Here is a 288,358-nt window from a genome sequence, read left to right on the forward strand (position 1 = left end):
TGCCTTTGCCTGCATTTTTAGCGCATTAAAGACCAGACCTCCACACTCTTGTGCTGGGGTCATTTTGGGTGTCATCATTCTGCTCTTCCTCTACAGAGGTTGCTATTTGGTCTCGGCCAGCTTGTTTCTGTGTGGGCATATTTGTGGCCAGATAACCCTGTGTTGGGTTTCTAAATGTTATTTAGGAACTGCACAGCTATAGCCATTTCTTCAGATGGCACTGCTACATAGCAGCACCTTCAGCAGCAGTCAGTGATTTTCAGTGCTAGCCTTTTCAGCAGCTGTCGCTTCCATGTTTCGCTTAGCATGCATCAGCATGAATTTTGCGGGGACAAACGTGACTTGCAGTCTGACCTGCGCAAGGTGTACATTGACCTTAAGGTAGGTGAGGGGGTCCCACGGTGAGTATAGTAGCCAACCTTGGAACCTCTAGTTTTCCTCCTCACCGTTGCATCTGGGCAGCAAGGTTGGGGTTGAGGCTCCTTGTGGAACGTGATGGACGCTTCTCAGTATATCCACTGACACTGGAAACGCTTACCCTTTCCCTTAGATCCCGGGGACATGGCCCAGCTTGCTACTTAGTCTCCTGGCATGGACAAAGGTATAACATTCTCCTGATGAATTCATACTATTCTGTCTATTACTGCAAGGGGTCCAGGTATTTCTCCAGCTTGGCCAGATAGAGAGCATACTCCTCGGCTGGGATTATGTCCGATTTTTTGCACTGACGGCAATTTTCGGTTTTTCCCCTTTGTCTTGAGCCTGAACTAGCAGACCTCTTCCAGGGGCAACGGTGGTTCAACCCGGTGCCTCCTCCACGGGCCTGATTTAGTCGAACTGCATTAACCTTAGTTCTGAGTTTAGTCCTTATCTCTGTATAGCCTTTGAGAACCTCAGACTTTCTGTGTTGCATTTATCGTTGGTAAATTATGTCTAACAGAATAATGTCATGAACTAGGGGGCTGGGGAACTTGTTTCCTGCAGTTTCCTGGGCAATATCAGCTCCTACAGCTTCCATGCAGCCTTGTCAGGCTCATTTCGATGTTCAGCAGGAGGACCTCTGCATCTTCCATAAGGACTTAGTGATATTATGTCTAGACCTGTCTTCTTGCCCCAGGGCTTATTCAGATTTCCACTGCAACCGGGATATTGTTCTTCCCTCGGTCTGTCCAAATCCTGTCCATCCACTGGAGAAGGCCTGGAACTCGTTAGATATCCGGAGGGCCCTCTTGACCTACCTGTCATGAACTCGGGACATACGATCAACGGATTCACTGTTTGTATCCTTTCACCCTCGTACTCTGGGGACATGGCTGGCCAGTTCTACGTTATCTTGTTGATGGCGTGCCTGCATTGCATTGGCCTATGAGTCACTTCAGCTGCCAGTGACCCGAAATATAACGGCGCACTCAACTAGGTCAGCAGCCACTTAGGCTGCCTTCGCTACCATTGCACCTCTTGCAGAGATTGCAGAGTGGCTGTATGGTCTACTCCAAATTCCTTCATAGGACATTACAAGATAGACCGTTATGCTTCTGCCGATGTCTCCTTTGGAGCTGTGTGCTACAACAGGTTCTGTATGACAAGTAATCAAGGGGCGGCCCCTCCCTATTTGGGGCTGCTTTGGTACATCCCACATGATGTCAGGCTACCTGAGGAAAATGTACCATTGGTATCACCTGAAGGGTGATTTTCTCAGACTGACATCATGGCCCTCCCTGTTGGAGTTTTTCTGGGTACTTTGTATATTTCAAATTCTCACTCTTCAGAGTATACTATTTAAACTAGTTAGTCAAGTCAAGACCCTTTTCGAACTGTTGATGTGTCTTTAGTGTCTAGGCTATTATTTGGGACGTTTTCCTTGCTGGTAGGCCCGTTGGCTGTTTTTATCTTCACAGATATATCTCACTTCGGTCTCATCATGAATGAAAGTGAACTGGGAGGGGCTTGATGCCCCAGGTCTTGACTTCAATCCATTCTTGCCTTCGGACACTAGGTGGAGCTATAACCCACATGATGTCAGTCTACCTGAGAAAATCACCCTTCAGGTGATACCAATGGTACATTCTTGACTGCTAGTTCACCACATGGCTTACCAAAGCTTGTTTCTGCCAGTTACAGAATTCCCCCCCCCCAATGTCTTGCCCCAGAAAATCACCCTTGCTCCATCCAAACACCTTACCAGCTGGAGATAGCTTAATTGTTCCCTTAATAGCCAACTCCCTGTAATAGCCATCTCTGTGCATCAGCCTTAAGCTAATTTTTAACATTTCATATTATTGTGCAAGCAAAAGTGAATCAGATATTCATCTTGAAGATGAAGCTACAACTCAATAGGTTGGGTGAAGAATCTGCCATAGTTCAGCAATGTATCTTGCATGGTAAATACAAAAGTTTCTATTTTATTTTGATATATACAAGGCCACTTAATAACATTGTTCACTAGGTGGCTCAAAAACAAAATGATAAAATGCATGAATACTTTGTATTTTAGGTGAATGTTCTAATCAGGAAGACTTGTATTTGCCAAACCCTAAAAGCAGCTGTGCAACTGCAACTATACCTGTTAAAACACTTTTCCTGCCTCTTGGAGGATGTATTTGTTTGGTCAAGGACTGCCAGTCTTTTTTAGGAGTAGAACTACTGTACCTTACTAAATTGGTAGAAGAGAGGACAGTTAACTTGCATCATGATAACAAAGCTGCGCCTGCCCAAATTCCCATGTGTGCACAAGAAAGGTAAAGTAGTCCATTGTGAGGAAGCATGGGGGGTTGAGGTGAGGGAAGAGAAGCCGCCTATCTCTCTCATCTCATGAAAGGGGGGGCTTCTCTGTTATGCTGTAGCTGCAGAATGTGCTCATCAGTGAGGCTCACCTGGCACTCACTATGGTTCTGGGGCAGAGTTAAGACCTTTCATATTTGCTTAGGCCTCTTAATATTATCTTTTAGGTCTTTTTAATGCTGGCATTACACCTTTTTCACATTAGAAGTTGCTGCTGCTTTTAAATTATTAAAGATGTTTACATTTAGAATTTTGTAAGCCATTTGTACTGTCTTTGGATTGAAGAGTAGGCTATAAATATTGAATCAAACAACAAAATGAGCTCTGTTTTAGTCTGGAACACTTTTTATTATATAGCAGAGCTCAGCTCTAAAGCTACAGTTCAACATATCTCCCCCCCCTCGCTAGATGAATTGACTACATGTGGATTGCTGCTTTTGCCATTGCTGCATCTTCCAGTTTGAAAAAACTTAAAACTGTTCCAGTTATTTTTATCCCAAAAGGCTCTGGACTGCTGTGTTTTTTCAAGTAATGTGTGTATGTTTGGTTTATACTTTATTATATTTTTATTCCACCCTTTAAGGAGCTCAGCTCTCTAACCTTCCATTTCATCACAGCTGTGGGGATTTGGATCTGGATATCGGGGCTAATCTAACACTCTTACTACTACACTACATGTCAACATTTAAAAGTTTATACTTTTAAAATGAATTGTTGATTTTGTAGTACAAACAGATTTTTAAAAATAATACAAAACTTGAAGAAATAACAGTAAGAGGCTCTTCCAGCTCCATGAGTCTGAGAAAAGAGAGGTGATCAAGTACAAAAAATGCATAGGGCAAAGGATCTAAAGAGCAATACAGAATTGGGTCTATATGTCTAAATCTAAAAAGTATTAATGCCAAAGTTGATAGGAAAAAAGTCCAACTTCAATCTCAAGCAATCAATAAGCATATAACAACACAAGGAAATGTCTAAAAACTCTGTTATTGACATATTTGGAATATAGCCAAATATTAACTAACCAGCAATGTTGTGACAAACCAAATATTACATAACAAATACTAATAGACCAAACATGTTTAAACCCTAAATGGGTCTTCTTCAGTGGTCAATATAGATATGATTCAATTTTGTCACTACATGTTTTAATCCAGCAGCAAACTGTTTTTGTACTGACCTGTAGAGAGAAAAAGATGAATAAATGAGCCCACCAAAACTGAAGAACTAAATCTGATTTAAACTTGTTTATATACTAATGTATCTTCTATAGATACTATATGTTTATATTCTCTTATGGATCTTTAATTTTTGTGTGGGGTTGTCCAGTCTGAAAAAACAGGTATTACCTAGTTCAGAATTGTCCTCTAACCATTCCTTTTCTGCAGTCAACTGAATAATATGAATTATTATATGAGATGCCATAATGATCTCACTATACAAATTAAAAAAGAGATAGTAAGAGATAGTGGGTGAAAGATTATTGGAAGGGTATATTGAAAAACCAACATGATTTTTTTGTTGGAATCACAGCAAAGAATATCACAATGCTATCTTCCAAAAATTCATAACAATGTTTTTCCTCTGCCAGGGAGACCCATCATTTCTGGATGTGGATCCATTTTAGAACCATTATCTACATATGTTCATTTCTCAAACCACTAATGGATTCTATAGAGTCCTATATGAAAGACACTACACATTTTTTGAATTTATTGTATTATTTGAACATGCCTGCAGAAAAATCCTGGTTGATCACCATGGATGTAAATTCACTGAATGCTACAATTCTGCAACAGGAATCCATGGAGATGATTGAACAAACTTTGGATAACAGATCAGGAGACAGTGGTCTGCCAACCTCTTTTCTACATCCCTTCGCTAAGATGGCTCTTAAGAACTTTTTTCCAATTTCAGGATTTTTTTGGCAGACTGCAGGAACAGCAGTGGGATGCAGTTTGCCCCTGAACTTCTTACCAATCAGTTTATGGAGCAATTTGAACAAACATACTAACGCAAGACAATAGATTTAGATATCTCTTGTACATAATATCTTTATCTGAATGATATACTTTTGGTATGGAAGGGTCCAGAGGATACCATGAAACAGATCTGGACAACAATACCAGACATTACACCATTAAATTTGATATATTATCATAAATTCATTTTATTCATTTTTTTCTCTACAGTTCAGTACTTAATGTTTTGATACAAAAGCAAATGGAATGAAGTCATATTTGGTGTGTAAAGAGTTCTGAGAGGTCTGGCATTGATGTAAGTTCTGAATGCCCACCAGACAGCAGCATAGTCCTCTGGTTCCACATTGCTACCATGTACCTTCAAAGTCTGGGTAAACTTTTCCAAGATAGCTATATGTAATGCTTTCCTAAACCAATTGGCCAGAATGATATTTGAAGCTATCTTACCATACCTGGGCCACCACAAGTTGGGTATCCACAAGCAAATTTATAAGCAGAGATTTTGTAAAAAAAAAATGCGTAATTGTTTCCTTTAAACGAGGATAAAAGACATAAGATGGGATGTGGGTATATGGTTTGCCCAGTAATTGTACCTGTTTCTGACGTAACAGCTGCACAAAAAGTGTTGACCCAAAGACACGCACTTTGAATGCCGATAAATCTCTGTAGTACAACAGTTTTGCCAACAGAGCACATTACCAGTTCTCTGAATATGTGCCATCCTTACAGGAGTATAAAACCATCTATGAATGATTTTAAGTTCTTGTGTTAGCAGAAACTGAAGGAAATGGCCCGGCAGACCACATCTTATTCCATAGTGCTGTGTCAGTCTCCTCCAAGTCCTATTCCCACAGGGATTTTAGACTGGCAAGGTGTGGGACTTGTGTATTCAAAAGCACTGTGTACATTTGGGAGACCATACCCCTGAGCCAGGAAGTCGGTACTATACACCTTTTTTAAAAGGAGTTTTAATTCTTCAAGCATTTTTTTAAAATATAATTTGGAGTTCTACCTTATGCTTGATTTTTATTGTCAGCTACATGTGAGCCATGGCACATATTAAACTTAATAAAATTATTACAGTACCTATGTTGCAGGGGTGAAAAAGAGTATGTGCTGTGTTGCTAATCAGCACCACCTCTTCCTCTGCTTCTAGGGTTAACCTGGTCTTACCTAACCTTGTACCCTCCAGATGTTCTGGACTTTAGTTTCCATCAGCCCCGGCCACCACAGCCAATAGTCAGGGATGATAGGATTTGTACTTTTAACAATATGTGGAGACCACTAAGTTGGGGAAGAGTGGGTTAAAAGTTAAAGGGTCTTCCAGAGTGTCCCATTCATGGTAAATGAGCACTGGCAGTGACCAGACCTTGAGCCCAGAAGAAGGTATTGCCTCACTTCGGCTTGGTGTGTTCAGCGGGCCACTCTTCCAAATCACTCCTCTCTTGGATCTGATGTCAGTGGCAGCCCATGAGCGCTGGTGGCAACTGCAGCACTCCCTGACCTTGCTCAGCTGTAGTATAGCACTAACTCTGCAATGGTGACCAGGCTTCTGCTCTGCATCTTCCATCGAGCTGTGCCCCATACTCCCAGGCGTGCTGTGGCACCCACCTCCATCCGAGCCATGAGTGGTGGAGGTGCTTACAGGCCAAAGAGGGATGCAAGTGCAGTTTGAGTTGGCTTGCAGGGAGGCTACTGCCCACCAACCTTTGTGACGAGAGAGTGGGGGGGGGAGAGGCTGCTTTTGTCGTGCATGTGGTGACTGCATTGTTACACCATCTCAAGCAACAGTACAAGCTGCTCCAAATGGCGGCACCTCAGGGTTAAGGTCATGTTGGTGCTCAAGGGCATTCCCCCCCAAGCGTCCCTGTACCCTCTCCTTCCATCACTTATAGAGGGCCCCTTCCCCTTCTTTGACAACTCTGATCATGTGTAGTCCATGCGGTGTTCAAAGGGGTCCTTTAGTTGTGAGACCCCCTGTTTTGGTAGGAGGGATCTCGAAATCAAACTAGAGACCGGCTCGTCAATGCCTGGGACATTCAAGCGATTCATGAAGTCCGGGGCCAAAGCATAGTCTTTTAGCCACAACAGAAAAGCAGCATGCCTGCAGCAGGTGATCCAACTCTTCCTTGGCTAGTTTGCCAACAGGGTCTGGCACAGGAAGGTAGTGATCTGCTGATTTGGGAGATTTGAGGACTTTGGCCCCTTTCATTGGAGGGGTGGTAGATTCAGGCAGTGGAGTCTGAAGACCTAACGTGCCCAGAACTCTACGAGCGAGGGGAAGAAAGTCAGCCGTATCAAATAGGCGATAGGACGTGTCGTCCTCGAGTTCTGCATCATCGCTCCACTCATCTCCCTCGGCCTGAAGAGAATACTCTGGATCCTCCAAACCAGGAATCTCATCTCCAATCCTGCCTCTAACAACGCTGAATGGGTTGGGTGAGGGAGGAGGTACCGCATCAGTACAGCCACACGGAGCCGGAGCACAGGAAAGTCATTGCTTGCTGTGCTGGAGTAATGGAGCTGTTTGGGCTCTCGACTGCTCATGTGATAAAAAGTTCAGCATACCCTTTAACTGCAAAAGGAACTCAGGAGATAACTGCAGTCCTAGTAAAGAGGCAGGTGGTTGCCCTTGTTGAGGCACAGCAGGCGGTTGCCCTTGTTGAGGTACAGCTGCAGGGGGCTCACTGGACTGGTGTGGCAAAATAGATTGAGAGGGACAGACCATGGGTTGGTCAGGAAAGCCCTCAAAGTCATCCTCAGATGATCCAGCTGGAGAATGAAAGAGGGCTGTCAATCTTTCTTGGCCAGCAGCCTCAGAATGCAGAACAGAAATGTAATGTGCTCACTTGTTGGCACTGTGGCTAGACAGGTGTTTGGTTTTAGCCACGGCCTTGGAGTGAAGTCTGGGGTGTTTTTGCGTAGCAGACTTGTGATGCGAGGCCTTACAGGGTTGCTTTGCCCTAGACAAATGTGCTTCTGGGTGTTGATCCGCCATTATACATGCCCAGAGTTGCAGTATTGATATCACCAACACACGCACAGAGGTGAGGGGTGCGGTGTGGCAAGGTATTTCAGTACACATCCACAGGTGGGGGAAGATGTACAGTGCAGCAGTGATGTGGCCACTTCGACTTCTGTTCACACCCGCAGATGGGGGAGAATGTATGTCCCAAATATGCAGCTGCTGTGCAGATAAGTCTCAACGCAGGTAAGTCGTGTGGGGAAAGAGCTCAGACTGTTGTAGAGATGAGCCTTGCAGGATTTCTCTATAAATTATGTTTAAAATCAAAAAACTTGGGAGAACCTGACTCAATAAATGTCCAGTCAATGCAATCAAGGAGGAACAGAAAAGGCAGGAAAAGTGGGCAAAACAAACTGGCACCCGGGAAAAGGGCAGGAAACTTGAAAACAAAATGGTGGCCGGGAAGGAGAAGGAGCAATGGCGGGCTCCACATGCTTCAAACGGTCAGGACAGACCTGTAACAGCCACAGTGGATGCCAGGCAAACGGTTAGGAGGAGGCGCAAGGCGAGCTCCAAGCGCTGCCAGTAAAAATAAAGCGCCGTCGCCTAAGAAGCTAAGGTGGCAGTAGGAGCTAGAAGCAAGAAGAGGAGCCGCAGCTGCAGGCTCCTGGACAGGCGGCTAAGCCTGCAAGCACCACCCAAGCCTGGAGAAAAACAAAGCCAGTGGCAAAATACCAAGGGGGAGCCGCAGCCGTGTGCTCACAGCCAAGGCACGTCTCGGGCAAAACGCCTGAACTGAAAAAGGGAAAACCAAACGGCAGCCGCCAGAGCCCCAGACCAGGCTGAGGCGAGGGGAAAAAGCTTAATGTGGAGTCACAGCCGCGGCTCCCAACAAAACAGCTAAAGGAAAAAGGGAGCAAATAAAAACCACCCGTGCCTGGGGAGAGGTAGTAGTAGGAGATATAAGTTGAAAAAGGGAACCACCACCGCAGTTCCCAGCCAGGGGTCGTCTCACGGGAGATAAAACACCCCCAACAGGAGAACGGCAGCCGCCAGAACTCCAAACAAAGGTACTAAGGGGGGGGGAGAACAACCAAGGAAAAAATCCCTCAACAAACGACCCAGTCAAAATTAAAATAACAGTGAAAGAGGGAAGGGAATGAGAAGACAAAGACGCAATCAGTCCCACACACTCTATCACTCACACAAAAATTCTTAGCTACAAAACGCTATACTAGAGATCCAAACGCCTCGAATGAAGGCAAGAATGAACTGGAGTGGGAGGGTCTTGATGCCCCAGGTCTTGACTTCGATCCATTCTTGCCTTTGGACGCTAGATGGCGCTATATCCCACATGACAGCAGGCTACCTGAGGAAAATATGATTTTGTTTGGCTTTTAAACTCTTTAACAACCACTGTGAGACCAGGTGAGGGGAACCTTTAGCCCTCCAGATGTTGCTGAACCACAACTCCCATCATACCTGGTCATTGACCATGCTTGCTGGGGCTGATGCGAGTTGTAGTACAGCAACATCTGGAGGGCCAAAGGTTCCCCAGCAATCAGGTCAGTGGGAGAAGTGGGTCCAAGTATTCCATCCACATATTACAAAATGCCTACAGTAATACTTTTTATTTATTGAATTTATATCCCACCCTTCCTCTGAAAGGAGCCCAGGGTGCTATTACATTTGTGTAATAGTGCTGGTTTTTTATTGGTTTCTAGTTAAGGTGGCTGTAATCAATGAGTGCTTTAAGACATTTTTAAAATAGAGAACCTGGCTTAAGAGGAAATTTCATTTTAATATAAAGCAAATCTACATTCATGTCTTAAACCAGAATCCATGGCATACAATGACCCTGATCCAAATGTAATTGAATGCAAAATATGCAAAGCCTGAGACTTTGGTATAAGATGCATACTATTTTAAGAAAAATGTGGGTTGCTTTGAAATATCAACACAAAGAGGCAAGAACCTATCCACTCTTCCCCGGATTGTTTTCAATGGGCTTATTTTCTTGTATGAAAGCAACAATGAGCGGGGTGACAGTTAAGCCTTTCCTGCCAGTTCTCTCCCACATTTGGGAGTCTGTTTCCCAGGGTTGCTGTATAGTTATGTTCCACAATGACAACTACACAAAAGATGCAGCAATATGCAAAACTTCTCATCACTGCCTTGGTAGGTAAGATGCCTCAAACAACTCCAAAAAGAACAATTTCAAAGGCAGAAGGTGTTAAGTGTTCTGTTATCCTAGAAAATGAAAATTATTTTCAAATATAGCTGGCCCTTCTATGCAGTCCTTGAAGGTTTCTAAAATGTGAGTTCTAAAACCAACAGAAATGAGGGTTTTTTTTCCTTCTGCAGGTGAGGAAGACAACTCTATTACTTGGTTCTGGGTACACAAAGGAGACAGCCACCATTGTTCTCAGTGTGGGGCTTACTACAAGCTAACTTGTCATAAACTCCCACCACTGAAAGAATTGAAATTGAGAGAAGTTCCTTTTGGTTTTCTTTCTGTAGACTTAATAAAACTGTCTGGCTGTAATTACATCAAACTTAGTTAGATTATTTCATCTGAAACAAATAGCACACGAGAGGTGTAAACAGTATGCCATTTTTTGTTTAGATCAAAGCTGCCACAGGAGGCCTGCTTTGGATTATGGCTGCGGGTGTGTTGTTTTCCTAATTTTAAATCATGCTCACACTCCTGAAGTTGCTATTTGCCACATCAGGAGGAAAATACAAGTACCTGTATATTGGTGGATGATGTACAATCAGGGCAACAGCGATGCTTGTGCCCTTATAATGTTCATAACTCCCATCCACCTCCAAATGTGATAAAGAGCCCGTGTGTGTGCATATATACACATATACCTGTGTTCAGTCTTAAAACTGTTGACACACTTAACATTCCAAAGAAATCTCATGGTTTTCACTGGAACTACTTCAACTTAAGTCATTTGTGGCTTATAAAAGTAATAATCTTACAAAAATAGGTTAGTTTAGCCTAGAAATTAGTGTGTATATATGAATCTAGGCTCATCTGACGGATTCTACAGTACTATTGTTTGCAGTTTGGCAGAGCTTGGAAAAGTTACTTTTCCAAGCTCTGCAGTTTGGGTAATCATTCCTACTTCAGCATTATTACAATGTAATTTTGGTTATGGACAGGGATGTAGTTGTCCAGGATCTTGGGGAGGGGTCTTACACCCTTCTGTTTTTTTGGGGGATCCAGGTCCCACCAGGGTCCGTACGTCTCCAGCATCCTACAAGCCAATCAGCATGAAAGGTGTGTTAGCTGCTGAGAAAAGTCTTCTAACATACTGTTTTTCAACCTTGGGACCCCAGATGTTGTCAGACTAAAATTCCCATTAATCCCAGCCTAGCCCACAGCCAAAGATGATAGTCCAAGAACATCTGGGGACGCAAAGTTGTAGAACAGTGTAAACATGCTTCCTTGCCCTTTTTTTGCTAACTGGAGCCAATCTGAGTGAAAGAGGCGAGTCAACCACTGAAAAGATTCTTCTCAGTAGCTATCACACTCCCCTTTCATGCTGATTGTCTCCAACGGACATCTGGTGTTGTGGGAGAAGGTGATAAAAAGGATCTCATTCTCAACCCAGCAGCAAAAAATATGTTCGAGGGAGGGGGAGAAAGAATGTGTGTGTATATGATAGTGTTTCAGCTTATAATGGTATGTGTGTATGTGTGTTTCATGCATGGTATGGTGAAATACAAATGAATATGCCTAAGAATGTGTGTGGTGCAGCCAACATCAGAGGTTAAGATCAAGTTGTATAATCTTAGCAGGGTGTGTGACTGTGATTGTCATGAAGGGACCCTGCGCTTCTGAATTTGTTCCTTAACCAGTAGTGTAGTGGCAAACTGCAAGGGAGGGAGGGAGAGAGAGAGAGAGTGTTGGGACTTTGGCTATCAAAAGCCAATAGATAGCTACAACTTGGAAAAAGGGCAGCTTATTTAACAAGGAATTAGCAAAGGAGAACCCATTCAGATGTATGAACAACTTGGGTTGCTTCTTTTTTCACTTCTGTTGTAACATATGAAGTACTGCACATATGCATAAACACAGTGCCTATCTGATGCCTTGCTAAACCATGCCTCCATTTCAGCATATTCTCAGAAGAATTGCATCTAGGATTAAGATACGAATTATGAAACTTCTCTCACGCAAGGTGGCATATCTACAAATCAGCCACCCACAAGAAGATGCACAGGCAACATCCATGGTTCAATCTTGACACTATCAGATGGACTTCAGCCATGTGACTATACAGCCTACATTAGTCTTGTTAATTATGCAGACACAGTATAGCATGAACTGGTGGTTAAGGCTGCAGGGATCAGATACACTTTATGAACACATCTGAGCCTCAAATAATAATCCTCACAGACGTTTGTGCTAAATGATAGATCCCTATGGTAATTGCTACACAGAATCAAATTTGTTGAAAGAATGGAACACCTACATGCACATCCAACATTTTCATTCAAGAATTTTTATTTGATGCTTGAATTGTTTCATTGCAGTTTATAAATCTAAAAAAAATAAATATTTATTTCACAGCTGAAAGTCACATACTATCAATTAACATGTAAACATTCAGGAACTTAAGTCAGCCCCCACCCCAACAATCCACATGTTCAACAACATCATCCCAGGAGATGTCCTACTGAAACTCCCCCAAAAAAGTCTTTTAAAAAGAGGGCTTTTAAAAATTATCTGAAAAAGTGAAAATTGAACTAGAACTTTAAAACTGTTCTTCCAACATCTGAAAATCTCAACTCCACTGAAGTTAAAGGGAAAAAGTAGAGCTGTGGCCAAGAATGTTGGACAGAGATACAGTACCAGGCATTCCTAGATTATTCTAATTATCAACAGTTGCCAAGTACTGAATTCCAAGATTAAATTATGGGTTCCCTTCATAGTTTTAACTATTGATAGTTCCTCTACACTGCCATGGGATTATCAGACAAATTACTTTTAACATTGTCTCAATCATTTTTGTATTAATAGAAGCCCTATTTGTTGCAGCACGAAAGGGTTACCATACAAACTATTTCTAGGGTTGAGGTTCCTCATTAGATTTTCGCAAAAGGTGCATATCAACAATTTATCAGTGGAACTGGTATGCCATGAGGGGGGGGGTACCTGTTTTTATAAGATAAGCCCCAAATCACTTACCAGCAATACTCCACTGCTATTGGAGCATGGGTCTTTTATGACAAAAAAACCTTTATTTACAAAATGAAAAATGTGACAGTTGCAGTAATTGGGGGGGGGAAGCACATCTTTTACATACATAGCAAGTCATTTTGCAATATGCGAAATAGTAAAATTTAATGAAACGTTCATTTTTATTTCAAAGTTGAATTTTTATTGTTTAAATGGCAAAATCTGACTCCAGCATTCATATCAAGATAGTTCATTAATGTAAGGGTTTTTGGCTGCCATAAAAGGATCCGATCACAGTTTACAAGCAGTTCTTATAACTGCCTCCACTGTCGGGCTTTTCGTTTAATGTGACACTGCAAGGTAGATGCAAAAATTAGTTCAATGTTCCCACAATATAGTTTTGGGGTGTTCTAGCTTCTGCAAATTATACTAAATTGAAGCCTTCATAGTGATCAATCGCCTGGATCAGCTTAGATTTAAGTGTTTCCTTATTTGTATATTTTGGAAGATCAAGAAGATTAAAACACGTATGAGATACTGGAAGATACTCATCTCCACCTCCAGTTGGCTGGATAACAAGACTAAGACTCTTCATCCCAAGGATAGGAATGCGATCACTACCTGTCAAAAATACTACCATGAAAAAATAAGTAAGTCAGGTATAAAAGCCAAAAGATTATTGCAGAGTAATGCTATGCAATATATGATACTATAATTGTATAGATATGGTTTACTTTTTAGATTGATATAGTTAAGTCTATTGTTTTATTTTTAACAACGTTATACCATTTTTACAGTTATCTCAGCAGATAATTTGTTTATTGTAATTGCTTCACCAAGAAGTTCTTTGGGCAAAAATATAACTTAAAACAGAAAATGGACCATTGGTCTCACCTGAAGGGTGATTTTCATAGGAGGACTGCCATCAAGCGGGTTATAGCTCCACCTATCGTCCGAAGGCAAGAATGTTTTTGAAGTCAAGACTAGGGGCATCAGGCCCCTCCCACTCTCCAGTTCATTCGCAGCGAGTCCAAAGAGAGATATCTAAAAATGCAGGAGAAAAGGCCAACGGGCCTACCAGCAAAGACATAACACAATAGCAATAATCATAATAATATGACTCTAACGTAGCGATATACCATTAATAGCAGTCTTGACTTCACTAGTAAATCTAATATAATAGCGTAACAGGAGTATATGAAAAAAAACCCAAAAATATCTAGGTATCCAGGTATCCTCCAACTGGGAGGGTCGTGATAGCAGTCCTCCTATGAAAATCACCCTTCAGGTGAGACCAATGGTTCATTTTCCATAGGAGGACTGCCATCAAGCGGGATGTACCAAAGCAGCCCATAACAGGGAGGGACCACCCACATCCTAATCATCATTAAGAACCTGTTGCAACACTCGTCTGCCAAAAGAGGCATCGGCAGAGGCATAACGATCTATTTTGTAATGCCTTATAAACTAGTGTGGGGTAGACCAAACAGCTGCTCTGCAAATATCAGCAACAGGAACGTTGGTAGCAAAAGCAGCCGTAGTGGCCACTGACCTAGTGGAATGAGCTGTTATACTAGCTGGAACTGGAAACTTAAAGGACTCATAGGCTAAGGTAATACATGCAGGCAACCAACGGGATAAGGTGGAATTAGCTACTTTATGCCCCACAGAACGTGGATTAAAGGATACAAACAAAGACTGAGTTCGTCATATATCCTGGGTCCTAGACAGGTAGGTCTTGAGAGCCCTCCGAACATCCAATGAATGCCAAGCCTTCTCTAGAGGATGGGTAGGATTCAGACAAAATGAAGGAAGAACAATGTCCTGGTTGCAATGGAAAACTGAATTGACCTTGGAACGGAAGGAAGGATCAGTTTTCAGCACAACAGAGTCCTTGTGAAAGACGCAGAGATGGTGGGCAGAAGACAATGCGCCCAGTTCCGAAACTCGTCTCGCAGAGGTGATCACGATCAGGAACAGGACCTTGAATGACAACAGACGTAAAGGCACAGACCTAAGGGGCTCGAACAGAGGGCGTTGTAAAGCCTGTAGGACCTTCGACAAAACCATGAGGGAAAACGGTGGAATACAGCCAGTGAGCATAACGCGGTTCCCCTCAGAAAACGTTTGATGAACGGGTACGAGGCAATAGGAGCACCAGTGGAGGACACTGAGAGAATGGACAACAGAGTGGACGCGTGTCTACGTAAGGTGTTGGGTCTAAGTCCCATCAGAAGGCCCCTATGAAGGAATTGCAGCACCTGTTGTATTGTGGCCTGGGAAGGATCGAGGTGCTGGGACTGACACCACCTGGAGAATGCCACCCAAGTATGTTGATATATACGGGTGGTGGATGGTCATCTCGAGGCCAAGGTAATGTCAATAACAGCGTCAGACAGGCCAGCAGACCTTAAATGTCCCCGTTCAAAAGCCACGCTGTTAGCTTGAGCCAATTGGGATCCTGATGCAATATTGGGCCCTGGGATAAGAGGTCTGGCCTGACCAGGAGCGTCCAAGGGTCCGTCACTGACATGGCAAGGAGATCCGAGAACCACGGTCGACGGGGCCAATATGGAGCTATCAGAACCAGTTTGGCCCTCTCGCGTCGCGCCTTTCTCAAGGTTCTGGCTAACAGTGGTATTGGAGGGAAGGCGTACAATAGGCCATCAGGCCACGGTAGCGATAGGGCATCCACCACTTCCGCTGTCGTGTCCAGGTATCGAGCGAAGTACCTGGGTAACTGGCAATTGCGACTGGAGGCAAATAGATCGACTGAGAAGATGGAAAATGGTCGGATGAAGTTTCCATTCTCCCGGAAAGACCTGTTGTCTGCTGTCACATTCCAAATTCCTCTGAGATGTTCTGCTTTTAAGGATTGCAGATGTTGCTCTGCCCAGTTGAATATGAGGGAAGCTAGGTTCTGCAGAGGATGGGACCTGGTCCCCCCTTGTCTGTTTAAATGAGATTTGGCACACGTGTTGTCCGTTTGAATTAGAACATGGTCCAAGTGGAACAGAGACTGAAAATGGAGCAGAGCTAAGTGGACAGCCTTCAGTTCTAGCCGATTGATGCTCTGAGTCTGCTCTGAGTCTGCTCTGCTGTGGTCCAAACCCCCTGAACGAACTGGGAGTTGCAGTGGGCTCACCAGCCGAGGAGACTGGCATCTGTGGTGATAACAGTCCTGCGGGATTCTCTGAACGGACTGCCCTGGGTGAGATGTTGGACCCTCGTCCACCAGGGGAATTGCTCAATGATTTGACCTGGCAATATTCTGCTGAAATGGCAACAAAGCCCACTGGAGTTGGCGAGTATGAGCTCGAGCCCATGGCACAATATGGATGGTGGACACCAACATTCCGAGAGCCCTGGCTAGAAGCATTACGTCTGTGGTTGCGTGGTGCATCAGAGACCGTGCGATGTCTGTGATAGCAGTTATGCAGTCTGGAAACAGGAACACCGTCGCCTGTAGGGTGTCCAACATCGCCCCTAGATGTTGTAGGCATTGGGTTGGTTGGAGATGGCTTTTGTCGAAATTGACTAGCCAGCAGTAGGCCCGCAAGACATGGAGCGTGAGCGTTAGATGGCGATGAGCCAGCTCCCTGGAACTCGCCCATATTAAAAGATCGTCCAAGTAGGGGTAGATATGGACCCCTTGAAGCCGGAGGTAAGTCACTAGTATGAGTAGCACCTTGGTAAATACTCTCGGGGCAGATGAGAGGCCGAACAGCATCGCTCGATATTGAAAATGCTGGGGGCCGAAAGCAAACCGAAGGAATTTTCTGTGGGCTATGCAAATAGGCACATGGAGATATGCTTCCTTTAGGTCGATAGAAGCCAGGAAGTCTCCTTCTTGAAGGCTTTCTGTAATGGAGTGGAGGGATTCTATTTTGAACCTGAGAGCCTTCTGGCTTAGGGCGGTATATAAATTAAATAATTAAATAAATAAATAAACCTGCGATATTTTACGAAACGGTTGATGAACTTGAGGTCCAACACCGCCCTCCATGACAGATCTTGTTTGGGCACAGCAAACAGGAGGGAGTACACCCCTTCCGACCTCTCTGTTGTACGGACTGGCTCTATCGCCGCTGTGTCCAAGAGGTGATGTATGGCTGTCTGCATGATGCAGTGCCCGGCTGGTGCCCTGGGACAAGGGGAGGGATGAAATCTGTCCAGAGGGATTGCCGAAAACTCTAGTGCATAGCCATAACAAAAAGATCTCTGATCCAGGCGACCTGAGTCAGACGCAGCCAATGGTCTCCAAACAAAAGCAGTTTGCCCCCAACCAGTATCGCGTCAGTACTGTCTGTGCTGGCAAGACCCTCCCCTATATGAGGACGTTGAGGTACCTCTGCACCCCTGGTACTGACCTTTGCCTGGGAAACGTCTGTTCCAGACTCCCCTGGAGGGACGGAAATCATAGGTTCGGAAATCGTGGCCTCGTCCCCCGGGCCGCATTCCTCGAAAGGGCTGGGTCGTGCGGTATGAGGTGAAATGTCTGAAAGGCCTGCGATCAACGTTCCTGACAGTGGCCAAGACAGGCTTTTGAGCATCCTTGGGGTCAACAAGCACTGCCTTTAGGGCTTCCTCGCCGAAGAGCAATGAGCCGGAATAAGGTGCCCTTGATAAATTAACTCTGGCTGTAGAGTCCGCTTGCCAGTGACGAAGCCAGAGGGTCCATCGAGCGACTACCTGAGCTGCCATAGCTCATGCTCCCAGCTGATTTGCGTCCAAGGTGGCATCAGCCACAAAAGCCGCTGTCTTGTGCAATTTCATCAGTGACCTCCTCAGAGAGACAGGATCGGGATTAGGATCATCTAGGAGGTCATCCAACCACATCATCGCTGCCCTGGAAAAGATGGAAGCTGATGCAGAGGCTCGCATGGAGAAAGCGGTGCCCTCATGATTCTTGCATAAGGCAAAGTCCAGCCTCCGCTCAGTGGCGTCCTTTAAATGTGAATCTCCTTCCCATGGCAAAAGGGATCTAGAGACTAGACTGGAGATCGGCTCGTCTATGCCAAGGACGGCCAGTCTGCTTGTAAAGTCCGGGGCCAAAGAGTAAAGTCTGTCCGCAAGGGCGTTAAAACGGCGTGTTTGTAATGGATGAGACCATTCGTCCTTGGCCAGTTTAGCAATAGGATCTGGCACAGGAAGGTAGTGCTCTGCTGGTGTGGGGGATTTCAAGACCCTGACCCCTTTAATAGCGGGAGTGGCAGCTGCAGGTTGTGTAGATTGGAGACCAAGGGTGTTCAATACTCTGCGAGCAAGGGGCTGATAATCTAAGGCATCAAACAGGCGATAAGATGTATCCTCATGTTCCGAATGATCACTCCATTCGTCTCCTTCGGCTTGCACAGCAAATGGTGACTCCTCCCCACAAGAAACATCATCAACAAACCTGCCCCTGGCAATGTCAAAAGGATTTGGAGAGCATGATGGATCTGCCTCATTACGTACATAGTGGTCCACACTGCGCTGAGGAATGGCAGGGACTTGTGATGGTGACTGTGTTTGAGTGAAGAACGACAGCATGTCTTGTAGTTGTGATATGAACTCATGAGACAGCTGCAGTCCCGGTGAGGTAGATGGTTGCGCTTGTAGAGGCGACGTTATGGACGGCTCAGCAGGCTGTGAAGATGAATAAGCCCTAGGTGGTAATATGGGAGGAGGGTGGCTGGCTGCTGTTTGGTCAGGAAACCCAGCAAAGTCCTCCTCCTCGGAGGATGCAGTTGGAGAGTGAAATAGATTCGTTAACTGTTCCTGGCCCGCCCCCTCGGAAACAAGAACAGAGACGTAGCATGGCCGCTTGGTTGTGCTGCGGCTGGATAGATGTTTAGTTTTGGCAACCGCTTTGGTGTGCTTATGCTTGGCTGCCTTAGATTGTTTCGGCTTGGTTGCCTGAGTTGTCGCTGGCTGTTCTGCCATCATATATTTTCTAGGGGGTTCAGTACACACGGCCACGGATGGGGCAGAATGTACAGACCCGAACAGGCTCAGTACACGGCCACGGATGGGGCAGAATGCACCAGCTCAGATAGCTAAGTACACGGCCACGTATGGGGCAGAATGTACAATTTCAACAGCGTTGGTACACGGCCACGGATGGGGCAGAATGTACAGTATCAACAGCGTTGGTACACGGCCACGGATGGGGCAGAATGTACAGTTCCAGACAGCCTGAGTATACGCAGAATGTACAATTTCAAACAGCCTTGGTACACAGCCACGGATGGGGCAGAATGTACAGTATCAACAGCGTTGGTACACGGCCACGGATGGGGCAGAATGTACAGTTCCAGACAGCCTGAGTATACGCAGAATGTACAATTTCAAACAGCCTTGGTACACAGCCACGGATGGGGCAGAATGCACAGTTCCAAACAGGCTTTGCACACGGCCACGGATGGGGCAGAATGCACAGTTCCAACTAGGCTAGATACATGAAACAGCTTCAACAGTCAGCTTCAGGCAGCAGTTTGTGTTGAAGAACTTATAGCAGGATTATAGAGGTTCTGCTCTGCAGCATACACACAGAAACTGACAGAAAAGGCAGAAACTGACAGAAAATGCCTAGAACAGAATCGTTTACTATGGAAAGGACCAAACAGAAAGGGTGGGAAAAAAGGGGGAGGAACAAAATGGCGCCCGCCAAAAGAGCGGGAAAATTGGCCAATCAGAAAGGCTTGGGGCGATGAAGAAGCAATGGCGGTCACAGGGGAGCACCAGCGAGCTCAAAAAACGGCCTCAAAAAACGCTCTGGAGCCGCGGGGCTGAGAAGCATGATCACGGCTTAGAGAGCGAGCCAGATCTCTACAGCCGCGGGACAGACTCAGCAAGCGAGGGGAATAAGGAGCTGCAGCTGCAGGCTCTGAAGGCAGTCGCGGCGAGATTTAAAATGCCGCACAACGAGCCGGGGGAGGCAGGGCAGCCCAACCAGAAAGGGACACTGAAAGTAGAAAGAGCCGCAGCAGCAGGCTCTGGAGAAAAAACTAAGGGAGCTGCCGCAATAATAGGCGGCGAGTTGAAAAAAGAGTGGCAGCGCAAGGCAGAGAGCTGCAGCCGCAAGCTCCTAGATTAAGTCTGCGTCCGCCGGCTGAGGAAGGGAGAACCGCAAGAAGGCAAAAATGAACTGGAGAGTGGGAGGGGCCTGACGCCCCTAGTCTTGATTTCAAAAACATTCTTGCCTTCGGACGATAGGTGGAGCTATAACCCGCTTGATGGCAGTCCTCCTATGGAAACTTCATGTAATACCAAGTACAGCCCTAAAAAACAATCAAGTGTGGTATGAGGTAATTTAATTTAAGTTCCCAGATTCTCTTGGCTAAATAAATAATTCATTATTTGGAAGCATAGCGCATTGATCAGAAAGTAGGTACTTAAGTTGTTTAAACCTAACGCAAAAGCCGTGTTGTTAACCTTTAATGAGCCATATCTATCAAGCATAGCAGTTGCATAAGGTGCTTCCACTGTTGTATGTGTCACCAGAAACAGCTGCGATTAATCTCTTCATATATGTGCCTATATGAATGTTAGGGTGCATCATACACTCAAAACTCATAGGATTGGATGCAGACTTAGGGTTGTATCCAAAGTAGCACTAAGGAATGAATCCCTTCACTGCAAGAATTTCTGCTTCTGTAATGGGACTTCCCCCCTTCTCCTCCCCCCTGTGCCCCCCTAAATCTGTTCTAGGTGTTCCCTGAACCCTCCAGAGCAGATTTGGGGAGGGTGCACGAAGGGTGAGTGGGGAGGGGGGAAATCCCACTGCACAAGCAGAAATCCTTACACTGACGCAGTAGTTGGATATTGCCCATAGTAGGTCTGGAAGACATGCCAAGCCAAACTATAGTTTGACTTAGCGTGGCACAGCAGCAAAATGACCAAGGAGGGGTGAAGCAGGTGCAATCTCCTTTCCCAGAACCTGCACATTCATACTAAGCCATGGTTTGGCTTGGCATGACATATGAATCAGGCCTAAATCATAGTTTAGCATTGCAGGCACAAACAGCAGTGAGTCTCAGGCTTACACTTTCCTGTCCCACCAGTGCAGTCATGAGAGGATCAAAAGAATCTGCTTCTGCTCTTAAACTAGAATTCTTACTTCCAAACCTGGGGAAACTCTGGTTAGATTAAACTATGACTTGATAACAAGTCAGGCTCATAATCCATAGACTGATTCTAGCTTGTTTGAACACACCATAACTTAAATTAACCACAGTTCCAAGTTTGGATGCAATTAATTTGAAACTGGAAGTAGATGCTTCTGACATCTGGCTATGCTGCAGGAAACTCTGCAAGCCCAAGGCCCACTGATGGAGCAGAAAGTGCTAAACTATGGCTTAGGGTTACATGCAAAACCAGCCACTGATAACTACAGCTGGAGAGTCCCCCTAAGGTTTCTTATTTTTATAAAGAGTTTTGTACTTACACAAAAACTGTTTCTTCTTTTCCAGTGGTAACTCATGGAAAACTTCCCAGAATATTTTAATTGTTGGATGCTCTGCCCAATATTCTCCTTTGTATTGAGTATTCTAAGATGAACAATCAAAATCACTCTATATGCCCCTCGAATTTACTAATAAAATGCTGTATTATGAACAAACAAAAATACTAATGTACAAACATATGCCTTTAAATATTTCTATAGGGAAATTCTATTCTTAACATCAAACTAAGAAAGGGACAAGAACTATTGCTTTGGGTCCTGAACAGGGGATCTGGCTCTGGGGTGCATATGAGAAAATGAACTAAGCAAAGAATTTAAGGGCAAACTAAGACAGCAAATTAAATGCCAGTGAATACATCACATCAACCTCCAAAAGAAACTATTTAGAAAATCCTACAATGACTTACTTGGGAGTTTTTATTTTCTAATGAAATTAATACACAGTCAAAACTGTTACTACAGTGAAATAAGAAGTGAAGGACCCAGTGCAATAGTGAGCTTATAGGCATTAATTAACAAGATCCACTATTTACTTTCCAGTAACTCATTTTTTGTAATAAGCATTCCCTCTCAGTAGAAGAAAGAATGGGTATTATTAAATGCTAGTCCTACTCAGAACAGACCCATTGAAGTTAATAGGCATGACTAACTTAGGTTCATGAATTTATATGGCTCTACTCTTGAGTAGGATGTAGTTGAATATAACCCAATTTTTACAGCTATGTCCTTTCGACAAAGAACGTGAAGAGAGGACAAGTAGTGTTAGACAATAACTTTATTAAACAACAGGATTAATTGTATGGTCATTGCTAATTTCTAGTAACATACCTTCTCTAGTTCTTTCCAATCATAGTTTGTATTCCCAATCACCATTGCTTGCAGTTCATTGGGCTGGAAGAGCTGTAGAACTTTACCTCCACACACCTTATGAAAGCCTTCATGAAATGCATCATAGAGACAACCCACAGATTTGTTGAAGATGTAGTCCACGTAGGCATCCACAAACTCTTGCCTAAATATCAAATGAAAAGAGAAACCATGATATTTTCAAAAGATGAGAATCTTTATCCACAACAGCAACCATTTTAGCACTGTCAACCATCATTTTCAGATAGATCTTGGTTAAGAACCAGAATAGACACACATAGATGGCACTCTGGGCACCAGGGCTGTGGAGTCGGAGTCGGTAGAAATGTACCGACTCCAACTCCTTCATAAATGGCAAATGTATATTAACTAGTAATAACAAATTTACTGTAGTAAAATGGTAGCACAAGGCATTTCATCACCATCATGTGAATCCAGAGCTTGGAAAAGTTACTTTTTTAAACTACAACTCCCATCAGCCCCAGGTCTGGTGTACCGACTCCACAGCCCTGCTGGGCACAAGCACAGCAAAGATTTTTCCTTGTCATAAAACTGTAGAGTTGGAATGGGCCTAAGGCTATCGAGTCCAATTCCTGCTCAATGCAGAAATCCAAGTTAAAGCATGCCCGACAGGTGTGGGGAACCTATGGCCCTTCAGATGTTTCTGGAAAAAAATAAAACCACATCAGCCTCAGCAAGCATGGCCAATGGCTAAGGATGATGGGAGCTGTAATTCAGCAACATCTGAAGTACCAAAGATTCCCTACACCTGCTTTTAACAGACTACTCTACAAAGCAATGGCAAGACACTGTATGATCTTTCCTAAGCTCATAAACCATGGTTTATGAAGCCAGAAATGAGTGTCAGGCTTCCACACACCTCTTCACATGACAACTTCAGCATTTAATTCCTGACTTGCAATAACCCAGACTTCCCCATTAAGTCCAAACCAGAAAACTCTGGTTTAATGTCTGTTAACTAATCAAGATCATAGCTTATTTTTCTAGTTAGTTATATTAAACCAGTTTCCAGTTCCAACAACAACAGAACCCCAGCTTAGCACCGATACACACAAACTGGGAAACTCTGGAATGTAAGCCAGAAATGTAGCACAGAAGCCAGCATGCAAGGAAAGAGAGGAGGGGTAAGAGAGGAGCATGCAAGCCTGACACTAATTTCTGAGTTCTTAAGCTATGGTTTGTGAAGCCAAAAAAGATAATCTAAATGCAGCCAGTGTCTTGGTAGCTGCAGCGAGGAACAACTGAGTGGAGCAGGTGAAGGAGGGACAAATTCATTTCTTAAAATATTTTGCCTGTTTATCCCCATAACAAAAGATATAACATTTTTGAAAGCTCTAAACAACACAACTTTTGAATAAGTGTATCTGAAGCTACGTACATCTCCTCTCATCCTTTACCTCAATCCTGGACTAAAAAGTTATCTGAATAAAAGTCTTTCTCCCTGATAAAATTAATTTTAAAAAAACTGTCTACATGCACTCCTAGAACTTACCTATTCTGTTTGACAACAGGAATATCAGTACCATTAGGAATTAGCTCCTTAACCTCCGTGGTACCAAAATTTTCAACGGTGATCTGTTTACAACATGAAAATATATTTTACTTTTTGTTTCAGAACAGAATCTGTCATTCAATACAGGTTAGTAAAGCATATCACACATGTCTGAGGATTTTAACTGGAAAAGAGAGACCCAGTTACATTTTATTACTCATCCCATTTGCATAAAAAGATGCCAACAGATGATCTCAAGCTTACTGTAAAGTTGAGGCAGAAAGTATCCTCTATATCATCTTCTGGATAGTCCAGCAGCTGCTGCATACTCCTGAAAATACAATGTTATCTTTCATCTCAAGTTATGAAGTTAACAGCACAATTCATTCAGAAGCTTATAGAACTGAAATAGTTTTTTATTCTTCCACATAAATTTATAGCTTAGATTAGCAATAATTTGTTTCAACAGCTACTGAAGTCATCATCTATTCAAGCTTTTTTGCCCTGAAAGTAGAAATACTTAAAATATATAGATTTATACTTTTAAACAGATCTGCATTTGTGCTGGAATATTGCATCATATTCACCACAATGAGCAGGTGCTCCCAACTAAGCCAATCCTTGCACTTGACAGCAGTGAATACAATATTAAAGATAACTTAGAGCCAAAGTATAAAGTGCACTGCAGCTGCATGCAATGTTAACCCAACAGCGTCTTCTGTGTTGCAAACACCACTCAGGAAAGGCTGCTTTACAGCAGGGAAGAAAATGTTTGATGCTTCTCATGCCAGTTGCTAAACCCCCAGCTGAGGTTCCAGACCTATTTTTGCAAGATTAATATGGATCCAGAACACTGGCAAGGGAGGAGAGAGAGGAAAAGTTCACCGGAAAAGAGGAAGAGTCAAACAGTTCCTTCTCACTACTTCCCAGCTACAAAGTGTTTCCTTAACAAGGGTGCTTTACAACAGAGAAGGGATCACTGGGCTGACATTACATGCTAGTGCGCAGTCTGTCCATCAGTGCTGCAAACAGCCATAGTAATTTTTAGGTTTGCACACTGGCTCCAGCTGAATCCCAGATTCCAAACTGAACTGGGCTAATTCAGGCTGACCAGAATTTGATCGGAGGGGATTGAAGCAGCCCCATATTGTACTGCGTCCACTCAGAGTGATCTGGGGCTGTCAAAAGGAGGGGGCAGTCGGGCGGCAAAGGAGAGGCACATAGGCAGCCTGCATACATCATCTTCCCCAGCTCCCAAGTGCATGTTTAATTTGGGTTTAAAACCAAAATTAAGGACTGTGCCAGCCCACCTCCTCTGGTGATTTAGTTCAGGGCCCGGATCATCTCAGTTGGATTGGGGCAGCTCTGAAGAGCTAGTTCAGACCACAAATCGGATTTGGGGGGGGGGGGCTTGCACAGTCTTAGTAATTTCCTCCTTCCCCATTCAAAACAGATGCAACATTCCTGTTCAAAAACTGCAACTATTTCATGCCCACCATGTAAATGCGTTACTGTTTGATGGCATTCTTAGGATAATAAATCACTGTTCTGGCTGCTGAAAATCTCATAATTGTCAATTAAGCTTTAAAATATACTAATAAATTTAGATCCTATGACAAGCCCTTAACGTTTCAGAATTGACAAAGTATTTTTCAGAGCTTAACTTGGAAAGCAAAGCATGCAGAGTTTTTGTAGACTATGTTTAGGTTTTGGAGATAACTCATACCATCCTGGTAAGCTGCTAATGCAGTCAAGCTTTTCCCTGATGAGACAGACTTCATGAAGGAAAAGTCAGAAAAAATCAACAAAACATTCCAGTCAAGGCAGGAGACAAAGAAAAGGAGTAGTTAAGTCATCTAGTACCAAAGATATAGTGCTAATTTACCCAATTAACATGGAAATAGTGGTATGCAGGTACAGAAGAGTTTATGTATGGAGAGGAGAACTCAATGCAGAGAAATCTTAAGTTTTGTGAATCAATGCAACTTTTTTTCCATTATAAAGCCATAGCAACTGTCGTTCATTAGGATGCAATTTCAAGCAGCCTCCATGAGGCAGCCACTTATGGGAAGCAGGCCTTAGTCTAAAGGCCTGTTCTTTCTAAGGTAGTATGTTGGTCTCTCAGCTGCAAGACTGTGGAATGTATGTGCTGGTTCTCTATCTGCAGGGTTTTTTTGCAAGGAACTGGAAGAACATTCAAATTTTATTTATTTATTTATTATTTGATTTATATCCCGCCCTTCCTCCCAGCCCTTTCTATCATGAATCCCCTTCTATAAGTCTGAATGAAGTGCTACTGCCCAAACAAGATTCACTACCTTAGTATGAGTTAGGCCATAGTTTTCCATTTACAAAGAGTAAAACACTTTGAGGGTGTTTTAATGGCTTTACTTAAACTAACTGTTAAACCCACTGACTTCAAAAGACTACACCAGTGCAAGTCAACACAGAACAACTCTTTCAAATACTGAACATCTGCAAAAGTCTGGCAAAAGCTGAACCCTAGACTCTCATGAATATCTCAACAGGGACCAAAGTTATCATAAGCCAGCATCAACTATCTCCCCACCCCCAAAGACTGCCAATGGCTAAGATGGTCACATGAAATTATCATGAGTCAAAAAGAGGAAGTTTCATAAACTCAAAATGGTGACTTAGTTTTAAATACAGCTTTGGAAAATTAGGCAACCGAGGTTTTTACTATTTAATTGTGTTTGTTCCTTCCAATGACAACTTAGATTGTTCTCACGAGTTTTATTATTATTGTTGAGATTTTTAATGTTTTAATGTATTTGTATGTTTTTATTTTGTACGTCGCCCAGAATGGCTGGACAGCCAGCCAGATGGGCGACTAATAAATTTAATAAATAAATAAATAAAAATAAAAAATACAGCATTGACTTCTTGGGTTGGAATCCACATGGTACTTCAACCCAAGACCTATATTTGTTTAAGTATGTTAAACAGAAATAGATTACCCCTCAATCTTATGTTACCTTCTTAACATAATCTTCAATTATTTCTTTGTACCAATGAAAGAAGCTATGGTGTACAGAAATGTTAATCTACTTCTTGTACTTTCAGTTGAAATATACTCACTTGCCAACATCAGGCACTAGCTCTTTGAGGTCCTCCAGGGAAGGTTTCTTATTCAAAAGCTTCTTATATAAAGCCAAGGGGAAGTGAAGCTCTACAATAGTAAAATTATATATTGCTAGCCCACAGACAACACCAATCAGATGAAACAAGTCACTGTCTTCAAAAGTCTGTGAATATGAAAAAAATTAAATTAAACTAAAATAATTTTAAACTGCATACTATTATGAAGACATGTGTATTACTTAAGTTTTAGAAGCCATGTTTACATTCAAATACTGTCAGACCTAAAGTGGAATCCCAGCTTTTTGGCAAGCCAATACACTCATACATGTACATGCTTGACTGGAATCTATGGAATTAAACACTAATCAAGCTAATTTTTCAATACTTGCTTCATATCTGGTTTTGCAATCTCCTCTAATGTAGTGAGGTAATAAGTAAAGGGGCAGGCAACCAGCGTGCTTGGGGATGGCAACACAAAGGCACATTGTCCAATGCTACATGAGTTCTAGCTTTGGAAAGGAGAGAGGAGGAATTGTTGATGCTTTGCTCTCCAAACCGTTAATTTACTACAAAAGGTGGATGGGGTTGCCTTCCCCCTGAAGGATCAAGCTCACAGCGTGGGGGTAGTGTTACATCCAGCCTTATCCTTGGAAGTCTAAATGGCTCTCATGGCCCAAAGTAACTTTTGCCAGCTACAGCTGATGTACCTTCTAGATAGAAATAGCGTGACCATGATTATCCATTATCTGGTAACATCCTGTTTGTATTACTATAATGTATTGCACCTGGGGCTCCCTTCAAAGGCAACTTTATTTGCAGATATTATTTATGGACGAAGTTTGATGCAGAGGAGTATTCTTAATACCGGCTGCTAGTGTTGATGTTTGGGTGTATTTTAACTTGTTAGTTAGTTTGTTTGTGTGTGTGAATGAGATTGTGTGGATGTGTTTGTGTGCGTTTATGTGTATTTTATGTGTTGTTGTGTGAATGTGCCTGTTGTGTTTTAGTATTTTTAAATATGTGCCTGGGAGAGCATATTTTGCATTTAACGGGGAGGCTTTCGGGGGCCCCAATTAGCGTAGTGATGGGTTATGGGAGGTATGGCGCTAGGAGGAGAACGTGCCAGGTAAGGGGAACTCGCCCCAGACAAGTTGTGTCTGTGCCTTGTTCCGGTTCTCCTCAAGGCCACAGAACTGCTGGTTGTTCTATCAGCCAGCCCTTAGATCTCCAGGTGCTGCTTTTGAATGCCAGGTCGGTATATAATAAAACCTCCCTTGTCCACGACTTAATTGTGGATGAGGGTGCCGACCTGGCATGTCTAACCGAGACCTGGGTGGGTGAGCAGGGAGGAGTTGCTCTCTCTCAGCTTTGTCCACCTGGGTATACGGTGCAGCACTATGGCAGACCTGAGGGTCGGGGAGGCGGGGTCGCTGTGGTCTATAGGAGTACTTTCTCTCTCACCAGGCATCCTGTCCAGATGGCGACTGGTCTAGAGTGCCTCCACCTTGTGCTGGGTCAAAGAGACAGACTGGAATCCTGTTGGTGTACCGCCCACCTTGCTGCCCAACAGCTTCCCTAGCTGAGCTGACAGAGATAGTCTCAGAGGTATTGCTGAGGTCCCCCAAACTTGTGGTGTTGGGGGACATCAACATTCATGCCGAGACTGTTTTATCTGGGGCGGCTCAGCACTTCATGGCCTCCATGACAACCATGGGGCTGTCTCAATTTGTTACTGGCCCAACGCATGTATCGGGTCACACTCTTGATTTGATCTTCGCCACTGGTCATGGAAATGGTGATCTGGAGGTGGGGTGTTTTTCATCTACTCCATTGTCATGGACAGATCACCGCCTGCTGAGTTTTAGACTTACGACGACTCTTTCCCTCTGCAAGGGTGGGGGACCTATTAAGTTGGTCCGCTCTCGGAGGCTTATGGATCCTATTGGTTTTCAGACGGCTCTGGGAGTTTTTCCAGCTGATAGTACTGGCGCTCCTGTCGAGGCCTTGGTCGAACTGTGGAATACGGAGATGGCCCGGGCTATTGACACGATTGCTCCCGCGCGCCCTCTTCGATGCAGAGCTCATACAGCTCCGTGGTATACCCCGGAGCTGAGAGTGATGAAGCAAGAGAGAAGGAGGCTGGAGTGCAGATGGAGACGAACTCCAGACGGATGCAGTTATGCTTTGGTAAATGCCTCTACTAAGTCGTATATAAAAGCGGTAAGGGCGGCAAAGAAGTTTCACTTCGCTGCCTCTATCAGGACATCTCTCTGCCGCCCTGCAGAGCTTTTTAGGGTTGTACGAGGACTCTTACATTCTGGTCCTCGAGATACTATTGAAACATCTGAAGCTCACTGTAACAACATCGCAGGACACTTCCAAAATGAAATCGCATGCATCCGTAGGGACCTAGACTCCGATGTTATGACAGACGAATCCATTGAAGTGTCCAGAACACAGTCTTGTCTTTCATTATTGGATGAGTTTCAGTTGGTGCAGCTTGAAGAAGCGGACAAGGTACTTGGATTGGTGCGGGCGACCATGTCTGCTCTAGATCCTTGTCCATCTTGGCTAGTGAAGGCTAGCAGGACTACTACCACCGGCTGGGCCAAGGAAGTGATAAATGCCTCCTTGAGTGAGGGAGTAATCCCTAGTAGCCTCAAGGAGGCAGTAGTAAGACCTCTCTTAAAGAAACCTTCCTTAGACCCAGATGACCTGAACAACTATAGACCGGTGGCGAATGTCCCCTTTTTGGGCAAGGTTCTGGAGCGGGTGGTTGCCGGTCAGCTCCAGGTGCTCTTGGATGAGACCGATTATCTGGATCCGTTTCAATCCGGTTTTAGGCCTGGTTTTGGCACTGAAACAGCCTTGGTCGCCCTGTATGATGACCTTTGTCGGGAGAGGGACAGAGGGAGTGTGACTCTGTTGATTCTCCTTGATCTCTCAGCGGCGTTTGATACCATCGACCATGGTATCCTTCTGGGGAGACTCGCGGAGTTGGAGGCACTGCTTGGCAGTGGTTCCGCTCCTACTTGGCGGATTGTCACCAGAAGGTAGTACTTGGGGAACTCTGCTCAACTCCTTGGACTCTCCATTGTGGAGTCCCTCAGGGGTCGGTTTTGTCCCCCATGCTTTTTAACATCTACATGCAGCCTCTGGGTGCCGTCATCAGGAGTTTTGGAGTGCGTTGCCACCAGTACGCTGATGACACGCAGCTCTATTTCTCCTTTTCATCTTCTACAGGTGAGTCTGTGGATGTGCTGAATCACTGCCTGACCGCGATAATGGACTGGATGAGAGCTAATAAACTGAGACTCAATCCAGACAAGACTGAGACACTGTTGGTGAATGCCTTCCCTGCCCAGATGGTGGATGCTTACCCTGTTCTAGATGGGGTTACACTCCCCTTGAAGGAACAGGTTCGTAGTCTTGGGGTTCTTTTCGATCCTTCCTTGTCTCTGGAGGCGCAAGTGGCCACGGTGGCAAGGAATGCATTCTACCACCTTCGGTTGGTAGCCCAGCTACGCCCCTATCTGGACAGGGATGACCTCGCCTCAGTTGTTCATGCTCTGGTAACTTCTAGGTTGGATTACTGTAATGCGCTCTACGTAGGGCTGCCCTTGAAGACAGTTCGGAAGCTTCAGCTAGTGCAAAACGCAGCAGCCAGACTGCTGACGAGGACCAGCCGGTCAGCGCATATAACACCTGTTCTGGCCCGTTTGCACTGGCTACCTATTTGCTTCCGAGCCAGATTCAAGGTGCTGGTTTTGACCTATAAAGCCTTACACAGCGTGGGACCGCAGTATCTTGTGGAACGCCTCTCCCGCTATGAACCGACCCGGTCACTTCGCTCAGCGTCTAAGGCCCTCCTCCGGGTACCAACCCATCAGGAAGCCCGGAGGACAGTTACTCGATCTAGGGCCTTTTCTGTAGTGGCCCCCGAATTGTGGAATAGCCTCCCCGAAGAAATACGCCTGGCGCCGACGCTTCTATCTTTTCGGCGCCAGGTTAAGACCTGGCTATGCTCCCAGGCATTTTAAAGCGTTTAATGTTACAATTTTAAATCTCTTTGTTTCAGTTTATTTATTGTGATATTTTGTATTTCTGTACTTTTAATCTTTTGTACACCGCCCAGAGAGCTATTCGCTATGGGCAGTTTAAAAATGAAATAAAACAAATAATAAATAAATAAACTGGGAAACTTCACTTAATACAAAATATAACACTTAGGGTTACTAACCTCACCCAACTGAATGGATTGTATCTCAACAGTTAGAAAACTGCACTGGCTACGTGTCCAGAAATGGACACAATTTAAAGATGTTGGTTCCTCCCTTTAAAACCCTAAGCAACTTAGGAGGATTGTCTTCTGCATGAACCTGCAGTTCAAGTTTTAAGATCATCCTTGAAGTCCTTTATCTGAGATGCCTCATCTCAATAAGACAGACTGTGACAAGGAAATGGCACCTCTGTTGCAGAATATTTCTCCAGGAAGGCTTTTTATCACACTGCACTGTACTTTTTTGCATTTCATTTCCCTCTGACCTCACTGTTTACAATCCTACCCCCAACCAACTCAGGAAAACACTTAATGCATCTGAGGAAGTGGTCTGTCCTCCACAAAGATTAGGCCATAAATATGGTTAGACTTTAAGGTGCCACAAGAATCTTTGTTATTTTGGCCCCAAGGGACTCTACAAAACACAGTTGAGTAAACAAGGTACAAGTGTCACAATATCAGCCATAAAACATACTGACATAATCAGGTGCTGTTGTGTTCACACACTTCTATGACCACCAGGAAAAGAGGGCAGAGGAAAACATATTCAGGATGATGCACAAAGGGCTTATACAACAAATGGCATCATAAATTACAGGATGATATCTAGTGAGCACTCATGCAATAATCTTCTCAAAGAACCCATAGGATGGAAGGCAAACAAGACATTAACTCCCATTACAAAGACACAAAATCCAACAAATTACATACCTTATCCGAGAACCAGATGAGCCTCGACCGCTCATCATACCTAAACATTCCATACTTGGGATCTAACAGCTCTCTCATGATAAGTAAGAAAAATTCTTTGCGAACTCCTCCTGCATCAACAGCTTCTTCCCCTACAAAAATAACCTAACATTGGCAATGCAGTTAGCACAATACATTTTTTAAAAACAGGCACATACAGATTTCTTACTTAGATAACAAAATTGACAAAACTGAGTTTAAATAATTCACATATTACAATTTTAAGTTATATTTATTTTACTCACACATATAAAAAGTGATGTATGAACATGACAAATGTATTTGCAAATACCTATATGATATAGATACATTTTTCCTGAACCTAGAATGGTCTCAACTCTCAGAATGAATGCTGAGGCAGAAGCTACAAGTTATATGCAAGTGTGTATAATGAAGCTCCAACATTTAAAAATGAAAGAAAAAGCAGCCTCAGGAGGTTGTGATTTTGAGTGATGGGAGGAAAGAGAGTGTTGAACCCTTTCTTTGCCAGTTGTTTTCTGCTCAGAATTCCCACCTCATCTCCCACCCCCACAATGCCAGGATGAATATTTACAAGAGGGAGCCACAGGCTGGATAACTGAAGGGCAGATGTGCATCACAAAAAAGGTAAACATGCATATAGGCTATACCTTGAGAGGCTTCTTGTAATCTACATTTTTTGTTTTCCTTAGGAATTCCATGGCATCTCCCACAATATTTTCTCTGCGCACAATTAAGATCAGACACGGATTGACAGATTCATATACTGGGAGAAAAATAGATGAGAAATTCTGTCTGTGAGCTTGGTCAACAGCCATCTGGGAAAAACCAAGTAAAAACCTTAGTGGTGGCAGCAACAGTAATGAACAATAAATGCATGGCAGGCTTAATGCTCAAGAAAATCTACAATTGCTAGTAATATTCACAATTTGTGATTATTACTCCAGTATTGCCCCATCCTTCCACATCCGAGACAAAGGTTTTTCTTTATCACCTCCTATGACACTTAGCAGGCACCCTTCTTTCAACTGAGGGGCAATCCAGTTAATATTGCTTCTTGGCCTATAATCCTCCCTTTTGCCCAAGTAGTCAGGACTAAGAAATAGAACTATGCAATGCTCTGCACCTTTCAGCACGAATTGCATCATGGTATCTCATGGAATTTTTACTCACTCCCTCGGGTTGATGTTACTGCACATATACTGGAGAAGGAGTGGAATCAATGCTGCATGGATCTCCCCACTCCAAAGGGTGAATACACCTAGTATGGTGGCTTCATTTTTCCATGGTTTGGTAATCACTGCGCTAATGCTACAACCCCTTGCAATCTATGCAACTACTTCAAGGAATAGCAAACTTCAATAATTCTGACCTTAATATATTCCTTGAACTAAGAGCTTTCACATAACCTACCAGCCCATGCACGCATATGTTAGGTACCATCTTCTAAAACAAGAAAATGATCATACTATAAGTTCTTCTCCCTGGTCTCTTTGAGGCAATTCTTATTTGCCACAGGCAACCAGACAAGTATATCTCAGCCTTCGCAGTTCTGTTAAATCATCATCAAGTGCCACATATGAAATGTTTTTTGAATTTTATGGGCATAGGACAAAACACCCACTTTAAAAGGATGAACACACACATTTAAGGATGCTTCCATATGGCAGTTCACTGTGGACTCAGTGATGCTAATGTTTAGAAGTTTTCTGCAGCGGCAACACAGCATCAGCATCAAAATGCCAGGCCATATTTTTACTTCACTTATCTGGATTTCCCCTTACTGTGGAAAATCCTTTAGGTAAAAATAATTTGTTACACATCCACAGTCACTGTTGGTGTGGAAGCTCCTTGGTACCTTTTTTCCTGGGTGATGGTTTGTCATTTATGTGGTGGCATTTCATGGGGTGTTTTTTCATCACACCCCTACTTCAGTGTGCTCCTCACATGAGCACAATCTAGCCATTTTGTTTCTGGCAGACCAAATGATGCAAGTATCCCTATTACTCCATACTGAAGGCACGTTGGCAGCACATATATGTGAATCAAAACTTGGTAACCTTTGCTTAGCTACACCAGGAAGGAGATGGAAAAGGCTGGGAGATTGTAAAGGGACAGTGGATACTCTGCTGGCCAGCCCAAAGAAAAGCTGTGGCAAACTCACTGAGTTGCCAAGAATGAAGGGGAGACAGGGAGGATTTAAAAAGTCAGAGAGAGAGAAGAAGCGGGAGAAACCCAGTGGAGACACAGGGAACAGATTGGGCAAACTGGGAGAATGCGGCCCTTGCTTCCAATAGAGGCTTTCTTCAGGGTGTTCCCCTAAGCCCACTGGGTGTGGCCAGAGAGGGAATACTCTGTACTTATCTAGCTCCCCTGCTCTCTTGGGAAGCACAGGATTTAAGCGTGCCAAGGGTACTGAGGCAGAATACCCCTCTTCCCTTTGAGGGACAGCCTCCCCTGGAACCCTGAGGCAGCACTGGGAACTGACTGTCCTTGCAGTTTGGTGCTTACTCCAGGGAAGACTGGACTGCACAAGGGAGAACTGGACACTCTAAAGGAAGAGCTACACTGAGCAGTAGAAGAGGTCTGCTGAAAGACTTGGGGCTGTAAGGGATCTGGGGCAGAGGTGAAAGCAGATAATGTAAGGCAACATTTCTGGAATAAAGCCTGATATACAGCTGACCAGACAGGTGCCTTTTTTATCCCTTTGCCAGGTGTGGCCCATGGAAGGCACGGAACGTGCCTCCTTTGATGTATCCCTTCCCCACAGGGATAACACAGCACGTAAGTACAGAAATACCTGTATGTTCATGTCTAGATATTAAAAAAGTAGTGGAGGCAAAATGCCTGGGATAATTCCCATCAAGCTCCACCCACCAGTGTAGACAGCAAGCGGTCGAATAGTAATAAATATTGTGAGTGAAAAAAGGGTGTGGACATCTGTGTCCTAATCAGGCACACAAAAAAATCAGTTCTGAATGATGTTGTGAGCTAACAACTCCTTGTGGACAGCGTCTACGTTCTATCAATCCAGGAATAACTATAATGTTTAAAAGACATTAAAAGAAAATCACTATTTTACCTGCATCTGTAAGACTGCATCTGTCTGCAAGAGTGTTGTCTTTGCCTGTGCGTCAAACACAAAGGGATAGGTGCAAATTGTAACTGGCACATCTGCTAGCTAGAAAGAAAGGAGAAAAATCTGTTGGTGTGTGCAGTATCAGCAAATAGTGTCTGTCTATAAAATTCTGCTTTACTGATGTAGGGAGCTTATTTTAAACTTGTCTTATGTTACAATATATGTAACTGCAATATCTACTTGACAGATATAATATAGAATATCCAGTCCATGAAGGCATTTACACTTTTAAAGGTATTAGATGTGTCTAATCCATTAATTCATTTCAGATTATATATTATTAGATTTCAAGGCCTATGGACAAACCTGATGTCAACATTTTTGTGTCTGGTTTCCAAAAATTTACCGTGGAAATCAGATAACCTCTTACCTCATTTAATCCATGGCTGATATCCTAACACAGCAGTACACAAGAGGCAGCAGTAATTAAGAGGAAAAAGCACTGTTAGTTTCTGCATGTATATTCCTCTCCATTCTCTTACACACAGAGAGCATTTTCCTGCATTTAAAAAAGATGGACACAAACTACTCCTTATGGGTGCTTTCACACTGCAGTTTATTCCTGTTAATTTCCACATTATATTTGACCTTTCACACAACGCACAAGCTAGCTCTGGAATTCTGGTGGAATGTAGCAGAAGTTTAGCACTAATTTCAGTGACAAATGATACCACAAATAATCCGTTAGCAAGGCTAGGAATATGGAACGTCGCGGGAGTTTTCTGCTAGTTACAGCTGCTCATGTGACAGGCATCCCAGCATGCAGTGTGGAACAGAGGGGAAAAATGAGCAGGAGCCGCCTTAAAACAGAGGGGGAAATTAGCAGGAGCCACCTTAAACAGAGGGAGAAAATGAGCAGGAGCAGGAGCTGCAGCTGCGAGCTGTGTTAACAGCCACCAAAGAATTGGGGCCAAAGAAGGATGAAGGGAGGTGCATTATCAGGCACTTCCCCACCCCACAGTTGACCGGAGCCACAGCTGGGAGCTCTGGTATAGTCCAGCCGAGACGGGGAGAGCAAGGGTAAAAAGAGCCACCTCCGCAAACTCCCAACGGCCGCTGAAGCTGGCACCACCGCCCGCAGCCCTCAAAATAAAAATTAAGAATAAAGTGACCCACCCCGTGAGCTCCCAGTGGCCGCAATAGCAGGCACCCCCGCACCCCCCAACCCCCAGGGCTGCATCCACGAGCCTCAAAAATGAAGTTGCGGGGGGGGGGAATACACCAAACCCCCTAAAACTAAGGGAGGGAGAAAATGGACCATTGGTCTCACCTGAAGGGTGATTTTCACAGGTAGACTGCCATCAAGAGGGTATCGTAACTCCACCTAGCATCTGAAGGCAAGAATGGTCTGAAGTCAAGACTAGGGGCCTCAGGCCCCTCCCACTCTCCAGTTCATTCGTGACAAGTGCAGAGAGAGATATTCAAACATGTAGGAAAAAAGGTCAATGGACAAGGAAATAACAAAATTGCGATTCCATAATAATACAATACTAACATTTCAATATAACAGATTCAGGTCTTGACTTCATTACACCGAACCTAAACCTTATGAAGTAAACAGAGACATATAGAAACAGATGGAAAATCCCCAGATACCCTCCAACAGGGAGGGTCGTGATGGCAGCCTACCTGTGAAAATCACCCTTCAGGTGAGACCAATGGTCCATTTTCCACAGGTAGCCTGCCATCAAGCGGGATGTACCAAAGCAGCCCATACAATGGACCACCCACATCCTAAATATCATTGAGAACCTGTTGCAACACCTGCCTACCAAAGGAGGCATCAACAGAGGCATAACGGTCAATTTCGTAATGCCTTATAAATGAATCTAGGGTAGACCAAACAGCCGATCTGCAAATGTCTGCAAAAATGTTGCAAAAGCAGCCGTAGTGGCTGCTGACCTAGTAGAGTGCGCTGTTATACTAGAAGGAATAGGAAGCTTAAGAGACTCATAAGCTAAGGTAATACATGCGCGCAACCAGTGAGACAAGGTAGAATTAGCTACTTTCTTTCCCATAGATCGCGGATGAAAGGATACAAACAAGGGCTCAGTTAGTCTTATATCCTGGGTTCGAGACAAGTAGGTCTTGAGGGCCCTCCGGACATCTAACAAATGGCAAGCCTTCTCCAGGGGATTTGGGCAAAAGGAAGGAAGAACGATGTCCTGGTTGCAATGAAAGGCCGAGTTGACCTTGGGACGGAAGGAGGGATCTGTCTGCAGTACAACAGAGACCTTATGAAAAACACAAAGATGGTGGGCGGAAGACAAGGCGCCCAATTCCGAGACTCTTCTCGCAGAGGTGATTGCTATCAGGATCAAGACTTTGAATGACAACAGACGTAATGGCACAGTCCTAAGGGGTTCTAATGGAGGGCGTTGTAGAGCCTGCAGAACCTTTGACAAACTCCATGAAGGAAAACGATGGGATACAGCCGGCGAACGTAGAGCGGCTCCGCTCAGAAAACGTTTGATAAGAGGGTGCGAGGCAATAGGAGTACCAGTGGATGAAACTGAGAGAATGGACGATAAAGTGGACGCATGTCGACATAAGGTGTTGGGCTTAAGCCCCATCACTAGGCCTTTATGAAGGAATTGCAACACTTGTTGTATTGTGGCTTGGGAAGTTAGTTCAGGCTTAGGACAAAGGCGGAAAAAATCGATATTGCGGTTAATGCACAAAATCAAACATACTCCCGGGCGAGGAGTCTGCCAACTCTCCAGCCAAGTTGGAGAAAAAGCTGGACCCCTCTTGTCGTCACTAGACAGAATAGCATGAATTCGAGAGGAGAATGCTACACTGCTGACTGCTCCAGGAGACTGAGCAGCAAGCTAGGCTCCCTCCATGGGAATCTGAGGGAAAGGCTAAGCATTTCCAGAGTCACTGGATAGACCGAGAAGGCGTCCAACACGTTCCACAAGGAGCCTCAACACCGACACCCTGCTGCCCAGATGCAATGCTGAGGAGGAATGCTAGAAGTTTCAAGATTGGCTACAATACTCACCGTGAGACACCCTCACCTACCTTAGGGTTAATGTACACCTTGGGCGGGTTAAACTGCATGCAACGTTCGTCCCTGCAAAATTCCCTCTGACGCAGGCTGTGCAAAATGTGGAACCAACAGCTGCTGAAAAGGCTACTGCTGAATATCCCTGACTGTTGCTGAAGGTGCTGCTGCCTAGCACTGCCGGCTGAAGAAACGGCTATAGCTGTGCTGTTCCTAAAGAACAACATTTAGAAACCCAACACAGGGTATCCGGCCACAAATATGCCCACAAAGTAGAAGGAAGCCGGCCCAGCCCAAAAGCAACCTCCTTAGGGGAAGAGAAGTGGAAAGAAGAGGCCCAAAATGACCCAGCACAAGAATGTGGAGATCTGGTCTTGAATGAGCTACAGATGCAGGCAAATGCTGGAGCCGCAAGGCCAGAAGCGCCCAACGAAGCAACTCTGAATGCAGCCTAGCCAAAGAGAGCTGCCCAAGGGAGAGGGGAGTAAAATAGCGAGATCAAGCTGCTTAACAGAGGCAGAGGAAGCAACCTGCCTCTGTAAGGCCAGCACACAAGTACGTCAGTAGAGGGAGCATTGCCTCATAAAATCAGCCTAACCATACACCACTGAAGGGAATGTGGCCACCTCTGAGAACCCAAAAATTCGCAGTCAGTGAGGAGGGGCATTGAGAATGTCCCTCCGCACTGGTGTAGTTCCTGGCCTGACCAGAACCGTAGAAACATAACATGATTAGATAAGGGAGAGGAGCGACTTCTGAGAGTTAGAAATATCGTACGCAGTGGGGAGAGGCAAAGAGAGTGTCCCTCCGCACTGGTATGTCTATGGCCTGGCATTTTTGACCTGGCCTAACAGGACCGTAGATAACTTAACCTGGTTCTGCAGCAGCAGCAGTCCACTTGTCTGGATATGTCGGCAGATTGGAAATTCACCAAGATGCTCCATGTAGTGGATGAGATCGGTTAACCTTTGAATATAGCGCAGAGAAGGGTCTCACGGCGAGAACTTGCAAACACCATCAACTTACAGTCCAAGCCAGTTACTTGTAGCTAAGAAGTGCCTCTAATAACCAAAACAACTGCACACAGTGGGAAGGGGCAGTGAGGGCATCCTTCCACAGTGGACTTGGATCTGGGACACAGTGGGGAGGAGCAGTAAGAGTGTCCCTCCGCACAGAGTTGCCTGTGATCTGATAGGAACAGCGAAGAGCTCCTTATTACTCTGCAGCAGCAGCAGCCTGCTCGTCTGGATATGGCTATCATGCCTGAGTAGAAACCTCTGACAAGGACTCACTGGAAGTGAAGGCAGATAAGAGGACCACCAGTCAATCTGCCCCACCAAAATAGTAGAAGAGACCTCTGCCAGGTCTGGCGAGAGGTTATAGACCTGATATAGATTCACCTGTTGCCTGGGCTGGTCCACACTCACCTGTCATCTGGTCTTAACTAGAGAATATGCACTGGAAGAGAGGTGCAGAGATAACAGGGAACACAGGAATACGCCCACGGATGAGGGAAGCGGTATGGCCCCAAGCGTACTTTAGCTGGGTGGTAACTCGAGTAGGCGTCTGGGCGCTGATCCTCCGTCATATACATGCACATGGCAGGAGTTGCGGTATATGCCACCAACAAACACACAAGGTAGGAGGAGCGGTGTGGAGCGAGGCCAGTACATGCACACAAAGCGGAAAGTTGTAGTACTGCTCCTGTTTTTAAATGCTTGGTTTTGTCGACAGTCTTGGAGTGAAGCCTGGAGTGCTTGTGCTTTGTGGCTTTGTGTTGCTCCGGGGCATAGTACTGTTGGTTTGCCCCTGAGGAAGGTGGATGCAGTATGGAGGCCAGGTTCCGAGAAAAATAATCTAGAATTAATATGGCACCAGGACAGCTAAATACACACACATAGTGGTGCAGAAGTGGTATCGCCACAGCGAACTAAATAGGCAGATAGTTATTAGCCGGCCGTTGCTTAGTGTAACCGGATCTGGATTAGAGTTGTCTAAGAGATCATCCATCCATATAATAGAAACTCTAAAGAGGATGAAAACTGCAGCAGAGGCCCGAAAACTAAGGCGGTAGCCCCGTGATTATGGCGAGGGCAGCAAAATGACGTGCCTGCAGCAGGCAAGCCTATTCTTCTTTGGCCAGTTTGTCAATGGGATCTGGCACAGGAAGGAGTGATCTGTCGATCTTGGAAATTTCAAACCTTGGCCCTCTAACACAGGGGGAATAGCAGATTCAGTCTGGAAAGTTTAGAGACCTAAGGTGTCCAAAACTCTACGAGTGAGGGGAAGATAGTCGGCCATGTGAAACAGGCAATAGGACGCATTCTCCTCCTGTTCTAAATCCTCGCGCCACTCACCTCCCTTGGCTTGAAAAGAATACAAGGGATCCTCTGAACCAGTAGTCCCAATGCCAATCCTGCCTCTAAAGGATTTGGTGAGGGTAGTGGATTTGCCTCGCTGCAGCCACAATGTCTTATAGCGCCAGAATGTCCTGCGCATTCTGCCGAGGAAATGGATTGGCCTGTGACCCTGAATGCACTTGTGAGAAAAGCTCAGAAAGTCCTGTAAATGTGGGAGAAACCATAATGCAATCCCAGAAGAGGGCAAGAGCAGCCATCTGAGGATCCAAGGTCAGTGAGTTCACTTGGCAGAGCAGAGGCTAGTGCCCTAGCTGAGGCCAATTAGCAGTGGATTCATGAGACCGGTGAGATATATGAGCCCCAGTTGACGACATGGGTTGAGAAAGACAGATCCCAGCTGGTTGGCTAGGGAGCCCTTCAAATACGTCCTCAGACAAGCCGGCAGGTGAATGAAAGAGGGCTGTTAATCTGTCCTGGCCAGCAGACTCTGAAGTTGGGATAGACACGTATCGTGCTTTCTTGGCAGCGGTGTGGCTAGATAAGTGTTTGGTTTCAGTGACAGCCTTGGAATGAAGTCTGGGTTGCTTGTGCTTAGTAGATGTGAGACGCCCTGGGGTCTTACACGGTTGCTGTGCCCCTGTAGCACGGGCTGTCTCTGGCTGCTGATTCACCATTATATACATACACAAGGTGGGGGGTGCGGTATATAACACCAACACACTCTTTGTACACGCCACACGGATGGGGGAGAATGTACGGTATATATCACCAACATACGCTGCTGTATACGCCCACGGGTGGGGGAGAATATACAGTATAAATATATTGCTAACACTTCTGTACATGCCCACAGGTGGGGGAGAATGTACAGACCTAAGGCTATAGCGCACGCCCAGACAGCCTTAGTGCACGCCCACGGATGGGGGAGAATGCACAGTTCAAACAGCCTTAGTGCACGCCCACGGATGGGGGAGAATGCACAGTTCAAACAGCCTTAGTGCACGCCCACGGATGGGGGAGAATGCACAGTTCCAAACAACCTTAGTACACGCCCACGGATGGGAGAGAATGTACAGTTCCAAATAGCTTCAGTAACCAGCCTCAGTACACATCCAAGCCACTATAGTGGAGGGCCTTGTGCAGGATTCTCTTTACCCTGCAGCACACACACAGCAACTATACTGAAGGGCCTTGCAGGATCGGGTTACTTAAAACAAAAAACAGGGAGACTCAGGTCTAAATCTCTCTAAGGGAGATTCCAAACAGAAAGAGCGGGAACGAAAGAGCAAACATAGAGGTGTTTGTTAAAAAGGGCGGGAAATTAGCAAAAAACAAAATGGCGGTTGGAATGAAGAAGCAGCAATGGCGGTCGGAGAAGAACACCAGAAAACCCAAAACGGGCCTGCCAGGAAAACCGCTGCCGTGAGGAAGCAGAACAGCCTCCATGCACTCCTAGTGCCTCAGGAGAGTTGAGGAGCACAGTTGCGGCTTCTCAAAACGGCCACAGAGCGAGCCGGGGCGAGGGGGGATGCGGAGCAGCCCGACAAAAAACTAAACGCCGCCGCTAAAAAGGAGCCGCAGCTCCAAGCACCTGGCTGGGAAACTAAGGCGGGCCGCCGCCGAAAACAGGAGGCAAATACAAACAGACCGTTGGCGCTGAGCAAGTAAACTGCAGCCGCAGGCTCCTGACAGAAATGCTGCTGCCTGAGGAAGGGAGAGCCACAGTCTCCCAGCTAAGGGAAGGATAGCGGCTAGTGCTGTCTCCCACAAAGGGATTCAGGGGGAAAGGACAAACCATAAAAAAAACCCAGTCAAACAATCCCGGTTAAAAATAACAATGAAGGGAGGGAACAAAATGAAAGAACAATGACTCCCACACACTTCAAGTTAAAGACAGAGGGAAGGGAACAAGAGGAAACGACTACACTCAGATCCACACACTCTGTCAAACAAAATACACACACAGAAAACTTAGCTATAACGCTATTCTAGATATCCAACTGCCTCAGATGAAGGCAAGAATGAACTGGAGAATGAGAGGGGCCTGAGGCCCCTAGTCTTGACTTCAGAACATTCTTGTCTTCAGATGCTAGGTGGAGCTATGATACCCGCTTGATGGCAGGCTACCTGTGGAAAAACTCTGCTCTGTTCATTGTAGCTCTTTGTGTCTGTGAAAGACCATTGCGCGAAATGCCGGTATAACAGGTACTGTAGTGTGAAAGGGGTTTTAGAAATCAGGACAGCTCTTCCTTTTTAATCAGTTAAACTAACGTAATCAGCCCCATGTGTGAAAGCAGCCAATGTCCTAAGCATACAGATCAGAATGTGGAAACTACTATATGCACAAGTGGATCCCAGGGAGGGTATGTGGTGTCACTATATCCAGATCCTGATCCATGGCTAATGCATGCATGGAGCCTCTTCCAGAGTCACACCTGGCATACAGTAATCCTTGACAGGACCCCTACACATCCCAAGTGGGTGGAATTCACTTCTACAAGATGCAATGGTCATCATCTTAGAGAAAAGGGATAAAGAAAAGTTCATGGATCACAGAACTATTATTATTATTTATTTATATAGCCACCCATCCACAAACATTGCCTACGTAGCTTATAACAAAATACTAAAAACACAATATTGTTGTGCGTCTCCCCAATCTCTGAGCGGTGAGATTTCAGGGGTCCCTGCACTCGTCCTGGGCTTGGTTTCATTGGGAAGAAGGTTAGTGGAGACTGTGGTGTCTTTATGAAATATGGTTTATTTATTTACACACATTCCAACCTGCGCTTAGGATGGAGGGGTTCAAGGCATCAGCAGTCCAATATCCAGCTTTCCCATCAGTGTTACAGGAGGCATCCTTAAGCCGTGGTGCAGAGAGACAGCCTCTCTGCCTGCCTCCAGTTCCCAGCCTTTCTCTAGATACAACTAAAAACACAAGCCTCTCCCAGGCCCCAGGACGGGAGGGGAGGCTCTCCTGAAGAGTTTCAATGACAAAAGGGTCTTCCTGGCCCATTCACCAGTTAATGGGCACCTGAAAGACCCATTAGCAAACTGGCCACTCTATTAGCTTAACAAAAGAAACTCAACTGGCCAGCAGAGCCAGCCCCTCACCCCAAGGCACAGGATTCCAAATCAGAGGCTGGAAGGGGACTCAGAGGAATCATCCATTCCAACCCCCAAACTCACAACAGTATGTAATAACAAAGAAGCAACAAGAATGAAACACCACAAAACCTTTCCCTGCACAGAAGCAGTGTTAAGTTAGTTTATATCTCTCAATGACCACTAATCATGATGGCTACATGTTACCTCCTGGATTGTCTCTGAACACCACTTGCTGGGAAAGAACAGCAGGAGAAGGTTATTGCCTTTATGTCTTGCTTATGGGTTTCCTACAGGCAACTTGTGAACTACTGTGGGCAACAGGATACTGAACTAGATAGGCCTCCAAGTCTGATCCAGCAAAAATCTTCTAAGGTTCTCGTGTTAAGTGAGCCCTCACAAGCATTTTTTTCCTCCTTGGAGCATGTCTAGCTATGGATGTGAGCTGAGCAGTCATTTCCCCGCTGAAGGTGTTCTTCAACTTTCTTCAAGACTCTTGTACTTAACAGCTGTTTCTTAGACCACCATTAACTGCGAGGACAAAATTAATGTTCCTGCTCTACATTGAGCTAGTCCTTGAGTAGATGGATGAAGCAGCAGCTAAGGTACTTGCAACATTATGTCATTTAAAGAACCAGTTTGGTGCTAAAGTACACATTTTTCCAGCTTTAAGGTATCGGCCACCTACAGTTTTAGAAGACTGATTCAAACATCTATCCCAGCTCACCTCAGAAGCTTTACTGTGGGTAACAGAAAGTTAGTTATAAAAAATACAATAAGTTATTAATGTGTCTAATAACCAACCTTCATAGGCACAAAAAGGCAGTCTAAATAGTTTCACAGTTCTTCTCACACTTTATCAACATGTTCATAATGGACAACAAAGTACCTATGTTCACAACTGTTCTATTCAACTAACTTATTTATGAGTAATCTTTTTCATTTTCAGTTTCTTAAACAGCAGATTGTATTTCCCATAATCGGTATCCCAAACCACAGATCCCATTCAATAACACGCAAAAAACCTTGTGGCACCTATAGCCCACAGATATTTCTATCCAACTTTAAAAAGCAGAGAAACTGGGCAGCTATAGTGAATGCACCAGGGGAGAAGGAGAACTGACCTCTCTGAGATGTTGTACTGCCCTACAAAGTTGTCAAAATGCAAACACAATTTGGGTCAGTCTTCCACAGTCCAATCCACTTGCTGTGGAGCTTGGAAGAATTTGGTAACATGCCTCTGAGCATATGGTGAGTGGTGGCAACACCTACCATCTCCATAGATGGAGAATGACATTTTTGTATGTTTGTTGGTGTTCTTACTTTGCTTCTTTTCTGTGTTACTAATGTTTCTACAGAGAATCTAAACTAGAAAAGTTTATTTCCCTCATGATTCATCTTAGAAATCTGTGTCAAATTTATTTTATTAATTTCAAAGCCTTTTTATTGGTCAATGTCATATGATGGTGAAGACAGCCTTTTGTGTTTCAAATTGGAGGTTATGTTCTATTTCTATTTTAGGTGCATTAAGAGTTGAATCTGAAACTGCAGTTTGATGTAAAATCAGACTGATTACAATATGTTGCTACTTCAGCAATGACTCTAGCTGTTGGAAAAAAGAGGATGCATGTTTTCAGCTTGCTATGTTTAAACCACTTCATTTAAGGCAAGGTGGGCACAGTCAATAAAAAACATAGAGCACACTTAAAATTTTGCTAGAATATATTTTACCTCCCACTGTTTTATCTTGTACAAACTGAGACATTCCTGATGTCCAGTGGAGAATATTCTGCAGAATAGTCAGTACCATTATTCCACAATTATTTTTGGAGTTTTTTTAGTATAAATTTTGCGAAGTGTTGCTGTACTTCACATATTCACAAAAAAAGAAAAAAAGAAAATGATTTCCTAGAGAAAACTTCACTAAAATTGCAAAGTAAATCAGACATATTCAAAGTGACCATCTGAACTATATCAACCGTCTTAATAATGTTGCTTCCTCCCTGCTAAAACAAGATCAGCATAGCACATGTCTTCTTTCTATTATTTGGGCTGATTGCAGGTGTTGCCACCACTCACCATATGCTCAGAGGCACGTTACCAAATTCTTCCAAGCTACACAGGAAGTGGACTGGACTGTGAAAGACCAACCCAAATTGTGTTTGCATTTTGACAACTTTGTAGGGCAGTACAATATCTCAGAGAGGAGGTTAGGGCTTCTGCTCCCCTGGTGCATTCACTATAGCTGCCCAATTTCCCTGCTTTTTAAAATTGATAGAAATATCTGTGGGCTATAGGTTCGTTCTTAAACCACAAGTTTTTTGCCTATTAGTGAATTTCCCTGCTTTTTAATCCAGGAGATAAGAAATGGGATCCTGTCCAAGTTTGCTGAGAATGGATTGATCATTTGCATGCTTATTGAGTTCAGTGGGATTTACTCCCCTGCAATCATGCTTAGGATAGGTGAAACTGACCACAGGGGATGGGGAGGGGAGGAAGGGCAGAGGAGAGGAGGGGGAGGGGAGGAAGGGCAGAGGAGAGGAGGGGGAGGGGAGTAGGCAGGAGGGGGAGGAGAGAAGGACATGTTTGATCCTTTGCATGTTTATTGAGTTCAGTGAAATTTACTCCCATGCAATCATGCTTAGGATAAGTAAAACTGACCAGGGGGAAGGGAGGGTTGAAGTGGGCAGGGGAGGAAGAAGAAGGAAGAGGAGAGGAGGAAGGGAGGGGAGAGGGGAAGGAGGAGAAAGGCAGGTCTGATCATTTGCATGTTTATTGAGTTAGATGGAATTTACTCCTATGCAATCATTTTTGTTGTTGTTGTTATGTGCCTTCAAGTCGATTACAACTTATGGCGACCCTATGAATCAGTGACCTCCAAGAGGTTACTCTCAATCAAAATCAAAATGAACTCAATCATTTTTAGGATAGGTAAAGCTGACCATGGGGGAGGAGTAGGGGGAGGGTGAAGGGGAAAGAGCGGATTGGAGGGGAGCAAAGGAAGGGGGAGGGCAGGTTTGATCATTTGCATGCTTATAGAGTTCAAATGTATTTCCTCTGATGCAATCATGCTTAAGATGGGTAAAACTGACCATGGGGAGGAGGAAGGGGATGGGGAGGGTGGGTTTGATCATTTGCATACTTTTTGAGTTCAGTGGGATTTATTTCTGTGCAACCATGTTTAGGATGGGTGAAACTGACCTGGGGGAGAGGCAGGGAGGAAAGGAGAAGGGGGAAGCCCCTTTCCTTTCCAAAAGGAAAACACTGTGAACAGTATCATTGCTTTTCAGTGTTTCCCCCACCTTTTTATTCTACAGCAGGCACATGTAGCCTCTTACCCCAATTTCCACACTAGACCTTTATTTCACTTTAGACAGTCATGGCTTCCTCCAAAGAATCCTGAGAAGTATAGTTAGTGAAGGGTTCTGAGAGTTGCTAGCACAGCCTTTCCCAACTATTGGGCCACCAGATGTTGTTGGACCACAACTCCCATCAGCCCCAGCCAGCATTGTCAATCGTCAGGAAAGATGGGAATTGTGGTCCAACAACATCTGGTGGCCCACTAGTTGGGAAAGGCTGTGTTAGGAGATGCCCTGTTTCCCTCACAGAGCTACAATCAGAGTGGCTGACTGTTAAACCACTCTGGCCACTGCAGCTGTGTCAGCGGAATAGGAGTCTCCTCTCAGCACCCTTCACAAACTACATTTCCCAGGATTCTTTGGGGGAAGCCATGACTGTCTCAAGAGAAATACAGGTCCGGTGTGGGTGTGGCCCCCTGATTAGCCAAGCCAAGCAGCTGTGAGTCTGGCTTTTAGAACACTGACAGTTCGTTCTTACTGAGCACGCCCAACGTTATCTTTTAGTTCAATGTAAAATTTCTTAAACTAATTAAAAATCAGCCAGGCATTTTTTTAACTTTTAAACTGCAGAAGATGAAGGTCAGAGTATGGGGCAAGGTCAGTAATAGGATTACAGGTACTCTGTGAACATGGCTGATTTTTAATAAATTTCAATAAATTAAGAGAACTCTGACAGAAAAAAGTCCAACAGGAGTCTGGATTGTTTTTCTCTTGTTTTACACTTTGAACTCTTGATTCTGTTTTGTGTATCGTCATGAAAATTTAGAGGGTTGTTAAGCAAGCGTTTCTGAGTTCAATACTATAAGTTTTGTAAGGTTTTGTTCTGAAATGAGCTTATGGGAAGCATCAGAATGGCATGGGGGTATTTTCAATTTAACACTGTGGAATGTGAAAAATCCACGCTGGCTATAGTATATAGCCACTCTCGTGGCTGTATAATTTAACCTCGACTGCTCCCAGGCTTCACTCCAAGCCAGTACAGAAATACTTCAAACTCCTGACTTGAGATATACGAGCAGGGAAAGGGACACTTCTGAGCTAAAAATAAAACTGATACTTCAGAGAGTAGTTTTAAATAATGGGGGGGGGGGTCTTTGAGAGCACCACTGTAATTAAATAAAGATGTAGGGGGACAATACATGCTAAGTGTAATTGCAATGACGTGAAGTCAAACATGGGTGCATCTCATAAAGTAATATATCTGAGTAACTCATGAGTAGAGATGCGTGATGGAAGACGGCATTTTTAAAGAGGTGTTAGTGTTTTGATCACCATCATTTGATGAACCAGGAATTTTGGTTCCTGCAACCTTCCTTGAATAGTTTCCAAACATTCTTATTTGTTTTGAAGCCCAATCTTATTGCTACCTACAGTATAAACTAAGAATCCATGTTCTGACCTTGAGCAATATCTCAATTAGTATTTGGCAGCAAGAAGCGAGCAAAACAGAAACTGAGATAACTACTTCCTAGCAACAGATGCCTACATACCCAGTAAGTCGTTCACGTATCGAGGAAACACATTTATATATGTGGCTATGACAAATTACCTCTGCTTGCACCTTATGCCCCCATTCACATGCAACATTAAACCAGGGGTGGTTAGTCTGGGGCCCTATATATATGTTACAGAACTACAACTCCCATCTGCCCCAGACAGCATGGCCAATAGCCTGTAATTATAGGAGTTTTGATTCAGCATCATCTGGAGGGATGTAGGTTAGCCACCCCTGCCATTAAACCATGGCTCCCTGGAAAAAGAGTTGGGCTGCATGCCTTCCTCTCCCATTCCTGTAAGGCAAGGAGAAGTTTAGTTTTGCGTTCTAACTACACTTAGCATTAACATATAAACTAGGGATCTTGGTGGTCAGTTTCTAAACACACCAGCTTCATGATGAACTCATATGCCAAGATTAGAAGTTTTTGATTGTAGTACACCACAGTTTGCTGATTTGTCTAAACCCAACAGTGCATTATTTGATTGTGCATACTCTGTACTACTTTTTTTAAAAAAAAAAACTAGCCTTCTCTCCAATGCTAATCAAAGATTGATTTTTTTTACTGCATATGGACATAATGTTTCAGAAAAACCTCAAACGGGTTTTGTTCAGGAAATTTAAAAAAACAAACCTAAACCTGTTATAAAGAACCACTCTAAACATATAACTTGTCACAATTTAAGGCTGCTCTTGGACTCTACCACTTCAGATTGGGAGGGGGAGGCAAATTCCATAACTCAATGCTCCCTATTGTCTACTGCTTAATTGCACTATTTTAATTTGTTTTATTTATTTTAAGTGGATGTTAAATGTTTTAATCTTGCTAATGGTTTAATCTTATTTTAATGTAGAATTTTGAATGTTTTAATCATATCTATGTTTGTTGTAAGCCGCCCTGAGTTCCACTTGGAAAAAGGGCGGGGTAGAAATAAAGATAATAAAAAAATAAAAAAATAAATTCTACACAGAATCTAGCATGTTAGGGAGAAAACCCTTCTCTCAAACACCTTGCTGAGTACACTCAGTAACTTATTTCATATACTGAGAGCTCTGAATCATACAATTCATCCAATTGTCTGAAGTGATAAAGTCCCTGAACAGTTTTGTCATGTGATTCCAAGTCCATGAACGACATTTTAAAAAGTATAGTAAAAACAAAAAATACCATTCCATATGCCTGCTGCTGTATCCAGTGGAAGTAGTCATTTCTTATGTCTATCAAATCCTGGATTTCATGTATGTAGAATTTATCATATTGTATGATTTGCCCACTTCTTTCATTTACCTACATTTTAAAGAGAATGCAATTTGTTACTGAGAATATTTTATACTTCACTTCATTCTATTAAAACCAAAACATTTCTTCAGACTCTAAGATGAAATGATATTTGCAATATTTTGGTTGGCCTAATAAAGATGATCCCCTAATATGGATTTTGGAAGTTGTCATCTATATTAGCCAACCTTCTTCACGAACAGGAATAATCTGAACTATAGAGAAGGCACATTTTGATTTATAAACATATTTTTTTCTGCAGAGTAACAAATCTGAACATACTTCAGAGTCACACAATGATTTAATTATAAACTATAGAATCTAGAACGTGCACCTAATTTTCCAGTGGCCATATATATCAATTTAACTACAAGACCGCAACATTTTTTCCAAAACTACACAGACAATGGATTCTGTGTAATTTTTCATATTTGATCACTATTCTGATCTTAACATTGTCAGATAATTTCTCTACTCATTACTGTCTGCATCTTTATCTTTTGAATTATATTAGAAGCATAATAATGAAAACAATTCCATTAATAATGCACAACTTCTGACAAAATGTAAATGTACGTGGTGACAGAATTGCAGAGACTTACCCTATGCAAAATTTCCAGAACCTTCAGGGAAGTATGTAGACAGCTAGAGAAGATTCGTTGCTCTGAAGCAGGGATACCCATCTTGTACAATTTAAGAAGGTGGACCACAACATCCTTGTACAGTTCCACTATTTTAAGGAACAATGGAGTCTCCAATGCAGACCACCAGTTTTCTATCAATAAAAGAGGAAAGCAGTTCTAATAGACAAATGTTGCACAGCTTAACAGGCCCTAGATATAACTAATATTGTCTACATCTCAAGGCTATCAGTTGTTCAGCACTAAATAAGGTAGAACTTCCATTTTCCATTCCATATTCACATTGTTTTGATATGTAAGCATAGGAGATATTTTGGCTGTCAGAAAGGGAAGTGCAAAGTTTATTTCTCCTTAGAGGAATGTCTCAAACACCAGCAAGAAATCCTGCTGTTGAAAATACATTTTATTAACAATCATAGATACAAAATAAAAAAAGACTTTAGAAATTTAAATATTAGCTTTACTATTCATTTGGGCAATTCAAGATTTATAAAACAACTTAGCCCCAAAATTATGAATGTATGTCACAGTAAACCATAGTTAATAGTTTACTGTGAACATGCCTTTCTGGGGGGTTTGTCTTTTATCTACAAGCACACAGAAGAAATAAACTATGATCCCTGGTTTAAGATTACATACTAACCAAGGATAACAGATTTTTCACTCTAACAAAGCATGATAAGTAAGCCAAGAACAAACCTTGGCTAAGCCAAGGATCATGGTTTCTTTCCACCCAGTATGAGTGGGGAGAAGCACGCAACCAAGATAGCATGCTCACGGTAAATTATTAGCCATGGTTTATAGCAACGTGCAAACAAGGCCTCCCTCTCTCACACACAGAACTATACAAGGATACACATGCAACAGCACTTCCCTTTAGTAACACAGTGAATGGAAGATGAAAAATGATTGCAGAAACAGTTTGAAAGATCAAATATGCACACAGTTAGCTTTGAAAGATGCTGCAAATGAACACATACAAGTTCATTTTTGAAGCTAAACAAAACAAACCTTACCAAGTACTTTCAGTGGAGCTTTTTCTAGATTCACAATAGCGGTTGCAAATGGAATAGCTAGTGTCATGTAATTGTTTGCATCACTCATTAGTGGGCATTCTGGCAGGGTTAGAAACAGTCGTAGGGCTTCAACATCAGGCAAGGAACTAGTCAGTTTAGGAATAAGATTTTTTTCCAAACTAGCTGCAACCTAGGAATATTGTGCAAGACAGATTCTTGTTTTACATTAAAAGCACTTTGTATGAGAATAAACCATCTAGTACAGTGGTTCCCAACCTTTATGAGCACGGGACCCCCTTTATAAGCTGGAAAAAAATTGTGACCCCCTCCCCCCAGGGAGGCAGGCTGGCTGCCAAGAAGGAAGGGGGAAAGCAGCCTTTCTTTGCAGGCTTGCTTCTTTTTGCTTCACAAAAAGCCCTCTCCTCTCATTCTAAGTAAGGGCACTGTCAATAGTGGCAGTGCAAGGAGACGGGAATCAGTGATAGTAATCCCCTCTTCTTCCTGGTAGCTCCACCCTCAGCCTCCTTTGGCATCTGCCATGTATTTTATAGGCAGATGCCTGCCCTTAGTGCGCCTGAAAGACGCTCTGGCACTTCAGGAAAAGGCCTCCCCTCTCATTTGGAGCAAGGGGGAGGTATCATCTGCAGCGGCAGTGGAAAGCAGTGTAGAGGGAGTGAAGACTTTTTTAAAAAATTAATAAATAATTCATTTCTTTACTGTTCACGGCCCCCTCTGGATTACTTCGCGGCCCCCAGGTTGGGAACCACTGATCTAGTATAACAAAAGCATTTATTACAGCTTATAATAAAAATGACTTTGAACACAGACCTTAGCTATAGAAAAGCTCCTCAATAATCATAATCACATTTAAAAAAAAAGATACTTTACAAGAATGTTGAAAGTTAGCATCATTAAGGCCAGTCATGTGTGTTAGCAATAACGTGGGGCCTTAGGATAGAAAAGGGGATGGTGAAATGTTACTCCAACAGAGTCTAACAGAAAGTGGGAGGGTAGCAGTGGTGGAGGCAGCTGGGGGAGGCTTTTAGATCAAACTGTGGAACTGTATATGTGGAATTGTTGGAAAAGCTCCCTAACAATAAACTTGAGCTTTTTAAAAAATAAACTTTATTAAAAGGTGAAGGTGTCCCTGCACTTATAGTGCGAGTCGTTTCCGACTCTTAGGGTGACGTCTTGCAACGTTTACTAGGCAGACCGTATATATGAGGTGGGATTGCCAGTTCCTTCCCCGGCCTTTCTTTACCCCCCAGCATATGCCGGGTACTCCTTTTACCCACCACGGATGGATGGAAGGCTGAGTGGACCTCGACCCCTTTTACCGGAGATTCGACTTCCTCCTTCCGTTGGAATCGAACTCCGGCCGTGAGCAGAGTTTCGACTGCATTACCGCCGCTTACCACTCTGCGCCACGGAGGATCTTTTTTATTACAGAAAAAAATCTCTGTGGTTTACTATTTTTTCTCCCCATTAGGCTGTTGCAGAGTTGGGCAGCTGTGTTGGAGGAGGGGAATTCATCATCAATGAGGTTGGCAGAGAAAGGAGCCTATTTCTGGTCAGAGTGAGGAGGTATGGAGAGATCTGTTAAAAGTACTAATGAGAACCTCTTAGCTGTATGAACAGTTTCATTTTCAGCTGCTTTTCCCTCACATCTTTGCAGCCAGGCAAGGTGAGCAGAATTATGTGACATATGTGGATTAAGCCAGGAATCTACATTCAGATGTAACTGTAAAGCAGAGATTCACAAGACAACTTCAAACCATGAAGTTTGAATAATGATTTGTTGGACACAAACAAACCATAGCTAGTTTGTCAGGGCACATGCAGATGCATAAATAAGCTAAATGAGTTCAGCTGAACAATCCAGGGTTCAGCGTTATGTCCAAATCCAGCCACTGAAACACTATATAATAATCAAAGTACATTTTTCAAAACTTTCAGAAATGCTGACAACTCTGATTGCACTACAAACCTAAATTTACCAATTCACTGTAAAAAGAAGTGCCGATTGTTTAACATAATGTAGCATCTATGGATTTAAGATTAGGTTCAAGAAGGTTTTCAGGACAAACCTGTTGAGATATATGAGGATACTCTGGCTGTATAAGTTTGTGAAACAGAAGTCGAGCTGTATTCATATCAATCCCTGAGAATCTGGCACTAGTTCTGTAGTGATCATCATTGCTATGGAAACAAAGAAAAATTCTGTTTTCCACTACTTGTTCTCTATATTTTTAACAGAATATGTAATTCTTAATTATTTCCAAACTTTCTATTATTGAGCTGGGGCATTTAAAATATAATGGATTACTCACTCACCTGATAGCTAAAAAGCTTCCATTTAGACAGCCAGCTGAAGAAAATGTTCCATCTATTTCACTATTAAAAGCAAACACATGAAAAAATATACAAAGTTAAATTTAATACAATGGTTTAAGAGTTTGCAGTAATCACTGGTGACATTCTATTAAATGGCTAGGAACAGCTGTGCTAATAATGGGGCACATAAGTCAACATCTACAGAAAAGCATCAATTCACAGTTTATTATTAGACAGACACCTATCAGGTTCATCACAGAACTATGATAAGCTTGAGAGACACTGGAACCAAGACCACCAGAAGATGCTAAGTGAGTTAACATTTAGGGGAGGCAACTTTTCCCTTCTTATAATCTTTTCCAATTTCATTTCAGTCCTACAAAGGGCAAGTCAATTCATAAAAGTAGCACAATTGAGAACATACTGACAATAGGATAGTTCCTTTGAGTATTGCTAAGTCACAAGAAAATACAGCTTAAAATATACAACTTACTACACTTGAAAAGACAGACAAAAGAGTTTTCTACAAAGTCCAATCATATATCTTAGTAAATTTAACTGATTCTGTAATGTGCATTCTAGGAACAGTGATTAGGTATATGTAGTGTACAGCAAGAAGCATCTTATACAAACAAGACATTCTATACAATTTCCACAAAGACAACACAAAACACAACCAGGTTGGATAGGATGGGACTCACTTGGGGCTGTATGGCCTCCCTCAAAACAGAACTATTTCTCATTTAACAGGCCTTTTTAAGAAAGATACACTGAGACAACACCTGAAATTAGCCAAATGAGGAATGCAACAAATATTATAAATCCTAGAACCTACAGTCAGATATTAGTAGCTAATCACTGTTTCTAGTTATCTACAAAATGAGGCTCTTTCACTTCCTGCTCTATGGAAGCAAAAACCATGCATCCCTCTAACAGCTGCTGCCTGATGAGTTTTTACAAGGGAAGAGCAATGGACGATGCATTTGTAGTAATCTTTTTCTCCTGCAGCCCGGCACAAGAACCAGTCCGGTTACACTCTGAAAGAGGCAATTCACTTCCCTGTGTTGGCACCAGCACTTTTTTAAAAATGTGTTACTCCTGTGGAGGAGGCCACCCCTGCTGTCTATAAAATTACATTTCTAGTTGCCACTGGCAATCTAGTGATTACATTTGTGGATTTTGATCACCGTGCAAATAAAGAGTAAATTGTCTTTTACCTTCCCACTCCCATCAAATACTTTCTTTTAACCGGAGCCAGTAGAATTAAAAGAAATTGGATCAATACCATTAGCTCCTACAAGCACTACACAAATTTCCAGCCAGGCAACTGGTATGGTGACCACAAAACAGTCTATATTCAGAAAGATACTGCCTCATACAAACTATGTGACCCTTGTTTAGCCAGGAAGTCTTATATTACAAACCATCTCATGAAAGAGCTGGTACATGTATTCAACTAAATGATTTTCTTTTAAAAAAAAAACCTGTACCATCCATTTCAGCACCTTTCATAAAAGGATTGGCTACATATTTTGAAAAGTACACTGTATTATATTGAAAGAATTATGCTGAAGCTCTCCAAATTTACAAATGTTTCATGTTTACTTTCTTTTAACTTTCTACTGAACCCCATCCTCCTGTCAATACTGAATAGTCACACAGTCATGCCCTTCTTGTTACTACAACATTCTCGCACCAAGGTTCCTTGCCAGAACTTTATATGTTTAACCCCTATGACTGCTACATCAAACTGGCGGCATAAAGAGCATGAAAGATATGACCTGGTCTAAAAACATGCCGCATCACTAGTGCAAGTATCAGAATATCATGCATCATTCCAGCCATAGTTGGTTGCCTGAATCAGTTTTGGAAACCTGCCTTATAAGACCTGCACACAAGACAGTAGCCATATACCCGAAACTTAGCCTAGGCCTCAAAATTGTAATGCTGTACAAGAAGGGAAAGAAACATGTTCTGTGCACAAAACACATGTTCTGCATAAAGACCACAGATATCCACAGTCTATAGTAGTAGTTACCACAAGTATATAAAAATATATTTATCTCACACAAGGAGGATTTAATTGAGTTAGCCTGTGCTCTCCAAATATTTCGGATTACAACTCCCATCTTCCCTGACCATGCCATGCTAGCTGGGGTTGGTGGGTAACATAGTCCAAAACATCTGGAGGGCACCAGCTTGGGAAAGGCTGACCTAGACCATGGGTCTGATATGCATCTCAATCTGTAAATGAGCATAAACACTGTAAGTTCCTCAGTGGTCTATTGACTGAGTACTCTTGGATACTTTGACAGTTTTTCAGCACTGAGAATTGGGTCTGCACAGCTCCTAGCTTTAGAATGTGTGAGCAGGTTCTCTGACTCCAGGGCTTCTCTTAGGCATCTGTTTAGCCACTGAAGGAACAGAACGGAAAGTTGGACTTACAGTAAAGTCTCCTTCTGGTCAGCGGAGAGTGGAGCAGACAGGAATGGGTTAACTCCTCCTGGAGGCAAAGTCAACACTACAAAAAAAGGTTAGTCGGTGGCCTCCTGGAAGAGGGAGGGAATCATCTCCCGGTCTCCAGTTTGTGACACAGCTGTAAAAAGCCAAGTACTGAGCAGCCGGCTATTCCACCTACATGAACTTGAACACTGAAACTTGAAAAGTGGATAGAATAAAAGTGGAGCAGACAGGAATGGGATGTACCTGAGCAATGACCCCCCCTCATCCTCAGGTGGGAGCAAACCTAGGCCACCACCCTCTGAAGAAACCTGCGGAAGGGGGCTTCAGCAAAAGGGAACTTGTCCACCTTGTAGTGCTTGATGAAGGTGGATACGTGAGCCCAGGTGGCGGCTTTGCAGGTTTCCTTCAGCAGGGCATCCTTGTGGAGTGCCGCCATGGTGGCAGCCCCCCTAACTGAGTGTGCAGTGATCCCTGGTGGGGGGTACTCTCCCTTTGACCTGATAGGCCTTGACCACGCAATCATTCATCCAGTGGCTGATGGTGGACCTGGACAACTTTAGATGGCACGAATAGGGCATTGAATCTCTTGCATGGCTCTGTACAGTCCTGGTAGATCTGAAGTGCCCACCTGACATCTAGTTTGTGTCACTTCTTCTCCCTGTGATGGACTGGGTTGGGATAGAAGTTAGGTAGAGAGATGTCCTGTCCCCTACGGAAAGGGGAATTAGCCTTGGGAGGAAAACTGGGGTCAGGGTGAAGAACCACCTTGTTGGGTGGAAAATGCACAGCTCTTCCCGGATGGAAAGGGCCCCAGTCCCCCACCCTCCTAGCTGAGGTGATTGCCACAAGAAAACTGTCTTGAGGGTGAGGTCCTTGGTAGGTATGGAATGTTCTGGTTCAAAAGGATGTTGAGAGCGAGCTAAGGACTAACAAGAGATCCCAGGACGGAAACCTGTGTTGCACTGGAGGTGACAGCTGGTTAGCCTCTCGGAGAAGGTACGGTTGGACTTACCGTGAACGGTGTTTCTTCATGGATGCCATGAGGTCTCCACGTGGGTTACAGTCCCCAATCAGCTCGAGACAGGAACCTGTCATAATTTTTTCCTGGCTCCTCCCCTTCTTATTGAGGTGATGCCAGTTCTCTTTCTTGGCTAGCTCGGAACTTCACCTCAGTGTAACATAGAAAGAAAGAAATGCGAAGGCAGAGACAAACAGAATAAGATCGGATAGCGCATAGTGCAGATGGAATTCCCAGCCCCTCATAGGGAGGGTCGTGGAGACCTCATGGCATCCATGAAGAAACACCGTTCACGGTAAGTCCAACCGTACCTTCTTTCATGGATACCAGTGAGGTCTCCACGTGGGACGTACTAAAGCTCGGCCATAGGGTGGGTCTATTGATTAAGGACCTGCTGTAGAACTTTACGACCAAATGCAGCCTCCGCAGATGCGTACAAGTCCATTTTGTAGTGCCGGGTAAACGACGAAGGCGAGGCCCAAGTTGCTGCCCTGCAGATCTCCTCCAATGGGGCATTAGCCGAAAAAGCCACTGTTGTGGCTGCCGCCCTAGTAGAATGCGCCGTTGAGTTTGACACCTTGTGGCCCAGAGTCGGAGGGTGGAAAGATATCAGCAGAGATTCCGATCTACGGAACTGTGCTGTCCTATTGATGTATACCTTCAACGCCCTCCTCACATCAAGGGAGTGCCATGCCCTTTCCGTGGAGTGTTTAGGGTTTGGGCAAAACATGGGCATGATCTCCTGTCGTAGGTGAAACTGAGATCTGACCTTTGGAATGAAGCCAGGAGCGATCCGGAGTACAACTCTATTCTTATGGAAGGTGCAGAGGTGTTTTAGCACTGATGAGCCTGAATCTCTGATACCCTACGTGCTGACGTGATTGCTATGAGGAACGTGACTTTGAAGGTGAGTATTCGCAAAGGAACCGTCTGCAGAGGTTCGAATGGAGGTTTTTGTAGTGCGGTCAGTACTGTATGCAGGTGACATGAAGGAAATCTGTGCACTACCGGAGGGCTCTTAGAAATCTCTTGAGCAACGGATGTGACGCTAGAGAAACCCCTTCGGCTAAAGATAGAATGGATGCAAGTGCCAACAGTTGATGCTTGAGGGTGTTAGGACGTAGACCCTGGTTAAGGCCCTCCTGGAGGTACTGCAGAATATGTGGTGCAGATGCCGTCATAGGATCGGTGTCGTGAGCTGTACACCAACGTAGGAAAGCTGCCCAAGTGGATTGGTATATCCTGAGCGTAGACGGTCTACGTGATGCCAGGATAGTTGCTGTTGCGTCAGGTGAGATCTGTAATGCTAACAGCCTGCTCCGTTCAACCTCCAGGCGACTAGTTGAAGCCAGGCTGGGTCTGGGTGGAGGACCGGTCCCTGATGTAACAGGTCGTGGCGATCTGGAAGTGTGAGCGGGGCTTTGACAGACATCTGGACGAGGTCTGCAAACCACCATCTTCTCGGCCAGTATGGGGCTATTAGGACCACCTGTGCCTCTTCCCTCCTGATCTTGTTGAGGACTCTGGCTATGAGAGGAGTCGGTGGAAACGCATACAATAGAAGCTGTGGCCAGCTCGCTGTCAGTGCGTCTGTCTGTTCTGCCGCACGCATCTGGAATCTTGTAAAGAATCGAGGGATTTGATAGTTTGCGTCCGAGGCAAAAAGGTCCACTTCTAGTTTTCCAAATTGCTGTTGAACCATCAGGAAGACACTTCTGTTGAGTGCCCATTCCCCTGGGAATATCTGACGTCTGCTGAGCCAATCCGCCCGGTCGTTCATTGCCCCCTGCAGGTATTCCGCTGTCACAGATGTAAGGCGATGCTCTGCCCAGGAGAGCATGGACGTTGCTTCTCTGCTGAGGAGTTTGGATCGGGTCCCTCCTTGCCTCATTATGTATGATCTGGTCGATGTGTTGTCTGTTTTGATCAATACATTGGGGCAGTGAAGACTGGGAAAGAAATGCTTCAGCGCCAGATGAGCCGCCCTCAGTTCCAGCCAATTGATGGACTTGGCTGCCTCTGGTGGACTCCAACGTCCCTGTACGAAAAGATCCATATAATGGGCACCCCAGCCCCCGAGGCTTGCATCTGAAGTGATTATTGCCCGGGGCGGCTCCTGTATCGGGATCCCCCTGGACAAATTTGAGTCCTGATGCCACCAGGTGAGTGACTCATGCACGTCGTGTGGCAAGGCAACCTTGCGGTGTCGTCTGGAGGCAATGTCTCTCTGGAATTTGATCAGAAGATGTTGCAGAGGACATGAGTGAAGCCTGGCCCATGGTGTAACTGCTATAAATGATGCCATCATTCCGAGCAGTTTTGCCAGGCGCATCAAGTCTGATTTCGGTTGTCTGCATATGGAGCGTGCTAGATCGGTGATGGCCCGGATCCTCTGTGGTGCCAGCGTTATAGTTTGTGCCGTGGTGTCTATCACCGTGCCTAGGTGTATTAGTGATTGTGTGGGGTAGAGGTGGCTCTTTAGAACATTCACTAAAAACCCGTGGCTCTGTAGGAAACTGAATGTAAGCTTTAAGTCTTTGTTTGCCTGGGTAAACGACCGGGACCTGAGTAGTAGGTCGTCCAAATAAGGGGAAATATGCACCCCTGCCAGGCGTAGACCTGAAAGTGCTGCTGCCAGCACTTTGGTGAAAATTCTGGGTGCCGTGGCCAGCCCGAATGGGAGAGCTTTGTACTGAAAGCGTTCGTTGTTGTATGTAAACCGGAGCAACCTTCTGTGTCTGGGGTGAATTGGAATGTGCAGGTAGGCCTCCTTGAGGTCTATGGATACCAAATAGTCGTGGGGTTGGAATGCCTCCCTGATTGAAGCGATTGTTTCCATCCGGAAAGTCTTGCGCTTCAGGAACTGGTTGACAAACCTGAGGTCGAGCACCCCCCTGAACGAATTGTCCTTTTTTGCCACCAAAAAGAAGAGGGAGTATACTCCAGAAAACCGTTCCTTTATTGGGACGGGTTCTATGGCTGAGATTTGTAGAAGGTGCTCTATTTCTTCTAGGAATGTCCCGTGTTTTTGTGGTGATGTCGGTCTGTGAGAGAAGACGAAACGTGGGGGTGGATACTGGTGTAACTCTAGTCTGTATCCATCTTTGATAATGCTCAGGACCCATTTGTCTTTTGTTGTTGTCTGCCATTGGTTCAGGAAGTAATTGAGTCGACCGCCTACAGGTATAGAGTCAGAAGCGTTGTTGTGGTTGACGCTGCTGCCTAGTCTGGTAGGATTGTTGTCTATTCTGGTGGAATCTCTGGGGAGGCTTCTGGTTTTGCCAAGGAAAACGGGAGCCTCTGAAATCCCTCTGTTACTAAAGAAGGGCCTTGAGCCACAAAAGGAGCGCATCTGAAAAGTGGGGGTATAGCGTCGAAATGGCCTTTTTTTGTCTTTACCCTGTGAGGGCATCACTTTCTTTTTATCTTTATTGTCCACCAAAACTTCTGCCAGATTGTCTTCCCCAAACAATTTTCCACCTGTAAATTTAGCCGTGGCTAGATTAAATCTGGATGCATTGTCCGCATCCCAGTGCGAAAGCCATACTAGGTGTCTGGCTACCACTGCCATGGCCATAGCCCTGGCTGCAAATTGTGAGGAGTCCATGGTAGCGTCTGCTACGAAAGCGATGCAGCGTGAGAGTTTTAAAATGGACTTTCGTAACTTGGAAACCTCTAGGTCTTGATTTTGGGCTAAGTCCTCAATCCACAGCGGTGATGCCCTAGAGAATACTGAGGCTGCCACCGAGGCTCTTATGGACATCTCCGTCGCCTCATGCACTCGCTTAAGTGCCAGATCTGACTTACGCTGTATCGGATCTTTGAGATGAGCATCCCCATCCCGTGGCAAGATGGCATGTGATAGGAGAGCAGTAATAGGCCCATCTATGTCTGGGGCTCGCAACTGCTCCATGACACTGGGTTCTAAGGTATACAGTCTATTAGCCCAGTTAGTCCCCCTTTTGGGGTACAGCGGTAGTTCCCACTCCTGTTGAATATTAGTCAACAGCATAGGTGGGCACGGAATGCCCTTAGGCCCAATCTTTACGGTAGGCAGCACCATAGCCTGTCTGGAGGATGTAGGTTGTTCCTCAGAAGGAGCAGTCAGCTCCAGGGAAGCGATCACCTTTTTTAACAATGGTTCAAAATGAACTTCCAAAAATAGTCTGACCGAAGTTTGAGCCTCTGTATCTGAGGCATCGGTCCATTCTCCGTCATCCCTGGACCCCATAGAATCGGTTTCTGATAAGGGATCCTGGTGATCCTGCTCACAATACCCCCTACCCACGGCCACCAAAGTCGGGTTAGGGGAAGGCTGTCTGACAACGTGGCGTGGCCTCTTACATGGGGGGGGCTGCTACTGGCGGAGACTGTGGGCGTTGTGGGGCATTGTGGGGCATCATTTTAAGTGGTGGGACCTCCTCTAATAGCGCCTGCTTAAGTTGTCGGATTACATCAGGCGAAAATAATTGTGCCAGCATCATCGAAGAGGTTATTAAGGAAGCTGGCATAGGCTGAGGAGAGAGCTGGGGTGGAGAAGTGGGGGGGGCATACTGTGCATGGGCTTCCATCACTTCGTCGTCCTCCGACCTGCTGTCCTCCAGCTGCTCCAGTAGATGGCGCTGGACTGCGGGCTCTATCGAGCATGCCTCTTGTGTGCCACTCAAAATGGCTGCCGCCGCATTTTCAGCGGGAAACCTTATTGGGGAGCTGGAGGAGGCAGTAGGCACTGCCGAAAACCTCACCTCTCGCAGCAGGCCTCCGCCTCGAGTGTTCGAATCGGAAGGGCGATGAGAGCTATGCCGCGATGTAGTAGCGAAATTCACGCTCTGACGCGAGGCTTCTTGCCTATGCTCCGCCATATCCAATGTCTGCAGGGAACTGACCGCAGCAGGAGCTGGGTGCGGCCCTGATTTTTTGTGTCCCTTCTTTTTCTCGGATGGTGGGACAGACGGCGGCTGGGAACTGACTGCAGCAGGAGCTGAGTGCTGCCCTGACCCCTTATGGCCTTGCGGGGAACCGACCACAGTAGCCACTGTGTGCTGCCCTGTTCCTCTAAGGGTTTTTGTCCTGGCGGTCTGAGAAGATGGTGCTGTTTCCATATCTCAGACGGGAGAGAAAATAGGGATAAGAAAGGAAGAATAGAGATAGTAATTCCCCCCCCTTTTTTTAAACTAATTAATACAGAGTGTATGAAATCAAGTATAGAAAGAACGAAGGAAAAAGAGGAGCCGAAGGCTGATAGTCATAGGAGTTAGAGAAAACAGCCAAAGGTTGTTGCCCGAGCTGAGACAGGAACAGAACTGGCATCACCTCAGTAAGAAGGCGAGGAGCCAGGAAAAAATTATGACAGGTTCCTGTCTCGAGCTGATTGGGGACTGTAACCCGAGCTGATTGGGGACTGTAACCCACATGGAGACCTCACTGGCATCCATGAAAGAAAATGCTTGATTCTAGGGTGAGAAGAAACTGAATGGCCTCTCACCATTGAGAACACACTGCTGCCGCCGCTTATCTCTTGAGCGTGTTGGGGGCCAGCTCCTGGTCAAGATCGTCCTGCAGGAAGTTGAGAATGGTGTGGACGTGACATTCTGCGACAGGTAACTGCTTGCGTCTACACAACCTGTTGAATGCCTTCCAGGTGAGATCATAAATTCTCTGAGTGGATGGCTTGCAAGATGCCAGAATGGTGGAGACAACCTTCTCAGACCGCCCCTCTTCGCTTAGCCACTGCCGTTCAGCTTCCAGGCATGAAGCTGGAGCCATTCTGGGTCTGGGGGAAGAATGAGGTCTTGCGAGAGGAGATCCGATCTGGTGGGAAGGTGCCATGGGGGCCTGGAGCTGAGGTCCACTAGATTGGAGAACCATGTCCTCCGTGGCTAGCCTGGAGCCACCACTATTATCTGGGCCTGGAGAACACGGATTCTGCGGAGCAGTCTGGTCAGTAGAGGTAGAAGCGGGAAGGTGCAGAGAAGTACCCAAGGCCAGGGGGCTGAAAGGGCGTCTATGTCCTTGGAGCATGGATCCTAGCCTTGTGCCATGAACTGGTTCAGTTGTGCATTCACCAGTGAGGCAAAAAGGTCCATGCATGGAAGCCCCCACTTCTGAGTGATCTCTAGGAACCCATCCCAGTGAAGGCCCCACTCTCCCTGGTGGACTTGTTCCCAGCTCAGCCAATCAGCTTGTTGCATCTTACTACCACTCCATATCCAAGTGTACATGTTGAGTATTGCAGGCTGTCCAAGGAAAAGTCTGCTATGAATTCACCCTCCCTGATGTGCCTAGCATCTGGAGGCACTTCTATCAGTAGCGCTTTAGCCCACCTGACCAGTGCCAGAAAAGTTGGCTGCCGAAGCTCTTATGGCCAATACGGATGCTTCGTGTGCGCATTTTAAGATAGACTCACTATGCCTGTCACTTTGGTCTGATAGAGTATCTGCTCCTTCCTTGGGGATAGCTGTCTTGGCCCCAAGGGCAGATACAGGCTCATAGATAGCTGGGACGGGAGAAATTGCCATGGTTGTGGCAGAAAGGCCAGAGAGCTTTTTGGACAGGGCATGAGGAGCTTTGGATTTAGCTGGATAATCCCATTCTTCCTTAACAATGTCCTTGAAGAACTTTGGGAAGGGAATGACCACCTTCTGATCCCCTGATCTGGGGAAGACATCTAAGGATGCCTGTTCTCCTTCCTCTACTTCCCCCTCTTGGCAAGTTTCCTTAGGAGGTTCTAGCTGAAGGCAGGCCATAGCCTTAGAAATCAGAATACGAGTCAGGAGAATACAGTCTCCGATGCACCAGGGAATGCACGGGGGATCCTCCCCTGAGAGTTCCCCCTCTTCCTTCTCTGAGTCTAATGCAGTGGATGATTGGGGGGCACCCTCCCCCCAAGGAGTTTGGGCTAAGGGAAAGGCAGTCAGGCTGGAGCCTGGAAATGGAATGCCTTTCACATTTATTCTTGTTGGGTTTATGCTTCTGGAATGAGTCCCTTCTTTTGCTCTTCCCCCTTCTATCTGGACTGGCATCCGAGTAGAGGCGGAGGAGCAGGAGGGAGAGGAGGAAAATGAGGAGAAGTAATTATGGCAGCAGCCCTGGAGTGCTTGGAGCCTTTTTGTCTGTGCATGTGAGCCCAACGCTTGGCTAAGGAAGCCCCTGCCTCCCTCATCATGGCCTTGTTAAGCCAGGCCAACATAGTTGACAAGGTAGAGGGCTTTTCTAAATGGTGAGATTTGAAGGAGACACGTGAGTTTCCTCCCTTCCACCCAGATGAATGGAAGGGAGCTGAGAAAACAAAACTATTTTAGGCGGGAATCTTGCATGGCTCCCACCACTGAAGCAAGGGTGGCTAGGGGATTACTTAACTGAGGAGTAGATTGCCTCCTACTCAGGGACCCGTCTTCCTCAGCTGAGGCGAAAGATAGCTGTCTCTTCCCCTGGGCATGGCTTAAAACTCCAGATGAAAAGGGGGAGAAACTGGAGCTGCAGCTGGCAATACCCCCCCCCAATAAGAAAAGTTTTACCTGAAAAAGGGTAGCAAGGCAGCAAACCCTGCATCTCGGAGGCCCATTGCTGAGGGGGATCTTTAGCTCAATAAAAGCCCAGGATAGTGAGGGAGCAATCCCTGCTCCTCCCAGGTTCTGCAGCGGCAATGCTCCCAAAGGGTTTCCCTCTCCTTAGGACTGCGGAAGAAAATACCGTCGAAAAGACAGCAGGGGGAAGCATGAGACAAATCTGGGCCTCCGCCACATCCCAAAACGATCCCTCTCTTCCTCAAATCTGCCTAATTCACTGAGGGCGAGGAGTGAAAGGAGAGGGAGGCAGAAGTCTGTGTGCTGTAACAGCAGCTAATAAAGAAAAACTTTCTGAGAAGAGCAGAACAAAAACATCTAAACTGCTCCCAAATCCCTTCTGAGGACCCAGGAGGAATCGGTTGACTCTGCTATTCGCTGAAGGTACAGTCAAGAACTGGAGACCGGGAGAAGGTTCCCTTCCCCTTCGGCTGGCCACCAACTAAGCTTTTTTTCTAGTGTTGACTCTGCCTCCAGAAGGAGTTAACCCATTCCTGTCTGCTCCACTCCTCCACTGACCCAGAATGCTAGACTAATTGGGTCTTTGGTCTGACCTAGTAGACCTATTCCTATGTTAACTAAGGTGAGTGTCCATGAGATAAAGAGTAACTCATTCTGTAGATAATTCAACAGAGTAAAGTTAAACACACTACTACATTGTCTACAAGATTTGCCCAAAAGTAAAAACAGGAACAATTCTTACTTTGCTATCTCCACAGGGAGCCTCCCTGCTCCTGAAGACGAGCAGTTCAGCAATCTCTGAATGAAGCCTTCATTCATAGTCCAGATTTGTTTTGAAGCACTAGGGTATCGGAAGTCATCTGGTGGTTCCAAATCCTACATTTTGAATGGCAAATTAGAAATATTTTTTCCATTAACTAAGGCTAGTTTCCACAAATTCCTATATTCAGAATTGTTATACCACACAATTTTGTTCAGTTTTTATTCTTGACCTATCTACACCTTTTGCTTATGAACTTGTTAAATATAAGCACTATCAATACAACTTGGTCAGTTTCTATATTATTTGATAATATTTAGATAAAATATATTTTGAAAAACTCTTTTAAAATATGTAATCACCTCTTTTTTTAGGAGCAAGCTTAACTGGAGCTCAGAATACATAATGACCCCAAATCCAGGTGTAGTCATGCTTTCTGTCATGCAACTAGCAGCTGCAGATTCATCTATTAAGTTCAGTTGGACCTAGATGCACATTCACACCAGTGGTGCAAGGATTTCTCTTGCAGAATTATGGCATTTCACAACAAAATATATTATATTCTGGAATGAAATGCTGAATGAACTGTTTTTATTAATATAGGAAAACAGAGAAGGGAAACCTGTGGCCCTTCAGATGTTGCTGAACTCCAGGTCCCATCAACACTAGCCAGAAAGGCCAATTGTCATGGAAATCAAAGAGTCCAACAACATATGAAGGACCACAGGTTTTCCATCTCTATAGTATAACAATAGGTCATAATCCTGTGGGGAGCCAGGAAATATGTAACAAGTTGGCAACATCATCATGGACATTTAGATATGTGTGGTCTATTTATTTGTCTGAAAAAAAATCTATTCTGCACTTCATTGTTGCCAATCCCTGGGTGAGTTACAAAACATAAAATACAGGCATACCCCGCTTAAAGTCGTTTCACTTAAAGTCGCCTCGCTATAAAGTACATGCTCCATACTCCACCATACCCCACTTTAACATACGCGCTTCGCAATAACGGACACTTAATGGCATGACGCCGCTGCCATCTAGTGGCGATTGCAGTGCAGTACATGCATAGATAATTGCTTCACTTTAAGTACATTTTCACTTTACATACATGCTCCGGTCCCATTGTGTATGTTAAAGCGGGGTATGCCTGTAATGCACTAAAATAGGAGCAGATAAAAATACATTAATTAAGGTAAGTTATAAAATGCATACTAAAATTATATTTAACTATGCAGATAGTTTCAATAAAACATTTTATTTGTATGGATCCATACTTCCCATTTATAGCTTTTCCCAACCTAAAGTAAGGATTGCCTCAGATCATAAAACTATAAATATTATGTATGCACACCAATCCTCAAAGAGGAAGACTAATTTGTTTATAACTAGCCCTAGCTTCTGGAAGTCCTGGACACTTCAGGTAAAGGTGTTATGTTTTACTTTCTAGCATAACAGAAATGTGCAGTTCAAACTGAAAACATTAAATGTTCCATATGCCAACTGTTGGTTTTGCTTTATCAACTAACAACAAAATTAAGATTTATAGTCCTTAAATAATTTGTTAATAACAAACTGAAAATGTTTTAACAAATTCTAAAGCATATTGACAATTTAAGATGTGGAAAAATAATAGCAGTTATCTTAAGGTAAAGTAATATGCAACTGATGCTACACCAGTTGTGCTGTATTATAAAAGAAGCAATTTTTAAAAACAGCAGTGAAGCAAACAGAAAGCAACACGATCACAATGTTCTAGCTATAAAATTTAGCTCCAAGCACCATATTGAGTGAACACAGAAACCAGCTTAAGAGTTTTAAAAATGAGCTGAAGTACCCGTGGAGTAATGTAATGTGAAAAGCTTTGGTCTCCACCGGAGAAAATCCTCTTTACACAATAATAGTCTTCACCATCTATAATTAAAATAATATGATGTTAACATCAAGAGAGTAACGAATGGAGTATTACATTGAAATCGTATTTAGGTATGAATGAAATTAATTTGAGAAATGTCACTTTTGCACGAACAACATCAGGTAACTCTGCCAAGAACATGTCTGTTACTGTTTCACACTACAAGCAGCAGCCTTCATTTTGGAATTACATTCACAATTATTGCTTTGCACTCTCACTGATCACCAAACGCCTTCAGCAAAAAGCTAGACTCCCCTTGTAGAGAAAATGTCTTAAAGATGTTGCAGCATTTACTGCTGCTATGGTAATCACAAAAATCTGAGGAGGTTATGCTCTGCCTCCATAGTTGAAGGCAGCATGCTTCTGAATATCAGCTGCAGGAAACTTCAGGAGGGAAAAGTGCTCTTGCATTCAGGTCCTGTTTGTGGGCTTCCACAGGCATCTGGTTGCCCACTGTGTGAACAGGGTGCTAGACTAGAGGGGCCACTGGCCTGATCCGGCAGGTTCTTCTTGTATTCTTATGTACTAATGAACCCAGTTCCTTACCTATTATCACAACATGCCTAATTCTTTAAGAGCATCCCCATAACACTCCAAACAAATACACAACTGAAGAAAACATTGTTACCTGAAGTTAGTGGTATCTCTCCACTATAAGGAAGCCAGTTTCCTTTCACCGGGAAGGGGCTTTTCCTGTTACTGGTTGATCCCATCCCCAACTGTCCATTGCCTCCAAGACCAAAAGAATAAATTCTGCCAGTTGCAGGAACAAATGCAGATGTGTGCTGCCTAGTGCAGAGAGACAGCAGAAATACAAAAAGTTAAGTTAGCAAGAAAATATAGTATACTACACAGAGCTATTCATAATAAGAATATTTATGGTACAGTTCATTTGTCACTAATGTATGTGGGTCAAGAGTTTCCATTACTGAAAAACAAAGTAGCAGGGAAAAGTGCTTCTACCAGCTAGTCAGCTGGAGGTGTACAATGTTAATCAATCTGTAGAAGGAGGAGACTTATGACAAGATTGTGTCATTGCTTTCCTCTTTTTCCTAGGTTCAGAGCATGGAAAGAAACAACTTAAGAGAAAGACTCAAGACAGTTGCAATGTTCCATTACAACAAAATATTAACATGGAATTATATGGCCTCTGAAAAGCATGGAACTTGTAATCCATTGGAACAGAAGGGTACTGTGGCTATAGAACTGCCTTAGTGCCAATCCATTTATATAATTCCTTGGGCACTATGAACTAGTTTAGCTAAATTAAAGCAGTCTTTTCTTTATAATGGCACAAAACTGCCCCCCCCAAACAAGATTTTGAGAATGAGGGTCTGCTGCTGCTATTAGAATATGTCTGCCAGAGGAATGCTTCTTGAGGCAAATTTTGGCCTTTTAGAGGCCACATACCAAATAGCAACTCAACCTCATGAAGAAAAAATCCTTCAGGCTTTAACTTGGATAAGCCATCATACTGCCATTCTCAGGCCTTTTCTTGTAGCCTGTATATCAAGCATGTATCTTTATTTGTAACTTTATGGTGCTCATTATATGACATCCATTAATTCAACATCCAAATATAAAGAAATAAAGCAAAATGATATACTACAGAGAAGTCTGCTCTATGCAAAGCATTCTTGTTTGATATAGCAGTAGACCCTTTAGCCAAATTCATTTTGTTGTCTTTTTTAACAATGAAAAACTGTTGCAATAGCCAAATGACTGTAATTGTAACTACAGTCACAGTAAAATCATTTGGAAAACAATGAAAAACTAATTAAAACAGACATTTGAAAATAAACATTGAGACAACATTGAAAATGACTATATCAAATATCATCATCATCATCATCATCCTCCACCACCAGCAGGTCCCAGGGTGGGTTACAACAGTTTAACATTTAATGTTAAAAACAATTAAAACAAGTAACAATCACAAGAATAGGGCGAGTCCTGAAAACATACACTTCAAGTGTCAAAGGGCAGGCTAAAGAGGTGTACCTTCAGCATTCACTGAAAACAGTACAGTGAAGATGCCAGACAAAACTCTGTGAGGAGGGAATTCCACAACTTTGGGGCTGCCACAGAGAATGCCCTCACACCATCACACCCCGAGCATCAGAACCCGAGCTTGTGAGGGTGGCGGAACTACCAAAAGGCCCCATCTGCTGATCTTAATACTCAAGACGGTCTGTAGGGAAGGTGGTGGTCTTTCAGATATTTGAGACCTAAATCATTTAGGGGTTTAAACACTAATGTGAGCACCTTAAATTGGGCCCAGAAACAAACTGGCAACTAATGTAGCTGTTTTTAAAAAGGGGTTATATGAGTTCTAAAGGGAACCTCAGCCACAAATCCAGTCGCTGCATTTTGGACCATTTTGGAAACCTTGAAGTTTCTGACTCAACTTCAAGGGCAGCCCCACATACAGCATATTGCAATAATCCAATATGGAAGTTATAAGAGCATGGAGTACTGTGGCCAAGTCATTTCTGTCCAAAACGGTCCGAAGCAAGTGAACCAGCCAGAACTGGAAAAAGGCACTCTTGGCCACCAAGGCCACCGGAACCTCTAGTGTCAATGCTGGATTCAGGAGTACCCCCAAGCTGCGGACCTGCTCCTTCCAGGGAAGAGCAACCCCATGCAGAACAGGCTGTCTCTCCACCTCCCAAACATAAGAACTCTGGAAACATATCATCTCTGGCTTTTCAGGATTCCATTTCAGTTTTGTGGCCCACATCCAGCCCATCACTGCCTCCAAACATCTGTCTAACATCTCAACCATCTCTCCTGATTTAGATGGAACAGAGAGATAGAGCTGTGTGTCATCCGCATACTGGTAACACTTCACTGCAAAACTCCTGATGACAGCTCTCAGCAGCTTCATACAGATGTTAAACAGCATGGGGGATAAGATGGAACCCTGCAGGACCCCACAGAAAAGCTCCCATGGTGTCAAACCACAGCCTCCTGTGTCATCACATGCAGGTCATTAGAATATCAAGGCAACCTACATGCTCCACAGTGCTGGTAAGGGCACTCTGGAGTGATCATGTTGTTAGCTCTGCACATCTCGCTATTCCATAGTATGACAAGAGCCTCGACAGGAGCATCAGCTATGTCAGCCGGAAAATCCCCCAGAGCATTCAGGAATCCATCAGATTCCATAAATCTTCTAGGGCGGACCATCTCAATAATCTCCCAGACCTGCAGTGTGAAGAATCCACATTCCACCCAAATTTTATCAAGGAATGATCCATCCATGACAACAGGCTCAAAACAAGCCCCCCCCCCAATCCACTCCGTGGCAAAGACCAGGTCAAGAGTACGTTCAGTGATTTATTAAGGCCACAACGTATAACTTAGTTGTTTTTGTTTTGCCTCTGTCCTAGAACAAGATTTCATAACCCAACTCTTATCTCGTTAGTGCTTTTCAAATACAATACATTATTCATGCTTTAAAAAGGCCCAGAGACAGTAAGTCCCTGAAGTTGGGACAATGCTATTTCACTTTAGAGAAGTCTGACAACTTTTCAAGCCATAATATTTTATTTATTGTCCACCTTTCTACCTGTCACTTTTGAAAGCACCCATCATCTGCTTGTAGAGGAGGCTTAAATCCTGGCATTCCACTTTATACATTCCAAATACACAGAAACCAGTATCCCATTTTTAGCCCTAAGGTCAGCATCCAGCTTCAGAAACAAACCACATAAAATTCTTTTGCATATCAAATTTCCCAGTCTAGCAGGAGAACTGCACAAAGTAGTCAACTTTCATGTACAGTAAGACTACAGTGGATTGAGCAACAAGTTATGTTCTCCAGAAAAACTATTCCATGACAGTTAGAGGTAAATATAGATCTTACAGTCTTCAATTTGCTGAACACTCAATAACATTATTTCAGTCTGCAGTTCAATTCTAACATTAATCTTACCTTCCACAGGCAATCTGCGTGACAATGTTCCCCATAAGTTCAAAAACTTTTCTTGGATTTATCTCATGGCCAGTAGAGTTATGACCTAATTGCCCATAGCCTCCAGCTCCAAAAGTGAACACTCCACCTTCCTAAAAAATATTTGAAGTTAGAATGCAAATTGTAGATGACTCTAATACTTTACATGTAGACAAAATGTTAGTTACAACTGTGAGAAGCACTAGATACCTGACCTACATGCATAAAAAACAAAACAAAAATAAGGATGCTTATCTTCATAGATACTGTATATAGTTTAGACTCTGCGTACCATCCTCATTGTGTAATATACAGAATAGAATATGTCTACAGTTCTGTAAACCAAAAATAAATAACTCATATAGTCATTAAATTAGTGAATTCCTACTTAAAATCATATAGTTAATTAGGGGGAAATGCCATTAAGTTGCTGGCAATATCAGACTGAAAAATATACTGTAAAGTGTTATTAGGGGACATTGCGCCTTGGCCTATACAGTAAGACTACTGTTTTCACTTTCATTTTTGTTTGAAGAACGACTTCACAAATTGCAGAGGAACAGTTGCTCAAAAGGGTACAAAGTACATTTCTGCACTTTATTATCTAAAATAAGAGTCCAGCTTTGATCTTAAAATCCCACAGGTTTTAAAATAAAAGCTTTATTGTACGTACTGAGAAAGTGAATGGTATTTGTTAACAAAAAATACTCATATGTTTACAAATAAATTCAACATTAAAATGTGACAATTACAGCTGCTTAAATGTCATGCAATGCACTGTGATTTAACACACATGAGAATATAACCTCATCTTTAGCATTAGCAAGAGGGACAGCATCCGTCACTGTAGCAGTTATCCATGTGGTTATCAGAACAATTCTGAATGCAATGTAATATTTCCAACATAAGTTTATAAAGCTCTGAAGCAACACAAGCACAAGTTGCCCTTTTCTCTGTCCTCTCCTACAAGATGAAATAGAAGGAAGATGGAAACAATACACTGAAGAACTCTATAAAAGAGATGCAAGGATGACAGATTCATTCATGGAGGAACCATATGGTGAAGAACCAGACATTTTAGAATGTGAGGTGAAAGCTGCTCTTAAAATATTTGCAAAAAAAAAATCACCAGGAACAGATGGCATACCAATAGAGTTGCTACAAGTTACTGAGACTGAATCTGTCTAAATGTTGACAAAAATTTGTCAACAAATATGGAAAAGAAAACAACGGCCCACAGACTGGAAGGGTTCAATATACATCCCAATTCTAAAGAAAGGACATCCCAGGGAATGCAGTAATTATCAAATTATTGCCTTATCCCATGCAAGTAAATTAATGCTCAAGATTCTACAACAAAGGCTCTTACCATATACGGAGTGAGAAGTGCCAGATGTCCAAGCTGGATTTAGAAAAGGAAGAGGTACCAGAGATCATATCACAAACATACGTTGGATAATGGAACGGACCGAGTAATTTCAGAAGGAAATCACCCTGTGCTTTATAGATTGCAGCAAAGCCTTTGACTGTCTAGATCATGAAAAACTATGGAATGCTTTAAAATAAATGCGGGTGCCACAGCATCTGATTGTCCTGATGCGCAACCTGTTTTCTGGACAAGAGGCTACCGTAAAGACAGAATATGGAGAAACTGAGAGGTTCCCCATCGGTAAGGGTATGAGACAGGGGTGTATTTTATCACTCTATTTGTTTAATCTATATGCAGAACATGCCATACGGAAAGCTGGATTGGACCAAGATGAAGGAGGTGTGAAAACTGAAGGGAGAAATATCAATAATTTAAGATGATACCATACTATTAGCAGAAGCCAGTAATGATTTGAAACTAATGCAGATGAAAGCACAAAAGCAGGACTACAGCTGAACGTCAAGAAGACTAAAGTAATGACAACAGAAGATTTATGTAACTTTAAAGCTGACAATGAGGACATTGAATTTGTCAAGGATTATCAATACCTTGGAACAGTCATTAACCAAAATGGAGACAATAAAGAAATCAGAAGAAGGCTAGGACTGGGAAGGGCAGCTATGGGAGAACTAGAAAAGGTCCTCAAATGCAAAAATGTATCACTGAACACTAAAGCCAGGATCATTCAGACCATGGTATTCCCCATCTCTATGTATGGATGTGAAAGTTGGGACACTGAAAAAAGCGGGTAAGAGAAAAATGTACCACTGGTATCACCTGAAGGGTGATTTCCTTAGGTAGTCCGACATCACGTGGGATATAGCGCCATCTAGCGTCCGAAGGCAAGAATGGATTGAAGTCAAGACCTGGGGCATCGAGCCCCTCCCACTCCAGTTCATTCGTGACGAGACCGAAGTGAGAGACATATCTGAAAAGACATAAAAGGCCAACGGGCCTAACAGCAAGGAAACAGTGTCTCAAAACATGACCCAAAGATCGCAAGCATATTAAACAGGTCCAAATTGGTCTTGACTTGGTAAAAAAGTTTAAATATTGTAACACTGAAGAGTAATAAGTGGTAAGGTAGCAAAAAACCCCAAATCCTCCAAAAAGGGAGGGCCGTGATGTTGGACTACCTAAGAAAATCACCCTTCAGGTGATACCAATGGTACATTTTCCTTAGGTAGTCCGACATCATGTGGGATGTACCAAAGCAGCCCCTAATAGGGAGGGACTGCCTCTTGGCTACTTAGCAGAAATAACCTGTTATAAAACACGCCTCCCGAATGAGGCATCAGCAGAAGCGTAACGGTCTATCTTATAATGTCTTATGAAAGAATTTGGGGTAGACCATACAGCCGCTCTGCAAATCTCTGCTAGAGGAGCATTGGTTGCGAAGGCAGCCGTAGTGGCAGCTGACCTAGTGGAATGTGCCGTTATGTTACGAGGCACTGGCAGCTGAAGGGACTCATATGCCAATGCAATACAGGCACGCAACCAACAAGGTAATGTAGAGCTAGACACCTTTTGCCCCAGAGTACGCAGGTGAAAGGATACAAATAAGGAATCCATTGACCGTATGTCCTGGGTGCGAGACAGGTATGACTTGAGGGCCCTCCGGACATCTAGCGAGTGCCAGGCCTTCTCGAGCGGATGAACAGGATCCGGACAGAATGAAGGCAAAACAATGTCTTCGTTACAGTGGAATGCCGAAATGACCTTGGGACGGAAGGAAGGATCTAGACGTAGTACCACTGAGTCTTTATGGAAAATACAGAGATGGCGGGCCAAGGACAGTGCCCCCAACTCTGAGATTCTTCTCGCCGAGGTGATCGCCATGAGAAACAAGACTTTGAAGGCCAAAAGACGTAAAGGCACAGATCGAAGGGGCTCAAAAGGAGGGCGCTGCAGGGCTTGCAGGACCTTCGATAAACTCCACGAAGGAAAGCGATGACAAACTGCTGGCGACAGCAGGACGGCCCCCTTCAAAAAATGTTTGACCAGTGGGTATGAACCCATAGGAATAGTAGGAGACGTGACGGAGAGAATAGATGAAATTGTGGCGGCGTAAAGTGTTAGGTTTCAGTCCCATCTTCAGGCCTCTCTGTAAAAATTGCAGTAGATGTTGAACCTTGGCCTGAGATGGTAGAACGTTTTGAGTCACACCAACTAGCGAAGGTAGACCAGGTGCTCTGGTAGACCCGAGAGGTCGACTGCTTTCGAGACGCAAGAATTGTGTCCACAACTTCCTTAGACAGTCCCGAATGAATCAAATGTCCGCGTTCAAATGCCACGCTGTCAGATTGAGCCATTCGGGATCCGGATGCCAAATCGGGCCCTGAGATAGAAGATCTGGTCTGAGAGGCAACCTCCAAGACTCCGTCACTGAAAGGGAGAGCAGGTCGGAGAACCACGGCCAACAACGCCAGTACGGTGCTCTCAGGATCAGATGGGCCCTTTCGCGTCGCAGCTTCCTGATGGTCCTGCCCAATAGTGGTATCAGGGGAAAAGCATATAGGAGGCCTGCTGGCCACTGAGTCAACAGTGCATCCGTCAATTCCACATCGTTGTCCAGATACCTGGAGAAGTAGAGAGGGAGCTGGTAATTGTGACTGGATGCAAACAGATCCACCGAGAGGATGCCGAACCGTTGTTGGAGAAGGCTGAACACCATGGGGTGTAGCTTCCATTCTCCCGGGATCACTTGTTGTCTGCTGAGCCAGTCGGCCACAACGTTTAAAACACCTCGGAGATGTTCTGCTCTCAGTGAAAGTAGATGTATTTCAGCCCATTGGAAGAGTTGAGACGCTTCCGCCTGGAGGCACCGTGACCTGGTGCCCCCTTGTCTGTTCAGATGTGATTTCACACAAGTATTGTCCGTGCGAATCAATACGTGGTCCAGAAGGAACAAGGGTTGAAAATGCCGAAGAGCCAGATGGACCGCTCTTAGTTCCAGCCAGTTGATATTGTGACTTGCTTCCATGTTGGACCACACTACCTGAACATACTGGGAATTGCAATGGGCCCCCCATCCGGATAGACTGGCATCTGTGGTGAGTATGTTCCTGTCTGGTTCTCGGAACGGGGTTCCCAGTCTGAGATTTTTGGACGTAGCCCACCAATTGAAAGAGGTCCGCAGAGATGGGTGCAGGTGGACCGTACGGTGGTTGGACGTGGCAATGTCCTGTTGGAAAGGGAGTAAGGCCCACTGTAAGGGTCGAGTGTGATGCCGAGCCTATGGCACGATGTGAATGGTCGAGACAAACATTCCCAGAGCCCTTGCCAGAAGCATTAAGTCCACCCTCGAATGACATGCGAGGTGTAGAGCCATCTGTGTGATGGCCGTAATTCGATCTGGTGACAAAAAGACCATGGCCTGCGTGGTGTCTAGAATTACACCCAAATGTTGTAATCTCTGAGTTGGTAGTAGTTGACTTTTGTCATAGTTGACCAGCCAACCATGGGTGCGTAGAGCCGTAAGAGCAGAGTGGACATGAAAGAGGGCCAAATCTCTGGAACTCACTCAAATTAATAGATCGTCCAAGTAAGGATAAATGTGGACTCCCTGGAGGCGGAGATAAGTGTGACGCCCTTCCCTGGCTCTCCCTGTCTGGAAGCTGAACAAGAACTTTATTGACTTTCTCCAACAAGAACAGTACAGTCAGATACAAAGAAGTCCACTGCCACTATGGGGGCCATCCACAGAAGCCTCTAAGATTTGCTTATTGGGTAGCTGTGGTGCCCTTCCCTGGCTCTCCCTGTCAGGTTCCTACCTGCTCGTGGCTACTGTCTTTCACTGGGCACCACCAGGGACTCCACCAGTCCGGACTGTCCTTTTTTTATGGTTTCTCTCTCCGCTCTAGCACAGACCTCACCAGATCCGCCTGCTAGGCAGCACCACCAGTCACGTTCTACAACCAATGTTCCCAGAGACCTTGCCTGAGTCTCTCTATCCGGTTACATTCGTGACTGCGTGCCTATGCTGTTCCCAACCCCCTTGTATCAATGCTGATAACTCATAACTTGGGGTTGCTCTGGATACTAATGTTATCTTCTCCTCTTCACCGCTGCCACCATTTGTTACTGTTTCCCTTCAGCCTTGGTCATTACCTTACCCTCCCTTCTGGTCTGTGAAACCCCAGCCAAGGATCAGGCCTTCGGTAAACCAAAATAGTATTTATTAAATAAAATTAATAACAAGATAACTTTGATAATGATCTACAAGCTTATGGCTTCATCTATGACTGTGATATTTGACTTATTACTAATCCAAACTCCACCTCCCTCTTTCTCCACACTCTCCTGACATACACCAACTCACACCCACCTCCAAACTCCACCAAAACAACCCACTCATGTCCACCCAGATTCAACTGTCATCCTTCCATTTATACTCTCAGCCATCCAAACACTCAGCCAATCATCCAGCATTCTACTGCTCATTTACCCCCCCTCCTCTTTCATTCCACTTACCACATATCTTCTATACAAACAGCACTTACCATATATACATTAATACAGGAACATCACAATAAGCCACCAGGGTTAGCAGCACTTTGGTGAATACTCGCAGGGCAGACGAGAGACCGAAAGGCATTGCTCGATATTGGAAGTGATGGGGGCCGAAGGCAAATCGCAGGAAATGTCTGTGGGTTGGACAGATGGGCACATGAACGTAAGCTTCTTTGAGATCTATGGAAGCCAGAAAATCCCCTTCGTGTAGTGCCTCTACAATTGACGCCAGGGACTCCATCTTGAACCGTCGGTATTTCACGGAACAGTTGACAAATTTGAGATCTAGTACCGCCCTCCATGACTGATCTCGCTTGGGAACTGCAAATAGGAGGGAGTAAACCCCTTGTGCTCTCTCCTCCGCTGGTACAGGTTCTATTGCAGCTATGTCGAGAAGATGGGTTATGGCTTCCCGCATGATCCGGCACCTGTCTCGAACTCTGGGTAGAGTGGATGGAATGAACCTGTCTGGAGGAGTCAGCCAAAATTCCAGTTCGTAACCATGGAGGAATAGATCTCTGACCCAAGCGACCCGTGTCAGACATAACCAGTGACTTGCAAACATTAGCAATCTGCCCCCCACAGGAAAAGCGTCAGTATTGTCTTCGCTGACGAGCTCCCCTGCCATAAGTTGAAGTTGAGGCCCCTTGACTTCCCCTGTTCTGTGCTCTGGCTTGGAAACGTTGCCTGTTCCAGGATCCCCTGAAGGAGCGGAAACCAGAAGATCGAAAGTCACGGCCTCGCCCTGCAGGCCGCGCTCCTCGAAAGGGCTGAAAGGAGCGATATGGGGTGAAATGTCTGAAAGCCCTACAATCCTCTCTCTTAGAAGTGGCCAATACTGGCCTTCGGCTGTCTTTAGGGTCTACCAAGACCGCCTTGAGGGCTTCGTCTCTGAAGAGTAAAGACCCAGAAAAGGGTGCTCTAGACAAGTTGCCCTTGGCCATAGAATCAGCGTCCCAGTGCCTGAGCCAAAGGGTACGCCGAGCTACCACCTGTGAGGCTAGAGCTCACGCGCCCAGCTGGGTGGCATCCAGTGTGGCGTCGGCTACGAAGGCTGCTGTCTTGTGTAATTTTACCAGGCCCTTGCAGAGCTTGACAGGGTCTGGTTCGGGATCATCCAAGAGTTCGTCTAGCCACATCATAGCCGCTCTTGAAAATATGGAAGCTGAAGCAGATGCCTGAATAGTAAAGGCAGTAGCCTCGTGGTTTTTACGTAACGCGTAGTCCATGCGGCGTTCAAAGGGGTCCTTTAGTTGTGATTCCCCTTGCTTTGGAAGGAGCGAGCGTGAAACTAAACTGGAGACTGGCTCGTCGATGCCTGGAACAAGCAAGCGATTCATAAAGTCTGGGTCCAGTGCATAGAGCCTTTTGGCCATAATGGAAAAGTGGCGTGCCTGCAGAGGATGATCCAGCTCTTCCTTGGCCAGCTTGCCAATGGGGTCCAGCACAGGAAGGTAATGATCCAAAGATTTTGGAGACTTAAGGACTTTAGCCCCTTTCATGGGGAGAGTGGTAGATTCGGGCTGTGTAGTTTGAAGGCCCAATGTGCCCAAAGCTCTGCGAGATAGTGGAAGAAAGTCGGCCTCATCAAATAGGCGATATGAGGTGTCCTCCTCGAAGTCTGCCTCTTCACTCCACTCATCCCCTTCGACTTGAAGAGAATAATCTGGGTCCTCCAACCCAGGGATGTCATCTCCAATCCTGCCTCTAGCAACGTCAAATGGGTTGGGCGAGGGGAGCGGTACCACATCAGAACAGCCACATGGGGCTGGGGCACAGGAAGGGTGCTGTTCGCTGTGCTGAGTCAATGGAGCTGTCTGGACTCTCGACTGATCTGAGAAGAGGCTTAGTATATCTTTCAACTGCATCAGGAATTCAGGAGACAACTGCAGTCCTGGTACAGAGGCAGGTAGTTGCCCTGATAGCGGACCAGCAGGCGGTTGTGCTTGTGGAGAAACAGCAACAGCAGGCTCACTGGGCTGGAGTGGCAGGCTAGATTGTGAGTGGCAGACCCCAGGCTGGTCAGGAAAACCCTCGAAGTCATCCTCAGATGACCCAGCTGGAGAGTGAAAGAGTGCTGTCAAGTGCTCTTGGTTAGCAGCTTGAGAATGTGGCACAGAAATGTAATGTGTGTTTTTGGTGGCACTGTGGCGAGACAGGTGTTTAGTTTTAGCCACGGCCTTGGAGTGCAGCCTGGGCAGTTTTTGATTTGCAGACTTATGATGTGAGGACTTGCAGGGTCTCTTAGACGCTGCTGAATGTGTATCTGAGTGTTGATCCGCCATTCTGAGCGCCCAGCAATGCTATACCAACACACACACAGAGGTGGGGGGTGCGGTGTGGCAAGGGACTTTCACTAACACGCGGTATATATAACACCAACACACGCACAGAGATGGTGGGTGCGGTGTGGCGGAGTACTATCACCAACACACACACAGAGGTGGGGGGTGCGGTGTGGCGTACAGTTCCAATATGCAGCTGCGGCGCAGATAATTTCAAGGTGCAGTCCGAATATGCAGTTGCTGTGCAGAGGCACTTGTTGTAAAAATAAGTCCTACAGGCACTTGGATAGCTTGACTAAATAACTGTACAAACAAGTGAAGGAGAACAGAAAGGGCAGCAAAAATGGGCAGATCAAAATGGCGCCCGTGAAAAAGGGCGGGAATTTCAATCAAAATGGCAGCCAGGAAGAAGGCACAATGGCGGGCAGGCAAAGGTTCCTGGTGCTTTAGAAGGCCTGTAACGGCCGCGGCAGTAGTCAGGCAGACAGATAGGGGAGGAGGAGCAAGGGTGAGCTCCAAGCGCAGTGTATAAACGATGACGCTCTTTAAATGTGAAAAAAGCTGGGGGGGGATTCCTCCCACGGCCACCTGAAGAGCCTCAAGGCAGAAAGAGGCTAGCAGAGGAGCCGCAAAGGCGAGCTCCAACCGCCCCTTGCCAAGGGAGGACGCCACCTATCACTTCAGCCCAATAGCAGCCCCCGCCAAAAAAGCAGAAGTTAAAGGAACCGCAGCTGCGGCTCCCAACGAAACAAGTGAAAGCTCTAGGCAAAAATCAGGCAAAAAAGGCAGCAGCCTTTCGCCGCAGCCCCAAGCAGCCGCCGCCGAAAAAGCAGTTATGAAAGGAGCCGCAGCCGCGGCTCCTGGCGAGGTAAAAAGCGAGAAAAAACGGCCGCCGCCTGGAGGAGGTGGCAGCAAGGCAGGGCAAGGGCTGACGAGAGAGCCGCAGCCGCAGCTCTCAGGGCTCGTCCCAAAAGAGAGGGGAACCCAATAAAATCAGACGTCACCTACGGTGGGGAGACGTCGAAAAGGAAAAAATACTAAAACACTGGCTGAAAAGAGAGCTGCAGGCGCGGCTCTCAAGGCAGGCTCGTCTCTGGGAGACGGGAGCCAAAAGCGAAAACAGCAGCCACCGGATTCCTCAGCAAATGGACCAAAAGGGGGAAACAAAGTGAGGTAAAAATAAAAATCCCCCCCAAAAAATAAGGTCCCAGACAATATAAAAAGAGGGTGAGGGAGAGAAGAAACAAGAAGAATTTTGACAGTCCCACACGCTCAAACTTAGCTACAGTAGAAGATCCAAACACCTCGAACGAAGGAAGGCAAGAATGAACTGGAGTGGGAGGGGCTCGATGCCCCAGGTCTTGACTTCAATCCATTCTTGCCTTCGGACGCTAGATGGCGCTATATCCCACGTGATGTCGGACTACCTAAGGAAAATCAACTCATTTGAAATGTGGTGTTGGAGGAGAGCTTTGCGCATACCATGGACTGCGAAAAAGACAAATAACTGGGTGTTGGAAAAATTAAACCAGAACTGTCACTAGAAGCTAATATGATGAAAGTGAGGTTATCATACTTTGGACACTTAATGAGAAGACATGATTCACTAGAAAAGGGAATAATGCTGGGGAAAACAGAAGGGAGTAGAAAAAGAGGAAGACCAAGCAAGGGATCGGTTGATTCCATAAAGGAAGCCACAGACCTGAACTTACAAGATCTGAACAGGGTGGTTCATGACAGATGCTCTTGGAGGTCACTGATTCATAGGGCCACCGTAAGTCGTAATTGACTTGAAGGCACATAAAAGCAACAACCTCTACAAGACAGTACTAATTTACACATGTCATTCTTCCTCACCTCTAGTTCATATAAATGTTAATGTGAGAAGTCCAAAGCAACATGTCAGCCACCAACTTGGGAAGTTTATGAATGTTGTCCAAACTGATAGTTCACCACAACCGTAATATGTTAATCTGCCCTCAGATGAAGGTGAGGGGAGAGAAGGAGCTCAAAACCCAATGCTTGGCAACCACTCTCTCTTCACTGAGTGAAGGTTTACAAAAGGCAGACCAAATGAAAAACACTGGTGACATGGACGTGTTTTCTCACCCCGGAAGAACTAGCCAGACCAACAAATAGGTAGTTTTGCAGCATTATGGCACAAGAGGCAGCTTGGTTTATTTTAATTTATTTTGGCAGCAGTTCTAATATTACAGACTGCTGGATCATGCACTACTCAAGCAGTCAGGCTACATATGAAAACCTATCAAGAGTCACCATGTCCCTTACCACCCATCCCAATCCAAAGCCTAAAACAAAAGACAGGAAGAACACAGCCTATTTGTACACGAAATCTACTAAATTAATTAAGAGTGTGAAATGCAGTATTTCTAGTATAGTACCTTTGTAAGAGCCGCTGTGTGATCTTCTCCACAGGAGATATAAACAATTTTCTGGGATCTTAAAGACTTTAGAAGATTGGGAACATATCTATCTGAAAATTGTAATGAATCAGCAAATGTAATATACATCTTGTAACAAATTATGTGACAAGTTTTTTTAAAGAAATATAAACTACCAATTTAGTTTTTAAAATGTTACTATTTTATATAAAAACTTTGTTGCATTTTGAAGCTTATAATTCCACAGTACATAATGCACAGAACAGCACTGAAGTGCAACAAATAGTGATGTGCTAAGAATATAATATATAATACATCTCATTCACTATTTTGAAAGCATCATTATTTCTTACACTTAAAACACAAAGCATTTCAAAGTCCTCAAAGTACTGCAATGTAATGAGATCCAGAGTTTTGTCAGCAACTATCTGATTTCTCACCCACCCAAATGCTCTGAGCACCAACTGAGCAAAAAGCATACTTTTACAAAAATAAGCACAAATTATCATAGAAACTAAAATGAAAAAGAAAATAGTCAATAGTTGAAATTAGTGTACTTACCATTTTCATCATTAAGACCAAGCTGACCAAATTTGTTACGCCCCCACCCAAAGACTGCTCCAGAAAGAGTAAGAACAAAGCTATGTGCACCGCCTGCTTCAATTTGTGCAAAAGGTATCCCTATTAAAGATTTTATCAGTTGTGGGGAAGTTTGCTTTTTAAACTCATAACCTAGTCCGAGTTGACCATGCTTGTTCTGTCCCCAGGAAAAAATTTCACTACCTATTGAAGAAAAACAAATACGCACATTTAAAATGAAGAATCATTGTAAGAATTTATGTCATTCTAAGAATCAAATTACTTCAGTATTGCACATCACAGTATTCCAACAGTGGCAATAAGGATTCGGGAGAGGGAGGGAGAGGGGAAGAGACAGAGAGAGACATTCAAAATTAAACACCAAATAAGTGCTTTTGCGATAAACAGGGTAGTTCATTAATTACCACACACACATTTCCACATAAAGCCTATTCCACAATATACCACATTAATAGTTCAAAGAGTTTCATAGAATCTTTTCTTGTATTTTAAATTTGGAGATCAATGGCAAAGGGGCTAAAGCAAAATAAGAGGTGCTATAACAAACAGAAAAGGTACAAAGAGAACACAATCAAAACACAAGGGTAAAAAAAGTTTGAATACAGTTAAATGGACACATAATGCAACAAAGGGGAGAAAGAAAAAACAATGATGTTCATAACAACATTTTTCATTTCCTTAGCACAAGCTAAGCTGAAAACTTGTTTACTCTTTCTGCACTCTCAAAGCTATCACAGACGTGATATTTTGCTACATGGAACATTTTAGTATGTTTTTTATTGACAGTGAAATATATTTTAAATTTATACAAAAAATATGGAGACAGTCCAGAAATTGGTTACCTTTAGAAAGTGCAAGTGAATGGTAGTAGCCACAAGCAACCTGCACTATTTGGATGTCTGACAAGCTTTTTATGTTTCTGAAGGAACAACAAGAAAAAATATCATAAAATCACAAAACATTCTTTCCTTAAGGAAAAATACAGAAATGCATCTTAAGCACTTAAGAGATAATGGCCCTGTTCAGGCATTGTGGCTACATTCACACATCACCCTAAACTATGGTTCAGTGCTATATAAATGAGCTGCAGCAAGCCTTCAACTCACATACTACTGCTCCTCCTACTTTACAGCTAAGGAATGGTTCAGAAGCTTTCACTCTCAATTTTAGTTTTGTTTGTTGTTATATGCCTTCAAGTCGATTTCGACTTATGGCAACCCTATGAATCAGTGACCTCCAAGAGCATCTATCATTAACCACCCTGTACAGATCTTGAAAGATCAGGTCTGTGGCTTCCTTTATGGAATCAACCCATCCCTTGTTTGGCCTTCCTCTTTCAGAAAACAGGTTGCGCTTCAGGACAATCAGATGCTGTGGCACCCGCATTTATTTTAAAGCATTCCATAGTTTTTCATGATCTTCACAGTCAAAGGCTTTGCTGCAATCTATAAAGCACAGGGTGATTTCCTTCTGAAATTACTTGGTCCATTCCATTATCCAACGTATGTTTGTGATATGATCTCTGGTACCTCTTCCCTTTCTAAATCCAGCTTGGACATCTGGCATTTCTCACTCCATATATGATAAGAGCCTTTGTTGTAGAATCTTGAGCATTACTTTACTTGCATGGGATAAGGCAATAGTACGATAATTACTGCATTCCCTGGGATCCCCTTTATTTGGAATTGGGATGTATATTGAACCCTTCCAGTCTGTGAGCCATTGTTTTCTTTTCCAAATTTGTTGACAAATTTTTGTCAAAATTTAGACAGATTCAGTCTCAGTAACTTGTAGCAACTCTATTGGTATGCCATCTGTTCCTGGTGATTTGTTTCTTCCAAATATTTTAAGAGCAGCTTTCACTGCATCTCTTTTATAGAATTCTTCTGTGTATTGTTTCCATCTTCATATTATTTCATCTAGGTCAGTCAGTGTGTTCCCCTGTTGATTATTCAATATCCCTACCCTTGGTTTAAATTTTCCCCTTAATTTCTCTAATATTTTGGAATAGAGGTCTTATACCGTTTTGTTGTCCTCTTCTATTTCTATACAATAACTATTGTAATAGTTTTCTTTGTCCCTACGTACTAGTCGCTGTATTGTTGCATTTAGGGTTCTAACCGTGTTTCTGTCTCCTTTTGCTTTTGCTTTCCTTCTCTCTTTAACCATTTTAAGTGTTTCTTCAGTCATCCACTGAGGTCTTTCTCTCTTTTTAACTAGAGGTATTGTCTTTTTGCATTCTTCCCTGATAATGTCTCTGACTTCACTCCATAGTTCTTCTGGTTCTCTGTCAACTAAGTTTAAAGCCTCAAATCTATTCCTAATTTGATCTTTATATTCTTCTGGGATGTTATTTAAATTGTATTTTGGCATTATGATTGCTGTGTTGTTCTTCTCTAGCTTTATTCTGATTTTCCATATTACCGGTTCATGATCTGTACTGCAACCTGCTCCTGGTCTTGTTTTTGTAGAAAGTATGGAACTTCTCCATCTTCTGTTCCCAATTATATAATCAATTTGATTCCTATATTGACCACGTGGTGATGTCCATGTGTACAGTCATCATTTTGGTTGCTCAAAGAATGTGTTTGCAAGAAACAAATTATTGGCTCCACAGAATTCAATAAGTGTCTCTCCTGCTTCATTTCTATCTCCTAAGCCCATTTTCCCACAATCCTAGTTCTTCTCCGTTCCCTACTTTTGCATTCTAGTCCCCCATGATCATCAGCACATCTTGTTTTGGTGTGTGATCAATTTCTTCCTGTACTTCTGCGTAAAATCTTTTCAATTCCTCCTCTTCTGCATTTGCGTTGGAGCATAGATTTGGATGATGGTTAACAGGTTTCCCGTTAAATCTTATTGCTTTCACTTGCTCAGACCTTGCGTTATAACTCCTAATTCCTTTTGCTACATCACTTCTCACTATTAGAGCAACTCCGTTTCTTCTTAATTTCTCATATCCTGCATAAAATATTTTGTGGTTGCCTGATTGAAAATGTACCATTGGTCTCACCTGAAAGGTGATTTTCATAGGAGGCATGCCATCAAGCGGGTATTAGCTCCACCTATCGTCCGAAGGCAAGAATGTTTCTGAAGTCAAGACTAGGGGCGTCAGGCCCCTCCCACTCTCCAGTTCATTCGCAGCGAGTCCAAGAGAAATATCTAAAAATGCAGGAAAAAAGACCAACGGGCCTACCAGCAAGAACATAACATACTAGCAACATTCATAATAATATGACTCTAAAATAGCGAGATAACAGCAATAGCAGTCTTGACTTCACTGATAAATGTAATAAAATAGCGTAACAAGCATATATAACATTCCCAACAAAATATCTAGGTATCCTCCAACTGGGAGGGTCGTGATGGCATACCTCCTATGAAAATCACCTTTCAGGTGAGACCAATGGTACATTTTCCATAGGAGGTATGCCATCAAGCGGGATGTACCAAAGCAGCCCATAACAGGGAGGGACCACCCACATCCTAATCATCATTAAGAACCTGTTGCAACACTCGTCTGCCAAAAGAGGCATCGGCAGAGGCATAACGGTCTATTTTATAATGCCTTATAAACGAGTGTGGGGTAGACCAAACGGCTGCTCTGCAAATATCAGCAACAGGAGCATTAGCAGCAAAAGCAGCCGTAGTGGCAGCTGACCTAGTAGAATGAGCTGTTATACTAGGTGGAACAGGAAGCTTAAGGGACTCATAAGCTAAGGTAATACATGCTCTCAACCAACGGGATAAGGTAGAATTAGCAACTTTATGCCCCATAGAACGTGGATTAAAGGATACAAACAAAGACTCAGTCTGTCGTATATCCTGGGTCCTGGAGAGGTAGGTCTTGAGAGCCCTCTGAACATCCAACGAATGCCAAGCCTTCTCTAGAGGATGGGTAGGATTCGGACAAAATGAAGGAAGAACAATGTCCTGGTTGCAATGGAAAACTGAATTGACCTTGGGGCGGAAGGAAGGATCAGTTTTCAGCACAACAGAATCCTTGTGAAAGACACAGAGATGGCGAGCAGAAGACAATGCACCCAGTTCCGACACTCGTCTCGCAGAAATGATCGCAATCAGGAACAGGACCTTGGAGGACAGCAGACGTAAAGGCACAGTCCTGAGGGGCTCAAAAGGAGGGCGTTGTAAGGCCTGCAGAACCTTTGACAGACTCCATGAGGGAAAACGGTGGACTACAGCCGGTGAGCGTAGAGCAGTGCCTCTGAGGAAGCGTTTGATGAACGGATGTGAGGCAATAGGGGCACCAGTGGAGGACATTGAAAGAATGGACGACAGAGTGGACGCATGTCGACGCAATGTGTTGGGTCTAAGTCCCATCATGAGGCCCCTATGAAGATATTGCAGCACTTGTTGTACTGTAGCCTGTGAAGGATCGAGGTGCTGAGTCTGACACCACCTGGACAAAGCCACCCAAGTATGTTGATATATACGGGTGGTGGATGGTCGTCTCGAGGCTAGAATAATGTCAATGACAGCGTCCGACAGTCCAGCCGACCTCAAATGTCGCCATTCAAAAGACATGCTGTTAGGTTGAGCCACTTGGGGTCCTGATGACATACTGGGCCCTGGGATAGGAGGTCTGGTCTGACTGGTAGTGGCCAAGGATCCGTCACCGACATTGCAAGTAGATCCGAGAACCACGGTCGACGGGGCCAATATGGTGCTATCAGCACTAGCCATGCCCTCTCGCGCCGTGCCTTCCTCAAGGTTCTGGCTAACAGTGCTATTGGAGGGAAGGCGTACAATAGGCCATCCGGCCACGGTATTGACAGAGCATCCACCGCTTCCGCTGTCGTGTCCAGGTATCGTGTGAAGTACCTGGGAAGCTGGCAATTGCGACTGGAAGCAAACAGGTCGACTGAGAAAGGGCCGAATCGATGCTGGAGAAGATGGAAAACGGTCGGATGAAGTTTCCATTCTCCTGGAAAGACTTGTTGTCTGCTGAGCCAGTCCGCTGTCACATTCCAAATACCTCTGAGATGCTCTGCTTTCAAGGACTGTAGATTTTGTTCTGCCCAGTCGAAGATGAGGTAAGCTAGATCCTGTAAAGAACGCGACCTCGTTCCCCCTTGTCTGTTTAAATGTGATTTTGCACACGTGTTGTCGGTTCAAATAAGAACATGGTCCAAGGGGAACAGAGATTGAAAATGGAGCAGAGCAAAGTGGACAGCCTTTAGCTCCAGCCAATTGATGCTCTGAGCCAGTTCTGCTGCGGTCCAAATCCCTTGAACAAACTGAGAGTTGCAGTGGGCTCCCCAGCCGAGGAGACTGGCATCTGTGGTGATGACAGTCCTGTGGGGTTCTCTGAACGGAGTGCCCTGGGTGAGATGTTTTACCCTTGTCCACCAGCGGAATGACAAACGCAGTGTGTGGCTCAAGGGAATTACTCGATGGTTTGAGCTGGCAATGTCGTGTTGGAACGGCAGCAAGGCCCACTGTAGCTGACGAGTATGAGCTCGAGCCCATGGAACAATGTGAATGGTGGACACCAACATTCCTAGAGCCCTGGCTAGAAGCATGACGTCTGCGGATGTTTTGTGCATCAGGGATCTTGCGATGTCTGTGATAGCAGTTATGCGATCCGGGGACAGGAACACTGTTGCTTGCAGGGTGTACAACATCGCCCCTAGATGTTGTAGACATTGGGTTGGTTGTAGATGGCTTTTGTCGAAATTGACTAGCCAGCCATGGGCCTGTAAGACATGGAGCGTGAGTGTTAGATGTCGATGAGCCAACTCCCTAGAACTCGCCCGTATTAGAAGATCGTCCAGATAGGGGTAGATATGGACCCCTTGAAGTCTGAGGTGAGCCACTAGAATAAGTAGCACCTTAATAAATACTCTCGGGGCAGACGAGAGTCCGAATGGCATGGCTCGATATTGGAAGTGCTGGGAGCCAAAGGCAAAACGAAGAAATTTTCTGTGGGCAATGCAAATAGGTACATGGAGGTACGCTTCCTTTAGGTCAATAGAAGCCAGGAAGTCTCCTTCGTGCAGGCTGTCTGTAATGGAGTGGAGGGATTCCATTTTGAACCTGCGATACTTTACGAAACGGTTAATGAACTTGAGGTCCAATACCGCCCTCCATGACAGATCTCGTATGGGCACAGCAAATAGGAGGGAGTACACCCCTTTCGACCTCTCAGCCATAGGGACTGGCTCTATCGCCGCTATGTCCAAGAGGTGACGTATCGCAGTCTGCATGATGTAGTGTCTAGCTGTTGCCCTAGGACAAGGGGAGGGATGAAACCTGTCTGGAGGTATAACCCAAAACTCAATAGCATATCCATAACAAAAAAGATCTCTGATCCAGGAGACCTGAGTCAGGTGTACCCAATGTTCGCCAAACAGAAGCAGTCTGCCCCCAACTGGCATTGCATTAGTATTGTCTGCGTTGGCGAGACCCTCCCCTGTAAGAGGACGTTGAGAAGCCTCTGCGGCCCTGGTACTGACCTCTGCCCAGGAAACATCTATTCCAGCCTCTTCTGGATGAACGGGAATCGTATGTTGGGAACTTGCAGCCTCGTCCCCCGGGCCGCATTCCTCGAAAGGGCTGAGACGTACGGTACGAAGCGAAACGTCTAAAAGGTCTGCGCTCGATGTTTCTGACGGTGGCCAAGACAGGCTTTCGAGTGTCCTTAGGGTCAACAAGCACTGCCTTTACTGCCTCCTCGCTAACAGTAAAGATCCAGCATAAGGTGCCCGTGATAGATTAACTCTGGCAGTAGAGTCAGCCTGCCAGTGACGAAGCCAGAGGGTCTGTCGGGCCACAACCTGAGCCGCCATGGCGCGTGCCCCTAGCTGATTCGCATCCAAGGTGGCGTCAGCCACGAAAGCAGCTGTTTTGCGTAATTTTATTAGCGATCTTCGCAGAGAAACAGGATCTGGATTGGGATCCTCGATGAGGTCGTCCAACCACATCATCGCTGCCCTGGCAAAAATAGAAGCTAATGTAGATGCACGCATAGAAAAGGCGGTGGCCTCATGAGACTTGCGTAAGGCGAAGTCCAGTCTCCGCTCAGTGGCATCCTTTAAATGGGATTCTCCTTCCCTTGGCAAGAGGGATCTGGAAACTAAACTGGAAATTGGCTCGTCTATGCCAGGGACGGCCAGCTTGGTAGTAAAGTCTGGGGCCAAAGGATAAAGTCTGTCTGCAATGTTATTAAATCGGCGTGCTTGTAGAGGGTGAGACCATTCATCCTTGGCCAGTTTAGCGATGGGGTCTGGCACAGGAAGATAGTGTTCTGCTGGAGCGGGGGATTTCAAGACCCTGGCCCCTTTTAAAGCGGGAGTAGCAGCTGCAGTTGGGGTGGATTGAAGGCCGAGGGTGTTCAACACTCTGCGCGCCAGAGGCTGGTAGTCTGAGGCATCGAAGAGGCGATAGGATGTATCCTGCTCATGTTCCGAATGGTCACTCCAGTCGTCTCCTTCGTCTTGCAGCGCAAATGCGGATTCCTCCGCACAAGAGACGTCATCAACAAACCTGCCCCTGGCAATGTCAAACGGATTTGGAGAACATGAAGGGTTCGTCTCACTGTGAGCAAATTGGTCCCCACTGTGTGGAGGTATAGCGGGAACTTGTGATGGTGACTGTCTGAGCGAAAAACGACAGCATGCCCTGAAGTTGTGTAATAAACTTATGGGACAGCTGCAGTCCCGGAGATGTAGCCAGTTGCTCTTGGATAGGCGGAAGTGCGGACGGCCCTACAGGTAATGAAGAAGGGTAAGCCCCGGGTTGGGTGACCGTTGGCTGCTCAGAAAAACCAGGGAAGTCCTCCTCATCAGAGGACGCAGCAGGAGAATGAAAGAGGGTATTTAAGTGGGCATGGGTTGACCCCTCTGGAACTGGAACAGAGACATAGCGGGACCGCTTGGTTGTGCTGTGGCTGGAAAGATGTTTGGTTTTGGCAGCCGCTTTAGCATGCTTATGTTTGACCGCCTTAGGTGGATTAGGCTTGGTCGTCTGGTTTGTCCCTGGCTGTTGTTTCGGCTTGGTTGCCTGGGTTGTCTCTGGCTGTTCTGCCATCATATATTTTAAGGGTAGCAGTACACGGCCACGGATGGGGCAGAAAGCACAGACCCAAACAGGCTCAGTACATGGCACACGACTGGGGCAGAATGCACTGGCTGATGGCTAAGTACACTGCCACGATGGGGCAGAATGTACACTAGGAACAGACTTAGTACATGGCCACAGATGGGGCAGAATGCACGTCCAGATAGCGTGGCACAGTATCAACAGGTGTGGTACAATATAGAGCAGAAGTAATATTTGCACAGCTTAAAACAGTATCAACAGCTGTAGTACTCGTCCACGGATGGGGAGAATGTACAGTCCAAACAGCTTTGTATGGTATCAACAGCCTTTGTACACGGCCACGGGTGGGGCAGAATGTACAGTCCAGACAGGGATTATATGGTATCAGCACCTTGCGCACTAGGTATCAGTTAGTCTGGTGCACAACAGTGCAGTATTAATAGTTTTGATGAAACAGGCACAGATGCACAGGCGTTGTAGCAATAACAGTCTTTGTACTGGTTCAGATAGCAGCAGTAATCAAATAGTTGTAGGGCCAGTAGCAGAAGCAGAGTTAATAAAGGAACCTATATAAAGTGATAGAATCCTATCTGTAACACACAAACAGGCGCAGGTCACACAGGGGAAGCTGACAGGAATGCTGGACTCTGCTATCCACAGCCCGTGAAAGGGAGACCCCCCCTTGCAATACTAGTGGGCTAGCAGAAAGAGCGGGAGAAAACGGGCAATCAAAATGGCGCCCGCGAAAAGAAGCGGGAAAATAGGCCAATCAAAAAAGGCTAGAACTGGAGAAGGAGCAATGGCGGTTAGGGAAGCACCGACGAGCTCAAAAAACGCCTTCAAGGAGCCGATCTAGTGGCGCGGGGCTTATAAGCACGATCGCAGCTAGAGAGCACGGTAGCTCTCTATTGCCACGGGACAGTCTCAGCTGGCAAGGAGAAAGACGGAGCCGCAGCTGCAGGCTCCGAAGGCGGTCGCGGCGAGCTTTAAAATGCCGTAGACCGAGCTGGGGGGAGGCAGGAAGTTCAACTAGAGTGGACACTGAATAGGGAAAACTGCAGGCGCAGGCTTTGAAACTGGCGCAAAAGGTAGTGAGGGTTAAAGAGGAGGAGGACGGCGGCGCGAGAGCTGTAACGGCAGGCTGCCGGATTAAGTTAGCGGCCGTCTGCTGAGGAGGGGAAAACCGCAGCCGCGGTCTCCCGAAATGGCCATTCAGAAAGGCAAGGAGCTGCAGCCGCAAGCTCCTGTAAAAGTCAGTGTCCACCGCCTATAAGAAGAGAGGACCGCAGCCGCAGTCTCTCTGAAGCGCCGTTAGGCACTCACTGGGGAAGAATCAAGGGGAAAATAAAAACCCTGCAAGAAAATCCCCAGGGGAAACAATCGAAGTTTAAACAAAGTGGGAACAAACAAATAAAAAACGAAGACAAGACAGGGAAGGACAAAACGTACAGAAGTATACAGAAATCTCCCACCCTGTCACAAAAACACGAAAGACTTATCTATAAGCTAAGCAATAATCTCAAACTTGTTCGGTACGAAGGCAAGAATGAACTGGAGAGTGGGAGGGGCCTGACGCCCCTAGTCTTGACTTCAGAAACATTCTTGCCTTCGGACGATAGGTGGAGCTAATACCCACTTGATGACATACCTCCTATGGAAAATGTCCCATTTCTGTCCATTTTAATTCACTCATGTGAAGTATTCTAATGTTGATACATTCCATTTCTTGCTTGACAATTTCTAACTTTCCCTGGTTCGTGCTTCTCACATTCAATGTTCCTATTGTGTATGTCATACAACTCCGGACTCTCCTTTCACATCTGTGAGCATCAGCTTCTAGTCTTCCTTTCGGCTTTGACCCAGCTGCGTCATTAGCCACAGCGCTACTAGTACTTGTCCTTTGCTCTTCCCCAGTAGCTCGGTGAGTGCCTTCTGACCTGGAGGTCTCATCTTCCAGCACTATCTCACGTTGCATTTTGGATACTCTGTTCATAGGGGTTTTGTGGTAATTGTTATTCAGAGGTGGTTTACCATTGCCTTCCTCTGAATCTGGATGCATCTTAGTCTGGTGTCTCAGCTTTGACCATTCCGCCTTGGGTGCCCCTGCTAGAAGTCTAGCCTCTTGGTCTAGACTCCTGATGGCATTGCTCTCAGCTTCAACACTCTCAAACCCCCTCACCACATTCAGGTGTGCATCCTAGAGGGGGCACTTTTAGTTAACCACAGCTTATCATGTGATCTAAACACAGAACATTAACAATAGTTAGTTTAAACAAGCCAGATTCATAAACCACAATTTGTTTATTGTTGGCTTATTTAAACTAGCCATAGTTAATGTTAACCAGTTTGTTGATTCTGACAACATAGCAAGCTGTGGTTAAGGAAAAGCTTCCAAACACGTGTTCTCAGCTATGTGGAAGACGGAGAGGGCATGCACATGCCAAAGGCTTGCTGTGACTTGTTCCCATTACACTAAACCATGGCTTACTATGATATTCAAATAGAGTCAATGGAGAATCATATTTTTCTGCTATGTAAACGAGCTGTGATGAGCTTTGAACTCATGTGCTCCCCTCTCTTTCATTTTCTTGTGCCAGGAAGGGGAGTTCAGAAGCTCCTACTTCCCATTTTAAACTAACAAGAATTCCCTATAATCTCCAAATATGGAGAACTGTGGTTTGTTTACATTCCAGCTAGTGAACAATCCAGAATCTGAAGCCATAGTTTGATCCTAGTTTGTTTTTACAACCAACCAACCATAATTCAGCACATTCAGACATCATAAGGACGCCGTTCGTTCTGTACAATATAGGAAACGGACCTTTAGTGTGGCGGCACCTACCCTGCGGAATTCCCTCCCCTTAAATATTAGGCAGGCGCCATCTCTGCTATCTTTTCAGCGCCTTTTGAAGACTTTCCTCTTCCAACAAGCCTTTTAAGTTGAGACCTATCCCAGTCTGCATCTGTGTTAGAATTGCTTTTAATGTCTTTTAATATCTTTAACCCTTTTTTAAAAAAGATGTTTTAAAAGTTTTTTTTTAATGTTTTTAATGTTGTTTTGTTTTAATGTATTTTAAGGTCTTTTTATGATGTTTTAAAGTGTTTTTAGTGTTTCTGTTTGCCACCCTGGGCTCCTGCTGCAAGGAAGGGCGGGGTATAAATAAAATAATAAATAAAATATGGAACTGTGATTTATTTAAATTGGACATGAAAGTTTCCAATTTCTCTTGGCACAAGAAAAAGGACAAGAGTTGAACTCACCAGTCCAAGGCTCACCATGGCTTGTTTATATAGCAGGAAAGCATGGTTTGCCATTGTCTGCATCAAACATTGCACTAAATTATGGTTTAGACATTGACAACCCATACTAAGCACATGAAGCTAGCTAGAAGGAATGTGTGTACTGACGAGTGGAGAGAGTTCCTTTTTTGCTGTGACAGCTGTGGGAAACTGACCAGTTCCATAGTCACGCCAGGCTCTGCCTCCCACTCTCCCCTCAAAACTTTCAGAGTCCTCTGGTGGCGGGAATATTATCAGTGGTAGTTTCCTGACCATTCACACTTTCAGCAGGCATACTGGGGGTCACTGCAGAAGCAGCAAGATAATCCTAACTTCTCCAGCAGCATTGATCAGAGGGTTAAGACTGCACTCCAACCCATGCTTAGAATAGACACAATGAAATCAACAGGATTTAAGGCAATTACGACTGAGCATGACTATGTCTGGATCCAACCCTATGTTCTAAATCAATGCTTCAAGGACTATAGTGTTATAATTAAAATGTTGAATTTAATTCAACAAAAACTGCATGTTGCTGACACGACTAAAAGGTGCTGTATTTCTTCACAGCTACAGAATAGATTAAATTGCAAACATAGCCCCTTTCTCTCTTGAAACAGTTAAAGTTGACATGAATTCAAGAGGCTGCCTCACAAAGTATTTTTTAAAAATGTAGCCAGTTATCAGGAGAAAAGCAAGTTCTTACAAAAATATGACTGTAGTAATACTTAGCACTTACATAAAACTGTTAAAGTGCCCAAGGCACTTAACATACATTAACTAATACTCTTAACAATATCCCTACAGGTATTACCCCATATTACAGATTAGGGGCTGAAACCGAGATATAGGGGCTCATCTAAAGCCACCCAAGTGAATGCATGGTTAGAGTGAGACTTGAATGAGGGACTCCTCGGCTCAACCCTTAGCCACTACATTACAACAGCTTTCAAAAATGCATAGGTGTTGATTATTTTGTACAAAATTAAACTTGGAAAAATTCCAAACATAGAGCAATAAAATCTTAACACAAAAACAAAAGAAATCATTTTTATAAGAGGGGAACGTTTTTAAAAGCTCATGGTATTATTTAGTTTTACCTGGGCACTCTGATATATTCTTCGGTTCCAGGCAAGCCAAGTTGTCCATCTACAGCAAAACCCCAAGCATAGACTTGACCATTGTCATTTAATGCTAACGTGTGGGCTTCTCCACATGAAACAGCTACAATATTTTGAGCATCCAGGGCACCCACCTGCTCTGAAATCATTAAAGGGAAAATCATAATGTTATACAGCTCTTACCCAATGATTTCCATTTCTCTGTAAATGAACTAGCAAAAAAGGGCTCTTAAAAAACATATCAGATCTCCTTTTATCTAAGTTCAAAAATGCAAGCCACAATCCAGAAAACCACATCACCATCTATCTGTGCCTAACAGGGTTGTTGCTTTTCTTCCTCAGTAAGAACCAAACTTATGATACCTATATATTTTCATCTTAGGGTGAAACAGCACCTTTGGTGAGAAAAATAATTTTAATCAGAAAAGTGGCATGGCTTAACAGTGAATAAATACGACATGGCTTAAACTCTCCCCTCAGTGCCACAACCCAGTCTGATTCAGGAAGCTCTGCAGCTGCTATTCATTAAAAAGCAAATATTGGTGATAGTAACCACAGATCTCCTGAATCACATCTCGTTGCACCTTTAAGTGAATTACTGTTATGCATAGAGTTGAGGACTAAAGTGCTATCAATCAGCAGCAGCACATGAGGGGGACAGAGCCACAGGAGGGTTGGACTGTTATACATATAGTTCTAAAGCACTAAGAATAAGACAATTTCTGAAGACCCAACTTTGTATTATCTACATTTCTTTCATGTTCACTCCAATACAATTGGTTGGCATCAACAAAAAATGGATGTCAATGAACCATTAAAATTAAGCTACTATTGCTTGAGTAAGAATTTAAAACATAGAGTACGTAATGAACATCTTAAGTTAGAACATAACCTCTCAGATTATGAAAAGGTTTATCTTCTTGATGATCCACTAATTCTAGAAACATCTTGTAATTTAAGCAACTGCTACTGCATATTTATTAAAGCATTCATATACCTGGCACCCATGTGCAGAACCTAAAGCAATACAATTGTCTATCAGGCACAGTTTTAACTTACCTGGTCTTTTCCTGGATTTTTCATGGCCTAATTGTCCTAAATCATTACATCCACATGTGTACACAGTCCCATCATCCAAGACAAACACAGTGTGTCTTAGTCCACAGCCTACATCTTGAATCTTTTTGTTTAGGAAAAAGTTGCATCTTCTGGGTTCTAGAACAACTTCTTCATCAATGCCCCCCAATCCAAGCTGTCCAAAAGAGGCATTTCCCCAACATAACATGTTGCAAGTCTTCTCAATGGTCTGCCAGCTTCAGTGTTCAGTATCACTGTTATGGAAGGAAGATGAAGTCAGTACTAGAATACAGATGACTTGGTATTTATAATGGGATGCACAACTTTCATCCCACAAATATTGTGACTAGCCCAAATAGAAACACTGCAAGAATTTCAGGTCTCGTTATAAGAACTCTATGGAAGGAAAAATTAAATGTGACTGTTGTAAATAACTAACTCTTTTGCTAGAACTGGTATTTTTTGGATCTCCTAATATTAGAACTACCAATGTTTCTTGGTAACTAAATGTGTTGCATGTTACTCCTAGAAGCAAGTACTATGCAAATGGATATTATCTGAACTATTTATGAAACCAATCATGATGGTATGTTAGAAAGCTTTAGAATTCCAAATCTGGGGGGTAGAGGGTGGAATTCTGTGCAAGACAAATACATACTACCTTATCATACAGCTGTTCTAAAACAGAATCACATTAGAGCCATCTTATATAATTTGTAAATATGCCTTTGGTTGGCAAAACTACAATAACTGATGTTCTATCCAGCCAGCACATATTCTTACATAGGTCTCTCCCCATTTCCAGTGTTTTGATCAAATCAGCTTGGCTGGCAACTGACTGGCTCAAAGCATTAACCAGAACTCAACATGGTTTGATTGTAGAATGTTGCTTCCACATAGGAAAAGGCATAAATCCCACATGGACCTTATCATAGGCAATGAACACACACAAATATATCCCTATTCTATTGCATGTATACATGGCAGGAAGCTGCCACACGTAGTAAAATATATCCATACACACTCATCATATAATGAATTCATGAAATTCCCTACACAAAGTGACTTCCTTATGACAGGCTAGTTCAATGTGAAGCAGCTCTTATTTGAAGGCAAATTTCATTAATAGGCCATCCTTCTATATAAATGCGATTAAAATATTTTCTGTTGGAGATATCAGGCAGGAATCTTCCTTCTCTGAAGGCCCCCCTTTCTTTCAATTGAATTTCTTTCAAACTAGGAGCAATTGTTTTATAAACTAGTATTGAATTCTAATTACGTTTTAAAGAATGGAAGACACAAATGAAACACTATTGTTTAAATACTGAACAATAGGACTAAATTGCCATAAATCAGATTTTCCCAACCTGGTGTCCTCTAGATGTTTTGCACTCCAACTTCCATCAGCCCAAGCCAGCATAGTCAGTGGTTAGGGATGAGGGGAGTTGTAGTCCAAAATGTTTGGAAAGAACCAAGTTAAGAAAGGCTGGTTTAAATCTACTCTGAAAATGCTTTGTAGAGTCAGATTCTATGACTTCTAATTGCACAATCGGAAATTCTACTAAACCCAAATAGACTCTAATGACATAAAACATGCTCACATAGCATATTAGAGAGCTTTCACAGGTTAAAAGGCAGACACAGTGTCTAAAGGATATTTCAAAGATTTTCAAGTTACTTGAAAAAAGTACTCATCCAAGTTCTGAAAATCTTATTTCCCTCCTCTGTATCATTTAAGCTGACATACAACATATACAAGGTTATGTTGTATGTGTCGCTAAAGATTTCTCATCATTGCTTCTCATACAGAGGAATTCCCGCTTACTTTCTATCAAAATAACACAAGCAGATTAAGTTAGACAGTATGTATGCCCATTTTCTTAAAGCAAGTCAGCAAATACACTTCAACAAGTTCCACTTCTTGAATTACATTACACTTGCACATACATTATATTTCCACAGGGTTGATACACAGGACATACTTTACTAACTGCCATATACAGAACATTGAGCTGCAGCCACCAAATGCATCAAGTGGGGGGGAAGGGAGAGAGAATTAGCAGAAAGGTATTGAAACTGCCATAGCAAATCACATAATAAAACCAGGTTTGGAGACATTGTTCTAAGCAGTACTGCTAATTCCATTGCCCTGTAACAGGAAGTACTGCCAATACAGAGACTGAATTTTCCAAACATTTTTGGAGACTTGGAAAACATTAATTCTCTCTTTGCCCCTCCTCCACCCACACAATTTTTTACAGGTTTTCTTCCAAATGTTTACATTTGAGCCAACCCCAAAGATTATTTTCAGCCCACTCTGAAGTATGCTGAGTTCAACCAGATTTAGCTAAATATGCACAGGATTGCAGGTTTAGACCAAAAAATACAATATAGTTAACAAAATCCTACCACATTTATGAGACACTCAAGATGCTGCTGCCACAAACTGGAACATACTTGTCGTGTAGCCCTCATAATCTACGCCAATCATTGAAAGTTCAGTTTCAACCTATGTTACCAGAACATAATTAGGTAAAAGTTAGAGGAATCCACATTTCTCCAAACCCAATCTATAAATTAACTTTTCTATTAGAACAGCATCCAAAACAGAATTTTTAAAAAACCCTAGCTGAAAAAGCACAGCATATATTCAATTTTTAAAAAGGCACCTTCCCCAATATGAACCATTTCGGCCCCTACAATCAGCATAGGAGGCCCTGTCGGTGGTGGTATCTCCAGACCTTCTCAGTGGTAAGTGAGGGTATGTAACTGTTTTTAAAATTATTTTTAAATAATGTTCTTACTGTTTGTACATGTTTTTAAATGTTTTAAAACTTGTTTTTGTTTTATTTGTTTTACTGCTTGGTTGTTTGTCACCTTGAGCTTCTCCGGGAGGAAGAGCAGGACAGAAAATTAGTAAAGAATAATAAAAATAATAATTACTTAGAAACATGCTACAAAAGATGTATTGCTGCTCTTCAAAACAAGACACCTTAATTAAAGTTACTAAGGGCTCATCTAAGTTGCATTGCAATGGAACAGGAACAGCCTCTCCCTTTCCACAATATCACTATGCTACACAAGGTTACTTCAGACAGATCCAGAGAAGATAATCATTAGGCAAAGCTGACCCGTTCTATATAGCTCTTAGCAGCTCACACATATTTCCAAGTTTCCACACAATGAAGGACAGGGGGGAATACGACCCTGTTATTCTTACTTGATCTCTCAGCGGCTTTTGATAACATTGACCGTGGTACCCTTCTCAGCAGACTTGGTGAGATGGGCAATGGAGGCAGGGTTTTGTAGTTGTTCCAATCCTATCTCCAGGGTCATTTTCCAAGACCAGCATTGGGTAATTGTCTTTTGGCCCCCAGGCAGTTGTTTTGTTTTCATGTTTTAAAAGTACATCTTTAAAAATCTTTCAAAAACAACTTTAAAAACATCTTAAAAAGCAATTCCAGCACAGAGTACCATCTCATCTCCAATGCTTTAACATCTATATGAAGCCCTTGGGAGCGATCATCAGGAGATTGGGAGTGAGGTGTCAGCAGTACTCTGATGATACCCAGCTCTATTTCTTGTAACATCTGAATTGGGAGAATCAGTGAAAGCCCTGGACCAGTGCCTGGACTTGGTGGTGGTCTGGATGAGGGCCAACAAACTGAGTCTGAATCCTAGCAAGACAGAGGCACTGTGGGTTGGTGGTTCCTGAGTTCAGGTAACTGGGTCAACTGCCTGCTTTGGATGGGGTCGTACTCCCTCTGAAAGAGCAGGGTCATAGTCTGTGGATGTTCCTGGATGCATCTTTGTCACTAGAGGCCCAGGTGACCTTAGTGGCTAGGAGTGCCTTTTACTAGCTTCTGGACTGGGATAGCCTGACCACTGTTGTCCATGCACTGATAACCTCCAGAGTAGACTACTGTAATGTGCTCTATGGGGGCTGCCCTTGAAGTTGGTCCAGAAGCTGCAGCTAATGCAAAATGCAGTGGCATGAATAATCACTGGGGCAGTGTTTCGCAACATGTTACACCACAGTTCAAAAAATCGCGCTGGCTGTCCATTAGCTACTGGGCCAAGTTCAAGATTCTGGTTTTGGTGAACAAAGCCCAATGCAGCTTGGAACCAAGATACCTGAAATATCATCTTACCCTTTCTATACCAGTTGATCACTGCACTCTGCAGGTGAGGGCCTCCTGCAGATACCATCTTATCAGGAGGTTCATTCCACACTACATAGGAAGCAGACCTTCAGTGCTGTGGGTCTGACACTTTGGAACTCCCTCCCCTTAAATATTAGACAGGCACCATCTCTGTTATCTTTTTGGCGCTTACTGAAGACCTTCCTCTTTCAACAACCTTTTAAATAGAGACCTTATCCCAGTCTGCGCCTGTGATGGAATTGCTTTTTAAGATGTTTTTAAACTTGTTATTAAAAGATGTTTTTAAGATGTTTTGTTTTAATGTTTTTAAAGATGGTTTGCTCTGATATGTTTTAAAGTCTTCTGTTTTTAAGATGTTTTAAAGTATTTTTAGTACTAAATGAATTGTACAGGTTTCACTGTATGCTGAAGACACACCCCTTTATATTGGCTTTTGACAGTTCAGGTATTCTGTTTGTAGGGCTGAATTTATACTGTTCAGTTTCATTTGGAACAGTGTTAAATGTCGTATAATTATGATGGTTTTATTTGTTTTTATAACAGTAAATGCTATTGCTGTAACCTGCCATTTTTGGTAAATAAGGATGTGGCATAAAACAATAATGATGAAACTTAACTATATCAGGATTTTTAACCACAGACAGATATGAGAACAATGGTCTTTATCAGCTTTATATCAACAATATGATAATATTGACCCAGTTTCCTCTCTCACTTGTCCATGTTGTCTTTGTACTGCTGTCCTGCCATTTAAAACATTTATCTGGCTTTGTTAAAACTTTTAATATTTAGTTCCTAAGTTAAACGCGGGGGGGGGAGTCTGACAACAGCTCTATTTCTATTCAGGTGAATAATGGCATTCTTTTAGTCACACACCCAAGAACTCTGAAAAGATCTACTGTACAAACCTAGAGCTTTCCAGAAGCACATACAGCATGAATCATTGTTGCTACATCACTTATACGTAGCACAGTAATGTGCTTTACTCAGGACGAACACTAACAACTTCTGAATCTCTAAAAACTAAGACCCAAAGATGCGTCTATTCCACGATTTTCAAACAGGTATTAAACGTTATTTACTATTTACTGCACACACCCACACACTTTCTTTAATACAAAAAAAAATTATAATTATCATTATGAGTAAAACTGATCTCAAGAGTAACCATACACATAAGAGCAAATCAATGTCTGTCAACTCTGGACAAAAGTAGTAGAGAGTCCACAATAGCTTTTTTAAAAGGGGACCATGACTTGTAATTTACAAGTATTCTTCCAGAACGTACCTCCTTTATGCCCATCTCCATTAAGCCCACAACTTCAGTTAAACATTTCCAAACCACTATAGCTTCACATGTTCTGCAAGCTTAACTATAAACCCTTTCTTACCAGATTCTCATTACTACGCAAATGTGTCACTCTACCTTTTTCTTATATGTGTAAATAAACAGCCACATCACATAATCATTGTGTTTACACACAAAAAGAATTCATTTTGGAATACATGCACACAGCTGCCATGTGCATAGATCTGAGAACTAACGTGTATATGAACTCTGTGTAGTCAGTGCACCACCATACACTTGTTTAAAAATTCACATTATTTCTAACATGAAAATAATTTGGTATGGTTAAAGGCATACATAAGCACACAATTTATGTTGTATGCCAGGGATGGGGATCCTTTTGCTGTCCAGATATTCCTGGACTACACCTCCCATCATCCTCGCCCATTGGCCATGCTGGGGAAATATAGTCCAACAACATCTAGAGGACCACAGCCCCCCCCTTGCTGTAAGACCTATAAGCAAGAACCATGCCACTTCTACATTAGTTACAGCAATCACACCTTTTTGGAATTAAACTGATGTTAACTACAAGGACAGCTAGTATTCCCCCTAGAACACTGGATCTCCCTTATGAGAACACTACAGAGCTCAATACAAACATACACACTTTTGAAGGATTAGTTTGGAGTAACTGGCAGCTGCAGTTATGAAACCAATCTGACTCCTACAAGGTAAACTGCAAAACATGCACCCGAAGTTAATATACCTTAAACACCTCTCACGGGGCAGAAGAGGAGTGAAAGGAGAAATGCTTTGATCCACTATCTCTGGGTTTTGGATTAATGCGAACTGTTATGCTAAGAGAGGCATTGGATTAGGAAGCATTGAGGCTATATTCTTATGCTCACTTACTTGGAAGTAATCCACAGTGAATATGATGAGACCTACTGAATAACCAGTTCAACTATATGGTTTATATAAGATAGCCTTGGCTGAAAGCCATGTACCGGGAGAGGCAGTATTAAAGAGTGAGCACCTTTTGAAACAGAGCAGGAAAGGCCCACCTCCACACACACATTTTTTATGAGGCTGGTGGAGTGCACAATTAATAAACATCCAAATGGAGGAGCAGCATGGAGTCATTCACACAGTTGTTTGGAAGTAACCCTCCTTAAGCCCAACTGGGTCTACTTTTGAGTAAGAAGTTGGCATGCATGACTTCTAGAAGGTCAGTCCATTAGGCCTTGACTGAATAGGGCCCCAAACAGAAGTGGAGCTGCCCACATCAGCTCCTTCCCACAATTTTCAGTTTTAATTTTTAAAAGAAAGCAAGTCTACAGCAGTTTTGCCACTGGATTAAGCAGCATTCCCAGCACACATCTAGTGTTATTCATGATGGGTACAATCAATTTGCAATTTTATATTATTTTGATTTATTGTATATTTCCTTTGCGTTAACACGCAGGTTCATGCCTTGGGGCCAAAAGTGGTGCATATATAAACCACAGAATAACTTTTACTTGTGGACGTGTAAGAAAAAACATATTGGCAGCACTCTACCCTATCGCTAACTAAGAAGTAAACCTGTTCCAGCCCTCACCTGTCCTGGCCAAAGAGCGCAACGACTGTGAGATAACTCAACAAGCACTAGACACTTATTAATAAGCTTAAGAATTTAAAAATATTAAACTAAATCAAGCATCCACTTTAAATATATCCAGCTACCAATATTTAGGCTCTGGCTAATCTACATGAATATTTTATCTCTCATACACATACCACCGTCCTGCCATTTCCTCATCACAACATTTGTTGTCTGCAGGCCTGTGACTGGGACTTTCTATTTAAGCGGCTTCTCTTCCCCAAAGGATTCAACAACCCTTGACGAAGGGCGCCCCACTTTCTCTCCAACACCCGTCCTCCTCAAAAAAAGAATAGGGGCTCCTAGGAGCTGTCAACAGCCTCGGCTTGAACCCTACCATGCCCACCAGACCTAAAGGATTCTTGCAACGCTTCCCCTCCGCCCGCTACATGGAATTTAGCGAGCAGCGAGCTCTTCTTGCCCTGTGCTGCGACTCTGAGCACAAGGAGGATGGAGGGAAGCCCTAGCCTAGGCGAACCCGACCACCTCGAACCCCAGCTCCGTCCTTCTGTCACAGCCGGACTCCACTAGCCCGCTGCTTTCTCCTGTCAGGCCCCGACTCCACCCTAAGTCCACATTCCCCCGCCGGCCCGCTTTCCTTCCTCTATCTTTCCATCACTCACCACACACACAGCGTGCCCCCTCGGGGAACAACAAGTAAAGGACTCACTGCAGTTCCTGTGCGACAGTGTCCGCCCCTGGCTCCCCTCCCCGCCCGAAAGAGAAAGCTCCCAGGCTGACTCCGCCACTCCCAACTGGGCCCTAGAGTGCGACAGCCCAAAGTAGGCGAGCGAGCGAGCGGGCGGGCACAGAAGACAGGCCCAGCAGCGCCGCCTCGGCTCTCGCAATGCGCAAGCGCCGAACCCGCTTGCGTAGGGGAGCAGAAGCGGGTGGCAAGCGCTGTCTGAGTCATGCCATCTCCACCCCACTGACAAGAAAGGTCGACGGGCTTTCTCCCCTATCGTTTTACTGGGGGAGAAGAGTATTTATTTATTCTTCGCTGCCTTGCTTAGCCAGCTCGCTGAAGATCTCTCCAGAACCCGAGAAAAACGGCTATAATTCCTTCCCGGCTCTTCCCCCTCCCACATTAAGAATGGCTACTTATACGTCAAACCTACCTCAGTAGGTTACGAATCCCACGTAAATCTCAGACTTCCTTTTGAGTAAACGCGGTTAGGATCAGTCTGCACTATTTGTGAGGTCCTCAGAACATCGCAGGGACCGTTTTTTTCTGCCTATGCTGTGTTAATCTATAAAGTACCTAGTCTGCTCACTGATGGTGCTGGACTGTTTTCGGATTGCAGACATCTTAAAACAATTTAATGCATTGATTCCACACAGATTTGCTTATGACTAAAAATAATAGTTCTGAAGAAAACGCCCATTTATTTCTTTTGTCTTACTCTGTTCGTGTGATAACACGCACATATCAAAACAGACGCCAACGTAGGAGAGGATTTTCCTCGAAGAGGGAAGGTTCGCTGCCTGTCATCTGTGATTTTTATAAATACTTGTACGAAAAATAGGGTTTATTAAAATTCACTGATTGTTTAATTGGAGACACATTTTAATCAACCAGCCAGTCCAAAGGGTTTGAACTGATTGATCTAACTGATCGATTGGCTAAATGATTAAACTATCAGTAAACAATAATGTGTCAAGACTGCAGCGTACGACTTGTCATAGACCTGTTTCTGTTGGCATAGTAGTAGTAAGCTTTTAGGTGACACACAACTCTTTAGTAAGCAATTTTTCTCTTCAGCTTTCGGCTGTGCCTGATAAGGAGATCTGGCTAATTTAAAATCCAGCTCCAAAGAAAAGTTGGTCCAGCAAAAGAAACCATTGTTATCTGTTTTCCTCTTGTAACTACCATTGAACACAGTGCCATTAACCTCCATATAATAGGCAACCTTCTTTTAGTAGTGTATGAAGAATGTGTGAAGGAACAACAGAAGCTTTGGAGAGAGCAGAGAACGCATGTTGGGGTGCAAGCTCTCTCTCAGAATATTATGTGAGCTAACAGATCTGTTGTCTGGTAAGAGGATGTGTTGCTTTCCTCACTTATGCTCTACCTATATCTTTGCAAATTGTAATATCTTAACGCATAGTACAAAATTGCCCTCAGTTTCCAGTGCTCTCTCCTCCAAAGGAAACCAAAACCACATAGCGCTGTCCTCTGCTCACTATTTAGGAAAGTGGGATTTAGATTCGGGCTATAAATCCAATGATGCCTATTCAAATACTCATATGTATGCAATGCATATTAGATATGTCCCTGTGTCTTAATGTACTGAATTCATGTAAAAACCAGAATGCAGACATGTAGATTACACATGTATAAATTTTCAGAACTCTGAAAGTCAGAGATAAACATTTAAAGAGATAAGTACACCAAAAATTAGTAAAGTGCAAGAACAGCATAATAGCATGCTGGAGTTATTAGATATATTTAGGATTTTGAGGATCAATGTCTTTTTAAATGGGAAGAAATTTGTAGAAATCTTTTCAATTACAACAGGAAAGAACTGGCTGTCTGTACTCCAATAAATTCAGAGGCTAACTACATATTAGAATCCTGACATCATTTTTTTTAAAAGAAAAGCATTTTTAGGAGGTAGCAACCGAGAGGGAATTGTTGTTGTTGCTATTCAGTATATATCCCAGCATTCCTCCTGAAGGAGCCCAAGGCAGCAAACACATCAATATGTATATTTAAATGAAATTAATTAATTAATTTTTCATTTATTTATTTAATTTGTATCCCGCCCTTCCTCCCAGCGGGAGCTCAGAGCGGCAAACAAAGCACTAAAACACTTTAAAACATCATAAAAACAGATCTTAAAATACATTAAAACAAAACAGCATTAAAAACATTTTTAAAAAAACAACTTTAAAAAAGGGTTAAAAACATTATTAAAAAAACATATTAAACAATTCTGACAGATGCAGACTGGGATAGGTCTCAACTTAAAATGCATGTTGAAAGAGGAAATTCTAAAAACCAGTGAACTGAGAGTTGCCAAGAAAAGTATATTTCAGCCATCAAATGCCTGGGTAAACAGGGACTTTTTAAAAATCCTCCTGAAAGTGAATAATGAAGGAGACAAATACACCTCACGGGGCGGGGGACGGGGGATTCCACAAATGGGGAACTGCCACTGAAAAGGCTGTATGTCAACACCAACCAGGCAGCTCCCAGTGGCAACACCACCACCAAGGTCTCACCTGCTGATTGTAGGGTTAATGTTCACCCTGCCTGACATTTCCTCACTTCAGATTCCTCCCAGTGGCTTTCACCACTAAACATTTTCAAATTCCTAGGATGACATTCGATGATGTCTGCTCACTTGTCAATGGAAATCCATTTGTGCAGCAGGATGTCTGGTCTCTTCTCCCTCCCTCCAGCCCCCATGCACACCCAAAATCTGCTTCAGAGGGTTCCCCAACCCTTTGGAGTATATTATTGAGGGGAGTGGAAGCTGTATGGCAGAGGAGAAGAAGAAGCCCCTTCACACCCGCTTGCACTAAACTGGATCTCATCTCTATGGAATATTTCTATTAGCCAACTCAAATTAAATTAATAAAATAAGATGAATAATGTGTATTCCTCTGTTTTCATGAAAATGGAATAGTCCCAATGCAGGGTTCCTTCCTGCACATATGTGACTATAGCAAAGATCTCTGTAGCTGAAAAGATGCTGGTTCAGCAAGGTTTGATGGTGCATATCTCCTGTGGGTGGAGAGAGGCAAGGGTGTGTCTGTAAAAGTATAATCTGTTCCTTTGCCATTTAATGAGGTGATCTGCTTGTCAGAACTGGCAAAATCAGCTGTCACCTGAGGAGTGTAGGAAATGGTTACTGGTATTCACAGCTTGGATTATAACTGTTTAGAACAACAAAATAGTCGATATGTTATCGCTAAAGGATGCTCAAATATTCATTTAGGAAATCTAATCTATTCACTAACTTCTAGGAAGGAAAAAAATTGTGAGGAGAATCCTGAAGAGTGGAAGCTAATCAAACATCTGGGGTGGGGGGATGTATAGTCCAAGGTTTAAGCACTGTCAGAGACAGTCCTCTTTTTAAAAGAATCCTCTATTGGAAGAGCTGTCAGGCCCTAGTCTGTCTGAAAGATAAAAACCCGTAAGAAGGGAAAGCAGAGGCCTTGAAGTGGCCCATCAACAGTTAGTATATGGACAGCAGACTGAGCAGACACACAGATCTCCTGGTCACAGCCTTCCCTGGTATGTTGTGATTTTATTGTATTTCTATTTAAATTATAGTAATTATTTATAAATTTACATCTATACATATAAATGACCATATGCAATTGGTATGCAAATCTGCGTAATGTTTTGTTCTTTTTTAGCGATGCGTTTCCTTTTTGTTGTTGTCCCAATGAACAAGTGGCCACCCCCACAGTAAACTCTTTTCCTAGCGCATGTTGACGTAGTTCTTCTATTTTTTCTCTATCAAATTAAACTTGTAATTCTAAAGCTAGGATGCCACTTCTTGATCTTGATGTACACCGCCCAGAGAGCTTCGGCTATGGGGCAGTATAAAAATTTAATTAAATAAATAAAAATAAATAAATCCTTCCTATTCCCTCCTACCTATTCCCTCCCTTTTAAGTGAACGTGGAGGGATTGGTTTTTAAATTCTGCTCATATGAAATACAGTCAGCGGCTGTACATCTGAATCAAAAGGGCTCAATAAATTTATCTGTGTTGTTATTATATTAATCCTTCCAAGTAGCAGTGATTTTGCTTGCAGGCAGAGGGAACTAGACTTAATCTTTTGCTACAAAACCAACAGCATAATTATCATCACGCCCCATGGAGCAAGTGACAGTCAATGTTAAAAAAAATGAATATTAAGAAATACTTAGTTTTTTTTTTCCAATTAATTTTTATTCCAATTTTCAAAACCAAAACAATACAAAAAGAAAACAACACAAATCAATAACTAGTACAATACAAAAAGATATATATATATATATATATATATATATATAAAAGAAAGAATATTGACTTCCGATTTGTCATAGTTCAGCTATAAATCTATAATATATAACAAACCTATCTCTTAATAGATTATAAAATCACCTTCCTCCAACGGTTATCTTAGTTGGTTTCAAATCTCATTAACATCATATCATTTTAATCTTCCACAAAAAGTCAAAGAGAAGTTTCCAATCCTTGAGATATATGTCAATCAAATTTTTTTTTTCTAAATAAACATGTCAATTAATCCAACTCATCAAATCTACTAAGTCCAGTAATTTTAAATCGCTCTTCTGTCATTATCCATGTTGGGTCCATCTTCCATCTTTACGCACCCAAAAATCTTGCTGTCATAGTCATATAATAAAAGTCTGATAGGAATTTCCTCCATCACAGATATTTTCTTGCCATCAAATCCAAACGTATCACTGAAGTATTGTTGCAAAGCCGCATCTCTGTTCCTCTTTTCCACATGATACACTAGTACATCTCTTGAAGGTTTTTCCATTGACACAAAACAGGGATTAATTCTGTTAACTTTCTCCATTTCAAGTTCCATCAAATCCTTCCAGTCCAAGAATTTTTTGGAACCAATAATATCTTTATCTCCAATCTCTTCAATTCCTTCAGGGACAGCGCTGACTTCCAAACTGTAATATTTGTCTCCAGGATCCATCACAGCCAGAAAATCCAAATCTTTTTTCATGTCCATAATTAATCCAATCTCCATAGTTTGAACCTTGCCTTTAATTTCTCTTTCATCCTTTTTTTGTTTTCCAGATCTATCTTTATTCTCCTTTCTCATAGAATCCTGAGTTTCTTTCAGCTCCTGTCTCATTTCATGAAATTCAATTCTCCACGCTTGTCTATTATTTCTCAGTTCTTGTTTTATTGAGTTAATCCCATTCATTATTTTCTGAAACATGTCTAAAGATAAAGTCCCTTCTTGTACATCCATGATCTTCTTAATTGTCATTCTTAAAGCCAAAGGAACAAAACTCCTTCAATTTTCAATGTCCCAAACAAAGAGCAGCTTATTTCTTTAACCAGTTACAAAGGAGTTAATCTTTCCAACAAACTAACGTCACACGCTAGACAGCCCTTATCTCTTATCTGCCCGGAAGTGTAAGAACGGCTTTAGTTCACAGCGTCGAAATAGCTAGTAGCAGACAGAATGAGCAGATTCGTCAAAAAAAAAAGTAGATCAGCAAAAATAGTCCCAGCCATACATCAAAAAGATTTCTTATCTCTTCCAATCAGAAATCTCCCGTCCGTTGTAACCTTTAAAATGCTATTTTCCATGTCAGCTTTTTGCAATAAAAAAAAAGATAAGCTATTTATATTTTCTTCCCCCTTAGTTCCGTGAATAAAAAAAGGAAAGTCTTACCTCACCTAGGTTATCTCAATTGCTGTTACTTTGACAAATCTCTTTAGCTGTATAGGTAAGAAAATGATGAATATAGACAGGAAGATGTTTGCCTGTTAGTCCGTATAAAAAAACGGGTCACTTATCCAGCTGAGCTAGCATAAAAATCCTCGCTCTGTCTGAGCCGCTGGAAGACAGACAATTCTGACGAATTCCAGACTCCAACAATCAAAACAAAGCTATGTGGGAAATCTCACGTTTCTTCTTTAACCGGAAGAAATTATTCCCAGTCAGAAAAGAGCCTTCTGACTGAATTTAATCTGGATAAGTTTCATCCAAGACGTAGCTCATCTCAGAGGCTGCACAGGCGTAGGGATCCTCCTGGGAAGTCCAGAAATACTTAGTTTTATATATCTGAAATTTCTTTACATCATCAGTCAAAAAACATTATAATTTGCTGTTGCAAGTCTGCTAGAGGCAACTTCTTCAAATCCTGCTGGGTAATAGTAATAGTTTAGTATTCATTATCAATATCGTCAGTCATTGAATCTGCACTACAAAGTAAGAGCTGGCTCATATATAATCAACAGTTTTCAAGCTCTCCAAGCTGCAGATAAATTCCTGAAAATGTTGTTGTAGTTGTAGTTATGCTAGTGGTGTTGGTGTCAGTGTGTATGCAAAGGTTGTCTGACTGGAAAGCAGTTCATCCAGCTGATCTTTCTCTACCACCGCTCCCCTTACAGCGCCCTGTACCTCCAAAAACTTCTCAAGAGGGTTGCGGGGCTGAAGAGAGGGGCTGTATTATACATGGGAGGAAGAATCACCCAAAATTGGGCAGAGGGATCTTATGCCCCTCCCTGTTCCCTGCTCTCCCTCATCTCATTAGAGATTAGAACACATGAATGGGGTTACGGCTGTTCTTATAATAACCAGCTAAATGGAAACAGTTCAAGGAGGAGAAGAATCAAACGGTCGCTGATCTTACACCCAAGCTGCTGAAGAGGACACCACTTCCACTGTCCCTTCTCTCCCTTCAAACATGTTAATTTATGCTAAAAGCTTAGAGAATGCTCCTTACAAATCAACACTCCATATTTGCATTTTGGAGCTGTGGAAGCAGATGGGAAATAGGCATTTGTTTCCACAGTTTTGGAAGAGCCAGATGTGAGAAATTTTGCAAGATCAAAATCATCAACATCATTCCTATGTCTCCTACTTCTCTCTCAACAGATAACTGCCTCCACCACTCGCCCTTGTTTCTCTCCATCATAACTTTCCATTTAATTCCACCACAAAACCAGCGTAGAAGTCAGATTTGGTCAGTGGCTGATGGGAAGAAATGCAATCACCTGGAAAGGGTGAGATATAACAACATGGATTTGCTTTTGATCATCAGCTGTCCAGTGCTGCATTGGACACTTGATGAGAGGCATGAGGGAAACGGGGCATGGGGCAGATATAGAGCTCATCTTAGGATGCCCGTGCTCTTAAGAGGGTTTGCTCCTTTCAGGACTGAATTGCTATCAGATAATTTTTAATATATTTGTTGTTGTTATTTATATTATATGATTGGTGCACCTGACTCTATACAGAGTAACGTGCAGAAAAAAACAGTTCTCTAGCAATTACATTTAAACAGAGAGGGAGACAACAGAGGGAATATAGGGGGGTAGAGAAAAGACAGAGGTGAGGTTACAGGGCAAGAAGACGTATCAGTGCAATTTTACATAAGCTTAGTTTCTGCTTGTGATACAGATTAAAAGGTGACGCTTAAGACTTCACGTAAATTGTGGATTTTGACACAGAGAGGTGGTACCACATATTTGTTCTGGGTGGAAGTTTCAGGCATAAAGGACAGCAAAGGAGAGTGCTCAGAGTCAATCCTGTATGCACTTTCTTGGGGGCATATCCCATTGAACTCAGTGGGGTTACTAAAGACTGTACTGTTAAGAGAGCACAAGATCTTTAGACAGCAGAGGGTGCTAGATGTATGCAGGGTACCATGAAATTTATGAAGGTTAGGAAAAGGAGCCTTGTGATGCATATGGGGCTAGACATGGGTCCAATATAGGGAATGGAGTGGGACACTGTCTCCAGAATGATTTCCTGGCTTTATTTATTTATTTGACTTCTAAACTGCCGGTAATCTAGATGGATCCCAGGGCAGTTTCTTTTGTATTTAATTTTGTATTTTTTTTTATTAATTGCCCTGTAAAGCAATATAAAACGGCACAAGCAGAAACAGATAGTCAAATGAAGACAAAAAGCAGCAGCAGACATAAAACCCCATAATCCAAGACCTCTGACAATCTATACAGTTTTACCAAAGACTTGTGTGAACAGAAGTGTTTTGACCTGGTGACAGAAGCCCAATAAAGTAGAGGCTGGGGGAAGGAATTCCACAGTCAGGATACCACTCCTGAGAATTTTCCTTGAATGGTACATTATCGTGCATTCCCATGAAATACCAAGTGCTACCCTACTGTAGATCCAAGTGAGACCACAATTCTCCTCCTCTCAGGGAAGAAAGGGGGGAAAGCTCAAAGCAGTAGAGCCACATGTTGCTGATTTTGAAATGACACCATGTCTTTGCATGGCACTATGATGAAGTACCCTAAAATTAGCCTTCTTACTACTTTGTCAGGACTGCATGCAGGGAGGCAGGCAGCCTTCAGTGAGGAGAGCAAAGAGGCACCGGAGAGGAAAGACCTGAGACTCGCTCACACACAAGCAGGTCACGCCACTTCACGGTGAGCTGAGCTGGCTTCTATTCAAATTTCCACAATGGATTATTTAAATTCAATCCATTGTGCGCAAGAGTTCTGAAATGGAAGTTGGGAGGATATTACAGTGAAAGCTGAATGCATCTGAGAGACCAAGGGAAAGAGAAGAGTTGTTTACTACTTGAGAATTGGTGGGGTGAGCAATGAGAGAAGACCATTCCAATTTAAAAAGGAAAAGGAAAGGTGTATATTCCTGGATGTTGTAGTAAGGGTAGTGGAGGTGCTTGTTCAAAGGCTAGTTGCATCAAGGGCCTTTGCCATATGAAAAAGTATAGAACTAGTATAGGAGGAAGGAAATTAGGGCAGCAAACTTTACTTGGTTTAAACAGTCAATGAATCAACTAAAGTTTCAGTTGAATAACAGGCTGAGGTGAGACTTGAGGACAAACCTTTTTTATTCCAAATTGTTTTGACTGTTATGGTTCCAGTCTGTGACTACAATAGGAAAGGAAAATATGAAACATGGAACTTGGAAGTAACTATCTCACACAGCTCCTTCACAGTATTTCCTTCCAAAACCTATATAGAGGTTTTGGTAAAGTGCACATGTATTTAAAAATAATCAAACTGTTTCATTTAATTTAATGGGTTGATCGCCCTAGTAAAAATGGGATGCACAATCTGCTCTTTCTTTGCCCCCAGACTGAATTTTCTCTGATATTTCCCCCTCCCCTAGCAGAGTATATCTTAAGAGCCAAAATATTCATTTGGGAATAAAGAGTGTTGTAATGATGTAGGAATAGTTGCAAGTTAAATGAGGGAAATGGAGACAATGGGGGTGGGGGGGACCTGGTAAGAATGAATAGTAATGTGGCAGTGGATCAGCACATGGTTTGGGGATGCAGCTATCAGAAGAAACAGTAAAATCTGCAGGTTGGAAAGAAAACTCTAGAATATTTATTTAAGAAGGCAAGGAGGTCACAGAGTGGGGCAACTGATGGCACAGTTTGGGAGAAAATGAAATAAAGAAATTGGGGCTCTGTGACTGTCCACATAAATACCTTTTCATAAATGGTGCAAGGAAAGCTGTAGGAATAGTCAAGGGATAGTGCTCACATTACTTCCTTTGTTAAATTTCCTGGGATGGAAGAAGAGATTTCCTGGAAATCTCAATTTAATCCCAATTTAAAAGAAAAAATCAGGCATAAGGCTGCTCATTATGGAAAACATTTTAACCCTTTGAATTCCCTCCATGAACCTTAATATTGTTTGACCTCTATGGTTCTATTCGGAAGTTCCCCCGGGATTGCTTTCTTACTGTAATAGAAATCAATGGGACATTTCCCAGTAAACTCATCTGGCATCAAACTAAATATAAGGGACCTTTTCACCCATGTGAATATAAGATATAGTCTAGGAAGCTCATCTACATATTTTAAATATATGATGATCTCCCATACTTTTGGGAGAATGGAGTAATAAAGGAAGCCATATGTTGTGATGAAAATAATGAAATGCTGTTCTCTGTTTGTACCTATTTGTGTCTCCAAAGCCAGGACTGCATATTGGCCAGCCAGCATCTTGTTCCTCAGTTCATCCTGAACAGCGGAAAGTTGGTGAGTGGTGATAACTTGTACATCCTCTCCAAAAGCTTAGTGGTATGATAAAGCTGCACCTGCCTTGAGGCAGTTGCCAGTGCTCAGGTGTTCAATGTGCATAACACCAGGAAGTTGCAGGTAGCTGGAGAGGCTTTGTCATGTCTGAACTGTAAATGCAGATAATTCCTCATTCTGTCTGTGGATCAAATAAAATGTTTTCTAATAGTGCCCCTCTCATGCATTCTTCAACATAAGGATTCCCAACATCCACCTGCTCACCTATGAGTGTTTTTTTTTAAATATTATGTTACACGCACTCCAATCTCTGAGTGGTATTAGACTTCCAGTGGTGCCAGCACTTACCCAGGGTTTGGTTTCCTTGGAAAGGTCAGTGGAGATTGTGGTATCTTATAGGATACATAGTTTTTCTTAACACATATATACACCCTGAGTATAAGATGAAGGGATTCTCAGAATTAACAGTCCATCAGATCTTGTTTCCTAAAGCCCATAGCTTTGGGGTTCAGACACAGAGAGCGGGCCTCTCTGTGTCTTTCCAGCTTTACCCCAGGAGGAGACAAAAAAAACACAAGCCTCTCCTTGGCTCCAGGATGGGAGGGAGGAGGGCCTCTCTCCTCAAAAGACTTCCAATAGCAACAGGATCTCTCTTGACCACATCCCTTTGGATATACAGATTGACATTCAGTGTCCATTAACTCACAGGCTGACGTGGTTAAACTATTAGCTTATGCAAAGAAAACTGGCTTGCCCGATTTAGCAGGTTTCTCCACTGCAGACTGTGTCTCTTACAGGCACACAATTATAAGCTAGAAGGGAACTCACAGATATCATCCAAACCCATCCCTACAATCCTATAACAATTATTATTATACATACAATTTAGAGAAATTTATATCATAAACAAAGCTCAAAGTCTGCATAATCTGTTCTGAAAAACAACATACTGTATTGTCTACCCTAAAAACGAATCCTTTTCTGGCATTGATTTCTGAACAAGTGAACATGAGGAGAGGAATACTTGGGACCACATCTGCTGATCCCATGCCTTCACTGCTACCATTTGCCCAGACTTCTGTATATATGATCCAAAACCCTCACTTTCCCAGGGTACTAGATCACTTGTAGAGGTGCATGCATTCATGCGTTCAGGTACATGCAAGTAGACCCCATGCAAATGGTACCTTTAAAAACTTGAAGGCTGAGAATAAGGCCAACAGATATACTCCACATGTCCCTCACTGTGTGTACACTAATGAGTGTCAGGAAAGGGCTTTGAAATGCAGTGGTGTATATTAAAGATGGGGCAAATGTTGGCATTTTTTGATTTGTTACTGAATTCTGTCAGAATCCAGAAATCCTATATGTCTTCAGATTGGGTTTGACTAATGTTTGCAACTGTCAGTGACACCAGCTTTTTAAAAAAAACAAATTCATGGCTAATTTGACATCATTATTAACATAGACAGCTTTGCTCTGAAGTTCTGTCTCATTGAGGTGATAACAATCGCCATTAACATCTTTGGTCAGTACCACAGTAACCTGAGGCAAGAGGCAGAATAGACAAGCGATGATCTGCATTATTTAAATTTAAATAGAAAACCCAAGAGACCATCCGGTAGAAAGATCACCAACAGCATTTTTGTTAGCTATTACAAGTGGATCGGAAATAGCAAAAAAAAAAAAAAAGGGAGGAAAATGTAGCAGATTGGCACGACAAGCCAGTTGCAAAAACCGAAACACAGAGCAGAACCAAGAGCAAACCCCATCCCTAGTGTATATTCAAGGAACTGCCACCATACTTATTTTATACCTTTTTATACCTCTCTTTTGACTTTTTACTGAATGTTATATGTTTGTTTGTTCTAAGAAAAATATGAATAAAAACAGTATTTAAAAACCTACTGCTACCATGCTTCTACAGCTGAATGTCAAAAAGACTAAAGTAATGACCAGAGCTTGGAAGATTACTTTTAAAAAGTAATAAATTACAGTTACAATTACATGACCAAAAAAGTAGTAATCACTTACAATTACAATTGCTCTGAAAGTAAATTATTACTTTACTTTTTCTCAAAAGTAATCACTACAATTACATTTCAGTTACTTTTTTAAAAAAACACCAACAAGGTGCTGTCCTTGGCTGCTGCATATCTAAGTAGCCTAAAACAAAATTAAAAATAAACACACACATACAGAGGTAGTAGAATAATTCTTTTTATCCATAAGATAGCAATAGTGGTCTCTCCGCTGGTAAGGAAGGTGGGGAGGGAGGCAGAGGCCACTACTCAGATCTTTGCACGTCAAACCAAGTACACACACACACACACTCAGCCAGCAAGCATAATCTCTCTCACTTAACCACCTCCCAGACCCTGCCCTGCAACCAACTAAAGGACACTCACCCAAGCAAACATTTTCCCCTGAGATGCAAAAAAGTTGAAATACTGCAAATGCAGCACAGTAGCCAGAGAGGGTGGTGGAGGCCACTTTGTGTGCCAAGTGCAAACAGTATTCACACACACACACACACACACACACGTCATCTTTCACACACACACACACACACACACACATCATCATCATCATCATCATCATCATCATCATCTTTCACCTCCACAATTCTTTATCTCCATTCTGCTTCTGCCTCTTTCTCCTCCTTTATCCATGTTCTTGCCCTCCGGGACCTTTTTCCCTCCACTCCATTCTTCACCACCACCATCAATTTTTTTAAACAATTGTTTTCTCCACTCCACCCCATCTCATTCTCCACCTCCTCCCTTGTCACCTCCTACCCACCCACAGAGCATGAGGGAAGAGCGACGCTGCATAGAAGCCCAGTTTGAGGCACATGATTTTCATCCACAAATCAGAGGAGCAGAAGACTTCCCCTGCTCCCCCCCCCCAAGTAATGCCCAAAAGTAAGGCTGGAAACATTACAATTACGCCTTAAAAGTAATAAAATTACTCCTAGTTCTGTTACAATCAAAATGTAACAAATTACTTCCAAGCTCTGGTAATGACAACAGAAGATTTATGTAACTTTAAAACTGACAACGATTCATTGAACTTGTCAAGGATTATCAATACCTTGGCACAGTCATTAACCAAAATGGAGACAATAGCCAAGAAATTAGAAGAATGCTAGAACTGGGAAGGGTAGCAATGAGAGAACTAGAAACGGTCCTCAATGCAAAGATATATCACTGAATACTAAAGTCAGGATCATTCAGACCATGGTATTCCCCATCTCTATGTATGCATGTGAAAGTTGGACAGTGAAACAAATGGACAGGAGAAAAATCAACTCCTTTGAAATGTGGTATTGGAGGAGAGATTTGAGGATACCATGGACTGCAAAAAAGACAAATAATTGGGTGTTAGAACAAATTAAAACAGAACTATCACTAGAAGCTAAAATGATGAAACTGAGGTTATCATACTTTGGACACACAATGAGAAGACATGATTCACTAGAAAAGACAATAATGCTGGGAAAAACAGAAGGGAGTAGAAAAAGAGGAAGGCCAAACAAGAGATGGATTGATTCCATAAAGGAAGCCACAGACCTGAACTTACAAAAATAAACAGGGTGGTTTGTAACAGATGCTATTGGAGGTCGGTGATGCATAGGGTTGGCATAAGTCGAAATCGACTTGAAGGTATATAACGACAACAACCATGCTTTAGATTACTAGGGGCTGTGCCCCTCATTGCTCTGCTCACCACTCCCAGTCGCTCCTTTCACCAACTCCCCTCGCCACTCCCACTCCCTTCATCAACCCACTTGTCTCGCCTGTTCCTCTGCTCTCAATGCCCCCCACCAACCCAGTCCCCTCAGATATGCACATTCCCTTCCCCAGCTGACTTGCCTCACCTGTTATGCCACCACTACCCCAGAAAAATTCTTCCGGCACTGCCACCAGCTCCCCCATGCGCCTGCCAAAGGTGAAGCCTCTGCTGTGCAGGCCACTCACTCACCAACCCCTCCGCCAACCTCCCTCACCACTGCCAACCCCCAAGCACCCACACTCCCCTCCCAACCTGCTTGCCTTGCTCGTTGCGCTGCCGCCCCTGCCCTGGACAAACTCTGTGGGTGCCTCTGTTGCCCTCCTGCATACTGAGCCACGTTTCAGCCACCGTCAGTGCTGCATAGACCAACCCTCCACTCCCCTTGTCTCCACCACACATGCCCCAGGCACCCACACTACCCACCTCACCTCACTTGCCTCACCTGTCAGGCATGTTTTTGTCTTGCAACCCTGCCACCCCCACAGCTCCCAATGTTACACTATGAGATGTCAACATGGCATTGCAGTGTAACATCTTACATTTTTATTATATGTATAGATATACCTGTTTCTTTACCCTAATATGAAAATATGTCATATGATATGCTCTTAAATGTACATTCATAGCCTATATGCAAATAAATACATCTGATATCATCCCCAGCCCCTAAATAACTATCCAAATAAAAATGCCTGATAGGCAAAGGAAAGAAGTTCTTAAGCTAGGGTGTGGCCAGCAACAGCAACTTTCTAAATAACTTTCACATTTGTATCTGACACATGGAGGGTGCTATCAAGTGGCCAACCTCAGCTGACCATAAGAAAATTTGTGTGGGGCATATAAATAGTAGATATTTATAGGCAGCAGACCTGACACAACTTTACAATCTATCACCTACTTAGAACTTTTGTATGACAAAATGGATTGATTGCTGTCACAACCATAATTTCATAATAGCTCTCCTTACACAATACAAAGGGTCTGTGTGTAGCAGGATAATATTTTTGTTTGCTACCCTAAGCAGGGCTGGCCCGGTCCTACCATTAGGCAGAGTAAAACAGCTGCTCCAGACAGCTGATTCTGAATGTCATGAGACAGCAACAGATGAATAGTTATTTAATTTATTTTTAAATCTTTACTGCCAGGGAGGGGGATATGTGTTTGTGGGATTTTCTTGTCTCATGTGCCCAAATAACTTTGAATACCTTGACTTGAAAGGGGTGAGGAGGACATGGGATTCCTCTATTGGAACTGCTAGCAGAACATTTTAAAATACAAGTAATATGATATTTGTAATTATGATAGACATGCACAGTCAAATGGCTGAGATTTAAAACCTGAGTCAGTTATTTTATTAGACTTTACAACTTTCCTCAGAAGTGAGATTCACAGATTTATTGTGGTTATGTTTGGTGGTAAGCCGGATCAAGGGCTGGGTGGGCCTACCTTGCTGTACTACCCCTCCAGTTTTCTCCACCAAACCACCATACCAGGTTTGAGTGCTGTGCTCTGGCTTCCACCATAGGTATAGTCAAGGAGTACCAGCATACCAGCACCAGTGCCAGAACCAAAAAGCCTAACAAATTTTAAATCTTCACCAGCTCCTTTCTGCCTCCACTACCTGCAGGTTTGTAGCTGTCTGAATTTTCCCCTCTTCAGACTGAAGTTCAGCGCACTGTTTGCTTTGCATAAGAATTCACCACTGGTTGGGACCCCAAAGCTGCCTGAGCCCTGACCAGCTCATCATATTCCATCTTTAGCGTGTAGGTTGCACCATACCATTTTCTGGTGAGAAGTGTAAGAAACGTGGTTTTCCTTAAGGGAAAAACCCCCTATGAGACCCCAAAAATGGTCTCCTGTGGAAGACCCACGACAGAGACAAGTGTGAATCAATTTTAAAAGCTTTTATTTCGTACTTGCAAGGACGGGTGTCCTACCAGAAGGCAGACACACCCAACATGACATTGATACAGACTTTTATCCCCTAGCCCGACGCTATGATTCCCTCCCCTGCCTCCTGATTGGCCAGAGGCAGGGTTTACAATCTTATCCGAAGAACGCCTTAATGAAGTCCCATCCCTATTTAGATTTCTTATTACTTAATTCTACATTGCCCCATACCAATATTTATTATGTAAATATTAATTAAGCAGAATATCTTTAAAACACTCCCATTACGTCAAGCAAAGTAAAATTTCCCTATAATTCTGTCAAGCGAAAATCCCCATTTTATTATTAAAACCGATTTTGACCACAAACAAGTTTCATCTGTCTGTGTTCCAGATGGCCATCTTATCTTCTTCTATCTTTATGGGTGAAAAACCCCCTTCTACCTAGCAACGTCTTGCCTAAGGTCAATCTATGAAACAGTCATTTAAAACAATCTATTATTTAACTACTCCTCTTTACATCAAGCAAAGAAATAAAACCTCCTCTAAATTAGCCAAGCATGAATCCTTTATCTATTTTAAAATTAAGTTTGTCTACAAAGCAAACAGAGCAGCTACAGCCTCATAGCTTGTGGTTAATCATATCCTATTCAAAGAAAAAGTCCCTTTTCTTTTACTTGCCTCAGCTTCAGCCTCTATAGAATATCTACTGCAACCTATCAATTGAGTAATTATTTATTTTGAACAATAAAATCACACATTTTATTTATCCTTAACATATCCTGAAAAAGCAACACATTATATGCATTTCTCTCAATCCCTCCTCTTTTTATTTTATATTTTTTCTGTTGTCTTTTTCATTAAGTTCTCATGCTTCTGTTGAATTCTTCTAACATGGTCTCACATCGAGCTTCCTGGGATTGAGAATCTCTTTCTGGTTCTGCTAAAAGTAACACATTTTCATTATAAAGAGAAGGTTCTAAAGGCATCTGTTTGGTTACAGCCGTCTCTATTATTCTCTGTGCTAAGCCTCGTACACATGGTATGATGCAACACCCCACAACAATCAATACCCCTGCTACTATTATCAATGAGGTAAATATATAAAATCGATCCCTTCCATTTTCCAAACTTGGACTCCAACCACCCAGTAAGTTGGTCATCTATACCTGATTGAGTCTATATAAATACCTTTATCAATTGAGGAATCTATTGCCTCTCTTCTATTTCTTCTACTAAACATTTTAGTTTGTTCAAATGCCAGGGTAAATGGTTTTTGCCAATTGTGCTATAGCACATGTCCCTGTCCAGTTTTTAGGAAGGATAGCCTGTCATGTTCCACCTCAACCATACCACAATAAGTCTGCCCTTGTTACCTGAGGGTGAGAAGAACTACTCAACCCATCTCCTGTACAACCATCCAAAGTTCCCACCTCTTGAGTGAGTCCTAGAAATTCTGGACTGGTGGTGTCCTTAGTCTCTAGGTTTTAAGGCTGGGAACTGGTGGGAAAGCTCTTGACAGGGTCTCATTGTTCCAGGCATTCTCATGCTGGTACAGAGTCAACAGGCAACTTATTTTAGTGGTACTGTCTGGTCCTTCTATAGAGGAGGGAGCTTATTTGTGCTATTAGCCTGCCTGTTGCACAAACATAGCAGTTCGACTATATATTTTACCCATCCTACCCAGGCATTTTATTTCTCCATATCTTGTCTCTATTTTGAATATAAGTATACGGGATAGGACTGTCCTAACCAAACTACTCTGGGTCCGGACCTTCTGACTGGCATTATTGGCCATCTGCCGCTTTCTTACTATTCTCATGAATTTTATATTTTAACATATATTTCCTGTTCCTGATTAAACAATATAACACTTATTCCTATTGCTATTCCTATTCAACTTGCTCATCCTGAACTTCTATGACTTTTACCCTATGGAGGTCAATCTGTGGTGGGCTGAATGACTTTTCTTGGGCATTTTTGGCTCTTTTTCTGATGGGAGTGTTATTATCTGAAAACAACATTTCGAATGTTATTTTCTCCCAGGTAACACAACTCCCATCCTAACTTTCACATTGCTCAGACTAATCCACCTCTTCATCTCTGGTAATCTCTTCACAAAACCAGAAATATAAGAAAATGTTCAACAGACAAAGTATTATTATTATTACAACTCCAATCCAAACAATTCCTGTACAAATTACTTCAGGGATCATTATACATTTAACCCCTACCTGGGGTATTCTGTTAGGTGTTGTTTCAATCTCGAGGGGTGTTTGTACTAGAACCCTTGGTCTTAAGTGTTCAGGTTTCTTGTATACAAATATTATTGGTTGAGACCCCCCCCCACTCCCTTACAGGCAGAAATTTGGTTTCTATTATAACAGGTAACCTTCTTCTCATTTGTCATTCAACCTCATTCCTTAAAGGAGGTCCTAATCCAAGTTCCCTTCATTTCCACCCTGAACTCAAAGTATCTAATTCTGGAATTAGTAAAGTCTCAAATCTCTCCTTATCTGTCCAGTTTTGATCCTCTAAATCCATTCTGTAGGAGTTTTTCCAAAGAAGTAGTCGTGATGTCTGTCCAATAATTTCTTTGTGTCTTATCAACAGCAGACTCCAACGACGGGGTTTGGGCCAAAGGCCCCCCCTTTCTTTTCCTTAGGGAGGATATAAAAGAAAATAATGCCAGTATCTAATTTTTCAATAACTGATCCTTGGTCCCAAAGGTTAGTGTGTTCCCCACACCCCCAAAACATGGTAGTCTATAATCTCCAACTCATATATACAGTAACAGTTACAAAATATATAATAGCCATAATATATGAACATGCAAAAGGAGGGTCAGACTGTAATGAGTCCTGAAACCCTGGGCCATGAAGTGAATGTCCACCATCCTTGTCATGACCCAAAACAAAACTAACATAAAAAATACAAATAATGTTAATACCATGATCATTTCTGATATTATCCTAAAGTACCCCTTTAACTATAGAAGAGTAATCTAAGTACTCCATTTTACCTTATTTCTTAGTAAAGCAAAGGAGAGAATTCCCCTAGAGTGAAATTCTCACATAAATAACCAGACACTGTTTTGCCATGAAATTTACCTGTACCCCCCTTTTCCTGGCAAAACAATATGAGCATAATAATCCATTGAATGGGTAACATCAGTCTAGGTCCTCTGGTCCAGGCAGTTGGCCACCTGCCACATCCATCGGACCAGACACAATGATTTTCCCCCTACAAAGGACTACACTATTTAACACTTATTATCAAACTTAAAACCCATACTGATTTTATGATTATATTGCCCCTTATCTTATCACAATTGTCACAAACAGGCACTTCCTCCTGTTCTATTAATAGGAATCTGTCTGTGTTAGCACAGAAACAGTTCCTTTGTGGGCAGTTTTCAAAAAGGTTGGACTTTTCAGCCTGTGTTGGAACAATTTATCAAACTACTAGTTTACAAAAAGCAAAAAGTCTGTTTCAATTGTTTCAGATTCTTTTTCCCAAGTTGAATGTCAGGCTGTACCAAAAATAACGCACACATGTGAACCTTCCCCTGAGCAACCTGCTCAGTTGGGAAAGTCCCTGCCACTCAATTAAGAGAGAGACTGAAATGAAGTAGTCTCTCCAACTGGATGTTACCCCAAAAGTCTATTCAGATCTGGACTTTCCAGATGACCATTGGACTGGATTTTAAGGAAACTGGCACAGCTGAAAGTCCACTTCAGTAGACACCTAGGTGTGAAGTTTCTACGGTAGGAATACCTTTTAATTTCTTAAATATTTCTCCTTTACTTTTTATAAATTAACATTAATATAATTTTTATCCTATCAAATGATTAAAGTATACACATGTGCCAATTCTGTATACAGAATTTCTTAGTGTTTTTCATCTATGTCTTAAAATAGTGTTTGATTTAACAATATTTATGACATTATTTCCTAATTAAATCAGTCAAATTCATTTATATCTCATTCTTCTTATATATAATTACTATAGCCGTGACTCCCCTTTCTCTTTGTTCACTTTCCTGGGAGTATGTACTTATAACCAAATATTGCCTATTCCAATTATTTTTAATCTTGAGTGAGTGTCCCCACTCAGGCACTACTTCATAACTACTGAGAAACATCCCAAGTTTTCCTAAGAACCTGAATGTTTATACATAAATCCTTACTCATTAGACAACAAAGGAGTAGGATAGAGTAATTTCCCTCAAAAGGGATATACATGTAAAATCATATGGCAGTTCCACATTTTTAAAGTAATTGGTCCTACACCAATAACCCAAATAAAATTTATATTCATCCTATAACTGATCAGAAATTTAATAGGCTCTCTTCTCATTTAGGGGGACCTAGTTGTCAAAACTGGAAAACTAAGTCCTACCTTCCAAAGCCATTTTAATGATTTTAATTCTAAATCAAAGATTCTTTCTTCTGGGAACTGCTGCTTTTTGCTTTAAGTACTTATATGAGTATGCCACAAAGATAAGAATTCTACTGGAAACATGCCATATTTCTCATACATTTTGGACATTTTACTTTCTTATTTTCTGCTGCAAAAATGACAAGTGGGTAAAACTGACCACCTTTATAAACATTTTACTTCTTTTTGCTCTCAATTTATTTTTCTCCACAACAAATCCTCGACAATGTTTGGGATCTCCTTACAAAATCCAGAGGATGAGTTGTGGGGTTTATCTTAACTTGGGTGCATTAATCTTGGTCTGAATCCTAATATGACCTCCTGTACTTGGTTCTTATTTTCAAATTCCACTCTTTATCTAACAACTTTCTCCACCTCTGAATTGAAAACACTGGGGTGAAGGGAACAGCCTTCTCCTAAATTTTCCTTTTCTTCCTTTTCCTTATTTAATTCGTTTTCTGTGGTTGTGGACATTACCTGTCCCACACCACCCTTTCTAACACATGTACAATGTCCAGACCACAATTCTCACCCTTATTGGATCCTTAAATTAATGGCCTTGACTTATCTTCACAACATTGTCCATCTCTTTTGTCACATCCTTAATTCCCAACACCAACAACACCAAATGATTATTCAAACCTAATTTTCTAATTGTTTTATTTCCTGTTTGGTGAAACTGGGGACAATTTCTATAATTGGTACTGATGGAACTAATATATTAATTGTGATTGGTTCTGACTGTAAGGCAGTTTCTCTTGCCTTTTCATTAAATAACTTGTTTAGTTACTGTATAAACACCCATACATCCATAACTTGTATCCCCCTGTGACTTCCTTTGTGTAGAATAGTCATTAATAGTGGGTCTTGTATCAGACTCTGTTTAAGTTGTTGCAACTGTACTGGAAGTTGATGAGGGGCCAGAGGGAGCTATGGATGGACTGAGGGAGACCATCAATTTATCCAAATTAATCAGGTCTACTCCAGGCAGTTCCCTCAGTTCTATATTTCCTAAATAGGATGGAGGGTCCCAGGGAGGACTTTTAGATTTCTCTACCTCCCTTGTCTTTTTAGTTGGTTTATTAGTTCTATCCTGGATCTTTCTGAATCTTAAAAAAATAACAGTTCTCACTAACATTTCCCACCCAACATGATGCATAATCTGATTCTTCCCGTGGGAATGGTTCTTTATTATTCACATAGACATTTTAAATATATATACAAAGCCAACACTCAAAAGATCCAAATTTGGGCCAAATTATGGCTGGAAATTGTAAGGGCTGGCTTGGCCATTCAAAACAACAATATTGAATCATTTTCTAATTGTCTTTGTTCCTGGTACATTCTAAGTCCTCCCAAGTCCTTAATCTTATCCCCAGAGGCCTTTCAGGAGGTATGTTAATCTCCTTATCTGGTATTTTTGTATTAAGTATTTTAGTCTGATCTTTAATCTTCTTACTACTCTTATTTCCCATTTCTAAAGTCAGACCTTTTTCTTTCACTCTTTCCTTTCGTTTCGTGTTTAGAACACGTCTCAGTCACTCACACTCAGGTCTAACACACACACTCACACTTTTAAGGCCAGTATCTTCCTCTTCCTGTTTTTCACACAGGAAGACAAGGTCCAGCCCGGGACTTTATCCCCACTCCTCCTGCCTCACACACAGGACAGTAAGGTCCAGTCCTTTACCAAGGTCAGGGAGCCTCTAACTCCTCACACCCTGTTTGCCAGATCAGGGAGCCTCTAACTCCTCACACCTGGACTACCAAAGTCAGGGAGCCTCTAACTCCTCACACTTTGGTTTCCTGACCATCAAGGTAATACTCACATTAACCTTCCAGTGCCTTTAATGTTTTTCTTACCTTGATCCATGCACGGCGTTGCCTGGTCAAATTTACGAGTATCTCGCCGGGTGTCTACCATTCCAGATCTTTTCATTTCCAAGAGACACACACCCAAAGAATTTCCCCCTGATTCACAATGTCTGGTCTATTAAATTAGGTCCTGGGACATTTTGTCAGTTGAAGAACCAAACTGTCTCCTTTACTACCTGGGACTGTTGAAAGGTCAACAGGACGCGTCTTCCCACAGTAGAACTAGGACCAGTGGTCACTTCAAGGACTGGATCCCGGACGAGCCCCCATCTGTAAGAAACGTGGTTTTCCTTAAGGGAAAAACCCCCTATGAGACCCCAAAAATGGTCTCCTGTGGAAGACCCACGACAGAGACAAGTGTGAATCAATTTTAAAAGCTTTTATTTCGTACTTGCAAGGACGGGTGTCCTACCAGAAGGCAGACACACCCAACATGACATTGATACAGACTTTTATCCCCTAGCCCGACGCTATGATTCCCTCCCCTGCCTCCTGATTGGCCAGAGGCAGGGTTTACAATCTTATCCGAAGAACGCCTTAATGAAGTCCCATCCCTATTTAGATTTCTTATTACTTAATTTTACATTGCCCCATACCAATATTTATTATGTAAATATTAATTAAGCAGAATATCTTTAAAACACTCCCATTACGTCAAGCAAAGTAAAATTTCCCTATAATTCTGTCAAGCGAAAATCCCCATTTTATTATTAAAACCGATTTTGACCACAAACAAGTTTCATCTGTCTGTGTTCCAGATGGCCATCTTATCTTCTTCTATCTTTATGGGTGAAAAACCCCCTTCTACCTAGCAACGTCTTGCCTAAGGTCAATCTATGAAACAGTCATTTAAAACAATCTATTATTTAACTACTCCTCTTTACATCAAGCAAAGAAATAAAACCTCCTCTAAATTAGCCAAGCATGAATCCTTTATCTATTTTAAAATTAAGTTTGTCTACAAAGCAAACAGAGCAGCTACAGCCTCATAGCTTGTGGTTAATCATATCCTGTTCAAAGAAAAAGTCCCTTTTCTTTTACTTGCCTCAGCTTCAGCCTCTATAGAATATCTACTGCAACCTATCAATTGAGTAATTATTTATTTTGAACAATAAAATCACACATTTTATTTATCCTTAACATATCCTGAAAAAGCAACACATTATATGCATTTCTCTCAGAAGGAGATAGAAGGAGACAAATAATGGAGAAAGATAGATATATACAATACAACAATGAGTTCCATGATGCAGGTTAGAGTTAAAGGCAGGGGTGTAGTTGTCTGGAGGCGGGGGGTGTCATAGACCCTTTAATATTTTGGGAGCAGGGTTCCTATGTTTCCAGCATCCTATGGACCAATCAGCATGAAAGGGGAGCATGTTAGCTGCTGAGAATAATCTTCTGGAAGCTATCGTATTCTTCTTGCTGAACCTCAAAAAGACATACTCTCATCCTGTATTCATTGCTCAACAGAATTGCAAACAAAATAATAAACTGAAAGCTCATGTTATTGTATAATCTTAGAAGGAGGTGTGGCTATGAGGAGGCATGGTGTGACTATCATTAAGGGATCCTACACTTCTGAATTTGCCACTATATTACTGGTTAAAGGTGCTAAACAAGTTGAAGACTGCTGCAATAAAGCATAGGCTAGAAATATATTTGTCTTGTAAAGCTGATTACTTCCACATCCTTCTCAATTTAAAAAACCATGGGAAACTTCTACAGTGTTCTTCACACACAATGCTCCTTCCCCTCTTGGCCCCTCCTGCTAGATTTTCTATAAGGAGCAATCTGAACAAAAGACTTCAGTTACCACCACCTGGTGCCTTTACATTAGAAATCAATGGAACAATTCACTGCATAATATACAAAGATACAAACGCACACAATCTGTGCACCTAACAACCTAAAGCACATCTTATTTTTCACATGCAGCAAAAAAATTACAATTAAAATCATAATCTCTTCTGTTTTCTAGATAAAATGATAAAAATGACAACATTCCACTTATTTATATTTCATATATCCTGTACATATGGCATAAAGGCACAATTTAAAGGTTTGGGGATGGTAGTCGGTTCAAATTGGAAGCCCACAATTCATTCTAAGTATTTAGGTTTTAATTCTAAGAAGTGCCTGAACTGATAAAACAAATGATGTATAGTGAATAATAGAATAATGGCGAAGTTACAACTGAGTGGCTTATATAAATTTATCTTGAAGCTGAACAATTTATTTAATCTCTCTCATAAGTCATTCATGTTAGTACCTTTGCTTTCCTTTGGACATTTTCAAGATTAGCACCATCTTTCATAAACAATCAAGACTTAATTAAAAACATTAGAACTGCAACCTGCATTTTTTTAAAAAACAACACGCACCCACCCACCAACCAGCACACACACACACACACACACACACTGTTTTTCTAATAATTGGAACTGGCAGCTTGTGCTGTAAGCAGCTGTTAAGTAAGGTTATTGTTTTGTTTCCTCTTAAAGATTTGTACTAGCTTCATTAGAGTTTCCAAGACTTACCCAAATAACTGACTTTTAAAATCATTTGTTTTAATGATTGGGCCAGCCAGTCTGTTCTACTGCTCTTCCTTGCTGGAGAAATAGAAAGGCGTATCACTGGGAAGAAATAAGCTTTAATTCATAGTTAGAGAGTTTGCACATAGATTTTTCCCGTATTTAACCTATGTACTAACTAGTCTAATAATGCTTATGTTAATACATGGTCTGTCATATCCGACTATATTTTAAATACTGTGACCTATTCTGTTTTGCCTAGTTGTAGTGAGTCAGCTGATAGCTTAGACATAGGGAACGAATTGATTCAGGAAACAAACTAAAAAAACTCAAGAGAGGAATCTTTCTTGTGGGCTTATATCATATCTTCCAGTTCAAGCCAAGTTTTTTAGGGGCATGGGTTATATATTTTGTTTGTTTCATGGGAAACAGAGGGATTAGCTAGAATGCTAGGTGCTTTTCATTCAAAATTACCCACTACATACACAACCCATTTGGCAATCAAAGGGAGACTTTTTAGGCCATTCTTTTGTGGGCACTTTAGAGAGAAGGTCCCACTCACATATACTCAGGCAACCTGTACTCAGTAAGCAACCCGCCTTCCCATACCTGGCATATAGGCAGCCCTTCACTGTGAACCTCTTTCCAACTCCAATTGTCTGTAGCCTCTAGAGATGTGAAGGCCAAGGGGAAAATGTGACAATTAGGGGGGGAAACCTGGTTTTTCTGTTTTCCTCCCAAATTTTTCCTTTTTTCCCCTGAAAAATGGGGGGGGGGAGAAAACCTGGGTGTTTTTTGTTTCAATTTTTCCATTTATTTCCCAGGCCTTCACATCTCTAATACCCTCAGCACCATTTTTTTCTTGATACATCCTTATAATTCCTAATAAAATGCAACAATAAAATACAGAAGCATAATCCCAATAACAGCAAAACAAAAAAAGGACCAGCAGCCCCTAAACAACACCCCACAGTCAAGGTGGTCTCTGGCATCTTCAGGTAGTGATACCCTTTATAGCTTCAGTCAGCCAAAGCTCCACCCTTCCAGGCCAGGTGGAAAGAGGCCAGTGAGCAGGGAGAGGGTCTTACAGCCAAGATAGTCTCTGGCATCTTCTGGTGGATAGACAGAAGCTTTTATTCCTTTCTTATACTGCTAGAACTCTGGGATGTCTGATGTAGTAGCAGAATGTTGGAAGATTCAGGACACACACAAAAAGTAAGTCTTCACACATCATAGTTAAACTATGGAATTCACTCCACAAGATGTGGTAATGGCCAGCAACTTGAATAGTTTTAAAAGAGGATTAGACAAATTCATTGAGAATAAGGCTATCAGTGGCTACTAGTCATGATGGCTATGTTCTACCTCCACTGTACAAATTGCTGACAATCACAAGTGGGGACCCTGCGTTTCCCTCAAATCCTGCTTGCAGACTTTCCATAGGCATCTGGTTGGCCACTGTGACACCAGGATGCTAGACTCTATGCCCTTCGGCCTGGTCCAGCAGGGCTCTTCTTATGTTCTTATGACTTCCATCAGCCCATGCCAGCATGACCAATAGTAAGGGATGCTGAGAGTTGTAGTACACAACATCTTGAGGGCCACGGGTTCTTCACCCCATTATAGAGGCTAGAATTATTATTATTACTACTACTAGGAGCTCTTCCCCTGCTTGCTTTGCATACCAACCCCTTCCCGTGCCCAGATCACCAAAGCACCTCCACCTCCCCTTGCCCCATGTTGCCAAGACACATCCCCCCTCCCCTGCTCTCTGCCAGGTCTTGCCCACCGTACTTCCTTTCTCCCCCCAGCTCATGGGCTGGAGGAAAGTGAGGCCTTGCAGTAGCAATGCTGAGGCTTCCCACAAGGTGGCTCTATGGCTCATGCAGGACTACGCCCATCTTTGCCCTCCTGACCCTTTCTCCTCCTCATCCCAGCCTTGAGCCTGGCATAGCTAGACCACAGCATGCCACTTGCCTTCTTTGCTCTTCCTTTTCACCCTGCTGGCCTTGATCCCAGTGTGGTTGGACTGTGGCATACCCCCTCACCTTCCTTGCCCTTTCTTCCCCCCAGTGGCAATTAGATAGATAGATAGAGATAGAGATAGAGATAGAGATAGAGATAGAGATAGAGATAGAGATAGAGATAGAGATAGAGATAGAGATAGAGATAGATAGATAGATAGATAGATAGATAGATAGATAGATCAGACCCCTGACCAATGCTCTCATATTACTGAATTACAAATGGTTCATTGTAATTTTATTCTGTACGATATTTTATTTTGAAACACTGAAACTCAAAATCAATTATTGTAAGGTGACATTGGTTTTATGTTGGGAAATGTTTGTAAGAAACATAAAAAACTGAAACATATTGCTTGCATAAGTACTCAGCCCCTGTGCTGTGGAAGCTTCCAGTGTACACAGATTTTAAAAATTGCCCTTGGGCCAATCACTGCCTCTCAGCCTCAGAGGAAGGCAATGGTAAACCACCTCTGAATACCGCTTACCGTGAAAACCCTATTCGTAGGGTTGCCATAAGTCGGGATCAACTTGAAGGCGGTCCATTTCCATTTCATCATGGACACAATGACTTTACCATTGCCCTCCACCTGTGAACCATTAAAGTTGCTGTCACATTGTTAGGATAAAAACCTCACTGTTGAAGGATCATTGGTCAGGCGATGGATCTGAAGGAAAATGAAGACCATTCTACAGAAGTGAGAAAGAATGTAATACAAATGCATAGATTAGGAAAAGGGTATAAAATAATATCCAGGTGTTTGGATATCCCAGTGAGCACAGTTGGATCAATAATCAAGAAGTGGAAGCTGCATCACACTCACAACTCAGTGCTCGAACAAGAAGGAGACTTGTGAGAGAAGCCACAGAGAGGCCAACAATCACTTTCAAGGAGCTACTGGGTTCAGTGGCTGGGAATGGAGTAATGATGCACCAGTCAACCATATCAAGAACTCTGCATAACACTGGCCTGTATAGGAGGGTGGCAAGAAAGAAGCTGTTACTCAAAAAGTACCATCTGAAAGCACATCTGGAGTTTGCCCTAAAGCATGAGAGTGCCCCAGCTGCCATGTGGGAAAAGGTTTTGTTGTCAGAGACCAAGATAGTGCTTTTTGGCCAAAACTCAAAGTGCTATGTGTGGTGCAAACCTAACACTGCCCATGCCTCAAGTCACACCATCCCTACAGTGAAGTATGGTGGTGGCAGCATCATGCTGTGGGGATGCTTATCATCAGCAGGGACTCAGCATCTTGTTAAAATTGAAAGAAGAATGGATGGAGCAAAATACAGGGAAATACTGCAGGAGAACCTGTGTCAGTCCACTAAAAACTGAGAGTTGGGAGGAAATTCACTTTTCAGCAGGACAATGATCCCAAGCACAAGGCCAAAGCAACATTGGAGTGGCTCAAGAACAAAAAGGTGAATGCCCTGCAGTGACCCAGTCAAAGTCCTGATCTCAATCCCACCTGAGAATCTGGGGTGCTCTTTGAAAATTGTGGTCCACAAGCGACGTCCAATCAACCTGGACAACCTGGAGCGAATCTGGCGAGAAGAATGGGCCAAAACCCCTCCGACACTGTGTGCAAAGCTGGTACATACCTACCCCAAAAGACTTAAAACTGTTATTGCAGCAAAAGGTGGTTCTACCAAATACTAATGTGTGTGAGTTGAATACTTATGCAAGCAATATGTTTCAGTTTTTTATGTTTATCACACACACATATATATATAAAGATTATTTTAATTTATTACCCACCCTTCATCCTGAGGTTCCAGGGTGGGTTGAAACAGTTTAAAAGGCATCACTAAAACAACTTAAAGTCACAAAAATAAAAAAAAGAATGTTGGAATAGGACCAAGGAGACTTAGATTTAAATCCTCACCTGGCCACAAAGTTCAGTGGATGACCCTGAGACAGTCATATAGCTCTCAGCCTATCATACCACACAGCGATTTTGTGAGAATAAAATAGGGGTGGGATGTACTGTTCATATGTGTATGTGGCTCTAAGCAAGCATTGGGAATTGTGCATGAAACCATGAATGCTAGGACCTATATAAGCAGCACCATGAGCCCAATCCAGGCAGATCTTCCCTGATGGATTATCTGGGCAAGACTGGGTGAGTGTGTGTGGAGTGTGCTGGAGGAAGGAAGATCTCCTGGGGGACAGAAGGGGTGTTGTAGAACTTTTTGCCCACCCCCTTTCAGAGGAAATCTATGTCTTGCAGGTGCTGGAGAGCGGTAGGCAACCGACAGGCTGTGTGATTGACTTCCTCGTTATCTGGGTCATTATCATAGCTGAGCAACAGGGTGGCCTGTGCTCCTGTTTCTGGGATAACCTTTGGGGTCGCCACAAGTGAAAGGGTGTTCCCCTCCCCTCCAATATTGTGTTTTTGCTGAGTCTCGCTGTGGTTTTCCATTTATTTCTTTTACTGAGAAGAATGTGTGAGGTTCTATGGCCAGTTGCATATGAATTTGGAAGTACTGATTCTCACCTCTTCTTAGAGTGTCTGATATTTGGATAGTTTTTGATCCCTTGGGTGAGAGTCATGTGAAGAAAGTAATGCCATTGTAGTGTAATGGGTGTAAAGTCACTGGAGAAAGTGGTTTCCATACCTTCCAGGGTGAGAGCCTGTTATTGGTACATAAATGGTCCAAATAAACAAATACAGTACAGAAATGGTCCAAATAAATAATTAATAAACTATAAAATCTCTTGTGCTACAACAATGTTTTAGCTCCTTCCCAAACAACAAGCAGCTCACTAGGCTGACCAACTCTTTAATGAGCTATTTCAATATTTTTATGACATAATTTTTCATAGAAGAAACCACCTGTCACTCACTTTACATGTAAAGGAAGAAAATGTAAGACTAGAGCAAAAAAGTGATTCAGCAGCTTGGCAAAGGAATAAAAGAATTCCAAAGACATAAGTTTAAGAATGACAGGGAGGGAATTTAAGCTGATTAAGTCACATAAGTTTTCAATAGGCTGTGTGTGTGGTGGTGAAATTCTAAACAGGACTTTCCAAACCAGCATCTGATAGGGATCAAGGTTAAAAAAGTTTATACTTGTGTTCCATAAATGTTATTGACTGGTAAGACTATGAGGAAATAATCTTTGCAGGATTTATGGTGAAAGGAGGAGCATGTTAAATTCTAAATTTCTGGACCAGTTTAGGCCACATTCACACCATACATTTATTCTACTATTATCCCACTTTAAACAGTCATGGCTTCCCCCAAAGAATCCTGGGAAGGGTAGTTTGTGAAGGGTGCTGAGAGTTGTTAGGAGACCCCATTCTTCTCGCAGATCTACAATTGCCAGAGTAGTTTAACAGTTAGTCCCTCTTTCCAGAGAACTCAGGAAACTGCAGCTCTGCGAGGGGAATAGGGGCCTCCTAACAACCTTCAGCATCCTTCACAAACTACCCTTCTCAGGATTCTTTGGCGGAAGCCATGGCTGTTTAAAGTGGAATAATAGTGGTGTGAATGTGGTCTTAGTACTGCTATTAGTGTCAGAATATCAGTAAAGGTAAAGACTGAAGTATAAATATGTCTTGAGTTGCATTGTTTAACTGGCTTATTGGTTTGCTAATATCCTAGAAATATACACATCACATCCAATTCACCCAACGGTTTCTGACAGTTTTTCAAATATTCTGCCATTTTGATAATTGAGAGACTTAATAATTTGAGATGGGGAAAATAGATAAGACTGATCCCAATGAGTACTAAGATCATTGAGGCTAGGGGTGGGGCAGACTGCACCAGGTAGCACCTTAAGTGGAGGAGACTAGGTTGACTTCTGATATGAACAGCATATTTTCTGTGGTGCCCCAAGATTTTGGAATTTAATCTGTATTGAAGGGTGATTGCCCACATAACTGGCTTGCCTTTGGAGGCAAGATTTTTATTCCATCAGGACTTCAGAGGATGATATATTTGGGCTTAGGGTGGCCAGCCGCAAAAGAGGGCAGGGCTTCTGCACCTTTAACAGTTGTGTAAAAGAGGGAGTTTCAGCAGATACAGCTTGCATCTGCCCACCCTATTTGTTCCGTCTGATTATGCTGCTGTTTTAATGTTTATATTGTTTTATCTTTTGTATTTATTTTTTTAACTTTGATTTTAGTATTTTAATCATAAATTATCTAGAGTGCATACAGCTGGTGTAGCACAGTGCGGAGGAGAGCCTGGCTGGCAGTCCAGAGTCTGTGAGTTCAAATCCCCGCTCGTGTCTCCTGGGTGTCAAGGGCCAGCTAAAGATCACCCCCACAGTGAGTGGCTTAGGGGTTACTTGCTGTGCTACCTGTGCAGCTGTGGGCAAGTTGCATAGTCCCAAGGAGCCCAGTTGCCCTCCAGCTGGCAGTTGCAGACAAGGAAGGGTCTGGCTTGTGCAGCTGTGGCAAGCTGTGCAGGCCCTAGCCAGCTGGGGAGGACTAGCCTCAGTGGGAGGCAACAGTAAACCTCATCTGAATACCGCTTACCATGAAAACCCTATTCATAGGATCGCCATAAGTCGGGATCGATTTAAAGGCAGTCCATTTTTTTTCCAATCTAGAGTGCAAGGTAGAAAGGTGATGAATAAATGCAGTAAACAAATAAGTTAACTACAAGAGCAGAATATGATTTGCTGACATACTGATCACATTCACATTCAAAAAGCAGAGTTGTATACATATACAGTATAGGCTGAAAGCAAGTTGGATCCAGTTGGGCCGCAACTAGGTATCATAGCACCCAGGGCAAACAATATGAAACACATCCCTAAACCAGCCCAGTATTGTATGACATAAAAATTAACAACTATTGTAATAAAATGATAAACAACAAGTACATTTCTAGTTTTAGATCAGACTCCATTAGTGATTATTCATGGATTATTTTCAGGAGGTCTAAATTTTTGCTGGATCTAGGAGAACTGATAGTGCTTGTGCTTAAAGCTTTCCATTTCTGATTAAATTTCCACAGCATCTAAATCACTGTCTTATTTTAGCAGCAAATCAAATAAGCTAACCTGTCTCCCCCATTTTATGAGCCAATCAGCAGAAGAAACAGTGAGTCCTGTTGATAGCATCCCATCTACATCATCAAGCAGTTTGGTAGCAGCAGGAGATAAAAGTGTAGACACTGAATTCAGTAATTCAGGCAATATATCTTGACAGTGATACAGGACAATCAAATGGAGACAGCGATGGAGAAGCAGAAAGCAGTATTCAAGCCTGGCCAGATTATTCTATAATTTTAGAAGTTTGTATAACCTTAGAAGGGGATGTGGCTGTGACCATCATAAAGGGACCCTGTACTTCTGAATATGCCACTACACTATTGCTCACCTGCAAATAGTGTATACAACTTTAATCATGATTTTGGTGCCCCCTTGAAACAGGCACCTGCTGGGGCAAAGGCCCCACTCACCCAACCCTAGTTCCAGCCCTGGTTGGGTCTCTTTAGAAAGTAGATTTCCATACTTAGGTTAGGGGCAGAACCGTCTTCAGTCCTGTTCCCTCCCCTCCCATTTGCATTCAATCAGTGCAGTCTTCTTCCGCTACAGGCATTTAATGTGGAATAGCTACATATAGTTCATTTACTTTTCATGGGGCACCTGCATGACACGGTGAACAAAACATTGCCCTCTCATGTTTTCCCCATTCAGCTTCTGTTTTTTAGTAGACCTCAGAAAATCCATCTTTTAAAAACTCAATGGAATAGCAGCACAATTTCCCCCAGGTATAGGTAGTTTGTTGGGCTGCCATCGGTATAGACCTGTATAGATTGTTCTAGCCTTTTCCTTCTCTGCCTAGATAAACACCATACATTTAAAGCACATGATTTCCCCCAAAGATTCCTGGGAACTGTAGTTTGATAAGGGTGCTGGGAATTGTAGTGCTGTGGGGAACAAACTATAGTTCCTGGCATTATTGGGGGGGGGGATGTACGGTGTGTATGCAGTCTGAGAGTTCTGCCTATTTTCTCTAGTGGTCAACTCTGTAACTTTTTCTTTTCAAATAATATTGCCTTTATATCAATTTCTTTTCTCCCTGCACCTAAATTGCGGTGGGGGGGGGGAATCATGATCAGGAATGCAGTGAAGAGGGGATCACACACAATGATCCCAATGAAATCACCCCTCTTCAAACATCTGAGGCTGGGGTAAGTGGGATTGCCCACTTGGCTACAGAGTGTTAGAAGTCCAGAAGGCCATTTCCAGCTTAAAACAGAACTGCAGTGATTGGGTGGTGTTAAACCATTGATGTTTGGAAGCATCCTCATACTGAGCATTTGAAAAGAGCTGGAATAGAATTGTTTTCTGGAGTAATGACTGAAGTGTAGTACATGCTCAGGAACAGTAGAGGGAGCATGGCAAACAATCAAAATGAAAAGGAACACAGCAGTGGGATAGTTGAAGAGCAACCATGGTTAATCAAATGACTGCTTGCAGATGAGTAGTGCAAAAATACATATAATCAATTCTAGTAATCAAACATACTATCCAACTGTGCTTATTTAATACCTAATAATAGTCTGTCCTTTTTCTTGGGGACAATTTCTGCTGAATTTTGGAAATTCTGAAGATGTACATTCAAGGAGACAGTTGCATCCCTGTTAGTGTGATTTATATTTGATATTTCGATAATGTTTTTTTATGAGCTGTGTATTTTAGAACTGATATTTTTATTTAAAAAATATCTGGTAGGACATGGCAATGGTTTTCTAATTTACCTTGTTTACAGTCCTACTATGAATGCCATGTTTACAGAATCTGGACTTAAGTAAGCAATTTCTGCCTTCTAAATCTCACCACATCTTGGAGTAGAAAATAAGTTTTTTGGGGGAGTGGGAGGAATCCAACAATCAGTAACACATTAACCAATGGTGGATAGATAGAGATGTTCACCTACTCCAGTCCTAGCAAAGACTGGCACAAGGCATGACTGGGCCCTTGGGCACCAGCCTGCCCTGGGCCCACAGCACCATCAGGCCAAACATCCCTGCCCAATACAGGCAGCACAGAGCTTAAGTAAGCTCACCCCACCTGACACATCAGCGCATCTGCCACACCCCTTAGGTATGCCCCTACTGCCATCTTGGATGATGTCCAGCCCTGTGCATACAGTGCGCTGATGCATTGATGCAACAGGTAGGTGGGGTGGGCAGGCTTATTTAAGACCCACACCTCTTGTATCAGCGGCAGTGTCAGGTTGCTGGGTCTTGCAACCTGATGCTGCTGCACCCAACACTGCCATGGATCGCCAAGCAGGACCTTCACTGTCCCACCCTAAGGAGGGGCCCCCTGGGCCTCAGGGGCCAAACCTGACCACCCACTGGCACCAGCCCTGTTCCTGATCAATGGCTGATCTAGCTAGATCAGAAAAGTGTTGTATTAAAAGATGGACTGGTAGGTGCATCCCTATCAAATTCATGTGTAAAGATAGCGATTGCATAGGGTGTCAAGACATCTAGAAATGCACTGTGGTCTGGACAGATCTGAATACATGCTTCCAAATCCTACCAAGGGATGTGCATTGGACAGGACCGCTCTTCTACTAGAAGACTCATTCCAGTAAAGGACTGTCCTCTGACAGCCTTTCAAACAGAGGAGTGTTCTCTGTAAAGTAGGACACATGGCAACCCTAAAGAAGACAGCATTTGAACTGGATACAAAATGGAGTGAGAGCCAGTGAAGGGATTTGAGGAAGTGTGTCCTATAGGCAGCACCGGAAGACATGAGTAATTTTGGCATACATATCTACCCTACTGGGTTGGGACAATAATGTTTTGGTATTTCATTTATTTGTGTGGTGTTTATACAGCCACGAGAGTGGCTGTATACTATAGTCAGCGGGGATTTTTCGCATTCCGCAATGTTAAATGGAAAATACCCCCATGCCATTCTGATGCTTCCCATAAGCTCATTTCAAAACAAAACCTTACATAACTTATAGTCCTGAACTCAGAAACGCTTGCTTAACAACCCTGTCAATTTCCATGGCAATACACAAAACAGTCAGAGAGAATAGACAGTTCAAAGTGTAAAAAGAGAGAGAAAAACCTCAGAGCCCTTTTGGACTTTTTTCTCTGAGAGTTATAATCTGTTGTCATTCATTAAAAATCAGCCATGTTCACAGACTACCTGTAATCCTAAAACTGACGTTACCCCATACTCTGACCTTCATCTGCTGCAGTTTAAAAGTTTAAAAAATGCCTGGCTGATTTTTAATTAATTTAATAAATTTTGGCTGGGACCCAATCATAGCGCAGAGCATGCTCAGTAAGTACCAACTGTCAGTGTTCTAAAAGCCTCATAGCTGCTGGGCTTGGCTAATCAGAGGGCCACACCCACACCATACTTGATTTCACTTGAGACAGTCATGGCTTCCCTCAAAGACTCCTGGGAAGTGTAGTTTGTGAAGGGTGCTGAGAGGAGACTCCTATTCCCTTGAGAGAATGGTTTAACAGTCAGCCACTCTGACTGAAGGTCTGTGAGAGAAACGGCGTCTCCTAGCAACTCTCAGCACCCTTCACTAACTACACTTCCCGGGAGTCTTTGAGAGAAGCCATGATTGGCTTTGAGCCATGGCTTTGAGAGAAGCCATGATAAATTGTTTTAAATTGTTTTTAAAAGATGTGTTTTTAAATGTGTATATTTGTTTTTAATGTTTTTAGTTATTGTAAACCGCCCAGAGAGCTTCAGCTATGGGGCGGTATATAAATACACTAAATAAATAAATAAATAATGATTGGCCAAAGTGTAATAGAGGCCTGGTGTGGATGTGGCCAGGGACAGCTTTGTTTTAAATTTGGGTGGGAGGTAGGGTTGCCAGGTTCAGGGCCTGAGACTGATCCTGTATCTTTAGGAGAAGAGAAAGTCAGCCAAGTGCTGGTGTTCTTGCAACATTGTAATGGGAAAAACCACAAGGTAGAATTGTCCCTTCCCCCTGCCCAACTGTGAAAAATACAGAAGACGTCTTGGTTGGCAGGCCCAGCCTGGTCAGTTTTACCTATCCTAATCATGATTGCATAGGAGTATATCCGATTCAACTCAATAATCATACAAATGATCAGACCTGCCTTTTCCCTCCTTCCCCTTTCCTCTCCCTTTCTCCTCCCCTCTTCCTTCTTCCGCCTTCCCTGCCCACTCCAGCCCTCCGTCCCTCCCCCCAAGTCAGTTTTACCCATCCTAAGCATGATTGCACGGGAGTAAATCCCACTGAACTCAATAAGCATGCAAATGATCAATCCATTCTCAGCAAACTTGCACAGGATCCCATTTCTTACCTCCCGGATTAAAAAGCAGGGAAATTCACTAATAGGCAAAAAACCTTGTGGTTTAAGAATGTACCTATAGCCCACAGATATTTCTACCAAACTTTAAAAAGCAGGGAAATTGGGCAGCTATAGTGAATGCACCAGGGGAGCAGGAGGCCTGAACGCCTCTCTGAGATATTGTACTGCCCTACAAAGTTGTCAAAATGCAAACACAATTTGGGTTGGTCTTTCACAGTCCAATCCGCTTGCTGTGTAGCTTGGAAGAATTTGGTAACATGTGCCTCTGAGCATATGGTGAGTGGTGGCAACACCTGTAATCAGCCCAAATAATAGAAAGAAGATATGTCCTGTGCTGATCTTGTTTTAGCCAGGAGGAAGCAACATTATTAAGACAGTTGATATAGTTCAGATGGTCACTTTAAATATGTCTGATTTACTTTGCAATTTTAGTGTTCTATAGGAAATCATTTTCTTTTGCTTTTGTTTCTATGAATATGTGAAGTACAGCAACACTTTGCAAAATTTATACTAAAAAAACTCCAAACATAATTGTGGAATAATGGCACTGACGTCTGCAAAATAATCTCCAGTGGACCTCAGAAGTGTCTCAATTTGCACAAGATAAAACAGTGGAGGTGAAATATATTCTAGCAAAATTCTAGGTGTGCTCTATCTTTTTAATTGATTGTGAACACCTTGCCTTAAATAAAGTGGTTTAAACATAGCAGGCTGAAAACATGCATCCTCTTTTTTCCAACAACTAGAGCCATTGCTAAAGTAGCAGCATATTGTAATCAGTCTGATTTTACATTAAACTGCAGTTTCAGGTCCAACTGTTAATGCACCCAAAATAGAAAAAGACCATAACCTCCAGTTTGAAACAAAAAAGGCTATCTTCACCATCATATGACATTAACCAATAAAAAGGCTTTGAAATTAATAAAAATAAATTTGACACAGATTTCTAGGATGAATCATGAGGGAAATAAACTTTTCTAGTTTAGATTCTCTGTAGAAACATTAGTAACACAGAAAAGAAGCAAAGTAAGAACACCAACAAACATACAAAAATGTCATTCTCCATCTATGGAGATGGTAGGTGTTGCCACCACTCACCATATGCTCAGAGGCATGTTACCAAATTCTTCCAAGCTCCACAGCAAGTGGATTGGACTGTGGAAGACTGACCCAAATTGTGTTTGCATTTTGACAACTTTGTAGGGCAGTACAACATCTCAGAGAGGTCAGTTCTCCTTCTCCCCTGGTGCATTCACTATAGCTGCCCATTTTCCACAGGTAGCCTGCCATCAGATTGGGTAGTACTGCCATCTAGCGTCCGAAGGCAAGAATGCACTAGAGTTAAAACCTGGGGCTCGAGCCCCTCCCACTCCAGTCTTCATTCTTGCCTTCGTCCGAGGCAGATCGGAATTTAGACAGAGCGTAGCTAAGTCTTTATTTTCAACTCTCCTCCTTATCGCTTTACCTCTTTATTTCTTCGGGGTTTCCCCTTGACCCAGAATTCATGTCCTTTCTGAACGTCCCGGGGGTGGACCAACCTATTTCCAATCTTGTATCCCAGTCTCTCCTCCCAAAGGAAGGCGAATCACTGTTCAAGGACCCCTATGGGAGGAGGCTTGACTTTGTCTTCCGTAAGATCCAAATTGTGTTTGCATTTTGACAACTTTGTAGGGCAGTACAATATCTCAGAGAGGCGTTCAGGCCTCCTGCTCCCCTGGTGCATTCACTATAGCTGCCCAATTTCCCTGCTTTTTAAAGTTTGGTAGAAATATCTGTGGGCTATAGGTACATTCTTAAACCGCAAGGTTTTTTGCCTATTAGTGAATATAAATCAAGTGTTGGAACTGTTAGGGACTTGACCTATATATTTTTTCTTATATCCTTACGAAAGGAATAAAGCACATATATTAACTGATTCATACTTATAAGTATTGTTTAGATGATGATGAAAATAGAAGTGATGTCATGTATCATCAAGGGAAATACTGCATCTAATTCTAGGAATGGAATTAGTACATGAGTCAGATGGCATATATTTCATAACCTGAAATCACAGAAAGTGCTGTTTCTTGAGAACAGGACAAGTGTGTTGGCATATTATTTTTATGACGATGACTCTGAAAGGAGTACCAAGTTCCAGTGGGGTTAGTCTGTTGCCGTACAAGCAACTAATTGTCTTGTGCCACTTTAAAGACTATCCAATTTATTACATCATAGATGAGAGTCTTTTTCAGGGGTGGGGAAACTTTTTCAGCCTGAGGGCCACATTCGCGTCTGGACAACCTTCCAGGGACCACATGCCCGTGGTGGGAAGCGCCAGAGGCAAAAGCCGGCAGAGCAATAAATGTGAATTTTACCTTTCTACAATAGGCTAATTTATTCACACTCATACGTCACTCTCTCTCCTCCATCCAGACGAGCAAGGAGCATTATCAGAATTTAAGGACACATTTCAGCCAGGCAAAAACAGGGTGCAAAAGCAGGGCTGTTGAGGGGTGTGTCTCAAGAGGGTCTGGGGAGAGTCCCACGGACCAGAGATAGAGGCTTGGATGCCCGCATTTGGTCCCTGGGCCTGAGGTTCCCATCTGTAGTCTACATTATCAGATAAAGGTGCACCAGTAAGTCATGTTATGAAATATAGGCATACCTGTATTTGCACATAGCTCAGAAGACTCACTGCTCCATCTCAGCAATCCTGAAATATTGATGTAAGAATGCATATGAATAATTTTTCTTTAAACAAGAAAAAAAAATAGCTATAAGAGGAACATTGTTACCAAAGCCAAAAATTTATATTGAAATAATGCAGGATCACTTGAATATATTTTGATTTACAAGTTTTAGTGGGAAACGTTGCTTTGTGTTTCTGCCATCGATTTAATTATTTAATTGAATTGGGTGCAAATATATTTTCTGTTTGGGGAATAACTGTTCTGGAAATTGTATGAGGTAGGCTGCAAGTTTTTATTATGAGGATTATTTTACACTAGTAACGCAGGCTGTGTAGTTAAGAGGAAAATGGACACTTATAGGAAGGTTTAGAATACCTAGTTTGTACCATTAAACTGCTCTGAACTGGCATGTTTATTTCAACTATTTTTATTTTTTTTCAATGTTTATGTTATCCCCTAGAAGAAGAATATAGAGAGGAACAAGCACAGATAAAAAGATTAAAACTATCACATTAAATTAGAAGAGGAAGGAGATTGGAGAGCAGAGTAAGTGGGAGGGAGGAGGGGGGTCTGGTAGCGTTCTGCTTTTTGAGGATTTTGGTATGTCACTAATACAGGACCTTTTCCATGGTGGCTGCACACTTATTGGCTGTACACCTAGATGGGAGTGATCCCATCTTTGGAAGTTAAAAAAAACCCAATTTAAAATATTTTTATTTTAGTTTGCTTTTTATTCATTGTTGTTACTTTTATTAATTGCTGCTGATGTTCTACCTGCTGCTGTTCAGTTTTAATGTTGTTTTAATTCAATTATTATTATTAGCAATAGTAGTATATTTTCTGAAATTTTGTACACCACCTTGAAAATGCAAGAAAAATGAATTAAAAATTAACTTCAGATATCTTAATAAGTCTTAGTTCAAGCTCAGCACTGCTAGCCAACTTTCTCTCTCGACTTTTAGACATCTGTTGTCTCTTTTAAAAACAATAACCAAAGAAGCAAGCCGTGGAAACTTGAGAGAAAATATTCTGGATTGGGTCACACTAGTAACTTACGTGTTGGGTCTGTATCTTCCTCTAATGTTTGACATTTTGAGGGAGATGTACACCTCTCCTCACTAGGACATGTCTGGCAAGGAAATGATATATGGATTCTTAATCCTCAAAAATGGTGGGGACATAATCTCTACATATGCTGTCACTTGTCTTCCTCTCTTGACATTCTCCTGATCCTGCCAAGGTTTTGAAGGGGGGGGGGAGGCAGGGGACGAATGCAATGCTACATGCATTCAATTAAGTACACCAAATCAAATTTGTTTTGCAAGATATTCAAAATTATTATTTCTATTAGATAGATAGATAGATAGATAGATAGATAGATAGATAGATAGATAGATAGATAGATAGATAGATAGATAGATAGATAGATAGATAGATAGATAGATAGATAGATAGATAGATAGATGAGATGGCCACCAAAAGGGCACGTTTGCAATCTGTAGCCATTTGCCAGTTAGAGTTTGGAATGTTCAGACATACAAACAGGGGAGAGGGCAGAGGACTGGATTGGTCTGTTGGCTACCCATATTACAATGAATCTTAATTATACTTTGAGAATACCTGTTCCTATATATTAAATAGTATCAAATATTTACAAAAATAGTTTATGTTTTATCTGTTTATTTCTTTGATCACTTTGCTGTACAAGAATTGAAAGGGACATACAATGCCAGTCATATAAAACTGTGGACTTTGTAAGAATACTGTTAGGGGCTACTGTTGGATTTCTGTGAACAGGACTATCACTATGGGTTTGCCTTAAGGCAATACCTGGTTAGAGTCTTGGACTTGACAAAGGAGTGTTAATTCTGGGATATTCAGGTGATGTGGAACCTAATAGTTAATTCTGTCCTTGAGTGGAAAGAGGCCAGCTAGATTGGGAAAACCCTGTCCACTAGGGCCAATCTCATAGATTCTTCTTCCTGCCTTATAGCGGAGAGGCATGAAGCAACCGGGCCTGCTTATGGTTCTGGATCTCTTAACTGGACTTGGACCAAACAGCCCTTCAGACAGAAGATGTCTTTAAATAGAGGACTGTCCACTAATAACTCTCCAATGAAAGAACTGTCCTTTATAATATAGGACACATGGCCACTCTATGTTCTGAATATGAAAAACCAATCAGAGAAGGGGGTAGGTGGCATATCCCCACCTCCCCCCAAAAATAAAGATGATGTAATCTAGGTTAGTATGTGTGTCTGGGAAAAAGGAGAAAGGGGACAGAGTGCAATTTTTGAGACAATGAAAAAGAGACAGATATATGAGTTTCTGGAGGCTCTGAGCTAACAGCATGAGGAGATGCAGTGGTGCCTCTGGAGATCTGATGTGGGATGGTGAATTGGCTGTCTGTTGTAGCTGCATCACCACTTATGCTCATTCTGTATATTTGGAAATAAATTCAAATAATATTCCCTCCCATGACCTTATTCCAAAGGAAACCAAGCCCAGGTAAGTGCTGAAACCCTGGAACTTCTAATCTCTTGAAGAAGCAGAGAGAATGTTACAACACAATAAAACTAGCAAAACAAAAAAGTGAGAACTTGAAATAGCTTTCTGTTGTACCATGTGCCTTAATTTTTATTAAGTTTATGTTAACTAAGATATATACTGTAGTTCTGAATCTAAATATTAGAATATCCAACCTAATTCACTTGGTTTACTTTCAGCCTGGATCAGAAACTATTTTTTCAATGACATCAAGAGCCCAGTCCTGAGACCTTTACTTGGAAGTAGGTTTTACTCATATCAATAGGACTTGATTCCCACTTGGTGTACTTAGGATCTCAGCCTTACCCTCTGATCCTTTGCTTTCCAAATGATAATTAGTCAGGATTTGCTGATTCTGTTTATTGGGTGGGTGGGGGGACACCCTGATCATTATAGTGAAAGATTGCTGTTGACTTAAATGTGACTGGGATCAATCCTTAAATGACTGTAACCTTACAAATGCATAACCATAACTCTGTCTTCAAGCATTTTCTGTTGAAAGTATTTAAATTATGTTTATGAATGGCTCTGAGACACCCTGATATACATTATTGGTTTCAAAAGTTGGAATGTATTTATTGCTATCTTTGTGGAGTGCTAATGTGGCATAATCCATATCGAGATTCCATGCAGGATTTAAAACCTCCAGAACAGTGTGTGTAGGATTGTGAAACTCCTCAAGAGTCTCTCCAGTACTGCAAATCTCTGTAAATGTCTGTACACATTTTAATGTTAATTATAACATCAGTAGATATCCTTTTGGAAGGGAGGGATTTGCAGTCATTTAAATAAACACTCAGTTTATTCACTAATCCATTCTCCAGGAATTTCTTGCAAATTATAATAGTTGCAGGCTGCTATGTATGTATTTTACAGTTGCATCTGTTATCAGGAAATTAAAATATATTCAATCGACTGGGAACTTCTCCCATCAATGTTTTGAATGCCACCCTTCTTCCTTCCTTGACATTCTTCTTTAAAGCCCATGCTTCCTTTGAAACCTTTGGCTTAATCCTATTGAACCAAACTAGATGCTACAACAAATGTGTGGATGCTGCCAAAGTGTTTCTATGACTTAAATCTCCCTCAGCAACATACAGTGAAGGTCACATGATGACACTATGGCATCCCTGCCTTGACGCCATTTCATTGGTCTCCCTATGCTAGCAGGGAAACTCCATGCATGATTATGTCATCTCATGTGTTTTCAGAGTTGTGGATTCGAAGCAGCCATGGGCCCCTATAATGTCTGACTTGAACCCTAGTTTGTCTTCAGTTGAAACAAAACCCAGTTGTCCATTTGCTCATGTTCATTCCATGCTATCCTGGACTCTTGCGTTACTCCCCACTGTGTGTCTACTCTTCCCATCCATCCTTTTGTTGTCATCTGTCATTGCTAAAATTTAGATTTGTAAGCTTCTTAGAATGCCTTAGTCAACATTGTGTTAGTCACTGCTGGCTCAAACTCCATCAGTATATAAGTGAATTAAGGATTTTATTTTATTGCTTCAATGTGTATCCCTTTCAAATTATGTTGAATCTCATTTGTCACTTCGTTCCCCATTCATCCAATTTGGAGAGATCCTTTTGGTTTCCTTCACAGCCTCCTACCTCTTCCACAGTGAAGACAGACAGAAACATTATATCCAGCTTCTCAGAATGGCCTTCATGCTTTTAGCTACATGCTCCTCCATTTTTTTTCTTGCCTTATCATTAACTTACATTAGTTTTGCCAAGTTTATGGGTAAGACTTCCATTTTCTGAAGAAAGGCTGCTTGCCTTTTATAGCTTCCATGACTCTGACTGCTATCCACACTGGCATCCTCCTGGATTTGTTGGTACCTTTCCTAATTTGTGGAATACATTTGTGGAATGCATAGTTGTTCTTTAAACTCCAAGAGTCTTGGAGAGATTTGACTTTCCTGACTCTTTTTGTCTACTGCCTTTTAACTAATTGTCGGAGCCTCTGTTTGTTTGTTTTTAGACATTCCCTCTTTTGAAATCAAACGTGACCATGTCAGATTTCTCTGGCACCTTTCCACTTACAATATATGTTGAATATGATAGCACAATGATCACTATATTCAATCGGTTCAATGACACATCAGATCCTGTGTGCCTCCTCAGATTAGGTTCAGGATCACCTCTCTTCTGGTTGGTTCCATAATGAATTATTCAAAGGCACAGTCGTTCAGGGCACCTAGGAATGTTGTCTTTTTGTTGTGAGCTGAACATGCATTGGCCTAGTTGATGTGAGAATTGTTGACATCATCTATTATTACACCTTCTTCTGCTGCTGCTCCCCAGCTTCTTTCCCCATCTTGAGATTACACTCAGAATTTAGGTCGGGGGCAGGAATATATACTGCTTCACTGCCTGTAAATTAATCTGTAATGAAACATCATCTAATTAAACTATTCTAATCTGCAAGAAGTCTGGTATTGGTACCCACACCCACAGCAGTACTTAGGAGGAGCTTGCTCCTTTTAGGTTTTCCAGTTTATTAGGCTCTGTGCCCTTTTTGACACAGAGAACATCATCCCCAACAATACTTTCTTGTCTGTCCTTTCTATAGATTTTGTATTCAGGGATAATTATATTCCACTGACTCTTTTCACTAGGTTTCTGATATGCCCACTATATCTACGTTCTCATTTAGCATCAGGCACTCCAGTTCCCTCATCTTGGGTTGGAAGCTTCTGGGCTCCTACTGGGAGGAAGGGAGGGATATCAATCAATCAATCAATCAGCTTCTAACATTTTTCCCTGTAGGAAAAATTGGTATCTGTGTCCCACTGAAGTAATATTCCATTGTTGTCTTTGGGAGACAGGTAAAGCAGGCCAGGACTTGTAATTCTCATGGTATACCCCAGTAGTCATTTGAAGACTCAGCACATTCCCTTGCATGTTTACTTAGAAACAAGTCCTACTTTCTCCCAAGTAAGCATGTGTAGGATTGTGCAGTAATAGTGCATTTTTAGCATGTACACTGGCAGTATTCAATTGTATTAAACAAATATAAAATATACTCACAAAGGAGTAAGAGTCACATAACTCAGTTGGAGGAACTTGTTTCTGAACAAATGTTGGACCATAAAGTAAGATTGGGACTGATTTTTAAAGTATTGGTTTTACCATTAACTCCTCCCCCCCAAAAAAGACTGCAAATAAGGGCACGACACAGCATTGGAGCAAAATACACAAGTATTTACAAAATCAAATCAAATGATTAACCAATGCAAGCAGATCCTAGCAATGCAGCACTGAACTTTTGGGACAGCAGAAAGATGTTAAAGCAAAATGAATATGCAAGGCTTTAGTAGAATACTGACTATGCTCCAGAAATTTAGATACACAGCTTTCCAGTATCAGTCCTTGCCAATAGCAACAATATATATTGAATTTGGAATGTTTTCAAGGGCAAGATTTTCTTTCCAGAAGCATTTTGAACACCAGTAATATGCAACAGTATAATCTGGCAAACCATGCAAAAATTCTGTACTGTAAAATTTTGTTTTAAATTCCCTTTTAAAATACCACCACAGCCTCTAAAAAGATCTTCCTCCAAATGCTGATCTTGCAGAGGAACATAATCATTTTAGAGAAGTTGGTAGCATTTTGACCAAATTAACAAGGAAGCTGAAATCTAATGAAACAATTTTAAAAAGGATACCAAACTAATAACATTCAGAGGGAGAGGGTGACATCCAGCATCATATGAGAGGAATTCTCCTCCCTTTCTTCTCCTCTGCACCCTCCCCAAATCTGCTCCAGAGGATCCCTCTAGTCTCTGGATTTGGGGGGTGCATGGGGGGTACAGAGGGGAGGGAACAGAGAAGTCCAATTGCATAAGCAGAAATCTGTTCCACTGGCAGGCAGACAAAATTGGATATCACCCAGAGAAACTGCCCAGTTCTTTATCTGTAATACATATCCTTTATAATATGACTGCATGCACACCAGTCTCTGAGCAGTGAGAGAGTTCCAGGGGTTCATGCACTTTATCCAGGGTTTGGTTTCCTTGGAATGAAGGTCAGCAGAGACTGTGGTGTCTTATAGGGTATATAGTTATTATTATTTATTATGAAGGGGTTCGCATAGGGTTGCCATATTGCCCAGTTAGCTGGATTTTACCCAGATTATAGCCCGGCTACCCGGCACCCACTTAGCCCATTAAGTGGTCTGGATTTTCTGGGCGGGAGCCGAGCTGCAGAGACTGGCGAGGAGAAGAGAGGCGCATGTTGAGGGCAAGGTGGATGGGGCTCAGGGCCGGCACCAGCCTGCGCCAGGCCCTGGCACGTGCACACACACATGCACATTTCACGTACCTACCTCTCCCTTGACATAAATACTGGTTGCGCTGTGGGCGCAACCCTGCCATCAATCAAGATAGCAGCCATGGCTTCCCTAAGGGGCTGATGCCTCCACCGCCATCTTGGTTGATCGCACACATGCGTGCTATGTGCACACATCCCTGCTTATCAGGGATCAACATTTCCACATGAACTATGCAATCCTAAGGTGGTGGTGTGGGGGGCAGAGAAACTGCCTTATTCAAAGCTGTGCCACGCTCTCACCAGCAGAGTCAAACGAGGACAGGGAAGTGCTTTTGCACTCCATCATCTTTTTTCAGTGTATCCTGTGGCCCTGTGATGCTCAAAAGTGGTAATAAATAACAATAAAATTAACTAAAAGAAATAAATGGTTTAATCGAGACTAAGCTAGGTCCCAATGGGAATTAAGTTTCTCATGATTTTCACATTGATTTCAAAAGCACCTGTGACTAAATTAGATGAGGGTGAGGATGATAATAATAATAATAATAATAATAATAATAATAATAATAATGCTGGCTAAGTAAATTTTAGGTTAAACCTCTGAGCCATAATCCCATAAAAAGCTCCTGTTTATTTCAGTGAGATTTATGTACAAAAAGTGTCAAGGCTTCACATACAGTACTAGCCACAGATGCTTAGGAAGGAGTTATTAAAACATCAGTGGCACCTCACCTCACAAACCATGTCCTCATGGAATCGTTACAGGCACTATGACACTATACATTTATATGCCTCTCCTGGCGTTTAGGATTGCATTTTCAGGCTACATCCCACTGAAACTTGATTTGAATGCATTAGCCAAGCACGATTAAAATCCCTTGATTTCACTGGGAAATTAAGCACTTGTATAAATATGTCCCAGTGAAACCAACGAGACTGAAAGGGATTAACTTTGGCTGGACTGTTCCCAGAATGTTTAAAACATTTGATTTAAAAAAAAATACTCTTAGCCTTCAAATCTATCTAGTTAAAATCTTAAATCTTTATTAGTGATTTGTAATCTTAGGCATCTCATGCCTTCTGAGTTTAAGAATAAACAAGGAAGAGCTTAAATCCCACTATTTTCTAATTTAAAAATAAGTCCTGCTTTGACAAGAGTTGATGTAAAATCCATTTGGTATTTTCTCGTGAATGAGTCATGTCAAAAATGCATAAGCAACTATCAAAATATTGTGGAAGGACAGAAAACTATGATCCCCACCCCCTGTAGGTGCTGTTTCACCAGTGGAATCCCTTTGCTCAGTGTTATCCTGTCCAATGAGGTGGAATGTTTCACAGGCACATGGTTTATGTGTCTCAAAATAACTTGGGACCTGCAAACTGACAAATGCTATTGCTTCAGTGGTGACAGGTTGTCCAGCTTCTTACAGCCATCTTCCCCAAAACCAAGGTTAACGCCTTTTCCTACCCGCCTGATGGACCCCAAGTCATTTTGGTTCCGAAGGACCTGAAGGAAAACTTGCTTCAGATTCATTTTAATCTCATACTTCAGAATCATTGTCACTGTGATTGTGTGCCAGAGTTGGATTTCAACATCTGGACGAATCAGAAAAGGTAATGTCTTTAACTTTCAAGAGGGACTGTGTTTTGATGAGATAGCACAGATGCACAGAGGGTCTTGGGGATGTCCATGTTATATCTGAACGGTAATTATTGCTGATAAATCATATCAGAGAAGCAAGTAACTTTCAAAGTTCTCTGTCTTAAATTACACAGAGGCACATGAGATTAAATAGAAACAAAATAATCTACAGAATCATGAGCATGAAGGGCAGGGGAGAGTCCAAATTCCTCCCATTCCTGTTTAGTTATTCTGAGTAGAGTCAACAGAAGACAAAAATGTATAAATTGCATGGATAAGAAATATTCATTTTTATTCCCTCTCTTAACTACAGTTGAAACGACTGCTTTATATTCACCAACATTAAAATCACACAAATAGTTTGTATTACCTCCTTAAAGAAAAAAAGTCTAGTTTAATACTGTCCCATATTAAAAGTCACTCTTTTTAATTTTGTGTGTGTGTGTGTGTGTGTGTGTGTGTGTGTGTGTGAGAGAGAGAGAGAGAGAGAGAGAGAGAGAGGGAGGGAGGGAGGGAGGGAGGGAGAGAGAGTATGTGTCATGTAAAATGATACTGCTGGTTATATTTAGGGTTTGGAGATCTGCTCTGTGGATTAATGTACACAACAGCTGCAGAAACAGTCTTGCTCGAAGGGCATTGCTCTCTCAACCCCGCCCTTATCTCGCTCGCTCACTCGCTCTGAAAAAAATGTTTTTGACTGTCAGTGGCAAATGTTTGGCCTGATATATTGCAACATTAAGCAGTAATTGAAAGAGCATCATGAATTATAATAAATAAGAAATGAACAGTATTTAGTACATTCTTATATTATCTGTTCAGAGTAATTATTACATATGCAACATAGCAATTTACTTATGTAGAAATGTTATTATCTTCAGATAAGTTTGAAAAAGAAGTTCCTAGGTTTGTAAAATACAGCCCCATGCAGCAATACAGGTTATAACCTTAAAACTCTTGAACTATAAACACCCAGCTAAAGTTATCCATGGCAGCACAGGGTATTCTTGCAATTTTTTCCTTTAATGATAATTTTCAAAATTAAAATGTTTAAAATGTGATCCTTAAGACAGTGAAAATGCATTTCTCAAGGCTCTCCGAGATTCTACTATTATGTACACGATTACTCCAGAGAAAATTGTTACAAGATAGTAACTCAATCTTTTTTAGGAACAAAACTTGTATAATGGCTAATGTATAATCCACAGCTTAATTATTTTTAAATGTTGTATTTAGAATTTAAACTGGTTGTCTCACAGAAGTCAGTGGAGGTGGATCAGCTTAAATAGTAGTGCTTCAGTTTAACTATAGTCAAGTCAATCTTTATTTTCAGTCAACCTATCACAATTACAAACATAGTATTAAGTATTAAAAATAAGACTACTTGGTAACAGAAGCTATGGCAGACAGAAATGCAGTTCAGTGGAATTAATTGCCATTTACAATCTTATAGGGTCTGGTCAAAATGGCCAAGTTCAAAAATTTGGCCACTTGTACAGCGGTTGCCTTATCAGAACCCTCAAGTAGAACAGTCAGAAGAAACTCATAAGGGCGGTCTGGGAAAGACTACATAATAGGGTATATTAGATCTTTTCCGGCCCCTTCATAATACCTACAATTGAACAAAACATGTAAAATAGACTCCACTTCACCGCTATCACAAGGACAGCATTTATTGTTACTTGGAGTTTTATCGTATCTACCCTCCAGAAGTTTAGAAGGTAAGACATTAAATTGAGCCAGAGAGAATGCCCTCCTATACTTGTGGACGGATAACCAGCTTAGATAGGGCATCCCATCTTTGCAAGGAAGACCTGATAGACCCAGTGACTGAGGGGAACAGGGACCCAAAGCAGCTGCAAGGAGCTCTTGAGTATCAATATCCACTAGCCCAGCCTTTCCCAACTAGTGGGCCACCAGATGTTGTTGGACCACAACTCCCATCAGCCTCAGCCAGCATTGCCAATGGTCAGGAAAGATGGGAATTGTGGTCCAACAACATCTGGTGGCCCACTAGTCGGGAAAGGCTGCACTAGCCGCTGTTTAACAATAGCCTTGGCACTTCCAAGCTCCATAGAGAGCAAATCAGAAAGAGAGAGGCCAACTGAGACAACTTTTTTCACCACCACCTTTGTCCAGGATTAACTATATTCGTGGCTGCTGTGTTATTAATGTAGGCATTTTTTCAGAATTTTCAGATGTGTGGATTTTTTGTATACACTGCCATTATGCTATCAATATTTTGAGATGTTTACACAACATGTTATATCTATGATCTACCTATGTGACTGCAAAGTTTAATTGGTATATTAAAATACATTTAATGACAACCTTTAGGGTGCATTCCAACACACCTTTCCCCTGAGCTGGATGCCACGGAACCCCAGCTGTGCTGTTAGGCTCCCAGTGCCGCCAGCCTCCACCAGCCTCAACCCTCCGCCAAGGCTGAGCCGCAGCATCACCGAGAGCCTGCTGGCACCGCTGGGGCTCCACCATGGACAGCCAGCCCGGTGGAAGGAGGGCCAGCGGAAGCTGGCAGAAGTTCCGACAACGGGACGTGGCAGGGGTGGAGCCACAGAGGCGATTTACGTGAGATCCTCCTTGCGTTTAGAACCTCCCCTGGTCCTGATCCATGCAGAATCTCTGCTGCCAAAAGGCTGGCGCAGTAAAAAAAAATTGTAATGGGTGTCTACAGGGAGCACTTACTCCCCAGGAGGCCGATTCTTGGGAGCCAGCTTCTGCCTTCCTGCTCATGCATGGACCTCCCAACACAGCTGGTGCTCAACTGGGCCGGTGGCTCCTGAGCGGGAAGTGGATACTGCGGAGCATTTCACCGGCTCCTTGCTCTACAAGTCTCCCCTCCACCGGCTTCCCACCATTTGGATTGCTCTGTAATAGCTATCAAATGAATGCCCGAGTGGTTAGCAATTTAGGATTACAATAGTATGTGAGCTCATTTCAGATATATCAAGATTACAACACATTACAATCCTGAAGTCATCTGCTCACTAGTAGTTCCATTAAATCAATGAATTGATTTTATTTCTGATTATTAGGCTACAAACCTAAATGCAGTTATTTGAAAGTGGGTTCCAAGGAAACCAATGTAAATTTTTGTGAATAAAGTAATTTCAAGATAGCAGCTACGTTATGATAAAAAAAATACAAATTACTATGGAAATTATACATTTTGACTCTGCTTTCATTCCTAATTTAAACCATTTTTTAAAACTTAAACTCACTCTGATGTGAAAAGGGATTTGGAAACAGTGACATGAACCTGTGCATTACCTTGCATTCTTCCCCATCACACTACACACACAGAGAAACCAGCAGGTTTCCAATATCTCAAACATCATTTGATGCTGCTAGCTCCTCCTCTCTACTAAAGAGGTGGTGGACTGAATTTTGCCATCAAATCCAGCCAGGGACTCCACCTGCTGCTGCCCACAGGTTTGTGGTGCTGCATGGCTGTAACAGAATAGAAATATAGCATAGGCTTTAATAATGCAAGGAGGGGGGAGTATAAAAATAGAGCTTGTTTGGTTTTGAGTAGCCTAAAACTCCTCTTAAAAGTATACATAAGACCGAATCAACTTCTAGGAAGCATAACCAACTGAATGCAGCAAGACCTACATTTGGGGACAGTAAAATTCTGACATCCAACACGGGGACTACATTGTTTTTAACAGAAGGCAAGATATAATTTGAGTTAGGTTCATTAGGGCTTAACCCCACAATCTTTCTTCTAGGCTGGGGGGAGGGGACTAAGCCTCGGAATAACAAGACTAATGGGAAGATTAATGGGAATCACTTAAGAAACGTTATAATGCACTTGTTTATCTTGCAATAACAACTTCCCCCTAAGAATCCTGGGAACTGTAATTTGTTAAAGGTGCTGGGAACTGAACCTCTGTGAGGGGTCTCCTAATAACTCTTAGCACTCTTAACAAACTACAGTTCCCAAGATTCTTTGGGGGAAGCCATGACTGTTAAAGTGGTATAAGAGTACTTTAAATGTATGGTGCAGATGTGACCAGCATTAGATCAATCTCCTATGCAGCTTTTTTGGACATTGCTATTGCTATCCTAAAAAGATATATAGGTATACAGGGCATAATCTACCTATACTAGTAATAAACTAAGGAACCCAGTTTTACATCTGTCTTCTACATTTCTATGACAATTTTCGCAGATAGGTGGGAAAAAATAGTTGGAGGCCATGGACAGAGCATTAGAGTTTAATTTGAAATGAGAAACTTTAGTCTCTGGTCCCATAATCTGTTTCAAAAACTACTCAAGCCATGGAACATAAGCTTTCTTTGTTAAGCATGAGCAATGACTACAGATATGTGCATGCCAGCTGGAGAACAGAATTCTACTACACATGTGGAAAATACCCATCCTTGCCACCAATGATGCAAAATGACCAGCCAGTACACATTTTAGGCTTGAGCTCTCAGGGCCCAATCCTTGGCTCTGCCTCAGTCTTTTTGTATAATTGCTCTCTGCAGCTAAGGAGAATTTACACATCCATTTGATACCTATAAACATTGCCTGATGGCGTATGTGTGTGATCGAACACCACAAACAGAGCTTTCATGGTACTTCATCTCAAACACAGTAGTTTTCAATGGAGGCACAGACTGGTGCTTTCATTCATTTGGGAATCACCATGTGGTGAACCAGTGAGTGATGTCCATGCATATTTGAATTCTTTCTTAAGTGCACCTGGTGCAGTATTTATTCCTTGCTGTATTTTTTTAAAGGAGTCATGATGATGCCGATCATTAATTGGCTGGCAATTTTTTTGCTGGCATAATGCTTTGTCCTACTGTCAATCAGATTTAGCAGGTTTTTTGCAGCCCTACTAAACCCTGCAAAACCTATTTACCAAAGACAGATGAGTATGCTATGCAGTGATAGCTCTATTGTACCACTTTCAATACTCTTGCGGGGGAGGGGAGAATCAATCATCTAGCTTTGGCCTAAGAGAAAGAAAGATGTGGCAGCTCATTCCACAGTCCAGAATGTGAGCTAATAAATAATGTCACAAAGAAAGTTGGGAACAATTATTTTATTTCACTTAATTTAAAAAGTAAATTTCAACCCAGGTGATCAAATATAAATAATAATGGTGAAGGGATGTGGACTAGAAAGATTAAGAAACAGAATTAAAAGGTATATCACTTAAATGTATTCAGCAGCAAGTCCTCTTGGAAACCCAGTCCCAGCATATTAAAGAAATTAAGATTAACTTTGGACCCAACAGCAGTTTTCTTTGAGAAGCTATGAAGGACAAATGAGATCAGAAAGGACTAAAGACAAATAAATGTGGTCCTTTCCCCATCAAGAAGGGAGAAAGAACCTAGGGAACCACAGAGCAATTAACCTGACTTCAGAGCTTGGCAAATGGTCACTCAGCCACAAACAATCTATATTTTATAATACCTATGTGCAATCTAATACCCACTTACCTGGGAGTAAGCCCTGTTGAATACAGTGGGACTGACTTCTGAGTTGACAGGTACAGGATTGCACTGTTAGAGTAAAGCTGGAAGTCAATGAGAATTACAAACAGATCATAACAAGATCATTGCTGTGTTCTCTAACATGCAGACTTTTTTAGTGGATGCATCTAAGAATGCAGTTGACCGTACGCATTTGATGTTGCCCTAAATATGTTACGGGTGGATTTGAGTAGGTATTTCTCCAGGGATCATCAGATGCATTCACTGAGCACCTAGAGGTCAACCCATGATAGTTCCTTGTCTATTTCTAGGCTGCAGATTAAGGTGGGCTCTACAGCCATCGTGAATAGCACAGTCTGTACCACCACAGGACCAACGTTTACGTATAGTTTTCCTGTGCCACACTATGTCTTATTTATTTTATACGTAACTCGCTTCTTTACTTCTGGTGTAATGCTATAGTGTCAATCTAAGCACATGTGGATTTCCCCTGAAGATTTGGCATAGGAAAACATGGAATTTATGGACATTCTGTTATCGTACGTTCCAATGAAATTTAAGAATAGTCCCATGTATTAGAATGGGAGAGTTAAGCATGAGCCTGACTGTCCCTCCTCTTTGTGGGAGCACAGCTGGTTGAACAACTGTTTTCAAAGAGTAGCTTTCAATTATTTGTTTATCAGCCTGAGAAAAGATTAGGACATCTTGTGCTGGTATTTTCAGCAAAAGACTGGATTGTAAACACTGTAGAAGGAGGATTAAAACTCAGAACAATCTTGAAAAATCAACTGGTTTAGATAAAACTGCAAGCAGAGCATTACACAAGGGGAAGAGAAGAAAGGCAGATATACATTTATATATATATTTTAAACAAGGATAAATGCCTGTGGTGTAAAAGGACCCAGAGGTTGTAACTGATCACAAATTATAAATATAGGCTGGCAATGTTTTGGTCTCTACACAGGGAGACTATTTTTGGAATATATGGCAGAAACATCACAAGCCAAATGCAATACCCTTTATTAAGCACAAATTACTCCTTTCTTTGAATCTTGCATTGCCCATCACACAGCTGAGCTGAGCCAAGGTATTCATACTAAAGCTTATCTAAACGAATGGCTCTACAGCTACATTGGTTGGGTTGTCCCACAGCTTCACCATACTTGCAAGCTTTCCCTCATGTTTAGCCTAAATCAGGCCTGCCCAACTTTGCTCCTCCCCCCTCCTCCAAGCTGATTGGAACCCACCACTGGCTGGATAAACTTTCAGCTGTTGCTGCCTATTTGCAACTGCAAAAGCAGGTGGGTGGGAGTCAAGTGCCTAGCAGGCCAAAATGTATGGCTGGGATATATGTTTCCCTTAGTGGGTTATGAGTTATTCACACCTGGCCTAAATATTGTTATTATCTATGCGTTTATTTCATTTATGAATTGCATCCTATAAAGCATTTCACAATACAATAAAAGCTTATATAAAACATATGCACATATAAAAACAGTTAAAACAATTACATATACAAAAACATCAAATCCAATACAGATACAAACTGGGACAGAAATCTCCACTGAGAAGGCTTGTTGAAAGAGGATATACTTTCTGTTCATTTAAACCATAGTTTTTGTCGCAATTTTCTCAGTGGATTTGGATTGGAGGGTGGAGCTCGGTTTCTGTATGACAATGGCTGGGGAGGCAGACAGGATAGTTAACATCTTCCTCGCCTTCCGGTTATTCAGGTGATGGACAGTAGCATCTTCCATATCTGGTTCTGGGGAAAAAAGAGTAATGTCATTTTATTTAGTTAATTTTGGCATGGTAACTGCACCTTTAAGAGCTGTGCAAAAGGTAGAAATCTCTCAGTGAAGCTTCTCCTGAATATAAAGATTCAGCAATGGGAAAAGCTTCACCTGCTAGTCATGCTTCTCTTTCAAAAGCAGTAGCCCTGCCACAATAAAAAGATGGCAACCCTAAATATGAAAGTTCTAACTCAACGTGTCGCAGCTGAGAGCTTTAGAGCAGGGATGGCCCCACCAGGCCTCTCTCTCCGGTCCTTGGGACTCCCCCCAGGCCACACCCCTCACTGGCCCTGTTTTGCACCCTCTTTCAGTATTTATGTCTGGCTAGAATGTCTCCTTGTACTCTGATAATGCTTTTTTCTTGCTTATATGAAGCATGGAGGGGGATGTGTGTGTGTAGAAACTAGCCTACTGTACACAGGGCCAGTTCTAAAGGGCAGCCAGGTGGGGCACTGACCCGAGGGCCCCTGGAGCTACAGAGGCCCCTGAGGGGCCCCTCCACTCCCCTTCCGTGATCTGCAGCAGGAGCTGCGGATCGCAGGACAGGAGGAGCTTCCGAGCCACCCGCCACCCCCCCACTTCACCTACTTTTCTCTCTGCTGTTTTTTGCAGTGCGCGCAGGGTTGCCATCAATCAAGATGGCGGCCGAGGTTTCCATAAGGGGCTGAAGCCTCTGCCGCCATCTTGGTTGATGGCAGCAATGCGCGTGTGTGCGTGCCATCAACCAAGATGGCAGCAGAGGCTTCAGCCCCTTACGGAAACCTTGGCCGCCATCTTGATTGATGGTAACCCTGCGCGCGCAGTGCGCGCAGCCACAAAGAACAGCAGAGAAAGGTAGGTGAAGCGGAGGGATAGCGGGGGGATGGCGGGTGGCTCAGAAGCTCTTGTCCTGCGATCCGTGCTTCTGCTGCGGATCGCGGAAGGGGAGCAGAGGGGCCCGGGGCAGGCTGGTGCCCAAGGGCCCCGGCATGCCTGGAGCCGGCCCTGACTGTACAAAGGGAAAATTAACATTTGTTGCTCCATCCACTTTTGCTTCTGGTCCCGTCCCACCCACTACTGATGTGGCCCCCAGAATGTTGTGTAGAAGCAAATGTGGCCCTCAGGCTGAAAAATAATTAGGAAAGATATCAGAAATAAAACTGCCGCTATCATATTGCCATTATACACATCTATAGTACAGCCACATTTGGAATACCATGTATGGTTCTGTTTGCCTCACCTGAAAAAGGATATTGTAGAGCTGGAAATGGTTCAGAAAAGGACAACCAAGATGATCAAGGATATTGAGCAACTCCCCTATGAGGAAAAGTTGCAGAATTGAGGGCTTTTTAGTTTAGAGAAAAGCCCAATAAGAGGTGACAGGATAGAAGTGTATAAAATTATGCATAGTGTGGAGAAAGTGGATAGAGAAAAGTTTTTCTTCCTCTGTCATTACACTAGAACCTGTGGACATCCAATGAAGCTGAATGTTGGAAGATTCAGAACAGACAAAAGAAAGTACTTCTTCACACAGAGCATAGTTAAACTATGGAATTCGCTCCCACAAGAGGCAGTGATGGCCACCAACTTGGGGCTCATCTACATGGTGGTTTAGTGTGTGTTTGGTGTCGTTCACATCTCCTTTTAATCCACGTGGTTCACATGACATTACTGGCAAACAGAAGTTATCACACAGTTTTCCCTTTGTAAATCTGTACTAACCCAATCCTCTGATAATACTAAAAGGGAAAGAAAAAAGTCTTCACCATATCTCCAGTGCTTGCAGATGCTGTGCTCTGATGCTTTTAGGTGGGTGTGTCCATCATTCCCCTTTCTGCACCAACTCCCTCCTCCTCCCTCCTTTCATTTCATTTCCTGTGGGCTGACTAACAACTGCTCTCCCTCGTTTTGCAAGCTTTTTTCATGTTGCTGCAAATGGTGCCTTATTTTTCTTTTCCTGCTAATTTGCGCACAAAAGCGTAACACCGCTCAAAGATTTGTATTTCAGCTGTATTGTACCAGTGAAAATACAAATAATCGCACTTCCAGGTGGTTGTTTTTTTAAATGAAACTAACTGGTAGAACAAACTGAGCATGCTTGGTTGCCAACTAAACAGAGGGAGTAGAAATGTTAAATTAGAGGGCGTGGTCATTAGGAAACTGTGTGATTGATCCTTCCTCTCAATGTGAATAGAAAACACCGTGTTTGCAGCTGGCATTGAGCCCTTACTGTAGATGGTGCAAATAGAAAACTGAGGTAAAAACAGTGTCTTTAGTATGAAGTAATGCTCCCATGTGGATAAGCCCTTGGATGGATTTAAAAGAGGATTAGACAGATTAAAGGAGGTTAAGGCTATCAATGGCTACCAGCCATGAGGGTTATGCTCTGTCTCTATAGTCAGAGGTGGTATGCTTCCGAATACCAGTTGTTGGAAACCACTGGAAGGGAGAGCGCTCTTGCACTCAGGTTTTGCTTGCTGGCTTCCCATGGGCAGCTGATTCGCCACTGCGAGAACAGGATGCTGCACTAGATGGGCCATAGGCCTGATCAAGCAGGGCTCTTCTTATGTTCTGAAAATGTCCCCTCTCCTGCTTTAGAGAGAGTATTTCAGAACCTAACGACTCAGATTCCAAAATAAGGAAGTTCACGTTCACAGAAGGAATGTTTCCTATCCCCTCCTTCCTGCTTCAACCACCTGTTCCTCTTCCCAAAAAGCCTCTCTATAGAGTTAGGGGAGGACTCTTGAACAATGTGGGATGTGGCACAGGGGAGAAGAGGACAGGAAATCTTTATTCTCAACTTCCTGAAGTGAACTTATCTCAGGATCCAAGACTGTTTAGGGCAATTCTCCTTCCCCCAGCAGTTCCCATGTGACCCATCCCACATTGTTTAGGAGCCGTCTAGAGAGGCTTTTTGGGAGTGCAGATGGTTGAAGTGAAGATAACAGATATTTATTTATTTATTTTTATTTATTTCTGCGATTTATTTATCGCCCATTTGGCTGGAAACCGAGCCACTCTGAGCGATGTACAAAGTCATAATATATAAGTATCACAACATCAAAACAGCAATAAAACTAAAACAACAGGTAAAGGTTACTACAGTTTGTACTCATGTTAAGTGATTGGCAACATATTCACAACAAGAAGGGTAAACTTATAAGCAAAGGAAAAAGCATAATTGGTAGGGTAGTCACTGTCATGCCTTCCTTGGAGGACTTATCCGAGGATGAAGAGGGATGGGAGAGTTCAGACCCAAGGAAAGGGATGAGCAGAGAGGCAGCTCAAAACCCTTCATCCTCAGATGAGGAGTAGATCCTGCCGGAGCCATCCTATCAGATTCAGAGAACAACCAAGAAGCTATTCCAATCCCAGCAGAGAGGAGACGCCAACTGGTGTTGGTACAGTGGAGTAGGTCAGCCTGAATTTTGGACTCCCAAGGACTTGTCTCTTCTACATTCTGTCGGCTCTTCCCATCCTGTATTCACACTTGCTGTAATTGCTGGCTTCTCCGCCTCAACTCAAGCCTGACAGATGGGAAACTTTACTTCCATGAACTTCCTTAAATTAATATATCTTAGGATCCAATGACTCCAAAATTAAATGGGGGGGCCTGTAAAAACTTGGCTTAACAAAACTTGAATTGACCACTATTATACAGGATGAAAGTATGTTGAATTAATAATTTCCTCTTGTCATTTTGGCAATTTCCCTTGAAAACATTCTCTTTTTTTCAGCAAGGTAACTCCAAAAGGTGATTTAAATAAAAAGCTTTCAGTAAATCTCAAGTTGCCATGCAATATATGGATATTTATTGATTTCTGTGTGCCCTCCTCCGCCAAAGTTGGGTTGTTCTCTTCAGTTTCTAGTGGGTATGGCTTGAATTTACCCAGGCACTATTTTTTATCTTGTTGTGTAAAGGGCTTGAGAAGCATAGGTCCCTGTCATTAAACAAAAACTGTACATCTCCCAGAGCTTATGTATAACTTATGCACAAGCCTATGCATGTCTTCTCAAAACTACGTTTTGCTACATTTAATGGGACTTACTCCCATGTAAGTGTGTGGAATACATGTACAGTACAATGTGGTGGAACTTACTTCTGAGAAGACACCCTGAATATTGCATTGTTAGTTGTCCAACACTTCAAGACAGACGACAGGCAAAACTAGGATTTTTCTCATTTGATTGTGGCGTACATTGTTGTCAATAAAGAAAAAGTGAGGTAGGCAAAATATGTCTCAGTGTGCTGTTTGACTGCTAGCCAACTACTCCCTTACTAAATATAGGGCAAAAGAATTATCTTCAACACCAGCTGAGAATAGCAAACAAAAGTTTGATAGAATGTTATGACCCTGGATGATCCACATTAAAAAGTTAAGTATTAAGTACAATTACACTTAGGCTTAAAGCCAACTCATACATTTTATGTTTATATAAATGAGAGATGTTTTTTAAAATAACACTGCTGTATTCATAGAGCAAATGCGTTGTGTGAAAGCAATCTCTGAATTTGCTTAGCATTGAAAACTGTCGTAGCTTGCCTTCTGCTTCTCTGAAAGCATCACCCTTCCTACCCCCATCTGGATCTATTCTCTTTGTCAACATAACCCTCTCTTACACTGACTATTGAACAAGGCCAGGCAGGGTTACTGTAGTCACAGTGAGGGATGTTCTTGAAGGGATTTGAGATACTGATTGCATTGCATTTATCTGTCTAGTCATAGTTAAGTTTTACTAATCCATGTAATATATTCACTAGGATTGCAAGCTTAGAGCAGTGAAATTCGTAAGTTAATCAACCAAAGTTTATGTTGATTAATCAGTAAGGGCTGATTTAAATGAGAGCAAATTTTATTTGGTGGGGCCACAAAGATACATTTGTTTATTTTTAAGGGTTAGTTTGGTTCTGGTGTGTTACTGTAACAGATCATTTAAAAATATATTAATTAAAGATGGCCCTTTCTAACAAGCAGCTTTTGTTCATCACATTGTAAATTAACTTACACTTCTTACAGTCTCTCAAAAAGACTCCTATATTGTGGTTTTTGTACTATACAAATTCATTTAAATTTAATTATCCAGTTCAATGGTTGAAATGGAGATGTTTAATCAACTCAAAACTGTTTAATTAGTTGACAGTCTTAATATTAAGCTGTGAATGAGCCTGTGTCTGCAACAACAATGTTTTAATCAAACAAGGAAACTTCCTGAAGCCAGTGTGGTATGGTGGTTAGAGCATTAGACTACAAACAGAGTGACGCATGTTCAAATCTCCAGTCAGCCATATAGCTACTGGGAGACTTTGGGCCAGTCATTTTTTTTCAGCCTAAACTAATTTGCAGGGTGGCTGTGAGGACACAGTGTGTGTGAGTAGGAACCCTTGAGTTCCTTGGATGAAAGGCAGGATATAAAAATAATTTTAAAAATTACCTGGTATACCACTGCCTGAGAAGAAGGCCAGAGCAATTAATTTCATGTGCAATTCAGCCAAAGTAACCTAGTGATTTTACTGGGAGACGAAATGCATGTTAACTTTTGCCCACTGACATTGATGGGATTTCAACATGCTTGGGCTGCATCATGTCTGTTCTTTGCTTGTAAGCTAATACTTGGCCTATTGTGCTTGCTGTGTAGGAGAATTTAGTCCCCGGCAGACACAGCTTTCTAGCATTTCACTCCCCAAATGGTTCTTGCTTTCATCCAAATAGTCTACCATAATGCCCCAGTACTGAGCTATTACATACCTAGATGGGAGAACTTTGTTAAAATGTGAACATATCCAGTGAGCTCCTTCCTGGGCAGGACAGAGTCAGGTTCTGATGCATGTGAACTGTGGTGGTTGTGGCTGTGGCTCTGGATGAGGAAATGGTACAACTGTTCATACAGATTTGGGTTGCAAACACTGGCTAGAGATAGGTAGTAGTCCTTTTCAGTGAATGGCAGGTAGTATAAGAGGCATCATTGCCTCTGGCATGCGTTTGGACCCCATTGTTCTGCCTGGTCACAGACCAGAATATTCAAAACCCTTCTAGATCAGTGTATCCAAAGAATATGACAATGAGGCAAAAAAGAAAAAAAGTGCATGAACACCAAGGATTACTATTTGCGTACCACTTTCAATTATGAAAAACGATAATCTCTCGCTAGCCTGCCGTATTCCATCTTTAGTATATACACTTTTTATATGAACCAGATAAAAACACAACAACAGCAGCCACACATAACAGGCTGACTTATTCCTGATTGCCCCATGTGCCAAATGTAGGACTTCGGCAGCTTTTACATGCAGCTCACTTTTTTTGCTGCATTAATTTTCCTTTTTTTTTTAGATGGTATGCTTAACATAGCAGCAACTTCTCTGATGTGGTTCCAATTCTGTGTCTAAGACCCCAGCTGGCTGCTTTTCACTGAACTACTCAGTTGGCTCAAGAGTTCCTCTTTGAATCAGCTGTACAGCAGAGCTGGTCAAAATTTCTCACGCAGCTCTCGGTCTTCTGCAAACCAGCTGCTACTTCACAGGGACAGACTGCCCATCTTGACACTCTTCAGCAAGCTCAGATGCATTGCTCCTGAATTAGATGTATTATTTTCACAAAGCATCTCTGAGCTTTATTCAGAAACTCTTTAAGGGCTAAACTACATGTGATGCTAAACGTATCTTTGCATCTAACATGCAGATTTTTAAAAAGGCCACTGAGGTAATGCTTTCCATGCAGAGAATCAGCAAAGGGGGTATGAGTTTAGAGCTCATACAGAGAAGGAACTCAACAATTTCTTTTCCAGTTGCAGTCCTGAAAAAATTTACCCTTGTGAAGCAGTTATTTGACTTGGGGAAAATTCCTGATTGGCACTAATGGAAGAATTTCCTCCTAATACATATCCTAGCTTGAAAAAAGGGTTTTTTCTCAGGACTACAGTAGGGGAGGAAATGGTTACGTTCTCTCAAAATACTTGCTCTGATCCTGATGTTATTTGCATTTTTAAAACCCTGAACGTTAATTGCAAATGCACATTTGGTCCTAACTCTGTCTTATAAAGAGAGATTATTATTCCCCCCCCAATAAATTATCCTAACTAACTTCTGATACCCTTAAAGAAGTTTTGGTTTTGTAGGTTTCACGGGAATACATAGTTTTCAATATATGCATAAGCTGTATGTACTACCATCAACCTCAAAGACACAGTTCAAAGTCCAAAACCAATTTAAGAAGCCAACTGCTTTTCTGGAAAGCATTAGAATTTCAGGAGATGATGGAATGGAATGCCACTGAGAGAACAACCTCACATAAATAACACACTGTAATTTGCTTCATTTTTGACTGTGTATGTAGACATGTATATAACATATAAAATGTATACATTTGTATGAATTGTTGAGTGCATGCACTCCTCAACCACCTCCTGACAAGAGGGACCCATAGCTCAGTGGAAGGCATTTCTTGATTAGGGAGGGGTAATGCTTTCCATGCAGAGATGCAGTCCAAATTCCATCCCTGGTATCTCCAGTTAAAAGGATCTCAGGATGGAGGGCCGATAAAGACCTCTGTCTGATACCCTGGACAGCTATTGCAATGGCTAGAAGGATTAATGAGTAGAAGCAGTGCTTTTGTTGTTGTTGTTAAAAAACGAGGTGCCAGCAGTCCTATATTGATAAAACTGCCATGGGTGCCAGCACAAAATGACTGACATGAGCAGGCAAAATAAAAAAGGGGGTGATAGTACTCCATACCAGTGAGTGCTGTCACAAAACACACACACACTGAGTATATAAGGCAGGCCACTGAGTTCATGGCACCAGCTTTATTATGGAATTTGTGAGGGGGGCAGTTTTTGATGCAAAATACACTTTCAGCTTCCCACTATTTGGAGAATAGACAGACTCCCAGGAATAAAGAAGTCAAACATCCCAGATAAAGATCAAGACCTGCTATTAAAATAATAAAGCAATGTCCCTGGGTAGTAGTCAGACTAGAAGCTTCCCTGTTTCCTTCTTTGATTCAATACCGACAACAGACTTGCTATTTATGAGGTTATGGTCCTATCTGTACTCTTTGTTAACAGCATGCAAGACAATACTTCAGAATCTTCTACTTCGATAACTCAACTTCTGAGAGAGAGCTATTTAGCAGAAAACAACCATCAAGGGATTAGTGAAAGAAGTAGATCAGAACCATCTTCACATTCTTTCCATTGTGGCAGTAGTTCGGGGACTTCAGAAGAGGTGACTGGCCAAGATGACCTTCCTGATCTTTCTGCCTTTTTGAGTCAAGAAGAGTTGGATGAAAGTGTGAACCTGGCAAGGCAAGCCATCAATCAAGATCCACTTGAGAACAAGCAGGACGAACAACAGATACATGTGTTTTACCCTTCTGTGTTAAAAAACTCTGGAAATACAGTTTCAAACGAACAGCAATTCCCATCTACTAGAGCTTCACCAACTTCAGACAACAGTCTAAGGAAACAGCAATTTGGTTCTGAGACAGAATCAAAAAAGGAATTCCTTAACAAGGCTGCAGATTTTATTGAGGAGCTTTCTTCTCTTTTCAAAGCACACAATTCAAAAAGAATCAGGCCTCGAACATGCAAAAACTACAGGAGCAAACTTGAATCTAAAAATAAGGCTACTCATGACAGTAGTTCTGCTCTCTCAAATCTATCTGAAAACAGAGAAAGGCCTTGTGATCCAGTACCTCAAGATTTAGTTGTAGCTGAGCACTCACTTGAAAGCCCAGATAATCCTCCACAGGCAGACTTGGAAGCTGTCAATCAGTTAGAAAGTTCAGGGTTAACAACAGAGTCATCTGCCGCATCTTTTTATTCTGGGGAGCCTATAGGCCAACCACCACATTTTACTCAAAAGCTGAAGAGCAGGGAGGTCCCTGAAGGAACCAAAGTGCAGTTGGACTGTATTGTGGTAGGAATTCCAACACCTGAAATCAGGTAAACATGTCCCTATTTTATTTCTGTAATCATTTGTGTATGCTGGGTGGATTATTGAAGTCAAATGTTCTCAACATTTCCTCAGATTTTATGCTAGAAACCCAGCTTTTCTCTCTTAAAATGCTCCAGTAATTATTCTGCCTCTTACCTTGGAAAGCTCCCTTGTGACTGACATCAGATCAGTGCTGTCTGCACGTTTTGGGTGGGCAACATACCTTCAGTGGGCCTTCATCCCACCTTCTCTATGTTACTGCTGTCCATTCACTTGCCCCCTCCTCTGGGTCCAACCTATAGGTTCATACAGAGGGGAAGCTCAAGGCAATTGGCGGATACCACTCTGCTTCCTTGCTCTCTGTCACTGCTTGCATGCTCAGAGAGGGAACAGCCAGCAACAGGAAGCAGAAAGGGGAAGAGACAGGCCAGGAAGTTCTGAAGTTTGCACCTGGCCTCCTGCTGGCTTTGGGGTCTGAGCATCTGCCTGATTATACTAACCCCTGAAGATTCAAGACATTTATTCAAGAGTATAGGTTTCGCTCATACATTTAATAAATATGCATTGCTCCCTGCACTGTAGGGATGGATGCCACCCTCATAAACGTAGAGAAAATTACATCTGTAGACATGGGAAGTTGGGCTGAAGCTGAACTGAATAAAAGGAGCTGCAGATATGCATTTACCACATGTGCACCTCTGTAGGGAGAGGACTGAATATGTGGTGCTTTCCATTGCAAGGACAAGGGCATAGATCAGTGGTCAAGCATCAGCTTTGCCTGCAGAAGGTCACAGGTTCAATCCCTGGCATTTCCAGGTAAGGCTGGAAAAGACCCTATGTGAAACCCTGGCAGGCTGCTGCCAGTCATTGTAGACAATACTGAGCTAGATGGACCAATAGTCTGACTCAGTATAAGGCAGCTTCGTATGTTCCCATAGGCACACATTATTATTAATTTATTTTATTACTCACCTTTCAGCCGGAGATCCTAGGACAGCTTACAACACGGTTAAAATACATCCATACAAACAATTTAAACAACTTGCAATCACATGTGAGCGGCTGCATGCCAGTATCCATAGCAGCCATCCTAAATCACAGAGACTAGGGAGTCCACTCGTGTGTGTGTGTGTATGTGTGTGATAGTGCACATTCAATCTTTAAAGGCTCCTTTAAAAAATACCAATAATGGTTTGGAAACGGATATGAACTAGGCTAAGATGAGTTTAAGACAAGATATCTGAAAGATTAGGATTCAAATGTCATCTGAGCCACAGGATTCCTTGGCATTATCTGCCATTTCCAATTCCAAATATCTAAAATATATTTATTCCATAAAAATACATACATAGCCCACCTCTTGGCACTGTTGTGAATATGATAAAGATTGAAAAATTGCATTGAAAAGCAGTGTGCGTTTTTTATCAATTATGGATTGGATCTAGGCATGCCTTTCTGCTTAATAGGGTGAGCCACTTAGACATCACCTAAAAGGAAGAAATGTATCAGCAAAAAAATAAAAATGGGACACAGAGCCACATAAAAAAATGCATGTGTATCATTACAAATTTAGAAATCGCAACTATAATCTAAATAGAAAAGCAAAGCATCTCACCATAGTCAAGGGCCGCGACCAGGGGAACTGTGTGTGCCCCTGTCTCCTGTCCAAGTGCTAACTATCGAAAGGCAACCTCTCCCTTCTTGTGTCTCTTTATCTTGAAACTGGACTTGGATAGGACACAACCCTTCAAATAGAAGGCATTATCAAAGAGGGGACTGTCCTTCTATAGCCCTCCAAATAGAGGAGGAACCTCTGACACATAGCCACCCAGCTGCAAACAGAAGGCTACCATCCCATTTGCAGAAGGGATGCTGATCCAATGGAAGCTTCCACTAAAAAAAGGCAATTTTTTGCCAATCCCCCTTTCTACCTGCAGCCCCTTCGCTGCCTCCCTCACTGTTCCAGAGGACCCTCCAATCCTCCAGAGCAGCCTTTCCCAACCAGTGTGCCTCCAGATGTTGTTGGACCACAACTCCCATCAGCCTCAGCCAGCATTGCCAATGGTCAGGAAAGATGGGGGTTGTGGTCCAACAACATCTGGAGGCACACTGGTTGGGAAAGGCTGCTCCAGAGCAACTTCTCAAGGGACTGCAGGGAGAGGCAGGGAGGAATGAAAATCTCCACTCTCCTTCCGCCTGCAGAAATATCTCATGAGTGGAACTCCGGTCATGGTTAGTCAGGATCCAACTGATACATATAGCAGTTTCTGGGTCCTGCCTCCAGAAATGGAATCCGTAGTAGGAGTAAGCAGGTCAGAGCAGGCTCAGTTCTCAACGGTTTCTGTCACTGTCTATTGGATAAACTAAGCAGGCCAGAATCAGCAATGTATTGGGAAGTGGAAACATCTGCTTCCCACCACATGAGACTGTGGTCTTCAGGGGCAGGGGACAGAGTCCCCATCCCAGTGGTCTCCCGGCCTATACTTTCACTTCTCTAAGTGGATTTATTTATTTATTTATTTATTATTTGATTTATATCCCGCCCTTCCTCCCAGCAGGAGCCCTGGGCTGCCCAGGAGCCCAGGATTGCCTTTCATTCCTGTGGGGAAAAAGTAAACTGTGGCATTGACAGAACTATTGAGGAAGGGACTTATCTGGCCTACACTGAAGGAGAACCTACTGGAGTATGATGTATATAGAGAACATTGTACCCCACAACAGTTATTGAAATAAACCATGCCCTCACCTCATCTAGGTAATTTGTTTAGAATGAAGAAACTATCTGTTCTTTTAAAAAAAAACTATATAAAGTGGCTTATTTTCCTGAAGTGCTATATAAATATTGTATATAATGTTGTGGTTAGGGTCACTGAGAGATTTTCAGGAGTGGACATTCAAAATGGATCAGGGTTGATTCATGTATGTGTGGGCATTCCTTTATAGCATATTGCTAAATGGTGCACAGAAGAATGTGTGAATTGTCCCCACTGAAAAATTTGGGGCACAATCCAAATCCCCATGTGCCAGGCTGGGGGAGGGTCCATTGAGCAGAGTTTCCTCCACCTAGCCCTGCCAGCTCCTACTGTCTCACTCCACCAAGGCGGAGGTCCCTGCCAGCAGCAATCAGCAGAAAGTCTCAAAACAGGCCATTTGGGGAAGTGGAGGAGCTGAGCTCCAGGCTGGCACAGAGATTAGCTTGCCCATCACCTTCCACCCTCGCCAGTGTGCACAGCAGGGCTGTGGAAGTGGTCCTACTGCTCTGTTAAGCCCTGCCAGGCAGTGGCTAGACGTTCCGTTGCACACATAATGTTTGATTCTATGATTGTTAAGAGGATATTAAAGCTTGATCTGGGATGCTAGATCTGGGATGGCCATTTCACATATGCAAGTCACTACCTGATGCAGCAGTCATGAAGTGATGGGCATGCATATGTGAATTCAGTCTCAAGCATTTGATCCGAGTAAAGTCTTAAATCCTTTCACAAATGCAAAGACTGGCAAGGACTTTGTCCCTATATATTATTTGTGCATCACACCTAGTATGCACAATTCATTCCCTTGCACCCTGTAATAAATGGATACACAGTGAATTGAACTGGACTTTCTTTAAAATAAATGTATTTTGGCATGAGATCTTAGTGAATTTTGGAACCTGATGTCACAATATGATATGGATACTGTGATACAGGTTTCAGAAAATGCACACACGAAAATGTGTCAGATCAAAGTATCAGTGACCAATTATCAGAGGGTGTTTCTGTAGATTCATAGAGTCCCTAAACTCTTAATAGTGTCAGGAGCTAGCAGCAAATTAATATTCTCTGTTATTTTAAACAAGCAACGTAGTTCTTCTCTATTATCCTATTCCAGCTATAGGGTGGGTTGGTTGATCCTTTGTGGTTGTATATGTTGCAGGGAATGTCCAAAATTCCATCTTTAAACAGAGACAGGTGCTGGCCTGGTACTCATATCTTGATAACATGCAATGGGTGCCAGCACTAAATGGCTGCTATGGGCAGCAAAAAAAGAGGTGCCGGTTCAATTGGCATTGTCAGCATTTACACATGCATGACAACATCTACTACCTCTTGGACATTCACTGCAAGATTAACTGTGGAAATGTTTCACTGCGATTGCTCATTCCTGGCATCTCCTGGAAAGAAATCTTATGGACTGGAACTGTTTAGTTTGGGATCCGGTCTCAGATCACAGTAACAGCAAGTGAGATGAATTATATTCCACTGAAGCATTTTCCAGAAGAGTAATTCCAGGAGCTTTCCCAGGAATGTAATATACTACGTCAGAGTTGGCCCACTGAGGCAGAGTACGCTGCTAGATGGACCATGAATGTAACCTAGTAAGGCCAGTCTTAGGATGCTATACATTTCCTCCACTAGTTGTAAGTGGCCCATATTGGCCATCTCTACTCAGAGGTGCCTGCATTTTTTCCAGCTACTTAGCTCACCTCTGTTAGGTTAATGTTATTTTGGCTTGCCACATACAGCTTATCCTGTTCGTCTCAAAAGAATTTGAAGCCCTATAAACAGACTATGTGTCATGCATTTTCTATGAGAGCACTCTCTGACAAATGCATGTGAATGACTGAGAGAAGCACACTATAGCCATGCTTTGTTTGAGAATTCATATCTTTCTACACTTAAGGTTCTTATTCCTAACCACATTCACCACTTAATTCTGCTTACTCAGAAGGAAGCTGTACTGAGTTCAATGGGATTTACTTTCTGTTAAGTATATTTACAATCACAGCCATAATCTCTTCTTCCAAGATAAGGGATCCTTCTTAGGGTTATTTTTATTTCATTGAGTTCAACTATAATTTGTCAGCAATAACCTGAGGAACAGATGCACCATAGCTCAGAGGTACAGCAAGTGCTTTGCATGCGCAAAAGCAACACTAATCCTTGTTATTGTCAGTTAAAAGACAGGAAGCTGTCAGGGAAAGATCTCTTTCTGAGATATTTTTCTAATATCATACTAGACAAACAGGTGGCCTGACTTGGTATAAGGCAACTTTACGTATAGAATATTATCTGAATAAGAAAGAATATTGGACTTCATTTTAAAATCCCTATCATTGCAAATTCATTACACAAATTGCTTGAACTATGATTAAATGCAGTACATTTCAAAATGTAGACAGTCCTGTATAAATCCCAAAATATTTCCAAGTTTCATGCTCAATGAAACAATAGCTCCATAAACAGCATGTTTCCAAATCTATTGCACCATAGCTCTGCAATAAATGTATTTCCCTTTCCCCATATCCTGCAATATTACATCTCTTATCTGATATTTGGTAGGAAAGTATTGTAGCATTTTGTATGAATCTATTCCACTACCAAGTATGGTAACATTTTCTTGATCTGTTCCCTATTTTGATGTCTTTTTCCACAAGTTGGAAGTGGCATCAAAAAGGTGAACTGGGACACAGGGTTTAGTGTCACATATGCTCAGTGGAAATGCCAAAGCCATCTGTAGCTAGAATGTCATTTCAAGGATGGGCAATAGTGTGAAAGCATAGCCCCAGAGCCTGTACACCCTTATGTGGCAGAGACTGGAAAAGTTACTTTTTTGAACTACAACTCCCATCAGCCCAATCCAGTGGCCGATGGGAGTTGTAGTTCAAAAAAGTAACTTTTCCAAGCTCTGGATGACAGCAGCTCTGTAGGATTTCCCAGTCCCACCTGGAGGATCCAGGGATTAAACCTGGGTCCTTTTCCATGCAAAGCATGTGTTCTATCACTGAGCTAGCGCCCTTATTTCTCTTAAAATACAATTCTTTACAAGATTGTTGTTGTTGTTTAGCTTTATTAGTCACTTCATAATATAGAAGCTCTAGGCAATGTACAATAAGTTAAAAACAAATTTAAAATACTGTATAGCAATGATGCAAATACACACTAAGAATAAAACAATGCCAAACACAATTCATTCTACATTTCAGAAGTGCAAAAATCACACTGAAATGTTAAAAACCAAATATTAAACCATTATGATAGAATATTAAAAGATTGCTTAAAAGAAAAGACAAAAGAAAATAAACTTTGCCTAGTACCGAAAGAACATTTATGTGGGTGCCAGCGCTTCTCAAGGGCCACTGCCAGTTTGTTTCCGGTCACAATTCAAAGTGCTGGTTTTGACCTATAAAGCTCTATACGGCCTAGGTCCAGGCTATTTGTCAGACCGTATCTCCCCATATGAGCCTGCCCGGGCATTGAGATCCTCAGGAGAGGCCCTTCTCTCAGTCCCAATACCTTGGCAAACGCGATTGGTGGGGACGCGACATAGGGCCTTCTCGGTGGCTGTCCCCAGGTTCTGGAACTCTCTTCCTAGGGAAGCTCAAATGGCCCCTTCCTTGCTATCCTTCCGTCAGCAGGCAAAGACTTTTTTATTCCGACAGGCTTTTGGACTAGAAGATGTTTAAGATAGGGCCTCATAAGGTCTGTTGTATTGTTCTATGGTCCTATTCTTAATGTTTTAAATTGTCTTAGTATCTTAAGTGTATGTTTCATGGTTTTAATGTCACAAATAGTTTAATTCTATTTTAATTGTATATTTTTGTATGTTTTTTTTACCTATGTGTAGTTTTTATTTGTAAGCCGCCCTGAGTTCCAGTTTTGGAACAAGGGCGGGTAAAAATAAAGATTCATTCATTCATTCACTGCCAAAAAGGCCCTCTCTCTCATAGCAGCACTCCATATTTCAGAGCAAGGGAGCAACGGGGTTGATTATCTTAAGGTGTGGGCGCTTACATATGGGGTTGTTCCTTCAGGTAATCCAGTCTCAAGCCATATAGGGTTTTATAGGCCAAAACCAATACCTTGGATAGGGCCCAGAAATGAATTGGAAGGTGAGAAGGGAAGGATTAATATTACAATATTACACATTATGACTCCTGTTCCCCTCACAGAGCTACAATTCTCAGTGTTTTCTGGGAAGAGGAAATGACTGTTAAACCACTCTGACAAACTGTAGCTCTACGTGAATAGGAGTCTCCTAACAACTCTCAGCACCCTTCACAAACTACACTTCCCATGATTCTTTGGGGGAAACCATGCCTGTTTAAAGTGGAATAAAAGTGGAATAAATGTCTGGTGTGAATGTGGCCAAAGAAAAAAAATTCTCCCTCTCTCATAACGCTAGAACTTGTGGAAATCCAATGAAGCTGAATGTTGGCAGATTCAGGACAGACAAAAGAAAGTACTTCTTTACATAGCCCATAGTTAAATTATGGAATTTGATCCCACAGGAAGCAGTGATGGATACCAACTTGAATGGATTTAAAAGAGGATTGGACAAATACATGGAGGATAAAGCTATAAATGGCTACTAGCCATGATGGCTGTGCTCTGCTCTGAATACGAGTTGCTGGAAACTGCAGGAGGGGAGAGCGCTGTTGTGCTCAGTTTCTGCTTGTTGACTTCCCATAGGCATCTAGTTGTCTACTGTGAGAACAGGATGCTGGACTAGATAGGCCATTGGCCTGATTCGGCAGGCTCTTCTCATGTTCTTATGCTCTTACTACTTTCTGGTGACCATGCAGGTAGGAGTGGTACTACAGTATCTCCAACTCCCACCTCTTTGAGCCACCCCCAGAAGAACACCATGGTCAATGGTTCTTATGTTCTTACTAGGGGCTTTGCCCCTGCATGCTTCATGCACCAGCCCCTCCACCTAACCTTAGGAACAGGAACCCCAGGTATCCCCCACCCCCTCAGCAATTCTCCAGTGCCCCCAGGTGTTGCTATGTGGCAGCTGCCACTCCCTCACTTGCACAAAGCCAGCACACTCTTGCTCCTGTCGGTCACCAAGCCTCCCCCTCCCCTCTCCCCCACAGGTCGGCAAGCCGCCTCCTCTTCTTCCCCCCATGGGTCTCCAAGCCTGCCCCCAACACATGTCACTAAACCTCCTTGCCCCCTCCCATGGGTTGCCAAGCTTCCTCTTATCTTCCCACACGCACACACAGGTTTCCAAGCTTCTTTCTCTCTCCCCCGCATGGGTCACCAACAGGCCTATAGGTAGCAGGGGCCCAAATGCAGGCATCCACCCCCAGAGCTGTGCTTCTCCCCTCCCCCATGATTTTTGGGGAAATAGTCTTCTTTTAATTTTGTGACATGACAGACAATGACAACCTCCATTTAAAGAATGATAGCTTGCTTTAAGAACAGGAGCATGACCCTTGAAGAGTTAAAAATGAGAACTTTGTATTATGTGCTACTGTTAGACTCCACCCCTTGGACTTTCCTTTGCTCTGCCTTTCAGTTTCAGTTGTACTGTACCCAGTCAGCAATAAAGAAGCATGTTTGTTTCCCTGCAGTAAGAAGAGTTTGTTTATTCTGCAGTTGTTATAACAGAGCAGTTATTATAACAGGATTGGGTGTTTTTTGCTAAAGGGTGAAATAAAGAGATAAAGTGATCTGAAAAAATGGCTACCCTTAACTCATTAAACTCACAATCATAGCAGCAATTTTTTCTTCTTTTTCTTGATTACTTGATGGCAAAGGATGAAAAGAGTCCTAAGGAAATAGAAATATTGCTGTGTACACTACAGTTAGCTGGCTAGCTGGCTGGACACCTAACTCAGGCCTGATTTCTGATTTTCCTAATGTGTGCAGCTCAGCATGAAGTCTTTTCAGGATTTCTAGACAGAAAAATGAACCCAGCAACCAATTAAAAAAAAAATCCAAATGCTTTCCACAATTACATTCCTATTGCTTAGTTCATCCTTTATATAGCAGCCAGTTAAAAAGCTTTCCCTTGATTGTCCAATTGGAAGGAAAATCTAAAGGCCAGGAACAAGAGTAGAAGGAGGGACTTTCAAAGAGGATTTAACAAAAACACCCTATAGTGTTTATTTTCCTTTGTCTTCCCCTAAACTTGTTCTATGGACAAGTTTGTTTTACGGGTGGAATCTAAAACTGAGATACCTAACACAGCATCAAAGCCATGCCCAGGAGCTCACTGTCTTTATCAAAGTAGTTCAGTTCATGAAAAATCAGAGCACAGGGACAGACCACAGGTGCAAGAGGAGTGTAGCTATAGGCAAAGTCAAGCTTTTGAGTCTGGTATTCCTGGGGATCTCTTAAAAACGGGTGAGACAATTAAACCTCATTCATGTAAGTGAACACACTCTGGATGGAGAAGGCCTTGCCCTCACATCCTGAGCACCAGTGTGTGTGTGTGGGGGGGGGGAATTGGCTGGCACTATGCACCTCTTGCTTCCAACTGCCCCACCTAGAAATATGGGGCATCCCCACCTAACCAAGAAGGCTTGCTACAGGGCTGGTCGCCAAGCTTCCTGCTCTCCCCCTCCATGGGTTACTGAGTTTCTACCTCTCCTCTCCCATGTGTTGCCAGATTTCCTCCTGTCCAGGCCTCATGGTAGCACCACAGAGGCCTCCTGGAGCTGGCCTGGCCTGTTGCTCCACAACTCAGCCCGGTCACTGCCTGCTGCTGTCCACTGGCTCTCCTGCTCTCCTCCCCACATACACTGGTCATGAAGCTTCCTCCTTTCTTCCCCCTCAGTCACCCAGCTTCCTCAGGAATAACAGGAACGGAGAACCTCTGGCCTGTGGACCAACTGCAGCCCCCCACACCTCCCCATTTGGGGCCTGCGGGTATTTTGGGGAAGCCACACCCACACCTGACACCGTACAAGAATTCTTCCCTTCATCTTGCCACTGCCACTGTCAGTGCTGTGGTAAGAGAGAGAAGTAAGCCAGCATTTCTTTTCTCCCTTGAAGGGGAGGAGAATTCTGTCTCCCCTTTGCCCCTCCATCCTGTCAATCCACCTGTCATGCATGTGGCATCATAATGACATCATGTAATTGACAGGTGAATGGCCCTTCCCACCTGTCAAATTCGGCCTGTGAGGTAAATCCTGATAAGAAACTAGCCTGTGGAGCCAAAAAGGTTCGCTGCCCCTGTCCTATAACATCCCAGAAGTCCTCTGGCTGGACAGGATCTCAGCAGGACCAGGAAAGACCTCTGTTTGAGATAGTGTAGAACCACTCCTGCTGAAGGAGTCAGCACAGGTTTAAATGGACCAGTTATCGGACTAAGTATAAAATGACTTCATAGGTTTATGACATCCTGTTTTAGTATGCAATACCATGTGTCACAGTGTCACACAATGATGCAGCCATGTTTGCTTGGCACCAATTTAATCTAGCAAATTATGGAGAGACCAGCCATTTGCGTAGGGTGGCCATGTGCCCTACTTTACAGAAGACAGTTCTCTGTTTGAAGATCTGTCTAGTCCAAGTCCAGGTTCAAGATAAAGATGATAAGAAGGGAGAGTAGGGGCCTTGAAGCTGCCCATCAACAGTGAACGCTGGTCAGGAGGCTGAGCAGGCACACAGGTCACCTAATCAAAGGCTTCCCCATTAGGGTGACCTGTATTATATTTCTATTTAAACTATAGGAATGATTTCTAAATATGAATCTGTAGATATAAATAGGATATGCAAAATTTATGAAAATCAGTGTCCTCTTTTTGGGGGATGTGTAAGTGCCCCATGTGTGCAGTGCTAGCAGGGAGAATCAAAGTATTATGCTTTTTCTTTTCTTTTTTGAAATCCCAATATAAACATGAGTATCTAGAATGTTCTAATTATACAAAGGCAAATTTTCCAGTCTGGCAATATTGCACCAATATGATTTGAGGCTGATGGCAATGTTGACCGTCAAGGGAGAATGTATAGATTGATACAGGCTATCAAATTGGTGAACACATCATCTCTGATTCATTATTTACATGTATTCATTGGGATTTCATGGCTTATGAGAAGTAGCACATAAGGATACACCCAAAATAAGTGTACAGAACTCTGTCCATAACAAGAACTGTTCATTTATTGTGAATAGTATTACCAAAATACAACAAACTATATAAATTGTGAATGAGTTACAACCCTGACCATTGCAACTCATCCAGCTAGTATGCCAACCTGCAGGAATCGGTATTAAATATATTAAGATGTTTGGATATAGAGATCCTGCTGGTAGGGATGTAGAGAATCTAGATAATGCCAAGTCCTTCCTGCTCTGTACTTCTGTCAAAGTCTATGGCTTATATATTGGTACCTAAACGTTCATCTAAATGTCCAGCATTAAGTTAGTCTTTTCATGGGGATGGAGAAGGCAAATAAGTGTTGTCCCTCATAAGTTAGTAAATTAGTGTTGTCTCCCATTTGATCTTGAAATATGCACACCCATATACATAACCATAAGTAAAAATGGCATCTTTATTTTTAACACAATGAAATGCTTGGAACTGCTGCGTGCCATGCATTCCAAACACCTGCAATAAACATGTATGGTTTTCACACATGATGATGTGAGTGTATGCTTTTTTTATTGCATAGATTATCCATGTGGGGAAGAAAGTCATGTGTGAAGCTCCCCTTGATTTTTTTCTGGGGCTATTGTCATGCCCCAATCATCTCCCTGTTTGTTTTATTAGGCATAAGCTTCATTGACCCACAGTCTCCTCCTGTACTACATAAGATCGTACAAACAGCCTTGCTGATCAGACCAAGCATCCATCCAGCCTCCTGTTTCCAACAGTGACCAGACAGATACTTCTGGCAACCCCACATACAGCTGATGAAGGCAACAACCCTTCGTAACTGTTGTTCCCCAGCAACATTCAGTGCTATACTGTCTTTGCACAAGGAAATTCCATTTAGCCATTGTGACCAATGGCCATTGGTAGACCTGTCCTCCGTGATCTTGCCTAACCCTCTTTTTAATCAGTTGGCCATCACCCCAAATAATGGCAATGAATGCCATAAGTTAAATGATGCGATGAAAAAGTATTTCCCTTCTTCTTTGTCCTGAATCAATCAATTTCACTGAGTGTCCCTGAGCTCTAGCATTACAAAAGAATGGAAACATCTCTGTGTCTGTGTCAAGCATAATTTTTTAACCTCTGCTGACATACCCTTATCATTTAGGCTTTTTATGTGTTTTTGTGTTTTTTTTCTAGTTCTTCCACTAATAATTTCTGACTTGCTCTCTTTTATATTTTCTTTCAGTTTTGCTGGGGTTTAGCATTCCCTAAGTGCTGCTTTCATATAGCCATGAAGCTCAGGCTCTCTAGATGGAAGGGTGCTCTTGGATGCTGAACTGTGCAGAGTAGTGGAGCTTCTCCAGTGCTCCGGCAGCTTCCACCCCTGCAATTGCTGGCCTGGCTTCCCCTGTGAGCCCAGCTACACTCTGTATAAAGTGCCATCCCCTTTGCTACGTTATTTGGTGTAGTGGTTAGTGTGCTGGACTACGAATCCCCACTGGGTGACCTTGGGCCAGTCACTACCTCTCAGCCTCATGAAAACCCTATTCATAGGGTCGCCATAAGTCGGAATCGACTTGAAGGCAGTACATTTACATTTTACTGATAATGACGGAGCTCAGCGGAGGGACTATAACTCACTCACAGAGCACATGCTTTCCATGTAAAAGAGGGGTGGGCTACCTGAAGCCCTTGGCCTAATGTCATTCAGGTGGCAAAAAGGAGAAAACGACTTGAAAAGGGGTAGTGGGAAGAGAGGAGGAAAAGGGGGCATCCTGCCCTCTTTTGTCTCTGGCCCTGCCCAGTTAAGCACTGGTCCCCACCAGTATGTGGCCTTTGAGAGGTTACCCCCACAAGGGAATGTAGTGCTTGACAGAAAAAAAGTTTCCCACTCCCACAGAATGTCCCAAGTTCTCTTCCCTACATGGCCACCAAAATGGACCTGTGGTAGCCGGAACATAGGGAGCTGCCTTATCCTGAGTCACCCAACCCTACATGGAGAAGCTGGGAATTGGAACCTGGACCTTCTGCATGCAAAGCAGATATTCTACCCCTGAGCTACAGCCTTTCCCCATAGAGCTAAAAAGACCCTTGTCTCCTTGGAGCACTGCATCCACTCAGATTAGACAGGGATGACCTAGATCAGCCTTTCTCAACCAGTGTGCCTCCAGATGTTGTTGGACCACAACTCCCATCAGCCTCAGCCAGCATTGCCAATGGTCAAGAAAGGTGGGAATTGTGGTCCAACAACATCTGGAGGCACACTGGTTGGGAAAGGCTGACCTAGATGGACCAATGTTCTGACTTGGTATATGGCAGTTTTATATATTTCCAGACCACTCACTTCCCCAACTTTGCTCAGGTACTCAGAATAAGGGAACGGGCAAGAGCGCTCGCAGATGGGTGATGTTCTGATTTAGGAATTTATGGGCTGCTCCAGTTTGGGGTAAGTGGACAGCAGGCATATTCTGCTCATCCAGGGACAAGGAGAGATGCATCACTGTGCTCCTTTTAACTTAGGGCCAGTTTCCATTTACTTTGTTATTTCTATATGAAACCTTTGGAATTATAACATGAAGTCAGGATACCATTTAAAATAAATTATGTGGATGATTTCTTCCTACCTTATGAAACGTTGTCATGTTTGGGTATCCCTGGGAATCGTTCAAAAGTTCACCTATGGATGCAAAATCTTATATTAGAAATGCCCAAGTGGGAATGAAATAAACAGCAACTCAGTGGGACTTAACTTTTGTTAAGGAATTTTATATTTACAGCACAATCCTATGCATGTTTACTTAGAAGGACCAGGTAAATGTGCAGAGCATTGTAGACTTAATTGTTCATGTGAACAGAGAGATTCAAGAAACAGCTCCACAACAATTACAAACTAGATTTTGCATCTTTCAAAATATGTCCCTAAAAGTTCTCAGAAGTTGTTCAAGTGCATAAAATATACTGCAGTTTATTAACTATTTCTCAGACATCACATATACAGAGAGAGTAATTTTTAATGCGCAAAAAAAAAACCTGCTAGAAAACCATAAGACTATGCTATCCTCCACTCCTCTTACATCTATTTTTTAATTTCTGGCATTTTTATTGCATCTTTCTCCAAGAAGCACAGAACAGCATACATAGGTCCATCCCTCTCCATTTTATCTTCTCAACAATCCTGCAAGTTAGGCTAAGATATAGTGACTGGTCCACTGGTTACTGGTCCACTGACCTTCCTGCCTGAGCAGGGACCTAGGTCTCCAAGGTCCTAGTCCAACACTCTATCCACTACACTACACTGGTTCTGTCTCCTATTCTACAACTTTTCTGTTCAATCGGTAGGATCCAAATGCTCTGTACAAAATGTAGCTCCGTTACTGTCAACAGCTGAAGAGAGCAGGCTATTCATCTTTTGTTTCCATGTCATTTGTGTAAGGTACATTTCTGCTTAGGGTGATCAGGCAGCTGTTTTGACTGTTGCGGTCTGTCTCCTTGTTGTCAAATGGTTCTTGTAGTGACAAATGGTTCTCTTGCTTTTCAGGTGGTACTGTGAAGGGAAAGAGCTTGAAAACTCACCAGATATTCACATCATCCAGTCAGGGCAGCAGCATTCGCTGATCATTGTTGAAGCTTTTGAAGAAGACACAGGGCGTTACTCCTGCTTTGCTTCTAACATCTATGGGACAGACTCAACCTCTGCAGAGATCTACGTAGAAGGTAAGGGCCTCTTTGGAATAGAAAATGCTTGATAATTAACAAGAGGAAGTTGTACTGTGAACTTGGTTTATATGGCTTTGCTGCATAGTTGTTCCAATTGGAAATCAGTGATCCGAGAGCACGGAATGCAAAACAGTTCTCTCTTTGTTAGGGTCAGGTACTTCAGTTTATTTCTTCAATTAAAATTAGGTGATATGGCACCCTTGTTGCAATATTTGGGTGAGGGGGAAATAGCAGTGCTGCAGGGGAGATAGACTTCTTACGGGCTGGGATAGACCTGGTACAGCAGCAGCGCGATTAGTCTGCAAATAATTGTGTACAATCTTTGAGATGGATAGATAGGCAAACAGAATCTATAAAGTTTCACAGTTTGGTATGAGCGTTGCTGAGAGGAGGCGGATAATCTTACTGCTCAGGACTTTAAAAAATGTGGCTAGATGTAGATTCTTCTGTATGATTTGTAGTGTGGGTGAAGTGCACAGCCTCCAGATAACCTTTAAAAATATATATAATGGAGCAGGCAAGGGAGAGGGAGTAGTTGTGCTGCACATCACCACTTTTGTCCCAGGCAATATATAATAGTTGCTCACGGCACTTGCCCAATCAAATCCTGCATAGCAGTCGCAGCAGCAATAAATGTGCTATCTTGAGGAAATACCGTGCTTTCCCAATTGTGTCTCAGAAACTTTGAGGCAGCATTAAGGGTACTATTTTCTGAACAATACCATATTGAAATTTGAATGATGGTACAGTACAGTGTCTCTGCCAAAGATGCATCCCTACAACAAATTAGTAATAACTCCACATTTATCACGCAAACAAATGGACATCTGGAAAAGACCATAGTAAGGAGGTCCATATTGTTCTTAAAGACATGACATGTATTGCCACATGAAGTAACTTTTTGGTTTCCCACAGGAGCCTCATCTTCTGAATCTGAAAGTGACACCAGCAAAGAAGAAATGGATCAGTAAGTCCATTTGTATGAATTGGGACCTTCTGAGAGCCAAAATAGATGAGATGTTGAAGATCCATGATTGAATTTCCCATATACTTCAATTTATTTTAAAAGCAGCTGTGTAGGAGGTGGGGATTGGATCAGGACCACAGTACTATGAGAGGAGGAGGACGTTCCTCCTGTGTCATTTTCCAAATCTTGATCATCCCTCTAAAGCTGCTGTTGTTCCATTAGGAGGGAAACAATGTGTGTACCTATATGTGTTCCCTAATGGAGAAAAATGAGCACTTGGGGGCCAATTTCATTGGAGGAAATGGTGTAGGGATGAAGGGTTACCTTTCTTTCTCCTGTACACTAATTCTAATTCACACACACCTAGAAACATAGGAAGCTGCCTTATATTGAGTTAGACCATTGGTCCATCTAGTCCAGTATTGCCTACACTGACTGGCAGCCGCTCTCCAGGGTTTCAGTCATTCCCATCCCTACCTGGAGATGCCGGGGATTGAACCTAGGACCTTCTGCATGCAAAGCAGGTGTTCTGCCACTGAGCTATGGCCCTTCCTACCTGTGACTGTTTTAAAATAAATTTAAAGAGACAAGTAATCCAGCTACAGCTTTACAATGTCATGTTTAAATTGGCCATGAATTGTTTATCTAATGTTTTCCTTCTTAGAAAAAAAATGTGTTTTTATATTTGTGCATGTGTGTGTGTGTGGGGGGGAGGAATTGTGAGGAGTTACAAATGCACTTCTTCTGGTACTGGGAAAATGCAAGACCCTACCGCCACATAAATACCACGTTGAGGGAAGTAGTATAGATTTTATGCAACAAATGAGAAATCAGTTTGTACTTACTATGCAAAACTGAACAGACTTTGCATACATAGATACACTACAGGCAAGTTAGTATAATAGTCTTTACCTCTTTGGGGAACTATATTTCTGTGAAATGGCCAATACATCTCTAACAAAAAATTCTTCATATCTTCAGAAAACTATAATCCCAAGGACTGTTCAATGAAAGGCATACAGATAGACATATTAAACTGATATATGCTTGTATTATAGATATCCCCTGTTTACTGTGGCTTGAATTTGTAGGCCATAGTCTATTATTTTTTTGGGGGGTGGGGAATACTTGAATTGATCTATTGTTGAACCTTTTAAAGGCCTCCATGTTTCTTTCAGCTTTTTTAAAACCCACAATTTAAGACACTATTTACAGGGAATTTCTTCTAATTGTTGAAATTAATAGTTGTGCTCAAGCAATGTGGTGGGCTGGGGGAGCCATTTACTGCAGATCTATTGTTTTGTTTTGTGTTCTTTTTTTCTGAATTGAAAGTTAAGAGACTAGCTACCTACATGTCCTCAAAGAACAGGATTATGATAGATTAGCAGACAATTAACTAGAGTTTCCCTTTCTTGTTGCTAAATGTCCAACTGTCACCACATGAACTTTTAACATTTGTTACTTAAAGAAAATGAATACTATGTTTGCCAAAAATGTGACAAGTCTTCCATTGGCCAATGAGAAAATTTGATGTCTGCAGCTGTGTGGCCACTCAGTGCTGGGTGATGTCCTGTCCCCCACCCCCATTTTTAAGAATGGCTTAGCTGAGAAAACATCTCCACTACCACATTAGAAGCCACATTAATCCAAGATAAATGAGATCTCTGGTCACTTTCTTTTAATTAGCCTTGCTTTAATTCTGAGTATTTACAGCTACCTCCAGTGCTGCTCACATATATGTGGTCTGGAAATATAGCAAGTAGCTACTCATATGATTTGCAACACTCAGGAACTGCAGAGGCTATATCGTCTTATCCCTTATATACTCAGTCGATCACTGCACTCTGCAGGTGAGGGTCCCTTGCAGACACCATCTTATCAGGAAGTCTGTTCCACACAATATAGGAAGTGGTCCTTTAGTGTTGTGGCACCTGCAAGGAGAATTCCCTCCCCTAAAATGTTAGGCAGGCGCCATCTCTGTTATCTTTTCGGCGTCTACTGAACACCTTCCTCTTTTAACAAGTCTTTTAAGTAGAGGCCTTATCCCAGTCTGTGTCTGTGTTGGAACTGCTTGTTTTTTTTAAAAAAATTAAGATGCTTTTAAGATGTTTTGATATGTTTTAAAGTCTTTTGTTTTTAAGATGCTTTAAAGTACTTTTAGTGTTTTTGTTTGCTAGCCTGGGCTCCTTCTGGGAGGAAGGGCAAGGTATAAATTTAATAAATAAATGACTGAAAATGTCAATGTATGAAAAGCAAGGCCCCAAATATACATTGGTGTTGAAAGGACACCAGCATTGCCTGAGACCTCTGAGATCCAGACTACTGTTTCATACAGTGGATACATACTAGCCACACACCAAAAATCTATTTTGGCTCTCCTCTTCCTAAATCTGCCAATCCAGTCTCCAGCTGAGATTAGATTCCAAAGAACTGGCTAACTTCTCCAACCTGTATTTCAGATCTGCTTATATATTTCCAGATCTTATTATGACTCTCTAATACTGATGTATTGTGTGGCTTATGGTAGTTTGTTGTCAAGGTGAGGACACGTTACACATACAAACAAAAAGGCTAGGGCTGTTACTTAGCTAAAGAAATCTTAGATGATTTAGCATTTGAGTTTTAGTTGAGTAGACCCATTGAAATTAATGAACCTAAGTTAGCCATGTCTATTAACTTCAAAGGGTCTACTCTGAGTTGGATCAGCAGTGAATACCACTCATTCCCTTTTGTGTGAAAGAAAGAAAATCTACTGTTTATTTTATTATTTATTTATTTATTACATTTATACCCCGCCTTTCTTTTCATGATAGAAACCCAAGGCAGCTTACATATGGTTCCCAAGCGGTCTCCCATCCAGGCACTGACCAGACCTGACCCTGCTTAGCTTCAGCAGGGAGCTGGCCTTATGTGCCTTCAGAGCATAGCCTGTTGGGACACCTCTTTAGTCAAACAGAAGGTATTAAAATCAATTAATCAAAATGATGTATGAGTGAAATGCTACAGTCGTAACAAAGGCCGTTGTTTTCTTGTAAATAAATATACTTTCTTGGATGTTTTTCTAGATACCAAAACCGCTCCAAGATCTCTTCAAAGGTGCCTCCTCCTCCTCCTCCTCCTGCTCCTCCTGTTAATGCCACCCATCAAGAAGCACCCAAAACACCACCTTCTATGGTACACCCAGTGTCGATACCTGTCCACCATGTAAGAGAGATGAATATGCTACATCATTCAAGGAAAAGAAACTCCTAAACTGTATAAGCTGGAGCTTGTTTGCATGTTATGGAAGGGTTGAGCAACCTTTTGTCTGTCACAGGCTACATGATGTGTAATGTTTTAAAAGGCATAGCACAGTGATAGAGCACATGCTTTTCCTGAAAAAAGTCCCAAGTTCATTCCCTGGCATTGCCAGATAGGGCTGGGAAGCCCTGGAGAGCCGCTGCCAGTCAGTGTGGACAATATTGAGTTACACGGCTTTAGAAAATCTTTGGAGGAGCAGCAGGATACAAATGAGATAGGCAGACAGACGGACAAAACCCACTACTAAATGTTTTTTGCGGAAAATGAGCAGTACAAGCGTCATCATGTCAGGACTTCTGGCTTCTCCAGAGGTTCCATGTGAGATGCTGAGGGTAGCCTAGGTCGGTTTTGATGTAACGTCCTCAAGGAAATGCTGATGGAATCCACATGGGCAAGGATCTCCTGCCAACTGATCTTCTTTTCTGCAATGTTTTCATAGATATGTTTTCCACTGTAATTTTTTTACATGGACTTTTCTATTAATCTTGCACTGTGGGAGAAAAAATTACATAAGAGTCAGCACCAGGGGATTCCCTAATCTACTGCTTGATAGCTACTCTAAATCTTTATCTTCATGTTTGCTTTTTAACCTCCAGAGTCAAAGCCCCACTAATTATTTACAAGGATTGGATGGAAGACCCATAATAGCTGCTCCAGTGTTTACCAAGGTAATTTGTTTATGTTACTTTTCCAAAATGAGAAATGAAAAACAAATAGATGTTCTCTAGAAGGACCCACATCATTGCCAAGCTATTTCTCCTATCATGAAATATCTCTCTGAAGATTAGTGATTTTGGGTTGGATCCAGATTTGCATTCAGCAGAGCTCTGCTCACACCAGAGGAAGGGGGCAGAGAGGCAATGTCTACCGACTCCTTTCTCCCTCTGCAACCTCAAGTACCTCCTAAATAAGGTATTCTGGAGGGTTGGAGGACCTGCTGGTGCAGCATGAGAAGCAGCTGGAGGGGGAAGGAGGCTGCAGAAGGAAGGAAGAATTGGCTAAGATCACCTCCTTGTTCCTGTCTTCCAGTGGGAAGCCTCTGTTGGATCTCAGGTCCTTTCATGAGCAGAATGGCCCACTGAATCCAACTCTATATTAACAAGTGTGATATCTAGAGTCACTTGTGTAGAACAAATCTACACATTTTTATAAGCATGGCTATTTGAAAACATTGCATGTTTCTGCTCCGCAGAGTAAAGAATGTCTCCAGCATACCTAGTCATTCAAAGGTATCTTCTTGCTATAACACTGAGAACTATTTGAACATAATTATTCTCAATTTTAATTTTAAAAATAATTCAGAACAACATTATGATCTGTCTCTGTTTTAGATGCTGCAGGACATTTCAGCCTCTGAGGGTCAGCTGGTTGTGTTTGAATGCCGAGTGAAAGGAGCCCCTTCTCCAAAGGTTGAGTGGTACAGAGAAGGGACGTTGATAGAAGACTCTCCAGATTTCAGGATATTACAGAAAAGTATGCTTTACCTCTGTTATCTGTAAAAGGTCAACAATACTAAGTTATAGGGTTTGGGAGGGTTGTTGCATGCTAGATATAAATGCACCTAAACAATAAAAAGCAATGAACTATGGTATTTCCAGAACCTACACGTCTTTACCACAATCTATAAAATAGTAGTAACTGGTATTTCTATAGAACATGTCAAGTGTTCCAAGTGCTTACTGTGTGTTTTCTCAGCAATTCTGACAACAATCCTGCAAGGTATGTCAGTTTCATTATTGTACCTGAGAGGAGAGTACTTGCTTGTTTAAGACTAATTTTTACTAAGACCTAATGGGATTTACATGCAGCCTCAGGCCACTATGTGTGGAGCAAGTTGTATTTATTTATTTATTATTTATTTATTTAGTTGCATTTCTAAACCGCCCTATAGCTAGCAGCTCCCAGGGCGGTGTACAACATGATAAAACCACAATATTTAAAATACAGCAAGTGTGTATTGCGCAGACAATATAAACATTATATAAACAAAGTGAAAGAAAACTAAAAAAATAAGATTAAAAGCTTAAATACTTTAAAATGCCTGGGTGAAGAGGTGGGTTTTTACCTGGTGCCGAAAAGATGACAGAGAAGGCACCAGGCGTATCTCATCTGGGAGGGCATTCCATAATTCGGGGGCCACCACCGAAAAGGCCCTAGATCTTGTTACTGTTCTCCGGGCCTCTGTATGGGTTGGGACCCGGAGAAGGGCCTTAGACGTCGAGCGGAGTGAACGGGTAGGAACATAGCGGGAGAGGCGTTCCATCAGATATTGCGGTCCAGTGCCGTTAAGGGCTTTATAGGTAAGGACCAACACTTTGAATCTGGCCCGGAAACATATTGGAAGCCAGTGCAGTTGGGCCAGAATAGGTGTTATGTGGTCGAATTTCTTCGTCCCAGTAAGAACTCTGGCCGTAGCATTCTGCACTAGCTGAAGTTTCCGAATCGTTTTCAAAGGTAACCCTACGTAGAGAGCATTACAGTAATCCAATCTAGAGGTTACCAGAGCGTGAATAACTGAGGCTAGGTTCTCCCTGTCCAGATAGGGTTGTAGTTGGGCTACCAGCCGAAGCTGGTAGAACGCATTTCGTGCCACCGAGGCTACCTGGGCCTCAAGTGACAGAAGCGGATCTAATAAGATCCCCAAACTACGGACCTGTTCCTTTAGGGGGAGTGTAACCCCATCTAGGACAGGTCTGACATCAACCATCTGAGCAGAGGGCCCCCCAACTAGCAGCATCTCAGTCTTGTCAGGATTGAGCTTCAGTTTGTTTGCTCTCATCCAGTCCATTATCGTGGCCAGGCAGCGGTTCAGTACAGCAACAGCCTCACCTGAAGAAGATGAAAAGGAGAAATAGAGCTGCGTATCATCAGCGTATTGCTGGAAACGCACTCCATAACTCCTGATGACCTCACCCAGCGGCTTCATATAGATATTAAAAAGCATGGGGGACAGAACTGAGCCCTGCGGGACCCCATACTGGAGCACCCAGGGACTCGAGTAGTGTTCCCCAAGCATCACCTTCTGGAGACGATTCTCAAGATAGGAGCACAGCCACCGCCAAGCAGTGCCTCCAACTCCTAACTCTGCGAGTCGCCCCAGAAGGATACCATGGTCGATGGTATCAAAAGCCGCTGAGAGATCAAGGAGAACCAACAGAGTTACACTCCCTCTGTCTTTCTCCCGACAGAGGTCATCATACAGGGCGACCAAGGCTGTTTCTGTACCAAACCCCGGCCGAAAGCCGGATTGAAATGGATCCAGATAATCAGTTTCATCCAAGAGGGCCTGGAGTTGGTGAGCGACCACGCGCTCTAGAACCTTGCCCAGAAATGGAACATTTGCTACTGGCCTATAGTTGTTAAAGTTATCAGGGTCCAAGGAGGACTTTTTTAGGAGCGGTCGCACTACCACCTGTTTCAGGCAAGGTGGGACCACTCCCTCTCGTAACGAGGCATTAATCATCATCATCATCATTAATTTCCTGCCCTTCTGAGCAAAGGAGCCCTTGTGTACAACCATCTGTGAAAGGCTGCCATACTGGGATTGGAAGGAGACTAAATCCTGACATTTTTGTACAAGGCTGTGCACTGGCCAGAATGGAAACCCATACACAAGATGGTGTACAGAATACCATATGCACAACTTTGTGCTGCACCAGCAGACTTCTGGGTTGCCTTTGTACCAACCCATACAGTATGACTAGCACTGAAATAGATTTTGCATTCAAACTGTGCATCAGAATTGTAGCTGCCGGTTCAGGGCCCATTATTCAGGACTGGATTTCTGCAAAGAGAAAAAAACACCAATTTTGAGGTTCATATTTCACACTGAAAATTGGGGTGCAACTCCTAACACAGCTATGACTATTGGTATCCACTGTAGTTGAATCCAAATGATAAGTTATGTCTACTCTGTGTAGGGAAAACCATTGGTGAACCTGTCAAATATATAATATCCACATGAGATTTTAGGAAAAACACTGAAATAAATCTTGAAGTGAATAATGTTTCTCTTACTTTCTTTTAGAACCTCGCTCTATGGCTGAACCAGGTAGGTAGATTTCTTTACCCTTATATGTGTAAATGCTCAGTTATTTGAGTCTTACAAGATTGTCACTGGACACAAACAAGCAGATTAAAACAAAAAAAATGTGACAATAGCCCAGCACTCTTGTGGCACTTCCAAGATGTGCACAGACAGCCATGGCTAATGTTTTGCATAGCAACAATTCAAAATGGATGGTGTTGTTACAGGGAGATGGTATCTATTTGCTCACTTATTTTTATTTATTTATTTTTATTTTTATCCCACTTTTCAGACAATTATTGTCTCCCAAAGCAGCTCACAAAGTGCAGGGGGAGGGCATAGAGAAAATCAGGTGCTGCTGTCAAGCTTACAAACACATACAAGGGAAGGCAAGTGTAGGGAAGAGGTAGAAGAGAAAGATCAGCTAGCTGAAGCCAGAACAAAGAGGTAAGCTCTAAGTGGGCATTTATATCCACTTGGGGCCAGGCTGATCTTCCCTCAGCTTTCCTTGAGTAGCAGCCGGTTTCTCCCCCCTCCCCTCCTTTCGGCCATTGGATGGGGCCAGCGTGTGCTTTCTCCTTGCTTCTGCAGTCCCAGGGCAACCTGCAGTGTTCATTCTGCCAGGGAGGGGGGATGAAAGTCCTTGCAGCTGCTTCTTTGCTGACCAATGGATGGGGCCAAGTTGGCCTCCAGTTTGCCATAGTGTTTTTCCTAGGAGGCAGTGGGAGCAGCTTCCCAATGGCCCTTGGTCCCTGGCTGACAGCAGATGCCAGAGTCTGCTGCCTTCAGCTCTGCAATCCATCTGTTAGAGAGCCCTTCCCATTTTCTACAGCATCGTGCTAAATTATTTAAAGAGCGAACACTCTTCTCTGCCTAGTGCATTCAGGATCCTGGGTAGCTAATAAGACGGAGGGAATGGGCTGGTGCTGCCTTTTGTATTGATTTCTGTGGATAGCCGCAGAGATGTTATTCACTGTGAAGTTTACCATGAAACTCATCTGCTAACGTAATAGCAGCAATCCTATGCCCACTTACCTGGGAGGTAGTCCCACTGAACTCATCCAGAATTACTTCGGAGAAGTCATGTATAGGATTGCACTACAGGAGTGCAGTTTGGTTCATCTCCACTCGGAAGTAAGCCTCGTTGAGTTCAGTGGGACTAACTACCCAGTCAATGGGTATAGGATTGCAGTCTAAAACTTGGAGAGGCTGCTAGTGCTGATAGCAACTACTTTCATCTGTGGGGAAATAAGGATTTTGTACTCTCCTGATTACTCTTTTTTCAGATCTGAGGACTATTCTTTTCCCAGGCTAGATGTGAATGAAATAAGCAGTATTAAGTCCCCCCCCCTTTTTTTAGGGCAAAATGTGCACCAGATGATGTAGGGTGGTACTATTTTTATCCTGCTTCCAGTTGGAGAGTATTTTGTCACAGCTCAGACCATACCAATTATTCTCTCTTAACCCTCAGCTACCCACTTCCCCACTCTACTAATGAAATATGAGAGCACCACTTCAGGCATTCCACCTCTGAAATTGGAGAATGCCACATCAAGCATTCTACCTCTTGAAAGGTGAATCCTGACTGTTACTAGATTTTTCAATGCGCTCCAGACCAGCACAGATTATTTGCAGGCAACACCGAATGAATTAAAGGGCACGGGGGCTCCTTACAGTGGCATATGTTCTAGGGAACCATTTCTCTAGACTCCATAGACAGGGTACACCTTGTGCTCTCCAAAATGTATTTGATGAAGAAAGAAGGCCCACTAGTCTGTGCATTTATGTGAGAGAGCTCTTCATAAAAGTGGCATGGACAAGCTGCTCCTGCAGTGACTGGCAGATGGGATGCCACCTGCCAAAAATGTTGAGAGGGTTCACCTCAGAAGTGTATGTTTTCCTGTCCACCCAAAGCACGTGGACTGTTACCCTACAGCAGTTGAGCAGATTTGAATCCTGTCAACGTCAAGGAGGCTTAATTGTGCACTGGATTGTACCTACATGTTTTTAGATACAGTATTGCCACTTTTTCCCTCAAATCAGCTTAGGTGTTGTTTTGCGTATGTCCCTGATTGTGCGGTTTTCAGAACTTCAAACTTTATTACTTACAAAATGGTTTGTGGAGGTACTGAAGGGGGGAAAATCTGCTATTCTGCCAGCCAGTGGATACTGTTGTGTGCACCCTAGTCTCTGAACAGTGACAGACTTCCAGGGGTTCTTGTGCTTTACCCAGGGTTTGGTTTCCTTGGAATGAAGGTCAACAGAGACTGTGGTGGCTTATACTGTAAGATATATGGTTTTTATTTACACATCTATACAGCCTGAGCATAATATGGAAAGGTTCTCAGCATTAACAGTCCATCAGATCTTGCTCCCCAAAGCTATGGGCTTTGGGGATTCAGACACAGAGAACAATCAAGCCTATCTGTCTGTTTTCAGTTCTCAGCCTTTCCTCAGACTATCTCTAACACAGACTGACAAACTACTTCCTGGTTGGGGCGGGGCGGATGAGGGGAGGCCTCTCTCCTGAATGAGATCTTAATGGCCTACATTGCTTCCCTGGATGATTCTTACACTTGCTAATGGAGGGCCCTTGACAGGTCCACAGATAGCTTTTCCACTCTGTTATCTTGACAAAGGAAGCTGGCTTGCCCAGTTTAGCAGTCTCCCCATTGCAGACTGTATCTGTTACAGGCACACAACTATAAACTAGGAGGATGCTCACATATATCATCCAAACCAACCTCCATAATCGAACAACAATATGGTTGGAGCATATACTCCAATGACAGGTATAGACCAGCAACAAACATTTAGAAGGGCATGAGAAAAGTAGGTACTACACATATTAGGATCATAATAATTTTTAGTTTGAAGGGTCCTGGAGGTCATCTAGCCCAAACCCTTCCTTAGTGCAGGTATCTTGCAACTACAGCATCCTTGACAGACAATTGTCCAGACTCTGCTTGAATAACTGGAGTACAGAAGAGATCACCTCCCGAGGCCATCTGTTCCATTGTCAAACAGCTCTTACAATTTGGGAAGTTTCTCTTCATATTTAGCCACATTCTGCTTCTTTGCAGTGTTCACATATTAGTTCCAATCCAGCCCTCTAGGGCAACAGAGAACAGGGACGATGATGATGCTTCTGTGTAAGAGCCCTTCAAATATTTGAAGTCTAATATCATGTCTCCCTTTAATCATCGGTTCTCCAGGCTACACATGCCAAAGGTTTTTCAACCGTTACTCATAGGACTTGGTTTCTTATGAAGCAGCCTCAGAATGTGTTTGCACTTATATTGCCTACAGAAGCAGCATGAGAAGTCAGGGCCCTTTCCATCTTCCACGAATTCCATACCTGAAATCTGTTTCTCTGAGGCGGAAGACTAGCAGCCCAAGACATTTCCCTCCCTGTGCAAAATCCAGCTGGCAATCCCTACACAGTCTATTGCCTTTCCCAAATTACTATAGGGTCCTACCTAGAGATGCTGGGGACTGAACCTGTGATCTTCTGCAGATGCTCTACCACTTAGCTTACGTCCTATATGAGGCATAATCCAAAAAAACTTCTCTTGCATAAGCCTCGTTACAATGCACAAAAGCAAGAACACAGTTAACTTCAATAAGAGGTGTGAAGGAGAACATGGTGGATTGTGCTCTATGGAACAGCTCTGCCTGTTGCCACTCTGCTGAGTGGTTAAACTTAGATCCTTGCTTGACTTGTGACAGAGCCAACTCTGGCGCGAATGGTCATTTTCCTCCACCTGTTGTGAAAGCTACCAGTATTTTTTAAAAATCCACAATTAACTACGTTACTACTTTCCTTTTATGCCATAAAGAAACAGCCACCATGTTGTCATGTGGAATTTTAAAGCAGATCCAAACAGGGAACAGAGCAGGCACACTCTGGGGCCCTTGTTTATCTGGTATCCTGCCCTATATCATAGTTATTTTAATGGTTAACTCACATCTGCCTTGCGGTAACATTTGCTAATTTTGATCTGATGGTTTTCAGAGGAGATTTGCACGTTGGTCATCGCTGAGATATTTTCAGAAGATTCTGGGAGCTTTACATGCACCGCTAGCAATAAATATGGGACGGTCTCCAGTACAGCTCGTCTAACTGTAAAAGGTAAGGGATTATTATAATAACCCCTTCACAATAATCATGGGCATATCACTATGTGATCTGGATGTCAGGCAATATGCAAAAGGTTTTAGATTCAGCAAAGGAGAGACATTTCTCAAATGCACTTACTACCATTTAAAATTTTCAAAAAATAATTCAGAAACCAAATATTTCAGACCAAATCCTGTATTATCTCAGTTGAATGTATTGGCCCAAAGACACCAATTTGATCACAACTTTGCATTATGATCAATAATGGAGGAGGATACTCAATTTTTTGTTCAAGTGTTCCAAAATTATTGATGAATGTGACAAAAATAAAAAGGTGTATTAAAATATTTGTCATGATGCACACTTCCATGGGTCTCTGTTGTCTTTTTTAAACCAGGTATCTTTTAAAAGTGCCAGCCACCCATTTTCCTACCAGTCAGGATCCATAAAATTGACTTCTATCCAGAGCTTGGAAAAGTTACTTTTTTGAACTACAACTCCCATCAGCCCCAGCCAGCATGGCCACTGGATTGGGCTGATGGGCGTTGTAGTTCAAAAAAGTAACTTTTCCAAGCTCTGCTTCTATCACAATGTTTCCCCTCTTTTCCCCTATATTGTCAGCCAGGATTGTGGGGCTGCACCACAAGAAGGGCAGGCAATTTTTGCGGCTCTTCATCTGTCACACCCACCAAACAAGGCTTCTTTACTTCAACTGAAAGAGAGTAAAGTTAAGAGTATTTTAGATCTCTCTGATTAATACATGTATGTTGGCATTATAATCTAGTGTAATATATTTGGGTCACGGGCACCTCCAGAGCACACATCCCCAACTAATAGCTTATCCCCAATATTTTTTTCTTGCTGTTAGTAATCTAACGTGGATGACAAAGTCTGAACCTCAATGAAGTGTATTTTATCCCTTCTGTGTCCCCTATTGCTTTTTTAATGTTGTCACTGGTTTGTGGAATGATACATCTATGATGCCTGCTATTTCAGGAACTGAGGACCAGAATAATAATGCTGCTCTTCACACTATAAGTTCAATCGGTTTAGTTGCTGCTGAGCACCAGCCTTCTGCACCTCTCTCGTCACTTCCATTGGTTTATCAGCCTCCAAAGCCTAAACTGGAAGGAGTTCTTTTAAACCACAATGAACCTCGGTCAAGTTCCAAGATAGGCCTTCATGTGCACTTTAAGCTGCCAGAAGATGATAAAGGAAGCGAAACGTTGTCAGAGGATGGAGGAAGAGCTACAAATCAAACCAGACCAAACTGCTTCCCAGATAAGATCAATGGACAGATATTTAAAAATCAGGAGCCAACCTCGCCTTCAAAAGAGCCACCTCCTGTGTTGGCTAAACCAAAACTGTAAGTAAGAAGGCATTTTTAAAGCTTTAGCAGTGTCTGGAATAGTATTTTATTTTAATTGTTACTTATTTATATTCTTACTTCATGCAGAAATGCAAGTATTACTTTTTGCAAATCTTAATGTACTATGGCCTGGTATGCACATCACAGTAAACCAAACCATAGCTTACTGGGACTGGACAAATGTGCTGGCTCTCAGACATGAGCTCACACCCTCTTTTCTCCTCCTAGGTATTTGTAGCTCAGTGTGGTGTGGCAGTTAAGTCAAGGTTTGGCTTAGCATGTCATCTGAATCAGGAATCGTGGTTAAGCTCTCACCTCCTTAACCACGTTATGTATCCAAGTGCAAACCTGTCATTAACAAAGATTGTGGTCCCTGCCCTAAACCATCATGAAGTCTGTCAGTCAGAGGAGGACATGGCACAAGCAAGATGGAGAAAGGCACGTCTGGCATTCTGGAACAGACTTGGGGCATAACCAGGGCCCTGGACAAGGACATAACTGGTAGCTCAGTGTCCAGTGACTAAAGTTCAGGACCACAGACAGCAATCCTGCAGCTGAACCAAAAGGGTATGTTGTCTCAGCACTGCCCTGGAGCAACTGCCAGAACATTATACTATATAGTCTGATCTAGAGTGTCAGTACTGAAGCCATGCCATCTGAATGCTGCATTTAGCCAATTAAGTGGCCAGTGCCTTCTTATTTAGATGTTGACTTCTTCTTCTAGACAGCAGGGTTTTGAATTGTTGGGACTTATTTGGGGGATGTACTTCAGGACTTTCCTGATCCTCTGAGGATCCATTCATCAGAGTCTGGCAAAGACACCTTTCTGGGGATCAGGGAATGGAATGCAGAATCTGTTACTGGCAGACTTATTTTGGGAAGTCCCAAGGGGTGGCACTGTCTCTTCCTCAGAGCTACTACTGTTTGAGGAGTTTGCATCTGAGTACCTCTAGCTCAGAGCCATGACAGTCCCTTGGCCCAGTTCTGACTTGTGCTAGGAAGGAGTTGAAATCTAATTGGAAATTCATAACCTTCATTTGCTTTCAAAAGCAGTGCCTGCAACCTGTTGAATGGTTTTCTTCTGGGATCTAATATGGATTTCATCCATTTTTTATTTTTGTGCACAGGGATCCCACCCAGTTAAAACAGCTACACAACCAGGTCCTGCTTGAGCAACAGCAACCATCTCCACCACCTCCACGAGAGCAGTCATTCAATATTGGCACACTGAACTCTTACCAGCCTAACCAGCAGCAGCACCAACCTTCATCAGCTACGTACAAGCAGTACAAGGGTCCCCCAATACAGACATTCACCTACACCCGGCCTAAACAGTTCTTGGCATCTCAGGACACCATCCCAGCAGTCACCTCCTCTTCCAGCTCCCCCATGCCTTCGTTCAGCAACATACCTCAAGGAGCCCACAGAGCAACCAACAAGGAGAACTTCTTAGGATCTCCCCCACCAGGCCAGACAAGGTCTCCAGCAGGCAGGACAAACCAAACTGAGCAGCCTCTTACAAGTCCCAAAGAACCTGTGTTGCCACCACTGTTGCTTTCTGTATCTAGCATGAATCAGTTCCAGCCCCAACATGTGCCTCTTACTCCTCTCTCTCCAACTGGTCGGATTCAGAACCCGGTAGCCTTCCTTAGCTCTGTTCTTCCTTCTCTTCCTTCTACACCCCCAACGAATGCCATGGGTCTACCCAAAAGTGCACCAGCTGCGTAAGTGATGCAAACACTGCGTGTTCAAATCAGCCTGTGAAAGAACAGGCAAGGGTTTGTCCACAGAAAGCATCTATCAAATAATAATTGTGGGATAAGGTTTGAACACGGTTAACAACTTAGTCTACATTGTTAGGATACATTCGTGAGCTCTTGAGAGGGGAGGAGAAATGGTACCTTGAAGGAAAGAGCTCTCTGGGAAGCTATGTACAGTATCACAGGTAACAAAGTTTTTTTAAGGTTATTTGTTCAAAAGAATTGTACCAAAACAGAAAGCATATGGTGTCTTATGGAAGTGGATGATCTTTTAACCATACACCCTTGTTCATTTTATCACACCCCTATGTGCTTTCTTTGGAGTTGTGAATTCCACTTAGTGCTTTCTATTGATTATCCCATTACTCTGGGCACATTTCTGTGTAAAGAGGTGGGCCTCTGTATGCTCTTTCTTTGTTCTCTGAAATCTACTGGGTTTTTTTTGTTGTCAGCTTTTAAAATTGGCTTTTTAATGTCTTTTCAACACACTCTGGCTGCAGTCTTATGCACTATTACCTAGAAGTAAGCCCCAAAGAGACTGACAGAGGAAATATTTCCTTGCTGGTCTTGTTGGGACTCTCAGTTGCTTTTGATGCTGTGACTATCACTGTTCTCTTGGGTCATTTGGAACATTAGGTTGAGGTACCTTGACTTTCCAAGAGGTTTATTCCTTTTTGTCCAATCAAACACAGAGAATGGCTTTTGAGAAGCAAGATCAGCCCCATGAGAGATGGCATATGCTGTTCTGCAGCACTCGGTACCTTCACTGTTGCTATTTAATATCTGTATGAACCTGTTGGGACAGATCATTCAGAGTTTCAGAGTTTGGTGTTATCAATATTCCCTGTACTTTGTTAACTAAACTTCTAGTTGCTGCCATTTCTGTCTTCCAGTGATCAAATAAAGCTATGATCAAATGAATGACTAACACGGAATCCATACAAGTTGGAGGGGATGCTACTAGTATGAAATCTTTGTGCCCTGATGGGGTTAAATATTGATATTAATTTATAAAGATTGTAATTGATGAGATGGTTGTTATCCCACCAAAGCAGCTTATTAGTCCTACTCTTTTTCTAGACCCTCCCTTGCTTTTTGAAAAGCAGGTTGTTCAGTGGTCTCTAGAGCACCTTTTTATCAACGTAATCTCTTGCATTAGCTATGCTGCTTTTTGGAGGACAGGGATCTCCCCAGGCTGATGTCAGCCTTTGTAAACTCCAGCCCCAACTATTGCAATGAGTTTTACTTGCATTTTACTTCACTTTAGCTGCATTTTAGCTTTTGCAAATTCATTTTTAATAGAAGTATATAGGATCTCCAGGAGTGTTGATTTGAAAAGTAGGATATTGTTAATAGTTTCAGTATTTCAGTATCAATGGAACTTAAGTTCAAGCAAATATGCATACGACTGCAGCCTTAATCTATTCAAAATTGTTGACCAACACTCTGGTTTGACAAAGTGTGTGTGCATCAGCAAGGGTTACGCCACCCAGCCCTGTTAAATAAACTACACATGCATTGACCAACTGTTTGGTGTGGAGGGAGAGCACAGAGGCTAAGTAAAATCATCCAGTCCCCCTCCCGAATAGCTGATCAGTGTCATTGCATCTTATTTTACAGAGCTAGATGCACTCAGTCACATACTGGATCAAGCTATGGGATCCTGTGCACACAGTGCATATTTGCATGTGTGATCCCCCATCCAGCCAGGGATATGCATACTGAAGCCTACATTGGGCCATGTATGGCCCCTAGATGGATCAGGACTTCTGTTTTTGTTGTTGTTGCATTTTTGTCCAAACAATATATGGATTAATGGAATACTAAAGCAGTATTTTAACAGAAGATTTGTTTTGTAGGGGAAGCCAGGGAATGACGAAGAAAAATCTTAGGTCTTTGCAGCAATCAACAGAAGATTCAATTAGAGATCACAAAGCTGCTGTTCTCAAGGACCTGGAGAAAAGGCTGCAGGATGAAGTATTTCTACATGGCCAGCAGGTAAGAGCACCGGCTACTGTTAAAACATCTGTTCTTAGATCTTCAGCCTACGCCTTGCTTCACAACATGTAAGTGCTTAAGATGGGGGGGGCACACCAACATGCTGTGCCAGCAAAAAGTCACACAACCCGGCAGGATGTCAGGGTTTGTGTGACATTTTACTAGCATTACAAGCACGTACATGGGCATAAATATTTAGGATCAGGGCATTAATCACTGTCAGCAGGACTGCTGATGAGACTTACAAAACTCTTGTATGTATATGCAAGCCCAGCACCAGCACCTGGCATGGTGGGGCAAATGCTGGGCACCAGGGAGACCACCACAGCTGATGCTGCTTGCCAGCATCCTTTTTTGTTTTCTTAAAATGTCTGAAAAAACATTTTTAGGGTGGCAGTGCTAAGCCCAGCACAGTGAAGAGAAAGACCAGGCAAGTCTGCAGACTCCTCCATGTTAATGTGTGGAGAATTCTTCTGGGCTACTACGCTGGGGCCCAGAGGCATTCTGGGGAAATGAAGATGGGAAGGGTTGCTGTAGCTGCTTCACCCAACACTCCTCTTCTCATCACCAGTCCCACCACCACTGCTTCTGCCTGCTATTGCCGAGTAAGCTGACAGGGGAGTAAGGAAAGGGCCATCTGAGTGGTGTTTTTGCGGGGAAGCTTGGAGGGCAATTTGCCCAGGGGTTTCTCAAACCTGCTTACGCATAAGCCAGCTGATGAGGATTCTGTCCTGCTGGCTGCAGGGATGTCCTGGCAAAGCAGATCCCAGCAGGATTGAATTCTTCTCTCCCACATATCAGTTGACAACCACCCATTGTTTGGGGAAAATGGCCTCTTGGGCAAACCTGGACCCCCTGGTAGGCCATGTTTGGCCTGTGGGCTGGAGGTTACACATCCCTTCAAGCAGCCCCGTAGCCAGCCTTCCTTGTTAGGTGGGGCAGCCACATACCTAGGTGGAGCATTTTGGGGAGGGGGAGGTGCATAGTGCCAGCCAATCCACATACCCCCCAGTGGTGGAGAGGATGTGAGAGCCAGGATGGGGGAAGGGAAAGGCAGTGCCCTTCCCCTTCAGTCTTCTTCCATGCAGAGAGTGTGTTCACTTACAAAATGGGCATTATACAGGTCAAATTAATGGAAAATTTAGTATGAACACCAGGAATGAACTGATTGGAATATTTTTGTTTCATAAGAAAAAAGGATGTTAAGGATATAGTGAACAAGAGGATACCAAAAGGTGTAAAACAAACAAAACAGTTTATGGTATAACGTAGAAGTTAAACATTAGTGTAGAGCTTGCTTTCTCAAAAATTCTGTTTTGATCTTGTATTACAGCAACACCAATGCAAGAAAATCAGGTTTAGAAACAGAGTAAGAGCATACTACAGTGCAATCATAATCAAGCATTAAGGGAGAGTGGCTGAGTAGCTGAAAACAATAGGCATAGCTTCCTTGTTGAATTCAATGAGAATGAGTCTCAATCTTTTTTGAGAGATCCTCAGGAATACCAGACTCAAATGCTTGACTTTGTCTATCCCTACAGTCCTCTTTCACCTGTGGTCTGTTGCTGTGTTCTGTCTTCATGAAGTGAACTACTTTGGTAATGACAGTGAGCTCCTGAGTTTGGCTTTGATGATGCATTAGGTATCTCAGTTTTAGATTCAACCCGAAAAACGAACTTGACCATACTACAGGTTTAGGGAAGGGCATAGAGAAAATAAATATTTTGGGGGGGGAGTGTTAACTCCTCCTTGAGGGTCCCTCCTTCTAGTCTTGTTCCTGGCCTTTAGATTTTCTTTCCTGTTGGACAATGAAGGGAAAATATTTTAACTGGTTGCTATATAAAGGACTAACTAATTGTGGAAAGCCATTGGATATTTTTTTACTGGTTGCTGGGTTGATTTTTCTACCCAGAAATCCTGAAAAGGTCTCATGCTGAGCTGAACACATTGGGAAAATTAGAAATTAGGCCTGAGTTATAGCTTAAGTGGCCAACCAGCTAGCTAACTGTAGTGTCCACAGCAGTATTTCTATTCCTCTAGGGCTCTTTTCTTCCTTTGTTGTCAAGTATTCAAGAAAAACCAGAAAGATAGCCACTATGACTGTGAGTATAGTGAGTGCTTTAAAAGAGTAAAGAGTAACTTAGGGTAGATATTTTTTCAGATCACTTTAAGTTAGCTGTTTGTTTCACCCTTTATCCATAAGCACTTTAAGTTAGCTGTTTGTTTCACCCTTTATCCATAAGTACTCAGTCCTATTCTACTCATCATAATTAACTGCAGAATAAACAAATTATTGCTTCTTACTGCTGGCAAAGAAACATGCTTCTTTATTGCTGGCTGGGTAGAGAACACAACTGAAACTGAAAAGGGAGCAGAGGAAAGACTAACGGGTGGAGTCTACTTCTAGCATATAATATAACTTTCTAATATTAACTCTTCCAGGGTCATGTTATTATGCAGGCTGGTTTTTTCAGGACCACTTAAATAATTATGGGGTGATTGTTATTATGAAAAATTCACCTTCGGTCAGTGACAGTCCTGAGTGATCAGACTTTAGGGAGATCTTCCAGATGAGGCTTTTCTTGTGCATTCACCCTGCCTTACTCACTGAATTTTTCAGAGGGTCTTATTCTTCAGTTGCTCCTGTTCTTAAAGCAAATGGGAGTTGTCATTGTCTGTCATGTCACAAATTTAAAATAAGACTATTTCCCAAAAAATCCTGGGGGAGGGGTGAAGCACAGCTCCATGGGCGGACGCCTGCATTTGGGCCCCTGCTACCTATAGGCTTGTTGGTGACCCATGATGGGGAGAGAGAAAGAAGCTTGGAAACTCTCCCCCACCCAAAAAAACCCTAGCTGGTGAAGGAGAGAAGCACGTCTCTAGGGGAGGCGATGCAACCATTTGCCCCACTTAGGCTACAGGGCTGCCTTCAGGGTTATGTTTCTTTTATCCATATGTTTTATTTCATGCTAGCAGGAAGGTAGAGTTTTAGAAAGGTCATAAGGATGAATGTATTATAAATGGAGAACATGTTCCTCAGTTTTGGACAGCGTCATGCTGTAAGAGATCTAGCAGTAGAAGTGTAGGGGGTGGCTAGACTTGTGTGTATTCTTCAGTCCTATCATGCAAGTGTAAAAATTGGTACTGTGCAGGATTTAATGTCCTGAGAATTCCAAGGTTTTGTTGATTTAAAAAATTAAATTTCTGATCCTTAAGGAAATGAAATTTGGCTTGAAAGTATGTGTGCAATGCCTAGTGACTCTCAGAAAGGAAGAAGGACTGAGTGATCAGAGGACAGAGCTTCAGTTTCTTATATAGTGCTTTGACCCCCTTCTCAGATCAAAGATGAGCTTTCTTGAGCGATCATAGTGATCATTCTTTAAAATCTTTAACAGAGACTATCAAGAAGATACTGCATGAATATAAAATCTTTTCTAATTTTTGTGTAACATTAAAGACTTCTAGAGGAAAGATCAGAGGGAAATAACAGCAAATGCATTTGAAAGAGCAGCTTTGTCTTTTGTCTTTTGAAAGAGTACCTATTTTTGTTTCCCTCTGATCAGGGGTAGCCAACCTGGTGCCCTCCCAATGTCATTTGACTACAGTTCCCCTCTTTCCAGGCTAGTGGCTGGGGCTGATGTGAGTTGGAGTCTTTACAACATCTGTAGTGTACCACATTGGCTAACCTTACCTCAGATCATATAATTATAGGTTATGTTAAAATTACAGTTTTGTCATCACCATAACTAATGGCTGTCAAAGCAACAGCTATCTTTATAATCATTTATAAAATATTTATAATGCTTGATAATAATTTTACGATGCCTATAGACGGGGGGAGGCAGAAAGGAGGAAAGAAGTCTGTGGAGAAGTAAAAATAGTTTGATTTCTAAAAATTATTATGTTTGGAGGATGGGGTTTTCCTCAAGGCAGAGCTTTGAATAACATAATAGACCTGGCTGAAAAGGGGCAGTTGGAAGGTCAGTAAACATTTGTGATTGCTCCGTGGTGAAGGAAAGGTTCTCTGCTGCACATGTAACCCTCACAATCTTGTTTTAGTTGGTTCAGTCTGGTTGGTGGGGTTTCATAGCAGAAAAAACCTGTTTGAAGAAGAAAGTGTGGAGCAGAAAAGTTGGTCTGTAGGGTTGCCAGGTTCAGGGCCTAAGATTGATCCTGTATCTTTAGGAGAAAAGAAAGTCAGCCAACTGCAGGTGTTCTTGCAACACTGTAATGGGAAAAACCATGAGGTGGAATACTCCCTTCCCCCTGCCCAACTTTTAAAGATACAGAAAACCTCTTGGAGGGCAACCAAGAGGTCTTCTGTATCTTTAAAAGTTGGGCAGGAGGAAGGGAGAATTCCACCTTGTGGTTTTTCCCATTACAGTGTTGCAAGAACACCTGCACTTGGCTGACTTTCTCTTCTCCTAAAGATACAGGATCAGTCTCAGGCCCTGAACCTGGCAACCCTAGTCCTGGGTGTGGCTGCTAGGGAACCTATTATTTAGTTGGTCTTTAACTCCTTAAGGGCCTTGCTGAATCTGTGAACTTTCCGGGCCTAGCTGAAGCTGCAGTGGCTCGGAGCAGCAGGATACAGTGCTTCATCTCCTGAAGATTAAAAAAAGAACTTTTCAGTTGATTGCAAATATATTTTGCCAAAAAAAAGAAAGGACACATGGACAAGGATCTTTTAAGTATTTGGAAGCTGAGAACCATATAAAACTGTGTTATATTTAATGTTATGTTTTCTTTATGAAAAAAAAGTTCACAAGTTATTCATGGAATCTTTGCAAATTCATTTCGTTTTTGGCCCATAAGAACCTGCAAGGAATTACACACACATGAAAATATATTCTATTTTTAATTATTGTTTTGCTTGACCCACATTTGAGCCATGTTGTTGAAAACAGGCTCAAGAGCCAAGTGGGATGACTCGGAGCCCAATTAAACCCTGACCTCGTTCCTGTACATTGCTTGGCATATAAATGTGAAATAGCACATGGGAGTATACTCATAATGATACAGGAGTTATTTTCCCTCTTTGCCAGCTTTGCTTGGAGCTCCCCATATCAATTTAGCTGTGGCTGTCATGCAATGCCCATTAATCAACTCTCTCCACCCCTGACCTAATCTCTGTATGTACAAAATCACCTGTATGGTGGCAGACTACCCACAGGCAATAACTGCCATGGCATGGTTTCTTGACTGCTCTCAGGGCATTTTCACTAATGCCAAACCACTTCTGGTAAATCACAGGCACATGACGGCTCTTTGCAGATGAATCATAGGTGCTAAAGTTTGTACTTGATGAAGTAGTGAGATAAATTGCTTAGAAGGCTGCTGTGAAATGCCATCCAATCTTTTATGTTAACGGCATAATAACTCCCATAGAAGCAACAGTCACTCTGTGATCACAGACCTACCTGGTAATGATAGCATGAGCTGTTTATACATTCTGTGACTGAATGGATAGCTAAGAACTTTGAGGCTGCAACCCTATGCATGTTTACCTGGGAGTAAGCCCCGCTGAACACCTAGGGATTTATTTATTTATTTATTTTATTATTTGATATATATCGTGCTCTTACTCCCAGCAGGAGTTTAGAGTTAACATGTATAGGATTGTGCAGTCTGAAATGTTAGATTTTATCCCTCTTTAATTACCATATTACTAATTAATAGACTAATTATTATTGCCATTTATTTCATTATTGTTTCATCCAACATATTCTCTTCATTCTTTCCATCTCTTCATCTTTTGTTTTCCGATATCTTCAATAGTTGACCCCTTGGAGTTGGGGTATAGGATTTTTTTGGGGGGGGATGCATCAGATTAGGTACCCATCCTGAACCTGGAAGAGGTGGAACTTGCTGCCATGCTGCCTCGGGTCCTTTTTGGATGCTTCACGAGACGTGTGAGTGGCAACATTCTTTGGGCAGTTGGCCCCTTTGCAGATCTTGATGTCACAGCAAATGCCCCACCTCGCCAAATTCTCCTGCCAGCCCTGGGGAGCAAAAAAAGGGTTTTATTCAGCTAAGCCCTACTCAGAGTAGACACATTGAAGTTAATGAACTTGTTAGCTAGTTATATCTATTAACTTCAATGGGTCTACTTTGAGTACGACTAGAACTGGATACAACTCAAAGTTTATTATTTATTAGCAGTTTTTCAAAACCGCTTAATTTACACACACAAACCCCCCACAATTCGTCTGTCTATATCAATATCAGTGATAGATCTGGTTTACTTAATAGTTTGTCAAAACTGAATGTGGAGTTCAGGAAGAGAGCAGACTTCTGTAGCACTTCAGAATCATCAGCTTAATTTATTGTGCTGACCTTTCCCAGACATTTCGCTGCTCTTCTTGCCAACATTGGCTTGCGCTGCTCACACCGTGTCATGTGTCCTGCCGCAATTCCCACCTGTCTTCCTGAGGTGGGGCGGGGTGGTGGAGGCTGCATGATCTACAAGAAAGGAGCAGGTGTAATGCAATGCCTTCATCCCACATGAATCCCCCGAGTGATGTCTCAGCTGGAGCGCTCTTGGGCAGGCCTGCGAGTGATTTCTCCTCCTGCACGTTCTGTGCTCTGATTCCTCTCTAGGTTTATTTTCCCCAGCTTCCTTCCACTCCGCTGTTTCTAGAAAGCACATATCTTTTTAATTTGGCCTCTTAATTTTGTTAATAGTGTTGCTGCTTGTGACACGTCTAATGATGCTGTGCCATTGGTTTCAAAGAAGGTTGATGTTTTTTAAAATGATGTTGGCGTTGGGTTTTTTTCTTTTGATCTGTTGCACACTGCCTTGCTGGTTTACAGTATACCAATATTAACAATAAATAAATACCCCTCCTCCATTTTTTTACCCCTCTCATTTTAATAGCATGTGAAGAATAAAGCGTGAGTTCAGTTTGGGTGCTGCCTAAATGTCTTTAAAACATTTTATTTTATTTTATGCAAAGACACATCTGCTTCTTTTCCTGTGTTTCTACTTAGCTGTTTGGATCGTTTTTTAAAAAGTCTGAAAGGTGCCAGTTTGTGCACAAATTTCACAAGAATGAAGAAAAGGCTGCAAATGTATGGCCATAGCTGGAGGTAGGGACAAATAAGTGCACAAGTGTTTAGGTACAGCCTAGGTCAGGCTTTACCTAGTATGTGGCCTAATGCAAAAATTGGCCTCTTTTTATTTGGTAAAGCAGTGGGTCTCAACCCTTCAGGACCCCCTGGGATTTTGCAAAACTGACTGGAGAGGGTGACTCACAAAATGAAATAGTACATGTCTGCCTGACCAAACTTTTTTTTACACAGAAACAAATGTACGTGCTAATAGCAAACTCATGTGCTGAGTTATATTAGCTATATAGCCAAAGCAGAGCTACTGAGAAGTAAGAGGGTAGGGAAACCTCGAGGTTTACAGAAGCAGAAAAAATAATCTTGGGGGGGGGAACCTCCTAAAATTGTTTTTGTTTTTAATTGCTGTAAACCACCCAGAAAGCTTCGGCTATGGAGCGGTATATAAATAAATAAATAAATAAATAAATAAGGGGGCAAAAGAAATCCCAAAACAGTTCAGTGAGGACTGAGGGTGCACAAGGGCCACAGAATGGTGAGTGTCTGTTGGGGGTGAGGCAGAAAACGGGGAGCAGAGCGGGAATGGAATGGAGTATTCTAGAAGTAGGCATGACTGACTGGCAGACATACTGAACTGGAGAGCTCAACACTGCAAAATTTTGTTGCAGGTCCCACTTCTGTTTTAAAAATAAAATAAACTTAATATTAATGAGACACTTGAGCTTGTGAAACTTAAAAGCAGGGGTGGGGAATCTCAGGCCCGCAGGCTGAATGAGACCCTCTAACCCTCTTTATCTAGCCCCCAGGACTCTTCCTAGGCTATGCCACATCCCTCATTGCTCCTGCTCCATGGACATCTCAAGTACTTTTGCCTGGCTGCAATATGTCATTGGGCTGCGATCAAGGCTCTTGCTTGGAGGGAGGGAGGATGGTTGGTGGGCATGTGTGTAAATCTCTGGCTTTTGCATGGCTGGGATGTAGCCTACTGTACAAAGGTGAGAGTTACCTCCATTGCTCCACCCTTTTTTGCCTCTGGCCCTGATGCAGCCCTGAGACTGAAAAAGGTTCCTAATCCCAGTTTTTGAAGACTAACAAATGTATTATGGCACAAGCTTTCATGAATTGGAGGCCAGTTCAACAGATTGTAGTCCACAAGAGCTTGTGCCACAATAAATGTGTTTTAAGGTGCCACAAGACTCTTTGACCAATACAGCTACCCCTTTGGAAACTGAGTCTTGTGTTTGGCATATTTATTTATGTTGGCCTGAAATGAAGACACGCGGCAGCAGGTTGTGTTCCACAAATATGACATTGCATGTAGGACTGACACTTTCAACCCTTCAGTGTCAAGTTCAGGATATGCGTGCTTCTGCATACGCCAAAGCATTTGATAGAAATTAACACTGAGGAGCCTCCTTCCTACTGAGCATGGGAATAGTTACTATAATGTAATTAATAATAAGTATTAACAATTAAATGGCATTGCCCATTGTGTGAATACAATCACTTTGCTAGCATAAAAAAGGATAGGTCAGAAGAAGGGTCCAATGTTATGGTTTAAATCCATGCTACAATATCATCTTCTTCAAAGTTAGTACAAAATAGCCAAAAGAAAAAGGGGAGCTTTAAAAAGCCATGTTTTATTGGTTTGAATTAGATATCTCCTTCTAAATACAAAGGAAGGTCAGCCTGCAGGGCCGTTACAGCCTTCCTATGCCCTTCCCCCCATTGCCAGAGAACACTGTAAACCAGGGATGGGGAACCTGTGGCCTTCCAGATGTTGCTGGACTTCAGTTCCCATCAGCCCCAACCACAATAGCCAATGGGATGATGAGAGTTGTAGCTCATCAACATCTGGAGAGCTACAGGTTCCCTGTCTCTGCTCTAAATGTTGTTTGTTTCACAATTTATAGAGCAGGGGAGGGGGGAAGGTCCCTCAGTCCCTCACCACCACCAAGTGGTGAGAAGGAACTGCAGTTTTTTTTGCGGGGGGGGGTCACCTCAGAATTTGCAATTCAGCACCTTATTTTAACCAGTGGGGACTTTCCCGTTCACATCACTGGGAGTTAAACCGCTCCCTGCAATTTGCAAAAATATTCTATGCTATCTTAATCATTTGAAATAGTGTACACATTGCAGTGCTAGGTGATTAATCAACCCCTACGTTATGTTTCACCTCTGAAACTCCCTGGTGTTGCCTGTTCTACACTTTATTAAAATTATGCCCATAAAAAACATAACAACATTTTCCTAATCCCTCTACCAGAGAACAACCTGTGATGAAAATCTGGCTCGCAGGCTTCAGGGACCAAGCAATGATACCCCAGTCTTCAACTTTACAGCTCAGGATGTATCCAAGGTACAACCCTGCTAACCCACCCATCAATGTCCCATATGTAAATCTGGTGACTAGAATTTGAGCACCTGAAATTCAACCATTTACACAATTGGAACTGGCAGGGCATGTGCGTGTGTGCTTTTCTTACAGAAAACAATTCAATGATCATTTTTGACAATTAGTGCTAAGACAGCAAAATTGTTAAGAACAAGAAGGCTGCACTCCAAGACAACAATGCTCTGTAAAATATAGAGGAAAGAAGCTCCAAACTCTAGAGGGCACTTCTACATTATTAGCTTAATGTGTTATGTGTTAGTTGTTCTTTGCTTATTTAGACAATCCCATATTTCCACATTTTATTAATCCAGCATTAAGAGTCCCTATTATTCCCAGTTTACAGCTGGAGAATTGAGTCAAAGAAACAGTGCCTTGCCCCCTTACATCAGTTCATGCTTTTATAGTTTCAACGTAGTACAAAAAAGTGTCTGTTTAAATGGCAAAATATACATAGTGCACATATGTGCATTTTAAATGCCTGGGTTTCTCTGCAATAGAGGCAAATCGATGATTGAGGAAAGACTATCAACTCCTTCTGTGCATAATGCAAGAGGACCCCCACATTTACACCCATGTGCTGTTGCACAGTCAGTTTGCCCTACTCTTAAGTACTTGTAATCAAGTTAACTATATCAAGAGTGAATTGGCACTGTGGGCTGAGCTGAGGATACGGTCACTGGGTTTCTGAGGTCCAGCACTACTCGACTGACATTAGTTTTAACCTCTTTGGGGGCTTAGATCACAAGGCAATGAGCATAATGTCTGAGATTTTGGGAAGCCAGAAATTGCTATCATGGAATACATTCGTTCAGTTTGCAAATATCAGAAGCTTTTCTCTTTTTTAAAGGTATTTTGTAACAACCGTCAGAAGCAAATGAGATAGCAATTTGCCCTATTTTGTATAGCAGTTTGCTGAGGCATGAAGGAGAAAGCTAAACAAGGTGAAATTTTATAAGAATAGGTTTTGCCTGCCAGCTGGTGGAAAACCAGGAAGCATAGCTCACCTAATAATACTAACTGAAGGTGACATGATCCCCATCTAGTGGTAGACTCATGGCTTGGTGGTTATGTCTTTCACTGTTAGAAGGCCTTGAGAACACCATTCTTTTTATACTCTGTGTAAGGACCAAACCTTCAGATTCCAAAAACAAATATTTGATTCCATGCAAGGAGGAAAAGACACTAAAAAATGCAAGAAAGATTGCTATCCATACATTTTTGTCATTATTAAATATTAAAACAAAATTAGGACAGCATTAATAACAATGAATATTTATTTTTATTTAAAAGCATTTCTAAACCACTTAATATTGTTTAAAAATCTCTAAGCCATATACCAAAGTACAACATAAAAGCAATTAAATTGTACCGTAAAAACAGAAATACAGCATACAAACCAATAAAAAGTATTATAACAATAGATAAAAACAGGAATTCAGTGATAACAGGCTCAAATCTTAAGGGCCTGGGCAAAAAGAGATGTCTTTACAGTACCCCTTAACAGCTCTGTTTAAGTTATTTGTAGCTTGAGATGCCAATTTTACAACAGATTCAGCTGCATAAGGTTGTTCATTGATGACATAATGGCTGTACATCACTCAAGACTTTCCTAGGAAGGGAGCAATCAAAGGGCATGTTTGGTTCTTTCATCTCTAACCAAATTGCACAATAACACATTTTAAACTGTTCATTACCACATGGAAAAGTATCATACTAGTGGCTGCATGTTTTCCCCTCATTAGGCAAATAGCATTGGGGGTGAGCTTTTAAGTGCCACAGTCTTGATCAAACCTGGGGACCACTGCATCTGCTAATTATTTTTTAAAAAGGGAAGAGCTGTGATTAAGATCTTCCGCATTATGCCTAGTTGGGTGATAAGCTGCCACTTAAGATGCTCAACCTGCCTGTCTTCATCGCATTAATGTTTGGTGCTCCTGACAGAAGCCCGCACATGCAGTTAACCATTCTTGTGCAATTCCCCCCCCCTTTTTTGAAGGTGAAGAATCCCATGAGTTGGGCTTCTTCAGCTATAAACTGGTCCAGCTGACTTCCGTGGGGCTTCAGCATGCATAATTTTGGCTGGATCATTGCACGTAGTAGTTCATATTTCAGTAGTACAATTTTTGGAGTGAAGCTAAAAGGTAGCCCTCAACATAAGTAAACCTGAAAAAGCTCAACTCATTTGCTATTGGTTTCTTCAGTGGCATTCCCTGTTCTCCCCCATCAAAGTGAATGAAATTAAGGCATAAATAATAAATGAACATGTTTTTAGCAGTAATAGAAAATGTTCAGACAACTGTTCTGTTCTGGGTATACGGGGATTGTCTGTTTTAGGGTTTTGTGTGTATGTGTGTTATTGTGGTTTTGTTGCTTTTGGGGTTTTTTGGTGCATTGTAATCAGCATCTTTAATATTTTATGGTGGGATTTTCCAAAGTGCCTGGGGAAAAATTCCCAGTTCTTAAAAGGCCCCCTTCTGTGCAACACGGACACCAAAGTTCCATTGAAAGCTATGCAGGGTGCTATGTGTTGCAGCAGGATACGCTAATTTCCACTGCTTTTTTTCCTCATGTATTTAATTACTTTTAATTATATTTGATTTGAGACCACTGTTTCTGAAGTGGGAGGTGGCTGGAGGAGGTGCGTTCTCTTCCTTGAATCCTCCAGATGAAACATCCAATTTGCATCTTGCCAAGTGCCCATAATCTGCCCCCTGCCCTTCTTTTAAACAGAAAGACCCAAAAACAAGTAAAAGAGAAAACATACCTGCTGCTTCCTTTCGTGTAGGACTGAGGCAGCAGGCCTATTCGGATATTATTTCTAACCATCTTGTATTTTAGCTTGTATTTTAAATCAGGAGCAAGCTTCAGAATAACTCAGAGCTCCTCCAGATGGCCTGTTTAGTGAACATTCATCCTGATTTGCTTACATGGAGATTAAACTATGGATAGAGACACACTTACTCTTCTGCTGGTTCCAGTGCATTTCCACCTCCCTTTTCTGAAAACAGAGGCACATGGTGCTAGTCAAATCCTGGCCCTTTTTACTGTAAAACCTGGTGGGATAAACTCGAGTGTGTTTTTTTTAAATTCATTTCAGACAGATTTCATAACTGATCAGCAGATCAACCTGTTGCTCCTTCAGGTGTGGCTAATAGAAACACTTTGCTGTAAGCAAAAGCATTAATTTTATTGAATTAATGAGCATTTTCTAATTTGTTTGTGGAGCAGTTACGCAACAATGAGCATTTATCTTGATTTGATTGTGGGGTGTTCACACATCTTCCTGTTAATCATTTGTTCCTCCCTCACTTTTGAGGGCATCCAGTGCAGTCACTTTCCTAATAGCAAAGAAATCTGTTGGGTTTTTTTAGTGGGTTTGTTGCTGTAGGATGACAGAGCGCTTTACTTCACTTTAATTGTGCAAACCAAATTTTCTGATATTTTATTGAATCTCTCCACAAAATAGTGACTGTCTGGAGACACCCTCAGTTCCCTGTGGAAAGAGCAGGAGAAGGATGCAAACGCAGAATGGATAAATCCAAAACCCATCTAATCTCACCTTTGATAAAATCACAGAGTGAAGTAATGTCTGGATGGACAGGCTTCTTTTGGAAAGATTCTGCTGCTTGATACTACTGTGTGAAGATGGAGGAAATCATGTTAAAATATCTGCTGTGATACACATGTTGCAATTAATTAATTAATTAATTATGCCCCTTTGCTGGGTTATATTGCAGGAATATAAAATTTCCAACTTTGAGCAGAGGTTAATGAATGAAATAGAGTTTCGCCTTGAACGAACCCCAGTAGATGAATCAGATGATGAAATCCAACATGATGAGATCCCTACAGGCAAGTGCATTGCCCCAATCTTCGATAAGAGACTCAAGCATTTCCGTGTCTTGGAAGGGTATCCTGCTACCTTCACTTGCAAAATTGTTGGAATCCCTATACCCAAGGTAGGTGGTGCCCAAAAGGCCAGCAGAAAGGTTTGCCAACTTGCAAGCTATTTCTAGCATCAGTGGCTTGGATCCTAAGTTCCTGTAAGCAGAATTCTGTTGACAGGGTGTTCATTCTGGCAAAAGAGGGAAGGCAATTTTTACTGATGCCCATTTTGTGGAAGGACAACTCAGGATCCGAACCAATACATCTAGTGGCTGTCAGTTTCTTTCCATCAACATGAATCGTGCTTCAAAAGCCATGACACTTTCTAATTCAAATTAAAACAAAATGTTAGGAGCCATGCCCCTCAACCTCGGGCTGTAAGAGAGCAAATACATATGGGCCCCCATCGGGATGGACGAGGATTTTGCTAATTGCAAATTTGGCACCGGATGTCTCTCTATAATCCTCAGATTTGTTATCACGTGGACCTATCTTGTGTGCTGCAAGTTTTTGCTACTTTAACTGACACCGAATTTTTCCTTGTTGAATAGTGTTTGTGATATTGATACTGATAGTTACAATGTTGGGGGAGGAAATGTTTAAAGTTTTGCTGAGCCAATACTTCAGTTTCTGTTTGGCACACACAGCGGTAGCAGCAGTAACAACAGCACACACACACACAGAGACACACATCCTGAAGCCCGCAGCAAGTGGGAAAGAAACAACTGGTAGGCAGGCAGGCAGTTCTCCTGGGCCCTCTGTCCTAGCCCTCTTGGCACTACAGATTTTTTGGTGAAGCAGCAGCAGCCCGTTCCAAATTCCTGGGATGGTGGCTATGATTGGTAGGCAGTACATAAGGAACTAGCATAGCATAGGTGAACTGACTAGTCTGCTCTTATGCTTTGCTAATGTGAAAATGACTAAGTGATTTTTATTGACATCAGATTTTTCCTTGTCAAATATAATGATACTGATACTGGCAATGTTGGAGGAAGAAATGTTTAAAGTGGAGTAAATACTGCAGTTTTTATATGGCAGACCGGATCAGAAGGCAGGCAGGTAGGCAGGCGGCACGCAGGAGAACAAGTACATATGGGCCCCCATCCAAAGCTTCCCCCATTGTCCCTTCATTTTGTACTCTGTAGGAGAGTACAAAGCATGCTGTGGTTCATAGATCTTTTCCTTGCTTAATTACTCATCACAGGAAATATGATGAATACTCTGAGCATCTGACTGGAGCCATTAGACAGCCATACCCTAGGAATTCTCATGGGTAGCCATCGTGCTCCCTTGATGGTTCTGGTAACTACTCTGAATACAGGCTTTAAATAGGAGCATAGGAAGAAGCTGTATACTGAATCCAATCATTCGTCCATCTAGTGTCATATTGTCTGCACTGACTGAGTTTTAGACGGGACATTCCCAGTCCTATATGGAGATGGCAGGGATTGAACCTGGGGCCTTCCGCAAGCAAGGCAAATTCTTTACCGTTGAGCTACGGCCCTTCTCTTATAAAGCTTAGATATTATAAAAGAAATAATTGCCAAGGCAGTTAACTCAAAGGAAGTAAAAAATGTCCCTCTTAATTATATGGGCTCTTCTGAAAAAAATATCTAGGAAAAGATGCATTCAAAACAGCCCAGCAGCCAATATTTTTGCAATATAATATTACTTCTCTGCTACCGGCACTTATTACTTTATGAATTAAATAAAATAATTTTAGTAACAGCACAATCCAATGTGTGTCTACTCAAAAGTAAGTGCCACCAACATAGCTCACTCCCAGGTAAGTGTATATAGGATTGCAGCCTTAACTTACCATTTCCTGCACATTCACACACTGAGGTCAGTTCCAGACCTCCCCACCAAGGAGCCCTTCTCTAACATTCACGGAAATTATAATTCTATAAAGGGACTAACAGGGCAATCCTTACTATAGAAAGCTGGCTTGATTTATGCCAGCTTTTGTTGTTGTTGTTATGTTCCTTCAAGTCAATTTCAACTTATGGCGACCCTATGAATCAGCAACCCCCAATAGCATCTATCATTAACCATCCTGCTCAGATCTTGTAAGTTCAGGTCTGTGGCTTCCTTTATGGAATCAATCCATCTCTTGTTTGGCCTTCCTCTTTTTCTACTCCCTGCTGTTTTTCCCGGCATTCTTGTCTTTACTAGTGAGTCATGTCTTCTCATGATGTATCCAAAGTACGATAACCTCTGTTTCATCATTTTAGCTTCTAGTGAAATACATTACCCTTATTCCAAACTCCATTTAGGAGGAATTCGACTTACACCAAACTTTTTGTCGGCTAAGTTCCAGTGGGCCACTAGGGCATCTGACTGAACTGAAAGAGGTTTGGAATATCTGTAAGTCTCTCCTTGCCCTGTCCTGCCCCCGCCATATCCTCAGAATGCCCCTTCTGGGGGACTTAAACCAGCATAAATTCTATTCCCTTAAATTCTGCCCCAGGGGAGGGGCTTACACAGGCTAACCCAAGCTTAGCAGAGACAGTCCAAGACCCACCAAATCCAAACTCTGTCATCCCAGAGGATCTTGGGTTTGGATTATGCTGTAAGAATCTCTAATAAAGAGGTGTCAGCATCTTCTGAAAATTCTCTTCTTTGGGGTAAACCATGACTTTTAAAGTAAGTTCAAGTCACTTTAAAATCTGTAGTCTAGTAAACACACACTTTAAGTAATGACACTTGCACATTCAAGTGTTTCACATACATTATCTCACTAAACCTTACAACCTCTATCCTATATTGTAGGTTGGGAGGAGGCGAGACGAAAGGTAGAGACACCCTTGTGATTCTGCTGGCTTCAGTGCATCTCTAGCAATGTTTTTTGAAGTGAGAGACATACGACGCTAGTCAAATATTGCCCCTTTTCACACAGAAATCAAAACTGTTTGGTAGATCAACTCATTGCCATGCCCTGGTGTGTCCAAAGAAAATGCTTTGCTGTAGGTTGGGTAAAGACAGTGATCAGCTTTGCTGTGGGCAGTCCTCAAAGGTCTGAGATCAGCAGCAGGGGAGATATGTTCAGCCATGGGCAAACATGTTTTAAACACATTTTAAACCAAAGCCAGAGAAAATGGGCTGGCTGCCTTTGAAGGAGCTAGTGTGTCTGCAGTAGGATTGCCAGGTTCAGGGCCTGAGACTGATTCTGTATCTTCAGGAGAAGAGAAAGTCAGCCAAGTGCAGGTGTTCTTGCAACACTTTAATGGGAAAGACCACAAAGTGAAATTCTCCCTTCCCCCTGCACAACTTTTAAAGATACAGAAGACCTAAGAACATAAGAAGAGCCTGCTGGATCAGGCCAGTGGCCCATCTAGTCCAGCATCCTGTTCTCACAGTGGCCAACCAGGTGCCTGGGGGAAGCCCGCAAGCAGGACCCGAGTGCAAGAACACTCTCCCCTCCTGAGGCTTCCGGCAACTGGTTTTCAGAAGCATGCTGCCTCTGACTAGGGTGGCAGAGCAGAGCCATCACGGCTAGTAGCCATTGATAACCCTGTCCTCCATGAATTTGTCTAATCTTCTTTTAAAGCCATCCAAGCTGGTGGCCATTAATGCATCTTGTGGGAGCAAATTCCATCGTTTAACTATGCGCTGAGTAAAGAAGTACTTCCTTTTGTCTGTCCTGAATCTTCCAGCATTCAGCTTCTTTGAATGTCCACGAGTTCTAGTGTTATGAGAGAGGGAGAAGAACTTTTCTCTATCCACTTTCTCAATGCCATGCATAATTTTATACACTTCTATCATGTCTCCTCTGACCCACCTTTTCTCTAAACTAAAAAGCCCCAAATGCTGCAACCTTTCCTCGTAAGGGAGTCGCTCCATTCCCTTAATCATTCTGGTTGCCCTCTTCTGAACCTTTTCCAACTCTATAATATCCTTTTTGAGATGAGGCGACCAGAACTGTACACAGTATTCCAAATGCGGCCGCACCATAGATTTATACAACGGCATTATGATATCGGCTGTTTTATTTTCAATACCTTTCCTAATTATCGCTAGCATGGAATTTGCCTTTTTCACAGCTGCCGCACACTGGGTCGACATTTTCATCGTGCTGTCCACTACAACCCCGAGGTCTCTCTCCTGGTCAGTCACCGCCAGTTCAGACCCCATGAGCGTATATGTGAAATTCAGATTTTTTGCTCCAATATGCATAATTTTACACTTGTTTATATTGAATTGCATTTGCCATTTTTCCACCCATTCACTCAGTTTGGAGAGGTCTTTTTGGAGCTCTTCGCAATCCCTTTTTGTTTTAACAACTCTGAACAATTTAGTGTCATCAGCAAACATGGCCACTTCACTGCTCACTCCTAATTCTAGGTCATTAATGAACAAGTTGAAAAGTACAGGTCCCAATACCGATCCTTGAGGGACTCCACTTTCTACAGCCCTCCATTGGGAGAACTGTCTGTTTATTCCTACTCTCTGCTTTCTGCTTCTCAACCAATTCCTTATCCACAAGAGGACCTCTCCTCTTATTCCATGACTGCTAAGCTTCCTCAGAAGTCTTTGGTGAGGTACCTTGTCAAACGCTTTTTGAAAGTCTAAGTACACTATGTCCACTGGATCACCTCTATCTATATGCTTGTTGACACTCTCAAAGAATTCTAATAGGTTACTGAGACAGGACTTTGCCTTGCAGAAGCCATGCTGGCTCTGCTTCAGCAAGGCTTGTTCTTCTATGTGCTTAGTTAATCTAGCTTTAATAATACTTTCTACCAGTTTTCCAGGGACAGAAGTTAAGCTAACTGGCCTGTAATTTCTGGGATCCCCTCTAGATCCCTTTTTGAATATTGGTGTTACATTTGCCACTTTCCAGTCCTCAGGCACGGAGGAGGACCCGAAGGACAAGTTACATATTTTAGTTAGCAGATCAGCAATTTCACATCTGAGTTCTTTGAGAACTCTCGGGTGGATGCCATCCGGGCCTGGTGATTTGTCAGTTTTTATATTGTCCATTAAGCCTAGAACTTCCTCTCTCGTTACCACTATTTTTCTCAGTTCCTCAGAATCCCTTCCTGCAAATGTTAGTTCAGGTTCAGGGATCTGCCCTATATCTTCCACTGTGAAGACAGATGCAAAGAATTCATTTAGCTTCTCTGCAATCTCCTTATTGTTCTTTAGTACACCTTTGACTCCCTTATCATCCAAGGGTCCAATCGCCTCCCTAGATGGTCTCCTGCTTTGAATGTATTTATAGAATTTTTTGTTGTTGGTTTTTATGTTCTTAGCAATGTGCTCCTCAAATTCTTTTTTAGCATCCCTTATTGTCTTCTTGCATTTCTTTTGCCAGAGTTTGTGTTCCTTTTTATTTTCTTCATTCGGACAAGACTTCCATTTTCTTTTTTTTTTTCAATAATTTTTTATTCAGATTTTCATAAAACATACAAGACAAAATCATAAAACATTCAAAGACAAAAAACAAAATCAAAAATAGTTAAACAAAAAGAAAAAAAGAAAAGAAAAAACAAAAATAAAAAATAAAGAGTAAAATATTGACTTCCCATTTGTCAAAGATCAAATCAGTTATAAGTCTATAATATATAACAATCCTGTCTCTTAAGTCATATTATAAAATCACTTTCCTCCAGTAGTTATCTTACTTAATCATCAAATCTCATAAACATTACTTTATTCTTTCCACAAAAAGTCAAAGAGAGGTTTCAATTCTTTAAGAAATATATCTATCAATTTTTTTTCCAGATAAGCATATCGATTAATCCATCTCATTACTAATTATGATAATCTTATTGTCATAACCATAGTCAAAATAAACATTTCAATTAATCCATCACATCAGAATCTGTTAGGTTCAATAATTTCAGTAGCCATTGTTCTATTATCTCTATTAGTTCCATTTTCCATCTTCCATCTTCAGTAGTCTTGTTAAGTCCAGTAATTTCAATATCCAATCTTCCATTATCAGTATTCCATAATAATCTTGCTGTCAAAGCCATAGTCATATAGTAAGAGTCTGATGGGAATTACCTCTATCCCAAATATTTTCTTGCCATCCATTCTGAATAGGTTGCTGAAATACTGCTGTAAAATCATATCTCTGTTCTTTTTTTCAAAATACACTGGGTCATCTCTTAAAAGTTTTTCCATTGTCACATGGCTGCAGTTAATTCCATAGATTTTCTCTATATTGGGCTCCATCACATCATTCCAGTCCAGAAGATTATCCATGCCATTGATAACTTTATCTCTAGAATCTTCATTCATTTCTTCAGAGATAACATTGAGTTCCAAACAATAGATTTTATTTCTAAAGTCCATAGACTCCAAATCTTGTTCCTGTTCCACGTTGGTTCCAATCTCCGGGATCTCCTCTCTCACAGGGACCCCTATTCCAGTCTCCAGGGTCTCCTCTCTCACAGGGACCCCTGTTCCAATCTCCGGGGTCTCCTCTCTCACAGGGACCCCTTCCAGGGTCACCTCTCTCACAGGGACCCTTATATCTTTAATCTCCTGCTTCATTTTACTCAATTCAATTTTCATTATCTCAATCTCATCCATTATTTTCTGAAACATAGTTATTTCCAGATTTTCAGCCACTTTCTTAATTGCCATTTTAAAAGAAAAATATAGGAAAACCACTTCTTATTTCAGCAACAATTGGGTTAATACTCCAAACTTGGTGACATCACAGTATAAACAGAGCAGACAGCCTTATCTCTCCAATAGTTAAGTAAACAAAATGCAGTTCCCAGGATCGAAACAATTAATGGCAATCGTCAAGAAACAGATTCGTCAAAATAAAATAGACCAAAAAGAGAGTAGTCTCAAAACAGTATAATATTTTTCAAAATAAAAATCTGGAATAGAAATCCCTCTTCTGTGTATATCTTTAGAATGCAAATCCAGGACAGCTTTTTGCAACAAAAACAGAGATAAGCTATTAATTAGTGCGTAGCAGAGAGAAGTTATGGCTCCCCAGTGAGATGTCAAAAACTGATCAATCTGGCAAATCTCTTTTAAACAGCAACAATTTAAGTCAAGTAAAAGAAAAATATAGAAAGAAGGGTGCTTGCCTGTTAGTGCGTTCTCTCTTAGAAGATAAGATGAACGTTCGCTTTAACAGATAGAGCTTGCTGTTGAAAATCCGTCCCACTTTCGTCGGCTGGACCTCGTCCCATAAATTAATGAGATCTGGTCGTCCCAACAAAAATAGGCTTTGAGGTTAATCTCTTCGTTTCTCCCTACCCGGGAGAAGTTTAATCAGTCAAAAAAAAAAGAAAAAACTGACTGATATATCTGAATAAGCTTCTTTTGAGGCAGGAGCCCGTCTCAAAAGCAGGCACAGGCTAAGTCACCCTTCCCGGAAGTCAAGACTTCCATTTTCTGAAGGAAGACTTTTTGCCTCTAAGAGCTTCCTTGACTTTGCTCGTTAACCATACTGGCATCTTCTTGGCCCTGGCGGTACCTTTTCTGATCTGCGGTATGCACTCCAGTTGAACTTCTAATATAGTGTTTTTAAACAACTTCCAAGCATTTTCGAGTGATGTGACCCTCTGGACTTTGTTTTTCAGCTTTCTTTTTACCAATCCCCTCATTTTTGTGAAGTTTCCTCTTTTGAAGTCAAATGTGACCGTGTTGGATTTTCTTGGCAATTGGCCATTTACAAGTATGTTTAATTTAATAGCACTGTGGTCACTGCTCCCAGTCGGTTCAACAACACTTACATCTCGCACCAGGTCCCGGTCCCCACTGAGGATTAAGTCCAGGGTTGCCGTCCCTCTGGTCGGTTCCATGACCAACTGGTCTAGGGAATAGTCATTTAGAATATCTAGAAACTTTGCTTCTTTGTCATGACTGGAACACATATGCAGCCAGTCTATATCCGAGTAGTTGAAGTCACCCATTACTACCACATTTCCTAGTTTGGATGCTTCCTCAATTTCATATCTCATGTCAAGGTCTCCCTGAGCATTTTGATCAGGGGGACGATAGATCGTTCCCAGTATTAAGTCCCTCCTGGGGCATGGTATCACCACCCACAACGATTCTGTGGAGGAGTCCGCCTCTTTGGGGGTTTCGAGCTTGCTGGATTCAATGCCTTCTTTCACGTATAGAGCGACTCCGCCACCAATACGTCCTGCCCTGTCCTTCCGATGTAGTTTATATCCAGGTATAACCGTATCCCACTGGTTTTCTCCATTCCACCAGGTCTCCATTATGCTCACTATATCAATGCTCTCCTCTAAGACCAAGCACTCCAGTTATCCCATCTTGGTTCGGAGGCTCCTAGCATTAGCGTACAGGCACTTGTAAGCAGTGTCTCTCTTCAAGTGTCTTTGGCACTTGTGGTTTGGCCTGTGGTAATTTTGCTCTTCTGAATTTATATCCTGTGCCCCTGCTCTCACAATGCCTACTTCTAGGCCTACCCCTTTTAAAATTTCATCATTTCTTTGGTTTTTATCCCAGGGGGGAGGTTTATTCCGAACCGGACCTTCCTCAGCTCCTGTCGGGTTTCCCTTCTCAGTCAGTTTAAAAGCTGCTCTGCCACCTTTTTAATTTTAAGTGCCAGCAGTCTGGTTCCATTCTGGTTCAAGTGGAGCCCGTCCCTTTTGTACAGGCCCGGCTTGTCCCAAAATGTTCCCCAGTGCCTAAAAAATCCAAACCCTTCCACCCGACTCCATCATCTCATCCACGCATTGAGACTGCGAAGCTGGGCCTGTCTGTCTGGTCCTGTGCGTGGAACCGGTAGCATTTCAGAGAAAGCCACCTTGGAGGTCCTGGCTTTCAGCATCCTACCTAGCAACCTAAATTTTGCTTCCAGGACCTCACGGCTGCATTTCCCCATGTCGTTGGTGCCAACATGCACCACGACCACTGACTCCACCCCAGCACTGTCTACCAAACTATCTAAACGACGGGCGATATCCGCAACCTTCGCACCAGGCAGGCAAAACACCTTGCGGTCTACACGCCCATCACACACCCCACTGTCTATGTTCCTAATGATCGAATCACCCACTACAAGGATCCCTCCACCCCCTGGAGATATATCCTCGGCACGAGAGGATAGCTGCTCATCCCCCAAGGAATGGATCCCTTCTAAGGGATCGTTTCCCTCTTCCTCAGCTGGATGCTCTCCTTCCCCAAGACCATCGTTCTCCATGATAGCAGGAGAGCTATCATCGTTGGAGTGGGACACAGCTATAACGTCCCTGAAGGCCTCCTCCACACACCTCTCTGCCTCTCTCCGCTTTTCCAGGTCCGCTACCTTGGCCTCAAAGAAATGAAGTCGTTCCCGGAGAGCCAGGAGCTCATTGCACCGAGAGCACACCCGCAGATAGTTGTACATGCTGCAGGCGGTGCAAAACACTGGAAAGCCCCCACACCCCTGCTAGCTTCTTACCTGCATAGTTTTGTTTAAGGTTTATTACGTCAATGGGTTGGAGACTGCGGTTTAATTGAGGTTAGGGAACAGACGGGCAGAGTGGGGGGCCGTGGCCTCCTCGCCCTGCTGCCGAACTCGCTCTGCTGCTTAACTCGCCTTGACGCTTTGTCAGCTGGGGCCTTGACGCTTCGTCAGCTGGGGCTCCCTCTAGCTCGTGGAGCAGGCTCCCTCACTAGGGTGCTCTGACTTTACCTCTTGGAGGCCGGGCCTGGCAACCAAGAGGTCTTCTGTATCTTTAAAAGTTGTGCAGGGTGAAGGGAGTATTCCACCTCGTGGTTTTTCCCATTACAGTGTTGCAAGAACACCTGCACTTGGCTGACTTTCTTTTCTCCTAAAGATACAGGATCAATCTTAGGCCCTGAGCCTGGCAACCCTAGTCTGCAGCCTAAGAGAATGGTGCCTTGTGATCACCCAAGTAAGTTAATTCCAAGTACAAGATTTAACTGCGGGGGAGAAGCTTCTTAGTGGACTGCTCTGTCTCATGTAGCCTAACCCTAATGCTCTTTAATAAACTCTACTGAATTCATTGGAAGTTACTCCTTCTTGGTAAGATTGCAGCCTTAACCACTATGCTACATTAATAGCACAATCCTAGATATGTCTACTCAGAAGTAAGTCCAGCTGAGTTAGTATGACTTACTCTCACAGGTAAGTGTGTGTAGGATTGCAGCCTAAGTATTATTTCTTTACAATCACGGCAGGTATATTGGTTTAAGGATGGCAAGCAGGTTTCAAAGAAAAATGTGCATTTCAAGATGAACAGAGAGGGTGATGGGACGTGCTCTTTACATATTGAAGCTACTGCGAATGATGATGATGGAAATTATACATTCATGGCTGCAAATCCACAGGTAAGGGTTCACTTCCCTTTAAAAATGTATTCCCTCTCCTTTCCTCAAGCTTCAGAGATGTGTACAAAGGTTCAGAGTTTTGGAAGGTCCAATTGACTAGCACCACTGTTATATCATAGGTATCTTTCTGCCTCAAATACCACAACATTTGCAGCCTAGCAATGAAGAATGAGGCATGCATACACAATTTAATGAATAATATCGCTTTTATCCTATTGTGTTCTGGCAGGGGAGAATCAGCTGCTCTGGTCACTTAATGGTTCAAACTCCTCCAATGCGTGGTAGATTAACAGCAATCCAGTCTCACAGGTAAAAACAACACCAGCTCCTGATGCTTGAGGTGTAGATACATTGTGAGGTAAGCGTGCATATGCTCAGCAAACTGATGTTATGGCGAGTTCACCATCAGTGCTATAGCAGTGCTAAACAAGCTGAGTGGCCAAAAGTCAAGCTTGGCCTGGGGAGAGACCATGTTTTTCTAAGATGGCAGCCCTGCCTGCCAAGCTCATCCTCATGCTTACAGGTTTTTGTATTGCAGGGGAAGGTCCCGTATACCAGAAGGAGATAAAGAACCTGTACAGGAGCGCTTTTTCCGGCCGTATTTTCTACAGGCACCTGGGGACATGGTAGCTCATGAAGGACGGCTTTGCAGACTGGATTGCAAGGTATTGGGGTTAGCTGGCTTTCTTTCTTTGCCCTGTTACGTTAGCATTTGTTTCTGTCTTCTGAGAAAATGCATAAGCTCCCATTCCGTTCAGGCTGAGTTCAGGCTAATCACCACTAAAAAAACACAACAGCACTATCAATATGCAACTTTTAAACATTTGGCTTTGAGTGGAAAATTTCGACCTATAGAAAATCATCAGCCTGGAGGGGAACAGAGGTCATCAAAGCCAACAACTCTCTCAAACATGATGCGCCATAATCTTTTTCCCCACCGCCAGATTAACCCACATAAGCCAGACAAATGTGTGGCTGAAGCAGAGAGTAGAAATGAACAAAATGCACTCTCCCAAGAAGGATGGCAAAATAAATAGCAGCATAACTGAGGGGATCCGAAAATGTATTTGAACCCACATATAAATATGCTATGGCACATGGAAAAAGAGGAGCACAATGTTATGCTCAGGCATAAACATTTTTATTTTTATTTTATTAAATTGTATATCCTGCCCTTCCTCCCAAAGTAGCCCAGGATTAAACTGTGGCTTTCCACTATGTGAATGAGCCACAGCACGTCTTTTGTGCTTCTTGCTCTCCTCACCTCCTCTTGCACAACTACATGAAGGAGATTGACAGCTTTTGCTTTCACTTTTAAACAAACCGCCATTTCCCTTTATTCCTTACTTGGGGAACTGTGGTTTGTTGCAAAGCAGAAGTAAAAGCTTGATCTCCTCCTTGCATCTGCACAAGAGGAGGGGAGACTGGAGCACATGAGCCTGTGACTCTTCCAGGCTCATTCATATTGTGGGAAACCATGATTTCTAACTGGGCCAGTGTCTCTCCATGCCACAACTTTGTCACCCTCAGTTCCCCTTTAGTACTGCACCTCTGGTGTCCCCTCCACCTCCTGCTCCACATCCCACATTAAAGCTTGTACCTTATGAAGATGGCATGCATTTTCCCACAGTTTGTCTGGCCAGAGGTTGTACACTGCCCCTCTGCCTTGTCAGTGTTCTGCCTCTTCTCTTTCATTTCAAGAATAAAAGGAATGGAATGAAAAGGGATGAAATTTTTGTTTGGACAAAATCTTGGTCTGTTTTACTTTAAGGTAAAACTGAAGAGACGCTGTATACCATCTTCTTCTCTGTAATATGAGACAGCTACACGTCTTTACTTCACGGCTTGAATATATATTGTAGAATGGAAACATGCTGTGGGCTAATCACATATTTCTGCAATGTACATAAGGTTGAGGGTGAGGGGATTATTATTATTAATAATAATATCCTGGCTTTCTTCCCAAAAGAGTGCAGGGTGGCAAACACATCAACAAAACTATTTTTAAAAAGCATTCTAAAAACAAAAACACTCTAAAAACAGTTACAGTTAAAAAGCATTCTTAGGTGCCTCATACATTATGCGGAAGAAACAGGTTCATACAAAGGGGAATTTCCCATGTGAGGTTTTGGCTTAAATTGAGTTCTAACCCTAATGCAAATAAAACCTGTATTAGATGAATGCACTTTAATTGTTCTCTTCAATATTCTGTCTTACATTGACCATGCTCATAGATGGCAGAGGCATGCCAGAAGAGGGGCTCATGTATGATGTATGAAAGCTGCTGAAATCTTTTAAGCCTTCTTCATCTTTAACAGAGGGAAGGTGCCCTAATTCTAGCGACTAATCTTTCTATTTCTGTTTTCCTACATCAGCTCTACAAATGAAATGGACTTTTAAAAACTGCAGCCAGCAATAAATTAAAGAGTTCATCATGTCACGTGCCTTATAGCTCTTTGTTGGTTTGTTTTTCGTTTGCCTGTTAGGTGAGTGGGTTACCACCTCCAGACCTGATGTGGCTTCTGAATGGCAAGCCTGTTTTACCTGACACCGCTCACAAGATGCTGGTCAGAGAAACTGGAGTTCACTCTCTACTTATTGATCCTCTTACACAAAATGATGCTGGAATTTACACTTGCATTGCCTCCAACAAAACAGGACAAAATTTGTTCAGTTTGGAGCTTAGTGTTGTCGGTAAGTCTGTTGTAGATGTTTAAGCCAGGAGCTACGTAATGAACCACAGTGTCATGTTTCATATTTATTCCTCTCCACATACAATGAACATCAGCCACATTTTATGCATGGTTCCAGTGGCAGAAATTGGGTCTTATGAAAATTCTCATCATCTGAATTTATTGAGTCTCCTCATACTAAGGACATATGCATACTTGCCCCATTTCATGCCCAAAGGAGGGAGATAATCTTTGTCGTTTGTACACATGCATGCAGAATAGCACTGGAACTACTTGTGAGTAAGCAGCACCCCCTGGGATACTTACTCATGCAATCAGAGTTTGTAAGGGGCAAGGGAAAGCAGACTTCAGCCCTTCCCCATCTATGGATCTTTCCTTAGAAACAGATGGGGGGGTATCTGTTGAGCCAGAAGAGGAAAGGACAGACTTTTTCTATTCTTCCATCCTACCCCTGCTGTTTCTGAGAAACAACAGCACTAGATATTTTATCTTTGATACAGGATCCTAAGATCTGTCAGAGGTTGCTTCCAGATGATCTTGTTTATTGAGCATTCATCCTGATTTGCTTGCACAATGTTTGCATGCAGGTTATATGTATGATGTTGGCTATTAACTCAGCATTCATTCTGATCTGTCTGTGGGGAGGTTATATGGCATTATATTAATTAGGAGTGGGTGAATCTGTCAAATTCAGTTTTTCTCAGCTTCTCATATTTGTAGTGTTAAGTTCAGTTCTCCACATTTCCACATCTGTGATTTTTATATAAAAAAATCCTCATGAAAATTCATCAACATTTTAGTGTAAATTTCTCTAATATACAGAGTTTTATATGCAATTTTGCCTAATATACACAATTTTGCAAAGCAATTTCCCCAAATATAAAGCCTTTTTGTATGTTATTGTCACAAATCTATGCATTTTTATGCACACATTATGGCATGTGCATCTTTGTACACATTACTCGGTGGGAGAACTGCACTGCAAAATTCAGAGAAGTTCAATTTTTTGAAAGATGGCTCTTTCAGTTTGTGTATTGTTTTGAAAAGTGCAAATTAAAACCTTCAAATGTGAGCTGAATCAAATTTCTTCCCCCATCCCTAGTGTCAAGGAATTGTTATCCCACATTTTCCAGTCACACTTTTATTGGAAGCCACTCAGCCAATCATCATCCAGCACACTTCAGCTTCTCACCCATGTACTCCCCCTTTCTCTCTCAGTCAATTACCATACATCACCCAATAGACCCGCACTTACCATATTTACAGATGCTAACTTACAGGAACATCACAGAGCTCTTCCAGAAAACCTGTCAATTGCACATTCATTCTGCTTGTTTGCACAATATTTGTGTGGATGTTATATGACATCATTCTGGTTTGTACGCGTGGAGGTTATTTTATATTGCTTGATGTGGCCATTATCGCACACTTCCCAGTGCATTTTCCTGTCACTTTTCTTCTTCTTTTGTTTCTGAAGCAGGTGTGTTGGGGAAGAGCCCCAAATGCACTTTCATTTCACAACCTAAACTTGGTGGTATACAATTAGCTCAGTACACTAACAGGCAGTCGCTCTCCAGGGTTTCAGACAGGGGAACACTCCCAGCTCTCCCTGGAGATGCTAGGGATTGAATCTGAGATATTCTGCATGCAAGGCAGATGCTCTACCACTGAGCTCGAGCTAGGGATGAAGGAAAATTTTGATTCAGTTCACAATTAAGCCGAATCTTATCAAATTCGCACTTTACAAAACAATATCAGGACTGAAACAGAGCGATCCTTTGAAATTCACACTTGCCTGAATTTTGCAATGCAGTTCTTCAACCCAAACACGTTTTGCAAAAATGCATATTTTAGGCAGTCCCCTCAGAGCGTGGCTCAATGCCTAGAAGCTACGTCAGAGAGGAGGCGGACAGCCAAGAGCTGTTTGACCACCACCTCTTCCCTCTGTCTGAAGCCTGAGCCTTGGGCCAAGGATCCTGCATGTACTGTTGAGTCTTGCTATGGCACCACCACCTGCAGGGTATGAAGTTACACAGAATACTTGTTCCACTTTAAATATCTCAGGTGGGTTTTCAAATCTCAATTCTCTCCTATTTATGAGATATTAAAAACTTTCTCCCAATATAATGTAGCATAGGGAAGTCAACTCCCATATGAATGTCCCTGCCCCACCGGTTATCATCTGGGGAAGCCTAGATTTGTATGCCCCCTCCATTGTGGGCTTGGCAAGGCTTTTTCTGTGACGGAGCATTTTGGGGAACTCTTTCCACAAAGAAGTGTACCAAACCCAGTCTTTCATTGGTTGGTTTTCTTTTTAGAAAAGCAGCAAAGGCATTTCAGTTCCACCAAGCCTCTAGAATATACGGATGTTGCTGACTGAACATTGTTTTATGGTGATTCATCTTACTCTTATATCAGTTGGTTTATATAATTGTACATATCTTTTTTAGAATGTTGTGTAACCAGCCTTGAATATGTATTTTAGAAAAGCAGAATAGCCATTTAAAAAACAAGCAAGTCTATCAAGCGCTAATGGAGTGCAGGCAAAGGTATTCTTCCTCCAGAGGAAGCACCTTCTGTTGGAGGAAAGGAACCCTGGCATGCAATTCAGAAAAGTGATATGAACAGGGCAGGATGTAAATAGGGCTAAAAATGCTCAAGTTTCTGCCTATTAACTGTAGGAATTTCCATTCAGGAAAGTGCATTTTGTATCTGTGGGCCCATCCATATGACTGTATAATCTGCAATGTTATAGCTGTGTGTCCTCATTAATTCATCATTGTCCATATGACGTTGCAAAAGCTAGTATGGATTTTCGCATTCACAAATCTGCATTAGAAATACCACTGAAAACCTGATATGCTTTCCTAAACCGATAATGAATCACATTAAAGTCCATGGGCTCAGACACAATACTGCGGACTTTCCTGCAATAGGCGGTCCATGTGTGTTCCTCCATCATATGCCAAGCCCCTTGTCTCCTTCCCACCCAATAGCACATCCACAAATCTGTGCATGCATGGGAATAAAAAAAAAGTTTCTGTGATCTTCCGAAAAAGCACACGAAAAGGAAACAACTGTTATGGACCAATCACTGAAAAGGGTTGCACTTAGGGGAGTGGCCAATTCTAAAGCAAAACGAAAAGCCCACACGTATGGATGCTTGAAAATCAGGTTTTCACAATAATCCAACCACAAACAGGACATATATGGATCTTGAGGCCACCAACCGAATATAGAAAACACGGATTTTGTGGTTAGGTATGGATGGGCACTGAGTGTGAGAACTTTTGTATCCACGTCCCCTTCCTGACAAAACACACAGAGATCTTTTAGGATCTTCCAGAAACTGTATTGTTTTGAATTATATGTTCCCAGTGGTGGGCTGCAACTTGCCAAATAAGACTGGAAAATCACATGGGTAATTTTGTTGCATTGTAGATGATGCTTGTAAGACTGAACATTAAAATCAAATTAAATTAAAATTGGGGAACAAGAAACCAGACGGCAGAATCATACCAGCCTTTTCTTCCCTCTTTTCCAGAAAAGGAAGTTAAAAAGGCTCCAGTGATCCTAGAGAAGTTACACAATTGTGGAATACCAGAAGGACATCCAGTCCGACTAGAATGCAGAGTGATTGGAATGCCACCCCCAGTCTTTTATTGGAAGAAAGACAATGAAAGCATCCCTCCCAGCCGAGAAAGAATGAGGTAGCTTCAAATGTTTTGAAAATGAGATGGTGTGTGCTCCCTTAACCCCTGACATTCTACAAGCATTGGGGAGGGGGCTCCATGCTCATAAAAAATACTTTTATCCTGTATAAGGCCTAAGAAACAGCAGGGATTATTTCCATACACGAAGTCCATATTATCCATGAAGTCTCTTATTCACCGTAAGGGATGAAGAACATAATGATTTATGGCTCTGTTCATACATGTCCTCCTGTGTGAGAAGACATATTACAGGGAGGGATTCAAGCCCTCATCTAGGACAATTGCTGCATGTGCATGCGCTGCATGGTCACAATTGCTATGGCTACATGTCCAGTGTGTGTATGTATGTAGACCAAGCGTATAGACACAGAAAGAAAATGCTGTAAGAAAATATATTTGTGCTTAGCAGTGACCCATGTCAAAGGAGCCATAGGACATATCATTTCCAGGGTACCTGGCATATTCTCAGGATTTTAGTGCCCTGGGGAAAAAATCATTTGCCATGGTGACTACAGTTGCATCATGGAGAAAGTGGCAGGTGCCTAGATTACATTCCAAGCCAAAGAAGATATTTTGCTGAGCATTATGAGATGGGCAAGTTTGTATTCCAAACAAGATAAGTATATACTTTGGAGGCATCACCACTTTGCATATCTATTTTCTCTGAATAATTATTTGATTCTACTCTTCTGGTAACTTCTGTTGTAACTGCTACTTTGTATCAGAGCTTGGAAGATTACTTTTAAAAAGTAATAAGTTTCAGTTATAGTTACATGGCCCAAAAAAGTAGTAATTACCGTTACAATTACAATTGCTCCGAAAGTAACTGATTACTTTTCCTCCAAAGTAATCACTACAATTACATTTCAGTTACTTAAAAAAACCGCCTACAAGGTGCTGGCCTTGGCTGCTGCACATCTAAGTAGCCTAAAACAACATTAAAAATAAACACACACATACAGAGGTAATAGAATAATTCTTTTTATCCATAAGTTAGCAATGGTAGTCTCTCCACTGGTAAGGGTGGTGGGGAGGGAGGCTGAGGCCACTACTCAGATCTTTGCACGTCAAACCAAGTGCAACCCCCCACTCAGTCAGCCAGCATAATCTCTCTCACTTAACCACCTCCCAGACCCTGCCCTGCCACCAACTAAGGGACACTCACTCAAGCAAACATTTTCCCCTGAGATGCAAAAAAGTTAAAATACTGCAAATGCAGCACAGTAGCCAGAGAGGGTGGTGGAGGCCACTTTGTGTGCCAAGTGCAAACACAGCACACACACACACCACACACCACACACATGTTGTCATCTTTCACCTCCACAGTCCTTTATCTCCATTCTGCTGCTGCCTCCTTCTCCTCCTTTATCCATGTTCTTGACCTCCGGATCCTTTTCCCCTCCACTCCATTCTTCATCACCACTATCTGTTTTTTAAAATAATTGTTTTCTCCACTCCACCCTGTCTCACTCTCCGCCTCCTCCCTCGTCACCTCCTACCCATCCACAGAGCATGAGGAAAGAGCGACACTGCACAGAAGCCCAGTTTGAGGCACATGATTTTCATCCACAAATCAGAGGAGCAGAAGACTTCCCCTGCTCCCCCCTCCAAGTAATGCCCAAAAGTAATTCTGGAAACATTACAATTACTCCACAAAAGTAGTAAAATTTCTCCTAGTTCTATTGCAATCAAAATGTAAAGGAATTACCCACTCGTTACTCAAAAAAGTAATGAATTACAAGTGATCCGTTGCTTGTAACTAGTTACTTCCAAGCTCTGCTTTGTATACAGTATATTACAATATTTTACCAGCGCAGTGTAATTACTCCTAATGTAATTACTCTTCATTTGTGTCAGATTTCCCCTGCAATTCATGTTATGAATGGTTGTCCCAGTGCAAGAACATGTGGACAAGGATAATCTAGGCAACTATTTCTGTTGAGGGTGCCATAAGACATTGCTTACCTTTTTTGTCTAGAGGTGTGCCCAGAGTATATAAGAGAGAAACTGAACCTGCTGAAATTCTGTCTTCTACACAACCATTGAGAGCCAGTGTGGTGTAGTGGTTAGGGTGTTGGACTACAACCTTGGATACCAGGGTTCGAATCCCCACACAGCCATGAAGCTCACTGGGTGACCTTGGGCCAGTCACTGCCTTGCAGCCTCAGCAGGAGGCAGTGGTAAACCCCCTCTGATAACACAACTATTAATTGGTCTATACATCTGACCATTCTAGTGCTGGTCACCTGGGATGCTGTAAGCTACTGCTGCATGCTCCAGTGGTAACTAAAATATATTTAACTTTGAACTGTTTCAGCCAGTGCAAATCCTATGCAAACTACTTAGGAGCCATTTTGGCCAGTTAGCGGTAGATAAATAAATAAATAAAATTTCAGAGGCAAGCTATTGTGTTCAGTGGAGCTTCCTCCCAAGTTAGGCTGAAATCCTACCTAGAAGTAAGTCCCTGTGACTTCAATGGGACTTACTTCTGCATAGACATGGTTAGGATTGTGCTGTTGGTGTGTGTAGGACTGCAGCTTTGGGGTGCAATCCTAATTCCTGGCTGGCAGCAGCAGAGCTTGATGGAGTGCCTGCATCCTTAGTCCTGGTGCTTCATTTGGTCAGGGCGAAAAAATCCCCCTTCACTGCACCAGCTGCACAAAAACGTAGATTCGTCAACAGTACATTGTTATCCGTTCAAAAGACCATTCAAAGCCCTTTCCTGATAAATACCTCTGGTGAAATGCAGAACCTACAATAGTGGTAGGAGCCTTTAAGGGTCATTTCAGTAATAGACCAACTGTAAAATACACCAGAATTGCTTAATAGGCCAATTAGAACTACTGACTCTGCACCCAGCAAGCAAAGTCATGAACACAGAACATAGGAAGCTGCCTTAAATTGCTCAGTGCTGCCTGGCAGCAGCTTTCTGGAGTTTCAGGCAGAAGTCTTTCCCAGCCCTGCCTAGAGATGCTGTGGACTGAATCTGGGACCTTCTGCATACAAAATATGTGTTTGACCACTGAGCTAGCCCTCACACTCACAGTCACTCACTCACACTCACTCACTCACACTCACTCACACACACACACACACAGAGAGAGAGAGAGAGAGAGAGGGAGAGGGAGAGGGAGAGGGAGAGGGAGAGTTTTAATGTAGTTTTCTTACATGGTTATAATTTAACACAGGCCTCAGTTATATCAAATTCTAACAACAAATAATATGAGAACCTTTGGGATTTTTGTTTTCAGTATGCATCAAGATGCCACAGGGTATGTTTGCCTTCTGATTCAGCCTGCCAAGAAAGTGGATGCTGGCTGGTACACTTTGTCTGCAAAAAATGAAGCTGGTATTGTTTCCTGCACTGCTAGACTTGATATATATGGTAAGCTGTTATGATTTGTGGCCTTCTGGATGTTGTTGGACTCCAGCTCTCATCAGCCCTAGCCAGCATGGCCAATGGTCAGAGATGATGGGAGTTGTAGCCCAACAATATCGGGGGGGGATGCTCTCCCAGTCCTGCTTTAAGTGATAAAAGAATTGAACAGATATGCTTGACCAATACCATCTTCTCTTTCCATGATGATTTGTGTTCCTCCACTGGGAAACCCTCTTGAATCAGGCTTTGTCTTTCTTTTCTTTTGAGATCTCTTATTGGTTGTCAGAGTAAATGGAGACAGATTTGGCCAAGGGTAACCTGTTCTGGCTGAGCTGAGACTCTTGATATTCTGCGTAGGATATAGAGATATCTATGGGGAATGAACCTAGAAAAGACAGTGGCTAGCAAGGACGAGGTCTTAGATAACAGGGAGGCAATTTAGAGGCAGCTTGATCAAGGATGGGTACCGAAGAGTCTGGAAGACACAATTAGTAGAGCTCCAATGAAGTCCAAAGCTTAACTGAGTCATATCCTCAGTTCCTTTTATGGAGCCCAATAAAAAATGGGGAAAGCAGAGCTTGCCCAAGACACTTTGCCACTCCAGACAGGAAGGGTGTTCAGTCCTAGAGCTGCATTTCCAGGATTCTTTGAAATGCTGCAAAGGATGGTGGAGCACACCCCTCAGATTGTACATGGCCACATTCAGTCCAAGAGTCCTGTCTACTGTCCTGTTTGATACTGAAAGCTATCCTGGGGTGCATCTCCCCAATGGCAAGCTGTTCCATTGCTGCTACAAAAAAATTAACACTGCTTCAAATGGATCACCTGGGCTATTTGGGCAGATGGGCCAGCCTGAAGGGAGAAGGAAATTCACTAAAGAACCATTAGATTATACTAATTCTTCTTAAAAGAAAAAGAAAAAGAAAACCCAAATAAAATTAGTTTGGGGAAATTAAGGAAGGGAATGGTCTGACTGAATGGAAGACAGAATTAATCACCATCAGTAAAATAAATAAAATTAAAATTAAGAAATACAAGAGAATATGAATAGAATGAATTGGAGGGATTAAGGAAGGGAGTGGTCTGACTTTGGATGAGAAGAAAATAAAAGGGCCTAATTTTCTGCTTTAGCCACACCCATTTTTCAGCCTTGGTCATAGCCATTTTGCCATACAGCCCTCAGAGGGCTGGTAATTGGTCAGTGCAGCCCTTGGCCCCCAAAAAGGTAGCCACCCCCATGCTAAGGCGTCCCCTAACTAAAGTAATTTGAGAACAGTTGACAACTATCCTGAGGGCAAACATTATGGAAACATTATGTTCCCGCTTGCTCTTAGGTTTTCACTGTGTCCTCCAAGGGGCAGACATTTCCACAGTCTTTATATATGATTGAAAAGAGATGTTTGAGATTTGTGTACTGTGTGTATGACTTTTGTTATTGTTTTTGCCCCAGCACAATGGCATCAACAGATCCCTCAGCCGATAAAGATTCGCCCTGGTGGCACCCGATACGCAAATCTCACGGGACAAGGACTCGACATTTTTTCTGCTTTCTCTGCTGTTGAGAATCCAATGCGGTTTTCATCACCATCCCAGCCTGTGGTCGAAAGTGAAGAACTTTAAAAACCTCTGGTTCCAATTTTTCCTGCAAAAGAACCCCATAACTAGAACTGTGAAAAAGAATGGAAGGTACAAGCCAGGAGACTCAAGGTTTACAAGCAACTTGTATTTGTTGAGTGACTATATAGTTGCTGCGATTCCTGTGAGTAACATAGTGTACGAGACCTTAGTGCAGAATTGTACTTTGGGGTCACTGTGGTATAGAATGCACTACAGCAAGTTCAGCTCTGTGCTATTTCCCCCCTCCCCAAGTGTTATGAAGGAAGTTGACTGAGTTTTCAGCTGTGAAGAGAAGAAGCTGTACCCACTTTTTTCTGCTTGAATTTAAAAACTACTGTACAATGGTAAATGTTTTGGCAATGGTAAATATTTTGGATGTCCAGCTGAACAGTATCTGCAGAAGTATTAACACTGTGAGAATTTTGAAAGAGGGTAAACCACATGACTTTGAATATAATCTTTTAAAAGTGGCTGACAGTCACAAAGCACAAGTCAAAACAAAAAACAAAAAAAGCTGAAAGGTCTGTTTAATAGGAGTACATAATCACATCAATACGAGATCCGGAGAACTCAAAACTAGATAAGCGTAGCATTTCAAACAGGAACTGCTATACACAGTAGAACGTTAAAAAAAGTTGTGTGGGTTTATGTTCCATGAATTTGTGTACCCATGGTGTATTAAATCATAATGTAAGACACCATGCATATAGTTTGGACATTAACATGTGCAATTAAACAGCTTATATCCTACAAAACCCATAGTATATAGACACCACAGCTATCATTGCTATATGCATTTTGAAGTGTGCTTACTTGTTCTTTTCCCATTTTAGGAATTCCTTAATTTGAAACAAAAAAAAATTGCATACAGGTTATTTTTGTTTCATGGTGATATTAATTCCTTTCTCAGTCTAAGATTTGGATAATTGTATATGATGTACTAGAAATCTGGAAGGATGTCATCCAACTTCTTTGCAAGTGGACCTATAACTGTACCACATTTCCAGGCAGACATAACTGACCCACTTCCCCTTATCCCCCCTCCCACTTTGGACACACTCAGATGAGAAAGTACTTCTACAGATATTCTGTACTAAGCTCCAAAGAAGAACTGCAGCCTGGTCCTGTTAAACTAATTTGTTTCGTTTTGGATACTGACAATGCTCCTAATTTTAAAAGAGGTAATTCTGCATCCGTGATTCTGGGACAAAGCTTTAATGCCTTCTTTAAAAACCGTCCCCCTCCAAAAAAATATTATTTGCAAGTGGTAAAATGAATACACACAAGAGGTATTTCAGAGGGACAGGTATTTAACAATACATCTAATTTACCAGTTTAACTGTATTTCTGTTCTATTCAGTATTCTAAGCAAACTCTCCATTAAGGCTAGAAATACGTGTCAGCATTTTGTTCCCGTTTAAACTATTGGTCAGATGTGTGATTCCCATTTCATTACTGAGAGACTAATCCGTTGCCATCAAGTCTACCAAAGACCTCCATAAAATGGCATTGCTGTAAGTATTATTAGAAGTGAACAGCTACTTGGCTGTATAATCTGCATGAAGTCCCAACCCTCCCAAGGAATATTATTAAATTCTACTCCAAATCCAGAGCCTGAGATTTTCTACTTTTGCACTAGTGATAAATCCTGAGATCACTAGCATTTATCATAGCTTTCATCACTGAATAACCAAGCTCATGGGAAGTCTGCCAGAGATTCAGTGATTCCACATTGTCCAAATATAACTGCTGGGAGTTTCTTTGGTTAAAAGGAAAGGGGAGATACTCTGCTATGTTTTAAAGGATATATACAAACAAAGGACAGATGCCTCATGAATTTGATATGAGGTTCCTGATGGCTCTTGACACAGGGAAACAGAATATGACAGCTGCTGTCTTTATTCTGTCATTGCTAGTTAGTTCAGGGTGTGATTCTGATGTCAATAAGACAGAGTACATTGGACAGCAATGGCATTTAAGACCATCTTCTCTGCTTTATTTTAAATGAGCATGGCCAGCCCTACTATTAGGCAAGGTGAGGCAGAGCTTGGAAAAGTTACTTTTTTAAACTACAACTCCCATCACCCCAGCCAGCATGGCCACTGGCTGGGGCTGATGGGAGTTGTAGTTCAAAAAAGTAACTTTTCCAAGCTCTGAAGGTAACTGGGGGCCAGTGGCAACAGTCCTCTAGCGGTTCCTCTTAAGTCCCCTAGCCATTCATCTCTGTTGAAGGATAAAGCTTTATGATCTGTCTTCGACCTCCTAAACCAGCTTGCTGCCATTAGGTGCTGTGGAGGACACTATCCTTCACCAACTTGCCCTTCACCTCAGGCAGCAAAATGTCTGGGGATGGCCCTCTAAATGTGGTAAAAAACTGGACTGTTCTAATGATACATGATACATGAAGTGATTTACAGATGTGTATATATCACACAGGCTTCTTGCTGGAGGAGGGATTGTAAACAGTGAGGTCAGAGGAAAATGAATTGCAAAATAAAAAAGCGGAGATAATGGTAATTACGTAATAATTGAAGTCATTTACAAAACAGTTGTTGATGATAAAACAGACACCCTGGAATTAGGTACGGTAATCAGCATATTTAGTGTGATTTTTTTTAAAAAAAAAAACCTGTCCCAATTCAAGCCACAGTTGATAGCAGTGAAACTCTGTATTAATTTTGATTCAGTGGTTTCATGTTGCAGTCTCCCTATGAAGTTCCTTTGGTCAAGGATGGCCACTTTTAAGGGCAGTTTTACAATATTTTGTAAAGCAGCCCTCAGTTGTGATAGATTGCTGTGGTCATTGATACTGCCGAAACGGTTGCTGTGGTCACTGATATTGCCAAAGCACATTACAGATTCTCTGCCATAGTTTTCTTCTTGTACAACATTGTTTGACTTCTCTTTTTCCTTTATTTAATTGAACAGAAGCCAAACTGATTTTGCACTATTAACAAATGATTTTTGCTTATGCAGTAAAAGTCGTACCTGCTAAATTCCAGAAGGGCAGAATTTCCATGACAACAAAATGAATGCATTATCTTTTAAGTACTCACTTAGGACTCAGTCATTTTAGAATTATTCTAAGTAGATATTTGGTTCAATAAAATGTAAAGAACATAAAATGAATAGTTTTGTATTAAGTATTTCAAGATTCCTATCTTCATAAATATATTTCGCTTCTTGTTCCTTTCTGAGCTTGGCTATGGCAATACAAACTTTGGGCCATCCAAAAGACACACAAAAATCAGCATATTGTTTCTGAGAACACTAATAAGCCAGAAAGTTGCTCCCATGCTTTGAGACTATTTAATATATAGCAGCCTAAATCAGTCCCAGTTCAAGCCCAGTTGATAGTAGTGAAATTCTATATTAATTTTGATTCAGTGGTTTCATGTTGCAGTCTCCCTATGAAGCTCCTTTGGTCAAGGATGGCTAAACGGTGAGTCTCAGGTGAGCACAGCACCAAAACACAACATTGTGGATGTGTGGCTTTGAAGGTAGATTCATCAACTGAAATAGTTAGTATTGGAAACAAACACAACCCTCTGTTGTTCTCATAGGCAGGCAAAATGTGAACAAACCAACTGACATCCTCATATTTTAGAATGACTGAAAATTATGTCAACTGACCAATGTATGCTTCAAAATATGCTGGAAACTTGCTCTGAGTCAGAGAAATGCAATATGTAATACAAATTGTGAATTTTCTTAATAAAAGGAACTGTACTAATAATGCCTCGAGGATTGAAACATAGGGTGGTCTTCAATGCTAGTCCCACTAACAGTAGAACCACTGACGTTAAGAAACACAAAGAAGTTAGGTACATTAATTTCAATAGGTCTAATCTGAGTAGGACTTAGTTGACTAGAACTCTTGGTTCTATACACACTATAAATGGTCACTGAGTTGATAAGGCAAGGAAAAGCTAACAAAACTTTATAGCTGTTAAATGAAATACTGCACAAGGTAATGGCCTTAGAATCTACCAATCAGAAGTTGTTACATTTCCATGAAGATGGTTTTTCATCCTAATGATATACGAAGGTACATACTTTCGCTAGAAGAAAGTGGGGCTGAATGGTGCAATTTTAAAGAATATTTTAAATGCATATTAAATATAATGTCAGACCGTTCAGCAAATGTATTTTCCCTCCTCCACTAAATAAATGCTTCAGAGTTGCATTATGTGAGTATCTCTTTGTTTATGTCTTCAGGGAGGAATTGTTAGCCAGAGTATTTCAGAGCCAAAAGCAGCTGTTGGATTTGTCTTTGGGGGCTGGCAAGTTACTTGAAATTCCGTATGAACAATCTAGGTAAGATTTGGCACAAAACCTTTTTTCCATACTCAGCAAGGGAGATCCACGCCCAGAACCATGAATAATATGCTTGGATCATTACCCAAATTCCACTGTTGTATTGGTAACTGCATGTGCTGTAGATCAGAGGCACATCTGAACGTGAGGTATCCCAATAGGAAGATTCACATGGCAGTGGCTGTCTCATGTGTCGTCCAGAAAAAGAAGGGGTTGCGCTAAAACTAAGAAAGAACGCACCTGATCGCCTTTGCCTCCTGCTGTAGTTAATAAATCAATTAATTCCCAATGTTTTTCCCTGAGAAAGAGCAGCAAAGGTTATTGGGATTTATTTTTTAAATAATTACCTTATTTGCTTTGCCCGCCGCATTCTTTTAACAAAATCTGTATCAGTGCTTTTCTGTAAAATCCTGGTGCCAATGAGCAAATATTAGCTACACTTCCAGCAGCAGCATTCATGTCTTGCGAACAACAGAAATGAATGATTCTTTAAATGGTTACAAGTCTCAGCATGGGGACAGATGACAGCTTTGGGATTCCCCCCCCCCTCCTGAAGTGCTGAAGGCACGTCACCCATGAATGTACTCATCCCACTATTGTCTCTGGTAAAGAAATGTTGGGTGTTTTTGTTCTTGAAGTACTTCAGACCTGTCCAGAGATGACAGTGGAACAAAATAGAATAAATGCATGTGTTCCATAGGGAACAGTGGGTGATATCCAGCATTAGCCATATTTAAGTCCATTGATTTCAGTGGGTCTACTCTGAGTTGGCTATCACCTTCAGCTCTCTTAAAAACTGTTTTAATTCCATCCAAGTATTAGAGACATTTCAACTAAGAGTGACACTTTATGCAGAACTTGTTTCAATTGGTACTCTCTCCAGCTCCAAGTAAAATTGTTCCTCCTTCGTAGATATTCGGAATTAAATATTTAAATGATGGAAGGTTAGAGGGAAAACACATAAAGCCATGCATATTTATAGCTATCACAGCAGTCCATGAACTGAGCTAGACACTTCTGCTTTAGAGAGTATGGGACTTAAAGAGTAGTATTCAATGCTAGTCCTACACAGAGTAGACCCATTGAAGTTAATAGGCATGACTAGGGTTCCTTAATTTCTGTGGGTGTACTCTTGAGTAGAATACATCCTATAATCACTTCCACACTTGTTCCTGGGTTATTATCAGCTAGGGGAACTTCACTGCAAATTTAGGTGGTAAGTAACTCTGACTAGGGTTGCCAGGCTCAGGGCCTGAGAATGATTCTGTATCTTTAAGAGAAGAGAAAATTCAGCCAAGTGCAGGTTTTCTTGCAACACCGTAATGGGAAAAACCACAAGGTGAAATTCTTCCTTTCCCCTGCACAACTTTTAAAGTTACAGAAGACCTTTTGGTTGCAGCCTCCAAGAGGTCTTCTGTATCTTTAAAAGTAGTGCAGGGGGAAGGGAGAATTTCACCTTGTGTTTTTTCCCATTACAGTGTTGCAAGAAAACCTGCACTTGGCTGAATTTTCTCTTCTCTTAAAGATACAGAATTGTTCTCAGGGCCTGAGCCTGGCGACCCTAACTCTGACGGAGGATCATAGCAGCCAGGAGGCCCTATGGTGTTTTTGCTCACGCCCTGCGGCTACAAAGAAGCTACAATAGTGTCAATCCACAATTCTCCCTCACCTCACCACTTCAGATACCCTCTGCTTGTTTCCTGCTCTATGAAGCTGGAGGAGGAAATGCATGCTTCACAAGCTTGAAAGTCAAGTGAGATTTCACTTAATTGCATGGAACTTTTAAAAAGTGCCAAGCATTTTTAAAGTCTTCTCATGAGAAGGATCACTCACTACCATATGATCAGAAATAATAAAAGCACTTGATTTCTCCCCCCCCCTTCCAGAGGAGCACACAGCTTTATGAGGGGTGCAATCTAGATCAGCAGAAAAGGTTAAGGATTGTATCCAACTAAGTTCTATTCAGAGTAGACCTACTGAAATTAATTGACCTAAGTTAGTCATGGCCATTAATTTCAATGGGTCTATTCTGAATGGAACTAACATTGAATAGAACCTTTAATGGCTTCAGCTTTTATGCAATTTCCCAGATCAAATCAGCAGACTCTTGGTGGCTGCATTCAAAAAATAAACACTCAGGAGATCCATCATTAACCTCTTAGTGTAATGTATAATTTGGCCCACATGTGTCAGATGGAGAGTAAACCTTTGATTAAATCTCCCATCTAGAACTTCCATATATATAGATGGCACCTGTGATTCCAGCCACTGGGGGCCTGTGAAATGGGATGCTTTTTAAATAGTGAATCAGGCCCTTCCCATTACATAACAACAAATGTTGGCAGTTTATATTTTTCTCCTGCGAATTTGATTGAAAGCCAGTATCTGCCTCTCTGGTTTGAAATTCTGCTGTCTTCCTAACACTTGATCAGCCTCCTGCATCCCTTACTTCAACTTTTTTGGGGATATTTTCAGCTGAAGACACACCTTTTTACTGTGGCCTTTCACACCTGAGATATGTGTTTTCAGGACCCATCTTATTTCTTAATAGTAATTTGTTATAAATTGCTGAATTTAAAATTGTTGTAATCTGCCCTAGAACCTCATGGTACAGGGCAGGTAAGAAATCAAAATGATGACAATGATAATAATATGCCAACAACATATTTGACAGACAGGACATGATTTGGAAATTTTTAGGATATTGGTCATGCAAGAATATCTGCATATCGTATCCCACTAGTAAAAATTGATGGAATGACTTTTCCTACTGCGTCAATGCAAGGAACAAGGTCATTCATTTTGAAGATACATAAGAGGGAGTCAAAGAAAGAAAGAGACCCTAATTATCCACAGGGTTTTTCCTTTGCTGCCCGCTCACATTACATGCCTGGCTATAAAAAGTGTATAATACAACATAACAGAGAGTGGAACAAGTTAAAAGATTTTTTATCATGAGATGTGTTAATGTAGGAAACTGTCACATGATTCTAATGCATAAGGAATAAAACCAACCTTATCTTGAACTTTTTTTTTTTGTTACATTTACTATCCAAAATCTAAAGGAAGTAGTCACTGCAGCACCTTTAGTGGGGTACATTTAACTCCCACTATAGGATGCCTATTTCTTTTTAAAAAATGAGAACATTTTATATGAGAAACACATGTTTATTTATAGTTTACAAAAATTCTTATGGCTTCAAGGAAACAGAACAATGCAAAAAAAAAATACAGCCTTATCATAACTCACAAACTCTAAAGGCTAGGTCTCTATTTTCATGCAATTATTTTATCATAAAGTTGCATGAACTAATATGCTTTTATAGTCGGCACTGAGGGATGTTTAAATATTCTATATACACTATTTAAAATTAGCTCTGTTGTGAGCATACATCAGAGAAATGGGACGTTATAGACAAGTTAACCCTACACAGCTTGGTCTTGAAGAACCTGTTATGGCAAACTTACAAAGTTCTTAAAAGTTGCTTCTCTCAGGACTAAACAGAATAATTTCTCTTTTCTGTTTGAAGATTAGGGATGGAAAGATCTGTCTGTTTTAGTTCTCTCAGTTTCTCATTTTTCCAATGTTAAATTCAGTTCTCTCCATTTCGACAGCTATCTGAATTTTTTTTAAAAAAAATCCTCGTGAAAATTGTCCACCATTTTAGTGCGAATATTCTCCAAATAAACACATTTTTGTAGGCAGTTTTGACAAAGGTGCACATTTTTGCAAGCCATTTCTCGTTATTTAATGCCTTTTTGCATGTTATTTTCACTCATGCATTCATTTTTATGCACACTTTCCCCTAATATATGCATTTTTGTAAATGTTGTTTAGTTGGTGAACTACATCCCAAAATTCTAATAAATGCGAATTTTGAAGGATGGCTGTGTTTTGGTTCTCATATTGTTTCGGAAAGTGCAAATTTGGTTTCTGCTTGAAATGCGAATTGAAATGATCACCCATCCCTACATGAGATACACAAGTAATCAGAAAATAAAGATGCATACTCTAAGTATGGATTAATTCAGCATTTTGAAAATGTTCTAAATCAATTGGTTCGAGAGATCAGCACATTGCAGGCAAAGAACAAGAACACAACAAGATTACCTGACGCAGCTGTTTAGTTCTTGTTCCCATATATTTTTTACACAAATGACCCAACAGGCCTGTGAAAGTCCATGGCGACCTCTTCATTGCCCATTTAGTAGTGGTCTGGATGGAAGCTGAAAAGTCTCGGCTCATAAGGGTCAGCTTCAGCAGCCACCTTCTGTCCCATGTAAGCATGGCAACTCTCCTGGTGGAAATGTTCACAGTGGAAGCTAATCCAGTCTTTCTCTGCGCTGTATCTCTCGGCTTCAGCAAGGATCCTTGTCAGTGCCATGATGTAACTCAGGGCCATCTGGAGGGTCTCGTATTTGGAGAGCTTTTTGTCTTGCCCCCACTGGGGGACCACTTTGCGTAGGCGGTCGAAAGCTGTATTGAGCCCCTGCATTCTTCTCCTTTCCCTGGCATTAGCAGCCAGCCTGCGCTTGGCAGTGCTCTCCAGGCGGTCAGAGCTGCACTTCGCTACACAGACTGTTCCACTTCGGCACTGGAGGTCAGCTTCCAAGCCAGAATCCATGTTGCTGCTACTCAGTTTGCAGGGTTTCATGGGGGATGCTATTGCAAACAAACAAACAGGAGCCACGAAATGTAGTCATAGATAGAGATGCTTTACTGTGTCTGCCGTTGTGGTTGTGTTTTTTAAACAGAATAACCAGAATAGCATCTTGCCAGAATTGCAAAACACTACTAAAGTTGTCCCTTCCCTTCTCAAAGCAAAGATTAAAATCAGTTGTGCGCCTCACAATTGATTGGATACTCTTGTTCTTCTTTGTTTCATTCTGTTTTATAAACAAACGGCATTGCTGTGCTCTCAAAAGTTCAAGTTGCAAATTGACCGGAAAAAATAGAGAGAGTCCATATAATCCAAAAGTGTTTCAATGGATAGCGAACATAAATGAATAGAAAGCTATTCCAATTGACTGTTGATTAACGGTGGACAGAGATGAATAAAGTCCTAGCAATCCTCCTTCAAGTGATGCTGGGTTAAACGGATGCTAAGAGAGAAGGAAAATCTCTCTTGCTACTTCTTCGGTTACTAGTGCTGTCAGTGCACATAAGTTACAAGCAAGTGAAGGCTTTATAGAAGCACTTGTGAAAATTGAACAGGTGGCAGCAGGTGGGTGGGCGGCCCTATGTTTCCATCCCAGCACCTTCCCACCCTGGGAACGACACACACACAAAAACGCTTCCAATAATATCCTGACATTGCAGGCTTCATCTGTTGAAAAGTCTCCCAAAGCCATGTCTGTCCAGCGCTAACAACTTGCCATCTGGAGTAGTGTCTGGCTGGCCCCACAAGAATCACGACAGCTAAGCAAAAGGTCTTTTCAGTGAATAACCTTCTGCAGCTCAGCAAAAACCTTTCCTGACACATCACAGCGTTGCGTTTAAACTTGCTTGAAAGTGCTTGGTTGGGAGAAGAAGCAGCCGTTAATAAGGATACCTAAGCCCAAGAGGAAGATAATTTGCAAACTGCTTTATAGGAATACACAAATCTAGCTGCAAAATGAAGCATATGGGGCATATGGCAGAGTTAGGGATTTTCCCGATTGCCACACTCAGAAGTATATTTCATACAGAACCAATGAACCTCAGGAGCTAAACTCTCTCTCTCTTTCTCTCTCTCTGTCTCTCTCTCTCTCTCTCTGTCTCTCTCTCTCTCTCTCTCTCTCTGTGTGGATTACATATCTTTGAATTTAAATTTTAGTATTCGTAATATTCCAAGTGTAAAAATTAGATTTGAGAATCAACCTTACAGTAAGTGCAGGATGCACGCAATGGATACATATAGATATACATTGTTGACCTCAAGGAAAAATGCAGACAAATATTCTCTTCACATCTATGTCAAGTAACCAGATCTACATCAAGCAAAGTTTTGACTAGTGCCTTTTTGACATGCTTAAAACAGAATAAAGAAGACTATTCAAACAAAATACAGTGGCAAGAAATCCTGAAAATGAAATTAGCTAATTATCATGTGTTAATTTTAGTTATTATAGTATAGAGGGTCAGAAACATTTTTTGGAACCAATTTTAGTTTCCTTGTGAAGACTCCTCCTCCCCCCCCAGCTTTAAATCTTTTCTCCTGAAACCATGCTGTGAATTACAAAGCAAAACAACATTTTATATATTTTTCCAGACGAATTAAATTGTTTCCAAGTATTTGTGAATTAGTCATCTTTTCATTCAAACTTGAAACATGGCATGTTGATCTAAAACTGCAGACCAATTGTTCTCGTTGTGACTCCAAAACATCATGTGGTTGCAAACAGTTGATTAATCCTTCACAGCTTTACATGAGGTTGAATAATCTGAAAACAATAGGATGCAACTGAGCATTAGTGAACGCCAGCATGACAGATGTTGAACCGAGCCTGTCAGGCACAGTCACTCTGCTCCTAATATTCTGCATCCTAAATGGTCTTGTTAATAGGGGTGGTCAGGAGCCCACATTATTTCATTAACAAACAGTCTGGGACATTTTCAATTTTTAAAGGACTATATTATGTTCTGGTTCCAACAAGACCCTACTTGTCCTTTTGGCTGTGCGTGAATTCTTTTTTTCTCTCCATCATCTGAAAAGCTCTCCTTTTTTATGGGTTTCCCAACCATTGTGATTATATTTGCCATTTTGTTTATATGTAAAAGTAGCAGCTTCATGGCTGGCATAAAGCTGTTCATTTTTTTCAAAAACATCAGATCTGTACTTAAAATTCCAGTGAACATTCAAACTACACCTATGCACAACATTTTCATGTGGAATTATAGACGTGCCTTGGTTTGCACACTGAGCAATAACATTACCACTATTTGCACCTGAAGCTTAAACCCTACCCCTTTGGGTGGTACTGCAATATTATGTCTAATGAAACTTCACTTGAGTTTTATTTACTCCCCTGTGCTTTGCTTTGTTTAGCTCATCTTTCAAAATATTTTATTTTGCCACTGTGGTTTTGCCATATGCTTGGTTGCTAGATAAAGTCAGAGCTTACTGGAAACAAGCAGCCTTGCAAAAAAGAATAAAAGGCTACATGACCATCACTGTATGTTGCACTTCATAAAAAAAGTTAAGCAAACAAAGAAAGATAGACCTTACAGTTAAATTTTCAACAGCGTAGCAGACAACAAAGGAAATGGAGGGGGGCTGTGAAACAAAAAGAAAGGGAAAAAGTAACAGGCAATGGATATAAGCAAATGTAGTTCGTGTACTTAGTCTTACTTAGGAACATGAAATGGAAATGGACAGCCTTTCAGTCAATTCCGACTTATGGCCACCCTACGAATAGGGTTTTCATGGTAAGCGGTATTCAGAGGTGGTTTACCATTGCCTCCCTCTGAGGCTGAGAGGCAGTGACTGGCCCAAGGTCACCCAGGGAGCTTCATGGCTGTGCGGGGATTTGAACTCTGGTCTCCCAGGTCGTAGTCCAACACCTTAACCACTATGCCACACTGGCTCTCCTAGGAAGCTGCTTTATACTAAGACCATTGTTCCATCTGTCTCAGTATTGTCTACACTGACTGGCAGCAGCTTCCAGGGTTTCAGTCAGGAGCCTCTCCCAGTTCTAGTCCACCCTGGAGGTGCTGGGGATCAAACCTGGGACCTTCTGCATGCAAAGTATGTGCTATGGCCCTTTCTCTTAGCCAAGGCACATCCCCAGCTTGGTTTCTGCCCGAGATGAAAAGAAATAGCTTTTGAGCTTACGTATATCCGGGGGCTGGAATTCAGTCTGCTATTTAGCCTTATGCCATCAGCACCATTGGTTGGTGTTTTTAAAGTTCGTATATTATACTATATAACTTCATGCTCCAGCCTGTTAGGTGCCAGACAGAACATTTCAGAGCCACTCCAGAGAGTTGTTAAGAGAAGGGCATGATCCAAAACGGGCATGGTCAAGTTCCAGAGCAGACAGTTCAAGATCAGAGGGGCCAGAGGCAGGAGTGTAATGGAAGTCAAGTTAGAGATGCGATCCGAAAAAGGGAGTTTAGGACAAATAATACATGAAAATTGAATATAGAAATCAATAAAAACAAACTTTCAATGCTTATTCCAAGGCACTTATACCTTCAGTTTATAAGACAAATACAAATCGAAAAAGTGCTTCATTGGAGTTTTCGCCCAATGCGTTTCGACAACCTGTCTTCCTTAGTGGCCAAGTGCTTAAAAATGCAAGTAATATTGGTTAGTGCCTCAGAAGGGGAATAAAAAGGGTCTTTTTTAGCAACAATATATTACTGTATATATATTAGCGCTCACTCGAGCTTTTAATTTATTCATTTATTCATTTATTGCATTTGTATACCGCCCCATAGCCGAAGGTCTCTGGGCTGTTTACAACAAAAGTAAGTAAGTAAGTAAAAAATCCTTTAAAAGTGAAAGCAATATGTATCGCAGTCTAATGTGGGATATCACAAATCCTACACAAAAATGTTTTAAAAATCCTAAATTGTAAAGGTTAGAGAATGTACTCTCAATAAGAGGGAGGGAAACCCTCCAACTAGTTTCATTTACTCATTAGCAGAAGTGCAGAGCTTGGAAAAGTTACTTTTTTGAACTACAACTCCCATCAGCCCCAGCCAGCATGGCCACTGGATTGGGCTGATGGGAGTTGTCGTTCAAAAAAGTAACTTTTCCAAGCTCTGAAAGTGGCACTAAAAAACACTCCCCCTCCCGAAGCAATATTATTAGCAGCAATCTGGAACACCCATAGGGTGTAAATTTGCCCCTGAGCTTGCAAATCTATACATGGACAGGTCTGAAAAAACTATATTCTAAATGACAAAAATGTGTTTCCAAAAAATATAAAATCCTGCAAGAGGTATCTGGATGACATTTCCATAATTTGGGAAGGAACTGCTGAATCCCTTATAGAATTTAAGATTTATTTATTTATTTATTACATTTATATACTACCCCATAGCCAAAGCTCTCTGGGTGGTTTACAGCTATTAAAAACATTAAAAACAAATATACAAATTTTAAAACACGAAAAACAATTTAAAAACACAATTTAAAAAACACATGCTAAAATGCCTGGGGGAAGAGGAAAGTCTTGACCTGGCACCGAAAAGATAACAGTGTTGGCGCCAGGCGCACCTCGTCAGAGAGATCATTCCATAATTTGAGAGTCACCACTGAGAAGGCCCTCTCCCTTGTTGCCAGCCTCCCAGCTTCCCTTGGAGTAGGCACCCAGAGGAGGGCCTTAGATGTTGAGCGCAGTGTACGGGTGGGTTCATGTCGGGAGAGGCGTTCCATCAGGTATTGTGGTCCTAAGCCGTGTAAGGCTTTATAAGTTAAAACCAGCACCTTGAATCGAGCTCGGAAACATACAGGCAGCCAATGCAAGATCCACATTAATAGGAAGCATGATATTATTAAGTTTGAGTTAAATTGTTACACCTACAGAATTAACTTCCTTGGTATGACAGTAATTAAAAATCTTTACATACAGATACCTTTAAGAAACCTATGGATGCCAATTCCTTTCTGAAATTTGATAATTTCCATCCAGGCCATATTAAGAAAAATTTACCATATTCTCAAAAGATCAGTCTCAGAAGAAACTCTAGCATTGTATATGATTTTGATTTGTTGTACTCATATGCCTTCAAATCAGTTATGACTTATGGCGAGCCGCGACCCTATGAATCAGAAACCTCCAATAGCATCTGTTACAAACCACCCTGTTCAGATCTTGTAAGTTCAGGTCTGTGGCTTTCTTTATGGAGTCAATCCATCTCTTGTTTGGCCTTCCTCTTTTTCTACTCCTGTTTTTCCCAGCATTATTGTCTTTTCGAGTAAATCATGTCTTCTCATGATGTGTCCAAAGTATGATAACCTCAGTTTCATCATTTTAGCTTCTAGTGATAGTTCTGGTTTAATTTGTTCTAACACCCAATTATTTGTCTTTTTCTCAGTCCATGGTATGTGCAAAGCTCTCCTCCAACACTACATTTCAAATGAGTTGATTTTTCTCTTATCCACTTTTTTCACTGTCCAACCCTCATATCCATACATAGAGATCGGGAATACCATGGTCTGTATGATCCTGACTTTAGTGTTCAGTGATACATTTTTGCATTTGAGGACCTTTTCTAGTCCTCTCATAGCTGCCCTCGCCAATCCTAGTCTTCTTCTGATTTCTTGACTATTGTCTCCATTTTAGTTAATGACTGTGCCAAGGTATTGATAATCCTTGACTAGTTCAATCTTCTTGTTGTGAACTTTAAAGTTACATAAATCTTCTGTTGTCGTTACTTTAGTATTTTTGACGTTCAGATGTAGTCCTGCTTTTTGCTTTCCTCTTTAACTTTCATCAGCATTCCTTTCAAATCATTACTGGTTTCTGCTAGTAGTATGGTATCGTCTGCATATCTCAAATTATTGATATTTCTCCCTCCAGTTTTCACACCTCCTTCCTCTTGGTCCAATCTCGCTTTCCATATGATATGTTCTGCATATAGATTAAACAAATAGGGTGATAAAATACACCCCTGTCTCACACCCTTTCCGACTGGGAACCAATTAGTTTCTCCATATTCTGTCCTTACAGTAGACTTTTGTCCAGAGTTGTGCATCAGGACAATCAGATGCTGTGGCACTCCCATTTCTTTTAAAGCATTCCATAGTTTTTCGTGATCTACACAGTCAAAGGCTTTGCTATAATCTATAAAGCACAGGGTGATTTTCTTCTGAAATTACTTGGTCCATTCCATTATCCAGCGTATGTTTGCAATATGATCTCTGGTGCCTCTTCCCTTTCTAAATCCAGCTTGGACATCTGGCATTTCTCGGTCCATATATGGTAAGAGCCTTTGTTGTAGAATCTTGAACATTACTTAACTTGCATGGGACATTAAGGCAATAGTTTGATAATTACTGCATTCCCTGGGATCCCCTTTCTTTGGAATTGGGATGTATATTGAACACTTCCAGTCTGCGGGCCATTGTTGTCTTTTCCATATTTTTTGTCAAAATTTTGTCAAAATTTGGACAGATTCAGTCTCAGTAGCTTGTAGCAACTCTGCTGGTATGCCATCTATTCCTGGTGGTTTGTTTTTTCCAAGTATTTTAAGTGCAGCTTTCACCTCACATTCTAACATTTCTGGTTCTTCATCATATGGTTCCTCCATGAATGAATCTGTCATCCTTGCATCTCTTTTACAGAGTTCTTCAGTGTATTGCTTCCATCTTCCTTTTATTTCATCTCGGTCAGTCAGTGTGTTCCCCTGTTGATTATTCAACATCCCTACTCTTGGTTTAAATTTCCCTTTAATTTCTCTAATATTTTGGAATAGGGCTCTCGTTCTATCCTTTTTGTTGTCCTCTTCTATTTGTATACAATAACTAATGTAATAGTTTTCGTCGCTGTATTGTTGCATTTAGGGTTCTAACCATGTTTCTGTCTCCTTTTGCTTTTGCTTTCCTTCTCTCTTTAACCATTTTAAGTGTTTCTTCAGTCATCCACTGAGGCCTTTCTCTCTTTTTCACTAGAAGTATTGTCTTTTTGCATTCTTCCCTGATAATGTCTCTGACTTCACTCCAGTTCTTCTGGTTCTCTGTCAACTAAGTTTAAAGCCTCAAATCTGTTCCTTATTTGATCTTTATATTCTTCTGGGATGTTATTTAAATTGTATTTTGGCATTATGATTGCTTTGTTGTTCTTCTTTAGCTTTACTTTGATTTTCCATATTTCCAGTTCATGATCTGTACCGCAGTCTGCTCCTGGTCTTGTTTTCACAGAAAGTATGGAACTTCTCCATCTTCTGCTACCAATTATATAATCAATTTGATTCCTGTATTGACCATTTGGTGATGTCCCCATGTACAGTCATTGTTTTGGTTGCTCAAAACATGTGTTTGCAAGAAACAAATAACTGGCTTCACAGAATTCAATATGTCTTTCTCCTGCTTCATTTCTATCTCCTAAGCCCCATTTCCCCACAATTCCTAGTTCTTTTCTGTTCCCTACTTTTGCATTCCAGTCCGCCATGATTATCATGATTGTTTTGATGTGTGATCAATTTCTTCCTGTACTTCTGCGTAAAAACTTTCCAATTGCAGTTGGAGCATAGACTTGGATGATGGTTATGTTAATAGGTTTCCCGTTAAATCTTATTGATATCACTCGCTCAGACCTTGCGTTGTAGCTCCTAATTGATTTTGCTACATCACTTCTCACTATTAAAGCAACCCCGTTTCTCCATAATTTCTCATTTCCTGCATAAAATATTTTATAGTTGCCTGATTTAAAATGTCCCATTCCCCTCCATTTTAATTCACTCATGTCAAATATTGTAATGTTGATACATTCCATTTCTTGCTTGACAATTTCTAACTTTCCCTGGTTCATGCTTCTCACATTCAATGTTCCTATTGTGTACATCGTACAACTCCGGACTCTCCTTTCGCATCTGTGCGCATCAGCCTCTGGGCTTCCTTTCGCTTTGACCAAGCTATGTCATTTGTCACAGTGCTACTTGTCCTTGTCCTTTGTTCTTCCCTAGTAGCTCAGTGAGTGCCTTCTGACCTGGGGGTCTCATCTTCCAGCACTATCTTGTGTTGCATTTTGGATACTCTGTTCATAGGGTTTTCATGGTAAGAGGTATTTAGAGGTGGTTTACCATTGCCTTCCTCTGAGTTTGGATGCATATTGATAAACAGGCTAAATTTTTAATTAAACAGCTTCAGACCTGTGGCTACCCTAAAAGAAATTTGAAACGGACATTAAAAGTTTGTTTTCCTTGTTTGGTGTATTAAATGTTCATTTTCATGTATTTGTCCTTAACCCCCTTTTTCTGAATCTATGTATTTTGTTAAGGATAGCAACTTTTTCTGTTTGTGAGATGAGATGCAAGACAGCAAAAGGTGCAGTACTTCCACAGCCAGGCATTGAAGAGGGCTGAGGACTTCATTAGAACCAAAGCTTGATTTTTCAGGGGGCCTATATGGACTTAACTGTATAGGTGGCCACAGGGGGTGGAGAGGGGGCAGTCCCCCACTTCCCAGATAAACCATAATCTCCAGATCTAATTAAAAAAAAATCTCATTTTAAAAAAAGAGTAAGCCTTTGTCGAGCCTAAGATATGAGGCAAAATGTGCAGGTACTATTCTTCTCTTTTTTGTGAGTGAAAAACACGCCTGCTCCCCATTTCAGTGTTTTACTTTGCTCCCCCCTTGAAAAATTCCTGCGGACGTCCATACCCTAACTACCAACTAGCCTCTCCCCCAAAAAGAAAAGTGAACCTTAGCTAAACCCTAGGGGTGATGTCAAAAATTACTGAACTGTGTAGTTAGGACACATCCCCAAATTTCCTAATGTCAACAAGAAATGTATATATCACCACCAATCCATTTTTGTTTTTTGTATGTGATGGTACTCACTGGAATGGAACACCATCACCTCTTTTTTTGCTGCCCACCTCAACCATTTTATGATGGCACCCATGGCACTTTTATCACGATATGAGTACAGCCCTGTAGCCAGCCTCTCTTGTTAGGTGGGACAGCCACATTTCTAGGTGGGGCATTTGGGGGGGGGTAGAGGTGCACAACACCAGGCAATTCCCATACACACACAGTAGGGGAGAGGACGTGAGGGCCCGACCAGGGGAAGGGAAAGGCAGTAACCTTCCTTGTCATTTTTTCTCCATCCAGAGAGTGTGTTCACTTACATGAATGAAGTTTAATTGGCTGAACTGTCTCACCCTTTTTGAGATATCCCCAAGAATACCAGACTCAAAAGTTTGACTTTGCCTATAACTACAGTTCCCTTTTGGCTGTGGTCTGCCCAGTGTTCTGATTTTTCATGAATTGAACTACTTTGGTAATGACTGTGAGCTTCTCAATTTGGCTTTGATGCTGCGTTAGATATCTCAGTTTTAGATACCACCTGAAAAACAAACTTGCCCATACTATAAGTTTAGGGAACAGCAGAGGGAAAATAAATACTTTAGGGTGTGTTTGTTAAATCCTCCTTCAGAGTACTTCCTTCTGCTCCTGTTCCTGACCTTTAGATTTTCCTGCCTGTTGAACAATCAAGGGAAAGCTTTTTAACTGGCTTCTATATGAAGGACAAACTAAGCAATTGGAAACTAATTGTGGAAAGCAATTGGTTTTTGTTTTTTTTACTTGTTGCTAGGTTGATTTTTTTCTGTCTACAAATCCTGAAAAGGCCTCATGTTGAGCTGCACTTATTGAGAAAACTGGAAATTAGGCCTGAGTTATAGCCTAGTTGGCCAGCCAGCTAGCTAACTATCTAACTGCAGTGTGCACAGCAATATTTCTGTTCCTCTAGGTTGTTTTTGTCTATGACAAAACACGCCTGATCTCGTTTGATCTTGGAAACTAAGCAGGGTCAGGCCTAGGGTTGCCAGGTTCAATCCCTGAGACTGATCCTGTATCTTTAGGAGAAGAGAAAGTCAGCCAAGTGCAGGTGTTCTTGCAACCCTGTAATAGGAAAAATCACCAGGTGGAATTCTCCCTCCCCCCTGCACAACTTTTAAAGATACAAAAAACCTCTTGGTTGCCAGGCCCAGCCTCCAAGAGGTCTTTTGTATCTTTAAAAGTTGTGCAGGGGGAAGGGAGAATTCCACCTTGTGGTTTTTCCCATTACAGAGTTGCAAGAACACCTGCACTTGGCTGACTTTCTCTTCTCCTAAAGATACAGGATTAGTCTCAGGCCAGGAACCTGGCAACCCTAGCAGGCCTGGTTAGTACTTGGATGGGAGACAGCTGGGGACTACCAGGTGCCGTAGGCTTAGAGGAAGGCAATGGCAAACCACCTCTGAATACCTCTTACCATGAAAACCCTATGAATATATTCAAAAGATTCATAGGGTCGCCATAAGTTGTAATCAACTTGAAGGCACATAACAACAACTACAAAGGCTGTTTTCATCCTTTGCTATCAAGTACTCAAGAAAAAGAAGAAATAGTATAGTGAGTGCTTTAAAAGAATAAGGGGTAGTCATTTTTTCAGATCACTTTAAAATATCTCTTTATTTCTCTCTTTAGCAATAAGCACCCAATTCTGCTCTATCCATTACAATAAATGCAGAATCAACAAACTCTTACTTCTTACTGCAGGAAAACAAAAATGCTTCTTTATTGCTGGCTGGGTAGAGAACACAAATTTAAATGAAAATGAAAAGCAGAGCAAAGGAAAGTCTAAGGGGCGAAGTCTAACTATAGCCCATAATACAAAGTTCTAATATTGAACTCTTCAAGGGCCATGTTATTATTCTGCCTGTTTTTATCAGGATTACTCATTTAAGTAATTATAGGGCAATTGTGATTATTAAAAAGTCATTCTCAGTTAAGGAAAGTCTTGAGTGAGCAAACTTTGGGGGCTCTTCCAGATGCTGCTTTTGTTGTGCACTCATTGCCTTATTCCATAAATTTTTCAGAGGGTCCTTTTCTTAAATTGCTCCTGTTCTTAAAACAAGCTGTCATTCTTTAAATGGAGGCTGTCAACATCCATCATGTCACAAATTAAAAAGAAGACAATTTCCTCCAAAAATCCAGGGGGGGGGGGCGAAGCACAGCTATGATGCTCCATTCGCCCCGACTACAGACCTGTATAAGGACCAGCACCTCATTCTTCACACACACACAAAAACACTGTATATCACAATATAAAAAAAGAGAGGTAGAAGGGTGAGAAGGAAACCAAGCAGGAACCACACACATAAGCAAAGCTGCTTAGACTGAGGAGCAAATCCTGAGACCAGAGCTTTTGGGGTTTGGTGATTGCAGCATGGACTGTGGGGTTGACAGACACACTTAACCATCTATGAATGGAAGGACTGTTGTCATTTTTTTCTCTTTCAAGATTACTCTACAGTTTACAAATGCAGGAAAATAAAAGAGATAGAGTGAGGAATGTCACACTGAAAGAGATCCAGAGGTAATGTGCTGTCAACAGAGCCTCAAGGAGGTGAACCAAGCAAGGAGTTCTGTCAAAGCGACTCTCCAGACTTTGCAATCTACATCAACAAATACTACTAGTGCTCAGTGATGGTTGGGCTCCAGTTGGGAATGGTAAGGCAGAAGGTATGAAGCCCAACAGTAGAGGTGGAATCTGAGCCAGTGACAGGCAAAGCCAACTAATTCTAATTTTGTCCACTCTCACTGTAGAACCCCTGTTGAGTTCCACAAGGGCTACACTGAGGCTAAGGAAAAAGAAGCTGACAGGTAATCTGACTCCCTAGACTAGTTGTAAGAAGGCAGGAAGATGGGGGCTTGCTAAAAGGAGACAGATTGGTAGGGCAGTGCCCCACAGGCCCTAATGGAACAGCCTCCACTGCTACCACTCACCAATACTTCATCTTGTCCAATGGAAGTCCAAATAGCTAGGATCCTCTCTTCACAATTGTCTGTAGTACACTGATCTGGTTTTACAAGGCTTGCACTTGATGGGCAGTGTTTTTCTGGAAATACTGGTGGCATTAGGTGAGCAACATGGAGTGAGGCTGTTTGGCATTTTAGGTCTTCATTATGACCAAATAAAAAGCATGGCAGGAACTGTGGCCATATATGTGGGCATTATATGTGACTTCTCACTAGTATCATGCCATATTAGGTATTTATGTATATAGCAACATCAATAGTCACAGCATCTTACAGGATAATAATTTGGGTTTCTGCTCCAACGAGCTTACAATCCAAGATTTATAACAGAGAGGAAGCAACGGAGGGAATCAAGTCGTTACTGTTACAGTCAATAACCAGCGTAAAACAGAAAACATAGGACACTCAAAAGCGAACATTATCCAAATGTACAGAAGAATAAAATGGAGTGTAATGGGATAAAATAGAATAAGATAAAATTGTTAAAACATCTCTATTCTTAAACTCCAAGAGGAGAAGATTATGAAATGACTAGGGTCAATTCCTGGTGAGTTTTGTTTGCTGCAGGGCAAAATTTGGCAACGTGAAGAGTAGTAGATGTATTTTGGTCAGAAAGGAGTAAAGAAACAAAAAATGCATCTGATCATCCTGGTGATCTTAATAGGAGAGGTTCAATAAAAGGTCTGCATAAATCACAATAAAATGAGCAATATAGGAAGACATTGGTCACCATTTTAACCTCTCCAGTGTCACATGGGCACTTGCATTCATGGTAGAGGATTTTTTTATATCTTCCTTCCAAAACAGCTGAGGGAAGGACATTAAAATGCACCATTGTAAAAGCTCTGTTATGCTTTTGGACCACGAGTGCAGGAAAATAATTTGCAGGTTCATTGGACTGGAGTACTCTGTCAATTGAAATATGGTTAAAGGTTAAACCTTGGTCATGTTGGTGTACAATATCAGTGATGTGTTGCCTGAGAGTCACTCAGGCCATCTCATGTTTTTGGGAGATGGGATAATTCAAGGAGAGTCCATATAATATAACTAGAGCTTTTGGGGCAACGTTTGCTTCCATACTGACTGGAAATCATCCTGTAATATTAACGGAGCTAGACCAGTTGAAAGAAAGGTTTGTCTCTGGTAGAAATTAAAAATAGCAAGCCAAGCCCTGGTTTCAACCTTCTGAAGGCCAGCTTCCAATTGTAGGGTGACAGAGGGAAAGGAGTTCAGCAACATCTGGAGAGCCAAAGGTTCTGCATACCTGTTGTAAGTGCATCTCCAGTATACAGGATAATGAGAACAGAAATGTGGAGTCATTTAAAAGAGCAGGAGACCATCAGATGACTCTTTATAGCATCTAAATGCATATCAGGTGCTTTACGAAAGATCAAATGGACAAATCTCTTCTCATCCCAAATAATAAAAAAGAGGCCTATAAATACAATTAATTACATTTTAATCCGGTTCTTTCTCCAAGTAGCTTAGGTACTAAGCTCACATGGTACATCCATCCATCAACAACCCTGTGAGGTAGACCCTGAGAAATAATAACTGATCCAAGGTCCGAGCAGAGATTTGAATCCAGATTACCCAATCTGGTGCTCCAGAACCACCATCCAGAACCACACAGGCTTTATCAGGATATAGTCCTTGATGCTTTGCTTTCCATTCTTGCACTTATATAGCTGGTGTACACTTGAACCATCACCACCTGCCTCATGATCATCTTGTGAATGTGCAGGTTGCTGCTAGGCTCATTGCCAAGCTAGGCTTGCATAGACTAGTGCCTCCATATCAGCGCTACATAACTTGAGAGTTACTCTAATGTCCCCAGTGACCGAGGCTTAAAAAGTGCAAGATGGAAATCCTAGTGTCTGCATAGACAGCATCCATGAACAGTTATTAAATCTGGGAACCTTGCAAAAGGACTTCCATTCAGCTGATGAAGTGAGATAGTGGAAGGCCTTTACTCCTGTAGCCCTTATCCATGGAAATGTTACCCAAAAAAGAGTTGCCCTCTTGTATCAAAGCCTGCTGACTTTAGGTGACCCAATTAGTATTGCTTTCTCTTTCAAAAGCTCTTTGAAAGTCATTTTATGTTATTTTGTTAGGTGTGTGTCTTTATTTGTAAATTAATTTGTGATTGTCTTGTTGATTTTTATGCTCTGAAATTGAGCTTGTTGAGTAAGCAGTATATGGGTGTATATGATACTCACACACTTAAGAAATAAATTAACTTTGCACCAGCCCTGGAGAAGGCACCAAACATCATGCTCATAACATGATCCATCACTTCTGCAGCTTCTAAGCTGTCTTGATGGGCCTGCAGGAGGAGATAGGAATAATCACATGGTAGTTGCTTGCCCAATCAAGATGGATTGGGCAGAATCATTAAACTCAAAGCCATGCCTGCCTGGGCTACTAGAAACTTTGTGGCTAACTGCATAAAAGAGGGATGCGGAACCTGCCCCCACCCTCAGATATTCTTGGATCCATCACCCATCAGCTCCAGCCAGTATGGCCAATGGTCAAGAGTGATGGAAATAGCACTCCAGCAGCTTATGGAGGTCAGCAAGCATTGTTCTTAGGTCATAATGAAGACAGGATGTGTTGGCCAATCCCTCTTGCATGACCACATAATGTCAGTAGTTGTTCCAGGTCATAATGGGGATGCCCATAACACTCAGGATTTACTGAACCCTTTGCACTCAAAACAGGGCTCTGACTTTTGCGATACTGAGCCAAAATTTTAAGAAGGCAGAAAGCAGTTGGTAAGTAGTATCTTTTTACAATCTCCAGCTGAGAGGCACTGATAGGGTTTACTTGTCCATACTACATGCTATGAGATCAGGATGCTTGTAGATGACGAACAAATACCACAAAGAGTTACTAGTACTGCAACCAAACTGGTGTTATTAATACTTTAGAATGGGGAAGTGTATTTAGATTAAAGACTATGATGATCCAGCAGCTAATGGCTACAACTAACTGTCCCTTAATAGTGTTTTTCTCCAGTAATATTAGAAATATACAATTTAGGAATGGTAGACTTGATACAGGAGTGAAAATAAGAGTAAAAACTGATTTCAGAACACACACTGCACCCCAGTACACTATTATATGAGTTGTAGAGCCACTCTGGAACCACAGTTGTTGAAGAAATTCTGTTTGGGGAGGTTCATTGGACAGGATTCATGTCACATTTGAGTTGATCACCATAACTGGAGCAGGAGAGAATTTTATATCAGTTCCAATTTCTTTTTTATGTATTTGTTTTAGGGATTTATGCACTGTCCTTCAACAAGTTTGTAGGGTGGCTTACAAAAATGAAAATTACAATAAAACACCAACTAAAACACCACCACAGCATACAGTGAAAAATAAAACAAATACAAAACAGCATAAAAGCAGTGTGTAGAGGACTAAAAAGCCATTTGGTAAGGATAATTTTATCCTCTCTGCATCCCTAGGTTTTTTTATTGTGTGCAGATGTAACCTTTACCACTTGGCTAGAATATGATGAACTAACTTACCAAGTGGTTACATGCTCTCAGCAATAAATTACCACATGGTAAATGATGTCCTGTATGCACCTAGCTAAAGGTTTAGTATCATAATCCAGGGGTAGCCAATGAGGCACCCTCCAGATGTTGTTGAACTACAGCTCCCATAGCTCCAGCCAGCCCCAATGGCCAGGGATAATGGCAAATTGAACTCCAGCAACCTTTGGAAGGCATCACGTTGGCTATCCTTGTAAACAATGCCATAGTCTGTTGCTTGGCTTACCACTCATTCAACCATAAGAGATTAATTACTATAACCATATTGCGATAGTAGATGACATAGGCCTATTATTTTTTAATACAGAGTTATTATCTTGTGCAAATAGGCATAAAATTACAAATTATAACCCACAGTTTCTCATTGATTTCCAATTGGATGCAAGATTGCCATTGGATGCCAGATGCTGTTTGGTCTGTGTTGCTTGGAACTCCACTAGTGATGCTGGTCACCTTTTAGGTTTCTTACATAGTGTTTTCTCAGCAGGGAAGCCCCCACCTTTTGCTAAAGGCTTATAGGTTATCCATATGTTCTAGTGGAATGGTTGGCCTGACTGGAATTAACTCAGAAGTGGTGTCCAGCGTTATGGCTGGAGCTGGCCCAGAAGAGATTATAAATGCCCCTGATCTAATTAAATATCTTGCCCCCTGCTGGTAAACAAAAGAAAATGAAGGTGAATATATATATATAAACGCCCAATTCCCTAGGATCTTTAAGTAGCTAGATAAGGGCTACCCCAGGGTCAGTAATGTATGCTTTAAAGGTCTCTAATGGGCCAAACTAGTTACATAAATGAGACCTGATTATTTTTTCAGTTGTATACTCACAATCAACATTCAGAGCAATTCACAGTGGGAGGCTTGGGAGTGGGGTTCTTATGAAGATAGCTCCCATATGAAGATTAAAAAAGGTGCCCACACAGCTATCTCCTTTTTATTTTTTAAGGTGCCCACATAGCTATGTTCATGCATGCTATGTCAGAATCAACAAACTAGAAGGTTGGGACAAAAACAAAAGGGAACAAGAAAGACCAACGTTGCTCCTCAAATACAAATTCAAACATGTGCACGTGTAGACTAGTCTAAGGCCAGGTTCACATGGGAGCTGAAATCCGCATTGAATATGAAGCTTTTTCCATCGAGACAGAGTTCTACAGTTCACACACATCCGTCCTCCCCACCTTTCAATTTGCTGTTTTGCTGTTTTGCATTCACACACATTCGTGTTTATTAGTATCGCTGTTTCCCTGTGACCCCACCTCCAAATGTGCATGTTAACTCCCTCCGGAACATCCCCATCGCTAATGGAGAAGGGGAGGGGTTTTCTGTCAATTTCACGCTAAGCCTGGAGTTAGGGGGAGTGCAACTGACATGAAATTACTTTTTCTCTGTTGTCAGTTTTATTTCCTCTAGACAAAGCCCTTTTTTGTGAAGAACAAATGAAATATTTATAGTGTGCAGTGTGTATATTTTTATGCTTGTGTGTGTGTGCATGCGCGTGTCTTCATCTCTGGTGATTGCAAGATACACAGATGGCCAAGCAGAGGCTTCTCCGCCACCGCTGCCGCCACCCTCCAGGGTCCCCCTCCTCCTCCTCCTGAGGGCTGTGAATGAAAGAAGCAGTGGCGACAGCAGCAGTGGCAGTAGCAGCAGCGGCAGCTGCTGCAGTAGCAGCACCAGCGACGCCTGCCTGCCGCGGCTCTCACCTTGTAGCAGCCAGCGAGCGATAGCATCAGCCTCCTGGGTGAAGCCACTGTGGTAAAGGGCACCCAGCAGGGCCGGGGAGGAGGAGGGCAACGACAACGGTGGCATACATCTAAGCATAACATACAAAAATATATGTTGAGAGAAAAGTAAAAATAGCGAGTAAACGGAGTGCATTACCGCTTTAAAGGACTGAGGGAGGGAACTTGTTTGGGGGGGGAAGTGGGGGAAAGGAAGGCTAGAGCGACCGGAAGTTTGTTTGTTAGTGACATGAAACAAAATGACATCCATAGACAGTGTCGGGGGTGGAGAAAGAGAGGATCTAAAATGACGAACAACCCGTGCAGCCAACAACAGAAGAGAAAAGTGACTTCACGGCAGGTGGGCACAGAAGCGGGTGCGGATTTTCAAACAATTTTTGGATTTTTATCAGATTGATTTAATCCGGATTTAAAGGCAAGAACAGCTGAATGCATTCACGTTGGCAAAAAGTCATGTAAATAGTCCTAATTAAAAGGGTCAGCAAATAGCACCAGATCCACACTAAACCTCCGTGTGAACGGGGCCTAATTCAAATGGAGAAAAAGTGGATTGACAGCTGAACAACACTCAGATGTGGACAAGCCTTTAATTATTGCTGGGAGAGAAATGCCATCTTTCTGTTGTGGTATAAAAGTATTTCCCATAACAAGCACCCATATATTCCCTACCTTGGGAAAACAAACAAAACAGGTATGTCCCAACAGCTTGCTTCCTCAATTCCAAATCAACCTTTAACATAAAGAAGTCTGACATCTTCTTTTGGGTAATTAAATTAAGGAAAGTGCCCCACTAGGGAATACAGCAGTTAAGAGACTGAGTTGTTAACAGAGATGTCCCCAGTTTAAATGTCACCTCAAACATGGACTCACCAGATTATATCAGGTAAGCTGCTACCTATAATGTAGAATAACAAACAATATTATCCTGCCTTTGTGGTAAACGTGGTTGAGATTATGTATGGGAAGTGTTTGAGTATTTGGGGAAAGTACTATGTAGGTACTAAGCATTATTTAATATAATCTGTTAGTCATGCTTTCAATAAACTCCAATATATCTAGCAATATAAAAGTTCCAAGGTAGATGTTTTTGCTTCCTGAAAAGATCCAGGGACCTAGGAGCAGAGAAGGGAAAGAAACTGGGAGCAATTTTGAGATGGCAAATGGCTAGCAGCGAAATGTTGAAGTACATGGTCCCCCACTTGCCCTCTCTTGCCCTCTTGACTGCAGCCTCTAGAACAGCCTTTCCCAACCAGTGTGCCTCCAGATGTTGTTGGACCACAACTCCCATCAGCCTCAGCCAGCATTGCCAATGGTCAGGAAGATGGGAGTTGTGGTCCAACAACATCTGGAGGCACACTGGTTGGGAAAGGCTGCTCTAGATGGACCAGTGTTCTGACTTGGTATATGGCAGTTTTATATATTTCCAGACCACTCACTTCCCCAACTTTGCTCAGGTTTTTGTTTTTTTTAAAGAACAGTGAAAGTTACAGGGAACTCGGTATCATTTGTAGTTTGGCCTAAGAAAAAACAAAATACTGCATTCTTCTGTTCAGGATGCCAATCAGCTGTGCTCATCTCCAGGATACTCCATTCCATCCTTCTTCCCCCTGGTTTTCTGCTTTTATTTTCCAAATGACACTTACTTAGCATGCTCAATCTTCATATTTTTTTGGGAGGGGGAGAAATTGCCACCTTAGGTTTTTTTAAAAATAAACAAATTAGTACTTCTGCAAACCTCAGTTTTCCCTCCCGAGCATTCTGATCCCATTTCTCAGTGGCCCTGTTTTGGCTATGTAGCTGTCAGTAACCACCGCCTGAGTTTGCCATTAGAATGAGTGATGATACTGGCCAGCTGTGTTACACATGATCTAGAACCAATAGCTCATTGCACAAGCCTGTTCCTCAGTGGTACATTTTGAGTATTTTGTAAGAGTTAAAAACAAACCAAAAATCAAAATCCCTAATGAATTAGTCTTCTAGTTAGCAAACATATGAAGACTGCAATATCCTGGAACTAAATGTTCAATGCTTTCTGAAGTATCACTTGGTTTAAGATTGATGAAGGGCTGCTGAGGTCAGGCTTGCAAATATAAAACCATCTGCAAACTCTCCTGGGCTAGGACCTGCAGCAGAGTAATTTTACAAGAGCAGGTGCTCATTTTGAATTTTTTTTTTCTGCTGAAATAGTTACTTTATCAAGGATGCTTCTAGCTAATTATGAAAGGTATCTTGTGGGTGCTTATTAGTGAGCTTTTTAATTATGTCATTTTGTTTTAAAAATGCTAAGTATGTGGAGTCCTTTAAATGTTTTTTTTAAAGTATAGCTACTTCGGCAGGAGACCTAACACAACTCAGTGGCTAAGAAACACAGGCCCAAAGTAAATCTTACAGATAACATCATCCACTGGCCCTTTCTAAACAGCAGCCTCTGAGTGTGTGTGTGTGTGTGTGTGTGTGAGAGAGAGAGAGAGAGAGAGAGAGAGAGAGAGAGAGAGACTCCAGATTGTCAATATCTTGAGGTTGCGGGAGAGATTCAAGCTCACAGCAGAATGTTAGGTTTGCACAATTTAAATGGATTAAAAGGTTCAGCTGCCCTAGTGCAACAAATCTGCTTTTAAAAAATCAGACTTTTTGTGGTTTGGAATGTGGGAGGGTAATGCATTGAAAAATGAACAAAATGATTAATGGAATGCATGTGTAAATACCCCACAAGCAAATCAGGATGAATGTAGGATGAGTGCTCATATTTGCACACCTACCCCACAAACGAATCAGAATGAATATATCTTAATAAAGACCAGATATAATCTAACCCCCACTTAAGTAGTATGCAAGTAAATCAGGATGAATGCTCAATAAACAAGTTGTCTGAAGTACCCAGAGAGAGTGATGGAGGAAGGGTATGTGGGAGGGAAGACTGATTGAACTCTTAAAAAAATGTTAAAATATTTTAAAAACTATATATATTTTTTCAAGGTCCACGATATAGGTCATGTTTGGAAGGGGTGTAGCCTCGTTCTTTTTTAACCAGGTTGAAAAAAGAAATCTAACTGGGTGTGAACGTTGATGCAAAAAAGATGCAGCAAAGGAGAACACATCCTACAAATTCTAATTTTTAAAACAAAACTAATATAGAAAAAATCACAAGATTATATGAGCATAGGGCAGATGAGTAGCTGATCCACTTGTCACTAAAAATATTGCAAAGGGTATCAAACAATGATACTTATATGATTTGGGAGACATTTCTAATTTTTGCAGGTACAAAATATTTCACTGAGATCTTGGGAAAGTCCACCGAAGCAGGCTTCTGTGGGCAGATCTCTAGTTGTCTGAGGAATCACGTACACAATTGGGATCTGCACAACTAATCCTGATGCAATTCAGCTGCCAGAACTGTGCATAGGTCCAGACAGAGAACTGGGAATCATACCAATCAGTTATTTGGGAGAGGAAGCAGGAAGGTGGAATTATTATTGTTGTTGTTGTTGTTGTTATTATTGCATTTATATACAGCCCCATAGCCGAAGCTCTCTGGGCGGTTTACAACAATTAAAAACATTAAAAACAAATATACAAATTTTAAAAAACACATTTTAAAAAAGCAATTAAAAAACACATGCTAAAATGCCTGAGAGACGAGGAAAGTCTTGACCTGGCACCGAAAAGACAACAGTGTTGGCACCAGGTGCACCTCGTCAGGAAGATCATTCCATAATTTGAGGGTCACCACTGAGAAGGCCCTCCCCCTTGTTGCCAGCCTCCCAGCTTCCCTTGGAGTAGGCACCTGGAGGAGGGCCTTGGATGTTGAGCATAGTGTATGGGTGGGTTTGCGTTGGGAGAGGTGTTCCATCAGGTATTGTGGTCCCAAGCCATGTAAGGCTTTATAGGTTAAAACCAGCACCTTGAATTGAGCTCAGAAACATACAGGCAGCCAATGCAAGCGGGCCAGAACCGGTTTTATATGTTCGAACTCTCTGGTCCCTGTTACCAGTCTGGCCACCGCATTTTGCACAAGCTGCAGTTTCCGAACCATCTTCAAAGGCAGCCCCATGTAGAGCGCATTGCGGTAATCTAACTTGGAGGTTACCAGAGCATGGACAACTGAAGCCAGGTTATCTCTGTCCAGATAGGGGAGTAGCTGGGCCACCAGCCAAAATTGGTAGAAGGCGCTCCATGCCACCGAGGCTACCTGAGCCTCAAGTGACAGAGGTGGTTCTAGGAGAACCCCCAAGCTACGAACCTGCTCCTTCAAGGGGAGTGCGACCCCATCCAGGACAGGTTGGACATCCACCATCCGGTCAGAGGAACCACTCACTAGCAGCATCTCAGTCTTGTCTGGATTGAGCCTCAGTTTATTAGCCCTCATCCAGTCCATTGTCGCAGCTAGCCACTGGTTCAGCACGTTGACAGCCTCACCTGAAGAAGATGAAAAGGAGAAATAGAGCTGCGTGTCATCAGCATACTGAGGGCAATGCACTCCAAAACTCCAGATGACCACACCCAGTAGTTTCATGTAGATGTTGAACAGCATGGGGGACAGAACTGACCCCTGCAGAACCCCATACTGGAGAATCCAGGGTGCCAAGCAATGTTCCCCAAGCACCACCTTCTGGAGCCGACCGGCCAAGTAGGAGCAGAACCACCGCCATGCAGTCCCTCCTACTCCCAACTCAGCCAGTCTTCCCAGAAGGATACCATGGTTGATGGTATCGAAAGCCGCTGAGAGATCAAGGAGAATCAACAGAGTGACACTCCCCCTGTCTCTCTCCCGACAGAGGTCATCATGCAGGGCAACCAAGGCCGTCTCGGTGCCAAAACCGGGCCTAAAACCCGACTGAAATGGGTCCAGATAATCGGTCTCATCCAAGAGTGTCTGGAGCTGGCCTACAACCACTCGTTCAAGGACTTTGCCCAGGAATTGAACATTTGCCACCAGACTATAGTTATTAAGATTTCTGGTTCCAGGGAGGGTCTCTTCAGGATTTAGTTGCCCAGTCCAACTCCTCCTCCCTCCAAAGAGCTGAATGGCCCATGCATATAGGTTTGGCTGCTGCATTTGTGTGCAGCCGGATGAGAGCCATGATGTACTGTGCACAAGGCCAGCATCAAGCATCTTGCTCCCTGAGGCAGGGAATAAGAAGACCCCACCCAACGTGATGTACATAATCTGACCAGACGACCAGTGGAATCTTTATTCAACACTGGTGACAGGTCAGTATCCTCAGCCTCCACTGCACCTGAGGTCATCAGGTCAGGGGTGTAGTTGTCTGGGGTCTCGGGGAGAATTATGCCCCTTACCTTTTGGGGAGCAGCGTGCCAGCAGGGTCCCATTGTGTTCAGCATCCTATGAGCTAATCAGCATGAAAGGGGAGTGCATTAGTCACTGAGAAGAGTCTTCTAACTGACTTCCTTGTTCTTTCCTGATGATTTGAGCCAATCAGAGTGAAAGGAGGTGAGTCAGCCAGTGAAAAGACTTTTTAAAGGAGTGAACATTCCTCCCTTTCATGCTTAATGGCTCCTAGGGTCATCTGTTGTTGTGGGAACAGGCATTAACAAGGATCTCATCCTCGCAGAGCTGTCTTCCAATGTCTTTCTTGTTAGGAATAAAGCATCAATGCTTGTAACACATAACCTGAAGCAGTCGGGGGTGATAGACAGAAAGGCGACCTATTATTCCCTCACTGGTTAAGAACATAAGAACATAAGAACATAAGAAGAGCCTGCTGGATCAGGCCACTGGCCCATCTAGTCCAGCATCCTGTTCTCACAGTGGCCAACCAGGTGCCTGGGGGAAGCCCGCAAGCAGGACCCGAGTGCAAGAACACTCTCCCCTCCTGAGGCTTCCGGCAACTGGTTTTCAGAAGCATGCTGCCTCTGACTAGGGTGGCAGAGCACAGCCATCATGGCTAGTAGCCATTGATAGCCCTGTCCTCCATGAATTTGTCTAATCTTCCTTTAAAGCCGTCCAAGCTGGTGGCCATTACTGCATCTTGTGGGAGCAAATTCCATAGTTTAACTATGCGCTGAGTAAAGAAGTACTTCCTTTTGTCTGTCCTGAATCTTCCAACATTCAGCTTCTTTGAATGTCCACGAGTTCTAGCATTATGAGAGAGGGAGAAGAACTTTTCTCTATCCACTTTCTCAATGCCATGCATAATTTTATACACTTCTATCATGTCTCCTCTGACCCGCCTTTTCTCTTAACTAAAAAGCCCCAAATGCTGCAACCTTTCCTCGTAAGGGAGTCGCTCCATCCCCTTGATCATTCTGGTTGCCCTCTTCTGAACCTTTTCCAACTCTATAATATCCTTTTTGAGATGAGGCGACCAGAACTGTACACAGTATTCCAAATGCGGCCGCACCATAGATACAATGGCATTATGATATCGGCTGTTTTATTTTCAATACCTTTCCTAATTATCGCTAGCATGGAATTTGCCTTTTTCACAGCTGCCGCACACTGGGTCGACATTTTCATCGTGCTGTCCACTACAACCCCGAGGTCTCTCTCCTGGTCGGTCACCGCCAGTTCAGACCCCATGAGCGTATATGTGAAATTAAGATTTTTTGCTCCAATATGCATAATTTTACACTTGTTTATATTTAATTGCATTTGCCATTTTTCTGCCCATTCACTCAGTTTGGAGAGGTCTTTTTGGAGCTCTTCGCAATCCCTTTTTGTTTTAACAACCCTGAACAATTTAGTGTCATCAGCAAACTTGGCCACTTCACTGCTCACTCCTAATTCTAGGTCATTAATGAACAAGTTGAAAAGTACAGGTCCCAATACCGATCCTTGAGGGACTCCACTTTCTACAGCCCTCCATTGGGAGAACTGTCCGTTTATTCCTATTCTCTGTTTTCTGCTTCTTAACCAATTCCTTATACACAAGAGGACCTCTCCTCTTATTCCATGACTGCTAAGCTTCCTCAGAAGCCTTTGGTGAGGTACCTTGTCAAACGCTTTTTGAAAGTCTAAGTACATTATGTCCACTGGATCACCTCTATCTATATGCTTGTTGACACTCTCAAAGAATTCTAATAGGTTACTGAGACAGGACTTTCCCTTGCAGAAGCCATGCTGGCTCTGCTTCAGCAAGGCTTGTTCTTCTATGTGCTTAGTTAATCTAGCTTTAATAATACTTTCTACCAGTTTTCCAGGGACAGAAGTTAAGCTAACTGGCCTGTAATTTCCGGGATCCCCTCTGGATCCCTTTTTGAAGATTGGCGTTACATTTGCCACTTTCCAGTCCTCAGGCACGGAGGAGGACCCAAGGGACAAGTTACATATTTTAGTTAGCAGATCAGCAATTTCACATTTGAGTTCTTTGAGAACTCTTGGGTGGATGCCATCCGGGCCTGGTGATTTGTCAGTTTTTATATTGTCCATTAAGCTTAGAACTTCCTCTCTCGTTACCACTATTTGTCTCAGTTCCTCAGAATCCCTTCCGAAGCTCTGGTTCCTTTAAGACGCTCCACGAGAGCGAATTTAGGCAAACCGCCTGACAGATTTACTGTGGGATTAATAACAAGTCCTGGCATGAATAAAGTTGTAGACATGGATCCTGAGACACTTTATTTCACATGTGTTGAACCAAAGTTTGAGTGAATAAGGTTTTGAACTTTACTGAGATGTAATTTTGAATTGTACTGAACTGAAATTGTATGATGCAATGTACTGAAATGTATTGCAAGAGGTATTGTAGAAATGTATGACTGTATGACTATGTATTATGGAGATGTATTGCATGTGTATTTTGGAGTCTTAATGGAAAAAAGGGAGACTGTTGGGCTGGTGACCAGTAGGCATTACTGTCTCTAGTTGTTTTCCATGAAGCCTGCAAGTTTGAAGACGTAACTGTGGTTAAGGGGGAGTTATGTCTTTGCCCTGTCTGGGAACGGACTGCCAGGGCCGTTGCTATGGTAGCCATCTGATAGCGACTGGGAAAGTTCTAACAGAGTCTGTGTGTTGTCGTCTTCTGAATTATGCCTCTGAGCTGAGAGGCTGTCTTTTGTGTTTACCTATGGAGAGAGATGTACCAGAAGGGGGGTGACTGAAGAATCTCTACATGTATTTACTCTTAAGCCTCTGGCCTTAATGTCTTTCAATAAAGACTCTTAACATGCTCTGAAGAAGTTTCTTGCTCAACTTAACTCCAACGTAATGTATGCTGTTTCACACAACAATGCACACACGCCAACAGTGGTAGCAGAGGATGGTTGCGCTCCACAGCGCATTACACCGGAGTAAGTTGCTGGTCTGAACGGCAGATGGAGTTCCAGAGAGGGCAGCTTGATTGATTGAACCAGACAGAGGTGAGCAACATGGCTGTAAACCTGTCTGGGGGAGGCTTGCCGATGGAACGGCTTAATGAAAAGAATTATGGCAGCTGGAAGCCGAGGATGCGGGCTTTGCTGATAAAAGAGGATTTATGGGACACAATAGATGGACCCACTCTGGCGGTACTGACTGCGGCTTGGACGCGTAGAGATCAGAAGGCGCAGGCTTTTATACTTCTGGCTCTATCTGACTCTCAACTGCTACACGTGAGAGATGTTACAAACGCCAAGGAGATGTGGGACCGGTTGGAAGGCATTCATGTGCAACAGACCGCGGGATCTAGATTGTGTTTGGCACGGAAGCTTTATCAAATGCGCTTCACGGGTGAGTGCGACATGAGTGAGCATCTCACGGAATTCAGACGCCTGTTTGCTGAGTTGACAGACCGAGGCGTCGAACACTCTGAACTTCAGAAGACCTATTTGATCCTGGCTTCACTCAATGGGACTTGGAATAATATGGTCATGGCTTTCGAAGCCATGCCTGATGGAGGTTTGAACGTTGCGTTTATTGAGGAAAAACTGTCCCAGGAATGGCAGCGGAGGCAGGAGGCGCAGAGAGCCCAGCCGGTGGAGGCTGTCAGAAGCAAGGAGGAGAAATGTGCTGAACCGGAGCAGGCTGTCGAAAGCAGACAGGAAAACAAGTGGGAGCAGCAGCGGCTGAAGTCTTGTTTTGCCTGTGGGGCCCGTGGGCATCTCCGTAAAGATTGTGCAATCAAGCAAAACTCCAGGGACGGAGGCTTGAAGCAGGGACGTGTGAACTTTGTTTGTAAACAGAAGTCTAAAGACTTGGAACAAATTAACTTTATTCTTGACAGCGGAGCAAGCCATATATTAATTAAAGACAGACGTTTGTTTTACGTTTCAGAAGAAGTGAAAGACTTTGTTTTACTTGCTGATGGATCACGGAAATCCGTAAAAGCTAAAGGTCTGGTGAAATTTGACAAGCTTGGAATAATGACAGACTGTTTGTTTGTTCCGGAATTGGCTCATAATATTTTATCAGTTAGCAAACTGGTGAGTTGTAATTATTCAATTTTGTTCCACAAAGACCAATGTTTTATAATGAGGGGAGATGAAGTGTGCATGCAGGGAAGCCTTAATGATTCACAGTTTGTAATAAAGAGCAGTCAAGCAGGGTGTGCTGTGTTAAACGCTGAGGCACAGGTACATCAGGGCTGCGTCCATGAATGGCATCAAAGGCTGGGGCATGCAAACCTTGACACAATAAGGAAAACCCCTTTGCACAGTGAAGACATGCGTGTAAGAGATTGTGGACAGTTAATGGATTGTGATTCTTGTAATCAAGCTAAAATGACTATTGCACCAATAAACCGGGAGGCTGAGAGAACCACAACAGCTCCCTACCAGCTAGTACATGTTGATTTAGCAGGGCCAATAAATGCTTCACGAGGAGGTGCGAAATTCTTCATGGTACTGGTAGATGATTTTTCAAGATTTTGTCATGTTTTTCTGTTAAAGCATAAAAGTGAAGCTGAGCAGAAGCTGAAACTGTTCATTAAGAGAATCGAAACTCAACACTTGGTCACGGTGGGGGCTATACGCTCGGACCAAGGTGGGGAATTTACGAGTAAAGCATTGAGTGACTTTCTGGAGAGTAAGGGAGTAAACCAGAATTTCACTGCTCCACACAGCCCGTTTTCCAATGGAACTGCTGAGAGAAAAAATAGGGTGCTTGGGGAAGCAATGAGAGCCATGCTGCTGGATTGCAGTTTAGGGAATTCTTTCTGGGCAGAAGCAATTCTTTATGCGAATTACATTCACAACAGGGTGTTACACAGTGCTATTGGAATGTCTCCTTATGAGAAACTTACTGGCAGAAAGCCTAGAATACAACACATTCAAAAATTCGGGGCAAGGTGCTGGATCCACATTCCACAGGGAAAAAGGAGGGGCAAGCTTGCGCCCAGAGCACAGCAAGGTTTTGTTTTGGGATTTCAGAATGCATATTACAGAGTTTGGTGTCCAGAAACACAGCAGTTAATTCTGAGCAGAAGCATTAAAGTCTCAGAAAAGCCTTGGGATCAAAGGGAGACAGTCCTTCTTACAGGAACAAATGACACACAAACACAAACACGAACACAATCACAGAAATTTAAGCCAGATGTTGACATTAAAGTGGAAGGTACACAAATACCTCTCAGAGATGCTTTGAATGAGCTCATTTCTGGAAAACGCAGATCAAAGAAATGAAAAGCTGAGGAAATGGAAGCTCCTGCGCAGGTTGTGCCAAGCACAAGCACAAATGGGGGGGCAGAGAGAGCCGAAGCTCTGGTTCCTTTAAGACGCTCCACGAGAGCGAATTTAGGCAAACCGCCTGACAGATTTACTGTGGGATTAATAACAAGTCCTGGCATGAATAAAGTTGTAGACATGGATCCTGAGACACTTTATTTCACATGTGTTGAACCAAAGTTTGAGTGAATAAGGTTTTGAACTTTACTGAGATGTAATTTTGAATTGTACTGAACTGAAATTGTATGATGCAATGTACTGAAATGTATTGCAAGAGGTATTGTAGAAATGTATGACTGTATGACTATGTATTATGGAGATGTATTGCATGTGTATTTTGGAGTCTTAATGGAAAAAAGGGAGACTGTTGGGCTGGTGACCAGTAGGCATTACTGTCTCTAGTTGTTTTCCATGAAGCCTGCAAGTTTGAAGACGTAACTGTGGTTAAGGGGGAGTTATGTCTTTGCCCTGTCTGGGAACGGACTGCCAGGGCCGTTGCTATGGTAGCCATCTGATAGTGACTGGGAAAGTTCTAACAGAGTCTGTGTGTTGTCGTCTTCTGAATTATGCCTCTGAGCTGAGAGGCTGTCTTTTGTGTTTACCTATGGAGAGAGATGTACCAGAAGGGGGGTGACTGAAGAATCTCTACATGTATTTACTCTTAAGCCTCTGGCCTTAATGTCTTTCAATAAAGACTCTTAACATGCTCTGAAGAAGTTTCTTGCTCAACTTAACTCCAACGTAATGTATGCTGTTTCACACAACAACGCACACATGCCAACAGCACCAGGTCCCAGTCCCCACTGAGGATTAAGTCCAAGGTTGCCATCCCTCTGGTCGGTTCCATGACCAACTGGTCTAGGGAATAGTCATTTAGAATATCTAGAAACTTTGCTTCTTTGTCATGACTGGAACACATATGGTTCCTTCTTTGGTAACCACTTGTTGATATGTTGATTCCTTTTCTCAGGGTTTACTTTTTCTTTCTTCAGAGTTAACCTCATGACTCCATAAGGACCATTTGTATGTCTGCACTCATAATGGCTTTATTTCCAATGTTACTGTATAACTGTAATGCACTGTCCATGGGACTGCCTTTGAGATTGGTCCAGAAGTGTCACCCAGTGCAGAATATGGTGCCTAGATTGTTAATAGCAACCAGACAGTTCAATCATATTGCTCACCTGCACCGGCTTCCAATTTGCCTGCTCCTGCCTTCTGAGGTGCGAAGGATAAGAAGGAATAAGACCTTTTCAATGGTGTCCCCCCACCCGTTTGCAGTATGCTCTTCCCTTGGAAACTCCCCTGTTATCTACATTAACGTCATTCCAATATCAGATGAATGTCTTTCTCTTCTCCCAGGCCTTTTAAAGAGTTTTAAAAAATCTTTTAAAATTTGGATTTCTAAAAACATATTTTTATTATATTGCTCCTGGTATATTGATGGTGATTTTTCTTCTGGGATTTTGTGGAGAAGGGTTGTGGCTTGTTGTCTGTAAATTACTTATTTATTTGGGCGCCTTCTGTACATGCATCTCAGGGCAATGTGCAAGACAGATTAAAAACAGCTGAAAAAACAACAGTTAAAAACAACATAGAAAACAGCAGATATATTTTAAAACAGTACAAAATAGATACCCACAGCAGAGACCCATTCATCCAGCAGGGAAAGCTGCTGACGGGATTTCCCTGTCAGAACAAAAATTGTTTCTGGAAAGTCCTAGAATTGTTCTGAATTTGGATTGTTTAAACATTTTAATCACACATTGCCTAAATGAGCCTGGGCCATTAGACAATTTATATATTAATAAATAATACGAATAATACCACTGCTCCCTGCTCCCAACATCATCCTCCCCTGAGGAGACCACCTTCCTCTACCTAACACTACCGTAGGGCTAGGGTTGCCATATTGCCCGGTTAGCTGGGTTTTACCCGGATTCTATGCATGCCACCCGGCGCCCGGCTAGCCCTTTAGGTGGCCCGGATTCTCAGCTTTAATTTAAAAAAAAATTAAGTTTCTAGGTGGTCCGGTTCTCGACATAAAAACATCAGCCGCCCCCCCGACTGTTAAATCTTTCTTTAAACAGTACTGTATAGCACTTCGTAGCTTTAACCCCGCCCATTCAGGATTGCAGCCAATCAGGGATTGTGTTTCAGTTTCATTGACCTTAGGCAGTGTCTAGAAAACAAAATGGTGGTTTCACCCCCTGTTTATCTGAAAATCTCATAAATTGGGTAAGTATATACATTTCAGTTTTTTTTCCTCTTGTGTGCAGGAGTCAGATCTTGGGCAGTGTTTTGAAAACCTTCCCAATGCTTGCTTTTTGTAAAAGCAATGCTAATCCCATATGCCCAGAGTAAATCCCATTGAATTCAATAGGACTTACTTTTGAGTAGACATGGTTATGAATGTGCTGAAAATCAATGGGACTTTGAATTGAATGTAAAAAAGTATTGTGTTTGTGCCCTCCAGTCCTATTTTAAAGCAAGTAGGCAGGGCTTACTTAGGTATTACAGTTTTTATTCTGTAGGAAAGTAATACTGATTTTTTTAAAACTAATACTGATTTTTCTGCAATGACCAACTGGTTTGACTATAAACTATTATATGGGCTGTATGTATTTATACATCTGCAGTGTGTGCGTGTACGTGTATGGAATCTTTCCAACACCCCTGTGAGGTAGGGTTGGAAACCAAGGCAGCTCACAACAAGAAATAAAGCCATTTATAATCCAATAACCATAAAAACAAGTATAAACAGTTGCAAAACAGTGTAAAGTGGCATGATTCGGAATATTGGGTTGTGTGAATGAAGTTGCTTATTACTTGAAGTTGCATTTCTGTCCCTGTTTGAGTAAGCCCCACTGAATACGCTGGGACTTGCTTCTGAATAAATAAACCTAGGATTGCACTATAAATATCTTTACAGTTTGTGTAAATAATAAATATATTTGATAGTCATGCTTTTATATAAATATTTCTTCATTTATCATATTTTTGGTTGTGAGATGCTTAGTTTTCTGCCTTACTCATAGGAATCTTGTTGTGGTTAGTATGGTATTACATTTAGGAAATTGTTACTGCCTTTTGTGTTGTTTTTTTCCTATCTGCATTTCACTTACCTTTAACCTCACTCCGTTACAGCCATAGAAGCAACAGCAGCATATGCAAGATAATTAACTCCCATTAGTGATAAGAACAAGAATTTATAATTATCATTTCAATTAAAACAAGAGGCTTATCAATACTTTGAAGAGGACCAGATATTTATTTTGTTTCTGAGCCCAGGACTGGGTCTTTCATGATGTCTGGGGGGGGGGAGCAGGAGAGTAGTTGATAAGACAGACATCCTGGCATTGGTAATCTAATTAGCAAGATATGTGTGGGGTTGTTGCACACTTCCAGGCCCAGTTTCATTTTGAGTATGGAGGTGGAACCTGTGTAGATGTGGCTGATCAAAGGGAGAAGAAATTTTTGAGTTAAGCAAAGCTCTGCTTTTATAAAACCTAAGAAACATACAGATACTTTGAATGTCTGAGTGCCTGCACCAGTGGAATACTGAAGGAACTTGTAAAGCTTGCTGCAACAGTATTTACAACTGAGCATGTGGCATGAAAGACTCCTTTTCCTAACATTTTGGCTTCTTGTTTTTCTCCACCCACCACATCTTTGAAATATATCATATATGGTTAACCGTACTGTTGCCCTGACTTGCTTTATGTTTGTTGCTATTTTGTGTTTTTATTATGTTTTTATATTGATTGTGTATTTTTATTGTTTTTATTATATTTGTAAGCTGTGCTGAGCTCTGTTTTTAACAGCAAAAGGGCAGGATATAAATTCTCTTAATCAATCAATAAATACTCCATAGTGTTGGAAACTAGAGTCTAGGCATTTAAGGCTAAAAATGTTGCTTTTAAAAAAAAGATTTCTCACATCTTTCCCCAGTTTTTGGTGGTAATTCCTAGGCACAAAAACAAAACAATTGGACAATCCAAGTATTAATATGCAAATATTTGCATAATATTTGCATAATATGCAAATACATTACATAATATGCAAATTAACCTGCCCGGATTTGTGGAACTGGAATATGGCAACCCTACGTAGGGCTGGCTCTGAAACCACAGGAAATGGAGAACAAACAGGCATAGAGGGCACATATCACTGAAAAGGTGGCAAGGCCTTTCTTAAACAAATCTTTGTGCCTGCAAGGAACTTTACCTCCTCATGACCTAATGAGGAAATAATGCTAAGCATCTGACCTCTGTTCCACTCCTCCCAAAGTGGATTTCTCCCAAAGTAAATTTCCTTCATAACAATAAACTGGTCTATAATGAAACCCAGAATAAAGATATTTCTTTTCAAAAAGATGAAGATAGATAAGGTGATGCCTTTGGAATTTATTGATGGGGAAAACCTAACATCAGTTTTCAAACTCTAGGATTTCGCAGAGGTTCCCCAATTGGGAAAATTAATAATGGTGATCCTGTTTCATTCAAAACTGCTTCCTCATCACTGTGGTCTTGTTTGCATGTCACATTAAATTATAGGTAATGGTGCACATTGCTCGAATGTCCCCTCTTTGATACTTCCTTGCTCATTTTGTGGTCCAAAACGGGGCTCATTGTTTGACTGTTTCCATACAAACCATTTGCAGTAGCCAAGGTCTGTTCTTGTTTTACCACTTGTGATTTGTGGGAGGAAAACAAACCATGAGGGTGAGTTGGGATAACAGGACAAGCCAAGGCTTGTGGTTTGCTGCTCCTGGAGCAGCGTGGTCAGTAGACCAGTAGAGCAAAGTAGGGACTTTTGAGCAGTGCAACAGCATTCTGTTTGTGCTCAACCACAGCTAACATCATTAACTGTGGTTTGTGACGTGTGAAGACAGCCTATGGATCTATGTTCTACATGCTAGGAGAGTTTGCTACCATAAAAGGTACTGTTCTTTAACCTTCTCACAACATTGGCAACAATTACAAATGTCTAATTTTCAGAACCAGGTTCTGGTTGGGTGTTTTATATTGCCTGTTGACACTTTTATATATTGCCAATTAGATAGATAAACCTAGCAGATAATGATGAAACATCTTTTTTCTCTCTACAAAAATCTGCAAGGGTGCTCGTTCCACGTTACTGTTTTCATGTTAGAATTTTTAAAGAAGTCCTTGGCAATTGGTCCGTTATCAGCAAGTAACACAGCATCTGTTGAGGCAAAACTATATCATTCCTATTTTATTGACTTCTCTAATATCAAAATGCAATAGCATCCATTTTGTTTTATTTCTTGCTGATATTCCTGCCTGTTTTGGTGTCACCTTTAATTTTCATTTCTCTCTCTTTTTTCTTTTTTTTGCCCTGGGAAGAAAGTCTTTCTAGCATAAGTTTCCCTGTCCCTTGATGGTGAGACAAAGAAATCAGTTTGTTTCTCAACAGTATTTGTCTCAGCTGTCATTAAGCGTCTGGCCCCTCTCTCTCTCTCTCTCTCTCCCCCTCCCTTCCTCCCCCCCCCATCTCTCCCTGCAATCTCTTCTGGGTACTCAGTCTAACAATGATCTCTTGCTGGGTAGAGATCAGTTGTTTCTTTTCTTTTCCTTTTTTCTTTACATTACTGACAGTCGCTGTTACTAATTTAGACTTAACTTTTCTTCAATTCATTGTTCTCCTGATTTGGCTTAACCACCAATCTACTGCACTTTCCTCTTGTATGTCAATTATCTATACAGCTTCCTAGCCAGAACCCTGTTTCTTCCCCCCTGATTTTGTTTTACGTTCTTTCCCAATGTTACTTACTAATTTCATGTTCCCACACTGCAATAACAGCAGAATTATACTTCATAAGCCAAAGGTGGAGTACTTAACCCTTCACTTTCTCATCAGTTTTCCTTTGCAAATGCCCTCCAAGCCATTTTTGCCTGCTTTTTCTCCAACCCGACTTGAGGCAGAAAGTGACCCTGGTAATGGAAAAAACAGCTTGGAGGCATTTGGAAGAGATAACTGTTGGGTGCAGGAAAGGTTAAGAGCCTCCTGCTTGCCTGCCAATTCTCCTCTACAAAATACACACACACACACACACATTTTTGTTGCCTAAGCCAATGTGAGCTTGGGAACATATGTTTGCTGAAGTATAATGTGTGGTCTTTCCCCTCAGGCTATTTGTTTTACTTCTCCTTTAGCATTATGTTTGCTGCTTCTTAACAGACATTTTGTTGTTTCATTCCCAGTTCTGAATTGTACTGTTGCATGCACCCCAGTCTCTGAGCAGTGCGAGACTTCCTGAGGTTCCATCGCTTACCCAGAGTTCGGTTTCCTCAGAATTAAGGTCAGCAAAGACTGTGGTGTCTTTAGGATACATTTTTTCCAGGTTATACAACCTGAGTATAAGGTGGAGGGGCTCCCTTTAACATTTGGCATTAACACTCCAACAAATCTTGCTTCCCCATTATGTTTCCAGGGGAGTCCCCAAAGCCATAGGTTGGGGCCAGCACAAAGAGTGAGGAAAGCCTCTCTGTGTCTTTCCAGCTCCCCAGCTCCAGAGAAAACTAACTCAGAATCTACCTCCTTCCCCTGCCAGGTGAGGGTGGAGGGCTACCCTCATTCCTATAGCAACACATCTTCATTTGGTCAAATCCTTAGATATTAATGGGGGACTTGACAGGTTTGGCTGGATGTATTAGCCTATGAAATGAACTGGTTTGACCAGTTCAGCAGATCTCTGTAATACAGAATTATAGACTTGGAGGGTACCCACAGACAAACATCCAAACCAACCTTCCAATCCTAGAACAATACATTACAAGAAACACATTCAATGAAATAGCAGTGTGTTACAACCACAACCACAAATGGTAAATTCCCCCCCTGCTCTGCCAATATTCCATTCCTGCTCTGTAACCTGCCACCCAGACACAGAAAATTTCTCAAAGCCAATGATGACTTCCAGGTTTATTCTGAGTCAGCTCCACAAGACATTTCCAGTATAATCTGCAAAGAGGCACATGGATATGTTTGCATGGGTATCTCCACTGTTAAGTAAATGCATGTTAATATGAGACATTTGAATTCTGTGTTTGCATGACATTGCTCTGTCTTCATATAGATTTGACAGAATTTGATGCCTTAGACTTCATAAGGTTATAGGATTTTGATTTTATCTTGGTTTTGTGAAATAATGTCTGTTTCTTAATTCACACCTATGAAGTATCCTTGTGCTGTCAATGTATGTATGCGTGCTCATATGTGGAAGCCTCAGCTCTGGAACTAATTTGTTGTTGCTGCTTTTTAATAAATATTTAACTGTTGTTTTAGTGGTATGTGAGATGATGAACTGCAAATCAGCAATACACAGATGTATATAGTAGAGATATCAGTTGTTTACAACAATTGATGGAGCAGGAGGAGCTGTAACCAGTGCACTCTGACATCTGCATAGGGATGGTGAATCTGTCGATTTTGGTTTCTCTCAGTTTCTCATTTTTCCAATCTTAAGTTCACTTCTTCACATTTCTACTTCTTTTTGGAACTTATTCATTTTTTAGAAGTCCTCATGAAAATTCATCAGCATTTTTGTACAAACGTCTCATAGTATACACATTTCCTTAATACAGGCATACCCTGCTTAACGTCGCTTCACTTAACGTTGCCTCGCTATAACGTACATGCTCCATATGCCTGTATTTCTCCAGAAACGCAGCGCAGCAGCAGAGGCTTTAGTGAGTAGGGGTGGAAATAGACGCGATGCGCGCCACCGCAAATCAGCTGGGAGGCGCCATCGTGATCAGCTGGGAGGTGTGGCAGTGCAGCAGCAGAGGCTTTAGCTCGGGGCCAGCGGCGTCACTAGCGGGAGTGCGGGGGGATGCAGACCTCCAGCGCGCGCCCTCCCAGGTGCGTGGACAGGGGTGGCTGGTCTTGTGCACGCTGGCCTGTCCTGGCTTCACCGCCAGCAAGCGGGTGCCTGCTTTTGGTCTCGCCCGCCCGCCGCCAAGGAGGAGTTGGCGCGGGGCAACGGCGCGGGGCAGGGCGGCTCTGGGTGTCACCCCCCTCAGGGTGTCACCCAGGTGCGGTCCGCACCCTCTGCACCCCGGTAGTGACGCCCCTGCTCGGGGCTTTGAGGCTCCACATGAAGGAGAGGTAAAAAAAAGTTTTAAAAGGTAGTGCTTCACATTAAGGACATTTTCGGTTTACGTACTCGCTCTGGTCCCATTGAGTAAATTAATGCGAGGTATTACTGTATAATGCACTTTTTGGTGTTATTTTCACAAATGTTTTCATTTTTAAACACACTTTGCCCTAGCATATGCATTTTATATGCATCATTGGCTGGGGAACTGCATTGCAAAAATGGGAAAAGTTTAATTTTGAAGGATGCATTGTGGTTTGCATATTGTTTCAGGAAGTGCTAATTAAGTAGGTTCACCTTTCAGTGCGAACTGAACTGAATTTCTCCCCATCTCTACCTCTGCACCCCCAAAGCCAGACGAAACATACACTCCATTTGGGCCTGTGTCTCAACATTTTATTTTATTTTTGCTGATGGAAAAAACCCTATAATGTATTAAAACAACTCTTGGCAACTAATTAGCATGGTCGGGTCAACACTGTAATATTTCATGGAAAATAAAGTTTCGCTGCTCAGAAAATGAGGTCGTCTATTCTTGCCACTCTCAGCAGCCGAGCCCTCGTTCTGCACACGGTTGCATGTTTGATTAGCAGTCCTTCTGTAAGTGTCTGCAATTAGCACCACGATGATTAATAAAATAACCTCTTTAAAGCTCCATTTAGCCAGGAGAAATGCAAAATCAGGGATAATTAATTCATCATTAATAAATCATGGCTGAGGAACTAATCTGTTGATTACAAACACATTTAGAGCTCCGACTCCCACCTGAGCTCTCTGCTTCTCCCATTTTTCCTGCACTACACAGAAATGAACACAAAGAAAAAATAAATTATGCAAAAAAAAATACACAAGAAGAAAGAAATCTGCCTTAAGCAGCAACTACTTTGGTTTAGTCAGGAAGATTTAGTAGAAAATGCTTTAAAAAATATTAGACTTGGTTGATTATTTTATTCCCCCAGGAAATAAAACTGCATTGTCTATTTGTTAAATCTGGACTGGTGAACAGTAATTGCCTGCTTAGTGCAGCTATAGGAGTCTTACAAGCGTTTCATATAGGTAAATTATTGTCCGTATGCAGCTCCCAGGCAGGCTGTTGAGTGTGAAGCATTCGGCCCCAAACAGTGACTGTTTACTGCTAGTGTTCTTCTGTTACGGACTTGGACTAGCAGTACAGCTGGGAATCACAAGTGGGGAGAGTATTATTGCACTCAAGGTCCTGCTTGCAGGCTTCCCATAGGCATCTGGTTGGCCACTGTCAGAACAGGATGCTGGATTAGATGGGCCTTTGTTCTTATGATCTTAAGACAGGCAACACCCATGATTTGTATAGCAGGTGCTGTTTCAGCATTTCATCCCAAGATGGATGACCTTCTTCAGGTATATATGTCTTTTCCCGAGCACAGCCAAACCCAAGGATCAAAATGTCTTTTAATCTAACTAGAAAACCATGCAGGACAATTTAAGCTTAAAACCTCTCAATCAAGTTTTCTAGGAGCATTCTCAAAGGGGTTCAGTCAATTACTGCAACAGGCACAAACTCTTGCATGGACTCGCCCACCTGGACAAATTGTCCTAAGTGTCTTCATTGGGTGACATAAGAAGTTGTCAATCATGAAGAAGTAAATCATCTTCTGAGTCACTTGGCAAGCAGTTTCACAGCAGCAGACTACTGGTCTGCATGGAGAATGGCACTCATCCATTGTGAAGTGGTTGCCATGCCACTGTCCACATTACTTAGTGATTTTGAAATACTGTACAATTTTTCTTTGAGCTGGCTTTTGGAGGATGTGGAATTAGGCTGGAAGAGGTTTGGGTAGATCGATGTGTATTTTTAGCTATCTGAAAGAGGGCCAGGTTTGGGGGGGCGGGCAAAGTGTAACATTGCTTTAAGGGACAATTAAAATAGTGGCATCAATTATTCTGGCTGCTTGGCCTAAAAAAAAATAAAACTAAAGAGGAACCCAGAACAGGCCTGATTTCAATGATGATGGGAACTACTGAGGCCCCAGACCCAGGTGTTTGCCCATGATTGCCATCTGCTGGAGCCAGACCTGATTTGCATTCTCAGAGGATATTGTGAACCTTCCATCCAGGGAAGCAAGAGGCGTTATTAGAACACATTCCAGTCAGGCAAAAACATGAAATGTAGATGTGAAGTAGGATAGTTGGGGAGGGCGTGTGGCCCAGGGAAAGTCCAGAAGACAAGACAGAGAGATTTGGAGTGCTGAATGCTTTCCTCCTCATCTGTCCTAGAAGTCCATCAAAATTCAAGTGTGTAATTCTTAAGACCTAAAAAGTAAGAGCGGTTTCATTTACAATTAAACAGACATGGGCAACTTGAATTTAATATAGTTTGTTTTTATTATGTATGTTTTGTTTTGTTTTGAACTATGGCTAGCTATCCCAAGCAGTTGCAAAGGACTGGACAGAAATTGTACTAGACAGTTACATAAATGTGTTTCATAATCCATTATGGCCTGCCTGAATCTGCCATGATGGGATTGGATGGGAATATAATGCAGATAAATACATAAATTTTTACATGTAAGCTTCCAAATTATGTATACTTTGCCTTTCAATTTAAGTAGTAGCGTTCTCCATAAAATACTCAACAACAATCGGAACAAAAGGACATTTGCAATGAGAAGGAACTTTTGTTTTCTTTCTTTTTTTCCCTTCTCTCTCTCTCCTTTTTTCAGCCTGTTTTTTAAATGGTCAAAAAACCATTTAACACAATGAAAGTTTGACCACTGATGTCTACTCTTCTGTCCTGCCGAAGCAAAATCTTCAACTGTCCTCCACGAGCAGAACACTGAAATGCTAAACAAAGAGAGGGAGCAAGGCTAGTATTTCTATTTCGTACTGTGTTTTCCCATTTATACTTTCAAATTAACAATGCACACTACATTACTTAGTTGTCATTAAAGAGCTGCAGAGGGATGAAAGATGGAGACATCTTTATGGATCTACTGTCCCAGGAAGAGCCAATCCACTCATAGGTTGTGGTTAGGGATGGGAAAATCTATCAGTTTTGGTTCTCTCTGTTTCTCATTTTTCCAATCTTAAATTCAGTTCTGCACCAATCTGTGATTTTTTAAAAACAAATTCTCATAAAAATTGTTCAGCATTTTAGTGTGAATTTCTCCTACTAAATACATTTTTGTATGCAGTTTTGACTAATGTACACATTTTGGCAAGCAATTTCTCCTAATATACTGGATGTTTGTATGTTATTTTCATTAATATATACATTTTTATGCACATTTCCTCCTAATATACAAATTTTGTAAACACTGTTTGTTTGGAGCACTGCACTGCAAAATTTGGATAAGTGAGAACTTTGAAGGATGGCTGTGTTTCAGTTCTTATATTGTTTCGGAAGGTGCAAATTTGATAAATTTTGAACCAAATCAAATTTCTCCCCCATCTCTAGCTGTTGTGAAGCCCTCACCCTAGGGAACAAATGGGAGGATGCAAACTCCATCTGCCCCCATCAAACTCAGCTGCCTGTGCACATGGTGCAAAAAGCACAGGCTGTACTCATGCTCTCTCCACCTTTGGGGCCAGGGAACAGCCTTCAAGAAAGGCACCTTTTTGAGGCACAAGGAAAAGTAAATTGCACATTCCACATGGTTGTCTGTGAAGGAAGTCTAATACACGAGCTTCCATTTATCGTAAGGGATGACATGTAGGAATTCCTTTACAGACAACTACATGGAACATGTGATTGCTGGAGGTGATGGGGAATTTTATATATACGTACATGTATAGCTAATGGGGAATTCAATATACATAAATAATAACCAAAATATATTCTTTCATAAAGCTATAAAGGTTCATAACATTTTAATAGTTTAGTAGGAAGCCAGATCCTTTTCTCTTTGGAGCTGTCTCCCTTTACTGTACTGGTTTGTTTGGCACTATTTGTACTCAAAATAACACTGTGCAGAACATCTCAGTATCCCTGAGATGTAGAAAGAAAGAATAGCCGTAATAAAATGTGTAACTAAATTGCTTGCTCACTAGCTGGAGTGCTTAGCTCACTGTGAAAATGTAATTTCATGTGAAGTACTGATCATTGCCAAATTCATTAGAACACCAAATTCGCTAGAACACGATGCAGAGAAGTACAGTACCTATGCAATGCCTATGCAAATGCCTGTGTAATACTGTTGTGTCTATGTCATTCTGATGTGTTAAATCCTGATTGGTAGATGCTAAAGTCTTTGACCTGAAATGTATAAAAACCCCAGGCAACCAGTGCCAAGTTGCAGTTCTCCACTCACTAGGAGGGAGACTGACCAAGTGTACACTTGTCATCCAAGAAAGGCCTACCTTTTTGCTCCAAGCCTGTGTCTTCAAACTTTTTACTCAAGGACCCCCAGCAAAAGAACCCAAGGAGAAATACAAAATTCTCCAACAGACGGAGGATGTTGGGAGTGGGGCTAAAAGCACAGCCCTGTTCCTGAGTGAACACCAAGTTGCCCTATACGACAGTCATGCATGAATAGTGCTATTGTTTCAAGTAGATTTGGGAACAGCAAACTCCTTATATACATTAGCACAAATATAAAAAACCAAACAGGTTTAAAATAAAAAACTTCAAGACCTATCAGTATTTGTTTAGATCCAGGGTTAAAAAGCACATTGCCATTGATTTTAAACAACTACCATCATCTTAATTTGCTTATTTTTAGAAGGAAAGCCAGTTAGCCCTGCATACCAATCGAAAAGAAAACCTAGATTTATGTTTATTTTTCCCCATCAAATTTGGCAAGGGCAGAAAAAGCTAAACAACTGTGTTGCTTGCATAGCACTGTGGCCATGAACTCTCCTGAATCCTTGCTTACCTTCAGCCCCTCCAGTTAAACAGGAGGGGGAAATAATCTGTAATTAAAGCTTCAAAGGATTGAGTTTTGAGCCCTAAAAGGGCTATTATTGAAAGAGAACAGAGATTCTTACCACACATTTCATTTTTCCCAAGTTGTTGTGACCAGTAACTACTTAAGACAGCATGAGCAGATCCTTGAAAGAAAATGAAAACAGCAAGAGCAACAATAAACATTTCTGTAACACTCTTACTGTTCACAGCAAACCATATGCATTATTTTAGTTATCCTTATATAGTACCGTAGTAAGGTAGGGCAGAATTATTATCCTCGTTTGCAAACTGGCTCTCAACTGGCAGGTAGGGTGTGTGTGGGGAAGGAGAGCCAGTATATTGCAAAGACCTCTGGGAGGTTCAGTACGTCTCCACACATCACAACTCTCCCCCATGCATTGTAATCCCTATCAATGAAGGCCGAGCCACACACAGTTAAAGGAAAAGAGCAGATTTTTCCCACCTTACCCTATAGTGTTGCCCCCAAGTAGCATATTGTATTTTTTCATAAAAAGGCAGCTTAACCTACGCCCTGTTAACACCATCACTGAGAATCAATCTATCTTATATTTGCATAGCCCATCATGGATTCTGTTCCCTGGTCATGCTAGGGTGTGATGGAATATTATCTATATCGTATTTATATATTTATTACATTTATTAGTCACATTTTTCACAAAAGGGAATACCTGATGGATGATCATTTTATCATTTAAAAAATTCATAACGTAGACCCCATTGTGTGTGTTAAAAGTCATTATAAATATAAATTGCGATGTATTTGATTTTTATTTGTCTTTATTTCATTTTAGGTTGGACTTTCAGATTACACCGAAATCTAAAACCCACTCACTTGTATGTAATTCTCCTGAAAAATATAGCACCTACTTTGTTGTTGTTGTTGTTGTTATGTGCCTTCAAGTCAATCACGACTTATGGCGAGCCTATGTATCAGTGACCTCCAAGAGCATCTGTCATGAACCACCCTGTTCAGATCTTGTAAGTTCAGGTCTGTGGCTTCCTTTATGGAATCAATCCATATCTTGATTGGTCTTCCTCTTTTTCTACTCCCTTCTGTTTTTCCAGCATTATTGTCTTTTCTAATGAATCATGTCTTCTCATTATGTGTCCAAAGTATGATAACCTCTGTTTCATCATTTTAGCTTCTAGTGATAGTTCTGGTTTAATTTGTTCTAACACCCAATTATTTGTCTTTTTTGCAGTCCATGGTATGCAGAAAGCTCTCCTCCAATACCACATTTCAAAGGAGTTGATTTTTCTCTTATCCGCTTTTTTCACTGTCCAACTTTCACATCACTCCTATACTACTCACATCCATACATAGAGATCGGGAACACCATGGTCTTGAATGATCCTGACTTTAGTGTTCAGTGATACATCTTTGCATTTGAGGACCTTTTCTAGTTCTCTCATAGCTGCCCTTCCCAGTCCTAGCCTTCTTCTGATTTCTTGACTATTGTCTCCATTTTGGTTAATGTCAATTTAATCATTTCTGGTATTAAGAATCTCTTTAAAATTTCCAGACACCTACCTTTATATCTATATCTATATCACATAGACACACACACACATCTACATATACAAATTTAAAAAAGAAAACTGTCATGTTAAACCAAGATACTTATGTATCACTAAGGATGAAAGGATCTGTCAATTTTGGTTCTTTTAGTTTCTAATTTTTCCAGTTTTAAATTTGGTTCTCCACATTTCTGCAGCAATTTACAATTTTTAAAAAAGTCTCATGAACATTCTCCATTTTAGTGCAAATTTCTCCAAATAAACACATTTGGGTATGTAGTTTCTCCTAATATAATGCATTTTGTATGTTATTTTCGCCACTATATTCATTTTAAGCACATTTTCCTTTAATATATGCATGTCTGTAAATACTGTTTGATTGAAGAACTACATCACAAAATTCAGATGTGTGAATTTTGGCAGTGTTTTGGTTTTAATATTGTTTTGGAAAATGTGAATTTGATAACTTTGGCTTTAAATGAGAATTTATTCCAGTTTCTCACCCATTGCTATGTATCGCAAATAACAAACTATCCTGTGCAACTCCCACCTTAAATCTGAACAAATTTGTTGTGCCATGAGCTTTCATAAGCAAAAGCCTGCATCAGCAGATGCATCTGATGCCTGTTAAAGCTCAGTTTGCAATATTTGTAAAAGTTATCATAGAGTTCTGTTGGTTTTGCTGAACAGACTAGCCCAGTTATTCTTCTAGAATTTTTACATAGCAAAGCATCAAACAGGAATAATTCCCCCTACTTTTCATTAAAAAATGGGAGCAAAGCCCTGCATGCACATGTAAACACACCTGTGACAGGATCTTCTGGAACTCCATACCAAGGAGCAAAGTAGCGGGAGTAAAAGTCATAGCTTGCATGTTTTCCATGGAAATCTCCCTTAAGAGTGACTATTAATCCTTTTACTTTCCCAGTATTCTCAGCCAGCATAAGTTCTTGAGCATTCACTCGTATTTTCTCCAGATCAGACCTTGATGTTAAGCATTTAAATATATTTTTCATATGTATGCAAATGTAGGGCTAAAAAGTGCCAATGAGAACAATTATAAGTTGAAACATATCTAAAGCAGGGATAGCAATATTAAGACCAAGCCCTCAGTACTCCGGACATATTCTCTATGGCAGCCTTTGCCAACCTCAGAGCTTGGAAAAGTTACTTTTTTTGAACTACAACTCCCATCAGCCCAATCCAGTGGCCATGCTGGCTGGGGCTGATGGGAGTTATAGTTCAAAAAAGTAACTTTTCCAAGCTCTGGCCAACCTGGTGGTGTCCTCCAGATGTCTTTGGACTACAATTCCCATCTGCCTAGCCAGCACAAGTGTACTGGCTGGTGCTGATGGGAGTTGTAGTCCAAAACATCTAGAGGGCACCAGCTTGGGACAGCTGCTCTGTGGAGATGACATTTTCTCTCTGGAGGCCATTGATTATAATCCAAAACAGTAAACTTAATGCTGAGATAAGAAAACCAGGCACAAGCGGATAATATAAATGCTGCTCAGATATTATACTTCTTCCTGAGGATTCAACTTCATAGCATCTGACTATCCAACCATCACTGCAACAGCAATGTGGGCCCAATCTGCTCACAAAATCTATAAGTATGGCCTGCCCTGTACCTGCAGCATTATGAGCTTGAGATGACATAATATATTGTACTACACTGTAGCTTTCTAGAATTCCTGATCAAATTATTACTGTCCATGGATTATGTCTTCTAAAGACAACGACATAGTCAGTGGCTCTCCTACAATCCTTTTTCCTCCTTTAAAGGCCAAGAGATAAGAAAATGGCATGTTCATTTCTAGCACAGGGCTGGACAGATGTCAGGCTTGCTGGATCTACTGTATTTTTTTATTAGAACCAAGATCTACCAACCTAAATTTGAATTAAGCAGGGACTGTTTGTTTTCAGAATCACAACTGAACTGAGCTCACAATCATTTTACACAGAGGTCCACTCCTGGTTAGCTTTCTGTATTTCAACAGCCTAAATTTTTTGGGGGGGAGGGGAAGAATTGTTGTTGTTGCTATTTTTTCAGCATTTGAGAGTCAGAAACTTCTTTTGCTGATCTACTTCAAATCACTTGACATATCTACCAATAAATCCCAATCTACCTTCTTCTGCTCAACCCTCCTCTGGCCCTACAACTATGCCCAGGAAGAAACAAATAGCTAAAACAAAGTGAGAGACAGAATCTAATGTAAAACATGTCTAATTTCCTTGGGCTCTTCAGCGTCAGACAAACAGAATAAGCCATCAAAGGAGAGGAGGTGGGCTACATATCCATTTATATTTAACAAAGATGGGGAACCCAATGTTCTCCAGATGTGGTTAGATTCCAACTCCCATCAGCCTCAGTCAGCATGGCCAATGGTCAGTGACAATGGGAATTGTACTACAGCAACATCTGGAGGGCCACAGGTTTCCCCAGTCTTGCTGTCACCTAATGAAGTTTGTAAGAAAAGCATATATACCTTTCATAAACATCACTGAGACGGACAAGGAGCTTCTTTGTGTCAGGAGAGTAACAAACATCTTGAACATTCATATCACCTACTGCTACCTGGTAATAAAACATTACAGAATGGACCAAAATGAACTACATCCCTTCCCACTTTCTTACAACATAATATTTTAATTAATCATTGTGTTAAAGGTAAAATTCACCTTCTAGTAAAGAATGCAAATGGCAGGTTATGGGTGGTTCCAGATGGATGTTTATGGTGAGGTTGGTGCTCCTTGGGCATGCAAGTTTTTTGCAGCATCCACACAACTTAATTGCCACCAAAAAGTGAGCCAATATTTTTCCTTTATTTAATCCAGATTTTTCCCTTTCTGGAGTAATACTAAGAAGTTAAAAATAGCTCTTGCCACTAATCTGTTTGTGATATCTCAATGGTATTAAACTCCCATCTGGAAGCACCCTCAGATACAAGCTGGATCACAGTCATAGGAACCTAAGTACATCCAGGAAAAGCACTGTGGACACAATAATCAGGACACTGATATTTCTGCACAGCCATGGTTAAAAATGGTTACACTTTCAAAACCGAGATAGCA

General features: G+C 42.2%; 5 protein-coding genes and 1 long non-coding RNA gene across 13 annotated transcripts in view; 1 reads left to right on the forward strand and 5 right to left on the reverse strand.

Moving 5' to 3' along the window:
- Positions 1 to 12,224: 12,224 nt before the first annotated feature.
- Positions 12,225 to 104,163, reverse strand: HERC4 (HECT and RLD domain containing E3 ubiquitin protein ligase 4). 6 transcript variants are annotated; one of them, XM_061635159.1, is made up of 25 exons: positions 103,766 to 104,162; positions 98,409 to 98,508; positions 95,982 to 96,253; positions 94,902 to 95,061; positions 83,304 to 83,380; positions 82,423 to 82,644; positions 81,862 to 81,953; positions 71,216 to 71,346; positions 67,907 to 68,067; positions 67,201 to 67,277; positions 65,343 to 65,476; positions 53,594 to 53,653; positions 53,347 to 53,458; positions 51,260 to 51,449; positions 50,205 to 50,377; positions 49,492 to 49,611; positions 34,941 to 35,039; positions 32,509 to 32,676; positions 31,841 to 31,984; positions 26,848 to 27,014; positions 24,013 to 24,079; positions 23,749 to 23,831; positions 22,197 to 22,380; positions 21,351 to 21,453; positions 12,225 to 13,555 (listed from the first exon to the last, which is right to left on the reverse strand). In XM_061635159.1, the coding sequence occupies exons 3-25, from the start codon at positions 96,205 to 96,207 to the stop codon at positions 13,347 to 13,349; spliced, it is 3,159 nt and encodes a 1,052-aa protein (XP_061491143.1). In that variant the 5' UTR covers positions 96,208 to 96,253; positions 98,409 to 98,508; positions 103,766 to 104,162; the 3' UTR covers positions 12,225 to 13,346. The 6 variants fall into 6 exon arrangements, 5 of the variants coding, with proteins under 5 accessions (XP_061491143.1, XP_061491142.1, XP_061491145.1 ...); XM_061635158.1 differs by having other exon boundaries at positions 103,719 to 104,162; XM_061635161.1 differs by lacking the exon at positions 103,766 to 104,162 and adding an exon at positions 103,433 to 103,643.
- A 4,038-nt stretch (positions 104,164 to 108,201) lies between these two features.
- Positions 108,202 to 128,381, reverse strand: LOC133388804 (uncharacterized). The gene is made up of 2 exons (XM_061635167.1): positions 128,340 to 128,381; positions 108,202 to 109,844 (listed from the first exon to the last, which is right to left on the reverse strand). Exon 2 carries the CDS (start codon positions 109,071 to 109,073, stop codon positions 108,378 to 108,380), a length of 696 nt encoding a protein of 231 aa, XP_061491151.1. The 5' UTR covers positions 109,074 to 109,844; positions 128,340 to 128,381; the 3' UTR covers positions 108,202 to 108,377.
- On the forward strand, positions 112,124 to 237,792 carry MYPN (myopalladin). Of its 3 annotated transcripts, XM_061635163.1 has the most exons (22): positions 112,124 to 112,213; positions 113,739 to 113,802; positions 166,087 to 166,965; positions 181,309 to 181,484; positions 182,403 to 182,454; positions 185,520 to 185,658; positions 186,351 to 186,422; positions 187,086 to 187,227; positions 189,782 to 189,805; positions 193,797 to 193,913; positions 194,898 to 195,267; positions 196,398 to 196,994; positions 198,890 to 199,028; positions 208,360 to 208,452; positions 212,226 to 212,447; positions 222,505 to 222,654; positions 222,884 to 222,963; positions 223,193 to 223,319; positions 225,141 to 225,348; positions 228,892 to 229,057; positions 232,312 to 232,445; positions 233,890 to 237,792. In XM_061635163.1, the coding sequence occupies exons 3-22, from the start codon at positions 166,088 to 166,090 to the stop codon at positions 234,057 to 234,059; spliced, it is 4,056 nt and encodes a 1,351-aa protein (XP_061491147.1). In that variant the 5' UTR covers positions 112,124 to 112,213; positions 113,739 to 113,802; position 166,087; the 3' UTR covers positions 234,060 to 237,792. The 3 variants fall into 3 exon arrangements, with proteins under 3 accessions (XP_061491147.1, XP_061491148.1, XP_061491150.1); XM_061635164.1 differs by lacking the exon at positions 208,360 to 208,452; XM_061635166.1 differs by lacking the exons at positions 112,124 to 112,213; positions 113,739 to 113,802 and adding an exon at positions 150,552 to 150,754.
- Positions 142,291 to 147,949, reverse strand: LOC133388805 (uncharacterized). The gene is made up of 2 exons (XR_009763940.1): positions 147,897 to 147,949; positions 142,291 to 142,339 (listed from the first exon to the last, which is right to left on the reverse strand). It is a non-coding gene; the product is annotated as an uncharacterized LOC133388805 (long non-coding RNA).
- A 4,786-nt stretch (positions 237,793 to 242,578) lies between the features above and the next one.
- ATOH7 (atonal bHLH transcription factor 7) lies at positions 242,579 to 243,028 on the reverse strand. The gene has a single exon (XM_061634331.1). The coding sequence runs from the start codon at positions 243,026 to 243,028 to the stop codon at positions 242,579 to 242,581; it is 450 nt and encodes a 149-aa protein (XP_061490315.1).
- Positions 243,029 to 281,199: 38,171 nt separating this feature from the next.
- PBLD (phenazine biosynthesis like protein domain containing) overlaps positions 281,200 to 288,358 on the reverse strand; it is a 17,913-nt gene continuing 10,754 nt past the window's right edge. The window contains exons 6-9 of the mRNA XM_061635168.1: positions 287,773 to 287,861; positions 286,089 to 286,267; positions 283,825 to 283,887; positions 281,200 to 281,682 (exon numbers count right to left, since the gene is read on the reverse strand). Of these exons, the coding sequence (XP_061491152.1) occupies positions 281,570 to 281,682; positions 283,825 to 283,887; positions 286,089 to 286,267; positions 287,773 to 287,861 (444 nt within the window). The 3' untranslated portion in view covers positions 281,200 to 281,569. The remainder of the gene's footprint in view (positions 281,683 to 283,824; positions 283,888 to 286,088; positions 286,268 to 287,772; positions 287,862 to 288,358) is intronic.

The sequence above is a fragment of the Rhineura floridana genome, chromosome 7 (genome assembly GCF_030035675.1).
Source record: "Rhineura floridana isolate rRhiFlo1 chromosome 7, rRhiFlo1.hap2, whole genome shotgun sequence".
In the NCBI taxonomy this organism is placed as follows: domain Eukaryota; kingdom Metazoa; phylum Chordata; class Lepidosauria; order Squamata; family Rhineuridae; genus Rhineura; species Rhineura floridana.

Coding starts and splice junctions, on each gene's coding strand:
- HERC4 (XM_061635159.1), bottom strand. CDS start 96,207: ATGTTATGTTGGGGAAATGCCTCTTTTGGACAGCTTGGATTGGGGGGC. Junction 67,278..67,906: donor AGAGATACCACTAACTTCAG/GTAACAATGTTT, acceptor TTTTAATTATAG/ATGGTGAAGACTATTATTGT. Junction 31,985..32,508: donor ATTACAAGAAGCCTCTCAAG/GTATAGCCTATA, acceptor TGCCAATGTTAG/GTTATTTTTGTAGGGGAAGA.
- LOC133388804 (XM_061635167.1), bottom strand. CDS start 109,073: ATGACAATTAAGAAGATCATGGATGTACAAGAAGGGACTTTATCTTTA.
- MYPN (XM_061635163.1), top strand. CDS start 166,088: ATGCAAGACAATACTTCAGAATCTTCTACTTCGATAACTCAACTTCTG. Junction 182,455..185,519: donor AGCAAAGAAGAAATGGATCA/GTAAGTCCATTT, acceptor ATGTTTTTCTAG/ATACCAAAACCGCTCCAAGA. Junction 186,423..187,085: donor CTGCTCCAGTGTTTACCAAG/GTAATTTGTTTA, acceptor TCTCTGTTTTAG/ATGCTGCAGGACATTTCAGC.
- ATOH7 (XM_061634331.1), bottom strand. CDS start 243,028: ATGAAACCCTGCAAACTGAGTAGCAGCAACATGGATTCTGGCTTGGAA.